Source organism: Balaenoptera physalus (assembly GCF_965194825.1).
Source record: "Balaenoptera physalus genome assembly, chromosome: 15".
NCBI lineage: Eukaryota > Metazoa > Chordata > Mammalia > Artiodactyla > Balaenopteridae > Balaenoptera > Balaenoptera physalus.
In genome coordinates, this window is record NC_138894.1 from 6,314,525 (window position 1) to 6,602,882 (window position 288,358).

The window sequence follows — 288,358 nt, forward strand, 5'->3', positions numbered from 1 at the left end:
GGTACACCATACAAGCAATATGGTAAGAGAGACAGAGTGGTTATACAAATAACAGACAAAATAAACATGAAGATTGAAAAAAATGTTACTAGAGATAAAGAGGGACATTTTATAAAAATAAAAAGTTCAATTCATCAAGAGGATATAGCAATTATAAACTTAACCTATATCAAGTGGGATTAATCCCAGGAATGCAAGTTGTTTTAACATACAAATGTCATTTAATATAATACATCATATCAATAAAGGACAAAACCACATGACCATCTCAGTAGACTAGGCAAAGGCATTTGACAAAATCTAACACTGATTTTAAGAATACTCAACAAACTATGAATAAAAGGGAACTTCCTCAATATGATAAAGGGCATCTATAAAAAATCTGCAGCCAACATCATTCTTAATAATGAAGACTAAATGAATTCCTCATAAGATCAGAAACCAGATAAGAATGTCCAATCTTGTCACTTCTGTTCAACATTCTAGTAGAGGTTCTAGCCAGGGCAATGGACAAATGAAGGATGTCAAAATGGGAAGGGGAAAAGTAAAACTATCTTCATTTACATATGACATGACCTCTTATATAGAAAATCCTAAATAATTGACTAAAATACTGTTAAATCTAATAAATAAGTTAAGCAAATTTGCAAGATATGACACATACAAAAGTAAATTGTATTTTACAGTAAAATGAACAAAATGAAAAAAATTGAAAAGGCAATGCCATTTACAATAACATCAAAAACTAAAATTATTAAGAATACTCTCAATAAAAGAGATGTAAAACTTGTATTCTGAAAAACAAAGTGTTGGAAGCAGTCAAAGAAGATTTAAATGTAGAAGTCTTCCTTATCTGTGGAAGATATAGTCCAAGACCCCCACTGGATGCCTGAAACAGCCGATGGTACCTAACCCTATATATACTGCGTTTTTATCCTTACATTCCTACTTATGATAAAGTTAAATTATAAATTAGGCACAGTAAGAGATTAACAACAATAACTAATAATAAAATAGAACAATTATAACAATATAATGTAATAAATGTTATGTGAATGTGGTATTTCTCAAAATATCTTATTGTACAAATTTAATGCCTTTTTCCATCTTAACTAAGCACTTTTACAGTTTGAGGTGTGACAGCAAAACTAGGACATATTTCTTTTTCCTTCTTCACAATTTCACAGATAGAAGGTTCATTTTTACTGTAGGTCTTAGCCAGCTCAGTATATGATTTTTTTCCCCCTTTCTTATTAAGTTGAGAACTTTCACCTTTTCACCTAAAGGAAGAACTTTACGGCTTCTCTTTAGCATATCTGAATTGCCAGCATCACTATTCTTGTGCTTTGGAGTCATTGTTAAGTAAGATAAGGGTTACCTGAGCACAATCACTGTATGCAATACCAGGACGATCAAGCCGATAACCTAGACAAGGCTACTTAGTGACCAACGGGAGGATATATATACTGGAAAAAAAGGATGATTCACTTCCTGAGCTGGATGGAGCAGGACAACTCAAGATTTCCTCACGCTACTTACAACAGTGCTCAATTTAAAATTATGAATTGTTTATTTCTGGAATTTTCCATTTAATATTTTTGGACCAAGGTTGACCAAGGGTAACAAAAGCCACAGAAAGGAAAACCACAGATAAGGAGGGAAAGACATCCTTGTTCATGGATCAAAAGACAATATTGTTAAGATGGCAATACTCCCCAAAATGATCTACAGATTCAACACAATCTCTATCAAAATCCTAGGTGTCTTTTTTTCTATTTTAGAAATTGACAAACTGGTCCTGAGATTCGTATGGAATGCGACTATAAGAGCCAAAAAAATATTGAAACAAGAAAACAAAGTTGGAAGATTCATACTTCCCAATTTCAAAAACTTGCTACAAACAAAGCTACAGTAATTAGAATAATGTGGTACTTTCATCAGAAAGTACATATAGATAAATAGAACAGAATTGAGAAAGCAGAAATAAACCCTCATATTTATGGTCAATTGATTTCTGACAAGTGTTCTAAGGCAATTAATTTGATAGGTTAAAAAAATGACTTTTTCAACAAATGGCACTGGAAAACTTGAACATGCACATATAAAAGAATAAAGATGTACTCCTTTTTACTACCATACACAAAAAATAATTTAAAATGGATCATGGGCTAAATGTAAGAGCTATACCCTAAAATTCATAGGAAAAAACCAGGAGTAAATTTTGATGATCTTGGATTAGACAACAGTTTCTTATATACACACCAAAACCCATAACCAACAAAAGAAAAAAGTAGATAAATTGGACTTCATCAAAATTAAAAAAACCTAAAAAACAAAAAACACTATACTACCAAGGGAGTGAAAAAAGACAACTGACAGAATGGGAAAAAAATACTTTCAAATCACGTATTTGGTAAGAGACTTGTATTCTGAATCTATTAATAACTCTTACAATTCAATAATAAAAAGATAAATAATCCAATTTAAAAATGGACAAAGGATCTGAAAAGACATCTCTCAAAAAAAGACATACAAATGACCAATAAACACATGAAAAAAAGCTCAACATCATTAGTCATAAGGGAGATACATACAGAAATACACAGAAATCAAAACCACAATGAGATATCGTTCACATTCACTAGAATACTGGGCAAAATAAGCCAACCAACCAATCAAACAAACAGAAAACAGGTAATAACCAACGTTGTCAGTGCTGGCAAGGATCAAGGATGTGGTGGAAATAAGTGCTATTGGAAATCTAAAATGGTGCCGTTTGGCTGTTTCTCAAATATTAAACACGGAGTTACCGTATGACCCAACAATTCCACTCATAAATATATACCCAAGAAAAATGAAAACATATATCCAATCAAAAACTTGTACATGAATATTTTTAGCAGCATCATTCACAACAGCCAAATAGTGGAAACAACCCAAATGCCTATCAAATGTGGAATGGATAAGTAAAATGTGGAATATCTCTGCAATGGAATGAAGTGCTGATATACGCTACCATGTGGATGATTTTGAAAAAATTATGATAAATGAAAGAAGCCAGTCACAAAAGACCATAAGACTCTCTTAATATGACATGTCCAAGACAGGCAAATCTGCAGAGACAGAAAGTAGATTAGCTGTTGCCTAGGGCTGAGGTGAGGGAAGTGGAGGAGGGGGATGGAGAGCGACTGTTCATGGCTGTGAAGTTTTCTTTGGGCTGATAAAATATTCTAAACTTGTGGTGATGCTTCCACAGCTCTGCAAGTATACTGAAAACTATTTGAATTGTACACCTGAAATGGGTGCATGGTATAGACTGTGAACTATATCTCAATAAATTTCCCGTAAAAAACTAGGAAGCGGGACAGGGAAGGGGGTTCATTTGTTATTACTCAGCAGCCATAACTTCACAAGAAAATGCAATTGGTGCTTTGGTCACATGGGGCATCTTCCAGAAAGCCCTGTGGAATCACCATGCTTCAGAAAGTTCTACAGGAGATGCAGAAGAAGAGAAAGGATTTATCTGGAGGGTCCTTTCGATCTCCCATCTCTTAATGGTTCCCCTTTGTCCCACAGGGCATTAACTCCGTATATTCCGGATGTGTTTACGGAGTACCTGTGGAAGCCTGATCGTACACCTTGCAATGGGGGGGCTTCACATCGGCCTGGAAGCAGGAGGAGCCATAGCCTCCTCGGGTCCAGCCGGGCTAAGACCATGGAGGGCTTGATCCTGCAGGAGCCATTGATACGGCCCACCCCACATATACATACGATACTGCAGCCCAAGGGGTCAGAACCGGAGGATGAGCTGCAGGTCTTGCATGAAGCAACATGATGCTACTCGTCACTGGTCATGAAAGGTGACCTCAAAGCACGTGGAGAAATCCTGGGCATTCTAGCTCCCTAAGACTACCGTCCATCTATTGGATGAGAAGCCAGTGTTCCAACAATAGCTACTGGTGCACTGGCTCAAAGGCATCTGCCCCAGAAGAACATTCTGTTGTGAGACCAGGTGAGCAAGCAAGCTGATAACAGCCAGAGCAGGTGGTCAAGGCCCACGCAGGTGGAGCCCAGCAAATCCCAGGGGCAGGAGGAGGTGATAGCACATAAACCGGGTCTGGTAAAAAAAAAAAAACAAAGCGCCTCTCTGATCAATTCATCCCTTAGCATGATCTAAGTGTTTCTAATCCTTGATTACATCTCATGCCCCACTTACCCAAAACTACTTAAATTTCCTGGGAGAAGCCTTACCTCTCTTTTCAAACCTACATAATTGTAAATGTAACTCCCTTAGACAGGAATAACCCAATTCTATCCCCCATCACTGCCCTTAATCTGAATGTTTCTGCTCTTTAGGACCCAGGGCAGAAGCATCTCACTTCCTTCCACTCTGGGAGGGGGTTTCTCTTGGAAGTCCTTCCAGAAGACGGTGAACTCATCAAAGCAGGGTTGCCACGCTTACCTTCGAGTTTGCAGTGCCTGGCACAAAGGGCTGCACTTGATTGATAGATGCTGAAATCCATGTTGAAAGGAAAAGTTTTTCACACCAGCCTCAGTTGTTCCACGATCTGGAAAAATTAAACTCTTCCTTCAAAGTTTCAGAGCAAACTCATTTCCATCCAAGGGTCAAAATTAAGGTAGACTGCTAGCAAGTCTTGCCGGAAAATCTGTATCTTGAGAAAGCTTCTTCGTGAAGCAATGCCATGGGGTGGTTAAGGACACAGGTGCTAGAGCCTAATGATCTGGGCTCAAATCCCAACTCTTCTATTTACTTGGCTGTGTGACCTTGGAAAAGTTACCCAGCCTTTCTGTGCCTTGGTTCCGTCATTTGTAATGTAAGGAAAAGAATAAACATACAAGTGTTCTGTGTATTCAATGACTTAATATTCATAAAGTGCCTAGAACAGTGCCTGGCACATAAAACGCACTAAGTATGAATGTAAAATAAAGGGGGAGAGGATGGAATGAAGGTGAGGAGGGCTTTCTTCACTGAACAGACATGAAGAATTGTTGTCGTATGTTCTGAGGATAAGAGGAAAGAAAAGGTGTTCTCACAGGAAGAGAACGTGATGTTTCAGGAACACGTTTTACGTGGTGCAGGTTTCCCTGATTAGAACCAAGAGGATGCAGACATTTGGGGGGAGTGGTCAGGGCAATTGATAAGAAGGTGCCTTTTAAATTCAATCCTCATAGTTTAATTGACACAAGTACTTCCTGATGTGTCTACATGGTAATAAGATCCAAATGATAATTATTGGTTAACTTAATTCCTCGGGAAAGATCAATTCATGAGCCGTCAGAGCACCACAGAACTGCTGACACTTCCCTGACTATAATTGCACATAGAAAAAGAGATTTGAAATATGAAGGAGGAAAACACTCAGCTTTTACTTGCAAAGCAGAACATTAAAGGAATTATTCTGGAATTTCAGGTCAGCAGCAAGCTACTGAATTATCTGAAGCTTTTGGTCTGATTATCCAGATAACTGTATTAGCAGTAGAAACCTTGCTTGCTCTGACCGTCTGTGGTGCCAGGTCCCAAGAACCCTTGGGATCCTTGTCATCTGCTCTTCTAAACCTGTCTACTGAGAGTCCAGTGGTGGGGAGGAAATGACACCCTCCCCCCAGTGGATCCCTTATAATTTAAGCGACCAAATCCGGTCCACTCTCATGAGACTAATTAAGGGGTGATGCACCCAGCAGGGAATCACCTATCACCCAGGGCTTCAGCTGTGCAGCTAGAAGCAGAGTTTTGGGGGGTTGATTTTCTTTCCTTTTTACCCTCAGTTTCCCAAAGCAACTTTTGTCTTAGAAAAGTTCCAAAACAAACAAGAGCAAAACTGACTATTCTGTGCCTTCCCATGGTGAAGTAGAAAATCATCTCCCTCCAAGAATAGTTCTAAACAAAATGATCAGCTCATCTTTTCTTCCTTCCCATAGTATGCGCTATAATTGACCTTACTGGAAGTATCTGCACAGCACTTCTGGAACTGAAGTATTTGTTGCTTGCCTCTGAGCTCTTGTTACTTTTTGGGGGCTCGAATTTTATTCTTTTTTTAGGAAGAAGGAAGAAGAGGAAGAAAGCAGTGATAGAGAATTGGTCAACGCTGTCCAGAAACATGACTTGCTTTCCAAGCCCACAGCTAGCAATTAAGCTGGATGACCTCAGATCAAGGTCTGGCACATCATACCCCTAAATTGAAAGCCTGCATCCTGAGCTGGAGTGAAGTCAAGAGCTTTGACCCTGTTTTCAGGACAGAAAAGCCGAGCTCTGTCTCTGCTTCCCAAAGTCAAACTTCTACTACTCAGAGGGTGCTGCAGAAGGGGGTAATCAACTCTGGGAGACTCTGCATTGTGAGGTGGAGAGGAGAGGCACCATGGTGGTGCAGGTGGAAGGGACTGGGCATGAAGGTGGGCTTCGAAATGGAACAGGTCTTCACTCCAGAGTAGGGTTAGTGTCATGGTCTTACAATTCTAATGTGATTGCTGCCCTAAGGGAATAGGGATTTTGTAGTGGAGAGAAGCTTGAAGTTGTGTGATCCTGGTTGTGTCCTAAACACCTCCAAGCTTCAGCTGCCTTATTGATGATAATGTTGATGGTGGTGGTGGTGATGGTGATGGTGGTGGTGATGATAGTGATGATGGTGGTGGTGGTGGTGATGGTGATGGTGGTGGTGGTGGTGGTGATGGTGATGGTGGTGGTGATGATGATGATGATGGTGATGGTGATGATGGTGGTGATGGTGATGGTGGTGATGGTGATGGTGGTGATGGTGATGGTGGTGATGGTGGTGGTGGTGATGATGGTGGTGATGATGATGGTGGTGATGGTGATGATGGTGATGATGGTGGTGGCGGTGGTGATGGTGATGGTGGTGATGGTGGTGATGGTGATGATGGTGGTGATGATGATGGTGGTGATGGTGATGATGGTGATGATGGTGGTGGTGGTGGTGATGGTGATGGTGGTGATGGTGATGGTGATGGTGGTGATGGTGATGGTGGTGATGGTGATGGTGGTGATGGTGGTGGTGATCGTGATGATGCTGGTCGTGGTCATGGTGATGATGATGACTATCTTAAAGATGGTGTGACGATCCAGTGACATAACATATGACAGAGGGAAATGCTTAGTACATATTAGACACCAGATGAATTTTAGATTCATTTTATTTCAAGGAGATTATGAACTCTATATAGGCAGAAGCCTTCTATCCCTTTGTATTCACCATAGTTCCTAAGCAATTTCTTTTCTACAACATCCCCTAAATGAATGAACCGGATGACTGAAATAAGACAGCAGGTGATTAAAAATGAAATGTTTCATCTTACTCTACTTACGCACATTATCGCTAGTCACAGCTGTTCAGAAGACGAGTCATAACGTTAGTTGAACCCAGACTAATGTGGTGAGCTAGCATCTGTACTTTCCCCCCTCTTTCTTCTCTGTTTCAGGAGCGTCACCTCCCTCCCCAATCCACTGCCACCATCACTGGTACTAAGAATGCCTAGTAGGTCGGTTCTCCCTCTCTTCTTTCTGAAATTACACCTCCTTTTCTTTCTTTCCTCAATTCCCTTAGGGTGACTTTGACATTGGATGTCAAGGAGCACTGATTCTCTCGATGGTGAGTGGTACCATGTGTTGCCACTGGGCAGAGGCTGCCTTTGTTAGCCCAGGAGAATTGCTGGTGGATATTCAGGCGTTTTGGTTAAGTGGAAGGGACAGATACAGGCTAGTGAGATGTGGCAATATCACGGGCCAGAGGAGGTTTCCAACTTTCTCCTCTAATTGGGCTTCAAGGACACAGATGGATGTGGAAAAAGCATAGCTGTGAACTTTTTTCACAATTCATCCTCAAGGAACCCACTTGCATGCCAGTAAACCACTGACGAATCCCATTTTCTGTGACTCAATCCAAGTGAGAGAGCTCCAAGAGAAGAACTCATAGAGATGGGGCTTGTCTGCTGGCTGGGAAGACTGAAGGTTCCCAGAGCTGAAGATGTGTCATCCCAACAGCATCTGTAGGACTGGGATGTAGAGGAGTAAAAAAAGATTCTTTTTTTTAAATTAATTTTTATTGGAGTTTAGGGGCTTCCCTGGTGGCGCAGTGGTTAAGAATCCACCTGCCAATGCAGGGGACACTGGTTCGAGCCCTGGTCTGGGAAGATCCCACATGCTGTGGAGCAATTAAACCCTTGAGCCACAACTACGGAGCCCACAAGCCACAGCTACTGAAGCCTGCGTGCCTAGAGCCCGTGCTCCGCAACAAGAGAAGCCACCATGGTGAGAAGCCCACGCACCTCAATGAAGAGTAGACATGCTCACCGCAACTAGAGAAAGCCCGTGCGCAGCAACAAAGACCCAATGCAGCCAAAAATTTAAAAAATTTAATTTAATTTAAAAAATTAAAAAAATATTTTATTGGAGTATAGTTGCTTTACAATGTTGTGTTAGTACAGCAAAGTGAATCAGCTATACGTGTACATATAACCCCTCTTTTTTGGATTTCCTTCCTTTCAGGTCACCACAGAACACTGAGTAGAGTTCCCTGTGCTATACAGTAGGTTCTCATTAGTTATCTATTTTATACATAGTAGTGTATGTATATCAATCCTAATCTCCCAATTCATCCCACCTCCCCAAAAAAATTCTTGGGAATTCATTTTTCCTTTGGAATTCAAAGATCAGACTGGTGCTGACCCTCAGCAGGATATCACTGAAAGTAGGAGACCAGCTGGAGCAGAGGAGAAACAGTAGGTGCCGTGGTGGGAAAGTGGGCATCTGATTCCCCATGAGGTGGGTGAGTCACAGTGGGAAAACTGACCATGAGGGGCTTCACTGCACGGAGCAGGAGACGAGGGGTGTCCAGAGAAGGCATGACCTGTGCCAGGTGCACCAGGAGCAGTGGAGGTGCTGGTGGGATTTGGGGGTTGGGGGAGGGTGTCCAAAGAACCCACAAGAATGCCTCAGACAGAAGGAGCTAGACGTTTGGCATCACGTAGAAGAAAGGGCATTCCACCAGTAAGAGAGAATTTCAAAGAGCACCATCTGAGTTAAAGAAAAATCTTCCCTCCTTCTCCTTTACTTTCTCCTCCCTCTAAACACAGTGAAGAAAAGAAGCAGACAAGAGGAAACAGAACAGGAGAGAAAAATAGACCACACTCTCTGTCCCATTGCCAGTTGGACCTAAGCTGGGGTAAAAGGAGAAGTTTGAACTGGACTGGAGATTAAAGTTTTGATATTAGATTAAATTAGTCTTTTAAAATTTTTGTTTTAAAATTAACATAGAAAAAATCGGCCTTTTTGGTGTACAACTGTATGAATTTTAACACATATAGATTCACATCATCACCAAGAGAGGCAGGTTACTTTCTTGCACTCCCCTTTTGTGTGTCCCCTTTTCACACCTTCCTCCACCCCTAACCCCTGGAAACCACAGATCTCTTCTCTGCCACAGTTTTGGCTTCCTGCAAATGTCATATAAATGGAAAAATGTAACCTTTTGAAATTAGATTTTTTTCACTCAGCCTTATGCTTTGAGATTCAGCCAAGCTGTTGTGTGTCTCAGTAGTACATTCTTTTTTATTTCTATGAAGTGTTTAATTTTTGCACGTACAACTATTGATTGATTGATGTACCCTGTGCCAGGTATCACTTGATTACCTCTGAGCCCCATATTCACCATTCAGTATCTGCTCCATAGAATAGACTGGAGTTTTGAAGCATTTATCCCTTCCGGTGAGTACAAAGTTGAGCTCCATCAGCGGAGGGAGTTGGAGGGGCCTTGCAGGAGGGCCTTCCTGGTTCCAGCTGCAGTGTTTTGTGTCATTCTTCCTGTTGCTGCACCATCAGTCAGCAGCATGGGTGTGTGACATCTGTTTGTGCCCTGCCCAAGCTGTGCACACAGAGGAGATTACCTCTCAGGCACCTTGCAGTCCTGGCCTCTCAGGGACACTGTGCGGTCCAAGCCTCCGGCCCACGTGGCCCTCCGCATCCCCCCCTGCACCCCTGCCGCGGCTTTGGCTCACCTGCAAACCAAAACTTTGGTCCCTGAAGCTCCCACAATGTGGACCCGGGTGCTCCAGACCTCATGCCCACAGCCGTGCCCCCATTCATGCCGTGAGTCTGTCCACCAGCCATGGTTTGCTCTGTCCTGGGAGTCTGCTGGCTGCTTTCCAGCAACTGTGGACTAGCTCTGGCCCAGGCAACTAAGAGAACTTTGCCATTCAGTGGGCAATATCTCACCTTCTCTAACAATGTCCGAACCCCAGACTTGGGGAGGGGATTCCTTCCAACTTTGTCTCCCTACTCTCCTTCAGCCCCAAGACACTCCGGAGTTCTACTGACATCTCTATACTCACTCTCTTATAGCCAAATAATTGTTTATATTAAAGATTCCCTTTAAAAATTACTGTGCGGTTTCTGTCTCCTGATTGGACCCAAACTGATACACACTAGTCGAAGGTCGTTGAGTTGTTTCCAGATAGTGTTGATTTTGACCAGAGCTGCTATAAACATTCATGTACAGAGTATGTGTATGTATGTGAACAGAATTTTCATTTCTCTGGGACTGATATCTAGGAATATATAGTAAGTGGATGCTTCACTTTGTAAGGAGTTGTTAAGCTGTTTTGTAGAATGGCTGGACCATTTGCTCTCCAGGAGAAGTATATGAGAGCTCCACGTGCCCATGTCATCATCTGCATCTGGTATTGTCAGTTTTTTTCTTTTCTTTTTTGGGGGGCTATTTTAATTTACGTTTTCCTAATAGATATTGATGTTGCACATCTTTTTATGGGCTTATTTGCCATCTATGTATCCTTTTTAGTGAATTGTCTATTCAAATTTTTTGCTCCTTTTTAAAAATTGGGTAGTTTACTTTTTATTATTGAACTTATATCTTTACATATTCTAGATACAAATCCTTCATTGGATATGTGATTTTCAAATATTTTCTACATGTTTAAGGCTTGTTTTTTTCATTATTTTGACAATATTTTTCTCGTAACAAATATTTTTAATTTTTTGAAATCCAATTTACTAATCTTTTCTCTTATAGGTCATGCTTTTGGTGTCATATCTAAGAACTCTGCCTAATCTCAGGTCATATTTTCTTCTAAAATTTTTATAGGTTTAGTTTTACATCTAGATCTATGGTCCATTTTGAGTTAATGTTTGTGTAAGGTTTCAAGTTCATCTTATTGCATATGATGGCCAATTATTTAACACGCTTTGTTTAAAACTCTGTCCTTTCTTCATTGAATTACCTTTCACACTTTATCAAGACTCAACAGGCCATATCTGTATGGGTGTATTTTTGCATTCTTGATTTTGTTTTATTGATCTATTACTTTTAGCCAATATAGCATTGTCTTGATTGCTGTAACTTTATATTGATTTATAAAGTTGAGTAGTGTAATTCCTTCAACTTTATTTTCTTTTGCAAATTGCTTTGATAATTGTTTTTTAAATTTATTTATTTGTTTTTATTTTTGGTTGCGTTGGGTCTTTGTTGCTGCATGTGGGCTTTCTGTAGTTGCGGCGAGCGGGGGCTACTCTTTGTTGCAGTGCATGGGCTTCTCACTGAGGTGGCTTCTCTCGTTGCGGAGCATGGGCTCTAGGCGCGTGAGCTTCAGTAGCTGTGGCATGCGGGCTTCAGTTGTTGTGGCACACGGGCTCAGTAGTTGTGGCACACAGGCTTAGTTGCTCCACGGCATGTGGGATCTTCCTGGACCAGGGCTCGAACCCCTGTCCCCTGCATTGGCAGGCAGATTCTTAACCACTGCGCCACCAGGGAAGTCCCTGCTTTGATTATTTTAGGTTATTTACTTTTCCATTAAAATTTTAGAATCAGTTTGCCTGGATCTACAAAAAATTCTTCTTGGATTCTGAAGGAAATTATGTTAAACTTCTAAATCAATTTGGAGAGAATTTATTTGAGAATATGTTGTGGATTTGTCTATTTCTTCATTTAGTTCTGTCAGTTTTTGTTGCATGTATTTTGAAGCTCTGATGTTAAGTGCATACACATTGAAGACTGTTATGTCTTCTTGACAAATTCATCTTTTTATCATCTTTATCCCTGGTAATTTCCTTTTCTCTGAAGTCTCCTTAAGCTGATGTTAATATAAGCACTCCAACATTCCTTTAATTATTGTTTATAATATGTTTATATCTAACCTTTTACTTTCAACCTGCTTATATCATTATATTTAAAATGTGTTTATTACAGAGGGATATAGTTTAAATACAGTCATTTAAAAAAGTGTGTTCTAATAATCTTGATCTTTTACTTACTATGTTTATACATTTGACATTTGATATAATTATTAATATATTTGGATTTATGTCTACCATTTTATTGTTTGATTTCTGTTTATTTCCTCAGTTATTTGTTCCTCTATTTTCCTTTTCCTTTCTTCTTTTGGGTTATTTAAACACTTTTATTAGTCCATTTAAATTCATCTATTATGTTTTAACAATACTTGTTTTTCATTTGTTTGTTTTAGTGGTTGCTCAAGGGATTAAAGTATGCTTTCACTTTCTTCTTAGAATCAATATTTTACCATTTCAAGTAGGATGTAGTTACCTAACCACCACACAAGTTCCCCTACTCTGTCCCTTTTATGTTGTAGTTGACTTATATATTACACCTACCTACATCGAAAATTCCATCAGAAAAGGTTATAACATTTTGCTTTCAATGGATTGTATCCCGAATATTTAAAATATTATGTCATGCAACTCTGGATCTTGTTGAAATCCTATGTAGAATGCTATTTTTGTTTAAGCAGGCAACTGACCTAGTTGGATTCAAGCCCAAAATTCTAACCAGCCTTGTGGTTTCAATGTCAGTTCTATTTCACTGCCTTTCGGTTCTATTTAGACTTGTCCCTGGAACTCAGGAAGCAGTCTATCCTATAGTTCAATTCTCAGAGCTTATGGTATTCTATTTAGGGTCAGACTCAAGCATATGCAGCTTGGGGCTGAGCCTTGGAGTTTGTAAGCAACTTTATGGGTTTGCTTTCCTGAGCTCCTCTCTGTCAGCACTCTGCACAGTACTTTCAGGTTCTGTAGGTCTCTTGTCCTCCTCTCTGTAGTTCTCTGGCAAGAGTGCCGGTGCTTTAAGTACTCCACCCTGCGGTGCACTTCCCCCCACTGCTTCCACCTCTCCAGCCAAGTGGTAAGAGAGACACACACAAAAAATCAATAGAGATTTGCCACACCTTGAGACCACAGCTCCTTGTATCAAAATGGACAGTTCTCCCTCCCACAGAGATGTAGGCTCTTGAGGACCCCTCTTGTCTCTGCTTTTGTTGATGTCACCGATGCCAACACAGGATTGCACAGGGGCTCGGAAGTAAGAGAACATAGAAAGGAAACTGTACGGGAGTGTTAGGAAACACCTTTCCCAGTCTTCAAGGCAGAACTAGAGGGCTTCTTCTGGAACTAGTGTTAACACTAATGTCCACTTCCGGGTTTTGGACTGCGCTGAATCTAAACCAAGAGATATTGGAGGAAAATAAAATCGTGGAACTTTGAATTCTTGTCTTCTCCAATCTTCCTGCTTTGATGTACTTTTCAAAATCCTCAAACCGATTTTTATATGCACTTTATTCAGGTTTCATAGCTACAATGAGTTGGAAAGGTAGGGGGCTGTGTGCTTACTCCATGTTACCTGGAGCTGCAATCCGGAAATGATATACACAGTAAATGTGGGTACTAAAACCCAAAAGAGACCAGGAAAGCTGTGAGATCGCCTGAGACATCATCCAAGGTCAGTAAGGACTATTCTACAATGTGCACTAGAGGTAAGATGACCACCATCCAAAGTAGGACACATTTTCAGAGTAAGAAATTATACTTGGTCTATGAAAATTATACCCGGACAACGAGTGTAAAACCGGAAGCAGAATAGATGGACACCTTATTTAGAAGGTGTGGGGGAATCCATCATTCCTTCTCATTGTATTCTACTGAGATCAATTGTTTAATTACCATCAGTCTTCTGTACATAGAAAACTTGTTTTGGTTGTCCACTTTGTTTTGACTGATTTACATGTAAGAAATGGTAAATAAACCCTTATCCTAAATGTTAATTTGTCATCCTTAGCGTACCCACTCACCTGCAAGAGTGTATTCTGTAAATGATAGACCCAGATAGCTTCTTTTTTGTGTGTATGCATAAATCTGGGGATCATTTTGAGTTTTGGTTAAGCTAAGAACAACACTCTGGACCTCTGGATATATCAGCTACAGCCATCCTTATTTTAGAATAAAATAAGTCTGGACAAACTGGCCAAAAGGGGTTTCTGAGTCTTAGATGTCTGAGGGTGATTGGCAGGAAAACCAGGGATTCTAGTCATCACCAGGACACAACGGCACAATGACAGTGTCGATCCTTCCCTTCTGAGACCCTACAATGAGCTTTCCCGCAAGAAAATTCCTCCAGGAATAATTTATACCCTTTAACTCATCTTTAACTTTATCACTGAAATTCCCAACAAGGATGTTGCTTGGTGCCAAAACCACAGTGGTTTTTGTGATGTGGGTGTCTCCGTGCAAAAAGACCTCAACAGCCTTTCACATAGGCACCCAGCAGTGGCCAGATGGCAATGACTCTGAGCCCCTCCAAACCGGGATCACATTCGTACAAGCGGATGGGACACATTAAATGTGAATGAGTCCAGAAATTGCTTTTCTTTATTGCTCAAATAAATCGCGCCCTTCTATCGGGGAAGATGAGTGTTGTACCTTCATATGAGACTAGAACACCATCTTAACCACACATTGAACTCTCATCAGGAAAACACACTGGTGAGAATGAAAGGAGCCTCGTCTACGTGGCACAGCTACTTGGTCCTCTAGCCTAAGGCCCATCACTTAGGAGGAACTCAACGAAACCAGAGAGTCAGGAAGCACATGGGGACCACCAGCCTCGAGAGGCAAAGGCTCAGACTTAAGCGCTGTTCAAGCCCCAATCTTGCTGTCCTTTAACCAATGTAGACATTTATTTCCCAGACTCTTGCCCTGGCTTCTGACTCCTGTCACTGCCTTTCTACTTTGCACATAACTGCTGGTCTGTTCCTTGTCTCCTCCAAATCATTTTGGCCTAATTGGTTCCTACTTCCTGTGGCCCAGAGTAAGGTTGTGTACTTCATGCCCTGCGCAAAGGCCAAGGCGACAAGGATGAGCTGAAATTAGCCCCACTCTTCTCCCCAAGCCCTGTGTCCTGGCTCAGGGCTACACGGTTCCCGAGGAAGGGGCTCTTCCTTCTAGTTCTCACGAGGACACAGTAGAGAAGAACCGTGGCCCTGTCTGCTCCTTGGCCCCTGGTCTCTGCCTTTCCTACTTGCTTTCTGTGCTCCAGTGAATGGGTGAACACGGAATAAGAATTGTCTCCTTCACAGAGACGGTTTAGGCAAAGTTTAAATCACTTGTTTCTAATAAAATAACATTTATTTGACTGCAAAGATATATAAAGTGATGTGAACAATACGTAGAAGACGTGACAGTCCATAGCCACAAAGCCAAGTGGTTGTATCTGCTGATTCCGCTGAGACCACTAGGAAAATCTTAGGGGCCGTGTGGGCTGAATTCGCTCTCCCTCTGTCCAGCCCAGGAAATCAGAGGCTCCCACCATAGTTTTCGTGTCATTCCAGTGCCTGCCACGCTTGCTCAGGGCTGGCAGAACGCTTCCCATTTTATATCAGCCTCATCAACGCCGTGTGTTCTATCCATCGGGGTCTCTCTCTACGCACCAGGGACAGGACGGGAGGGGTGTAGGAGGAGGCAGCTCAGGGCCCATTTCACCGTCCTTTAGGCTGGGAGCGCCTCCCAGTGGTTTCTGTTTTACTGAGTCTTTTCTAGAGAAAAAAATCCTCGGGATAATTCTGAGATGATTCCACGTGAATCCTTTGGAGCTTTTCACAGGCATGTGGTAGCGTATTTGGGTCCAGAATCTGGCATTGGGAGGAACTGATTTGAAGCCTCTCCAAGTGACAGTGGGCAAAACCCTGAGAGCTTTTTTCACTAGATGAGGTAGAGACTCCGGCTCTTGGAAGGAAGAGAACTTAATTAAAATCAATTTCAGTGTTTGATCCTCCAAGGCAATGTTCACCGCTGCTTGTAGTTCAAAGACACTGGGTCCGTTGACGTAGCTGGGGCTCAAGATAAATATTCCTCTTCTACTTTTCTTAATAATGCTCACAATGTCTTCCGCATACACTGGAAATAAAAGATTTAATTATTCGACATTGTTATTGGCTTTTTTTTTTTAATGACCACGGTTAAAGATTTGATAAAAGTTCATAATAATGCAATTGACAAGGAAATTTAGTTATTTCTGAGATACACATTTTAAAGTAATAACTAGAATTATGACTTATTACATTATACCAGAACATATATGATTTTTAGAAATTTCATGTAATGCCTGAAACATTTATATTAGCATATTTCCATACAAATAACCCAAAGAAAGTTTAGTATTAGTTCTCTTTTTTGTTTGTTTGTTTGTTTTTTTATACAGCAGGTTCCTATTAGTCATCAATTTTATACACATCAGTGTATACATGACATTGTTGTTGTTAAACCTTGAGTCACAATAACCCTGAATCTCCCAGATCCACCCAGCGGGTTCCTTGCAATGGGCACTCTTAGGCAAAGAGGAAAGGAAGCCTGGTTTTCTTGATCACTTCTACTAAATCAACTCTGTGGACAGTTGAAGATATGTTCCAGAGTCTAGTGACTGTCAGTTTCACATTCCTCCCTGTGTTCTGTCTCCTCAAATTGCCAATTCCTCTAGGAGCAAAGCTCATTGGAACAAGGTTGGCTGTGATAAGAGAGGGGCATGGAATGTTCCAGGCTCCTGGGTGGGGCATCTCAGGCAGAGGAGGTCAGCGGGACAGGATGAGGTCTGCATATCTGATCGTGCCCAGAACTGGGCCCGGGCCTGGGGAGCCTGCTGGACCCAGTCCTGAGTTTGTGGCAGGCACAGTCCCAGAAAACAGGGGACCACCCGTTTGGGAGGACAGAGATAACTTCCTGCTGAGGAGCCAGAAAAGAGATCTTCATTCTGGAAGGCTCCCTGGGCTCCAATATTTTTTTTTTTCCTGAAGATGGATTATTTTCCCTTTGTGGCAATTTTTTTTATTTTTTAAATTTTCAAATTTTAATTTTATATTGGGGTATAGTTGATTTACAATGTTGTGTTAGTTTCAGGTGTATAGCAAAGTGGTTCAGTTAGACATATGCATGTATCCATTGAAGATGGATTTTTTTGATGATGGAGCGTGTCTCTGAAACACACATTTTTCTGTGTTGTTGCCCCAGAAGTTCTAAGCTCATGAAACCTTCCAGAAGATAAATAGCCCAACAGAAAGAATGACAAGACAACGTAGAGAGTGCTTGCACGTAACTCTCCTTCTTGTGCTACGTTTTCTGTTGGCGTGCAGGACTTACCTCCTCCTGGGGCCACGTCTCTTTCAAGCAAACACAAGGTGTATCCATATTTGTTTTCCAAAACTTCAGGGAATAGACTCAGAGCCAAATTTTCCTCACTCAGAGATGAAGTGGCCTCACTCTCAAGAGAGCTCCATTTCCCATAGGATATGAAAGCATCGAACTCCTTTTTATCTGAGGAAGAAGCACAATAAAGAATGCAAGCCACTGACAGGTTTTTTACTCCCGTGGCATACCTACATACGCTCGAACCATATGGTAAATGGATAAGAATTAAGATTTGGGATCCTTACTGCGCTGATTTATTAAATGAAAAGCAGCATCTGTGTTCATTTCAGAATCACACTGCTGAGGGGTATTGATTGTTCACCCGGAATCAGATTCTAATCGATGAGGCTCTCCTGCACCTTCACTGACGTCAGATCAAACGGCTGGGGCCTTCTCCGATTAAATCACGTGTCCTCAGGAGTTCCTCTGAGCTTCTTCTGCATCTGCAGCGATGCTGTCTCATTAGTCACACATCAAAGTGGAGTCTCCTCCATCAAAGCGTGATAATACCCAGTGAGCAAAGCACTGCAGAGACCCAGTGCATTAGCGGGCTGACGGCACATGTTTCTGTGTTTGAATCCCCATATGTAAAATGAGATAATAATAGCTCCCCGGCATGCTTCTGTCAGGGTCGCCTGGGATAACGTATAGGAAGGATTTGGTGACGGACTTATAGCAGACACAAGATAATATTCATTCCTTTCCCTTTTAGATGGAAAACTATATTTTGGAACTTGTTTTAGGGTATTTTTAAGGTCTCATATGCCTCTGTTGACTCAACTATTATAAATGCACATAGACTCTGGGATGTGCTAAAGAACTAACTGGAAGCCATAGAAAATCTCAAAAGTTAACCCACGGGCTCTGGAGTTGGACACAGCTGGCTCGTCTTCCAGAACTTTGCACCATGCCTGACAAATAGTATTGTTACAAAGTAGTAAACAGCAGTGCTGTTACTGATGCAGTTTGGCAGTTTGTTCAACGTGAACCTAAGAGGCTTTAGCTGACAGAAGTGTCAGCAACAGAAAAGGAAGAGGGAAACACAGGTGGTCTGGCGTCAAGAGAGGAGGATGTCCAAGAACGAGGTCCTGGAGGTGCATCTAAGATGCTTCTCATTGGCCAGGTGGGGAGGCGGCGGCTCAGGGGGCGTGGCCAGCAGGTACATGCGGTGCAGTTCCTGTGTGACACACCATAGTCACCCTGATTTTTTCCACATCCCTGTGACACTCCAGCAAACTAGGATTTTTCTATAACCTGAAAATGTTAAATTTCTTTTGTAATAATATTAGAGAGTGGGAGAATTAGATGATCCCCACAATTCTGACATCCTATGTCTCTCTCAATTTTGGGATATTCACAGGAAACAGTCTTTTTTCTGAAAAACATTAGATTGGCCACAGAATGTAATGAATCACAGTGCTTGAAAACTGGGTTCTGCCTCCCTGTCAGGTTACTAAAACGTTGCCTGTGCAAACGAGAGGGGACACATTTAAAATACTTCACAGTTTGGGATTAACATATACACACTGCTGTATATAAAACAGACAACCAACAAGGGCCTACTGTAGAGCACAGGGAGCTGTACTCAATATTCTGTAATAACTTATAATGGAAAAGAATTCATATATATATATATTTAAAACTGAATCACTTTACTGTACACCTGAAACTCACACAACATTGTAGGTCAACTATACTTCAATAAAAAAATAAATTAAGGTAAAAAACATCCCTCCAAAAAATAAAAATAAGATGTTTCACAGTAGATTGAGTCTTCTGTACAAGCTCTAGAATCTTAAGAAAAATAGCATTTTAGAAAAAGAAGTATGAAGTTATCTAGGAGAACAATTAAGACAGTGATTAGATAATTTGTTCAATTCAAAAAAGCTAAAAAGCTATTTAAAAAATAACCTCAAAATCCTCTTGGCGTAAGGACTTCTAGTGCATATGTTCAATCACCGGTCTAAAGAAAAGTGTGATTGATGCATTTCTTTGCTGCCCCTTTTCCCAGTGATCTGCCAGCTCTTCAATGAGTTCCTAGTGTGGGGAAACCACTGGTGTGTGTGTAAAGAGGCATCCCAATCAGGTAAGTATTTAATTGTCCCTGGAATCCAGCAGAAGGGATTCTGCTCTTTCCAAGCAATAGAATCATTCACTAAAACTGCCAACGTTCTAACCTTTGAGCCTTCCGGGACTAGAAAAACACGCCAGCAGCTCTTCTAGTCTAAAGAAGCAAATGTTAATAAACGCTATTAACCCGTCTCATGGGAAAACTGACAGAGACTTCATGGAGAGTGCTAGTGCTAGTATTTTACAGAACTTCACTCTTTCAGGGACATTTCCACATCTCCAAGCCCCTCACTTTACAGAAGGAGTTAACTGAGGCAATAGCTAATGGGGGCTCTAAACCAAACTGCCTGGATTCCATCCCAACCTCTAACATCCCCTAGCAGTTCCAGTGGGGGCACAGACTTCACGCCTCTGCCTGGCTTGTAGGATTTCAGTGGCGATTACAGCAGCTGATACATAAGCCTGGCGTGCACTCAGTCCTCAAGAGGTAATGAGAGCTGGAGCTGGCATCACTGAGTGCTTACTATGTGCTACATGCTGTTCTAAATGCTCAATATGTCTTAACTCAAAGAACCCACATTGCATTCATTGTGATTGTGATTACAACCCTACTTTGCAGAAGAGAAAACTAAGGCATGGAGATGGTAAGTCATCGCCATCTTGCTTCAGGTTGGTGAGTGGAGAGTTATTTTTAAGTCCAATGTGCCCTACAATAACATCGTTGGCGAGATTCCTAGTAACTTGGATGAAGAGAATTTGTTTCTCCCCTGGGCTCCCAGCCCTTCCCAGGTGTGAAGCCACCAGACCTGCAGGAGGGTCTCAGAGCCTGAGGGTCATGACTTCCTCCATCGTGGGACATCCATTTCTCAAGCCCCTCCCTCTAAGTCAGTTCTGAGGCGAGTTGGGTCATCTTACCCCCGAGGGTCTCATCCTTGTTTTGGTAGGTTCGGTACAGCAGCACTATTTCAATCCAGTACATGTAGAAGAGCGCACCTGCGGTCAGCACACCTGCCAGGGCCATGACGGTGCCGAGGAGGATGTAGAGGAACACCACTGCGGAGACGCGGCCGCCGTGAGCAGGTACAGGGGCTGCGTCCCCTCCAACACCCGCCTCCCCTATAAGGCCTGCCCAGCACCTTTTCCAGCCCTATTATTTTTTATCAAAATCTACTGGAAACATTTCTCGTGAATCTGGACACATCTTAAATCACATCTTGAGGGAATTGCCATAAAATGAACTCAAGAAAACCCAGGGTAATGGGTAGTTTCTGATTGGGGTGGCTGGGAAACTGACAAAAACTACTTTCTAAAATTTTTTTCTCCTATAAGCTTCCACACAACCCATCTGTGTCCCTCTTATTGCATACTGTAAATTATTTTCACGTGTTATCGACCCTACTAAAGTCTAAACTCCCTGAAGCCCAGAGCCACACCTGACTTACTTTCTCACCTCCACCGTACCTAACACGTGGCACCTTTGACCCACCTCTACGGAGCATTCACCAGGAGCACCAAATGTGTCTTATTTAAGCCTCACAAGCATTCAAAACCTGCTTGTTCTCTCACCTCTATTAACTGAATGAATGAATGATATCACCTCCATCTCTGAGCATCTTCTTGAAGAAATTTAACAGCTCTTCCTTACCAGGAATTTCCTCTCTGGCTTTAAAAGGCTATGATCTGTGATATACACATATCGCCCCCTAAACTGAACAGGAATACTCTTTCTTCCCTCTTTTTCTCCTTCACTCTCCGATACCAGACCATCACATTCTCTGGATCTGGAAGCCAGGGGAGGAAAATAGGAAAGGGAGCTAGGTCCTAGTACGATACCTGCCACATAGGGCATGCTCTGTAGGTCTTTGTAGAATGAATGAATGAGTAAGTGAATGAACTAAGGAGTGAATGAATGAATGAATGAATGATAGGCTTTTCCAACACAGCTCCCGTATGCAGAATATTAGTAAGAGGACCAGCTCTGGATCACCAATGTGAAATTTACTAGTTGTGTGGCCTCGGTCAAGGTACTGAATGAATCAGCACAAGCACGTTGCTTACTTAGAATGCTGTCTGGCATCTAGAGCATGTTAGCGGCGATCATCACTGTGGCCACTTCCTTAGGAAAGTTCCTCTCCTCCCAGGTGAAAGCAGTTGCATGCATTCTGCAGTCACCTTCAGGCTCACCTCCTTTCCTTTCTTTCAGTTGGATGGACTGGGTAGTGTTCCCAATGGAGTTCTGGGCAAAACAAATGAACTTCCTGCGAAGATCACTCCGAGTAACTTCCTTCAGGAAGACAACACGCTCGACGACTTCATCCTTTAAGGTGGATTTAACACTAGGAAAGGAGGGAAAATACCACACCCCTTTAGTGACACAGATTGACACCCATTTGCAGTGTTTGGAACACGTATAAGTAGATAACCGTTTGGCTTTCAGAAGAGCTGTGGGATCAGATAGTACAAGGCGATGCCGGAAAGACAGAGGATGGTCAGAGGTGGCTCATTTTTTATTAAATGATTGAATCAGCTAAGCATCTTTCTCAGCATTTACACTAGATGATAATTACTTGCGAGGCTCATCTGATCTTCCTTACTCTAAGATTTCCCCTTGAGCATAGATACAACAATTTAAGAATAATGTTAGAAATGACTAGCTTCTACTGAGGGCTGTGTGTATCAGACGGTCCTCTGGTCCCCTGAGCGCTAAATGTGGAGGAGAGGATCAAATCTCCTCCATGGCTCCCCTCACAGGAGCCCCACCAGGTAATGGTGTGATCATCCTGACTTGAGCAGCTCAGAACAGGCAAGAAGGTGGGTGACAATCCAAGGTCACACCGCTGGGAAGTGGCAGCGTGATTCCTGGGCCTGTGTCATTCTGCCCTGTCCAGGAAGTGTGAATCTCGGCACTGATTCACAGTTTGGATTCTCTAAAGTGGCCCGTCTGCAGTCTGTCTTCACATTAAAGAATATTGTCTCTGTGGACGATGTTTCAGGCTGTTTTGTTGGGAGCCTACAATACCCACTCTTATTCACTGGATGCTTCCTGCCTGCCAGAGACTGTGATAAGCATATCACCTCTACCGTATTTACTCCTTACAGGGACCTTGCAAAGTGAAGTTTGCTATCCATAGATGATAGATGGCATGGTGGCGGCTTGCAGAGGTTAAGATGCACATTGCTAAATGGGTGGAAAACAGAGATTCAAACCCAAGAACGTATAAAGTTAGTGCATACTCCCTTTACCATGCTTGACTACCTTCAAGTTTGAGTATCAGCTTAATATGGGACCCAATGAGTTCCCTTGTCTTAGAAGTTCTTTCTAAATTTGATTACTGTTACCAGAACCCATCCTTTATTTTTTAAATGATGTATACTCTTCAAAGTGATATTACATTAGTCTGTTGAAATGTTTTAAAAACCAGGAGGAAGTGCTTAATACAGAGGCTATTACTTTGGAACAGATGCTGGAAAAACGAGGGACACTAGCTCCAAATGTCTAGAGTTTTACTTTCCATTGAGCCGAACTGTCTTCCCAGTAAAGTCTTCCCACTAATCTGGGTTGCAGACTAAGTCTAGTTTCTCATAAAACTTAATGGCTTCGAAGTACTTCAAGACAGAGATCCCACATTACAACAGTAACCGGATCTACGGGAAAGAACGAGGGTGACTGTAATTGGCAAATGTCTGGGTAAATATAAGACTATTTTTTCTTTCTTTAATTGCTTTAAAAGTTATAGTTTAACATATGCAGACAACAATAAAATGATACCTCAGTTATCAATATCCTGCTATTTTTGTATCATTTAAGCCTTCACTAATTCCCTACACCTACTCCATTGTCATTATATGGTTCTTTTTGGTAATATTTACCTACATTGAAATGCACAATGTCTAGGTGTATACTTTTTTTTTTCCCCTCATGCATGGCATGAGGGATCTTAGTTCCCCGACCAGGGATAGAACTTGTGCCCCTGCAGTGGAAAGCGGAGTCTTAACCACAGGGCCACCAGGGAAGTCCCTAGCTGTATACTTTTGACAAATGGTTATTAGGGTATAGAACATTTCCAACTTCCCAGAAAGTTCCCTTGTATCCCTTTCCAGCCAATGCCTAGCCTACCAGAAGGAATAACAGTTCTGATTTTTTTCACCTTAGATTAAGTTTTCCTTCTCTAGTTAGTTTGTTCTTTTTACTGCTGAATAATAATCCACTGTATGAATGAATGTAACCGTGTTTTAATTTTTGACTATTGTAAATAAAGCTGCTGTAGATATGCCTTAAAAAAACAAAAACAAACAAACAAAAAAAGACAGCTATCTCACCTCTGGGTCTCCTTTTCCAGGTTGGATTGCATCATCTATTCCTCATTTCTCATATTTTCGGTCAGATCGCTTATTATCGTGCCATTTTCTCTGCATACGCTCTGGACTGTTAAGGACCCCGGTACTGGGGCTCTGACTCACCCCACTCTGGCTGGACGGCACAGAGGGGAATGGAGAGTGGCTGACTGGGGTGCAGAATACTTTCCCATTTGTTCCCTGTGCCAAGGCTATTCAAGCAGCATGGGTTGTTATGCCTGCTTGTTAGTTTGGTGGGCAAAGCAGCCGCATCAAATTGTTACTACAAATTGAACTTTAAAACAATTGATAAAAAATAAAATAAAAAGATTACTTTAGAAAAAGGTGGGGGGAATTCCCCGGTGGTCCAGTGGTTAAGACTCGCCACTTTCACTGACTAGGACCTGGGTTCAATCCTTGTTCGGGGAAGTAAGATCCCACAAGCCATGCGGCCAAAAATAAAAAATAACAATAAAAAAAACCCAGAAATATTTCATTCTATGGCCCTCTCTGAAACTGCATTTGGCCCCCAAGTTTAAAATTAACTCACACTTTGCATTTCTATACTTTTATTTGCACCACTAGTTGGCGCTAGTGGCCACACCAACTCCATCTGTTTCTTCAGCTCTGTGTGTACATTTCAGGGGGTTCTAAAGGTGAAAATTTTTAATGTGAGTTGCAAAGAATAAGTTCGCTAATTTCTTTCTTACCTTCTCCCCTCAGGTGTTGCGACTTCCCACTCCTGGTCAGAATCTTTGACGTACCATCTTATCACAGGCTTAAAGTTTATTTCGAAGCCAAATCGGGCCGTGCAGTTAAGAGTTAAAGGCTTTCCTGCAAAAAGGGGCCACAGAACACAGGAAGGAAGCCCGTGAGAACACTTTGTCCTGTGCAGGAGGAAGACACCACCTGGAAACTGTTCCCTGAGGCAGTCAGGTTCGCAGGTAAAACAGGTGTGCCAGACAATGCCAAACGTCTACCTGTCTCTCATTCGGAAACAGGTGAAACCAGGGATGTTTGTCTCTACTGGGCAACTCTTAGATCTCAAACCTGTGACTACATTACTGCAAATGAAGATTGGCATGGTCACAGCACTACGGGTTCTGATGTGGTTTAAGGATAAACACCAGGAAAATGAGCAGTTTCAGGAACCAGCTCTGTCTTCCGACGCTGCTGCTGAAGTAGTACAAGGGTGCCAGTAAAGAAATACTAACTAGAATTTGCATATTAAATGAAAATCCTGAGGTTTTGGTGGCATGTAGTTTAAAGAAGAAAGTATTTAGATATTCAGCTGTATTTTGAACGATGCACTGTGGACGGACATGCATGTTACTACGCTACCCTCTTTCTGCCCATTTTCTCTGTAAGGGGTATCCAGATGTGCTCTGCCTCAAACTCAATATTTTAACCGTGAAATGTTTAGGGACTCCATTTGAAAACTCACCTTTGCTCGTTAATAATGCTTTCCCCACAGTAATACTTTAAAATTCATTGGTACCTTGTCTAACTTGGGTATTTTTGAATTAATTAATGTTTTCCCTGCTTCTTTCCTCCTCCCTTTCAGTCTTGTGATTTTGCCCGTACTGTTATTTCTATTTCATAATCAGGACACACCGCTACCGCCACCTAGTGGTGATTTGCCATAATATCTATTTTTACATTTCTTTCTATAATGATAAATATCTTATTAGCATTTAAAAGAAACCGCCACCCAGTGGTCTTTTACCATAATATCTACTTTTACCTTTCTTTCTACAACGATAAACATCTTATTAGCACTTAAAAGAACACTTATTTTATTGAAACAACCAGCACTTGGTTTTGAAGAGAACAGTTCTTATTTGGCTGTGTGGGATGATGTAGATGTAATTGAAGCTGACAAAATCAAAGGGGACCACAGGAAGTCGCTTTCCCCCTCTACCCCAAAGAAGACACTACTTTGGAATACAACTTATTTGAGCAAGGGTTGTAGTATTCTCCTACAATTTATCTTAAAGGCTAGACCGAACACTGTATTTGTAGAGGTTAATGCTACCTAAGTTGGTAAACTGGTTAAATTTATAGATTTAATCAATGAACCTAACCAATCTGTGTAACCCACTGTTCCTGGGTGGAGTAAGGAAGAATCTTAAAAAAAAAAAAATCTATTGATCATGCCTAACATACAAGTCACCTAATATATCAATACATCATCCCATATTTCTCATTGCAACCTTGTGAGGTCAGTTTTATTTTGTCTAGTTCCAGATTTATAACCTGAGGCTTCAAAAGATTAAATAACTGTATAAGATCACAAACCTAGTCAGTGGCCGAGTCTAGATTCACCCCCAATTCTGTTTAATTTGAAATCCCGATGCTCTTCCTTGTAACACGCTTAGACCTGCCCCCAGAAGCAAAATATCATTCAAGGGTGATGACACCACCCAGCTTACCAAGTTCTACTTCCAGGGTGTCCTTGATGGGATCCAGAATATCCGGTTTGAGATTAGTGTTTTTCACTAAAAGATGAAAATAAAAATTATTATTTGCACTGGGAAATCTGAAGGCCTGCTTCCTGAAGATTTGAATGCACGGTCACACTTTGATCTAAATGTTTTGGAACTTCCTTTTCAAATTTCATCCATAATGTACAAGGCTAGAGACTCAAGTTTCCGTGTGAAAATCACGCCTCCAGAAATGACTGTGACATCAGGTTGCAGGTGCTAGCAAAACGTGAGTCCTTGATAAATCTGTACCTGCCCGGGGGGAACCTTCTTCCAGGCCAGCCCCGCGGGCCCATTGCAGACGTGAAACCCCACCCCATCTTCTCCTCCAAGATTGTTTTTTGGTGCATCCGGCTGAGTAACCCAACAGGAAGGAGGACGCACCTGAGAGAATGCACAGGTCAGCCAGATCGAAGCCCACCCCTCCCTCCATCCTCAAATTCATGGTTTGTTTCAAAATAAAGGTGAGCTCAGCCCTTCATGAATCATTTTATCTCTCAACTTCCCGTCACAAACTTTCACATATGCCTCCACTGTCAAACTCCCTCCTGAAGATGTCCCATCTCCTAAGAAAGGAAACTTCATCACCTCTGTTCTGGAATTGTCCTCTCTTATTTCTCAGGGACCTCCTTCCCTCAATTACATCATCTTCCTCCTGTATCTTTGACTCTCTCTCTCTCTCTCTCCTTCCCGTCAGCATTAATCCATGCTCAGTCTCTCCATCTTAAAAAAAGAGAAAAAACCCTTCACCTTACACCCCTGCCCCATTCATTCTCCTTCGTTCGCAGCCAAGTTGTTGAAAGAGCACTGTGTGCTCGTTTCCTCCCTCCCTTCCCCTGCCCTGCAGTCTGATTTCTGCCCCCATCACTCCACTGAAACCGCTTTGGCCAAAGTCACCAGTGACCTCCTTGCACCTAAATCCACTGGGCACGGCTGAGTTTTTAATCTGCTTTCCCTCTCAGTAGCATTGGATGCCGCTGGGCGTGCTCTCCTCTCCTCTTCGGGGTGCACGTTTCTGTGCTCTGATGTTTGCCTTCCCCCTCTCTGCTCACTCCCCTGGGTGTTACGGGCTCCTCCTCCTCTGTGCCTCTTGTGAGTATCACTTCTCCCCGGGCTCTCCTTGTGGTCTTCATTCCACCTACTCTCCTTGTGGGGCAGCTCACGCTCCAGGCCTCTTCCCTTTGAAAGTTCTTGGCCCTCAAAATGCTCTCTCGCCTACGTCATCAATTTCACTTCCTTTACTGCTCCCTCCCCACCTTTCCACGGATACCCTCTTGCTGATGTAAATCATGACCTCCCTCTTCCCAAATCCAAGGATCAGTTTCCAGGCTTCACCATATGAGGCCGTGCATCACTCCCTCGTTCTTGGGACACTTTATCGCTGAGCCCTGGGATAGTTATTCTCTGTTCTCACACCACTTCTCCATCTCCCGTGGGGATGCTTCTCCTCCCCCGTGCCTCCCAGTGCTGGATGTTCTAGGCTCTCTCCTCTCTATACTCAATCCCCACGTGACCCCACTCTCCCTCGGCTTTAGATATCGTGCCGGCGGCCACCCTCACATTCACATCTCCCGATGTAGTAGCCTGTATCCCAGACTGGTTTATCCGAATACCCTCTTGTCATGGTGACTTGATGAATCAAAGTCCTTTCAAGCCTAACACTGAATTTCTTCCTCAGACCTGCTTCTCTTTCAGTATTTTTTCTGTCTCATTACACGGTGCCGCTGTTTACCAACTCATCATGCCAGAAAAGTAATCCGTCATTGATTTCCCTCTTTCATCTTGCACATAAACTCCATCAACATGTTCTGTTGACACACACATAAAGCCATTTCTAATCACCTCGGCTAAGTCTACTCAAAGAGTGACCAGAGACATCTTTTTAGAACATGATTCAAACCTGCTACTCCCCGCACCCGTGCCTTACACCAGCCCTTATGTATCCCATCCTACCCCCTCCACTTCCATCCCATCCCAGCTTATAACACCCCTTCCCATCCAATCCCATCCCACCCTTATGTATCCCATCCTACCCCTTCCACTTCCATCCCGTCACATCCCACCCCTTCCCATCCAATCCCATCCCATCCCACCCCTTCCCATCCCATCCCATCCAACTCCATCCCACCCCATCCCACCCCTTCCTATACCATCCCATCCCATCCCATCCTATTCCACCCCTTCCCATCCAATCCCATCCCACCCTTATGTATCCCATTCTACCCCTTCCACTTCCATCCCATCCCATCCTATTCCACCCCTTCCCATCCAACCCCTTCCCATCCCATCCCATCCCATCCCACCCCTTCCCATCCCATCCCATCCCATCCCATCCAACCCCATCCCATCACATCCCATCCCACCCCTTCCCATCCCATCCCATCCCATCCAACCCCATCTCATCACATCCCATCCCACCCCTTCCCATCACATCCCATCCCATCCCATCCAACTCCATCCCATCCCATCCCATACAACCCCATCCCATCCCATCCCATCCCATCCCATCCCATCTTCTCTCAATATGCTATAGAAAGTCCACCTCGTTGCCCAGCATAAAACCTGGCTCTCATACTGGACCCCTCCTTTTCCCTCTTTTCACTCCCAATTCCCAAACCCCTTCACGTGTAACTTCCTAAGTATTTCTGGAGTTTGCTCTCTTCTCTCCATCCCTACTGCCCCTCCTAGTTCAGGCCACCATCGCAGTTGCCTGCTTGACCCACAGCAGCCTCCTAATTCTTCTCTCTGTCTCCCTTGTTGCCCCCCCAAACCCATGTTCTACATAATAAGCAGAGCGATCTATCTCAAATCCAGATCTATTCATGACACTTTCCCACATAGAACCCTCAATGGCTCCCCATTTTTCCTTGGATAAAGTCCAAACTTACTAGAACAGTGTGATGTCTGTTCTCCTTCCAGATACCCTCAACTGACCTTCTCTTTCTCCCTGGAAAGCACCATGCTGTCTCTCATCTCCTGGTTGTTATCTATGCTGCTCCCTCTGCCTGGAACGGCATCTTTTCCACCTTCACTGGGCTAGTTTGTCCTCACTCCTCGGTTCTCACCCAGCCTCGGGGTACCCAGGTCTGGGTTTGTGTGTCCCCCACATGCCCTGCTGCTTCCCTTTCTCTCCACTCATCACACTGAACTGTAGTAGCCTGTTTCCTCTCTGTCTGCCCCATGAGACGGTAAGTTCTGGGAGGCCAGAGAAAGTGTCCAGGCGCTCATTCTTACAACCTTAGCACCAAGGCCAGTGCCTGACACATATCACATGTTCCACAAATACTGGTGTAAGAATGAATAAATGAAAGAATGAATGAGTAAATGAGGAAGACAGGAATGATGTCAGAGAAGACTTAAAAAGATGTGACAGAGGTTGCAAAGCATCCTCTGGGAGAGAGAAAAGCAGATTCTGCCACTGAAAATTTGATGGGCGAGTTATCATGCCCGAGGGAAAGAGCAACCACGCTTGGAGGGGCAAGTGGTCCAAGCTGGGTATTTGCCTTCTAACCCCTCATCCAAGCAACAATCTAATATAAATTTAAATCGATGAGGTCTAAAGTACTGCAGAGTACAAGGGCCAGGAAGTAAGCAGGGGAGTTTGACTTGGTCTCAGGATGCTCCGTGTGGTTTGTATCTTGCAATGAAAGAAGAGGAAGTAAAATTGATTACTATATTTACTAAGAGCAAAGACAACCATTCTGTATGGTTATGTTTTGATATAGGCCATGCTTAAATTGATTACATCATACAGTTTATCCATGCTTTACACTTGTAAATCTAATAAGAATGACCCAGGGGAAAGCCTGGGCCAAAAACAGACAAGTCACAGAAGAATAAGCTCAATGGGCCAATAAACAAATGGCAAGATATTCAACTTCATTAGTAGTCAGGGAAATGTAAATTAGTATGAAAAAAAGAGAGTCCACTTGACACCACAGTCTGAAACCACCAAATATTACTTGGGAATAATGGGAATCTGTTCATTGCTGATGCGGGTATAAATTAGCAAAACAATGTCTATGAACAATACCATGTGTTTATAACACAAAACACATTTTATAACATAAAACAATATTCTGTTTTATTAATGGATACATACATATGTAGAAAAAGCATAAAACATAAATGGAAAGGATTATCAGCTAAGAGTGGGCTACATCTGCAAAGAGAGGAAGTGGGAAGGCCTCAAGTTGTATCTGTATTGTTTTGTTTCGACAAAGAAACCATGAGATGGAAAAACCATTATTAAAGCTGGTGATAGGTGCATGAGTGTCACTTATTTCTGGGTGTGAAATATTTAACATTGTTTTTTAATTTATTATCTCTTATGTGTGAAATCTTTAATCTTGTTTATTTCTTTACATGAACCTTTAATATTGTTTTTTAATTTATCACAAAACAAACCAGAATCAATGCATAGAAAACCCAACTTGTGACAACTTGAATATGACCCAGAACTAGGCCTTTCTTGGAGGATGGAATCTAGGTTAATGGAAAATTGATGTTCACCAACATTCCAGGCTTTACATGACTGTAGGCTATGACTGTCTCCTTCCTCACCACAAAAAAAGGAAAAATATCACTACGCCAAAGAAGATAACTTTAACTGGGTAATTGGGGTTGAAATCTCAAATATTGAAACCAAAAACCTCACTTACCAATGGTTTTCACTTGCACAACAGCTCTGGCTGTCCATAAGCTTGAGTTATCTGACTGAGTGTAATCACACACGTATGTGCCTTGGTGATAGTCATAAACTTCATCCACTTCAATTGGGTTGCTCCTTTTTTCAGAGAGTAGTTTTCCATTCTAATCCAAGAGACAAGAAAATTAAATAATTTAACCAGAGAATTACTATTAATATTAAGCTCACCTATAGCGAAACTTCACAAATTTGAACCAAGGAAGGGGAAGGTCAGTCTGATATAAGGACATTGCAGAACATAATACCCCCAAGCTATAAAAGATTCTGCTCAAAACTATATTTGTAAGATTCTTACTTGAAACGAGAAGCATTTTCAAAGACAATTACATGTGGAGGTCAAGACAGCCCAGCAAGAGCTGTTTAACCTGGTAAAGCCCAAAGCGTGATTCAGGCCCCTAGACTCTAGAAAACTCATAGTGGTCTAAGTGGTCAATACCTAAATGAATTTTTTAAAAACACGTATACTTATATATCTGGAAATTGATATAGATTTTCTGTGTATTGGGCTTACATAAAGTTTCTTCTTTAAATAAATTTCACTCGAATAAAAGAAAAAAATGTTAAATTGAAAACATTAAGCAAATAACTAAACAGATGTATCTAAATTTGACAAAGAAGGACTGGGATTCAGGAACAATTATTTAACTCCTAGTGGACTCAAAGTTGAGTGAGAACTAAAATTCAATTATGAACATTTCTCTCTCCTACTTAGAACCTCTCATTGACACTCCTTTGCCTTGAGGGTAAAGTCTAAAATTCTTCACAGCCTAATCTTGCCATTCCTTCCCCAACTCATTTCCTGCTTCTGCCCCTCTACCCACCTGTCATTCCCTACATAACCACGTTCTTTCTCAATCAACGTGTCTCCCACCACCTTTCCCCACTGGGAAGGCTGTTGCTCAGTCTTCAAATCCAACTCAGGGGGTGACTCTCATGGAGAGAAGTTATCAAGTCTCCCTGAGCACGATCAGTGACTTCTGCCCCATCATCACGATGGCCCTTTTATAGTAATGATGCATTGGGGTGTCTCCTCCTGTGAGTTGTCGAGGGCAGCCTTTGTGCCAAGACATTTAGCTGGTCCTGGACACACTGGGAGGAATGAACACAGATCCCGTCTCTGAGCGAGCTCTCAGCCTAAGGATGCACGTCTGAGCAGTAAGCCAGAGTATGGCACACACAGGTGGCTCTGCCTCATAGGAAAAGTAGGGACTCTTCCCCCAGTCTAATCCGAGACTTGAAGGATATGCAGGAATCAGTCAATACCAACAAGGACCTACTGCATAGCACAGGGACCTCTGCTGAATATTATGCGGCAACCTAAATGGGAAAAGAATTTGAAAAAGGAAAAAAAAAAAGAAGAAAGTAATTGACATTTTAGGAACACTTGAAGCAAAGCCTGTATGTAGGAAACAAGGCCAAGGTGAAAGCGCTGACGCAAGTAGATGTGTTTGATCTTTGTATCTCCGGGATACAGCAAGCAGGCCAGCAAGAAAAAGGTCTTTGTAAATAAGGGGTGAATAAATGCAAGTCAGTTGGAAGAAAGGTTTGGAAGCATAAGAGTCACATGATCAGACATTTTTAGAAAAATGACTGGCAGCTCTTTTTTGACTGTGGAAACTCTTGTAAATTTAAGCAAAGACTATCATAATCACCCTTGTATCTTTAGGGTCTAGGAAGTGGTAGGGGCACAGTAGTATTTATTGAATGATGGGGTATCAGTGTATCATTAGTCTTATAATCATTAATCCTCTAACCTCCATGTAGCACCTGGCTTTCCAATTTCCTACTAAGAGTACTAGTGGTATATCTTTCACCACTGCAGTCAGAAGAAAAGAGATAAACAACAAAAGTAACAAAATATCAATAGTAAGAACTCATTACCTATGTAGACTACAAAGTTATTTCTCATGTGTATCTCGTATGAACATTCAAAGGATTCTCTGACTTGGTTTGCACAGATTCTATGTCTTCCATTTTATAGATGGGAAAACCAAGGTTCTGAAGTTTGTGTTTTGTTCTATACCATATAGCTCGTGAGAGGCCTGAGAATCTATCTACGTTTTTCTGATTCTGAGTTTCATGTTCTGATTGAGGAATTTCCCTTCCCCTTTGCCTGATGACTCGTAGAAGCAGAAATTCCCCTCCCCCAAGTCTCTGGTGTGGTTCCTGTGGCCCAAGAAAGAATTTCCAGTAGGTTGGCAGGGAGCTGAGAAGAGGGTCAGAACTGGTCAGAGCTGGGCAGCTGCAGGTAGGAAGTAAAACAAGGCCAAGAGGTGGGACTGACAAGGTTAAACATCTATCAAGAACATTTTAAAAGGAAGCTTCAGGGCACGGGGTAAAATTCAGAGATGAAACTTCTAGAGGACATGGTAATAACATACAAAGAACAGAAATTGGAGTGGAGGTGTGTCATAAATCACATGAGAAATTAACGCAGAGGAGGGGATGCAGAGTTGGAACCAGACTGCAGCTGGGCCATAGGGAGGGTGCGTAATTGCAAAGTGGGCCTGACTTTTTTTAATAAAAAGATAAATATGGCTTAGTGTGTATCACCAAGACTTTATGGGATGGAACTCAAACAAAACATCAAAGAGATAAGGGGCAAGAAATTTGTGTCAAGAATGATGGGGGGCTTCCCTGGTGGTGCAGCGGTTGAGAACCTGCCTGCCAATGCAGGGGACACAGGTTCGAGCCCTGGTCTGGGAAGATCCCACATGCCGTGGAGCAACTAGGCCTGTGAGCCACAACTACTGAGCCTGCGCGTCTGGAGCCTGTGCTCCACAACAAGAGAGGCCGCGATAGTGAGAGGCCCGCGCACCGTGATGAAGAGTGGCCCCCGCTTGCCGCAACTGGAGAAAGCCCTCGCACAGAAACAAAGACCCAACACAGCCATAAATTTAAAAAAAAAAAAAAAAAAAAAGTAAAAAAAAAAAGAATGATGGGAAGCTGATCTAATAACATAATCACAAATGATCCTAGTAGGAAAGAGAAGTGCCAGTGAGGCCACACACGAAATTCTTTGTTTTGCTCGGATGTGAAACAGTCAAGAACAAAATACAGAAGGAGGAGCATCAATCAGTAAGTCCCAGAGAGAACTGACACATGTGACAACCTGCGGATTGTAGCATTGTACACACCGTAGGAAGTTGCCCAGGATTCTGAAATTTCACAGTGAGAACAATAGAATGTGCCAATGTATGGACCTTGGAAACAGCTTCCAAAAAATCGAATCTAAATGACCTTTACCTCTTCCCTACCAGGAACTACATCAACCTTTGGTCTGGCAAGTCTCACCATACTCACCGGCTCTCCATGTCCCTGGGCTCGCAGGATGCCACCAGGTGCCAGGGACAGGGAAAACAAGGCCAAAGGAAATGAGAAGAAGTGGCAGGTCTATGTGCGAAAATTCCATGGAACTCAGGGTTCAGAGATGACCCAGCAGCCACGTCAGCATTGTGGCGTGTGAATGAGGTTGACTTAAACCACCAGTGGAAAAGTCATTCAGGCACAGTCTTACTGCCAGGACGTCACAGCCATGTCACAGGCACCCATGTCTCGGTGCCCCAGGCCCTTGCAGAAGAGCCTCTCCCACTGCCCTGTTTTATAATTCTGCCTGGTGTCAAAGATTCGTTTAGCTAAAAAACCAAAAACGCCCTCCCATTAATGTAATATCATCTAAGACGAAGTCTGCTTATGCCAAAGCTATTTTTCATTATATTTTTATTTTAATTAATTAATTAATTAATTAATTAATTTTTGGCTGAGCTGCGGGATCTTAGTTCCCCGACCAGGGATGGAACCCGTGCCCCCTGCAGTGGAAGCACAGAATCTTAACCACTGGACCACCAGGGAATTCCCATTATATTTTTATGAATTAGGAAAATATTATTAGAATGAAGAACAGATAATTCCCTTTATTCTGACTTCTTCATTGTTCAATATTTCATTAAGAATCTCCAAGTCTATTTCTGTTTGAATTAAAAAAAAAAAAAATCCCACAAGGACTCAGAGGCAAAGACTATACAAATCAATTTTCACTGCAAAGTAAAGGAGCTGTTACAGTGGAGGATTACTGGACTGAATGTCAATATTATGACATAGTATGAGTGTGTTTCGTGTTTGGTAATCGCAATCATTGTTGCTTTTGTTGTGGTCATCCATGTACAATGCTTGGTGTCAGTCTATTTATCTCTTGTAAAAATAAAATACAGTGTGTGTGTGTGTGTGAAAAAAAAAAAAAAAAGAATCTCCAAGTCTAAATTTTTTGAGGTGTCTATTAAAAATATTTTGGAACCCCCCAGAGACTACAGCACATGGATTTATTTCGCTTGGTTGTTCTATACAACCGGCAGGTTCATCCCTGGTCAGCAGTTTCATGTGCATTCAGTACCACTGTTGTTTTCATCCTCTCAGCCAGTGTTAGTGTTGTTGGTTTTGAAATAATGTTAAGTATGAGCCACCCTCCACTTGAGTACCTGTGGTTTAGCATGAAGAAAAGGAACACTGGGTATTATTTCCTGCCTAATGTCATCACTTTTAGTGATATGCTACTTCCATCGGGTCCGTGACTTTCCAGGATACTGTCTGTGTCTGTGTGCATGTGTGTGTGTAAGCACGTGTACACACACATGCAATTCATGCATTTCATGCAATTCATGAAACATAACCTAAATAATGACCTGTCCAAATCTCCGTCAGAAGATACAATTTTAACAACAGCCATCGTTTGCCTACTTTTAAGACAGATGCCTAGTCACCATTAAACACATCCTGACATTTGCAGTCAAGGCCCCAGAGAAGAGAAATAAAACTTCCTTTTGTGAATGTCATACAACATTAGGGTTTAGTTCATAAGAGCAGTATATGCAGAAATCTGGCAACTACCGTGTGGCTTGTGCTTACCAGAAAGTGAAAATAGCTTTCATTTCAGGGATACAATCATTGAAAATTCAAATGCATTTTCATTTTAAGTAAGGGGCAAGCCTGGTTTGGGAACAGCCTACCTTGACTTAGTAAGACATCTGTCATCCCAGATTACAAATATTTTTGGACCATGGGAAGTTTTGTTCTTAAGAGTGAACTGAAAATAATGAACAGAACCATCGGCTATTCTTACCAACCTCATTTTAGAGGTTATGAAATTAACGTGTTTCTTTTTTTTTAATTGAAGTATCTTGACTTACTATGTTGTGTTAGTTTCTGCTATACAGCACAATGATTCACTTTACATATATATATGTTCTTTTTCATTTTCTTTTCCATCATAGTTTATTACAGGATATTGAATATAGTTCCCTATGCTATATAGTAGGATCTTGTCATCTATCTATTTTATATATAGTAGTTTTTATCTGCTAATCCCAAACTCCTAATTTATCCCTCCCCTCTTTTCCCCTTTGGTAGTCATAAGTTTGTTTTCTATGTCTGCGAGTCTGTTTCTTCTTTGTAAATAAGTTCATTTTTGTCATATTTTAGCTTCCACATATAAGTGATACCATATGGTATTTGTCTGACTTACTTCACTTAGTATGATAACCTCTAGGTCCATCCATGTTGCTGCAAATGGCATTATTTCATTCTTTTTATGGCTTGGTAATATTCCATTGTGTATATATATACCACACCTTCTTTATCCATTCATCTGTTGATGGACATTTAGGTTGCTCGCATATCTTGGCTATTGTAAATAGTGCTGCAATGAACATTGGGGTGCATGTATCTTTTCAAATTAGAGGTTTTTCCGACTTTCCCAAGAGTGGGATTGCTGGATCATATGGCAACTCTATTTTTAGTTTTTTAAGGAACCTCCATACTGTTCTCCATAGTGGCTGCACCAATTTACATTCCCATTCACAGTGTGGAGGGTTCCCTTTTCTCCACACCCTCTCCAGCATTTGTTATTTGTAGACATTTTTATGATGGACATTCTGACCAGTGTGAGGTGGTACCTCATTGTAGTTTTGATTGCACTTCTCTAATAATTAGTAAGGTGCTTCTTAAATTAGGATTTTATTGAGGGCAGCACATTTTCAGTGTCATTTTAAAATATAAAATTGAGACCTTAAGCACACACTCACCCTCCCTGTACACTTCTTTCTACAAGGGACATAATAACACCAGTTGTCACTGAATCTCAAGAGAATCAAGTGAGGAAATATTGTCTCACCCATTGGTAATTTTACCTCCAGGAGACTCTGATTGCTAAGTTTTGAGGTACAAAAAGCCAACAGATAAACATGGGCCACTTTCTGCACTTTGATCAGGGGCAATTTAAAATGATATTTTTATATTAACAGATATCTTTGGAAGTCAAATTTAAAGTTTTGCATGATTTCTTAAAGCAAAGTATTGAACTTCAAACAATTATCATAGGGACTTCCCTGGTGGTGCAGTGGTTGATTCCATCCTCCTAATACAGAGGGCCTGGGTTCGATCCCTGGTCCAGGAACTAGATCCTACATGCATGTCGCAACTAAGAGTTCACATACCACAACTAAGGAGGGGATGAGCCACAACTGAGGAGCCCGTGAGCCGCAACTAAGGAGCCTGCCTGCCGCAACTAAGACCTGACACTACCAAATAAATAAATAAATATTTTAAAAGCCAATTATTCCAAATGTAGGAGGCGATTTAAATTCTATTCCCAGATTCCATCACCCTGGGTCAACTGACATTCCCAGACTTTGGAAGAGATGCTTACGCGGCATTTATATATCTGTTAGGACTTAGAAAAACTATAAAATACAATGGAAATGTGAAATGTTTTTGTTATGAAGTTTACTCACATGTGGTTCATAACTCAGAATCATTCTGAAACTTGTCTTTTCCTGATTCCTGTTCCCTTTTTCTCTTAGCACTGCCCTCCCTCCCCACTGACTCACCTGTGCAAGACACGTGTCACCCAGGCCACCAGGTGCTTGCCTTAACTGTCTTTCCAGAGGTGTCCTCTTTGGAAAGTACTCCAGTCTCCTGCTTCTTTCAGAAACCCTTCAAGACATGCTTGTTGGGTGTTCCTTTCCCCCTAGCAATGCCCTTTGCTTTCCAAAGGCAGTAAAATTGAACAAATCTGGTCTTCTGCATGAGTGGGTGTTCATAAGTTTATGTCTTAACCTCACATGTAATGTACTTGAATTTTAGAAATTTTTCTGGCACTGATCAAAAGGATGGTTCTAATAATTGAAACATCAGACTCTGTGGCTACCTAGGGGAAAGCTGCTTTAGAAAGTCAGGTCTTCTCTGCAGGCGTGAGGCCAGTCTTTGGGAAACTCTAGAGCTCAGATTCAGACTCACATTTCTATCAATTACATAAGGAGATGCTACCATAAAAACTAAACTCTGGCATCAGTTTCAGTGAAGTCATTCTTACCTGGTACCAGGTCACCTCTGGACTTTGTGTATCACTTTGGGGGCTGAGACCGGGGCAATAAATGGAACCCATGCTACCAAGAAGAAGGAGTTGTTCATGTGATATGGAGCTCCCACAGGACATATTTGTCTTGGGTTTAACTTCTAAGATCATCTTGACACAACAGGCCTCATCCTGGGGGCTCCTAGGAAAGTTAAGAAGGTCCTGTGAACACAGATGTTATATCCAGATAGTAAAGGATTTGGTAATGTTTTCAGATAAAAATGTACTTGGGACTTACCTAATCCTAGGTCTACAAATATATGACCCAGCAGTATTCATCTCTGTGGTCAAGAAATGAAGGGCGCTCTTGTCCTGGATGACGTGAGGATAGTTTCGAGTAATTTCTACTAGCGGATCTCCGTTTTGAGGTTGTAGGTACCATTGGACATCAGATAGGTTCCTACTACCACTGCAGGGCAGGTGTTCAGAGCTTTCGGTTGGTGAGAGTTGACTTCTGTGGTAGAAATGGGATTTCTGTGGCTCTGGAAAATCACAAAATAAGACAAACTCCTCCCCACACCTTGCAGAGTATGTCTTAAGAAGTTTTCCAGTGGAGCAATCTGAAAACCACAATAAACAAAGGAACACAGAAACACATTAGATGAATTCTAACATATTTACAAAGAGTACTTGGTTTCACAAGGGATTAAGCTCCCTTGGGTGTCTTTCTCCTTCACGGTTCCCATTCTGTGGGGAAAAGAAGTTCATGTTCTAATTCCCTCCCACTGGTCTTCAGCATCACAAGTAGCAACGGAGGTTTCCTGTTAAACATGCCAACCCACCTTTAATTCCTCTTCAGCTGCTTCCACTGAACACCCAGATATAGTAACTGAGTTCCACATTGTTGCGTGGTATCAACTGAAAGCTGTTCACCCCAATAATTTCTCCTCCTACCCCCATCTTAAAAGTAGAAAGACAATGTTCTATATTATTATGCCATGCTGCCGATGTATCACAGAACACCTGTCACTTTAAACTTGGACCATAAAACTCACAAGGTTAGCATGAAAAGTGAAAAACCCCTACCTGAAGTATTAAATCCTTTAATTTTCCCTCCTGCGATAAGCCAAAGAAATATCCAGCTCAAATAAAGCATTGTTCTCTCTGGGTCTTGTCATTGCTTCAGGACATTTGTTCTGTTGCCAGAGTGGAGGACATTGTAATTCTGGGCTCCACCCTGAGAATCATCTTCATTTCTGTAAATCAAGAAATGGGAAATGAAGAAATCGGAACCAGTGATCAAAACGCAAGTCACACAGGAAGCTTTGAAAGGGCAGGTCCTGCCCAAAAACCTTCACATGCCCACACTTGAGTCGTATTTTCAACAGCGTGTGGCAGGTCCTGCATATGCCACTTCTTACACAACTAAAGGAGGAAGGACATCTCAGACTCACGGTACTGCTTGCACCTACACTCCGTACGGTGTGATCTTTTGATGCCATTTCTTCATAGAATCCTTTTTTTCTTTTCCCAAGGTTCTGACCTAGTACGTATATTTTCATGGGTAATTTGCAGAGTTAAGTGAAAGTTTTCCTGAAAAGATCATCCAAGTTGAATGAAAATGTCAGGTTCTCCCCAGTTAGGGAAACTAGTGCGGTAGCTCATGTGTAAACTTGAGAATGTCTGCACGTTGCTAATTTGTAGTAACTGTTAGAGAATAGAGGATGCTTGACTCTTTGTGCCCCAAACAAGACAGGAAAAGTTGTCACTGGATGGCGTTTCTACCAATTCTCTGAAGTAGAAAAGGGAAGAAAGGTCACCCTGGGCTGTGTTCATGGTGGTTCTGTCCCTCTTGTTGACAGGGTGGCTGTTGGAACTTTCAAACTATTTACAAGAGAGGAGAGATAAGGTTGCTGGGTGGGTGTCCTAGTCCATTCAGGTTGCCATAACAGAAAACCAAAGACTGGATGGTTTATATCCAACAGAAATGTATTTCTCAAAGTTCTGGGGTCTAGGAAGCCCAAGATAAAGGCACCAGCATGGTTGCCTTCTGGTGAGGGCTCTTTTCCTGGTTCATAATTGGCACTTTCTCACTGTGTCCTTACCTGGGGGAATGGGTTACCCATCTCACTGGGGTCTGTTTTATAAGGCCCTAAATCCCATTCGTGAGGGCTCTTCCCTCAAGACCTAAGCAGCCCCTAAATGTCCCACCTCTCAATGCCATTCTCTTTGGGGTTAGATTCTCAGCATATAAATCTGGGGAGAGAGTCCTTTGGTAAAATATGACATCACCAGACTGACTTACACTTTGTCGTGCAATTTGACGTGCATGACAGTTTAACTTTTTACTCAATGCTGTATGGAAAAACGTGATCATTAGTGGGCTAAAGAAAAAAAAAAAGGTCTAGAGCTGGCTGTGGACGCTACAAACTGTATTGGTTTTTACCAGAAGCTTTAAACACAGCTAGACTATTCTGACTGTGTTTAAAAATTTTAAACTATAACTTCTAAACTCAGAATCTTGAATTGCAAAGATAGGAAGGCTATTTCTGCAGTTTACCAGTGTCTTGGAATATTTTCTTTTGTTAATGAAAAGACAACTTATACACATGTTTTAAAATACAAATTTATTGCTGTTGGTTACAGTACTACAGCAATTTAATATAATATGAGGTCTGTAATTACCATGATTTGTTGTTAACATAGGTAAGTTTTGTCACAAACTATGAATGTCCAAAATATTTTATTCCACTCAAATGTCATTGTAAATAGCTGGAGGGGAAGCAGCTGTGGGGTAAAGTTTAGCAATCTGAACTATTTCAAATGGAATTAAATAAAATTTCTGGATGGTAAAAAAAAAAAAAATCTGGGGAAAACACAAACATTCAAGCCATAGCAGTGGGTGATATTTAATTATTACGTAATTTTGTTTTGAGCAGAAAATACAAATAATTTCACTATAGAACAGCTTTATCTGTGCCTCTTAGAGTTCTGAACTATTATCACTATCATAAAAATAGCCTGGGTATTATTCTTGGGGTTGTAGAAATAAAGTAACTTAACCCCTGAACTTTAAACAAATTTCTCCTAAAACACCCCCATACTGTCTTAAGCCCTTTAAGTGGGATGGGTGGGCAGGGGACAAAATAAATGGTATAGTCTCTGTCCTCAAGGGTCTGACACAGTGTGGAGAACAATGTTAAAGAAAAAACTATTCTAACATCTGTTAAAACAGTAAGAAATATTTTGTTCAAGACTATTGCAACAGGGGAGAAAGATCAAGCTCAACTCAGAATACAACAAGGACAGGTGAGGATTTAAAGCTAGGGAGGAGGGTGAGGGATCAGGGGGTGGAAATTTAATAAGAGAAGCCATCAAGGGGAGGGGAATTCTTACCAAAATGACCAACAAGATTCTTGCTAAAGGTGGATTAAGGGCTTAGATATCAAACCTGGGAGATGAGGAACTTAATCAGATATCAAGGATGAGAGGATGACTTAGCAGAATTCTTTGCTAAGACTGAGCTGGGCAGGCTGATGGCAGGATGGGGACCAAGGTTGAGGCCCATTTGAGAGGAGGTCTCAAGGAGCCTGAGTAAAATTTGGTGAAGTAAAAAGTCTTCGCCAATAGAAACATGCAAATAAACAGTGACAGGAGAATACGACAAAGAAACAAATGCAGTGATAACAGAAAAGAAAAAATTAAAGAGGGAAAGTAAGGAAAAAAGAGAAAGAGAGGGAGGGAGGGAGGGAGAAGGAAAGGAATGGGAAGAAGGAAAGAAAGAAAGAAAGAAGGAAAGAAAAGAAGAAAGAAAGAAAGAAAGAAAGAAAGAAAGAAAGAAAGAAAGAAAGAAAGAAAGAGAAAGAAAGAAAGAAAGAAAGAAAGAAAGAAAGAAAGAAAGAAAGAAAGAAAGAAATTAAGAAAGAAATTTTACTAAGTATCATATGGTCCCTCTGAACATTCTCCTTAAAAGTCTTCTTCCCAGAACATCTCTGTTTCTTGGGCAGTTGACAAAAATCAATCTCTCTCTCTCTCTCTCTCCCTCTCTCTCTCTCTCAACCTCTGTCTCTGTCTCTCTGTCTCTGTCTCTGTCTGCCTGTCTCTCTCTCGCTCTCAACGCCCACACACACACATGTAACCATCATGCACATTCCTCTCTTCACTGCCCCATGTGCTCACTGGCCATTCCTGCAACCACTCCTTCCGCCCAGACTTTCCCAGGACCATTCTCTTCAGGAACTTCCATCTTTTATCACAAATAAATACTTTACTTTCCTCAACTTATAAAATTCTTCATTTCCAAACATTTTTACACACACACACACACACACACACACACAGCACCCCATGTCTCCAACATCTTCAGATGCAGAAAGGAGTAATTTTAATATCTATAAATGATCAACAATTATGTTTCTCTAACAGAAACATTGAGCTTGAGGTGCCTTTGGGGATCCACAGGGGAGAGATCCAGCGAGAGAAGTCAGGAGGCTGCGAGGAGAGAGCAGATAGACTTCCCGGAGGAACACCAGCCTGGAAAAGTGAGTCAGGGCCAAGGGAAAATTTAAAAGGATAAACCCAAAGGGAAGAGAAGAAACAGAACAGAGAGACCACCCTGACACTAAGCAGAGAAGTCGGGCACAAGAAGGACTTAGTTTCCATCAGGTCTGGCCACCGATAGATCAGATCAGCACGTGCAGAGGGTTTAAGGTGATGGAGACGAGGGATTCGGGAAGGAAGGTGGGGAGTGGGGACGAGCCATGCCCTCCCCAGGCTACACTGCACACGGAAGACAGACGGGGAGGTGTTTCCTCCTGTGCTGACTTGATTCCACCATGAGGGGAATGAGCTGGCAGGGTAGCAGGCCAAATGCAAGTGAGAGTGAGAAGAGCGTGTGTGGACCAACTTCTCTGAGGAGGCAGGAAAAGACAAACCCCGAAAACCACAGAGACATTGTCTTGGACGGAGGCGGACAGAGTCATACACTCTGGGAGGTCTCTCGAGACCAGTGTACCCAGGTGGGACCAGAAGTACAGGATGTTTCCACTTGGCTGCTGACCTGCTGAGAGGAGGGTGTGCTCAGCCAAGAAAGGGCTTCATGAGATGGTGGAGGACCTAGAGTGCCACGGACTGGGACCAGAGTCACTGTATCACTTATCCCCATTGGTGACAATGGGTAGCTCTTCTTTCCAAGACTGTGGTCTAGGAACAAGGACCTAGGATAAGCAACTGCCTTTCAGATGTGGTCTACCTCCCCCTACCCCCTGCTTCCCCTTCCTTTGCCCACGAAGCCCCTGAAGGGTCAATCTCCCCATCTCCGGCCACCGGAAGCATCTTCCTAAAAATCAAGCCTGAGGATGTCATTTCTGTGCTGATAACCTCACCAGCCCCACTGCCCACTAGATAAAGAGTCCATTCCAAAGCATCAGATGCAAAACCCCGTATGACTTGATATGGCTCTCTCATGATTTATCTTGTGTCTCATCCCCAGAGACACCTCCACTGACCATGTGCATAATGACATTCCTCCTCTCTATTCACCACTGCATCAGCCAGCAACCATCTCTCTTATTACTCATGTTATATTATTTTGTCTTAGCACACACAACTGTCTGGAAAATATCTTGTTTTATAAACTTCTCCCCTAACTAGAACCAAAGCTCCATGCCAGCAGAACTGAGCCTGTCTTGCAGCCTGCACACTCTCTCAAGGGATAGGGCGTGACTCACACAGGAGTTCAGTAAGTCCTTGTTCAGAATTTATCCACACCATAGTGAAATTGTTATTTCACATACCATGTCCTCTCACTAGGTTGGGAGCTCCTTAAGAGAAGGGATCCTGTTTCAGAAATCTTATCTCCAAATCCTAGGAAAAGCTTCATGCATAAATTGTATCAATTCTGTTGTCCAAATAAATGCAAAAGAACTCAGAAGAAGTCAAAATAAATGCATATCAACCTAAGTTTAACCATTAACTTGCTGTGTGACTCTAGTTAGCCTCTCTCTGCACTTCAGTTTTTTTATTTGCAAAATAAATTATTTGGACTGCTATCAGTTGTTCCTCCACCTTAGGGCTAGGGGGTCCTAACTTCTGGGGATTAAACTGGAAAATCTGCATTTTTTTTTTAAAGTTCCCTGACTTGAGAATCATGGGACTTTATTATTTCTAAGATCATCTCAGCTTTAACATTCTGTGATTCCATGTTTGAATTACCAAGCCTATAGAAAATTTTTTACTGTGACACCCAGAAGTCTCCAGACCTCAGGAATTCCTGTCCCAACCTTGAGTGGTCAGATGTTCTGTCCATGATACCCTCACCTACTGGCGTAAGACCTCAGGCTGCCTGGGGCTGTTTCTAGGCTACAGCTTTGTCTCTGGGATTGTGTTTCTCAAATTATCTCCATTACAAGAATCACCTGGAATGCTTTTTATAAATTCAGATATCTGGGGTCTCCAAGTCATATTAAATCAGATTCTCAAGGAGAAGAACATTGGACTCTATATTATAAACAAGTGTCAGGGAAATTACTGTGATTCAGGGATCATCCCTGGGAAGCCCTGTTCAGGGACAAGAATAAACCTTGGGGAGATGGGTCTGTGCTAAGTTATAGCAGTTATTACCAACACTGTTGACAACTGAGCAACACAAGAGCAAGCCCATTCTGGAAACCCCATCGATGTGGGATAACACAAATGATATTGTTTGTCAACATCTACCTCTTTAAGATCTTTTGATGTCTGTGTGATGCCTTTCATTCCACCATCACCAAAACACTTCCAAGAATCATAAGGAATCACACAAGGTGATTTATCGAGCAGTTTTCAAGCATTGGGCAACTTAACCAAACCAGGCTGCAGGTCTGTTCTTGGCAGTAAATCAATGGGCAGGTGGCACTGAATATAATGGTGTCCTGCTCTCCTACGTACTTTCTGTCACACTCGGGAAGATGGTTGCTGTCCTTCATGTTTCACTGATGGACCACCAAGGCTCACATTGCTTGAAGAGTGGTCCCCACTATTAATGATAATTGCACATCTTATAAGTATTAGAAGAGGAATTCATGTCCATATGAAAAGGGTCTCAGAGACTCTGATTTTCCTATCAGCATATGCCGTCACCTCACAAAAGGAGATAAGAGCTCAAAAGGGTGACTTCAAGTATCTGAAGGGTCTCTTCTCCAAAACAGCATCCATACCTGCTTTTTGAGAGCCATATTTTTTTTGTTACAGGTTGAAGATTCCCCCAATCAGTTGGTCAAGACTACACCTTCAACTATCTTTGGTTGATGATGAACTAAAATTTTTTCTGACCAAAGCTTTTGGTGGGAGGAGAAAAAGAGGAAAGGCAGGTAGAGAAGGCAGGTGTCAACAGGGAATCTGAGGCTCAGGTAGGAGAATCCCACAGTTAAAGACAATTTCCCCTAAGATCAGCAATGACTATACCCAGGGAACACATGTACATGTAAACATTTGGTCTGGTGTAACAGCAACTATTTAATTCAACTAATATTATTATGGTTCTCACATGATCCATGGTAGCTTTATATCCCATTGTCTAGGAATTACAGAAAATCAAGAGTGTAGTTCCTGCTCTCAAAGATTTTACAGTCAAGTCAAGACAAGCATTTAAATTCAGCAAAAACTTTTTTTTTTTTTGGTGAAGTAAATTGTCCAAAGTCATTCATTTAAAAAATGATGACGCTGGAATACAGATATGAATAGCTTAACAAAACCCAATCTAAACTAAATTGCCAATCTTGGTCATACACATTTGTACAACAATTATTTGCTGAATTCTTGTTATGTGGCAAACTCTATGCTAGATATTATAGGTACTATCTATGCCCTCTATTTTTGTTTGCTTTTTTGTTTTTTGTTTTTTAAATTTTTATTGGAGTATAGTTTCTTTATAATATTGTGTTAGTGTCTACTGTACAGCAAAGTGAATCAACTATATGTATACATGTATCCCCTCTTTTTTTGGATTTCCTTCCCATTTAGGTCTCCATAGAGCACTGAGTAGAGTTCCCTGTGCTATACAGCAGGTTCTCATTAGTTATTTATTTTATACATAGTATCAATAGTGTATATATGTCAATCCCAATCTCCCAATTCACCCCACCACCCCACCTTTTCCCCTTGGTATCCATATATTTGTTCTCTATGTCTGTGTCTCTATTTCTGCTTTGTAAATAAGATCATCTATACCAATTTTTTTTCATATTCCACATATATGCATTAATATACGATATTTTTCTCTTTTTGACTTACTTCACTCTGTATTACAGCCTCTATGTCCATCCACGTCTCTACAAATGACCCAATTTTGTTTCTTTTTATGGCTGAGTCAGCAAACATTTTGAACCCCTCTGCTCTCCACCTTTCCCACAAAATGCTCAAAGCATTGTAGATAGGTTTATTTCATAACCACCAGGTTTTGTTTTTTTATAAAGTCTCCATATATGTGGAGATGTAAAATTTGCTAATTAGGTAGCAAATTTATTAGTACAAATAGTTTATGAAAAAGAATAGTGTTAGCAATCCATTTTGAAAATGATTTAAGTTCTTTTCTCAACTTATATTTGCTGGTTAGGAAATCTAGTGGAAAAAAATATATACCATTGTCTTACCTGTATTTCCTGTCCTTAAGACATTGAAAAAGAGAAAGGAACTTCAAGTCTTTCTTTCAGTGACTGCCGGCTTTTCTATCTGAAGATGAGCATGTGAGAATATCCATTTTCAAAGAGGTCTACAATATCTCTTCCTAGCCAGAGAGATAAATGGAGAAAGTACATGTAACTCACACAAGTTTGTAAATAATGAGCTAAACCTGGAGAAAAAAAAAAAGGAAAACCTTTAGTATTTTGTAAATGACCACTGACATTGTCAAATTCATGGTCATACAGAGGAAAATCAAATTAATGACCTCTCTAAGTAGAAGGAAATGACCTGAAGATGAAGCATCTAAAACTCTCCCCAGACCAACCTCCTTGACTAGATAAGGTTTGTGGTTAGGTTTAGTTGAAAGAGTGAGTAATCCTACTTCCTTTACAGGAATTTCCTGTAAAGATTATTAGCACTCAACAGTTTCTCAACTGTGGGTTTTGGGTGTTTTTTTTGGTTTTTTTTCGTTTTGTAAAACTAACTCCCCAAAATGTAACCTTTATGATATAACCTAAAGCTTTTCGTGGGATTAACATTTTTTTAATTCTGAAAAAGAAAAAAACATCTCTCTAACACCATTTATTTGAAACAATAATTTATTGATACAGACAGGGAAATAAATTTAAACTCTGAAATCACCAAGATTTTTTGGTACCTCTTTATTAAAACAAAGATTCAAAATATAACATATAATTAAGAACCCCACTGTTCCTTTGATAGAACAAATCAAATCACTTAATAAGAACCTTAGGACACTCTGAGACCACACGGGTCAGAAAGAGCTTTATCTAGAAAGCAACTTGGTTAAGCCTAGATATCACCCATCCTCAAGAGGCTGATATTCTAACAAAGATAAAGCTGACTCATCTGAACATATGAATGCTCCAGGGCTGCTTCTACACATAACTAGAGGATAACATAAAATACAAAAGAAGACTACATTTGCTTTGGGATGAAGGCAAAATGAGTGTTTCCCTGAGGTGGAAGAGAGCATTTATAACTAGGAATGAACCAAAAAAATATATCTGCCCTGGGTCATGAATCTATCTAGGATTCCAAGAGGATATGAGGTTTTTTATAGGCCTATTTCAACACAGGTCATAGGGAGCAGCTGAACGATATTCCAGGCACATGAAGCTCCAGGCTTATGGAGTCACGTGAGAGCAACACAGTGATAAGAATAAAGGCAGGATAAAGTCATACTAAGTTCACAGACACCCCAAAACACACCACCAGCTGCGTCCTGCCCACCAGAAGGACAAGATCCAACCCCACCCCCCAGAACACAGGCACCCGTCCCCTCCACCAGGAAGCCTACAAAAGCTACTCAACCAACTTCACACACTGCGTGTCTGTGACAGGGGCAGACACTTAAAATAATGGGAACTCTAAACCTGCAGCCTGGGAACAGGAGACCCCAAACACAATAAATTAAACAAAATGAGAAGACAGAGAAACATGCAGCAGATGAAGGAGCAAGGTAAAAACCCACCAGACCAAACAAATGGAGAGGAAATAGGCAGTCTACCTGGAAAAGAATTCGGAGTAATGACAGTAAAGATGATTCAAAATCACAGAAATAGAATGGAGAAAATACAAGAAACATTTAACAAGGACCTAGAGAAACTAAAGAGCAAACAATGGTGAAAAATACAATAAATGAAATTAAAAATACTCTAGATGGGATCAATAGCAGAATAATTGAGGCAGAAGAACAGATAAGTGACCTGGAAAATAAAATAGTGGAAATAAGTGCCACAGACCAGAATAAAGAAAAAAGAATGAAAAGAATTGAGGACAGTCTCAGAGACCTCTGGGACAACATTAAACGCACCAACATTTGAATTATACGGGTCTCAGAAGAAGAAGAAAAAAAGAAAGGGTCTGAGAAAATATTTGAAAAGATTATAGTCAAAAATTTCCCTAACATGGGAAAGGAAATAGTCAATCAAGTCCAGGAAGTGCAGAGAGTCCCATACAGGATAAATCCAAGGAGAAACACACCAAGACACGTATTAATCAAACTATCAAAAATTAAATACAAAGAAAAAAATATGAAAAGCAACAAATAAAATACAAGGGAATCCCCATAAAGTTAACAGCTGATCTTTCAGCAGAAACTCTGCAAGCGAGAAGGGAGTGGCAGGATATATTTAAAGTGATGAAAGGGAAAAAACTACAACAAAGATTACTCTACCCAGCAAGGATCTCATTCAGATTCAACAGAGAAATTAAAAGCTTTACAGACAAGCAAAAGTTAAGAGAATTCAGCACCACCAAACCAGTTTTACAACAAATGCTAAAGGAACTTCTCTAGGCAGGAAACACAAGAGAAGGAAAAGACCTAGAAAAACAAACCCAAAACAATTAAGAAAATGGTAATAGGAACATACATATCAATACTTACCTTAAATGTAAATGGATTAAATGCTCCAACCAAAAGACACAGACTGGTTGAATGGATACAAAAACAAGACCTGTATATGTGCTGTCTACAAGAGACCCACTTCAGACCTAGGGGCACATACAGACTGAAAGTGAGGGAATGGAAAAAGATATTCCATGCAAATGGAAATCAAAAGAAAGATGAAGTAGCAATACTCATATCAGACAAAATAGACTTCAAAATAAAGACTATTACAAGAGACAAAGAAGGAAACTACATAATGATCAAGGGATCAATCCAAGAAGAAGATATAACAATTGTAAATATTTATGCACCTAACGTAGGAGCACCTCAATACATAAGGCAAATGCTAACAGCCATAAAAGGGGAAATCGACAGTAACACAATAATAGTCGGAGTCTTTAAGACCCCACTTTCACCAATGGACAGATCATCCAAAACGAAAATAAATAAGGAAACACAAGCTTTAAATGACACATTAGACCAGATGGACTTAATTGATATTTATAGGATATTTCATCCAAAAAAACCAGAATACACTTTCTTCTAAAGTGCTCGTGGAATATTCTCCAGGATAGCTCATATCTTGGGTCACAAATCAAGCTGTAGTAAATTTAAGAAAATTGAAATCGTATCAAGTATCTTTTCTGACCACAACGCTATGAGACTAGATATCAATTACAGGAAAAAACTGTAAAAAATACAAACACATGGAGGCTTTACAATATGCTACTAAATAACCAAGAGATCACTGAAGAAATCAAAGGGAAATCAAAAAATACCTAGAAACAAATGACAATGAAAACATGACTCAAAACCTATGGGATACAGCAAAAGCAGTTCTAAGAGGGAAGTTTACAGCAATACAATCCTACCTCAAGAAACAAGAAAAATCTCAAATAAAAAACCAAAACTTACACCTATAGCAATTAGAGAAAGAAGAAGAACAACAAAAAAACCTCCAAAGTTAGCAGAAGGAAAGAAATCATAAAGACCAGGTCAGAAATAAATAAAGACGAAATGAAGGAACAATAACAAAGATCAATAAAACTAAAAGCTGGTTCTTTGAGAAGATAAACAAAGTTGAGAATCCATTAGCCAGACTCATCAAGAAAAAAAGGGAGAAGATTCAACTCAACAGAATTAGAAATGAAAAAGAAGTAACAACTGACACTGCAGAAATACAAAGGATCATGAGAGATTACTACAAGCAACTATATGCCAATAAAATGGACAACCTGGAAGAAATGGACACACTCTTAGAAAAGCACAACGTACCAAGCCTGAACGAGGAAGAAACAGAAAATGTAAACAGACCAATCACAAGCACTGAAATTGAAACTGTGATTAAAAATCTTCCAACAAACAAAAGTCCAAGACCAGATGGCTTCACAGGTGAATTCTATCAAATATTTAGAAAAGAGTTAACACCTATCCTTCTCAAACTCTTCCAAAATATAGCAGAGGGAGGAACACTCCCAAACTCATTCTATGAGGCCACCATCACAATGACACCAAAACCAGACAAAGATGTCACAAAAAAGAAAACTACAGGCCAATATCACTGATGAACATAGATGCAAAAATCCTCAACAAAATACTAGCAAACAGAATCCAACAGCACATTAAAAGGATCATACACCATGATCAAGTGGGGTTTATTCCAGGAATGCAAGGATTCTTCAATATACATAAATCAATCAATGTGATACACCATGTTAACAAACTGAAGGATAAAAACCATATGATAATCTCAATAGATGCAGAAAAAGCTTTTGACAAAATTCAACATCGATTTATGATAAAAACTTTCCAGAAAGTGGGCATAGAGGGAACCTACCTCAACATATTAAAGGCCATATATGAGAAACCCACAGCCAACATCATTCTCAATGGTGAAAAACTGAAAACATTTCCTGTATGATCAGGAACAAGACAAGGGTGCCCACTCTCACTATTATTCAACATAGTTTTGGCAAAGGCAATCAGAGGAGTAAAAGAAATAAAAGGAATCCAAATCAGAAAAGAAGAAGTAAAACTGTCATTGTTTGCAGATGACATGATACTACACATAGAGAATCCTAAAGATGCTACCAGAAAACTCCTAGAGCTAATCAATGAATTTGGCAAAGTAGCAGGATACAAAATTAATGCACAGAAATCTCTTGCATTCCTATACATGAACGATGAAAAATCTGAAAGAGAAATTAAGGAAACACTCGCATTTACCATTGCAACAAAAAGAATAAAATACCTAGGAATAAACCTACCTAAGGAGGCAAAAGATTTGTATGCAGAAAACTGTAAGACATTGATGAAAGAAAAGATGATACAAACAGATGGAGAGATATACCATGTTCTTGGATTGGAAGAATCAACATTGTGAAAATGACTATACTACCCAAAGCAATCTACAGATTCAGTGCAATCCCTATCAAATTACCAATGGCATTTTTCGCAGAACTAGAACAAAAATTTTCACAATTTGTATGGAAACACAAAAGACCCCAAATAGCCAAAGCAATCTTGGGAACGAAAAACGGAGCTGGAGAAATCAGGCTCCTGGACTTCAGACTATACTACAAAACTACAGTAATCAAGACAGTATGGTACTGGCACAAAAACAGAAACATAGATCAATGGAACAGGTTCAAAAGCCCAGAGATAAACCCATGCACATATGGTCACCTTATCTTTGATAAAGGAGGCAAGAATATACAATGGAGAAAAGACAGCCTCTTCAATAAGTGGTGCTGGGAAAACTGCACAGCTACATGGAAAAGAATGAAATTAGAACACTCCTTAACACCATACACAAAAATAAACTCAAAATGGGTTAAAGACTTAAATGTAAGACCAGACACTATCAAACTCTTAGAGGAAAACATAAGCAGAACACTCCATGACATAAATAACAGCAAGGTCCTTTTTGACCCACCTCCTAGAGAAATGGAAAAAAAAACAAAAGTAAACAAATGGGACCTAGTGAAACTTAAAAGTCTTTTGCACAGCAAAGGAAAACATAAACAAAACAAAAAGAAAGCCCTCAGAATGGGAGAAAATATTTGCAAATGAAGCAACTAACAAAGGATTAATCTCCAAAATTTACAAGCAGCACATGCAGCTCAATATCAAAAAAACAAACAACCCAATCCAAAAATGGGCAGAAGACCTAAATAGACATTTCTCCAAAGAAGGTATACAGATTGCCAACAAACACATGAAAGGATGCTCAACATCACTAATCATTAGAGATATGAAAATCAAAACTACAATGAGATATCATCTCACACCGGTTAGAATGGCCATCATCAAAAAATCTACAAACAATAAATGCTGGAGAGGGTGTGGAGAAAAGGGAACCCTCTTGCACTGTTGGTGGGAATGTAAAGTGATACAGCCACTATGGAGAACAGTATGGAGATTCCTTAAAAAACTAAAAATAGAACAACCATAGGACGCAACAATCCCACTACTGGGCATATACCCTGAGAAAACCATAATTTAAAAAGAGTCATGTACCGCAATGTTCACTGAAGCTCTATTTACAATAGCCAGGACATGGAAGCACCCTAAGTGTCCATCAACAGATGAATGGATAAAGAAGATGTGGCACATATATACAATGGAATATTACTCAGCCATAAAAAGAAACAAAATGGAGTTATTTGTAGTGAGGTGGATGGAGATAGAGTCAGTCATACAGAGTGAAGTAAGTCAGAAAGAGAAAAACAAATACTGTATGCTAACACATATATATGGAATCTAAAAAAAAAAAGGTTCTGAAGAACATAGGGGCAGAACAGGAATAAAGACGCAGATGTAGAGAATGGATTTGAGGACATGGGGAGGGGGAAGGGTAAGCTGGGACTAAGTGAGGGAGTAGCACTGACATATATACACTACCAAATGTAAAATAGATAGCTAGTGGGAAGCAGCCGCACAGCACAGGTAGATCAGCTCTGTGCTTTGTGACCACCTAGAGTGGTGGGTTACGGAGGGTGGGAGGGAGATGCATGACAAGGAGATATGAGGATATATGTATATGTATAGCTGATTCACTTTGTTATAAAGCAGAGACCAACACACCATTGTAAAGCAATTATACTCAATAAAGATCTTAAAAAAAAAAAAAGCTCTTAGAGGAAAACATAGGCAGAACACTCTATGACATATGCAGAACACTCGATGACAAATCACAGCAAAATCCTTTTTGACCCACCTCCTAGAGTAATGGAAATAAAAACAAAAACAAACAAATGGGACCTAATGAAACTTATAAGGTTTTGCATAGCAAAGGGAACCATAAACAAGATGAAAAGACAACCCTCAGAATGGGAGAAAATATTTGCAAATGAAGCAACTGACAAAGGATTAATCTCCAAAATATCCAAGCGGTCATGCAGCTCAATATCAAAAAACAAACAACCCAATCCAAAAATGGGTGGAAAACCCAAACAGACATTTCTCCAAGGAAGATATACAGATTGCCAACAAACACATGAAAGGATGCTCAACATCAATAATCAGTAGAGAAAAGCAAATCAAAACCACAATGATGTATCACCTCACACCAGTCAGAATGGCCATCATCAAAAAATCTACAGGGCTTCCCTGGTGGCGCAGTGGTTGGGAATCTGCCTGCCAATGCAGGGGACACGGGTTCGAGCCCTGGTCTGGGAGGATCCCACATGCCGCGGAGCGACTAAGCCCATGAGCCACAATTGCTGAGTCTGTGCATCTGGAGCCTGTGCTCCGCAGCGGGAGAGGCCATGGTAGCGAGAGGCCCGTGCACCGCGATGAAGAGTGGCCCCCACTTGCCGCAACTAGAGAAAGCCCTCACACAGAAACGAAGACCCAACACAGCCATAAATAAATAAATAAATAAATAAATAAATAAATAAATAAATAAAATTTAAAAAAAAATCTACAAACAATAAATGCTGGAGAGGGTGTGGAGAAAAGGGAAGCCTCTTGCACTGTTGGTGGGGATGTAAATTGATACAGCCACTATTGAGAACAGTATGGAGGTTCCTTAAAAAACTAAAAATAGAACTACTGTATCACTCAGCAATCCCACTACTGGGCATATACCCTGAGAAAACCATAATTCAAGAAGAGTCATGTACCATAATGTTCACTGCATCACTATTTACAATAGCCAGGACATGGAAGCAGCCTAAGTGTCCATTGAGAAATGAATGGATAAAGAAGATGTGGCACATATATACAGTGGAATATTACTCAGCCATAAAATGAAATGAAATGAAATTGTATGCTAAAGTGTACATATGGAATCTAAAAAGAAAATGGTCCTGATGAACCTAGGGGCAGGACAGTAATAAAGACGCAGATGTAGAGAATGGACTTGAGGACATGGGGAGGGGGAAGGGTAAGCTGGGAAGAAGTGAGGGAGTAGCACTGACATATATACACTACCAAATGTAAAATAGATAGCTAGTGGGAAGCAGCTGCATAGCACAGGGAAATCAGTTAGGTGCTTTGTGACCACCTAGAGGGGTGGGATATGGAGGGTGGGAGGGAGATGCAAGTGGGGGGCATATGGGGATATACATATACATATAGCTGATTCACTTTGTTATACAGCAGAAACTAACACAACACTGTAAAGCAACTATACTCCATAAAGATGTTTAAAAAATAAATAAATAAAATCCATGGAAGATGAATGGTAAAAAAAAAAGAATAAAGGCAAGAGACCTGGGAAGAGATGTGGCTAAGATGGAAGGAAAAGGCTAAACGTAAGGGGTTGTCTATGACTGGTATTCAATACCTATTGAATTGAACTGGATTCAAGTGACTTGGGGTGTGGGAGCTATCCTTCTGAAGCTTCAGATATCCTGATGCAGATGTTGAAGTTGAGTCTAAAGTTGTTTAGAGAGGTGATTTCCAAAGCCAGTTTGATCACTTTAATCGAGTTTGGATAGGGTTTGCAGGAGACAGAATACCCTCCTACAGGCATTGTGGGGGTAGTCTCCAAAAATGGCTGCCATCATTTCCTCTGGTCCTTCATGTGCATTCTTCATGTCCAGAGGTGGAGTCTACTGTTCCTGTTCTTGAATCTAGGTTGAATTTGTGACTTGCTTTGACCAACAAAGTGCAGTGGAAGTGCCCATCTGGATCTAGTTTTTTAAAGGTCTTCAGCTTTCTCTTGGAGGCCAGATACAATATTTCTTGTCCAAATGTTCTGAGATCACCTTGCTGTAAGGAAGCTCAAGTAGCTGTAAAAGCTAGTTGTAAAAACATGAGGAGAGAGAGAGAGTGAGTTGTCTGGTCATACTCCAGTTGCTCCAACCATCTTAGTCTACACATGTGAGTGAAGAATATAGTAGATGTTCCAGCCCCAGCAGACACCACATGGAGCAGAAAAATGGTCCAATGGACCCCAACCTAGATTGCAGAATTGTGAGAAATAACAAACCGTCAATGTTTAAGCAACTAAGTTTCGGGGTGATTTGTTAGATAGCAATAAATAACTGAAACATATAATATTACCGTTGGATAAATGAATTCTATTTCACTTGGAGTAAATTGCTGGGAGAAATAAAAATGAATCTATTCTGTGCATTCATGGTTCCAAGCATTTTATGTGTCTATTATTGTATCAGAAATATGATACAAGGATGAATAAAATTCACACGCCCTACCCTCAAAGAGCTCATATTTGGGGGGAAAGGTAAATAATTACAGTGCACAGTAATAAGTCCAGTCTAACAAACATTTGCTAACCATCTACTATAGGCAAGATCTCTTGCTGGTAACTGTGAACAGTTAGGCTGGTCAAAGAGGGACTGGACCTCTGAAGATCATTTCTTAGATGATAAATGCTAAATAGAGGTATGCACGGTGGACCATAGGAGACGAGCTCTTAGCCAAACCGCAGACTTGGGGATGTCTCCCAGAGGGATTTCTCTGAAATTTAATTAATTTTTTTCTAACCTCATTTGTAGATGGTTAAATTGATCATTTGTCATATCTTCAAACTCTCCCCTGGACTTTCTTACCCCTTTCTCACTGTTGCTATTTGACTCTCTCCCGAGGACATTGTTTCCCTAACAGCCCACTTAAATTCTGGTTGTTTTCTCTCCCAGACCCCTTGAGCCACTGATTTCCAGCCATTATACTCCCTCCTCCCTAAAAATCCCCAGCTTTGAATAGCATGTCTTCACCCTGTAATACCACCCATTACTCACCTTGTTGAGGTTGTCCCCAAACCCCTGGTCACACTGCTGCATTTGTTACTGAACAGAACTTGGGTCTACATACAGCAAAACCAGTCTACTTATACCAGGTTGTGGTGAAGGAAAGAACAGCATTCATTGCAGGGTACCAAGCAAGGAGAACAGGCAGCTTGTGCTCCAAAGACCTGAATTCCCTGGTGGCTATCAGGGAAGGGTTTTTAAAGATAAAGTGAAGGGAGAGAGTCTCAGGGTATGAGATCAGCCCATGTACAATTCTCTGATTGGCTGACGGTGAGGTAACAGGGTCATGTTTTGGAAATCTCAATCGTCAACCTTCTGGTTCCAAAGTGTCTGAGGTCCACCTGCTGGTGGTCAGCTTGCAGTTAACTTTCTCCACCTGGTGGGGGCTTTAGTATCTGCAAAATAACTAGCCCTTGAGGAGGAACTAAAAGTCCTTCATTTAATTTTATGGCTAAACTATTATTATTTTGTCTTGCTTGACTGCTTTCCTTTGTTTTTGCATTTTTTTGCTTCTCTGATTAAATTTGTTCTTTGGAACTCAGGGAAAGCCTAGGAAGCTAAAGCTCTACAAACAACAGGCGGAGGACACAGGAGTCTGTTCCTGGGAAAGCCCTGCAGGGCTCCTCTCAGTTTCACATTCTCTGAAGAGTTTAACCCCCCACTTATTCTTATGCTCACCATAACCCTCCCTGTTGTGATTCTTGGTAATTTTAGTATTCACATAGATGATCCATGGAACACCCTGGTCTCTCCATTCTTTAACTCCTCTCTTCCAAATGTCTTGACTTCCACGCCTACCTCAGGCATTTATTCCTACACCTGCCATTACTAGTATTTGCCATGCCTCAATAATCTCCGTTTCCAGAATCCTATCATCTTACTCCCTGAAACACTCCGATATCAATTCATTTGTGACAATCATGTGGTCACAGAAGAATCTTATATTGCTCTTACCAAATCTTCAATGACACCCTCTATACACGCATTTTCCAACTTAAGTTTTATTGTCGTGCATTATTATCAGTCGCTTACCTATACCTTTAGTTCACTTGACGTTCTCTTATTTTATCGCATTAGCTTAAAAATTACTAACTCTCTTCCTTAGTTGAACATACACAACTGAACATGGCTGGAGGAAACACGCAGGCATGCTGACTGGTCTCCATAACCTGAGGGAGACTTTAATACTTGTTAGCAGCCGTGCTATATTTCTCTACTTCATTCACTATATTATTTTCCTAGAAAACAACTTCATATTTCTTCCTTTCTTCTAAAGTTTCCTCCCTCATCCTCATTCTCAGCTGATGACTGAGAAACTTGCAGTAAACAGAACAGCAAACAGAAAAGAACCTCTTTAAGCTCCATCAAAAGCATCTACTCACCTATTTTTGCAGGTGTTAGTAAGGGACATATGTAAGGCCGCTTCTAAGGAGCTATTATAGAGAACACAGGTCCAGGGTAGAACTTCCTGACTGAATATAGAAACATGGGAGAAAGAGAATTAATATAGGTGACCCTCAGCTTCCTGCTTGGAAGAAAATGGTAGAAAATGGTTCTACAATTTTCATCAGGTAGAAAATGGGTTCGTAAAACCAAAACAGAGGTACAGGCTTTGGGAAACTAGAATCAATTCAGTATAAATAGTTGAGTTTTAGATGTTATGTACGTTTCTAGATAAAGTTACCCAAGGTAGAGCTGAATGTGTGATTCTAGAGCTCAGAAAACAGACCACAGATGGGAAGAGGGATTTTTTCTCTTTAGGTTTGCTAAAGCAATGGGCAAGGATAATATGCAGCATGAGAAGGAAAGAAGATTCCAGAAAGCGACCCTGGAAAATTTTAAGGGAGGGGTGGCATGGAACAGAGAAAGAGAAACCACCAAACAGTATGAAAAGGGAATATGAAAATGGGGCTATGAAAACCAGGAGGGAATCTTTTCACAAATCCAAGGAGGTTTCAGAAGAAAACTGGGGTGACTAGTGTTGACTACAACAGAGAAGTCAAGTGGGGTTGAAGAGTTCCCATTAGAGCTGGGGATCCAGAGCCTGCAGATGTCCTGGACTGCAGAGTATGGGAGATATTGCAGCAAATAGACCAGAGATTAATGAGAAAGCAAAGCATAGCCTGTTTTTCAAAGAACCTTGACTTTGAACAAAGTTTTAGATATAATCTGTTGACTTCCTAACAATGAAAGGTGTGACTTAGCCCCAACACCTCCACTACCACAAACACGTTTTCCCTCCTATCCTGCCTCCAAATATAGTTATACCATAATTTTAGTTAAATAAATGTTGAATATTTACACCATTGTTACAGGTAAATACTATTTATGGCTGAGCCATATAATGCTGTTTGACTACATCTCTTTTCATATACCAACTTTTGTTTCACTAGAAGCTAATAATTATTTTTCTTCATTTGATTAAATTTCTCTATATTTATCATTAACTCATTCCTCAACTTTCCACTAGAAATGTAAATGACCTCTCAATGCATTAAACACACTGGGAAATCTGTCTTCTTCCTGAAAACGGTCTATCTGGAACATGCTCTCAATTGCCATCCTGGGATTTCCATTTACCGTCAGCCTGGAGACACTTTTTACCACTCTCCTAAGTTGGATCCCTTATTTCTGAGCCTTCTTAGAGGATGTTCTCTTTTTTGGAGAAGCACCTCTTCCAGTAGACCTCAGACACAAGGTACATGGGAGGTAAATATCTTGAGGGCTCATATGTCTGAAAACCTCTATTTTGTCCTCATATTGGAGAATAATTGTTTGAGTATTAGACTGTAGGGAGCACATCACTTTTCCTTCCAAGTTTGGAAGTGATTCTCTATGCGTTTTTCTGGAAAATTGGTAGCCCTTTCAATCTAGAAACTCATGTCCTTCAATTTTGAGATATTTTCTTTACTTATTTGTAAAAAAATTCCTTTTATTTCTCTATTCTCATAGTATAGGGTGTTTGCTTATTCCCATTTTATAGATATTCTATTACATTAATTTAGGCCAATATTCTAATTCTTTTTTCTCCTCTACTTTCAATTTAATTAGCTTTTTTTTTACATTCTGGGTGGCACCTCACTACCCTCTAACCTGGATATTGTGTTTTCCGCTTCAGTTATCTCATTTTTAATTTCCAACTCCATTTTGTTGTGCTCTGATGTAACATCTTTCTTTGTTTCTCTGAGAATATTAAAGTTTGTTTGTAAGTATGTTTTTCCTTGGCTTATCTCCAAGCTCTGTTTTGTTGTTAACCTTGACCTTTCATAGTAAAAATCTTTCTCAAATATTTAATGATTTTTCACTGTTTGCTAATATTAAGAATACTTAAAGATTGTATACTTCTTTAAGATTGAATACTTAAACACACACACACCCACACACAACTACAGCTCAGTCTTGCTTAGAAGCAAATATGCAAATTCCTAAATAAAGTATTAGTGAACAAAATACATAGCTTGTTTTAAAAAAATCTTAGGATGAAGTGAAATTTACTCCAAAATGCAAGAATAGTATGATATTATGAAAACATTAATACTCTCTAAGGAGAAAAATCATATAATGACTTTTGTATAATAGTTGCATAAAAAGGCATTGGACAAAAGTCAATACCCATTTATGTTTAAAAAAAATCAGGATAAAATTGGAACTAACGGAGCTGTGCTTAATTTAATTACCTATATAGTATATATACGGTGTAGGTATGTAAAATAGTGTCATACTCAGTGGGGAAACACTAGGGGCTTCCCACTGAAGTCAGAGAGAGACAAGAATATCTACATCCACTATTATTAACATTACACTGGAGGCTTAATTACTAATGCAATTAAGCAAGAAAAAGCAATTAGAAGCATTGGAATTGGAAGAGAAGAGGGAAAAATCCCCAATCTCATTTTGCAGATGATATGAATCAAATAACTGCTACAAGCAATAAGAATATAATAAAGTAGCAGATGATAAAATCAACAGAAAAATCAATTGCCTTAGTGTATATAAATAAAAACAAATTAGAAGATCACCAAAGAGAAGATACCATTTTAATAGCAAAATAGCCCAAACTTAACATGAAATATCCAAAATCTCTATGAGTAAAACTATAAAACAATCCTGAATGAACCAAATGCATATTTGAACAAGTGAAGAGACATCCTATGTTCTTGGCTAGGAAGACGCAATCTCAAAAATAAGTTGTTCCTCCCTATATTAATTTAAAAATTTAATGTGAACTCAATAAAATGCCATCAGTTTTTTTTTCCTGGAGTTAAGCATACTAATTATAAAGTTCATTTGGAAGAAAAAAACATGCACGAAAAGTCAGTAAATCACTGAAAAATAGGAGCTTTGGGGTGAGGTTGGGGACATAACCCCTACAAGATATTAAAATATGTTTTAAAATCTCTGCAATTGAAACAGTGTGGTATTACCACATGAATAGCAAGTTGACCAATAGAATAGACTAGATAGTCCAGAAATAGATCTAATAGGAAATGGAAATTGAGTATAAGTTAGAAGGGGCATTCACAAATCAGTGGGTAAAAGTAAAAAAGTAGTATTGTGGTAACTGGACTGTCATCTGAAAAGTGATTCAATGGATTCATTCCTTGCACTGCACACCAGTACAAATTCCAAATGGACTGAAGATTTAAATTTTAAAAATTAATCTATATGAGTATTGGAAGTATGGGTGAATTCCTCTATAATCAGGGAATGGGTAAATACCAAAAGCAAAGTTAAAAACGCAAGGGACAAAGTGGGAAAGAAAAATATTTGCAACTTACATCACATTGTCATTTGTAATATGCAAAGACCTTTCAACAACAGGGATGAAAAAGATTAACATCGCTACAGGAGAATTGACAAAAGCTAAGGGGTTAGTGCTCCTTACATTGCTGATGGGAACGGAAAATGATATTACCCCTATGAAAAGGAATATGGCAATATCCAGCAAAATTACATACACATTGCCCTCTGACCCATGTATTCTACATTTGGAATCTATCCCCAAAATAATCTTGAAAAATGTGAAAAGATGCATGCATAAGGGGACTTCCCTGGCGGTCCAGTGGTTAAGACTCTGCAATTCCATTGCAGGGAGCACAGGTTTGATCACTGGTCAGGGAAATAAGATCCCACATGCCCGCGGTGTGGCCAAAAAAAAAAAAAAAAAAGAAAGAAAGAAAAAAAAAGATGCATGCATAAGACAATTCTTTACAACATAATTTGTAATAGCAAAAGACTGGAAACATCTGAGATTGGCTGAATAAACTATAGTATAACCAAGCCACACAATGGTGTACCATGTAACTGTAAGAATGAGAAATAACTCCATATACCGTTAGGGAGTGATCTCTGGAATATATTGAGTAGGAAAAGCAAGGTGGAAAAATTGTAGTTAATACACTACCATTTATCTGTAAGACGTGGGGGGATTAAATATGTATGCCTATTTAATTATATTACAAAACAGAAGGGTAAATCAACATCACTTTTAGAATGGTTTACCTGTGGGGAAGGGGCGAACAAGAAGGGCAGAAGATGGACTTCTCTGCATATACCTTATTTTGCAGATTTGCTCTCAGAAGGGTGTAAATATTTTGCATTATTATAAAACAAAATAAAATTTAAGCAGCAATTCCTAAAAATTCACAGTAAAAGAAATCTAACTGTATACTGAGTCAACAAAGCTACATCAAGAGGAGTCATTTCAAATGACTTTAGAACACACCGACTTGACTTTACATTCTAATGGGAGGTTCTCAAGGGATAAAACAGTCCTCCCAAAATCTTGAACTGTTTTTAGTCAACAAAATATTGATGGCGTTGTTAGTATTATCATCATTCTGAGGCTATTGTGTATATTGTGGGATAAAGCAAATTAATAACTAAGTTGCTCCTGGTGGACTCAGTTGGGTGAACAGAAGCAGTTGTTTTTTTTAGCTCTCAGCAGCTCCACAGCCAGCCTGCAGAATGGTTCTGAGCTGGCATCTGCAGCAGAATCTTCATGATTCCAGAGATTTCTTCCTGTCTGTGGCAGGATCAACAGCTCTTGGCATCCCAGTGTTTTTGTGGGTGACTTTGGACTATACCTTGGGAAGAATAGCCTAGAGTCTATTTCTTCCCCTTTCTAAACAATTCTATAACCATTTCTGTTTAAACTAGCCAGGGAGGATTACGTTCATTACATCTAAACCATGGCCTATTCAGAGGTGTTTGATTTTGCCAAATAAAATTGTTATGGTGGCATCTCAACATAAAAATGGGTAAAAGCAGCACTACTCCTGTTGAAGTACTGATATTTGGAAGGAGTGGGAGGTAGGCAGAGGGCAGGGGCCAGGCACACACGCGCCCACTGCCCAGGATGGTCGCTAAGGCACCTCTGAAGAGACCTGGGACTCCTGAAACCCCATTTGAAAGTCGATTTTAACATGCCCACCATGAATTATGAAACTTGCACATCAAGTTGTAGCAATTGTTTACATGGGGTATCACATTCCCCGGATGGTATGTGCAACCACAAGGTAGGCTGTAAAGAGATGAAAGCTGGTTTTCACAAGCCTCTCGCAGAAAAGTAGGTGTTGGTCTCAGCACCCCCAGCCTGCATGCGATGGCTACCAGTGCGGCCCGCAGGTGGGCTGAAGCACTCAGTGTCCTGCCCGCAGCGCACACGGCCCGTTTCCTGTTAGAGTTGTGGCCTGGCCACCACTTCTTGGCTCCTGATCCCGTTTCTCAGAGTAGCTTCTGCTCAGAAAGATGGCTTCTCCCAAACCCTGGCTCTCCTCCCTCGGAGGTGCACTCGTGCCAGGTTGATGAGCTATTTCCTCTGAGTATTTAAAGCTATGAGTCAACTCGGTTTTGCCAGTATCCCCGGTTCAGACAAGCATGTTGATGGCTGCAAGGAGGTGCACCCGCTCTGTGCCTTGCTGACAGTCCTCCACAGCCAGCTGGTCAACCACTCAGCATCAACTCAGGATGAGCGCCTAGTACCTCTCAGGGGTCTTAACGCCCCTTACCTCAGCGGATGCCACAGTCACGTGTACACTTCCATCCTGCAGAGGATTTGAGTGCTACTGCCCCTCCATCCTTACCCTAGTAGCCTAGAAGAGCCCTTGTACTCTTTTAACCTCCTCCGAGCCAGTCCTAAGCAGCCCTTCTTCCTCTCTGCAAGACTGTTCTAGACCCTCCTAGTACAAGGCGCCGCCACAGGAAAGCGCCTACAGCCTCCCAAAACTTACCTCGTCTCCCTGCAACAGGCAATTCCAGAGAGGAGACGGTACCCCTCTCTGTCCCAGCCTGGTCACACTAGCTAAATGCATACCCAGGTCAAGTCCCTGGACTGACCGTGTCTCAGGTTCCTGGGTTTAGAATATGTGGGTAATAAGGTCTCTCTCTGCTTTACGAGAGTATAACTCGAATTTAATAAATGTTCCCAGCATATAATAGACATACATGGGTTGTTTCTTTATACATCTTAGACAGCTGGTTGTTCACTGATTCTCTGAAATGGACTCTACAGTGTAAGGACATTTGAAGTCATAGAAGAGAATGACATTATTCTATCAATAAAAGTTAGGTACTGGTCCTGATTGGAAATGCTTGGCACTTAAATTTTAAAATATGCACATGAGTTAACTGGCACGTGAAGACCTAATATTTGTGCTGGACATTGGGTGGCCTTGTGAGAGGGAATGGAATTCTTCTTTTGCTCCTGGATGGATTTTAAAGAAGGTAGGTACAAAGTAATTTGACATAAAAAAAGATAGATCTAAGCATTCATTTTGAATGACCCATATCTCATTTACAAAGGTGGGAATATATGTTGAGACTGAGGGATTGAAATTTTAAACTAAGTGAAAAAGATGTCGAGATTTTTCAAAAATAAAGGCACGAGACCAATGGTTCATTAATGTATTTTAAAGCATATATTTACTGTACACATTTAACACATTTAATACAAAATACATTTAATGTATTTAAAGCATACATAATAAAAAAGAAAAGCAAATCATTCTATGTATTAGAGACTATGATGATAGCAATAAATTTCTCACGACCATATATTTTCACACATAAATCTTCTTAGTGATTAAAATCCTTTACTTTTTTTAGCCATCCAACTAGCACGCAAAATTGTAAGTGCTACAAAAATTAGACCACTTTCTTATACTGAAAATCTGATGAAAATCTCATTTTTCTTTGATTTTCAGTAGTATCTACCACAGCTGTTTTATTATTTAAGTTGCCTGCTTTAATTTTTTTATTTAATTCTTAATTTTATATTGGAGTATAGTTGATTTACAATGTTGTGTTAGTTTCAGGTGTACAGCAAAGTGATTGATTCACCTCATCCATTCTTTTTTAGACGCTTTTCCCACATAGGTTATTACAGAACATTCAGTAGAGTTCCCTGTGCTATACGGTAGGTCCTTGTTGATTATCTACTTTATAGATAGTAGTACCACAGCTGTTTTACAGTCTCTGCTTTAAATTTTTCTGGAACATTCATGCCGCACCCATATCTTCTAACCAGCCTTCCAAACTTACCCAGCTCTTTCCTTTCTCTGTAAGGCTGCTATTTATCACTCACTCAGTGATTTTCATGAACAGACCTCTGAGGCCGTCAAGAAGGCCCAGTACTAAGGAGACAGATATATGTCTTCCAATGTGAAAAGTTGCAGACGTCCAATGCAGATATGCTGATGTGCTGCTCCTCTATGCTTCTCTGTAAGAATGAATCGCCTCAAGTCAAAACTGCCTTCCTTTCCAGATCTTGTTCTCTTTCCACCGCTAAATACCTGACCTAGGTGATAATTAATAACAATAACAAAAGTAGCAATACCAACACTTATTGAGTGTTAAGTTTGTGTCAAGAACTGTTGCAAGAGCTTCATTTGTATTTATTCACTTAGTCCCCCTGTACAGGTCTTATAAATTCTAATGTTACAGATGAGGAGACCGCATCACAGATGAGTTAGAAGAGTTTCCGGAGACCACAGAGGAGGCGGTAAACCCGGGATTTGAGCTCAAGTGTCTTGGCTGCCATGCTGCCTCCACCCAAAGGGCATTTAAAATCTGTCATCTTTTAAAAATCAAGCAAGTGACCATCCTTTTTTGGCTGCTGAATAACTCATCTGATCTGGCACCCATCCTGTGTCTAAACATTTATGCAAAATCAACAAATGTTTTAGACCATTTTTTTGAAAGACCCAGAAAATTATTTGAATTAAAATTTGTGTCTGGCATGAAAGATTAAAAAGTTGTTTTGAGTTCCTTTTAAGAAGTTCCCACAGATAGGTCCAATTAAGCAAGCCCTCTGCAGCATCTTGGTGGGGTTTCAAGAACTGTAGGCCTGCAGCTGTAGCCAGGATACATTAATGCACATGCTCTGAGGCTGAGGCCCTGTTACAGCAGCTCACACCTCACACCCTGCTCTGCTCGCAGCCCTGTCGGTTCTCCCAGACCCCCGCCCTGCACCCCGCATCCCAGGCACTGTCAGAGGTGTTTAGAGGTAGGAAGCTATGGTGGGGTCGTGAAGGCACCATTCCAGTTCCTGTGTCAACTACGGGCTCATAGAGAAATGCCACTTTGTGAACTTAAAATCCTTCAGTTCAATTGTTAGCATGAAAAATCTCTTAAAGACATATCCTTATTTTAAGGCATAAGTTATTCTACACCGTGTGCAGTCTCCCAGTTGCTGAATATGGGATTGAGCAGAGTGCCTGCATCCAGTTATGGAAGAGGGAGAAACAGGACACCCATTTCTGTTGAATTCCAGGGTCTTCTGAGAGCCCACGACTATAGCTCAATGTTTAGTCTTATCCCCGGCAACCTAATGACAAGTTTCATCTTCAGAATGTGACTAGGACATTCACAGAGTAGAGTTAAATATTTGAATAATGCCCTTCGTTATCAACAGGCTCATACACTCAGTCCCCAGAGTGTCAAGAGTTCTTTCTTCTGCTCAGCTTTTCTGAAGATCAGGGCTGCGAAAAAACAGGCAAGACTTCTGCTTCGTCTCTACATGGTTTGGCTGCTTTTGCGGGCATCAGATAAAGAAGATTCTTCCAGAACCTTGAGTTATAAGACAGAGATTTATCGGCCTGCCACTTCAGAACTCTGTGGGATTTCAAAAGCTTCAGTGATTGAGGCAAGAATGCGAAGTCGCCGACTGGTGTAAATTCAATTAAGATGATTTTAATTTTCCTTTCCACTAGTGCTTCATGGAGCCCACTTTCAAGTTCATACCTGACTTCATTAGACATATAACTTTTACTCAAGACAATGATCAGCCTTCGGCTTTTCTCTATCAATGAATGGATTTCATCAACAACAGCTGAAAATACAGGAGGTGGCAGATTAATTTAAGAAAACTGAAAGGGTGGGCATGAGATGAAAATCATTTCACACAGTCCTATTTTGTATTAACTCAAATTCACTAGTTTAAGTTTTTCTTTGAGATAAACCATTAATTCTCAATTTTCTATGCCTATTAAAAAAGCAATCATCTACACAATGATATAATGAATACCTACTTGGCACTTTCTCTGTGCCATGCCTTCTTCTAAATATTTTATGTATATTAACTCATTTAATCATCATAATGACCCTATGAAGAAAGTATTGTGATCACCCCCATTTTACAGATGAAGAAGCCAAAGCAGAGTGGTTAAGTAACTTGCCCAGAGTCACATGGCTAGTAAATGGCAGAACCAGAATCTGAACCCGAGTGGTCTGGTTCTGGAGTGTATGTTCCTAACCATTCCACTATCTTTCCTCTTTACATGGATGGTGGAATATGCTAAAATTTGAATTAAAAGATTTTTTTAAAAATCCTGCCATTATTCTAGACCGCAGGTTGATAATTTTTTTTCCTGTAAAGGGGCCAGATGGTAAATATTTTAGCCTTTGCGGGTCATACAGTCTTTGTCACAGCTACTCAGCTCTGCTGTTGTAACTCAAAAGCAGCCACAGATCACACATGAACATATGTGTGTGGCTGTTTCAATAAGAGTGGCAGGCTGGACCTGACCTGTGGGTGGAAGACTGCCAACCTCTGTTCTAGACCTCTAGCCCTCCTCAGATAAGAGTTCTTAGCCAAAACTAATCACAATCGAATATACAAACATTCTTTATTTTTATTTAAGAACTAAGAAGAAATCTGTTTTTAAAATGACTCCTAGAAAAATAACGGAAATATTGGGTTGGCCCAAAAGTTCGTTTGGCTTTTTCTGTAACATCTTATGGAAAAACCCAAACGAACTTTTGGGCCAACCCCAATATAATAAAATTGATGTAAAGTCAAGCAGAAATACTTTGTAAGTGACAGAATGTCTTCTTAGATACAAAGAGTGACGCACAAAAATATCACAGTGTTGAATGCATCTGACAATTTGGCATATTATTCCTTTTGAGAAGTTATCTATTACTAAAAAGTATTTTCTATTTCTGATTTGTAATATTTTCCCTTCTTAATTTGTAACCCAGGAGGGAAAAAAAACCCCACAACTCTTTCTTATTTCCTACTCTGTCCTAAATGCCCAGCTTAGAATTTGGCACAAGGATGGTGCTCAGTAAATGTTGGATGAATGAATGAGTGATGGTAACTATTAAGACATTTGTATTGCATCATTTGTGATGCGCTAGCATCCAAAATAATTTGACACCAGATTCCAAATCTCTGGAAGACTTCAAAGCTCTGGAAGACTTTCAGAGAAAACATGGAAATGTTACTAAATTTCTTTGATTTTAACTGTAATATACTTCAATATATGTGTTACAGCCATTTGTATTCACAGATTAATTAAAAAATAAAATTTCACAACTAAATTATGCTAGGAACCACCAATCTCCTTTTCTTTATCCTTTGCCATCAGTCCTAATTTCTACTTCAATTTTCTCACCAATGTTAACGCGATAAAGAAGAAACATTTTCTGGTAAGAATTAACCTGTTTTATAGTCCAAAGGATCACATATTAAATTAAGAATTGGTTTTGCTGTACAAAATATCATGAAAAGAGGTATTCTTACTGTGGGGTATTTCTAGATAAATGCCTCATGATAATGATTCTGGACCTGCTTCTGAGAATGGAATGCCCACTTCCTTTCTCCAAAGACTCAGAGAACTGTGAAGCCAGGTGAAGAGACCAGGTCCCCAAGACGCCATTTTTGGAAACAGTGCAATTTTCTCATCTTCTCACTACTGCTTGTATTGATTTAGCTGATTATTTCTGGTTTAGAGGACTACTTCATTTGTTTGTTTTTAAGCAAGCAGAATAGCCTTCTGTAAGACTAAGCTCTTCATCTTCTAAAAGTAAAGATGAAGTTAAAGATGAAAACTCCTCTAGTTTTCTATCTGATATTTCCTTTCTTACCTCTTCCAGGCACCACATCCCGTTCAAATATGCATAACTTATACCCAAAATGTTTCTCCAACACCCTGGGCAAAATCTCCACAGCAAAGGTGTGCTCCTCTCCGTTCTCGGGTCGACATTCTTTCAGGTAAGACACAAAAGCATCGTACGTTTTCCCATCTAGGAGATAAGGTTGACTCTTTTAATTCGTGTGAAAATAAGGGTTTATTTAAGTACAAATTTGAGCGAAAGTTCCGAAAAATGGGAACAGAATCATTGAAAAAGAAAAGTTAAATATAGTATCCTCACCTCCAAATGCATCAAACAGTGCACATTAAATATGTGCAGTTCTTTGTATATTGATCATACCTCAATGAAGCTCTTAAATAAAATAATAAAATATTTTTCATAGAAAACAAATAATTCTATAACTTAATGACAAATTTAGCTCAAAGCAAAGTGAATTAACTTCTTTATTTTTATATTAGTAAATTAGAAGTTGTAAATGCGAATAATGAATCTATAAAAACTCAAAGGAAAAATATGAAAATTATTTTATGACTTTGAGGGGTTCAAGACTTCATGGGAGAAGTAACTGTAGCTATGATGGAAACAGCAAGAGAACTAGAATTAGAAGTGGAGCCTGAAGATGTGACTTAATTGCACGATGAAACTTTCAATGGATGAGCAAAGAAAATGTTTTCCTGAGACGGAATCTACTCCTGGTGAAGATACTGTGAAGATTGTTGACATGACAACAAAGGACTTAGAATATTACATAAAGTTAGTTGATAAAGCAGCAGGTTTGAGAGGATTGACTCCAGTTTTGGAAGAAGGTCTACCGTGGGAAAAATGCTATCAAACAGCATCCCACGCTACAGGGAAATCATTTGTGAAAGGAAGAGTCAATCAATGCAGCAAATTTCACTGTTGTCTTATTTTTAAAAATTCCCACAGCCACTCCAACCTTCAGAGGCCACCACCCTGATCAGTCAGCAGCCATCAACATCGAGGCCAGACCCTCGAAAAAAGACCCAACAAAAAGATTATGACTTGCTGAAGGTTCAAATAATGTCTAGCATTTTCTAGCAACAAAGTATATTTAAGTTATGGTATATACATTGTTTTTTAGGCATAATTCTATTTTACACTTGATACACTACCTTATGGTGTAAACATATTTTTTATATGCACTGGGAAACCAAAAATTTCGTGTTACTAACTTTATTGCGATATTAGCTTTATTGCAGTGGTCTGGAACTGAACCCGCAGTATCTACAAGGTATGCCTGCACATGAAAAAGTCTTCCAGGTAGCACACCACTATCAAGAAAGTCGAAAGCACAGCACTATCAACAACCTGGGAATCATATTTGCATTTTATATTATAGACAATAGGCTAACCTCCCTAAAATGTAAATAGCTGCTAAAAATGAGCAAGCAAAAAAAAAAGTCAACAACCCAGTAGAAGCATGGGTAAAGAATATGAATGGGTACTTTGAGAAAGGAAATACAAATGAGTCTTAAACACATGAGAAGTTGCTCATACTTTTGCACAGTAAGCAAAATGCAAGTGAAAACTATGCTTCGATACCCCTCAGATTTTTATCTATCAGATTGGCAAATATCCAAAAGGTTGTGGGTAAGGCAATGAGAAAAAAATGTACTCCTGTCCTTTGAAGGTGGTAGGCAGTAGAGAAATATGGAGCGCAAATTGGTAATATCAATCAAAATAACAACTGTATCCACCTCTGCACTTCTAGTAATTCTACTTTAGGGAATTTTTCCTTCAGTTACACTGCACACATATGAAACAGTAACTGTACAAAAGTTATCCACCACATCATTTCTGCAATAACAAAAGGTCTTCAGCAACCCAAATGTCCATCACACGGTGACTAAATAAACAATAATACATCCACAGAAATAAAACACTGTGCAACCCTAAAAAATGAGAGATTTTATAAACTAATATGGAAGGGTAACCAAGGTCTAGTACAGCAAAGTTCAGAATAGGGCACATAGCATGCCAAGATTTGTCTTTTAAACAGGAGTGAAATAAGATTCTCTATTCATATTCGTTTGGATATACTATCAATGTGGGATGGGGTGGGAAACAGGCATGGGACAAGTATACGTGTATAATTTCTAAGACTTTTGGTGTTTGAACTATGTATGTCCTACACACACACACACACACACACACACACACGGAAACAAAAGCAAGTGCAATGGATTAGATTGATTTTTTAAAATTTGGTAGCTATTTTGAATCTTGAGGACTTCTAGTCACCTGCAAAAATAGAGAAACTGAGACAGTCACCAGATAGAGGTTGGAGTAGATGAAAAGTGGCAGATCTAGGGGACCGGAACTCAGGTCATTTGGTGTGCACTTCAAGGTTCTTGCAAGTACATCATGCAGCCTCCTTTGCCAGGTTAAAATAATGAACCATAATACAATTCTTTGTTTTTTGGCCTTGCCGCGTGGCACATGGGATCTTTGTCCCCTGACCAGGGATTGAACCCGTGCCCCTGCATTGGAAGCACAAGAGTCTTAACCACTGGACCGCCAGGGAATTCCCAATTCAATTCAATTGAAATGACCTTTATTGAGTGTGAACTTTGTAAAGGCACCAGATGGCGTGTGAGCAATGACATTCAGACACACAGTCCCTGGGCCTAACCATCTCACAGTGCATTTAGAAGGACATGACACACATGCATAAAACAATTAGAGAACAATTTTTGGCAACGGATAAGTAAGCACAAGAAAAAGTGGCCCAGACAACATTCATAACGGATGATTCGTTCAGATCAATTTTTCTTATGGAAAACTTCTACCGCCAATATGTCTACAATATAATCAAAATGAGGTGAAGATTAATGTTTATTTATATAGCTTCTTAATAAAACTGTAAAATAAGAAATCCCAGCATGACGACATTCGTTACCTGTTAAGGTTTCATCTCTTCCCAAGAAATGTCTATAAAATAGAACCAAGTCAACTCTATAAATGGCACCCACGGTCACTAGGCACACAATGACCACTGAGATCAAAACAGCTACGATCATTCCTCTAGTGAAGATGTGGCCTGGGATGTCAACTGGGTCTTCTAGAAAGAAAAAGAAAGTGGGATAAATTAGAGAAATTTCACCAGCATCTTCCTCCATCACTCTGCGGTGGACAGCTTTTACCTTTAACACAAATCTACTTGTCTATCCAACACATTCCATTGAGTTACTCTGCAGTCCTGCCTTTAGTCTCCAGTGGTGACCTCTCTGTTCCATAAAAATGTGTACAAGGGTATTCAGAGACGTGAACTGAAAGCATTACAATGTAGTCCGTCCACACTTTTGGAAGTTGGATCTCTAGGATGATAAGACACTAGGATGAAATTCAGAGGGACCCACACCTAAACGTCAGCTAGCGGCTTGGGAACATATATGGAGGTGCAGAACCTTGAGAGAGCAAGCACTGAGCTGAGTCTGTGTGGGCTCCAGCCTGGCTCTATCATCTACTTTGTATCCTAGGGAAAGTCACTGACGCCCTAACTCTTAGTATTTCATCTGTACACGTAATACAGCTATGCAGCTAGTAATATTTTCTCCTTCACTTATAGGGTTGCTATTTTGGAGGAGGGTTAAATATTACGCATAAGTAGTTAACACAGTGCCTGGCACTCAGCTCTGAGAATTTTTGTATATTTTTATATGAAAGTGTCCTTTGAGAAAAAAATTACGTTTCCTAGATTGATTCAGTTTATGCTCATTATGGACAACATGAGATAACACAGAGGAGTATAAAGGATAGAATAATTATTTAATAACCATCCCACAGTGTGGCAATGGCCACTGCCAACATGCTAGTACATTTCCTTCCAGGTTTTGTTTTTTCCCTGAAAACATTTATTTAGTTGGAACCATCTGGTGATCACTCTTTATTTCTTAACATTATATTATGAGCATTTCTCTAGGTCTTTAAAATTATAATTCATACTATCTCAGTATTTAGATCGACTGCAATTTTTCATAAATATACATAATGCTGCAATGAACATAGGCATAAACCCTTATCTATGCTTCTGATTATTTTCCTAGAGTAGATTCTAATGGAGGTGGGATTTCTAGGTCAAAAAGAGTAAGCATACATAAAACTCTTGCCATCTTGACACAATTTTAGGGATTATCTTTCCAGTAAAATTAATTATCAGGATGTAAGTAAGCAATCATCGTTGCTTAGTAAGTGAACTCTGAATAAAGCCAGCCCCTGGGGTTCCTGCATCTCTGAAAGGCCTACATATCTATGACTGTGCCGCACAAATACACACACTCTCACGTTGGCCCACACACTCCTCCAGGGCTAATGGTGGAGTCAAAGACCCTATTCCCCACACAACATCTGTGAGCCCAGCAGAAGGAAAAAATGATCAGGGTAGAAACATCTATGGCAGAGATAGCACAGCCATGCGTTGATCTAGGACAGTTTACAGAACTACTCTGAGCAGCTCCTGAGCCTGTGGCCCTCGGCTGGACTGTTCTGGTGGAGGATGGAAGTTGGACCGTTTTGGTGGAGGGTGCCCTCCATCAGGCAGGCACTGAAGAACTCTTGAGTCCAGTGACCAGAGCCATCAACTAACTGTCCGCTTGCCAGGTCCAGGGACTAGCCCAAGAGAGGGAAGCCTAAGTTAGTCTTTGTTGAACGAAAGACCACACCCAAGGGCTCCTGTGCCCAGGGCCCAGCTAAGGTAGGGTGGAGGCGGCAATTACTCCTGGACCACTGGCCTCATCCTACACCAAGCTGCAAACTTTCCTCCTGTTGTTCAGAGTGTGCCAGAGCTGCCCGGACCACCTCCCCTGTGACACTCACCCACCAGCATCTCCAACCCTGAGCTCTACCTACCTCCCCGCTCTGGGCCCCTGGTTGCTACACAGGATTGGCATATGAGTGAGAGCAAAAGAATACACTTGAGGTTTTCATTCTCTGCTTGGAATCAGGGCACAGGGGATCGCAGCGAGGGCTGAGCACCAGCTCTGCCACCGAATGCCTGTGACACAGGGCGAACCCTTCACCTCTCAGGAGCTTGGTTCCTGGTGTGTAAGATGAGGAAGTGATGAGCTATGACAGGTCTCTCAGCTGCAACAGTCTAGGTTTCCACAAACTGCCAAAGATAAAATTTCTCACACCTTTTTTCAGTAAGATGAAGCTTTTGGTGTCTATGCCTCCCTCGCTGGCTGCAGTGCAATTATATGAAAAGTTTAGATTGTTTTCATTAACATTCTCAATTCTCAGTATTTTTGAAGCAAGCCGTTTGCCTTCTGAAGTCCTGTAAGAGAGGAAAATGGTTTAGCAATAGGCTTTGTGTCATTGCCAACAACGTCACCCACGAGAGAGGAATTTGTATGTGCAAATACATCTGCACAAAAACAGGGCTCTGTGGACTCCAGGGAATCGTCCCCTTCTGGTGGGTTCTCTTCAAGTGTGAGCCCCCTGTTTCCCGGGGGTCTCAGTCCTCCTGAGACCACCTGGGGACGGCGCTGTAAACTGCCTAGAATTAAAATGCCTGGGAGGTAACGATGCTCAGTTGAAAACACAAGAAAATATTCTCTCTCTCAATTACAGGCACACTTCATTTTACTGAGTTTTGCTTTATTATGCTTCGCAGATACTGCACTTTTTACAGATTGAACGTTTGTGGCAACAGGGTACCAAGCAAGTCTTTTGGTGCCATTTTCCCAAGAGCATTTGCTCCCTTTATGTTTCTGTGTCACGTTTTGGTAATTCTCAAACTTTCACATTTTTTCATTATCATTATATTTGTTAAGGGGATCTGTGATCAGTAATCTTTTTTTTTTTTTTTTTTTTTTTTAAATGTGTGCCTAATTTTATTTATTTATTTATTTATTTATTTATTTAGGCTGTGTTGGGTCTTCGGTTCGTGCGAGGGCTTTCTCTAGTTGCGGCAAGCGGGGGCCACTCTTCATCGCGGTGCGCGGGCCTTTCACTATCGCGGCCCCTCCCATTGCGGGGCACAGGCTCCAGACGCGCATGCTCAGTAGTTGTGGCTCACGGGCCCAGCTGCTCCGCGGCATGTGGGATCTTCCCAGACCAGGGCTCGAACCCGTGTCCCCCGCATTAGCAGGCAGACTCTCAACCACTGCGCCACCAGGGAAGCCCGATCAGTAATCTTTGATGTTACTATCATAATGGTTTGGGCATTTATTTTAGCAATAAAGTATTTTTAATTAAGGTATGTACATCATTTTTTAAGATGCAATGCCATTGCACACTTAATAGACTACAGTATAGTGTAAACATAACTTTTATATGCATTGGGAAATCAAAACATTCACGTGACTTGCTTTATTGTGATATTTGCTTTATCGTGGTGGTCTGGAACTGAACCCTCAGTATCTCCCAGGTGTGTCTGCGTTCTCCTCTGTTCCTCCTGTCCTGACTACTCAGCATTCCTCCCACTGTGAAGTCTCCACCAGCCGTGACAATGCTGCGGATTGTTAATACAGACGCAGATTCATATCAAGTTCGTCCTTGCAGTCCTAACGATCACTCTTCTTTTGTTCAGCATTTAAAATAAATTAAAACCACTATTCTCAGACACCCCCAAGCACATGAGAAAGGCCAATTAAGCTGTTCAGGGAGTGTCAGAAAGTGACCGGAGACCACCAGGAGCAGCCAGCTCTCTTTCTCTACTAAAAGGACTCAAGACATCCTGTCCTTGATGCAAGGCAAATGCTCTTGACATCTGCCTCCTGCTAGTGGCAGGCTCTGAAGGTGTGCGGTCAGCCAGCACTCCCAGGTGTAGTCACTCACCCGCCAGGCCCCTCGCAGCTGGGATGTGGTACCCACTGTAGCCCCTAACTGTCTCAAATGCATTTTAGAAGAGAAGTCATAATTCTGTACAGAAGTCACCAACCCAGAAATATCAACCATCTAACATCAATGTAAAATCCACAAAGAAAGCACCAAAAAAAAAAACCCCACCGAGAAGCCAAACTAGATGACATAAGTTCAAGCACCCAGTATACAGAAAGATTTAGCCTTGCTTAAGCCCTTAGTTTAGCTTAAGCTCCGTTTCTAATAAGTTTGGTGAATTGGTCTTCTATGCCTCCAGAGATTAACAATGGATCATGAGAAGGAGGAAATGCAGGAATCCGGACAAGATAAAGTGGCAGGATAGCCACGCAATCCAGCTGAGCCAACACTCCATGAGCACTAACCACGCACCTGGTTCTGGGCGAGGGTATAAAAAAAACCCTCAAAAGTGCAGCTAAGGTGACAGACACCTTAGGACCACTACTCACTAGAACCTGAGTGTATAGTTACCTTAATAATGACAGTAATGACCCAAAGCCATTCAGAAACATTGTAATGGCCATAGGCTTAGCATGTTTTGTTTTAATAAGTATAACCATTCCTTAATATAGGCTATTTAAACTAAATGGCATTTGGAAATTTTTGCACCAACTCTGCCTCCTAGATATTTATATCTAACCACTGCCCTGTTTGCTTTTTCTAGCTGTTCTTAGTGTGATTCTAATTTCCATTAATGAACTCTGACAGGAAAGTGCTGCCATAATTATGATCAGTGTCAACGGACCAACAACGATGCCACAGGGCAGGAGGCTGGTTGTTTAAATTAGTATTTTCTTGGGTCATAACTTACATCTGACAATCTTTGGGGACCCTTCCGGACTTGAGAAAATTCCTCACCTCTCACCTTTAAGAAAGATAATCCCTGTAAGGAATGTTCTAAAAAGAAGCTCTGAACTATCTCTAAAGAGCAGGAAGCAGTGTCTGTGTCAGCATATCTCACGCCCAGCAAAGAAATCCACCCACCCCACTCCCCCTGCCACACACACAAAGCTGTCTTCAGAGGGCTATTTCTCTCTTTGTGATTTCTGGTCGTTCTCAAGTATCTTATAATGAATTATTTTCAACAATCAGAACAAAGAAAGGTGTGTGTGTAAGCCAAGTACAGGGCGTAGATCTGGACAGGTAGCCATAGCTGGGTGGCCTGCCTGTGTCCAGGGCTGCCCCCAGGGTCCTCAGGGAAAGGCACTGATGATGTGCTTTGTCACCTATGGATACCCAGCGGTCCTCACGGTGACACGTGGGCAATGCGACTAGGCACGCCTACCACACACAAGGGGCCCAGAATAACTTGTACGTGTCCCAGGCTCCTGACCTGGTCTTTTCTCTGGTACACTAGTAAAAACAAAGCATGTAACACAATTTTCAAAATTCAAATGACAGTGGCCTAGGTAATCACTCTTTTATAAGATGCTTAGGTAAAGTCCCCAACCCCATCAGATCCTGACTGACCAAAAGCTACTTCTGTAAGGCAATGCTAAAAAGCCTCATTGACCTTCTTTTTCTAACTTAGGTCTCAGCAATAAATTTCTGCATAATGCGTCAGTCTAGAGTATGCAAATTATAAAATATGTAAGCTATAATTATAAGTTAAACTCATCTCAAGCGTCCTATCAGCCATTCAGGAGTCTGGTGCTTTTATCTCATATATATATGATACTGTATGATCTTTGTATATCATGATATGTATTATATATATCACATATTCATACCTAATTCTTGTCCCTTCCTCTTCATGTACATTAGGATCCTTTCCATTTTTTTTCCAGATGTTCCAGTAAATCACATCCTTTTCATTCAGCAAAGCAGAGCAGTTGAGCTGTACCTCTTTTCCTAGGTAAAAGTTGACAACCGATGTTCAGATTTTAGAAACTCAGGTTTCTCAAAGGTTGAAATAAATACAACCATGTATATTAACCTAATATACAATGATAATATAGAGCTGCATCTAAGAAAAAAAAATGTCTTGTTTTTCAATTAAAAAAAATTATAAATCAGAGAAATTAGGTTGCAATTACAAGTCATCACCAAACTATGAACTGGCTTCTCTTCAAATGTTTATGTCTAAATCAATTATTAAAACTTAGGATGGCTGGTGGACTTTCTTTTCAACCTATAGCCTAATAGGTAGTGTCAGGCCTACATACCCACTGCAACTTCTGGAAAAACAAAATGGATACAAAACAGAACAAAAAATTAAATTAACTAAAAATTAAAGACATCAAAGTGCAGGGAAAACAAAGAGAAACAGATGAACTGAAGTTACAGTCAGGAACAAAGTCCTTCCAGGGCGAGCTGAGATAGCCACCATTTTATTCCTTGAAGGAATTTGCTTTGGTTTGTACAAAATAGAGGGAATCTCATGGAGAAAAGAGAGCCCAGTGGAGATGCTGACAGCCACATGGGCTCACAGGATTATTGCTGAGGGCTTGGGCGGCACAGGAGGCTGGAAAGGCTTAATGATTTCTCCTGCAGTCTCATGGTCCTTAGCAGAGTAAGTCCCACTGGAGGACAACACACACGTGACTGGAGTCTCCCCTCAGCCATAAGAGATGAAAAGCAGGTTAAATCCAACAAACCTGCATCCTAGCTACTGCTCAGCTCCATTCCTGCCTGGATTGAGATGATCAAACCCTCACATTATCTGCCTAACAAAGAAAAGGCAAACACTCTTAGGGAAAAGTAATACAAACTTCATTCACCTTGGTTGTTTTAGATACAGAAAGATCAACAACAACGAACAACAACAACAAAGAGAGACACACAAAAGGGCAAAAAAAGGGGACAAAAATCAATAGAAAAAATAGGTAATAAAACGTAAAATAGATAGCTAGTGGGAAGCAACCACATAGCACAGGGAGATCAGCTCTGTGCTTTGTGACCACCTAGAGGGGTGGGATAGGGAGGGTGGGAGGGAGGGAGACGCAAGAGGGAAGAGATATGGGAACATATGTATATGTATAACTGATTCACTTTGTTATAAAGCAGAAACTAACATACCATTGTAAAGCAATTACACTCCAATAAAGATGTTAAAAAAAAAATACAGGATATCCATTATGTACAAATACTTCCAGACAAGATACAACAAGTGTGAATGTAAGCACTTGGGAAAAAAAAAAAAAATAGGTAATAGAAGTTGACCCAAAGATGATCCAAACGCCTGACTTGGCAGATAAAGAGTATGAAATAACTAATATAAATAAGTTAAAGAAAACAGAGGAAAAGATGGATAAGTAGATGAAAAGATGGATGTTTTCAACAAAGAAGAGTAACCTATTTTAAAAGAATCAAATGAGCAATTGATAACTGAAAAAACCATGAAGTTAAGAACTCACAATGGTTTTAACAGAGACTGAGCATAAAAGAAGCCAGGATTGCTAAGGCTGAATACAGGCCAAGATCAAAACTAAAGTACAGAAGGGAAAAAAATAAAAATAACAGAACAAGAGCATAAGAAACAAGAGCATAAGACATGTAATTGGAGATCCAGAAGGAGAGGAGAGAAGAAAGGGGCAGAAGAAATATTCAGACATAATGGCAGAGGATTTCTCCCAAATTAATAATACATCCTTTGCAGACTCAAGAAGCTCAGAGGAACCCAAAGCAGGATAAATGCAAAGAACACCACACCCGGACGCATCAAAATCAAAAAGAAAGAGAAAATTTTGAAAGCAGCCAGAAGAAGACACATCAAAGTACCAACAATAAGACTAAAGGCCAGTCTTTCAGCAGAAACTATGGAAACCAGTAAACAACAGAAGGGCATCTTCAAAGTAAAGGAAAAAACTGCCAACCTAGAATTATTGAAATTATTGAAAAAAAATCTTCAAAATTGGAGGTAAATAGAGATATTTTCAAGTAAATAATAGCCAAAAGAATTTATTGCCAGCATAAACACACTATAAGAAATACCAAAGGAAATTTTTCACTCTCAAAGAAAAATTATCCCAGATGAAAGCAAGGACATACATTAAGAAATGAACAGTGCAATAAAGGACAAACATTTGGGTAAATACAAAATAATTTTGGTGTTTAAAGCAATAATAATTCCAAATTCTTGTGAGTTTTATAACATATGCAGGAGAGAAATACATAAAATAGTAGCTTAAAGTGAAATAAGAGGATGAATGAATTGTTGTAAGGTTCTCACGTGTTTGCAAAATTGTCAACGTACTAATACGTGCATTTGTCTTACTGTAGTAAGAGGATATATATTGTAATCTCTAGGAGAACTACTAATGAAGAATACAAAATGGTATAACTAAGAGGAAAACAAAACAGATTAAATAAAAAAAAATATTAATCTGAAAGGAAAGGAGAATAAAAGGAAGAAATAACACATAGGACAGCTGGAAAACAGCAAGATGAGAGGTCTCAAACCAACTGTATTAGTAAGTCATTAAATGTAAACGCACTAAACACCATACAGACTGGATTTCAACAAAGATCAAAATATATGCAGTTTACGTGAGACATATTTTGTGTATAAAGACAATGAAATGTTAAAAGTAAAAGGATGTGAAAAAAGATAAAATATGCCAGTCCCAAACAAAAGAAAACTGGTGTGTCTATCTAACATGAGAGAGAGTAGGGACTGGGAAAAGATGTAGTATGATAGATAAAGAGAGAAATTTCATAATGTTAAAGCGTCAATTCAAGAGGCATCAATTTGTATGTGCCCATAAGATAACCTCAACATACATAAAGCAAAAATAGACAGAACTAAAGGATATATAGACAACTTGACCATCATAGCTGGAGATATTAACATCTCTCTTGGCAACAGATAGAGAAAGCACACAAACAATTAGTAAGGATACTGATGATTTGAAGAGTACCATTAACCAACTTCACCTAATTGATATTTATAGAAGGACTAAATCAAAATCTGCAGAATACACATTTGTTTCAAGCGCACTTAGAACATTCTGGTCCAAGTAAGTTACTACAAATTTTAAGATTTAAATGATACAATGTATACTCTTGGACCATAATGGAACTAAACTGGACATCAATAACAGAAAAATAACTAGAAAATCTTCCAAATATTTGGAAATTAAGAAACATAAGTAATCCATAGATGAAAGAAATATCACAAGGAAAAATTTTAAAAATAGTTAAAACTTTGAACTGAATAGTTATGAAAATATGGCATATCAAAATTGTTGGAAACAGCTAAACAGTGATTAGAGGGAAATTTACAGCTTAAAATACACATACTACAGGAGAGGAGAATTGAAATTAATTATATAACTCTCCATGTGTACAAAGGAAAAATGAGGTGCAAATTAAGCCTAAAATGAGAAGAAAAAATAATAAAGTTCAGAAATCAATAAAACTAGAAAGCAGGCAAGCCACAAACACAAATGGCAAAGTATCTGAGCAACATTGGGCATGTGTGGTCATTTACATGACTGTGGCCAGCTGTAGTCAAAAGGTGTGTGCTTTGGAAACAATCAACAGGATCAAATGACAATCAACAACAAACAAACAATGTAAGAAACTTGAATCCCAGCTCTGCCCCTTTCCTGGGGTTTAACTTCAGACAAATTACTTAACCTTTCTGAACTTCGGTCATTTAATCCGAAGCTTAAATGGGAACAATACCCCTCAGAGTTGCTTTGAGGATTTAATACAATAACATATTTCAGTTACCTAATACAATACTCAGTTTAGCATATGTGAATTTATTCTTTTCCTTCCTTCCTTTCTCTTTTGAAAGAAATTACTCAACTGGACATATCGATTCATCAAGACCGGTCTAAACAAACCCTAAATGTAGAGTCAAGTCCATTGATTCAAAGTGAACCCATTAATCAAATATTCAAACCACACAATAAGTTTGAATCATTTCTCGAGTATTCTCATTGAGTTTTCATATTTAAAAATGATCGTAGATATTATTAGAGAAAAGCCACATACAAAGTGACTAAAACCACAGACCTGCAAACCACAGGCACTTCCATAATCTTTTGAACAGACTGTTAACTGTAATTATTGCTAAAAAGGGCAACATTCAAACAATGACAAGGTTTTCCTGCTTTTGCAATATTCTTCAGTAAACATGGTATGTGTTATGAACACAATGTTGATCAATAAGGAACCAGATTTAGCCTTGGAAGACTATTATGACCCCCGTTCACAAATCCAAAATATATGTATGTCAAAATATACCTAATTCCACTTTAACATGCGTAAGCTTTGGTCCAAGAAGAGCTGGAATTATATTACTGTTGTCTGAAAGTGAAAAAAGAAAAGAAACATGCATTAGTGTTACAAGGAGTTTTGCTAAGAAAGACATTTGTTGTAATACACTTATTATTCCAGGTAACCAAGATTCTAACAGTCATCACTTTACATTTATTATTTAATGTATTTTCATTAAATAAGGGTTGCAGGGAATACCGGTCGTTGTTTCACTTTCCATCAACTCGAAGCTCACCTCGCTGGAGAAAGCACACTGAATTTGGTCTCCCCTCAATTCCAGCCTCTGGCTTTCTGCCACTGCAGCTAAAAGCCAGAAGAAGATGCTCATCCAGGGAGACAATGAAACTTTTAGGACTTAGAAGATGCAAAGTCACTGGGACACGTCTTTCTGCTCTGCCTTTCTTCCTTCCATCTGCTCTCAACTCCTCAAGATCGATTTATTGGGTGCAAGGTCAAGACTCAGGTAGGGTAGGCAAGGCACTTACACTCAGAAGCCTCCTGAGACCCTCCCCTGGCAGGACAGTGAGAGGAGTGCCCCTGGTTGCCTCACTTGCCTCACCTTAGTCCCGGCCCTGCTGGGGTGTCCACCCCTGTAAACTCAGTTCTACTTCTGTTGCTTAGTGACCTCTGACCCAGACTGGAGGTACATAGGTATTCTCCATCTCAGCCTCGTTGAGTAACACTTAGGAAGGAAGCAATCCCCCAGCAACCTCCCACTGAGGACTATCCCACAACCTAGGATGCTAATAAGTGCAGAACATGGCCAGCCCTGTGGTCCCGCATTCACATGGCTATGCAGTTCAGTCCTTGCTGCTCCTATTATCAGCATTGGCAACTTTCTTCATGACCTGGACTCCCCCTTCTAAGTACTTCCGGTGCTTCTGGGGCATTTACAAGTAATGTCCAGTGCATCCCTCATGGGGGCTCCCAGGCTCCCAGCAGCTGTGCTTGCTCATGGGGACTAAAGGGGACTCAGGTGCTCTCCTGCAGCACCCACGCCCTCCTAGGCTCTCCCAGGAAGCACGTGCTGCAGAGTGAAGAGCAAAGAAGGGAAAGGAGGAGTATGTGGGCAAGGATACAGAAAGAAACTAGTGCAGCAAAACCCCAGGGTAAGGGACTTCCCTGGAGGTCCAGTGGTTTAAGACTCAGCGCTTCCACTGCAGGGGGCACGGGTTCGATCCCTGGTCGGGGAACTAAGATCCCGCAAGCTGTGCAGTGCAGCCAAAAATAAATAGATAAATAGAAATTTAAAATAAAATAGTTAAAATACGGAGATCTTCAACTACCTTCGTAATAAGCTGAGAGGTAGATCATAGATAATTTAAAAAACACAAACAAAACCCAGGGTAAGAATCTCTTCTGGGATTCAGACTCTGGGCAAGACTAGAATTCACGCCGGCAGGAGAAGCTGGAGGAGCTGCCGCCAGACGAGGAACTAACCCTCGGGTTTGAGAGCCCTGAGGAACATAGGTTGCTTCAAGCACAGAGGGGCAGGAGGTGGTTTTGAGTATCGGAGAAAATTGCTACTGATTATTTTTCTCTTCATTGATCTTCTTTTCTCAGGAATTTGGTGGGAGTCCTGGGAAGAGGCGGTGTAAAGGACATCTTTACGGAAGGACATCTTTGAGAAAGGATGCCATCTACTAGAACTCAAAGTATATCATGGAGAACCCAGAGCAGCACTGGGTTTGTAAAACTGGTGTAAAGTGAAGGGTACAATCCTACTGGAGGTAACAGAAGGAAGAAGACACTTCAGCGTGTGCCCCTGGCGTGTCTAGTCTACCTATGAAGTTACTATCCCTGGATCAAAATGGCACAGAGGTTGTCAGCTGCAGGAGGAGAGACGTCAGCAGATCAGCCAGAGTGTGAGATGAAGACAAATGGCAGAGGCCAGGTGGGTTGAGTAGAGTGTGATCCGGAGCAGGGAGGCTCCCCACGTGACAGCTCAGAGATCTACAGCCGTGACCACAGACAAGGTAGACGCTCAGTCCCGCCGTCCTCAGCAGAGGCCATGATACCTCCTGATCATCAACTTCAACTCTAAGCTCCACGTTGTAAAAGAATGGTGGCAAACTTCACCAGATCCAAAGGAAAATGGCCAGGATGGTGAAGAGTCCTGACTTCCTGCTGAATGAGGCATGACTGAAGAAACTGTTCCTATCTCAGTACAGAATGACCTTGGAGGTATTGCGGGTTCTGTCCAGACCACCACAATAAAATGAATGTGACAGTAAAGCGAGTCACACAACTCTTTTGGTTTCCCAGCACATATAAAAGTTATGTTTACACTATACTATAGTCTATTAAGTGTACAATAGCATTATGTCTACAAAACAATGTACATATTTTAATTTAAAAATAATGCTGTTGGAAAAATGGCACTGATACACTTGCTCAATGCTGGGTTTCCACAAACCTTCAATTTGTAAAAAAAAAAAAAAAAAAAAAAAGCAGTATCTGCAAAACGCAATAAAATGAGGTATACCTGTAATTCACTCAACAGACATGTAATGAGCACATGTACAAAGGGCCAGCCGTAAGTATAGGAGAGACCAACATGAGGAATAGAACACAGGTCAGTCCCTTCTTTCCAGGAGCTTCTCATTCTAGTGACAGAAACAGACATGTCATCCGATTTTGACAGTAACCAGAAATAAGAACAAGAGGCCGTGGGAGCACGGAGGAGGACCGACATTTAGCCAAGTCCTGAGAGACACAGGTGGCGTTCTCCAAGAAGACGAGGAAAACAAGATGGGTGGTTAAGACAGAAGAATAGCACGTGGGGATATGGGGGTGAGGAGACAGGAGACGGTAATACTAAGATGGTAATAACAGAGCTTTCCATGTCCCTGGCACCACTATCAAGGCTCTACACCCTCACTCATTCGGTCCTCCAGGCAACCCTATGAGGGACGACTCAACCCATTACTGTCCCATGTCACTAGTGAGGAATGAGAGGCGGAGAAAAACTCAGTCATTTAACTCAGCCAAGGTCACAAGCTCACAGGGTTCAATGAAAGTATTTGGCACAATTCCTGGTCTTATGCATGCTCTTTTGATAACGGATATTCTTATTGCTCCTTCCAAGAAGGAAGGAAAGAGGAGCTGATGGGCAGAAAGCAGAGATGGATGGAGGGAAGGGAGTTGGTGGTGGAAGTGTCAAGGGACCAGAGATGTAGGATTTATATGATATTAAAGAAAGTCAAACTGAAGAATTTAAGGTAGATAAATAGAACTTAATGAGTTTAAGAATTTAGTTATGGGATACCCAGGTTATGGGGTGTGACAATGCCCCACACCAAAGGCGTTCACATCCTAACCCCCAGGTGCTGAATATTATACCTTACACGGCAAAAGGGACTTTGCAATATGATTTAATTTAGGATTTTCGGATACAGAGGGTGTTCCGGATTAGCCAGGTGGGCCCAGTGTAATCACAAGCATCCTCATAAGCAGGAAGCAGACGGTCAGAGTCAGAAAAGGAGACGATGAGATGAAGGAAGGGGTGAGAGAGATCTGAAGATCTGAAGATCACTGTGGGCTCTGAGGATGGAGGAGGTGGCGTGCACCAAGGATGCAAGACGCCTCTAGAAGCTGCAAAAGGCAAGGAATCGACTCTCCTCCAGAACCTCCAGAAGGAATGCAATCCTACCAAAACCTTGATTTTAGCCCAGTGAACCCGTTTCAGACTTCTGACCTCTAGAACTGTAAGATAATGCGTTTGTGCGGTTTGAAGACAGGAGGTTTGTGGTACTTTGTCCATTCGCAATGCGTGGAGTACAGCTAGATAAGTGGATGGCTGGAGAGAAGAGGGAAAACGCTGCTGAAGTCAACGAGCTCTAGTAACCGTGACCCCACAACGCTGCTGAATGAGTCACCCCAGGAGTTTACAGCTTCCTGCATGATGGGAAAGAACGTGAGGGCGGATAAGCCAGCTGTCTTCAGACACTCGAAGGAGCTGTCATTTTCAGAAGGGACCAGACAATCTGTGGGGTAGCTCAAGGCAAACACAAACAGTGAGTGGAAGCTACAAGAAGGAGTAATTGGACTCAATGAGAAAAAAAGACTTCTCTACAATCAAGCATTGAAATCTGGACCCAGGGCTTCCCTGGTGGCGCAGTGGTTGAGAATCCGCCTGCCAATGCAGGGGACACAGGTTCGAGCCCTGGTCAGGGAAGATCCCACATGCTGCGGAGCAATTAAGCCTGTGCACCACAACTACTGAGCTTGTGCTTTAGAGCCCGCGAGCCACAACTACTGAGCCTGCGTGCTGCAACTACTGAAGTCCGCATGCCTAGAGCCCGTGCTCTGCAACAAGAGAAGCCATCGCAATGAGAAGCCCGCACACCGCAATGAAGAGTAGCCCCCGCTCGCTGCAACTAGAGAAAGCCCACGCGCAGCAACGAAGACCCAATGCAGCCAAAAGTGAATTAATTAATTAATTAAACAAAAAATCTGGACCCAGCTGCTGTGTGATTTGGTAATTTCCACAGTAGTTCCTGAATGATCTATTATTGGCTGAGTCATATGAAGGATATCTTCACCGGATAGGGTTTAATTAAATTAATTCTAGGGTCTCTGTCACCCTAAAATTCCAGGCTTCAGTTTTTCCATTATATATGGTCTGGGTTCATGATAAACCAGACTAGTAGCCATCATCCCAAGATGTACAGCCCTTTTCTACAGCCACGCCTGTGCTCCTTACATGTTTTTATCCCAGCCCATCCCAGCAGGTCCTTCTGCCCCTCCATCACGCGCAGCCTCTAAGAACCAGCTCAGACAGAGCCTCCGGCATCTGTTCTACCTCTGGACTCTCTCTGCACCCTTAACACCTCACAGATGACTCCAATTTCATATTCTACGGTGCTTCTATGTGGCTTATCACCTCGATACTGAGCAGGACCCTGTGGGGCTCCTGGGCGCAAAAGCCTTTCTGTGTCCCCCATCCATTTCTGGATTACAGGAAATAGGCTTCATTCAGCCTCCAGGACCTTCCTTGAGTTCCAAGGGCAGGTTCAAACAGTTGTTAATCAGGGAAGGGAGGGGATGCAGAGACAAGGGAGGAGAAGTCAGGAAACAATAGTGCAGCCTTGGGCCAGGGTCCTGGTTCCGCCTCAAGGGATACACACAACAATATCTTTGAGCTGTTCGGCAGATACTCAAACCCCCTCCAGGTGGGAGAAGTTAATGGTGATAAATGGAATATTGCCTGCCATATCAGTAAACAAAGATGTCACAGTCATCCGTGATTGCAGCCCTCCAAGTGAGCTGGTGAGCCCTGAGGAAACTCAGGAAGGAAAGAATACCGACCATCTAGCAGCCATCAGACTGCCACCACTCCTTAGGGTGCCCTGAAGAAACTCAGGGTGTGAAAACACAGGATACTGGCCCCAGATAGCTGGGGTGCACATCAAAGGAATGATGCCAGAGAGCCCAGACTCTTGTGTCTTCCCATACATAGAAAAGCAATAAATTCCTTAACTTGGGATATCTGGCTTTCTTTAATTAACAATAATCTTTTGACATTCAGACTACCTGCCCTTTGTTGCAAAACTTCTACATAACCTGGCTTCCCCCCTCATCTCCTCAGAGCAGTTCTCTCAGGGTTACTTGAGATGCTGCCTCCCAGGTTTGAAGTCCTAAAAATTCCCGCCAAATAAAACATAACTCTCAGCTTTTAGGTTGTGCATATTTTTTAAGTCGACAATAGTAAGCACATAGATCCCGGACCGGTTGGAACCAGAAGGTTGATGATGCCGACTCCCGATTACCTCACCACCAACCAATCAGAAGAATGTCTACGAGCTGATCACACCCTCTGAACCATCGCTATGACTCCTCACTACCCCCTCCAGGGTGGGACACACAGTTCTGAGGGCATGAGCCCGCTGTGGCCCCCTTTGCCTGGCAAAGCAATAAAGCTATTCTTTTCTACTTCACCCACAACTCTGTCTCAGAGATTTAATTCAGTGTAGGGGTACAGAGGCCGGGTTTGGCTTCAACCTTTCCTGACTATAATCAAATTCCTGAGAATCGTACATTATTCACTTCATTTTGTATTTCCATGCTTCCCTTACCTCCCAATACTCAGTACAGTTTATTGAATATAGACACCCATCAATAAATATTTACTGAGTGCAAGCAGATGCTTAATAACAAAAGATTCCACAATTTAGTCAAATATCAAATAAGAGAACTGACACATCAGAGGTTCACCTATATAAACTTTCATTACTATCCCCCCCAAAATTTTTCAGCATGGTAGGTGATGCCAAAATGATTTTCACCCTTATATTTGAACTAGTGATATGGTCACAACTCCAACTAAGTTTGCCTCTGGCTTCCCATACGGCTTTAGAAAAAAAGAAAATATTCCATTTTACTAAGATACATTTGTTTTTTCCCGATTCTAAGATTTCTCTTACCTCCAACTATTGTTATATTGAAGGTTTTGGTGACGTTAAATAGTTTGCCATTATGAAGAAGGAAAAACATGCAGGTATAATATCCCTGATCTTTAAACTCTGCATTCTTCTTTAAAAATGGGTTTTGATTGTTCTCTATCTTTTCACAGTTCTGTTATTAAAAAAAGCAAGTTAAAATATTTTAAGTAAGAGTGGTATCATATGACAAGAATTCAAAATTTTAAAGTTAAAGATCTTTAGAGAAAGAGGGAAATAGAATGAAAACTAGCAATTTCTGAGCAAATGTCTCAGTGATTTGGCACTGCCTCTACTGGAACAATGAAATAGAGTCCCATTCCTGGTATTATCGTTATTATTAATACATGCTGGGAAATAGAGTATAGGGGGCACTGTAGCTGCTTTCCTCATTTTCCTTTAATCTCTCTCTTTACACACAAAGAGAGGGAAGAGGAGGAAGAGGAGAAAGGAAAAAAACTCACCGCAACAAAAAAATCCCTGCTTGGGTCAAAACTTTCTGCGCAATTCTATTTCTTAATGCTTTTAGCCGAATTCCATGTATTCAGGACTACCCATCCTGGGGATGGGTAGTGGAGGTCGGAGCAGAATTACTCAGAGAACCAGGTACCTAGCAGACTACCCACACTCGTTGATGCCCTCCACCAGAAGACAGTGGACTGATTAGAAATGCATGAAAAATATTCCAATGTATAGGCACACACAAACATGTCTCTCTATCACAAATTTCCATATGTTGTAGGCATTAATAATAACAAAAAAAGCCACCTTTTTCAATCCAGCCATCAGGTACCCATAAATAGGTTCTGAAGCAATCTAAGAATGAGATGAGGAAAATGGAAACTAAATTGCTAACCTTCACTATGTGACACTGTTCCTGTAAATACCAACCAAGGAGCAGCTACTACCCACAGACTCCTCTCAAAGCTGCCAAAGCTGGTAGCAAGAGGAGCTAGACCCAGAGGGCGCTTAGAATGGGCTTGTGAAGCGCCCACATGTGTATCTCACATCAGTGAATTGTTTCTGCATACACCAAATTTTTATAAACCCAAACTTATTTTTTCTAAGGCATATTAAAATATCAATTCCAAGGCATATAAAAATATCTTTTTTTTTTCCAATCGTTTACTGATTTAGCTTCCTTGTTCCCCTCCTCTCAATTTTCTAGCTAAAAACATTCTCAATACGTCTGTTTTCTAAATTCAAATACCTGCATAGAGGGATTTCTTAAAACCCAGTACACTGATCCCCCCAAATTTATATATACTGTAGAAACATTTGTACATGTGACAGGAAATAGAGTCAAGTCAACTCAGGGCTGATACAGATATTTGGAAAACATTTTGGATAAGAGCTTCCCTTGAAAAATCACAAGTAAACAGTGTTCAAGCAAAAGGTACAAACAAACGTTTCTAAGGAATCATCATCAGTAGCTTGAACTTTCTCAAGGTCGTCTCTTCAGAACACCCTCTCTCACAGCTCTTCAAAGTTTCCATGACAGAGTTACACTTTTCAGGTTTGTTCCTCTATAGAAATAATATAATTTGTGCTGTGTGTGTGCATGTATGTGTATGCATATTATGTATGTACATGTGACTGCATATATACTTGTGTATATACAATTTCCACAGTATTGTCTAAAGGAGCTCTTACAACTCAACAGGTAAAAGGTACATCAACTGAAGAAAATAGTTCACAAGAGAAGTAATATTAAGATGCAATTAATACATAAAAATGTTTAACTTGTTATTAAGGAAAGAAATGGGGGAAAGATACTAAGAGTTACAGAAGTTTTGCACGTCAGATTTTTAAATGTTCTTAAAGTATTCATTCCCATGTGGTAGTGGTATGAGAAAAAGAGGGTTTTAAACTGGTGTAGCTCCCTGGAGAGCAGCTTGATAATTTAAATCAAAAGCCATAAACATGCTCATAGCCTTTGATCCAGTTATTCTACTTTTAGGGATTTAGTTAAAGAATAAAATCATAATACACTTTCTGAGTTATGGGAATGATATTTATTTTAGCCTTATAAATAATAGTGAAAAGTAGGAAATTAACAAATGTCCAATAACAGGGGCTTAGATACAAGTGTATACACAATGGAATCCATGTTTGGGAAAATGTTTAAAGATGTGGGGGAATCATCACAATATAATTTTTAGTGGATCAAGGAAAATGCCACTTTTTAAAAGCAGATGTTTACATGGAGAAAAACCCCATTCTCTGGCTGGTGGGATTATGAATGATCTCTGCTATCTTCATCATTCATTTTTTCCAACTTCCAATTTTGTAAACGCATATATTCAGAATAAGCATATACAACAGAATTTAACATTTTAAGTATATGCAGCAGAAGAAAATGAGCTAGCATTCCTAAAAATTAATTTTTTTGAAAGAAAAGGAAAATTAAGGAAGGGAAAGGAAGCCGTTATCGTTTCTTGAATGCCTAACATGGGGCAGGAACCACTTGCGTTACATGTAGGAGCTCAGACAGGCCACCTGAGCTGTGTGGACTCAGTTTGTATGTTACAAGACCAAAATGCTTCACAGCCGTCAGACCCTCACTTTGGAGTTTTGTCTCTTCTGTCAAGTTTTAAGTTAAAATATTTTAAAAGCGTTACCTTATACAATAACGTTCTGTTGACCAGTTTTTGATAGTAACCATGTTCACAGGCTACCTGCAAAGATTTTTTAACTTCCACAGATTTACTCATTATTTGTTTCTCAGTAAAACAGCTGTGTTTAGGTCTTCTGATGACATTTAATTTCCAGTCATGAGTATCATTTCTAGGAAATAAAGGGTTAGACATATTTTATCATTAGTACGGAGACTTTGCAAATACCACCTTTTAGTAACCAATCCAGTGAACATTTTCCCTTATTTTTGTATAAAGAGACTCATTCATTGATGCCCAAATCCTGCTCTGTCTCTTTTTGGTTCAGTGAAGCAAGAAATTTAATAACTGCCATGGGAGGGGGGGAGGGGGTAGGAAATGAGAAAAACCCGAGATGTCCTAAACACACACACACACACACACACACACACACACACACTCACACACACATACACACACAAACCTACATCAGACCATATGTATTATGGATGTCAGGACAGAAATGTCTAAAACGTCAATGATCTTTAGAGACGGACAGGTTCAAAGATTCTTAACCCAGGATGGGAGAGTGGAGGTGGTTTCATGAGGACTGTAATGTTTTCTGAAGGTCTGTATATACGCACTGCGTTTTATATTTCTCAGGGCACTTTGTTCCTATCCTCTTCTCTTACTGTTGAGTAAACCATGTCTGGAGTGGCAGCTCTCCATGTAGATATATTAGCACTTGAAGTACCTTACTAAGCAAAAATTAGTTTGAAGAGATGTCATTGTTGTTCCTTCTGGTTAGAAGTTAGGGATGTAGAGGAGGAAAAAATTTTAACAGTGTTTTTGGAAACAATCTTTTTTTTAACTTTTTATTTTATATTGGAGTATAGTTGCTTAACAATGTTGTGTTAGTTTCAGGTGTACAGCAAAGTGATTCAGTTATACATATACATGTATCTATTTTTTTCAAATTCTTTTTCCATTTAGGTTGTTACATAATATTGAGCAGAGTTCCCTGTGCTGTACAGTAGATCATTGTTGGTTATCCATTTTAAATATAGTAGTGGAGATGATCTTTTAAAACAGAAAATGTTTGCAATCTCATGTTTGCTTGAACTGCACGTTATATAGAGATCCATATACTAAATATTACACGAGGTTACGTCGTCCTGTGTGCCTGACACATTTGTACTCGCCCCCCAGAGGCTCTTCCAGCTCTCCTTTGAGTCTACAATCGGATGGACAGAAAACCGGCACTCACAGAGTTCCAGGTATTGTACCACGTGTGTGCACTGAGATGACTCTTTTCCTTAGTTAGATGTGAAACCTAAGGCAAGGTTAAATAACTTCAGGCAAGGTTAAATAACTTGCCTAAGGTCACACACCTGGTACACAATAAGGCCAAGACGCAAATGCATATCAGTTTGGCCCTCAAGGCCAGGAGTGCTTTGTACAATACTATACTCTCACAAAACTTTGATCAGACAATGGGATTTTCGCTGCAGGATTAAAGTATCAGTCTCCAGGGACATTTGATTATTAGCAGAGGACTCCTGAAAAATTAAAGGAGGATTCCAGGAGTAGGGTCTGGTCATTGATGACTCCCACACAAAACTACAAAGACTCACTCACCCAAATGATGTACACACACATACATGCACACACACACACATGCATACACACACACACACACACCTCTGTGCAAAAACTGAATACTGTTCACCAGTTGCACTATATTTGAAAAAGTTTCTATCTTCAAGGCTCCCAGGTGTTCAAAACCACCTTCTCCTGTGTAGGGTCCCATTTATTTTCAAAACCACTGTCAAGGCTGCTGCTCCCACCATCGCTTTAGTCTCGTGTTATTCATCAGCCTCTAACACCTTCAAAGCTTATCACACAGCACTCTGAGCCCCCACCCTCCCTGTCCTCTTCCTGGCCCCTCCATGCTTCTCTGACGTCCTGCCTCCACCTGATGAGTCCACTTCCTCTTCCCACCCCAGGCTGTGTTCTCCACCTTTCACACCAGAAAGACAGTTAATGCCCCCGTCCCTCCCTGTCTCCAAGTGACATTCGTAGAGGACTGACTCTCCCCATCAGTTTGTCCTTTCTGCCTTGTCCAGAATAGTTTGTGCATTTAAATCACGCCTTTCTTCAACAGGATTAGGGAGATGTTCTTCTTCCTCTACCCCTATTGTGAGCATACATTCTACCTTAGTTTGAAAAGACTCAGTTGTGACCCACTTCTGGAATCGTCCCTCTTAAAAGGTCACATAAAATTCATTGGTTAAAAAGAGTTTTTGAACTTCTTTCTAACTCCTGGGAGTTCCTATATATAAAAACAAACCAAAATGACCTCTTTTTGTGCAAAACCACAGGAGCGCTATCAAGATTTCACCGTGATACCTCACTCTGCTCTCACAGGCACTGTTGATAATGATCAGAACTCACCCAGAGGCACTCGTGAAAGAAATCTGCTACATCTGGCAGCACACCCTCCCCCCTCAGCTGGCCCTGAGCTGGTTTCTACAGGTCAGTCTCAAATCTCGATAAAAATACACACATACAGGTTTCCCTGGTGGTGCAGTGGTTGAGAATCTGCCTGCCAATGCAGGGGACACGGGTTCGAGCCCTGGTCCAGGAAGATCCCACATGCCACGGAGCAACTAAGCCCGTGAGCCACAATTACTGAGCCTGCGCGTCTGGAGCCTGTGCTCCGCAACAAGAGAGGCCGCGACAGTGAGAGGCCCGCGCACCGCGATGAAGAGTGGCCCCCGCTCGCCGCAACTAGAGAAAGCCCTCGCGCAGAAACGAAGACCCAACACAGCCATAAATAAATAAATAAATAAATAAAATTAAAAAACACACACACACATACATACACACATACATAAGTACAGACACAACATCACAAACGTACTGGATAAACAGTATGCCATCAATGTTCTCACTAACGGTTCATCACATAGAAGATTTCTTGTCCCAGTTACTCCTTCCCCATCTCACCAAATAAAGTATAAAGAGAACCGAGTTCAGTAATAATCATGGACACATTCAGTGGGTTGCCGTCATTTCACAGAATTTAGGATTCTTGACTACGAATATCCTGGAAGACTCTAGGGTTAGCCCAAGAAGGCTGTGCAAAGCCCTTTCGGTGCCCCCTCTCTCACTGTCCCTGGCTATAAATTTGTGATTGGCTGACACACACGTCTTTCACCAGTACCTCCACCTGGCCCTCAACAACCCCCTGAAAACTGGATTAGGATGTGTCTACGCCAATTCCAACCCATCTCCCCAGCTTGAGGTTACCACCCAGGAAGCTGACACTGCCCTCCTTCCCTACCTGCTCCTAACGCTACGAAGCCCTCGCCATTTATTTCCTTTGACCGGCAGCTCTACGCAACAGAAGCAGCTGAATTTAAAAATGAATTTCATTCAATCCTCACTTATCTTTGGCAAGGATCACCTAAAAGTAAATCATACTAAGGTCATCTCCTTTCATTATGATTACTAAGAAAATAAACACAGGGCAGTATTTAATTTAATTTTTCAAGAATGAAGTATTTATTTCATGTTGCAGGAAGAGTAGGGAGAAGAAAATGCATGGATTAACTGATCTTCCCGATTACTGTATATTTGATTTGCTGAACAAAGTCCAAGAGTGCTATGAAATACGCCAACGCAAAGAGAAGGTATACTCACCCCATTCGGATAGAGTAAGATCCGCTGTCGTTCAAATGAACTGGCCAAAACTCCAAAACATAATCGAGCAAAATAATTCTGGGTGAACTACTCGAGCTCAGCTCAAGGGGTCCACGCGATTCATTTTTGTACCATTTTATGGTGGCTGTTTTATTCTCACGCTCAGATGAGGATGAGCAATACTTCAGATAGAAAGGTTCCCCTTCAACTGCAGTAATGTGAAGACGTGAGGTACAAGTTTCTTCTAAAGATTAGCAAAGTAAAAGAAAAAAATAAAAACAGAATGACAAAGGTAAATTTTTTTCCCTAATGCATTAGGTGAAGAAGCTGGGTTAGTAACATGCTGAAAAATCTCAATGTCTCATTTCTGTGGATTCTTTTATTTTAGGGTCAATCTTTCCAATACTAAGAAACAGGAGGTCAATCTTTCGAACACTAAGGCACTTTCAGAATATAAATGAAGACAGAATAACCTTTCAACAGCTTCTCCCAAACAGGAAGATACCAGAACTCAACGTACCAAAGCTAGAAGACACATAAATGCACTGTAATCTTTTAAAAGAAATGTTACACATTACAACTTCCTCTTAAGGAAAGCCACCAAAGTCACAGTGTTGCCACACCTACCCCAAAACATCCCTAGCTGAGGAATCTCCAAGGAAAATAAAAAGAGAAACCTAGAGACCTCAGAGTTTTCCACCTGTATCGTCAGAAGTCTCACTGGTCTTGTTCTCAACCACTCTACCTAACCATTCCCCGGGCAGACGTGGGGATGGTTAAAGGTGCGCCTATGTGTGTATAGATCCATTACCTCTCTAGGTTACCATGTGGATTCTCAATACATCATGCATACAATTCATACTGATAATTAATTCATATTGACTCACTCCAAATCTGGGTATCTGTCACTTCCTCTTTCTGAGATCTCCTCTCTCTCTCTCTCTTCTTCCCTCTTTCTCAACTAACCCAGATACTCTGGCTTTAGAAATTTATCTGATCCTTTGTGTTGTACAGGGTCGTCATTCCCCTCCTTCTTCACTTCCAACAGTTCAAAGTCAGTGTGAATGGACCTTCCCTGTATCCTGTCTTCCGGCAGCAACCTTTGACTGTATTTTGAGAATAAGAAGTCTTAAACTGAACAGAGCAATTCTCTGAGGCCACAGAGAACATGCTTTCTCTATAGTCAGGGTTTATTTCTCAAGCAACTGTCTGGTTTTAACCACAAGGTAGAGAGGAAGTGGCTCTAATGGCAAAAACACTCTTTGAAAACCTGGCTGTCAAACCTACCTGGAAGCACAACATTTAATGAACATCAACGTTGCATCTGGTGGTTGTTATTAAATCTTTATCTTACAGTTCAGGACTTCAGCTTAGAAGGTGTGATGCATGTGTAAATGTGGGTGTTAGTTTTAACTGACACCTAAAAGGATGTTAGGTCATTAACAGCTTGATTTATTTTCTAGTTTTAGAGATATAATCTACATATAACAAAGTGCAAAAATCATACATTATGTGCTCTGGACTTTGTGTCTGGACTTTTCGTACACCATTATGTCTATGATGGTCAATCATATTGCTGCATGAAGTGGTGATTTGTTCTTTTTTTCATAGTTATGTAGTATCTAATTGTATTAGTATTTGACTATTTATCCATTCTATTGGTGTTGAACATTTGGGTGATTTCGAGGTTTTGGTCAATCATGAAAAAGCTTCTATGAGAGCTACAATATGATCCAGCAATCCCACTCCTGGGCATATATCCGGAGAAAACCATAAGTCAAAAGGATACATGCACCCCAGTGTTCACTGCAGCACTATTTACAATAGCCAGGACATGGAAGCAACCTAAATGTCCATTGATGGAGGAATGGATAAAGAAGATGTGGTACATATATATAGTGGAATATTACTCAGCCATAAAAAAGAACAAAATAATGCCATTTGCAGCGACATGGATGGGCCTAGAGATTGTCATACTGAGTGAAGTAAGTCAGACACAGAAAGAAAAATATCAGATGATATAGCTTATATGTGGAATCTAAAAAAAATGGTACAAATGAACCTATTTAAAAAAATAGAAATAGAGTCACAGGTGTAGAAAACAAACATGATTACCAAAGGGGAAAGGTGGGGGGAGGGATAAATTGGGAGACTGGGTTTGTCATACAAACACTACTATATATAAAATAGATAACTAATAAGAACCTACTGTATAGCACAGTGAACTCTACTCAACACTCTGTAATGACCTATATGGGAATAGAATCTAAAAATGAGTGGATATATGTATATGTATAACTGATTCACTTTGCTGTACAGCAGAAACTAATGCAACATTGTAAATCAACTATACTCCAATAAAAATTAATGAAAAAAAAAAACGTCTATGAACCCCTGTGCCTGTGTTTGTACAGACATAGGCACTTATTCCTCTTTGGGGACAGTTATCACTTAAAGAAACCTAGCCTGGAATTCATACTCTCCAGGGTGCATGGTTGGCAGTTGAAAGTTCATATTCCCCAGGCAGCTAATGGCTTCAGCGATCTAATCTTACATTTAACATTGCAGGCTTTGTTGATGTGAAATGGCTTTTGATTGGAGAAATGAGTGGAGTTCGAGGTGTATGGATGGCCCAGAACACCCTCCCCATCTTACATGAACGGAGCACCAGAATCCAGCAGGGTCAAGAGCCTATAGCCTCTGCAACGGTGTCTGGGTTTGGAATTGTCTTGAGTTTGGGCAATAATAGGATGTCATCTAACTTCAGCTAAATGAATCTGACACGTAAAATACTGTCATGTCTGCCTAGAGAGACCCCTTCACAAAAGGTGCTCTTCAGGGCTTCTCTGGTGGCGCAGTGGTTGAGAATCTGCCTGCCAATGCAGGGGACACGGGTTCGAGCCCTGGTCTGGGAAGATCCCACATGCCACAGAGCAACTAGGCCCGTGAGCCACAACTACTGAGCCTGCGCGTCTGGAGCCTGTGCTCCGCAACAAGAGAGGCCCTGATAGTGAGAGGCCCGCGCACTGCGATGAAGAGTGGCCCCTGCTTGCTGCAACTGGGGAAAGCCCTTGCACAGAAACGAAGACCCAACACAGCCAAAAAATAAATGAATAAAATAAATTAAAAAAAATAAAAAAATAAAAAGGTGCTCTTCAAATACCTCAAAGGACAGAGAGCTGGGACCTTAGCATCCTTAACAGCAAAGGCTACATGGCTGTTTGGAGCCTGCAGCATGTTTTCATTATAACCTGGGAGCAAGTTTATCAGCCTATGTCTATAGGGGCCTTTAGAGCAAGGGGCCTTTTCATATGATGCACACTTTCCTACACCTTGGTCTCTCTCACCTGTTCTGACAGGTCCTTCCATATCAACAAGAAGAGGTCTGTCTCCTTCCTTTAACACCTAGGTAGTGTTGCATTGTGTGGATCTCAACGATACATAGATCCTCTTAACTAAATATACCCAGATATTGGACCTGAATTATTTGAAAGTATCAATAACCAAACTGTAATCTCTTCATTAGTAATTCTCAAAGTAGGGGACATGCGCTCATGTCTCCCCTCCCCCAGATACGGGATCAAGGCAAATCAACAATTGTGCCCCTTCTTTCTTCCCCAAAGCCTTTGGAGAACCTTGTTAATCAATCACGGAACTCTTCTTCAGAGAATCCTGCTGAGGTCTCAGAACCTTCTCAGCGAGAGTCTCCAAGCAGTGACTGCTAATAAATTAAAATCGGTACCTGACACCAGACACAAAGCCTACCTGCCTTCCTGGTCCGAGCAGACTCTTTCCTATGTATTCCTTCTAACTCTAATATTTTCTTTAAGATCTGTAAGATCTCCCACTCACTTTCCTCACTACCTAGATAATGAGATGAATTTTTGCCTTCCTTTCGGGGAGGAAGCAATGTGTTAAAACTTTGTAAAAATCAGTAACAAGGATGGCTGTGATCGCTTCAGTTTCAAATAACGTGAAGCTAAGCAAATTTTCATCTCAGACAAATGTATTTCAGGATAAAAGTTTTCACTTCCTGCTCTCTCTACATAAACTCACAGGGCTGAATCCTTTCTTTATTGGTAACTCCACATGAGTCTTTACTCGATCCCAGTCCTATGAATCTTTTATTCTCTATTCCAGGCATACCAAACGGTTGGCAATTTTCTAAAGTAAAATTTTAAACCACAAATTTTAATAAATCCAACATCTTCAGTAACCACCTCTACATAAATAAACCAAACTTTGATATTCCCTCTAGACGACCAATGAAGTATGTTTGTGATTGATTATAATTACTTACCTGAAGTGCTTATAAACATAAGCACCAAAAGTGTCAGGGGTATTTCTCTACGATGCATGTTTATGATTCTGCTTCAAATGGTTTCTCTGGAAAACAGAATAAGACAGGTTCAGCCAAGACTTTCAAACAAAAGCATACCTGTCTCATGAAGGAGGTTTTAAAAAGTCTTCTGGCATACAGACTTAAAAAAAATCAGCCCAGCAAATTTTCATATCCCTTCGTAGAGTCACTAGTTTTCCTCAGAACTTCCAGCCATGTAGAATTAATAAAATTTCAACGCATAAATTTGGGCACCCAGGGGAAATCCCTAATAATGCAAATTTGTAAGACAAGAGAGCCTGCTGTATTTCAGGTCTGGTCTACTAAATCTTACCTCCAAAGTCAAAGTTGAGGACAACAGTATTTCCAGAAAATCTACCATCCTATGAATGGACAGTCTGCCCATGTAGGGGTGTGTGTGTGTGTGTGTGTGTGTGTGTGTGTGTGTGTGTGTGTGTGTGTGTGTGTGTGTGTGTGTGTGTGTGTGTTTCCAGCCGCTTTTTTTTGCCCCTGTAGGGGTGTGTGTGTGTGTGTGTGTGTGTGTGTGTGTGTGTGTGTGTGTGTTCCAGCCGCTTTTTTTTCCCCTCACCCCACCAAAATGTTCATCACAATCTTCACTTATGGGCTGAATTTTTAAATATTGATCTTTCTTCAGAGCTAAGTTAGGAACTAAGTCCGTTTTGTTCATCACTGTATCACTAAAATCAACGCCTCCCGCAAAGTAAGCACTGATTAATTCTTGATAAGAGGAAAAGGTGTGTGCATGTGTCTACACTCACATGCCCCTAGTGTTTATTTTAGGAAATGAAGACACAAATCTGGGAGTTTCCTACAATCCAGATACCTAATCCACATCCACTCAATGAACGCAGATCTGTGTTGAATTTTGAACCTACTGCAACCTATCTTTGGTTCTACCAATTACAAGTTGAGAGAGTAGAGGAAGGGTGCACTGGGGCTCATACACCAAGTCTGACTATTTCCTAAACAATCACATGCTCCTTGTATACCACACACCTAGCCCCACGGGGTGGAGGAAGCACAGCACGATGGAAGGAGCTTGGATTTGGGGGCACCCACAACTGGACTGGCATTCCTGCTTGAGTCTTGACAAGCTGTGCAACGTTGGGCAAGTTACTTAGAAGTCACAGAGCCTGTTTGCTCATTACCAAAATGGGGTTGATAAGAAGGCCTATCTGCCCAAAGTACTGAAGTAAGTATTTGTGAAGCCTTCCTGGGTGCATGGTAGCCACTTAACCCCAAAGAATTCTTTCACCAACTGTCACTCACCGCCCCCCCATACTAAACAAGAGTACTGTTAATGCCCAAATTCTTGGTGAAGTTTAATGGCTAAACTGCCAAACCATTCACATCAAGCCTTATGAATAACATCGCCAAGCCTTTGATGCAATTTCCGAGAGGTAATAATCAATAATGTAAAGACAGAGGGATAGTATGTATGGAAAGTGCCAACTATTCATAACCAGATTAGAATATGGCTATGGTTTGAAACCAGCCCTCCACCCCACACACACGCACACTTTATTATTAACTCTCTCCATCCTCTTATCTCAGGTAGAATGAAAAGTGTTGTTTCCTCTGGTTTAGGTCGACACAGCCTTGCAAAGGGCACTGCTGGGTTTTTTTGTTTGATTTTTTTTAATTATCAAGGTTTACTAAGAGATAAAGTTATTAGGAGATTATTCAGCATTCTGATGAGTTAACTCTGAGTTTCAATATGAAACATGTTAAGATCCCAGTATGCAAATTAGCTGATACTTGCCCTGCTCTCTGTATGTGTATATATAAAATTTTTAATGTACTTATCATGGATTTAAAAGATTAAGATATTAAATAATGAAACTCATTTCCAAAAGAAAAATCTGTCATAGATACCCTAGTAAGTATTAATAAAATATATGTAGGAGGATATAAATATTACATTTCTTGCGTATGGGAATTTTTGGGGTTTTTTTTAGTGTTATATTTGATGATGGTACCATTTTTTGGCCTTGTCATAATTTTTAAATTTCTTCTTCTCTTTCTTTTGTTCTTCCTTTCTTTTAAAAATTTTTTCTGATTTCTAAAGTAACATATTCCCATTATAGGACACTTACTTATAACATGAAAACAGAAAAGAAGAAAATAATCTCAACATGCATAATACTTTAGCATTGTCTTATACTTTTTCTATATATTTTCAAATAATTAAGATTTTAAATAATCTCATATCCTGCTGTTCCTACTTAATAAAACAGCATTTTCCTGTGTCAAAAAATACTGTTATCATTTTAATTGCCACACAATATTCCTTCTTGAGGATATATTATAATTTACAAGATGTATTTTACTATAAAATAACCCCATGACCATCTTCTCGTGTAAGGCAGTACAGATCAGTTTTTGGAGCATGACCTCTGGCACCAGACTGGTGACTTCTACCCTTTACCAGCTGAATAACATTGGGCCGGTCACTTACCATCTCTGTTCCTCAATCACTTTATCTGTAAAAGGGAATAACAATACCATCTCCCAGAGCTGATGTGAAGGTTACATGAGTTACTACGGCAAATAGTAACTCGTGAATAATAAATATCACTAAGCTATTACTACTTATCTGCATTTCTTATTATTTTCTCGGTGCTACTTCATGGCAGTATCGTCTATGAGTCAAAGAGTACATTTTAAACATGATAAATGCATACCACCAAACTGCACCCAGAAATGTAATCATTCATACCCCTCAACAGTGAAAGACAATATCCTTCCCCTATACCCACAGAAGCATTTGAGCACTCTCATTCTTTAAATTTAAGTAGGTATTTAAATTGCTAAAATGGTTATCTCATGGCTTATTAATCTGCATTTCTACTGGTATAAATGAGGCAAAATATTAATCATGTATTTTTTAGCTATTTTATTTCCATTTTTTTATGCTTTTTTGTCCAGTTCTTAAATTTTCAGTGTTTTTTTTCAACTTGTTGCATAGTTTTCCTTTCCAATTCCTCTTTTGATGTCTTAACATATGGACAATTTTATATTTATGCAGTCAAACCTATCATTCTTTTGTTTTGTGACTTTTCCATAACTTTTACATTTAGAACATTCCTTTGCCCTCAGTACTCAGATAGATACCTACCTGTATTTTCTTCATTTTTATGGATTAATGGGGTTTTTATGCATTTAATTTTTTACCCTTCAACAATTAACTTTGTTGTTTGGTATGAAGATAGGGTCTAACTTAATTTATTTTTCCCAAATGGCTACTAATACTACTCTATCATTAGTTAAAAATCCTGTCTTTCCTTTAGAGTTGGTTGATACTGTAGTTATATTGTACAGGGCCTCCCTGAGCAATCTATGGAAAATCTAACATAGAAAATCTAACATCTGCTTGAGAGCGAATACACACAAGCATGTGAGCGAGTGCACATGCGCAAGAACGTGCGCGCGCACACACACACCTCTCTCTCTGTCTTTGCTCTCCCACTTTGTTTTGTTCTTTTATTCCTAGCACTTATCACCAACTGACATACTATCATCTTATGTTTGTTTGCTGAATTAATGAATGCGTCAAATTCATAAAATATGTACAGTTTGGAGTCTTACGTGATTATCTGATCCATTATTAAAAGATTAAGATAATCTTCTACCTGTGACATGCTTCTTAAATCATAACATCTTGCAAAGTACGTTTTAACGACTGATGTTAAGTCTAGGGCAATCATTCTTGCTTGGTGCTTGAAAAAAAAAAATTGATGCCTGGGTTTCACCTAGATGTCTGGAATACAGTCTGGGCATACCGATTTGTAAAAATCCTCCAGATGATTCTAATATGTAGCCAAGGTAAGGAGACACTGATCCAGGGGACTTACTTCTATACTTAAAAGTAAATTTAAAATATGCTAAACATATATTTAATAAGAATACCTAATAATTACGACATAAGTATATGTGCATGTATATGTATGAATACGTGTGTGTGTGCACATGTAGGTACGTATGTGCATGTGTATGTATGAATACGTGTGTGTGTGCACATGTAGGTACGTATGTGCATGTGTATGTATGAATACGTGTGTGTGCACATGTAGGTACATATGTGCATGTGTATGTATGAATACGTGTGTGTGCACATGTAGGTACGTATGTGCATGTGTATGTATGAATACGTGTGTGTGTGCACATGTAGGTACGTATGTGCATGTGTATTATGAATACGTGTGTGTGTGCACATGTAGGTACGTATGTGCATGTGTATGTATGAATACGTGTGTGTGTGCACATGTAGGTACGTATGTGCATGTGTATTATGAATACGTGTGTGTGCACATGTAGGTACGTATGTGCATGTGTATGTATGAATACGTGTGTGTGTGCACATGTAGGTACGTATGTGCATGTGTATGTATGAATACGTGTGTGTGCACATGTAGGTACGTATGTGCATGTGTATGTATGAATACGTGTGTGTGTGCACATGTAGGTACGTATGTGCACACACACACACACCCCCCAAGAAAACTCACAAACGTTCCCTAAATCACCCGATGGCTTTAAGTTTTCTCTAAGTGAAAAAGGCTCTCTTCCAAAAATTGTGTGACCCTGGGTGAGGGTCAGATACAAGCTGACCACTCCCTCTGCCCCGAAGGCTACACAGTCAAAGGCGCCTCCAGAACATCTGAATGGTCATCTCCTGAGCCCCTCGTTCTGCCCAACTGCCCTGTTTATAGACCCCATTCTGAGCAAAGCGACGGTTCTCTAGAAAAAATAATGCACAGAAACTCAAGAGTTGTTAGGCCACTTCAGAGCTCTTTCTCTCAAGGAACCTGAGACTGGACCAGGTGAAATGATCAAACAGTGTTTGCTCATTCATCTTTTGAGATGACAAAACAATCAAACGCCAAGCGGAGAAAATGATCTTGGACATCACGCATACGTACAAGCGTGTATATGCGTGCACACACTTCCGCTCTAAGGAAGAATTTATGTCGAAATAGGTTTCTCTTGGGGAGGCCAGGAGAATCCTTCCCGTCCCGCAGTCCTGGCCACACAAATGTCTGCTGTTGCCACCCTTACGCTTCCCCAGCCTCCTCCACCCATGGCTGTGCTGGTCCTGCCGCTGGGGTCACCCTCCGCGCTTCCAGCTGCACGCTCCGTGCAGTCCTAGCAGTTTGGCCCAGTGGCTGCCTCATGGAAGCTCTCCAACTAGCCCAGAACCTGCACAAACCCAGCTTCCTCCAAATTTACCCCCTCCCGGCCCATCCAAGGCCCTCAGATTGGAAAGTGGGCCCCAGAGCCCAGCACTGCACAGCACCAAATGGGTGTTAGGTAATACAGCGAGCTCAGGTGCCTGTGCCTGAAGGGGCTGCCCAGTCATCTGTTGGTCTGCTAACCGCAGTACAGCTGCCGGGCTTCTCACTCCTGGAGGCACCTCGGATGGAGACGAAGGTTTTGAAATCAGGAAAATCTGGGCGTGAATCTGGGATCTGTTACTTAGTAGCTGGATGCCCTTGGGTAAACTACTGAACCTCTCTGGGCTCGATTCCCCTCCTCTTAAGAAGCATACTGCATTTGGCCTGTAGGAGGCTTAAGCGAAAATCATGCATCTAAAAGTGTCAGACACAAGCAACTGCTTAATAAATGAAAACTATCACTTCTTTTAGCTGTTCTCACCTTTCTAGAAAAAAATTGGGACTGGTTTAACCACTAAAACTACACTATTAGGGAAGGGTGACGATGCTGAATCACCAATTATTCGTGTGGGTACACACATATGTATGCATATATGCTAATTACTTAAAATAATATATATTATGTATAATAGCTATACGTATATGCATGCATATTTAACCGATCTTTCAGAATCCCTGCCCCTGAGGCTGGGTCGCCCCTTGCCCCCAGCCGGCAGCAGAGGGCGGTGGAAGGGGCCGCAGGTGGCAGAGGCAGGTCTGTCCTTACCTTCAGGAGGCGTCCCGAGGCTGGGGAGGGGGCGGCTGTCCCCCTTGACACCCGATGGCGAGGCAGGTGAGAAAGAGCGAAACCAGAAAGGAGAGGAGCCGCAAGCGTAATGCAACAGATAAGGCAACCAGAGAAAGCTGAAAAAGAAAAAAGAGGAACAGAAAGTCTGAAGAAAGAAAAAGCGTCTGGCAAAACTCGGCTGGTCGAGGCCGCGGGTGCGGCGCTGCTCCCGGCCCCGCGGCCTGGGCTGTGTCCTGGGTCTGGGACGCTCCTTGACGGGGTTTGTTCTCGGTCGGGGTCCTCCCACTCCGGCGGGTCCGCGGGGGCGCTCCGGGTCCGCAGTGCTTCCGGTCTGGGGGTGCCGCGGCTCCGGGCCGCTCCCAGGCTAAGGATGCTCCTCCGCGGGGGCGTTCCGGGTCCTGGGCGTTTCGGGTCCCGGGCGCTCCGGGGCGGGCTCCTCCCAAGCGGGGGATGTTCCTCAATGGGGGCGCTCCGGCCGGCGTGCGCGCTCCTCGCGGCGCTCCGGGTACTGGCGTCCCCGGCTGGGCGCGCCGCCCGTGCGTTCTGGGAGCGGCTCGCTCGCGGGGGCGAAGGCGCGCAGCTGGAAAATCCGGCACCTTGCCGGGGGCCGAGGAGGCTGCGGCCGGGGGCGGCGCGCCTGGGTCCCGGGAGCTGGCGGGCCGTGGGCGGTGGCCGGGCGACCCGCGGGGCCAGGAGGGGGCGCTCCTGGGCGGCTCCTACGCACCCCCCGGGCGGCGGGGCCGCCGGGACCAGAGCCAGGTGAGGAAGTTGTCAGCCCCGGCCTGGCGGAGGGACAGCATCTGCGCTTGGGAGAAGGGGCTGGGGCCGGCTGGGGCCGGCTGGGGACACGACGGAGGCCGAGGAGTCGTCCCAACGCCACCGGGCGGCCCCCGAGGCCAACCAAAGGTGCGGAGGACTTGTGGCTCCAGCCCTGGGGTCCTGGCTCCGTCCTAAGGCCTTCTGCTTAGCCTGAGGGGTGGGTGGTTCGCCACTGGGAAGTGGAAGAGGGGCGCAGAGGTGTTAAATTGAGATTTTAAATTGGTTAGAAGAAAAGGAGGCCAGTGGAGAAAGCGTGTTCCTAAGCTTTTATGGTGTGGTGGAACTCAGGATACATTTTTAGACTGGTCTGTGATTGGACCTTTCAAACAAAAATGAAAAATGAAACCCACAGCAGACAGCGAAAAGGTTTAATGAGAGTGAATTTCATTCTTTTTATCCAATCAGAGTCATTCACCACATAATAAAAGAGAAAAATCGTATAAGTATCTCAATAAATGCAATTAAAAAGCATCTTGCACTCGTCAACACCCTTTCTTGATTAATAACACCTGAGAAACTGAGAATAGAAGGGACCATTCTTTTTTTAACATCTTTATTGGAGTGTAATTGCTTTACAATGTTGTGTTAGTTTCTGCTTTATAACAAAGTGAATCAGCTATACATATACATACATCCCCATATCTCCTCCCTTTTGCCTCTCCCTCCCACCCTCCCTATCCCACCCCTCTAGGTGGTCACAAACACCGAGCTGATCTCCCTGTGCTATGCGGCTGCTTCCCACTAGCTATCTATTTTACATTTGGTAGTGTATATATGTCCATGCCACTCTCTCACTTCGTCCCAGCTTACCCTTCCCCCTCCCTGTGTCCTCAAGTCCATTCTCCAGTAGGTCTGCGTCTTTATTCCTGTCCTGCCCCTAGGTTCTTCATGATCTTTTTTTTTTTTTTTTAGATTCCACATATATGTGTTAATATACGATATTTGTTTTTCTCTTTCTGACTTACTTCACTCTGTGTGACAGACTCTAGGTCCATCCACCTCACTACAAATAACTCAATTTCGTTTCTTTTTATGGCTGACTAATATTCCATTGTATATATGTGCCACATCTTCTTTATCCATTCATCTGTCGATGGACACTTAGGTTGCTTCCATGTCCTGGCTATTGTAAATAGAGCTGCAATGAACATTGTGGTACATGACTCTTTGTGAATTATGGTTTTCTCAGGGTATATGCCCAGTAGTGGGATTGCTGGGTCATATGATAGTTCTATTTTTAGTTTTTTAAGGAACCTCCATACTGTTCTCCATAGTGGCTGTATCAATTTACATTCCCACCAACAGTGCGAGAGGGTTCCCTTTTCTCCACACCCTCTCCAGCATTTATTGTCTGTAGATTTTTTGATGATGGCCATTCTGACTGGTGTGAGATGATATCTCATTGTAGTTTTGATTTGCATTTCTCTAATGATTAATGATGTTGAGCATTCTTTCATGTGTTTGTTGGCAATCTGTGTATCTTCTTTGGAGAAATGTCTATTTAGGTCTTCTGCCCATTTTTGAATTGGGTTGTTTTTTTTTTGTTATTGAACTGCATGTGCTGCTTGTAAATTTTGGAAATTAATCCTTTGTCATTTGCTTCATTCGCAAATATTTTCTGCCATTCTGAGGGTTGTCTTTTTGTCTTGTTTATGGTTTCCTTTGCTGTGCAAAAGCTTTTAAGTTTCATTAGGTCCCATTTGTTTATTATTTTTTTTATTTCCATTTCTCTAGGAGGTGGGTCAAAAAGGATCTTGCTGTGATTTATGTCATAGAGTGTTCTGCCTATGTTTTCCTCTAAGAATTTGATAGTGTCTGGCCTTACATTTAGGTCTCTAATCCATTTTGAACTTATTTTTGTGTATGGTGTTAGAGAGTGTTCTAATTTCATTCTTTTACATGTAGCTGTGCAGTTTTCCCAGCACCACTTATTGAAGAGGCTGTCTTTTCTCCATTGTATGTTCTTGCCTCCTTTATCAAAGATAAGGTGACCATATGTGCGTGGGTTTATCTCTGGGCTTTCTATCCTGTTCCATTGATCTATATTTCTGTTTTTGTGCCAGTACCATACTTTCTTGATTACTGTAGCTTTGTAGTATAGTCTGAAGCCAGGGAGCCTGATTCCTCCAGCTCTGTTTTTCCTTCTCAAGATTGCTTTGGCTATTTGGGGTCTTTTGTGTTTAGAAGGGACCATTCTTAATCTGATGAAGAGCACCTATAAGAAAGCTGCAAGTAACTTCATAATAAATAGTGAAACACTTGGCGTTTTCCTAGGATGGGGAACAAGATGAGGATGTCAGCTCTCACCTAGGACACTCGTTTTGTAATTGAAATCGTTTTGAAATAAAAATACAAGGCATAAATATTGGAAAGGAAGAAATAAAACTACTGGTTTTGACAGAGGGTATAATTTTATGTAGATCACCCTTTGAAATCTACAAATAAAGCCTGTTGGAAACAATAACTGAGTTTAGCAAGACCATGGAATACAAGGTAAATATACAAAAATCAGTTGTAATTCCATATACTAGTAATAGAAATATGAAAAAATGAACTTTGTTAAAAAATACCCACTTACAATAGGATAAAAAGCCAAATACCAAAGGAGAAAATTTTTGAAAGATGTACGAGGTATCTACTGTGAAATCTACAAGATATTACTGGGAGAAATGAAAGACCTCAGAGAATGGAGGGCTATACCTTGTTCATGAATTGGGAAACTCACTGTTAAGATATCTATTCTCCACAAACTGGAGAGTTTATAGAGTCTATACATTTTTAGACTCTGTAGGTTATAAAGTCTATATATTCATACAGTCTCAATCCAAATCACAGGAGGAATTTTCAAAGAAGTTGAGAAACAGTTTCCAAAATTTATATGAAATTGCAAACGATCTACAATAGTCAGAGCAATCTTGAAAAACAAAGAACAAAGTTAGAGGAATTACACTGACTTGGTTTATAATAAGGCAGTAGTAATCTTGGCAGTGTGATATTTGCATGAGCATATAAGTGGAAAATAAAAGAGAGAAGAATAATAGACCCATATATATATAGTCTATAGATATTTGACCAAGGCACCATGTCAGTTCAATAGGGAATGAAAAGCCTTTCACAAAAGTCGCTGAAATAACTGTGTATCTCTATGGGGAAAAAAGAAAAGAGTCTTGACCTTTACCTCATTCTATATACAAATATTAATTCACAATGGACCATAGACTTAAACATAAAAGCTGGAACCATAAGCAGTTTATAAAAAGACATAGGAGAATATCTCCATGACCTTGGAACAAGCCAAAAAAATTTTAGGACACAGAAAGCACTGACCTTGTAAGAAAATTTGATAAATTGGATGTCATCAAAATTTTAAATGTCTGCCAATCAGTAATACCATTGAAAAATGAAAAAGTAAAAACCTAGGAAATTCTCACCTTACATCTCTCTGAAAAGGAACTTGTATCCAGAATATAGAAATAATTTCCACACATCAACAATGAAGGGAAACAACACCAATTAAAAAATGTACAAAAGGTTTTACCTTCCCTGAATGATACATGAATGCTATGTTGTGTGGAAGTAATGCTGGCTGACTTTATTGATATGAATTCCAAGATTGGACAAAACCAATCCACAGAGATAGAAATCAGAACATTGTTTGCCTTTGAGGAAGGAGAGGGATTGACTGAGAAATGGCAGGAGGAATCTTTCTGGGGTGAAGGAAATATTTCTATCTTGTTTGGGGTGATAACTACACAGGTAGGTATGAATGTCACAACTCATCAAACTTAGGAGCCGCATTTTATTGTACGCACGTTTGACTGAATTCAAAATAATTCCTTGTGATTTTTATAATTCACGGGAATTTTCACCATGATCATATGGTAGACACTCAACAAGTTTGACTGAATTCATTTTATTCACAGGATCTTGTGTGGAAAGTGAAGCATCTATTACTCTCACTGTACAGATGAGGCACAGACTTAGAAAACAAACTTATGGTTACCAAGGGGAAAGGTGCAGGGGATAAATTGGGAGTTTGGGATTGACATATACATAGCACTATATTTAAAATAGACAACCAACAGGGACCTACAGTATAGCACAGGGAGCTCTGCTAAATATTCTGTAATAACCTAAATGGGAAAAGAATTTGAAAAAGAATAGATACATGTATATATATAACTGAATCGCTTTGCTGTACACCTGAAACTAACACAACGTTGTTAATCAACTATTCTCCAATATAAAATAACAATTTTAAAAAGATTTAAAAGTAAAAAAATAAAATAGGTCAACAATTGTTTAAAAAAAAGAAGAAGAAGAAACTAAGAGAGGTTAGTGGCACTGCTGGTATGAGAAGCCAGGTCTTCTGGCAGTTCCCCAACCTCTCTGTGAGTGTAGGGCTTGGAACCCTGGGCTATCGGAGCTGAGAAAGCCCTCACAGCTCTTCTTCTCCATCCTCCCACTTTTCAGTTGCAGAAACTGAGGCCCAGGGAGCTCAACTGGCTTGGGAGGTGGAGGGTAAGTTTAGGACGAGGAGTGAGGGGGAAATGAGCTGAGCAATGTCAGAGTTCTTCCCAAGGCCAGCCCTGTGTGCATTTTCTGAAGGGCTTCCTCTTCCTTCCGAGTTCACACTGTGGACTCCAAACCTCGTAGGTAAATATGGAGGTGCCTTGCTCACCTGTGTAGCTCCCTCCCCAGTCCTTCCTCTCCCCACCCCTCCCAAAGAGATACTCAGCACACATCCAGAAAATGTAGGTATTTGTTGAATACTTGCAAAGGAGCTAATACTATTGACAATTAAAATATATTTTAAAAAGAAATATGGGGCAAATTGAAAACAAAGTTAATACGGAGGCAGGGAAAAGATTATTATAAATTCCCTGTTATAATATCCCATATACTAGCTGTAGAAAGAGCCCAGATTTGCCTCTATGCTTTTAAGTAGCTAATGTAAAGAAAGAAATAAAATCAGTTCCAAAATGTCCCGTGTTCATAAATCAAAAACATCTCTGTCATTCTAAGTGGTAGTGAATCTGGAGAGAATGTATTCCTTAGAGGCCCAGACTGAGGGAGAACATGGAATATAATACAGATTAGAAGAAAGTGTCTTAACAACTGTAGCCATTTATTAAATTTATTAAATTTTATTTCCCATTTGATTAGCACAGAAATAAAGGATTTTGATATGATTATTCTCATTTTACCTAAGGTGACTGAGTTTTTGAGAAGTTAAGTAACTTGCTCATGGTCACGTAGCTAGCAGAGGATGACTGTTGATTCTGAATTCTATGATGTTAATCAATCAACTCTACAGCCTCTTTTTCATTGGCTACATTTTTAGTAATTCGACAAAATCAGATATCACCACATAAAAGCACAATAATACTACCAGGGTAGGGTAACCAGACTTAGCATATAAAAATACAAGACCCCCAGCTAAATTTGGATTTCAGATCCTTTTCAGATGAAATTTCATTCTCTGAATTCACCTTTAACTGATGTCTTATATTTTATCTGGCAATCCTAATCCAGGCTGTAGAGATTTAGATTTTAGGGTACCTAGAGGGATGGGTAACTACAGACCCTTTAGACAGCCTTACGGAAATATGACTTCTTTTCAGGCAAGATTCTGTAAGGTATTAAATAACAGGGAGTTCAAGATTACACTCCCTGTCAAAGGTCTGGAGTTCAGTTTTCTTGTTCAATTAAATATAAAATCATAGACTTTACTAAGCAGCTTAGTTGAGGATAGGACCTCCATCCACTTGCAAAATCTGAGCTCTGACAGGACTCCCAGTCTGAGGGTCCCTCAGCCTTAGCTCTGATGGGCTCTGAGGCCCCTGAGGGTGTGTGAACTCCAAGGAACTGATGGGAGTGGCCTTGACTGTGCAAATTAACTTCAGTTTTACTAAAACACTTCTGCCAAAATGCCCTACTTATTTCATGGAAATGTTACAACAAATTTGTTTCTCAAATTAAAAAAATTTTTTTAAATTAAATTTAAAAAAGTTTCTCAAATTAAAAAAAAATTGTTTTAATTGGAAGATATAAAGTATAATGATATGGCCACTGCAGAATTACTTATAATGATGATTATTTAAATTGGACACAACTTAAATATCCAACAATAAGTAATTAAGCGTGTCACCTGTAGCACAACCATGAGCTGGAACGCTATGAATATTTTAAAACGTTAAAATTTAAATGACTTGTTAAATGCTCTTATTATGATTTTAAGTAGATAAAAATGTAAAAACTACATGCTGTGTAATCTCAGCTATATAAATGGTATATTTAAGTATAAATTAAAATTTCTTAAAATGCAAATTTACCAAAATGTTTAAAAGTCATAATCTTAGGATGATGGATTTATGAATAATTTCTGTTATTTTTTCTCTCATACTTTCCGTTCTTTTATAACTTGTAACGTGAGAAAAGATATTTCTAAAGAGAATAAAAATATATTAAAGAAATTTTAGAATTAAAAAAACTTAAATATAATGATAATTGGGTAATTGGGTAAGGTACTCCAACCAAATGGACAGTATTGATATGATAAAACTTAAGCATCTGATCAAATAAAATCTAACACATTCTGGCATTGGGAACAAGATTTAGTACCAGCGTTCTGCTTGAAGGGATCTGAGTGTTCAAGATCACATGAAAATTTAACTCTAAAACTTTCAGTTTGATGTTCAACATGTAGAATATCGACAAGGAATAAGGAGAGAGAGAACGAGAGAGAGAGAGAGGAAGAGTAGTGAGAAGATGCTGGGCCACGATGGAGAAGGACCAGCCACGAGAGACGAGGGAGGGGATGTGAGGTGGAGACAGGGAGCTTGAGGATGAAAATCTCGGGGTATTTTGCATCCAGCCAGAACCAGGGAAATGGAAGTAAAGTCAGTGCATGAAATCCGAGGTCTGAATACCCTCGATACTAGTATTTCTGGAGCCTCAGCCCCCAGTGTCTGGTACAGCCGCGTGACCCAGCTGGGAGGGATTTGGATCCCCCAAACGCAGTGCGTTAGCCATCAAAGCAAGCACTGCTGCCCCTGGGCGCTCGAGGATGCCGAGCGGGTAGTCTTTCTTGGAAGTTTGCTTAGCACCGGCATGTGGTACCTTACGTGCTTCCAGAACTTGGAATTCAGGGACTGTTTCTTGGCCACGAGGTCCTCCCTCCACTTGATGGTCCCCTGCACTTCGACGAGGTGCTTGAGGGAGTCCTGAAGCTCCCCGATCTGCAGTCCGCCGGGCGGGCACAGCGCCTCCATTTCAATAAGGATGGCCTTGGAGTCGTTCTGGATGAGGGTGTTGTGCAAGGCGATCTCCCACTCGTAGGTAAACTCCTTGCTGTGCGTGACCTCAGGAGTCAGAATGAAGATATGCCGCCTGCTCTTCTGGATGCTGGTTTCCACTGTGGTGGCTACATCTAGTGATAAAAGGCACAGCGGAAGGGGTAAGAACACACGCAACCCTTTCACGGTGAGAATATCAGCCCCAAGCCCTCTTCTCTCCCAGGCAGAGCAGTCCAGAGTCCTTCAGTTCAATGGGAACGTAGAGATCTGTAGCAGGAGACCTCGAATTCAGGTTCACTAGCTAGCGATACATATTATCTTCTTAGAATATTAGCTTACATGTTGTAAAGGGACTTAGGATTTTAACTCTCATATTACAGAACATTCCATGCAAATGCAGGAGAGCACACGTTCTTCTCAACACACATGGTACATTCTCAAGGTTAGATTATGTGTTGGGACACAAAACAAGTCTCAATAAATTTAAGATTGAAATCCTATCAAGCATCTTTTCCAATCACAATTGTATGAAATTAGAAATCAACTACCAGAAGAAAGCAGGAAAAATCACAAATATATGGTGGAGAGCATGCTGTGAACACCCACTGGGTCAATGAGCAGAGCAGTGGTTCCCAAGGGGGGAGGTGCAGGGAGGGCAAAATGAGCAAAGGGGGCCAAATGTATGGTGATGGATGGAAACTAAATTTTTGGTGGTGAGCACGCTGTAGGTTGTACAGAAGTAGAAGTACGTTGTACCTATGAAACTTACATTAAACGAATGTTACCTCGAGAAAAATAAATCTTAAATAAATAAAAAGGGACGGTGGGGAGAAAAAATAGAGTGCAAACTCAGGAACCCTTGCTTCTCTGAACTGACTAAAGTCTCTAGGGAGTCCTGGATCCGCTTCATCCCCTAATAGTCTCTGTTTTAGAAGCTGATTTGATCCAGACTAGGGAAATCTTAAGGAACATCAGATCCCCTCATCAAGTCAGTGTTTATGGATTGTCAACTCCATGGTGACTTCACTTAACTTGTGGGTGGATTTAGAACATGTAAAACACCCAGCTCTCACGGCAAGGAGGGGACAGCATCATTAAGGAAGCACAACCATGAACAAAACAACTCAAGACATTCTCAGGCAGTGGAGGCTAAAGACTGCCTGTCCACATGGTCTGAAACAGGAAACGAATGTCGAATAGTGCCCGACAGAGACCTTTTGTCGGTCAGGATCCTAGCAAAAAGCTCGGCACTCTCAAAAGCACTGACTAAAGAGAGTCTAGTGAAAGGACAGTTTATAAAAGATGTGGGCAGAGCCCAAGGAAATCAACAAGAGATGGTGCAGAGCCCCGCAGCAGGTGATGTCAGGGAGCCACAACTGCCCTCCAGGTGTGAAGGGAGGGGAGCGGTCACGGAGCCCAAAGCAGGTACGTGTCTGAGGACGGCCAGCTGACGGGAGCCAGTGCTCCAGCAGAGAGGGGCACAGCTACCCAGGGGGCCCCAGCCAGAGGGAACAGGGAGGCACCCTGCCCTCCGAGCACCTGCCAGTACCTCCCATTGGCCAAGCCCAGCGTGGAGCAGAGAGCAAGGGGGTGATGGCTTCCATAAGGATCAGCCACCAGGCCACTGGATGGAGGAGGGTGCAGAATGAATTTGAAGGAGCAAATGGAGAGTAATCGTCACGGGAAGAAATACACTGCATGGGCCAGCCATGAACTTTTTCTAAGGGAAGAGTGAAGTTTGGTGTTGTTTTGTTGGATTTTGTTTTACTTTGGTTGAGGTAAGGTCAGAGGACATACTTGAGAGAGGGGGAGGTGGGAAACTTTTCCAAATGAAAAACAGCACGATAAAGGCCACACAAGCTTGAGCACCAGCGAGCTGGCACTCACGTTTGGCTGGGGAGAGGTGTAACTGGAAATGAGGTTGGTGGACCTAAGGAAGAAGAGATGGAGAGCATGTAGCACCTGGTGTGACATCACAAACAACTGGAGTCCCTGCAGCCTCATAAGCAGATGTGTAACAGGCAATGAGCATCTGAATACCATGACATTGCTCTCGACTTGCAGGGGTAGCCAGTGGGGAGAGCTGAAGGAAGAAGAGAGCCTTGGGAGAGACGTGGGTTATGTTTTCCTGAATTGCGCTCTATACATGTCTCCCAAGCTGGTACTAGGCCATTAACATTATCCAAATATTGCGGGATAAACCAGATTCACCTGTCGTGTGTACGTTTGATTCCATAGACACTTGAATCCCTCTTTGCGGTAGGAATGCCAGGTTAAACTCACAGTCTATTAAACATTGACTTTAGAGGACTTACACTCATGATGTCCCTGCCTTATTCATATTCCACACACTTCCTGGTCCCTGAGGAATTTGAGAAGGGCTAGAAGGAGGGTTCCTAGATACTTGACATAAATATGGAAGGAAAGGGGAATGACTACTGAAATGCTGGAATTGTGACCCAACTGTCAAAATCACATGAAACCAACTAGGAATATTAAGAAACAGAAGACACAATTCTATCTGTTCTTGTGAAGACATCAATTTGCAAATGTTTCACCAATATAAGGAAAATCATAAAGACTTTGAGTCCTTTCAAATATTTTAGCCAGTGCCTCTGGATAGTAGAACAAAATTCCTTGGATTTCAAGCCCTCCTTCAAATCTTCTAGAGGGACTTCAGAGATGTCAGTTATCCTAGTGGTGGACATGGGGAGTGAAGTAGGGGCTGGACCCTACTAAATCCACAAGCAAGGATGCCTTATCCTGTCTTCATATCACTGACACGACTGTGAAGACCTCAGGATCAGGGTGGTGATGGGGGCAGGAGAAGCAAAGAGTAAGTACCTCCTTCTTCTGGAGAAATATTTAAAAGCTCTAGTCTTATGGCCTGGAATAATGATTGCAGCTCCTGATGAAGGCAGGGATAAGACCACCTATTACTTACTTAGCCTTCTGATGAATGTGAATTTCTGTCCCTGATGGTTGTTGATAGTTTTACCTTCTCCAGGGAGCAGATCTCTCCCGTAAATGTATAAGTCGTAGCCACATTTATTTTCAAGAACGTCAGGCAGAATCTGGTGAACAAAGTACTCCACAGAGCTGGCCCCCTCTGGACTGTTTTTGCAGTTCCGTGGATAGATCACGTAAGCATCATAGATCTTCCCATCTGAAGATGAGAACAAGGAACACAATGTTATTACTTGGTCCTCAAGAATTCTCATTTGACTCTTAGTAGACATTCTTCAGGGAGTTTTATGGCTGTTGGTGAATGTATCTCATCCCCCCAAATACTCTAGAATCCAGAGACGATGACAACAATCTACTGCCACAAAATGTCATCAGGAAACCAATCTTAGACCCAAAGTTCTCCTTTTTACTGTCTCAGACTGAATGATAGAAAACAGGCAAGAGCCTGACCAGTTTAGTTCAAACTATATTGTCAAGTTTGATTAATAATCTATTAATAAGTATTTATACTCATGGCTAAGGGGCTTTCTGCTGTGCTGAGCAGATCTCAATTTTAGCTTTTGTTTTCCCCATGGGGAAGTGAAAATGCTAAAGGGTAATTAATGGTGGCAAAAGAGTAGAAGTTTTTAAGGGATCTGAATCTCCCACAAATCAAATAATTAGCTCTAGTTGAGTGACCCATATGGAAAATCTAAATTTTATCTGCCTCTGAATGAAAGAACGGTGTTCATATTTAGCAGGCAGCACTGTCTTCTTTCATGGGTATACATATGTAGGTAGGTAAGACTCTTTATGGAACAGGGTTTCTGGTAAAACACACTGCATTCTGATGGACCTTTCTAACCTGTTCACATCTGGAAAACAGGAACAATTTTGTTAATGTTTTGACTTCCATAAAGTTTTCCCATTTTCCAAAATGCCCTTTCTGGGCTTGGAGCAGATTCTGCTACTGGGGATTTAGTAAGAACAGCAATTCTACGAGGGAGAAAATTGGAGCTGTTGAGATGAAACTCAGAACCACAAGGAGTGACAAGGCAGGATGGAGAGTGTCCTCTGAGTGGACTCAAAATGATTTATTGCTAATATGCTAGCAAGCAAAAGGGGATCTGTGTTTGGTAGCATAACTATTAAGAGATTATTCGATAAACAACCAACAGCCATTATAGAACCTTTTCTTTTGAAGAAAACTTGAAACTTGCCACTCACCGTTCCTAGTTTTGTGAGGTCTAGCTATGTCTCTCCAGAGCAGAATAATCTCAATCCAGAATGCTTTTAGAATTATCACCAAGACATTGATTAGCAAGAATAATATGCTCAATCCTGCAAGCACGTAGTAGGTGATTTGTTGATCCGCTATTCAAAAGACAGGGGGAGGAGAAAAATGATCATTATTACTCCTAAAACAGGAGAAAATAAACACATACATGGATGCTGGCTTCCCCTGGGAGTATGAGAGATTTATACAAGGGATGCCTACATGGCATTTTCATGGCTGTTTTAAGAATCAGTAAATTAATGTTTAGTGAGCCCCTACTCTGTGCAAGGCACCAGGCTAGGCATTGTAGGGGATTTTCAAAGCATAAGAGGAAGACAGACACATGTAAACTTAGCTAAGATTGGAAGTGAAAGCATTAGTTTTAGCTAGCAGAGGTTTTCGGAAGGTGTGTTCACTCCATGCTGGATTGGGCAGTGAAGGCTTCCTGCAGAATAAGGTACCTGGAGGATGAGTAAGATTTAGATAGCTGCAAAAAAAAAAAAGTTTGGGGAATTACTGGAACATACAATTGGAATGGTGGCTCTAGGGCTAGGCTCTGATCAGATCTGAGGCTCCAGCTAAAGCAGTTTGTCTCTCTCCTGGTCACGAGAGCCATTGAAGAGTTTTGAGTGGTTCGTTAACGGTGCAAGTGGTTTTCAAGCAAGATTAATCTGATGGTAGTGGAAGTTTTGTTTCCATGACCCACAGGTCCTCGGAGTAGAATGGGATGAGAAGTTACTGCAGTATGGGGGGTGAGAGATGAGGAGGGGCCAGATTCATGTAATAATGAGAGAGGAACGGACAAACCTGGCGTTGGCGGCGTTAAAGAGAAAGAATCAACAGGTCTTGGGGACTTATTGCATCTGGGGTTGGTGGCACAGGAAAGCAGGGAAGAAACAAGAGCTATCTAAGTCTCTAATGTGTATTTGATGAAGTCAAATGACTGGGTTTTAGGTCCTAAATAGGCCCTGTATTTCCCTTCTGGTGAACATTATTTAGCCATCACTGAACTTTTATCCTTACTCATTGCTTCATAACATATGTATATATGCAAGATGGTCCCCGTATTTATTGAATCAGATATATACAAATTGAATGTAAGAACTGTGCTCATCAATAGTATTTTTGGCTGTTTTAAGTTTACTTCCCTCCTTAGAATCGTTAACTATCCCATCTTACAAATAGTCCCACTTAAAGATAAATGTGAAAAGACTCTCAAATGAGATTTGGCTAGATAGCTCCCTTTTCATTTTCATCTGATCTCAAAACACAGGCTCCCAGTTTTGCCATAGAAAATCCCTGGTCTGTATTTGCAAATTCCTTCATTAGTTCATCAGCTCCCTGAGTATCCACACTATGAAATCAAGAATGACCAAGGTGGGGACTTCCCTGGCAGTCCAGAGGTTAGGACTCTGAGCTTCCACTGCAGGGGGTGCAGGTTCGATTTCTGGTTGGGGAGCTAAGATCCCACGTGCTGCATGGCATGGTCAAAAAAATTTTTTTAATAAAAAAAAAAATTAAAAAAAGAATGACCAAGGTGAACCGATCCAAAACTGAAAATTGTGAGTGAGCCTAGCATCTGCACTGTCATCAGTTTAAATGATAAGTACTCCCTAAGTGAATTATTTCAACAGGATTCCTTTCCAGGTCACTCTTTCTAAAAATCCTATCTGGACGCATGCCGGGAATCCCTATTTCTTGTGAAGTACTTATGCGTGTGACTGGCTAACTAGAAGAAAGAAGTTAATCCAAGACATTAAGGCGAGTTGAAGTTCATTATCTTCCTAAATGTTAGTTATTTTATAAATGTATAAGTAATCCTTGTACGTGTTGACTAAATACTGAATACTTTCTGTAAGCAGGAAACACTGCTTGCCTTTGAATCCTGGCTCTGTAACTGTAGCCTGGCCAATTATTCAACCTCTCTTTGCCTCAGTTTCCTCGTCTATAAAACTAGATGATGGTAATAGTCTCTTCATCGTGGATTTTTGATAAAATAAATGAAAAATTATATGGGAAATAATGACAGGTCCTGGTACCTAGGGAACAATGAATAAATGTGTACTACTATTATTAATAGTAGTAGTATCAAATGTTTAATGATATTTAATAATATGGGGACACAGGCTTTTTAGTTTTTGTTTTTAAAATTCAGGACAATGTGTAATTTCTTTTATTGTATGATTAGAAATAAAGGAATTCATTGTGACCACTGAGAGAAGTTGTAACAATTTTTGTTTAATTAACATAGTTGTTGAGACAGAGTATAATTGTGTTGCTTTGAAGAAACACAGGTGAAAGGTAGCATATACAGATGAATTAGAAGGAACAAAATCACCAAGTACATGTAACATGAAAACAATTCCAATACACAGGTACCCGAAGAACGTTCATATAATGACGTTGTGAGAAAAGCATGGGGATAAGGACACCATGGCAGTGCTAGGGGTGGAGGTGGCTTCCTCTTTCCTACGGGATCTTCCGTGCCCACCAGAACCACAAATGTCACCCTAAGATGACATCTCAACAGGGTCTACATGTCCTGGGGTGACACAGTTATAACTGGCAGAATCCTGGCGACCCACGGAACATGATGGCATTTAAAATCATCTACAGTAGTCATGATTCCGCTTGTTTTACAAAAACTTGCAAATCCGTGGTTAAAGCTGAATTCAAACAAGAAAAATCCCAAGCACCCCCTCAGGCAGAGACTAAAAGACCCTATCTGATTGGTGGTCTGTTTTCTCATCTCTCCCAATCATGTTGTGCCTTTGTGGGTTTATCCAAATTAATCTGGACTATACCCCACTTAGGGGTATAAACTAGGAGCTTACCTCTCCCTATGACTATGTGACAAACACATTAAATAATTTCTACGTAGTGGTACATGGAGTGACAAGTAAAAATATCAAAATTTTCTCCCCACCCTTTATTGCACGGGATTGAATGCTACATCTAACCAACGGGGTGTCTTGATCTGGACATGCAAACAAGTGAGGGAATTGACAGGTGGTCAGGAAGGAAAGGTTTGTGAAACTACTTTTCTGCCATCATTGTGCGCCCAGTGATATAGGGAGGGAGTGGAAGGAAAATGCCTTTGTGCCCGAGAGGAGGGGCGCGTCCTCACGGACTTGTTTAACGCTGTCTGGATGTGCTGACGATGCCAAGCACAGTGAATGTGGCATGGCTTCGTTTTTGTCTTGACTTCTCTACACACAATGTGTCCTCCTGTTGCCTACACCCAAGACAGATCTTTTCTCCACCTGCCTCCAGTTTATGAGATGGACCACTCTGTCTTGATGGATTCCCCTGGAGCCACACTCCAATACACTGTTCTCTAAGAATATGATTCGGCTTACAGTTGTGAACAGCAAATTCAGGCGACCAAAGTCTCAGAAACATGCCTTACTTGGATTTTTCCTCCTCAGTCTTATGGTGTGCATGATCAGGCCACGGAAATTCATGGCCAGACAGTCGTACTTCAGTGATAAATCCTCTTCTTTTACATCCGCTATTCTTAACACGGCGTTTAGGCAAGTCAGCTCACTGCGAGAACTAGGAAGACAACCTGTTACTTTCAGTGCGTATTTTGCAGTTGCAAACCGCGTGCGAAGGGAAGGGGATGCTTTAACTGAGATTGAAAAATACCTTTGATCTTGCTCTTGCAACACTTGTATTCTTGCTTCACCGAAGTTCTCAATGTTGCTTCTGTTAACCTGCCACAGGACGTCAGCCATGATCTGAGAGCCTTTCCCAAAGCAAGCAGAGCACCTTAGGTCTGCTGGTTTTCCTAGATGAGAAGGAAAGAGATTCACCGATAAAATTCAGTTCTGCAGAGAGGATTTAATTTCATTGCATGTGAAAAAAAGTCATTGAACGTCTAGTGTGTGTCATGAATGGATTCCCATTTCCTTTCCTCATCTTCAGCACCTTCCTCCTTCTCTGCCCTCGCTTTGCCACCTCCTCCGTCTCCCATCATTTTCATTCCACCCACAGTTCAGGCTGAAGCTCAGCCCCCTCTCCCCTCTCCCCTGCAGTGGAAACTATAGAAGCTTCACCAATGCCACGTTATAATCTAAGATTTCCCCTTACTACGCATTGCCATTTCTTTTCCTTTTTTTTTTTTAATTGGAGTATAGTTGCTTTACAATGTTGTGTTAGTTTCTGCTGTACAGCAAAGTGAATCAGCCACTTGTATATATGTATATCCCCTCTTCCTTGGATTTCCTTCCCATTTAATGGCTGTCTTCCACTCCTTTCTTCTCCTATGGAACTCCCTTCATCTCTCTGTAAGCTACCTTTGTCAGTAAAACCGTTTCACCTGAATCAGCCACAATCCCACTGCTTAATCGTCCAACAAGAGCCTCTCCGCTCCCACTCCTGTAAATTTGAGACTTCCTCCTTTCAGAACTAAAAGCTTAAGGGCTGATTCCTGCCTTGGGTTGGGCACTCAGCCATCCTTTACTGAGTTCTTAGTCCCCGTGTCAAGAATTAAGCATCTGAAGAGGGATGAGGAGCTTAGAGTCTCCAAGGAGGTGACAATGGTATAAGCAAATGATCAGAACACACGGTATTCTAGTGTTTTAATAGAAAGATAGACAAGTGGCATGGGAATACAGAGGGAGACATCAGGGCAGGGAGCAGGGCTGGTGCTGGTGGCCTTGGACTTGACCAGATGCTGGCTCTCATCATGCTCCCTGGCAGTTAAGGAGGCTGGCAGGGGGATTTCACGGAGGAGGGGATACTTGAGCTTCGTGTCGAGGGATGGGAAGGAGGGCATGGGCAAAAGCAGGGAGGAACGTGGAAACCCTGCAAAGCAGTAGAGCAGCTCTGAGGCAGTCAGTGTGGTTTGCTTTACGTGCTAAGAACTTTGATTCTGACCCCATTCTCTCAGGGAACCAGGAAAAGCAGAGACGGACAGAGGCGTACAATCTGGGTTCTCCTCCTTCTGTCAGCATTTATTCCCGCCACATCCTTGGGTATGTCATTGAGCCTCTCTAAGCCTAAGCAGCCACAAGGATAAAGTGGGGACGATATCTACCTCCTTGGATAGTTGGATAGAAGTGAGAGGGAAATGAGGCAGCACGCATGAAAGCACCAAAATAAATAAATAAAATAGAGCAAAGTGCAGTACAAATGTAAGCGCTGTATGTTGTTGTGACCACATATTCCTAATATTAGCAAGGGCCCAAGGTGGGTGTTTCCAAATATGCATCTCATTTAATCCTCAAGATCCGCTATGGTAATAGCCTGACCCCTGCTTGGGGAATTCAGAACAGGGGTCATATGGAAACATTTTCCAGACAAAACATTTACAGTATTCTTAAAGTTTTCTTACCAATTTCCACTTCCTTTGTTTCATTCTGTGGAGGGGCTATAATTACTGGAAGCAAAGAAAAGCTTCGCTTATCTGAAATCAAAGACAAAAAAGAGAATATAAATATTAGGCAAGCATTGGGTGGTCATCAGTATAAAGCTTGTATTTTCATATTTCTATCCTTTTTCACAGTGATGTTTCTTGGATTTTTCTGATTGTGATCCATGGCAACAAATACACACACACACACACACACACCCAAAACAAAAACATTCAAGCAATGCATTCTCTTACTACCTATGATGTTTTCTGATATTTTCTATTCTCTTTTTATCATTAAAACAAATGCCATCCAAAGCATTAAATTAATTGCATGACGTAGCAACTGTCAGAAAACCACGATTCTATAGGATAAGCATAACGAACGCTACAGGGAAGAGTTCAAACGACTCCTGAAAGTGATAAACACATAAGTCCACACTTCTGCTCACAGCTTTCCACCAGTGTGGCCCACCCTATCAGGAAGTTCAAATTCCTGTAGCACTGACGCCTAGACACAGTGAACGCACGGCTGCATTCCTGCACCCCTTGATTCTCATTTATTTCGGGATGGTGTGATTAAGGACCACTGCAGGTTTTGATGTTGAACACTGAGAGGTACTAACACAAATGTGGTCCAGCGATGCTTATTTTACAGCGGTGGGGCACTGGAAAACTACAGACAAAAACTCTTCTCCACTACTGCTCTGCCTTGAGAAATCTGCCAGACATACAGGTCCTGCTTCATCTACACCCATAGATCAAGCTCTGCTAAGGAGACCCCAACTCTTTGTAGATTTAACAGGCTTGACTGTGAAATCTCACCCCTGATGGACTCTTATAGAATTTAAAGTAATTTTGAAAAAAAAAAAGTAGAATTAAATGACCTACTTAAGGTCCTGGATGATGATGAAAGCATTGCAAATCAAGATTGAAAATCAGCCAACAATATCTATGTATCTCTTTATAAAGCTTCTCACTCAACTTCTAATCCGGCTAGTTATGTTAGAGAGGAAATAGATTTTCCTCTATTTACAGAACCTCTGACAACAAATTGGGAGAAAAAGAGTTAATCTTGCTCTCCAAATTGTTGTATTGCCATTCAAAAAAATGTTAGGTTAGCATTCAGATCACATTATCTTTGAAAAATTAAGCCATAGAGGAGAGAACAGATGTGGCTTTGGATTAGCAGCGTTATTTCCCTCCAAAATGTCTTAGATCTTGATAGTGCATTTAGAAAATCTCTGCGTCACATTAGAGAATACACGTAAGATAAGATGAGTCAGGAGGAAGTTTGGGGAGGAGCGTGAAGTACCGGCAAATCAACAAGAAGGACACAATTTCTGTCACATTATCTTTTTTCAAGTGTTGCATTTTGTTAAATTCAGTAGCTTACCAATAACTGTGAATGACCTGGTTGCAGTCACAGTATAATTGACTCCATTTTCATTGTGCGTAAATTTGCATGTATAATCACCAGCGTCCTTGCTGTTTGCATTGTCAATCTGCAAAAATGACTTGTGTGCTCGGTACCTGGATCCTTGAAGAACTTCACAATTCTGAAATGAAAAGTCCCAGTCTACATTCAGTAATTCTTTACTTCCACCTATTTTGATGGTGTAATTTTCATCTATTTCCCGCATGTTTCCTTTTACCTTAAACCACTCCACAGGTGCTGTCCAGTTGTAGAGGTCAATTGTAGGACAATATATTCTGGAATTTTTTTCTGATCCAGATGTTGTTGAATATATCAGAAAGTCTGGAATATCACAACCTGGTTGTTTTTTATAAATGGTGACATTCACATATCCAGTCTTATTGGAGGTAGGACTATTAAAATAAATCAAATAATTTTTAAAAAGTCACTTAGCATTATGAAATAACTTAACCCAGCTCTAACTTTTACTTAATATTGCTTTTCTTCCTAAAACAACTGACAGATAGTGGTTCTTCTTTTAAAATAATCATTAAAATCTAGAGTTTTAAATGCTTTTTGTTACATTTTAGGTAAAACACAACCCCTACAGTAGCCTTTAAAATGACTCCCTCGGGGCTTCCCTGGTGGCGCAGTGGTTGAGAATCTGCCTGCCAATGCAGGGGACACGGGTTCGAGCCCTGGTCTGGGAAGATCCCACATGCCGCGGAGCAACTAGGCCTGTGAGCCACAATTACTGAGCCTGCACGTCTGGAGCCTGTGCTCCGCAACAAGAGAGGCCGCGATAATGAGAGGCCTACGCACCGCGATGAAGAGTGGCCCCCACTTGCCGCAACTAGAGAAAGCCCTCGCACAGAAACGAAGACCCAACACAGCCATAAATAAATAAATAAATAAATAAATAAATAAATAAATAAACCCAAAGTTAAAAAAAAAAAAGAAGAAAACTCTTTCCGTTTAAAAAAAAAAAATGACTCCCTCACCATTTCTGTGTACACTGTATGCGCTGTAACACCGAGACCTGATGTTATAAAGATAATTAGTATTTATTAAGAGTTTACTGTGTATCATTCATTCTATTCTCACAACCACGCTTTGAAGTGGGTTCTACTATCACGTGTATTTTACAGATGAGGAAACAAGGATGGAGAAGTAACTTACCAGCAATGCACAGCTAACTAGTGACACACTGTGACTTTGAAACTAACGCTGTCTGACCTCAGAACCTAGGCATCTAACTGTACCCATCTTGCCTTTTGACTTAGTTCATCTGACATCTTGTACGTACCAAACAGGCACAAAATCACAAGAGGTGGCAATTTACGTGTAGAGTAAGGGACTTGTGGGCCCCCAGTCTCAGGTAAACTTCTTGGGCTTGCCCCTCATGTGGTAGGCACAGATGACCCCCCTTTTACACCCATCGTAAGCCTCCTGACGCCCCACATCTAGGCTGTTGGTTTGTTCTGATTTGGAGCCCAACGTGAGCGATTGCTCTCAGTTTTCCTGGTCACTAGAAAAGCGAGGTCTTTTTCTAATTGGGCTACAAATTAAGCCCTGTCATTATACATCCAGAGAGTTCACCGTCACCTAAAGCCCAACCTGATGGTGTTCCTCAGGTGCTCTTTTATTCCAATCACTTTATAAATTCAACTGCTGCAGAGAGGTCTAGAAAGAGAAGGGAAGTGAGGCAGCTCAGACTATCAACTCTTAAAGACAAAGGAGGAGGACTGGATAATACCTTCTGATAATGCAAGTATAAAATCCGGAATCCTTGACTTTGGCTGGGAGAAACTTAAGACGTTCCCCTGAGGCAACTACACGACTTCTTCTCTGGGTGGTAATACGTTTGTTGGTTTTTGAGTAATACCAGACCACAGGGTATCGAGATTTTTCTTGTCTGGGACATCTCACAATTAAAGCCTCATTTTCCAGGCTCCAAGACGATTTGCCTGCAAATAAAAAATATATATAAATATCATCCTGAAGTGATCATATAAAAAGGATTACAATTTCTGTATTCTAAATATCCCCTTCTAGGATTAAATTTAGAAACTGGTCACACTTTGAGAAAGAATAAGTAAATGATCTAAGATCTTTTATGAAATATTCTAATGGATACACAGATTAGTGATTTAATTTGGAGCTAGATCCTTCACATTGCTCCAAAGGAAAGCAGACATGTCATCTACACAAAGCATGTTGTCAGTCAACAAATGCTGTCAGTACCTTCTACGTGCAGGCACTGTATTAAATTTTGACATATTTGAATATGTAAAATTAAAATTATGCTATATTTGTTATGAAGAATTTGTCCTGATAGATTGGTGATGAAGAATGACTATAGAACATAAATGAATTTTCTAGGTTACCATTCAGCTAGAGCAATTGGAAGCAAGCAATTTAAAACTAGGCAAATGTTCTTGGAATTACTTAATTAAAAAAAATTTAAATGTCAGTTCAGAAGCAATACTTACTAAATGTAGCTGATGTGGAAGGTATGAGAATTGTTAGAATTACCAAGACCCAAAGTCTCATTCTCAGTTTCTCAATGTAGAGCAAGTGTTGGTGACCGATTCTCAAGATGATTCAAGTCAAATCTGTGACATACGATGGTGAAGCTCCCCTCTAGGTGGTTGATGGTATTCCCTAAGATTTATAGTTGGAAAGAGTTGTCAGTATCTCCGACAAAAAGATACCAAAAAATAAGTCATACAGAATCACAAGCAAAATATTTACAGCCATGACTTTTACTTGCTCAATACCTCCCAGGAAAATTATTCATGAACAGATCTTTAATATGTACAAATATGTATAGGAGCAGACTTCAGACATGCATCATTACATTTATTCCTACTGGACTTTTGGACCACGCAGGGCTTATGACAGCCATGCTATTTCACTGTCTCGTGAGAATGTACTGAAGCTAAATTAAGAGGAAAGAAAATGGGTTTCTATTTTTGAAAAAAAAGAAAATTATAAAATTCAACAGACCTTAGAAAATACAATATTATAAATGCAGATATGAAACCCAGACATCCACACGGCTGGCAGCTGTGTGTACACACACATGACTCCCGCCTGCCCTCAAGCACACAGGCAAACAGTCATCCCAAAGCAACTAAGGAATATAGGAAAGAGATGGGTAAAACAGTCATCAAATAGTTGCCCTAGACACTATACCAAACCCTCAGAAATGTGTCCCTGCCCCTGCTTATCCCCAAGACTCACCAAAAGCTTTCTAAGAAGAGTTGAAGGTCTGTGAAAAATAATGACATACTTTTTCTTTCAGCAAAAGGATAACTTAACTATATCATTTTTTTCTTAAAAAGTCAGGGGAGGGATGGAACCAATACAGAAACTAACAAGCATAGAATGAATACAACAAGCCTTAATATATTTTAAGAAAGCACATTTCCTCTAAACATGAACTGTTGATACTTTCCTTATTACATGTCTGGAAAAGTTTTTACTACAAATTTTAGATAAGTAATTGATGCTTACCCAAACTGAAGGGCAGGAGGAATGAATTTCAAGTGAATAGTTGCCAGCTCTTGTAGCTCCTTCCTTGCAGACTACTCACATGCACTCTCTCTTTTATTTTAAAGGGGAGATACTCAAAGACGTCCTTCAACTCACCACTCCACCCACCCTGAAATTTGATTTCTAGCCAAAATTCATGACTTGTTCAAAAATGCTGGTGCATCATGTACCAAGAACTCTGACCTTGGTACAGAAATATTTAAATGTAAGGACAACATTGAATAATCCTTTAGAAAAAGTAATCAAATCATCTCCCTGTTTTAGCATCAGTTACTCAAGCTAATGCTTGTTATTTATCGCACTGATATTATTACACTGAGTTCCAAATGATCTGGAAATCTTGGGGCCTTGAGACTGCTCTTCCAGATTCTCCTTGACACTTCATTTGGCAGACACTAGTTAGGAAGGCGCGGCCAGTTACAGCAGCTTTGGTGCAGAGAGTTTCAAAAGCAAAATGGGGGCAAGCAATGAGAAGTAAACAGGACTTTATGGGATTTTGCAAATGTTCTGTTTAGGGTCCAGAATTGACACAGTCTCATCCAAAAACAGATTCCAGATCCTCAGATTTAAGTCCCTACAGGGCTCTTGGATGGGAAAAAGAAGTTTTTCTAAGGAGTTCAGAGAAATAGAGGGAAGTTTTGAGTATGAAGGCTGCCTTAAGGGGAATGACAAGGAAAATCATAACCCTCAACTCCTGGGCTCCACGTAAAACAAATGCTAACCGCAAGATTTGCTTTTAGCTCTGAATAACTGGTATGGCTCAATCATGGGTAAATTTGACTTACTTTAAAAACTCACCACATCCCAGAAGGATTCAGGGACTAATTCCAGACCCGTACAATAATATAACAACAAAAGCTAAGCCTTCTCTGGAACTCACTCTATGCCAGATACAGTTCTAAATGACTTCCATGTATTAACTCCTTCATTCCCATAACCACCCAATGAAGCAGGCGTTACCATTATTATGGCCATTTTACAGACAAGGACACTGAGACACGGAGAGGGTAAGCAAACCGCCCAAGTCATGTTATGCTAAGAGGAGGAACCAGAATTTGAACCCAAGCAGGTTGGCTCCAAAGGCTAGATTCCTAACCACTAAATCATCCTGCCACCAGGTGAAGAATGTTAAGAGAGGGGGAGCAGCCAAAGAATAATTCTAGTAGGTTTTTGGAACCAGTTGACCGTACCGTCCCCCTCCCCCCACTCCCCTGTGGCTGGCAATGTTCTTGAACAGGCGTCTCTATCTGCAGGGACACCAGTCATGTGCTCTCAGAGGAAGAGATGCAAAGTCTTGTCACTGCTGGGAGATTCACCACCATGTTTGGTGTCACTTCAAGGAATTAGATCTGTTCATTGCTATTCTTGACTTACTTGTCAAGATCATGAGTTTTGGCACTGAGACCACAGTCAGGAGCAGGCAACACTGGAACAGTGCCCAGGGCACTGTAAGCTCTAGATAACATTTTTTTAATTAATTTTTTTGGAGTACAGTTGCTTTACAATGTTCTGTTAATTTCTACTGTACAGCAAAGTGAACCAGCTACACGTATACACATATCCCCTCTGTTTTGAATTTCCTTCCCATTTAGGTCACCACAGAGCATTGAGTAGAGTTCCCTGTGCTATGCAGTAGGTTCTCATTAGTTATCTATTTAATACATAGTATTAATAGTGTATATATGTCAATCCCCATCTCCCAATTCATCCCACCCCGCCCTTTCCCTTTTGGTATCCATATGTTTGTTCTCTATGTCTGTGTCTCTATTTCTGCTTTGCAAATAAGATCATCTGTACCATTTTTCTAGATTCCACATATATGTGTTAGTATACGATATTTGTTTTTCTCTTTCTAAATAAAATGATACCAACTTGAACATTCTTACACTTGAATACGAACTTATATTTTGTACCCTAAAACATCTTAAAAATTTTAAATTAAATTTAGACATTTATTCATTTAGATGAGGCCATAGTTACCTTGATTTCTTAGTTTTAAATAAGGTTTCAGTTAGAGTTTTAATATCATAATCATGACATCTTGCAGAAGCATTTAATAAAGTCTAGCTATTATGATAAACAAAAGCTATTGTTTTAATTCAGTCCATTATTCAACAATGAAGTCCTTTCATTCAAAGTAAAATACTGCATGGTACTTTCAGCATCATTCAAAGTTTACAGATTTAAATAAAAACCCAAGGACGAGACTGGTTAAATAATTTGACCAAGCTCACCCAGTTGTGGCTGGGTTTGAAACCAGACTTGCTGAACCTCAAAGACAAGGCATTTTTTTTCTAATATCAACTAAAAAGAGAGAGAGATTAGAGTGGTAAACCTTTCCTTCTTATGATTGTGACTGGGAGAGTAAACAAAATAAGCAGCTCGAATTTCCTGTAAGCCTCTTTTCTGTAAAGAACCAGACAATTCTGGCTTCTAACCACTCTGACACCATCCAGCGTAAAAGTATAAGTTTATAATAACTTAGCAAGACAAGGGCTTCTAATAAATAACTAAATCCAAGATCTTGAGCAGCCATGAATTTTGCCAAGTTAAGCAGAAATCTTCCAGTGCCTGCTGGTTTCATTGGCAGATATCGACTTTTTAAGACTCCTCAGAATTACTCTTCATTTTCAAAATTAATCTAACCTAATTTGGTCATAAATTTTTTTCTGGTTTTGGGGTTACAGTTTTGAAATCTTGCATGTCCCCACATATAATCTAATTCTCTGACATTTCCACTTACAAATAAAACCTTTATTGCCAGAGGAACATCTAGCTGCTTGCACCCAAGTATTTCATAACTTAGAAGATATCCTGTGAGGCTTATTCATTTGTTTTGGCCGGTGTCATAGCTAAATGGAAATATGATGTCTTAACACACTGCAGAGCTTGGCCATCGGTAGCCTGGGCTTACCGTAAACATGTGAAAACCAGGAAATATTTGTCCTATTAAACTTTTGTGTATTTAAGTGGGTCAGGTTCTCACTCAATAATTCTGACGATAAGCAAATGAATTTTTTCCCCCCTCATTTCATTAGAGAGCATTTTAGACACCACTTTCCTTCTGTCTTTCCTGATGAAAATGTGCATAAAGCCTGTGATAGATGGGGGCAGATCCTGTGTAGTGTTAGGTGGTCTGCCCTGCATCTCCAGAAAAGGCTCTGGGCCCAGTCTACCCACTGTGTCTCCTTTGGTTACACTTTTATCTCTTTGCTGCTTCTTTGCCATACTCCAAACTCTTGGGGCACTCAGCATTTATCTCCTTCCCTCCATGCTTCTTTTGGCCTCAGCCAATTCTCCCCTTCAAAAACTAGAAGCAACTGGTATATATTCAAAGACAAACTGGAATTAACTTTATATCTCCAGAACTAAACTGGAGATATAACCCTCCAAGCCTCCTCTGCTCCCTCGCTCCTAAGAAAAACTTCTCCCACAATCTTCCTTGTCTCAGTGACGGCAACTCCATCTTCCCCCTTGAGAGTTGCTCAAGCCAAAACTCTCCATATATGATTGGCTCTCCTCTTCCTCATGTATCAGGACATCTTAACAGTTTCATCTTCAAAGTACATCCTACCTACAATGACATCCCCCATCCCCCCAGCCCCACCTCCGCGGTCACCTCCTCATCCGAGCCACCATTATCTCTCACCTGGATTTTAACAATAGCTTCTAACTGTTCTCTCTGCTTCCACAAGTGCCCCTCTTCAGACTATTCCTGATGCAGAGACTCCGGAGATCCTGTTAAAACCTAAGTCAAATCATGTGCGCCTCCACTTCACCCAGAGGAAAAGCCAACACCCTTACAGAAGCTACGGTGCCCACATTATCTGAGGCCACCTGGGTCCTCCTTTCCAATCCTGCCTCCTGGGTCCTCCTTGAATGTACAGCCAGTACTCTGCACTCACTCTTCCTTCTGTCTGGACGCCTCTTTCCAATTACCTACAAGGCTAACTTTCTCACCTCCTCAAAGTCGGTGCTCCTATGGCACCTTCTCAATAAGACTTAGCCTGACTATTCAATTTTCTTTACTTTTTTTTTTTTTTTTGCTGCTGAATAATTTTTTTATTGATGTTAAATTCACATAACCAAAAATTAATCATTTTAAAGTGACAATTCAGTGACATTTGGTACATTGACAATGTTGTGCAACCAACACCTCTATCTAGTTCTAAAACAATTTCATCACCCCAAATACCATGCAGAACAAAGGAAGACAGAAGTACCTGCCCATGTGGAATTTGCAGCCCAGTGGAGGAGGAGGATGACATTTATATAAATAAGTAAAATTATTTATAAAAGGTTTTACATGGTGATACATTCAGAGAGAAAAAGAAAGCAGAGGAGGGAAGTAAGGAGGATTGGAGAAGTGTGCAGTTTTAGGTAGGGTGACCTGGAAGGCCAACTAGGAAGGTGGCATTTGATAAACAGCCGAAGCACAGCCCAGGCAGAAGCACGCCTGGTGTGTCCGAGGAGCAGCAGGGAGCCCTGTGACTTGAGTGGAGAAAGACGGCAGGGAAGTAAGAGCAGGTCGGAGAGGTCTGGTGACCAAATGGTGCACCGTGAGTCAACTTAAGCACTTTGGTCCTTGCTTAGTGAGATGGGAACCACAGGAGGGCACAAGCCAAGGAATGGCAGGACCTGATGTGGGTTTTAGCAAGAAGGCTCTGGGTGCTGAGAATAGCCTTCAGGAGGGTAAGGGATGAGGAAGAAAGCAAGTTAGGAGGCTTTGTGATGGCCCAGATGAGAGAGATGGTGGCTTGGACCAGGCTGTGGAAGTGTAGGTTGTGAGACAAGGTTGGATTTTGGCTGTATTTTGTGGTTTGCTGACAGAATTTCTTGATGAACAAGATATAGGGTAGGAGAGAAAGACAGTGGGCAAAGACGACTTCAAGACTTTTGCCTGAGCAACTGGGCATAGGGGGTTGCTATTTACTGAGATGGGGGACTGGATGCAGAACAGGTTTTGGAATGAGTCAAGCAGTTTTGGACATATTCAGCTTGGCATATCTCGTAGACATACAACTGGAGATGTCAAGTCACCAGTGGGCTGTTTGCTTCTGAAGTTCAGGAGACACATTTGGGCTAGAGATATATCATCCAGATATATATAGATTTGGAATATGTCAGTGTATAGATAAAATTAAACCCACCAGACTAGATGAGATCTTCAAGAGTGAAAGTATATAGATAGATCATGAGGTTACAAAAGAGCAACTGCTTATTTTCACTGGAAAGCTTCCCTGGGGAGAGATAGTCATCTTTCCCAAACAGATAAATTTGCACCTCTGTGTGTAAATCACTGCGGAAGTGCTGAGAATTTAGCATAAGTTAAAATAAGTTTCTATTAGAATCCTTTCTTTCTTTGTTTCTGTTTCTCATCTTGTTTTGTTTGTTTGCTTGCTTTGCAAATAACCTTATAGAATCTGAACCCACTTTGGAAACACTGCATAGCTTCTTTCCTTAAATTTCAATTCTGTTAATAACTAGTTACGATTGTAATGGCATCCTGCCGTTGTCAATGCCACCAATTACCTCCACGTAATTGCTAAAACCACTGTGTGTCCTTAGTCTTCATCTTGCCTTGAGCTCTGAGCAGCCTCTGTCTCAGTGGAACAGTTTCTCCCCGTCTTTCTTCAGGACACCGCTGGCTGCTCTTCACATCTCCTCTTTTCCCCACCGCTGCATGGCTCAGTCCTTGAATCTCTGTCTACACTCATTCCCCATGTGACGTCATCCACTTTCTTGGTTGTAGACTTCATCTATATGCAGATTATACTCTCAAAGTTAAACCTGCTGTCCAGACTATCCCCCTGAACTTCAGACTCAGATATGCACCTGCTCACTTGACCCTCCACTCATCTGTATCCTAGACATCTCAAAATTAACCTGTCAAGACTTATTCCTGTTCTTCACACCAAAATCTGCCCTTCCAACAGCCCTTATCATCTTGGTTGATGGCAACTCCATCGTTACAGCTGCTCAGATCAAAATCCATGGCGGTTTCTTTATGTCTCTGTCTCCAACACATCTCATCCAAACCATCAGCAAGTCCCACTGAATCTACTTTCCAAGTATATTCAGAGCTCAACCACGTGACCACTGCTCATGACGCTCACTGGTGGTCCAGGCTACCACCATCTCTTGCCTGGATTATTGCAATAGCCTCTGAATTAGTCTCTTTGGTCCTTCCCTTGCCCCCTTAGAAACTATTTTCAAAGCAGAAATCAGCATGATCTTTTTAACCACTCCTCTCCTCAAACCCCTCCTTTTATTCAGTGAAAACCAAAGTCTCTGTAATGGACTAAAAGGCCCTCCATGGTCTGCCACCCTTCACACTTCTCTGATTCAGGTCTTCTATGTGTCCCACCCTCATTCCACACTTTTCTCCTTCCTCTTCCCCCAACATCCCAAGCTTGCCCCTACCTCAGAGCTGGGATTGGTATCCCTTGGATACCCCTTGGATATCAATATTACCCAAATCTCTGGAGATCTTCTCCTTTGCACTTTCCTGTCTCTGCATTCACAGAAAACTGGGAAGTGTGGAGGGGCGAGCAGAGAAATATGGACCCTCATAATCATAGGACAAACATTTTGAAGGACATATATTAAGAGTTCTCCTGCTGGAAAAGCAGGAATCTGAAAACCAAAGACATCCCAGATCTGTTTGAGCTATTCGTCCACATCTTCAAACATAGAGGGAGCAACGTCCTCATCTATACAACCTGTTCAAGAGCAGAGACAACCCAATGTCCTGCTGGGGATTCTGTAATTCAAATCAGCAGCCACGGCATGCTGCCAGCAGGGCACAGAGATGAAGGTTCCCAGAGCAGGAAAGGTAAAAATTAATGACAATGGCTGACATTATTAAGCGTTTGCTGACAGCTAGGTGTGGTGCTGTTACTTTACATCCATTTAATCTTTAGAAACCACCCTCTGGGCTTGGTAGTAGTACTAAGATGCTGGTTTTCTAGGTAAAGAATACAAGAATTAAAGCGGTCAGATGAGTGGCCTAGAGTCATCAGTAAGTCATCAGCAAGGATTAAATGCAGTTCTGTGGAAGTCAGAGCTTTCTCTCACATACTGTACATAGAACAGCAGAAAGGGGATAACAAGGTCCATATTGAGATTTTGGGGGCAATGACACATGAATATTTTTGGCCTCAAGAACTGCTGCAAAAAAAGAAAAAAGAAGGGGTCTTCCCTGGCGGTCCAGTGGTTAAGAAGCCATGCTTCTACTGCAGGGGTTGCAGGTTCGATCCCTGGTCGGGAAACTAAGATCCTGCATGCCACATGGGGTGGCCAAAAAAAAAAAAAAAGAGAGAGAACTGTTGCAGCCAGAGGAAGCACACCTCCCACTTCTCTGTCCCTGACACTCAGGGGTACGGCTTTGGGGGCCAGCTCTGCCACATCTGACTCTACACGCTTTGTCGGGAGACTTCAGAGAGGAAAGAAATGGAGCTGTCAACTGGAGGTGCCAATGCCAAGCGTGAACTTAAATCAGTTATTCCTCCCTACCCACCACTCCCCCAGAAAGATGGGACCTCAGCAGCCCTGCCCCTCATACCTACCACTCTCCTTTTTCATCCTGTATCTCCTTCTCCCTGAGGGTCTGACTTCTCTTCCCCATATCACATATCCTTTGCCCCGCAGCTCCTTGCTTGCTAAGCACTTTTCCCTTCTCCACTGTCTGAGCTGATTCCATTTCTGGACTTCAGTGGATTCCAGCAAGAGTAATTCTGGCGTATGAGCACTTTGTATATACTGTATACTGCAAGGTCCCCTGCCAAGCCCATCCTCCCCCATTTATTTTCCATTACACGAGGCCAAAGTTCCCTATCATACAAACAAGACTTCACGGGACTTCATCAGCCTATAACTTAGGTTTCCCATGGGTAATACTACCTTTTTCATAAACAGAAAATGGAGAGCAATGATTAAGTTTAACCCACATTTTTGTTTTAAAATTCCATTCCCTTTGCGATAAATGTATTTTTGTAAAACGCCCCAAGGAAAGACACTTACCATCAGCCTGATGCGCGCTTTCTTCCTCAACTTCCTACCAACGGAGTTTGTTAACTCTAAAAACCAATTTCTCTAACAGCTCTGTGCTAAATACGACAGCCACCTTTCTTTTAAAACCTCCCATTTTCCTTATCAGTTAAGACACAGGAACCGGCTTACTGATAAGCTAAAACTGATTCACTGTACTGTTAACGAAGACCAACTTCAGTTTGCATCACATTCTCTATTTGAAAGGTCTCTGATGAAGCTGCACTTCCAGTTGTAACATTATCTCCATAGATGGTCACATTTCCTCTTAATTCTATTTTACCTCCCTTGTGGGTGACTTCCTCAGCAAAACCTCCCGACTCCATGTAAGTGGCAGATCACTCAGTGCCCTTACAGTGTGAGATGGCAGCTATAACCTTCCAAAAGCTGCAGCTCTAAGAACAACAGTGCACTTTTCTGTAGGAAGTTTTACTGTTGCTGCTTCAACGTCAATGTTTTGAAAGCATCTGATACGATTGGGTGCTTTAGGTGTACACCAGGCTCTGTGTGCAGAGACTTTTGCACACGGTGACACTTCCATTCCTCAGAGGCTTACCGGAGGCTCAGAGAGGCAGATTAACTACCTTACTCAAGGCAAGAGCCAGTACAAGGTAAAGCCAGAATCCAAAGCCTCCATAACGACTCTTTCCATGTGTCTCCAGATGGCCTGTCTTGGATGGTTGTAATACAGATTTGTGGACTCATGTTGCACCTGTTAGAATTCTGAATAAACCAACTTTAATCATCTATGTGATTTTCTTTTTCAGACTGTTGGTGACTTCCAAATGATCAAGATGTGCCAGCTGCCAAAGAACTAGTAGAAAGAGCAGGAGCTTTAGATACAGCTGGTTTTCCTCTCACTGACAGTGTAGCTTGGGTCAAATTCTCCATCCTCTTTAAATCTCTTGTGCAAAGGGTATGGTTATCAATATTAAATGAATAATCTATGTAAGGGATCAGCCATATTAATGAACACTGGTGGCTTTCTGTCCTATCATATACTCAATCCACCAAAATTGTGCTAAAAAAAAAACTTCAAAATTTATTTTCTTTCATATTTGCTTCCAGACTCCAGTCTCACCAAGGGAACCAAATCTCCTTTTCTCCTTACCTATGGTCACTGTACATAAAAGATGAAAATCTACAGCACAATCCAATTATTTACTACACAATCTTTTTATGGAGCCTACTTTTACATGGGGTCATCTATCACTTCTTCTCCACAGCTACAGAATTAAAGAAAATGCACTTGAACAATAAACCAAGCAGTATTTATTGATGTATCCAACGTTGTGTTGGGCGTTATGAGAGATGTAAAGTAAGTTTGAGACTCATTACTGATCTCAAAGAACTTAAGCTTTACCTAAAAAAGGGTGGGAGGGGAATGTAACATTTTACAAATCTGAATATTTTGAGTTTAAATTAGAAATCTGCAACAATCTGAATATTTTTAAAAAGTAGAGTAGGTTATCAAGAAACTATAAAGTAGTCTTTGTTCAAGAGTGGAATTTTTCAAATCTTTCTGGCATGGTTGAATTATGGCTCTACCCTAAATCTAGATCTCTTGATGTGCGTATTAAGACAGCAGGACAGTGTTTAGAAACTTGGGCCAACTCTGCTGTGGAATCTGCCTTTCCAAGAGTTTGTCAGCACTGGCACTTACGTACTTGACTGTTACCAAGATGACTAACAGCATCTTCAATGTTTCCATTGACTGTTCAAGACATTTCATGAAGTCCAGGGAGGCCAGCATCTATCAAGGCCTATGAGGTTTTGTAATAGAGAAGGGAACATTTGATGTAAGATAGAGGGGCCTCAGTAGCCATGGGCTGCTTCAGGAAGTTCCTCTTTATCCTTCTGTCTTCAAGGGCTCTGCAAAATGTAGAATCCAGAGATTCTTGCTGATGCATCCAGCCGGCAGGGAGAGGCTGGGTGAGCCTGGGAGGGGACACAGCCTGATCCCTTGAGGATCTCTCTCCAGGCCCGAAGATCTGACATTGCACTCCACGTATAATTTGCTCTCAGGCCACACCCACTAAAAATGACTGTACCCCTTGGAGGTGACTCTCCTAAACAAAAGTGACCCAGAACCGATGGGAGGCAATGCTTCTCTATGGGGGCACAGAACATCTGTGACAACTCACCATTCAATGACATGAAAGGAAAGATCAAAACTGGCCAAAGTTGTTTGTCTGAAGTGAGAACAGATTGGTGCAGCTGGAAGAGCAGAAGTGTGTTTGTTTGTGTGTGTGTGTGCGCACACGTGTACAAGAGTTTATTTGTGTTTGCATGTGGGTTTTGTCCATGTGGAGAGGACATCTTAGCTCTGTACCCAAACCAAAAGGAGCTTTTAAATGTCAAAAATCTCACTGACCTGCCAAAATGGGAAAGTTGGCTGGGCTTCCTTGCGCCTTGGAGAAGTAGGAATAATTAGTTCAGACCCACTTCCAATTCCACAACCATATAACAGCCCAGCGTCTTCCCTATGACATCTACTAATTCCAGGGGCTCCTGGTCTCGAGGTGTCTCCGCCTCAGGCTTCTGTGCCCAGGAGTCCCATCTCTGTCCTGCTCAGCATCAGCCCGGGACTCGCCCTTTCTCCAACTTGCACAAGAAATCCACTTACACCAACAGTTCTGAAATGTGGGGCGCCAAGCTAATGATGCGTACATCACCTGGAGTATCTCACAGCTTCCTATCCTTCCTCCCCTCTTGCACCTGCTCTTCACCAGCCCTCCCCTCCCAGAGGTGCCCAGAAGCCTCTCACTTCTCCTCAGTGTCTGTCCCCAGATGTGCACACCCCAAATCCCCCATGGTGCTAGGCAGTTATGAAAGCTGCTCCCTTTTAGAAAGAAGCTGAGGCTACAGATTGCAGATTCATTTTTCTGTCGCATCTGCCTTTGCTCTCCTCCCCTCCCCATGAGAGTTTTCCCCTTCTAGCACCTTCTCTCCTCTTACCTGGTTACTACGACTCACCAAATATGTTCACCAGTGAGACTTGCTGCTTCACTCCCCCAAGGAGGAAAGAGTTTCTTGAAAAGCAGAAAAACCTTATAAATACAGGTGTCCAAATAGCTTATAAAGGAATCTCAGCATCTATGAAAAAGAGAAAATTGTAGGATTAATGTTTTACCCCAGAAAACTAGAATCAAATCTAGTACATAACCAGAAACGTTCTCTCCTTGTAAGACTAGCCCTGTACATCTCTGCCTCGCCCTTCAACCTGGGTCAATGTCCTCCTCGTCATATTTAGCAGGAAATAAAAACTCGACCTTATTTCATAGTCACACTATAGAAAGTTCTTTCAGATCTTTTATGATCACATAAAGAAGTAACAAGCTTTCTATTTTCAGCAGTTTCTATATTCTTGACTTTCTGAAGCAATTGTCTTCAATAATTGACTTCTTATCCTAATTCGTCTGCATAAGTCAAAGATTTTGGCTTGCAGTACTCTCTCTCTCTGCCTCTTTTTGAGAAATTAAAACTTAAAACCAAGCACAGAAGGTAGTATTTTGTCCCTTCCTTCTTACTCCTATCCCATAGTTCCAAAAAAAAAAAAAAAAAGTCTGTGTTTAGCTGAGAGTTCACAGAGGTGCTTGCTTTGGGAATTGAAGAATAGGAGTTATGCTGAAGCCATATGTCAATTGGAAGAAAAAATAATTTTGATCTGAAAAATTAGATTTGTTTTACATTCTCTCTTTCTTTCTCTCCCTCTCCCTTTCCTTCCCCCCCATCTCTGTCTCTCTCTCCCACACACACACACACACACACACACACACACACACACACACACACACGTCTCCTCCTCCAAAACAACAACAACAACAAAGAATGGAAAATGTTTAGTCAATGGTTTTTATAAAATATGTTTAGCTCCCTCCATGGTTTAACAAGTTTCAAGGTTCATGTGTTCCCTGCCAGACCTGAGTAGCTTAAACGAAAGGATGAGCAACTGACTCCCTAGAAATTGTGAGGTCCCAATAAAAAGCACCTTTAGCAAGTGTGGCGGCCAGGCTCCAGGATGGCCCCCAATAACCCCTGCTTCCTGTTGTTCACACCTTTGCAAGGTCCTCTCCACTCTGTACCAGGGAGGTCGACGTGACCAGTAAATCACGGAGTAAGTAATCACATGTCACCTCCAAGATGAGGTTATAAAAGGCATGTGGCTGCCATCTAGGGCTCTCTCTCTAGAATCACTCTGTCTCAGAGAAGTCCTGTGCCGAGCAGCCCCGTGAGTGCTCCACATGGAGAGGTACCAGAGCTTTCTGACAACAACCCACACGAGTGAGCTTGGAGGGACGTCTTCCAGTTGCATTCAAGTCTTCAGAGATGACAACTTCTAGCCAACAGGTTGACCACAACTTTATGAAAGACCCTGAAGTAGAACCACCCAGGTAAGTCACTCTCAGATCCCTGACCATCAAAAATATGTGTGAGATAAGAAGTGTTTATAGTTTAGGCTACCAAATTTTAGTCATTTATTGTACAGCAATAGGTTACTAATAGTTGATAATAATGTGTCTATCACCATTTTCCTTGTGAATCTATTGACAGGAGGTAGAAGTCTGGGGTCCTTGTTAGCATGAAATGGCTTTCATTCAAAAACACAACTTCTAGGCCTACGTAAGAGGCCTTTTGCTATCTGTGTTGTCAGGAAGCTGCTTCACTGTATCTCTTGGGTTTCCCTTATCAGAGGCAACTTCCTATGTTAGAGATTGTTCCACTGTTCTTAAAAACACTCCTTCCCTAGTCTAATCAGATAAAGTTTCTTCTCTGCTACATGCTCACTCTATATATTCAACAGATCATTGCCTGTGTATCAGAAGGAAGCAAACAGTGTTTTATCACAGGAAGCAACATTTCATCATGCTGCCCTTGAAATACTGGTCAGCAGGGGCATCTGAGAGGACTCATGAGGACAGGTCTCTGTGGGCAGTGAGATGACCCACACGTGGGTATCAGGAGCACAGCAAACAGGCAGCAGATGCCACAGGAGGAAAGCCAAGGGTTCAGAAGAGCAGAGGTCAGGGGCTGTGGCTCAGGCAGGCAGTCCATGACTTTGGGTAGACAGTCTTTACCTTGATCAGAAATGTTCTCATCTTGATATGATGTCTCCTCTAGCAGCCTTTGCTCCCTGGAATCTCACACAAACGCTTTAGCTTCTAACACAGTGAGAGTGTGAGAGGACATCTGATGTGTAAGTTATGGTCTCAATACTCCCCTGTGTGCTGGCCTTTCTTCTCTGGGGTCTCGGTTACAGCCCCTGCCTTCTAACTCTGTAAGAACCTAAGAGGAAAGGCCCAACTGTAGGTCCTGTTCTCATTCATTCCTCCTGTTTAAATAAATGCCGACATTTTCTTTCATGGCCCTACGTCTTCTAAAACCTAGAAATCTAGAAGCTTCCATCTGGGGTTGGTAAAAATTTAAATGTGTTTATCATTTGCTGAAATTCTCCAACCCTGTAAATACTTGTTCTCAGATTATCTTCTGAGATCAAGTCCAGATATTCTGAAGCATTCCAAGAAAATTTAGACTTAGGAAGGAAAGAGGGTTAGGATTAGGATTAGGATTATGGAGGGAAAAAAAGGTAATTTCACAGAAACCACAGTCATGCATTTTCAGGATGTCACTTTAATCATCCGCTTAAAATTGTTTTCTCAATGTCCTATACAATTCTCATGAAATCAACTTCCCTAATTGATAACACATTAAAAAAAACAATTTGCCAATATACTTGTGCATTACATAGCACATAATATGTAACAGGTACTGCACTTTTGTCTGAAGTACAAAGCAATAGAATATTGGGGTGCCAGACTAATTTAAAAATCATGTATTTCTGACTATTATGAGTAATATTCAGTGAAGAAATTTTGATTATTTCTGAGTATTATCCATAATACTTAGGATAATCATTTAAAACATGCTCACATATTTCCTGTCAGCCCTATTTCTAAGAATGTGTATGTGAATACAATTGTGCAAGGTATACATAATCATGAATAAATATTTTATATATATATATACACATATACACATACAACAAAAAGATGTAAAAGAGACACAAAACAAGTAAAAGGAGAATCCTATGATGTTTCTAGAGAAGACTCAATAATAAAAATCATAATTATTTTGGACTTTGACAAAAGAATTCTAAAATTAAAATTAAAAAGAAATAAAAATAGCAAAACTAACTTTTTATGCAATGCTCATGTGTGCTAGGCACTGGTTCCATCCGCCATAATAATCATCATCATAATAAACTAATAAGGTAAAGACTATTATTACCCACACTCTCCAGGTAAGGAAACTGTGCCACAGAGAAGTGAGTGTATTTGCTGGGCCACCTGCTAGTCAGCTGGGGACCTGGGATTTGAACCTGAATGCTATGAAAGTGAAGCCTGCTCTCTACCTGATGCCTGCATGGCTTCTCGACTTTCCAGGAATGTTTGAGACCAGCCACTGAAATGTTAAAAAGCAGTAAAAAGTTAAGGGAATGGATGATTTATCCTTCCACATGTTTTCTCTTGGGCCTACTGTTGTCCAATTAAGTTTCAGTAATTAAAATAATATGGAAAAAAGAAAAAGAAAAACAAATTAAAAGCAAAACAAAACAAAATAATATGGAACAGCCACAGGAGGAGACAGCTTAATAGAACAGAATGGAAAACCTAGAAACAGATCTAAATATTCCTAAGAATTTATCATAAGATGATAAAAAAACACAGCATATGAAATCTGGAGAAAAGAATAGATTCTAAATAAATGGTGTTAAGACCATTTTAGTTTTATTTAAGCATTGTAAATGTTTTAATATAAGCATTATAAAATATATTACAAGCAATAGAAAAATCAAGTTCAACTGATGAAAAAATTAAATTCCAGATGGATTAGAGATTACACAGTAAAAAATTTAAAGCTGTAAACAAATAGAATATAATATTTATTTGATTATGAAGTGGGAGTAATATTGGCTTTCTAAGCACAATAATACATATAGAAACCAAAACAGCAGAGATCAAATCAATTTCGTTACATCTGAATATATTATAAATAGACAGCAAGCAAAAGGCTGGGAAAATATTTGAAAATTTGAAAATTTATATATAGCTTATATATATAGTGTATATACATATATACACACTCAAATATATACGTTCTATACAAGTATATTTTATAAATCACTAACAGGAAAGAAAACAACTTAATTTTTAAGATAGGCAAATGTTATGAACAGGCAGTTCAAAAAAGAGGGTATAGGAGTTTTCAATAAGCTTTAATAGAATATAATGCATCAAAAAGTAATTGAGAAATTCAAATTAAAATCAATAAATACCATTTTCACTCATCAAATTTGTAAAAACATTACAAAATTATAATATCCAATACTGACAAAAAGTGTGGGGAGATTATGGATGTATAAACTGGTACAAGTTTTCCAGAGGATAAGTTGGAAATTTATATCAAAATACTTTAACTTGGTAGTGTGTCTTCTATTAATATATTTGAAAAAATCATGGATGTTCAAAAATATTTAGCCTCTCATTGGCAGTGTTGTGGACAATAATGGGAAAAAAACTAAATACACAAATTGAACAATTGATTAAATATCTATGGTACTTCTAAATAATAAAATACTTTGCAGTCATCAGAAATGATGTAGGCTAATCATATTTAAGAAACAGGAAATGTTTGTGACATATTTTAAGTGTTTGAAGAACAGGTTTTCTGATTTTCACTTCCAGCCAAAGTGGTGTAACAGGGACTAGATTTACCCTCCTTTCTAAAACAATTAAAAACTGCACAAGATATATGAACCAATAGCTCTCAAGATACTGATGTCAGGCAATAAATGATATTGAACTCTGGGAGATGGGAGAGAGCCTGAGATTGCCCCAGTTTACTGCCTGGAGTGTTTCTAGGCTATGGCACTGGGAGGGAGAGAGAGATGGAGCCCAGGAGTGGCTCTGAGTTGAGGGTCAGAACTGACAGTCTGGAAAGCCAAGGTAACTAGAGTTCAGAAAGCAGAGTACCAACAAGCAGAGCACTGCATAGAGAGATCTGCAGAAGGTCCCTTCAGTTTCTCAACTGAGTACCAATCAGCTCATGCTTATGAGGAAATTATCTGAAGCCAAGGAAAGAAACACCCCAAAAGATTAGAGGGAATAATCATCACAGTTCATATAGGGCCAGGAATAGTACCTATTCCCACATTCAGAATAGAAAATGATGTAATTCATGAGTTGTCATATAGGCTGTTTAGAAAGATTTTGTCTCAGTAGTAGTATAAATTAACCTTAGACTAAATGCTGCTCTGGTTACACCTAAAAAAATTTAAAAGACCCCAAAAATCCAACTGTTTCAGTGCAACTTAACACTGATTCAGAGCATAGATAAAGAACAGTTATAGGGATACAAAAATATTCCGTATCTAGCAAGTCAAAATGAACATTCCCTGACATCCAAAGATTATCAAGTATACAAAAGAGCTGAAAAATACTACTCAATGAAAAGACAAACAATTAAAACTGACCCAGAATTGACATACAGGGTAGAATTAGTAGAAAACATTAAATCAGCTATTATATCTGAATTTCATATGTTTCAAAAAACTACATGAAAGACTGAAAGTGTTAAGCAGAGACATGGTAGATACAAAAAAAGACCCAAAGAGAACTCCAACAGTTAAAAACTAAAATATTTCAGATGAAAAAAATGCAAGGTATGTTAATAGAGGCTACACAAAATGAAACACAGAAATAACAAAAATCAGAAAAAAATAGCGCATCAGGGAGGTGTGGGAAATTTTCAACGTATCTCATACAAATGTAATTTGAGTCTCTGAAGGAGAGGAGCTAGAAATGGGACAGAAAAACGTTATTTGAAAAAATAATGGCCCCACAATGTTGCAAATTTGATGAAAATTATAAAATCCCCAAGTCCAGGAAGCTCAGTGAAACTGAGAATGAAGAGCATGAAGAAAAGTACCTCAAAAGGCACACCACAATCAAGTGATAAAGAGAAACTTTTAAAAGTCATGGGGGGAAAATCATGTTACTACAGAGCGACAGAGATTATATCAGATTTCTTATCAGAAACAAGCAAGATGGTAGTGGAACAAGATCTCTAAAGTACCAAAAAAAAAAAAAAAAAAAAGTCACCTTAGAATTCTTTACCCAGTTAAAATATTGTTCAAAAATGAATGTGAAATAAAGACTTTTTCAGACATATAACAATTGAAAAAATTCATCAACAACAGAAAAGTGTTATGAGAAATTTTAAAGGAAAGCCCTTCAAACAGAAAGAAATGTACCAGACAGAAATTTGAAACTGCATGAAAGAATGTGGAGCACCAGAAACGATAACTATGTAGGTCAATATAGAGATTTTTATTTCTTACCATTTAAATCACTTAAAAGATCATTGATTGTTTAAATCAAAAATGATTACAATGCATGTGCAGTTTATAATATAAGTAGAAGTAAAATATATGACAACAATAGCACAAAAGTCAGAAGAGAATTGGAAGTATACTACTGTAAATCTCTCGTTCTATAAGTGAACTGGTAAAATAATCACTTCAAGGTAGACTGTGCTATTTAAACATGTATAGTATGAAGCTAAAGAAACCACTAAAATAACACAACAGAGTTACAGTGAATGAGTTTACAAAGGAGGAAACTGGTATCAAAGAATATGCAACTATTCAAAGGAAATCAGAAAAAGGAGAAAAGAGGAAGAACATTTGACTCAAATAGCAAACACACACAAAGCAAGAAGAGAGTTTTAAACCCAACCATATCAATAATCACATTAAATGTAAATGATCTAAACACACCAACTAAAAGGCAGAGATTATCAGATTGGATTAAAACAGGAAAGCCAAACATTATGCTGCCTACGGGAATTCAACTTTCAATAAATAGGTTAAAAGTAAAAGGAAGAAAAAAGATATACCATATTAATACCAATCAAAACACAGCTAGGATGGCTATATCAATATCAGACAAAGTAGATTTTAGAGCAAAAAATATACATATTACCAGGAATATTAATTATCAAAAATGTTATTTCATGATAAAGAAGACAATTCATCAAGAAAAGATAATAGCCCAAGATATTTATGCTTCTGATGATGGAGCCTCAAAATATGTGATGAAAAACTGATAAAACTGCAAGGAGAAACAAAGAAATCCTGAATAAGAATCAGAGATTTCAATATCCCAATTTCAGTAATTTATAGAATAAATAACATACTGGTAAGGATATAGAAAACTTGAAAGACTTTGTCAACCTATTTGACCTAATTGACATTTACAGAACTCCACCCAACAGCAGCAGAATATTCATTCTTCTCAAATACATATGAATCATTTACTATGACAGATCATATTCTGGTCCCTAAAACAAGTCTCAATAAATTTAAAAGGGTTCAAGGCATACAAAGAAAGTATGTTAATGGACAACAATGGAATTAAATAAGAAATCAACAACAGAAAGGTATGTAGAAAATCCTCAAATGTTTGGAAACTAAATGACACACTTCTAAATAACCCACAGATCAAATAAGTCAAGTGAGAAATTAAAAACTATTTTGACTGAATGAAAGAGAAAACACAATATATCAAAATCTGGGAAGTGCAGCTACAGTCTTATATAGCAGAATATTTACAACACTAAATGCCTGTATTAGAAAAGAATGAAGGGCAAAAACCAATATTCTTGGCTACCACTTTAATATATTAGGAAAAAAGAGCAAAGGAAACACAAAGTAAGCAGAAGAAAGGAAATAATATATAAGTATGCCTCATTTTATTGCACTCTGTGAATATTGCATTTTTACAAATTGAAGTTTTATGGTAGCTCCGAGTCAGCAAGTCTACCAGCACCATTTTCCAACAGCATTATTTTTTAATTAAGACATGTACATTTTTTAGACATAATTATTCTGCACATTTAATAGATTATGGTATACTGTGAACATAACTTTTATACACATTAGTAAACCAAAAACAAAACCACGTGACTCACTTTATTGCGATATTTGCTTTACTGCAGTGGTCTAGAACTGAACCCAAAATATCTCTGAGATATGGTTGTAAATCAATGCAGAAAACAATGAAATAGAGCACAGAAAGGCAATAGAGAAAAATCAGTGCAACTCAAAGCTGGTTTGTTGAGAAGGTGAATAAAGTTGATAAATCTCTACCCACAGTGATTGGGGGCAAAAAAGAAAGGGCATGCAAATTACTAGTATTAGGCATGAGAGAGTTGACACCACTAAGTTTCTACAAATATTAAAAAGATAATATGAAAAATAAAAATACTAAAATAATTTTAAAAGAAAAAGAAATGACCTATTTATACATGGAACAACATTGATGAATTTCAAAATAATTATGTTGAATGTAAGAAGCTAGGCAGAAGAGAGTACATGCTGTATGATTCCATTTATATAAAATTTTAGAAAATGCAAACAAATTTATGGTAACAGAAAGAAGATAGTGGATACCTGGGGATAGGGTAGGAGAGGCAAGAGCCAGGAATTTCAAAAGGATGAGTGAAAATTTGGGAAGTAATGAACATGTTCGTTGTTTTGATTGTAGTGTTGGTTTTATAGGTTTATACATATGTCAAAACTTATCAGCTAGTACAATTTAAATATGTGCAATTTATTATATCAATTATACCTCAATAAACCTGGGGAAAAAGGTTTCAAATGGAATATAAATTAGGATCTCAATTTATAATAACATGCACACCTGCAAATACATAGGTGTACACATATACAAATACATACATGTATACATGCACACACACACACACAGAAAAATTTCTAGGAAACAATACCTCCTAAGCCTTGGCAATGGTTATCTGCATGAGTAGGGGTACAAATGATTTTCGTTTTCCTTTTTTTGTCCCTCTGGATTTTCTATTTTCCTACAATGATATGTATTGTTTGTGAACACGTATTATAACAAATACGTTTCTGACTTTAATTTGTGAATATTGGTTTTATCACATTTATACTTCTATATATTATGCCTACATGACAGTGATGATGAACATTCTTATCTCCAGCCTGGGAAAACAGACCTGTATTACTGTAAAGGCAGACCCAAGAACACATACAAATCCAAAAGTTATGCTGTTCAAAAGTCAAGGATATAGCCCTAGGTCAAGGATACCACAAAAGTTAAAAGGTGATTCAAGAACAAATACTCAAAAGCAAAAGCTAACCCTCATATATCCCTATTTACCTCAGGAGTTTTCTTCTTTCCTGAATTCACATACACATGCACACAAGTACACACACATTTTAAAGATATTCTCAACAAGGAGGCATTGGCAAGGTTCTGAATTTAGACTCTGAGACGTGTAAGGTCCAGAGAAGAATATGTCCCAGATAAATACCAGAGGTTATTCAACCCTTCTTGTAATTCCAGGCAAAATTACAACTAACCTAATTCAGACAAAGAATCTCCTTATTTTGAAGATGCCAAGGAAGTTATGACATAATGTATGCATCAGTAATGACAAATGTGGTCTATTGTTTCTCATGCGAAATTCTCCCTCCAGTATCTTCTGTAATCTATTATAACCATTTTTACTCTCTGTTCTCCAGTTTTCTCATGTATTTTAACCTGATTGCCAGTGATTATGACACTTCCATTCCTGGTGTCCAAGCCCACTTTGGCTGAGACCAGGGATGAACATATATCCTAGTTTCTCAATAAGTGCTAAGATGACCCATGAGACAAATGAGCAAATAGGACAATTATTTCTCATTCAACTTCTCATTATTTACTATAAAAACTTTCATTATGCATGTTCTCTATTCCAAGTCCTATATGAGATATTAAAGAATAAGATGGAATAACAGATCATTCCTATCCTCATGGAGATGTATTTAGACTAGTAACCATGATGAAATGCTCAAGAAAGCATTAAGAAAAATATACAATTATCTTTACATAAAATTTTAAAGTTTTGTGTCAACACAACCTTAGGAATAGCAATATCTCCCCAAACCTATGACTGTCTGGGTTAACTGTTTCTTATCTATAATCTAAATAAATAAATCCTTAAACAAATTAAGAAGACAATGAAAACTGGAAGAGAAAAAAGGCTCACTGTACACGTCAGACTTTAACATCCTTAATACATTAAGAAACCTTATCAGTCAGTATGAAAAATAATTTTTAAAAAATCAATAAGCTCCACAATTTACAAAAGAAAAATCCAAGTGACCAATAAGTGCATATAAATGTTTTGAGGTGTAGTACGAAAAATACATTTTAAATAACTATATTTTTAATCTACCTGTGAGGTGATAAAAAATATATAGTTTGGTCTCTGTCTCCAATTCCTGGCACAGAGCTCTTAAAACGCTTGTAATTTCCTAAGTGATAAGGGCACTCGGAACATCTTCTGTTCTAATGAAGCGACTCTGAGGGGGCTCCTGGAGGGCTCCTGGATGGGCACTGGTCACGAGAAAGACCAAGCCATGATTAGAAGCTTGGAATGATCAGCCCCACGCCCATACTCCAGACGGGGAGGGGGTGGAAATGCAGTTAATGATGGATCATGCCCACGTGAGGAAGCCTCCATACAATCCCAAAAGAAGGGGGTTCAGAGAGCTTCCAAGTTGGTGAACACATGGAGATTCAGGGAGAGTGGTGAGCCCAGAAGGAATGCAGAAAGAAGCTCTGTGCCCGATGTATACCTTGTCCTATGTATCTCTTCCACCTGGCTGTTGAGTTACATCCTTTTAAAACAAACTGGTAACCTCATAAGTAAAATGTTTCTCTGAGTTCTGTGTGCAGCGCTAGCATATTAATCGATCCCAAGGAGGGGATCATTAGAACCTCTCACCTATAGCCGATTGGTCAGAAGCACCGGTGGTGATAATCTGTACGTGCAACTGTCATCTGAAGTGGGGGGGTGTATGTGAGGGCCATCTCTTGGGACCAGCCCTCAATCTGTGGAATTTGATGTTACCTCCAGGTTAGATAGTGTCAGAATTGAGTTGAATTGTAGGACACCCAGCTGCTGTCCAAGAATTGCTTGTTGGTGTGGGAAGCACCCACCACACCACACACACACACACACACACACACACACACACACTGGAATTGGGTGCTGAATCCTGGTTGGTACGAGAACATTTTACTACCAAACTGGTAAAGATCAGAAAAACTTTTAATGTTCTGCTTCTGAGTAAAAGAGTTAACTTTCCAGAACCCACAGTTGGTTGGAGAGCCTAATCAGAGAGGAAGTCTTGTGTTTCCTGCACCGAAGTTCCCATTAGACTGGTGACATTAGGTAAAAGAGCATCTGACTTTCTCAACGCCACTCCTCTTACAGCTGACACTGAAAGGCCAACTGTGAAAATGAAACAGGAGATTTTTGAACACTGTTTCATTTAGCCTGCCAAAAAGCCAATATTGCACTTTTAGAAACTCACCTAAAGTGCCATCAGATAACCTTCTTGGTAATGGACTGTATCAGTTAGCGCTCGCTCAAAATACCCAGTAGAAGTCAACGTCAAGAAAACTGAATAGAAATCTCAAACGAAAGATAATCTGAAGAATGTCTACACCCGACTCCCTCATTTTACAGTGAAGCCTGGTGATGTGATGAGATATGTTGAAGACAGCTAATCTGTGGCAAATTCAAGGACAGACCCAATGGCGCTGCTGAGCCAGAGTCCTTCACTCAAAGTAGGTGACAAATGTCTTGACCCTCCTTTTCTCCCAAGGACAACTGCTCCACCCAGGAATCTTCTAACTGTCTAATCTGGAGGAAGTCACCCAAATTCTAATATAAGTCACAGACACCCCATCTGTAAAAAAGGGATAGTACCAAGTTGTTGAATGGTATAAATAAGATAATAGTGTGAAAAAAAAAAAAGCTAGCACAGTATCTGGCAATAGTAGATCCTTAATAACTGTGCTTTCCTTTCCAACCCAAAGGCATTATTCCCAAATGATTGTAGACTAACCACTTTGGAGCATAGATTATACTAGTTAAGTTAGTAATTTCATGTACTCCCTTCACAGAAACAATAAGGAAAATTGGGAGAGTTGAACACACAGTTAATGGTGGAAATTCATATGGAGAGGCTATTTTAAGGAAGAAATCACTTCTTGGTGTCCTCTCCAATTGTAGCATGCTTTGCCTAAATATATTATAATTCCTGCTTTTACAAGCTAAGCCTTTATCCTGATGCTTAAACAGTAGCAGAATAAAATGTTTAAATAACCATTTCTGTAGAGAGAAGTATTATATTATCTGTAAAAGAAATACTGACGTTCTAGGCTGACCTCCATGTAAGAAGCACCTATTAATAATATCTATATCACAAGTTCGGTGAAAAAAGTATATATTCTCCACTAGATGGGCTGCAATGTGGAATCAGCAGTGAGCCAGTTCCAATCATGAGGCTGAGGACCACACCCCAGAGAATGATGGAGCAGCAAGTTGGAAGGACCCCAGGATTCTGAATGGCTCCAGGAAGCCCATCCGTCCACAATCCCCAGAACACCTCGCCACCCACACACTGCTACATGAGAGAGGAATGAATGTATGTCTTGTTTGAGCCATTCTATTTTTGGTCTCTTTTCTTCCACCCTGCCTAATGTAGAAGACATCCTGTATACAGAGTGATTAAGTGATGCTGATGGTGACTAACCATATTAAGTGTAGCCTGCCAGGGAATGTTTACAAGTTCAAGTCTCACTCAAAAACTGCCATTACAGCTTCCAGTCAAGGTATGTTTTCCCAATAGAAACCTTCCTTCTCAATATGAAACCAGACATCTGCTGGTTTCAATGTTCACTTCTCCATGTACTGATTCACTGGAAGAAGATTCCTAAACCTAACTATTTTTATACACAGAATATATTGTCTTGAGTTACAATTTACATAAATTCACAGATCTCAAGTGCACAGTACTATGATTTTTGACAAATACATCAACCCAGATGGCCAATGCCTTGATCAAGATATTACTATTACCCCTGAAAACTCCCCTTTACTCACCAGGATGTTATATCTTGCTAAATAACAAATTACCCCCAAAACTTAGCAACTTAAAACAACAAGATTTTTTTAAATTTTTTCACATGGTTCCTGAGGGTCAAGAATTTGAAGTGGCTTAGCTGGGGGGCTCTGGCTCAGGGTCTTTCATAAGGAAGAGGAGGGGGAGGGGGAGGAGGAGGATAATTCATCTTCCTTTATGAAGTATCTACACAAGTGTGTTGTGTGATTTTTTTTTGAATTTTTGAATTTTATTTTATTTATTTTTTTATACAGCAGGTTCTTATTAGTTATCCATTTTATACATATTAGTGTACATATGTCAATCCCAATCTCCCAGTTCATCCCACCCCCCCCCCCAGCCCCACCACTTTCCCCCCTTGGTGTCCATACATTTGTTCTCTACATCTGTGTCTCTATTTCTGCCCTGCAAACCAGTTCATCTGTACCATTTTTCTAGGTTCCACATATATGTGTTAATATACGATATTTGTTTTTCTCTCTCTGACTTACTTCACTCTGTATGACAGACTCTAGGTCCATCCACCTCACTACAAATAACTTAATTTTGTTTCTTTTTATAGCTGAGTAATATTCCATTGTATATATGTGCCACATCTTCTTTATCCATTCATCTGTTGATGGACACTTAGGTTGCTTCCATGTCCTGGCTATTGTAAATAAAGCTTCAGTGAACATTGTGGTACATGACTCTTTTTAAATTATGGTTTTCTCAGGGTATATGCCCAGTAATGGGATTGTTGCATCCTATGGTAGTTCTATTTTTAGTTTTTTAAGGAACCTCCATACTGTTCTCCATAGTGACTGTATCAATTTACATTCCCAGCAACAGTGCAAGAGGGTTCCCTTTTCTCCACACCCTCTCCAGCATTTATTGTTTGTAGATTTTTTGATGATGGCCATTCTGACTGGCGTGAGGTGATACCTCATTGTATTTTTGATTTGCATTTCTCTAATGATTAGTAATGTTGAGCATCCTTTCATGTATTTGTTGGCAATCTGTATATCTCCTTTGGAGAAATGTCTATTTAGGTCTTCTGCCCATTTTTGGATTGGGCTGTTTGTTTTTTTGATATTGAGCTGCATGAGCTGCTTGTATATTTTGGAGATTAATCCATTGTCAGTTGCTTCGGGTAGCAAGAGTGCAGCTCAAAGAGTGTTCTTCTTATGTTTTCCTCTAAGAGTTTTATAGTGTCCAGTCTTACATTTAGGTCTCTAATCCATTTTGAGTTTATTTTTGTGTATGGTGTTAGGAAATGTTCTAATTTCATTCTTTTCCATCTAGCTGTACAGTTTTCCCAGCACCACTTATTGAAGAGACTGCCTTTTCTCCAGTGTATATCCTTGCCTCCTTTGTCATAGATTAGTTGACCATAGGTGCATGGGTTTATCTCTGGGCTTTCTATCCTGTTCCATTGATCTATAGTTCTGTTTTTGTGCCAGTACCATATTGTCTTGATTACTGTAGCTTTGTAGTATAGTCTGAAGTCAGGGAGTGTGATTCCTCCAGCTCCGTTTTTTTCCCTCAAGACTGCTTTGGCTATTCGGGGTCTTTTGTGTCTCCATACAAATTTTAAGATTTTTTTGTTCTAGTTCTGTAAAAAATGCCATTGGTAATTTGATAGGGATTGCATTGAATCTGTAGATTGCTTTGGGTAGTATAGTCATTTTCACAACATTGATTCTTCCAGTGCAAGAACATGGTATATTTCTCCATCTGTTTTTGATGTCACAATTTACATTTTTAAAATATTGTGTATTCATTAACAGATTATTCTAAGTCTAGTTATTTTTAATACTTTTATCCTTTCACTTTTATACTATGGTTAAGTGATTATCACACCACCATTTTCAGGTATTCTGAACTTGACTATATACTTGCCTTTACTAGTGTGTTTTATATTTTCATGTGTTTTCATGTTACTAATTACTTTCATTCCAGCTTGAAGAATTATTTTCACATTTCTCATAAGACAGGTCTAGTGGTGATGAGCTCAGCTTTTGTCTGGGAAAGTCTTCTTCTCTCCTTCATTTCTAAAAGACATCTTTGTCAGGTACAGTATTCTTGGTTGGCAGTTTTTTTTTTTCCTTTCAGGATTTTTGAATATAATATCTCACTCTCTCCTGGACAGCAATGTTTCTGCTTAGAAATCCACTGATACCCTTGTATGTGAGGAATTTTTTCTCTTGCTGCTTTAAAAATTCTCTCTTTGTCTTTGATTATAGACATTTTATAATAATGTGTCTTAGAGAAAATATTATTGGGGCATATTTTGATGGACACCTATGAGTCTCATGAACGTAGATGTTCAAATCTCTCCCCAGATTTGGGAATTTCTTAGCCATTTTTAAAAATTGTATTTTTTTTTTATACAGCAGGTTCTTATTAGTTATCTATTTTATACATATTAGTGTATATATGTCAATCCCAATCTCCCAATTCATCCCACCACCACCACCCCCATTATTTTGAAATAAACTTTCTACCTTTTTCTCCCTCTCTTCTCTTTATGAACTCCAATAATGTGCAGATTGCTTCTCTTAATGGTATTCCATAGTTCACATAGGTTTTCATCACTCTTTTTCATTCTTTATTCTTTGTCTTCTTCTGATTGGATAATTCCAAATGACCTATCTCCTACTTCACAGAACCTTTTTTCTGCTTGAAAATGTTTGATGTTGATGCTCTCTACTGCATTTTTTCATTTTATTTATTGTATTCTTTTTTTAAAATAAATTTATTTATTTTTATTTTTATTTATTTTTGGCTGCATTGGGTCTTTGTTGCTGTGAGTGGGCTTTCTCTAGTTGCGGTGAGCAGGGGTTACTCTTCATTGCAGTGCACAGGCTTCTCTCTTGTTGCAGAGCACGGGCTCTAGGCATGCAGGCTTCAGTAGTAGTGACACGCAGGCTCAGTAGTTGTGGCTCGTGGGCTCTAGAGCACAGGCTCAGTAGTTGTGGCGCATGGGCTTAGTTACTCTGCGACATGTGGGATCTTCCCAGAACAGGGCTTGAACCCATGTCCCCTGCATTGGCAGGTGGATTCTTAAGCACTGTGCCACCAGGGAAGCCCTATTGTATTCTTTAACCCCAGAAATTCTGCTTGTTTCCTTCTTATGATATATATCTCTCTGTTAAACATCTTGTTTTGCTCATGCATTGTTTTCCTAGTTTCATTGTATTAGCCTTCTGTATTTTCTTATAGCTCACTGAGTTTCTTTAAAACAACAATTTTGAGTTCTGTATCAGGAAAATTGCAGATCTCCATACCTTTGGAGTCAGTTACTGGAAAATTATTGTGTTCCTTTGGTGGTGTCATATTTCCTTGGTTTTTCATGTTCCTTGAAGTCTTGTACTGTTGTCTTTGCGTTTCAAGAAGCGGTCACTCCCTCCAGTCTTTACCGACTGGTTTTTGGAAACAGATACCCTCTATCAGCTCTTTTAGGAGTTTTGAGGCTTTCTCAGACCTTCAGTGGATACACCTGCTCCACACTCTTGTTCCCTCTTGTGAAGGGGGCGGATTATTAAGATTATATGCCTTCTATTCATCCTCCAAAGCCAGGTCAGGTGCTGACTCCCTCGCATTTGCTTTTCCTGGGGTGGTGCCAAGTGTCCAAGTGTGTGTGCTTTCTCCCAATCCTGCAAAGTACAGCCAGCTTTCTGTGTGTGCTCACTAGCCATGCTTACTAGCCGTTTGCAAAGGCTCACTCTCACCACCCACAGGGACATGAACAGGGAGTCGGCCGTGGTACAGGGGCGGCAGAGATTGTGTGTGGGTGAGGTGCACAGAGCACTGGGAGTGCCCATGGGCCAGCTGGGGGGATCTGTTGGTGAGGCATTCCCAGCGGCACTTGGGCAGCCTTCCTTATGGAGTCTGCAAAGTGGTGAGTAGGGTCTGTATCCCTTGAGTGCCCTTTGGGAGCCCTGGCTGCTGTTCTCGCAGCTGCCCCCTTCTCCCCAATCATGTGGCACACCTCAGAAACCTGGGTAAGAGGAAAAAGAAGTAGGCCTCTTGGGCAGCATCTCATATGGCTGGGAAGCCAAGAGGTCACTCACATGCTCTGCTTTTCCTCCATGGGAAAAATCATGGGCCAAGAAGGTCTCTCTTGGCGCTGAGCTGTGCCATCCTGGGGGAGGGGGGATGTGGGAAAAGTGAAGCTGTTCCTCTGGCCCTCTTCCATGTGTCCAATATCAGATGTTTTGTGTAATATGACTTCTCTACTGGACATCCACAAAGGCACTCTCATCCATGAGTGTCAAAACTGATGTTCTTTGAAGGAAGGACAGTAGAAAACTCCTGAGACTTCCCTTGTGGTCCAGTGGGCAAGACTCCACGCTCCCAATGCAGGGGGCCCGGGTTCGATCCCTGGTTGGTGAACTAGATCCCACATGCATGCCACAACTAAAGAGGCCCACATGCTGCAATGAAGATCCTTCGTGCCACAACTAAGTCCTGGCACAGACAAAAATAAATAGTAAATAAATACATAAAGATTAAAAAAAAACAACTCCTGTTCTTGCCTTGCCCTAGAAGGTTCTGATATATTCCAGCGTGCTCTAGACGTTATGGAACAACCTTACGTGTGAAGGAAATGTTTGTTGTTAGAAGTGCAGTACATTCAAAGGGATGGTTTCAAAGAAAGCCAGTTACATAGCAATGATATTGCTTTGTAATTCCATCTGGGTGAGATTGACAGGCATTCAAGTTGCTCTGCAGCTGCCGGGACAAAGCTACTGATCTGGAGAGCTGAGGTTCAGCTGAGAGTCAGGTGTTGGAGTCCATGTGTGTGGAAACAGCAGGCGATGGTGGTAAGTCATACACATGCTCTGGAACACAGGGCTTTGCCCAGTTCTGGTTTGATTTTAGTGGATTTGTGCAAAGATTGAACGTTCTTCCTCCTCTGAAAACTTTACCTCATTAATTCTAAATTTCTATTGCCCGGGAAATGTTTCAGAACTTCATAGAAATTCTGCCTTTTGCAGGATCCCAGATGTTATGCCCTATTTATTTTAAAATTAAGTGTTTTTTTCTGAATATAAAATGATACATATAATAATAACAGATAGAAAATGAGTATAAACCATAAAATATCATAATACATAATATAATATATAACAGATATAACACACAATCATTTATTATTGTATATTATAATTATAATATTATTGTATAATATGCAAGCATTTATATATAGTCTCTAATACAACATATCATATATATGTAAATGGAAAGTGCAAAGAGGAAATAAAAATTACCTATCATCCTGCCACGTGTTAACAAATGTTTGAGAAGAGCTTGACCGTGAAATCATAGTCTGTCTGTTCCAGCTCTGTCTGCCTCTGCTAAGAGTCAGGAATCTGTCACCTCATGGGCTCAGCCCTGACAGTGAGACCTTTATCTGTGAAAATCCCTATCTTCCCTAACAAGGAGGATCTAGAAGCCCCCTCTGTCCCCGTGTACAGTGAGTTCGCCAATGGGAGCCACTGTTCTTGTCCTACAAGACCACATGCCTCCCTGTACCTTCAGAATGGGGGGAAGCCTGGCCTCCTCAGGTTCCCCTTTAGACTGAACCCTGAACCTCACCTATTAGGCCAAGGAGTCTGAGCCTCACCTCATTGCTATCTTGCCCCTTCTCCAGGGTTGGGTACCAGTTCTCAGATAGCTATGAAGGACTAAACCCGTTGCCCACATGAAGAAAATAAAGCAGCAAGCAGAAGTTTGGAAGCTGCCCCACCTCCTCTGCAGGTCAAACTCTGTGAGTTAAACCAGGTGCAGGTTGAACTTGAGTTTGTTCTCTACCCCTCTGACTGTGACATCAGACTCCTTGGACTACCTTCATAGTCATTCCCCTGACATTTTAGTTCCAGCTCAAGCCTGCGCTCCTTGTTGATCAGGGTTCGAGGGTACTAATCCTCTCTGAGTTCTAGCTCTTGATGAATGCATATAAGACATCTTCTATGGACAATATATATCATCTGTATTGGAGAAAAAAGGCAGAAACTTCTACCTCCTTGCTTGAACACATGCCTTGGAACCATAAGACCCTGATTCACCCTCCTGACTATATGGGCAAGGAAGGCTTGTGTTTGTTACATAAAAAGACAGTTAGGAGAAAGAGGGAGGGGACAGAAAGGGGATAGGGAGAGGCCCACCCTGACAGAATTTCAGGGCAAAACCTTCATCTCCTCAGTAAGGTGCTGCTTTAAAGTTAGAGCCTACTCAGTCTTATCAATAACAGAAACACTGTCAGGGAAACCTGAGGAAGGGAGGATGCCATGCTTTCCAACATTCCCCAATTGTTAGTTCCCTAAACTCATTGGGCTTAGCAGTCAAGCCTCTGACCTCCTCAGGCGTGACTAGCCCGTTTGAGAGAAGAGGTCAGTAGTTGGTGAAGGAAGTCCGGTTTCCATGTTTTGATCTGTTTCTCAGAAAAGTACCCACTGTTCCTCTGTTCTGAGAAGAGAGTTCAGCTTTGCCAAAACACTCTCCAATGGGTTAGCACAGGACACTAAATACATGTTTGCAACTGAGGCCAAAAACTCATGGCTTAATCTCCTAACGGTCTTAAGTCATGCCCAAATACAATATCCATACAGACCAGCAGAAACTGAACAATAAACCCAAATGACAACATAATAATATCCCAATTCCAGCAATAAAAGATCCCCAAATTAAATTGTCCTCCATTATTAAAACCGCAAAGAGAAATGAAAGTCCCAGGTCAATGCACCTTGAATTAAAGACCAAAGATCCAAATCATTTTCTACTCGCTTTTTATTCTGATAAAAGGCCAGAGGAGTCCTGGGTGCCTTTAGCATCAGTTTGGTCATTTCCTACTGCAAACCTCTCCAAAGTTTATTTCATCTAGTCATATCCTTCACGCATCCTATTTTCCCAAAATGCCCCAAGCTCATAGCATTATCACATCACAACCCCATTGATACCCATAAAATTTAGAAAACAAATCCCAGCCTTTACCACTCTCATCCCAGTCAAATATTATTATTTACAGTATTATGTTCTATAATGTCACTGCAAACACTGATTTGCAAATACTGGGCCATTGTTCCTGGAGAATATATGGATTTAGCTTTCTGTGAGCCACTGGTCATAACATTTACCAGTTAATATATAATCTTGTTTTATGTGTGTTTCTACTTAAAGACATCTTATTTAATATAGATTGTTGACTCAATAACATTAAACTCATAGCCAACAGCACTATATCTCACACCTGAACGAAGTTTATCTAATCCACATGTTTTATCCGCAAAGCACATCACAGCCTTCTTGCATTTAGGAACATGAGAGGGCACTTTAGTATTAGGCTTGGGCCAATTTAAACAGCGAAATCAACAACAAAAAGCACAAAAATACAAAAAACATGGCACTAAATATACCGTGAAAAGGACCTGCAATAAGAAGGCAAAGCCTCCCCTGTTCCACATCAACTGAGAACATACACTCAATTTTTTGCTGCTCTGTGTGTGTCTGTGAATGACTGAAAAAAGGTCATGAGTATTGATTTGCAGGTCACAAATAAATTTTAGCGAGTAGGCAAATTCACAAATACAGAATTGGTGAATAAAGAGGATGGACTGTATGTTCTCAGAGCCCAGGACCCAGTACTTTCTAGATCCATGTGATGTTGCCATCCAAAGACCACAGGAAATGTCTAATTCTTCTGGAGGAAGGAGCATAGACAAGGAAATGCAGAAGAAAAAGAGATCTTTTGTTACCTTTGCCAAGATGCCAACTTGTTTATGGCTCTTTCTCTGTGTCTTTGGCCTCCGAAAGTCCTCAGATCTGGAGAAATCTTTCCCTCAATGGTCATTGTGACCCTGTGCTCACCAATGTCCTTGGAGGTAAAAGAAGTCCCTTTCTGTACCCAACCTCCTCACTCGGGAGCTTTGGGTCTTTTAGCATCTTCTTATCAACCACATAGACCCTACTGATGAGGAGGGCTCTGGTATAACAATCCCAAATGTCCAACATACCTTTTGTTACCCGGGAAACTGCCAGGCTCGTGACAACCATGACATCTGAGAGGCAAAGTCCAACATGAAGAAACAAACCCTCTGACGAAAGCTGGTGGCAGCCGCTTGATTTCAGCACTCGGCTGAGCTGCAGTCTAGGGCTCTCCTTAGGTAGATTTCTGGGAATCAAATTCTCTAGTAAAGCCTCACCTTTCAACTTCAGGGTGTGAGTCTGCAGCCTTCAAAAAACAGCGTAATGAGAGGATCCTTTAGTGGCTAAAGACTGTAGGCCCCCCAGGGGCTGGAAAGCAAAGACTAGGAGATCACCAGTGTGTGACTGCAGGCAGAAGCTCATCTATTTTTCTCCCCTTTGTTCTGTTTCTCATCTAGGAATATAAATTGCAAATCTCCAGGGCACATGTGCCCAGGAACTTTTGTTCTAGTATCATCACCAGGACAGGCAGGGGTGGGGGGTGGTAGCAGTAAGTTGGCTGCCCATGTTCTGTTCTTTATAAAATTCAGGAGAGATTATTGTTGATGGAGCTACCTCCTGGGTATAGGATGCCTGACACAAGCCCTCAAGCACAGAAGAGAAAGACTTTGCTTCAAAGCTTTATATTAACTCTGGATCAGTAGTTGCAAACATTTCTGATAAAGTTTGTGGATTTCAGTGACCAGGGCTGTGGGCTCAACCAGAGGGGTGAGTATTTTTATCAGAAGATGTTTATAAAAATGATGGATGGACAGAGAGAAGATGGCGGAAGAGTAAGACGCGGAGATCACCTTCCTTCCCACAGATACAGTAGAAATACATCTACACGTGGAACTGCTCCTACAGAACACCCACTGAACGCTGGCAGAAGACCTCAGACCTCCCAAAAGGCAAGAAACTCCCCACGTACTTGGGTAGGGCAAAAGAAAAAAGAAACAACAGAGACAACGGAATAGGGACGGGGCCTGCACCAGTGGGAGGGAGCCGTGAAGGAGGAAAGGTTTCCACACACTAGGAAGCCCCTTCGCGGGCGGAGACTGCGGGTGGCGGAGGGGGGAGCTTCGGAGCCACGGAGGAGAGCGCAGCCACAGGGGTGCGGAGGGCAAAGCGGAGAGGTTCCCGCACGGAGGCTCGGCGCCGAGCAGCACTCACCAGCCCGAGAGGCTTGTCTGCTCACCTGCCCGGGCGGGCGGGGCTGGGAGCTGAGGCTCGGGCTTCGGGCGGATCGCAGGGAGAGGACTGGGGTTGGCGGCGTGAACACAGCCTGAAGGGGTTAGTGCACCACAGCTAGCCAGGAGGGAGTCCGGGAAAAGTCTGCAGCTGCCGAAGAGACAAGAGACTTTTTCTTACCTCTTTGTTTCCTGGTGCGCGAGGAGAGGGGATTCAGAGCGCCGCCTAAACGAGCTCCAGAGACGGCGCGAGCCGCAGCGATCAGCGCGGACCCCAGAGACGGGCCTGAGACGCTAAGGCTGCTGCTGCCGCCACCAAGAAGCCTGTGTGCAAGCACAGCTCACTCTCCACACCGCCCCTCCCGGGAGACTGCGCAGCCCGCCACTGCCAGGGTCCCGTGATCCGGGGACAGCTTCCCCGGGAGAACGCACGGCGCGCCTCAGGCTGCTGCAACGTCACGACGCCTCTGACGCCGCAGGCTCGCCCCGCCTCCTCCGTACCGCTCCCTCCCCCCGCCTGAGTGAGCCAGAGCCCCCGAAGCAGCGGCTCCTTTAACCGCGTCCTGTCTGGGCGGGGAACACACGCCCTCAGGCGACCTACACGCAGAGGCGGGTCCAAATCCAAAGCTGAACCCCCGGAGCTGTGCGAACATAGAAGAGAAAGGGAAATCTCTCCCAGCAGCCTCAGAAGCAGCGGACTAAAACTCCACAAACAACTTGATGTGCCTGCATCTGTGGAATACCTGAATAGACAACGAATCACCCCAAATTCAGGTGGTGGACTTTGGGAGCAGGATATATTAATTTTTCCCCTTTTCCTTTTTTTGTGAGTGTATATGTATATGCTTCTGGGTGAGATTTTGTCTGTATAACTTTGCTTTATAATAGCTTTATTTTACTTCACTATATTATAGCCTCTTTCTTTCTTTCTTTCTTTCTATTTTTTTCTCCCTTTTACTCTGAGCCGTGTGGATGAAAGGCTCTTGGTGCTCCAGCCAGGCATCAGGGCCGAGCCTCTGAGGTGGGAGAGCCAACTTCAGGACACTGGTCCACAAGAGACCTCCCAGCTCCACGTAATACCAAACGGCAAAAATCTCTCAGAGATCTCCATCTCAACATCAAGACCCAGCTTCACTCAACGACCAGCAAGCTACAGTGCTGGACACCCTATGCCAAACAACTAGCAAGACAGGAACACAGTCCCATCCATTAGCAGAGAGGCTGCCTAAAATCATAATAAGGCCACAGACACCCCAAAACACACCACCAGACGTGGACGTGCCCACCAGAAAGACAAGATCCAGCCTCATCCACCAGAACTCAGGCAGTAGTTCCCTCCACCAGGAAGCCTACACAACCCACTGAACCAACCTTAGCCACTGGGGACAGATACCAAAAACAACGGGAACTATGAACCTGCAGCCTGTGAAAAGGAGACCCCAAACACAGTAAGATAAGCAAAATGAGAAGACAAAAAACCACACAGCAGGTGAACGAGCAGGGTCAAAACACACCAGACCTAACAAATGAAGAGGAAATAGGTAGTCTACCTGAAAAAGAATTCAGAATAATGATAGTAAGGATGATCCAAAATCTTGGAAATAGAATAGACAAAATGCAGGAAACATTTAACAAGGACGTAGAAGAACTAAAGAGGAACCAAGCACAATGAAAAACACAATAAATGAAATTAAAAATACTCTAGATGGGACCAATAGCAGAATAACTGAGGCAGAAGAACGGATAAGTGACCTGGAATATAAAATGGTGGAAATAACTACTGCAGAGCAGGATAAAGAAAAAAGAATGAAAAGAACTGAGGACAGTCTCAGAGACCTCTGGGACAACATTAAACGCACCAACATTCGAATTATAGGGGTCCCAGAAGAAGAAGAGAAAAAGAAAGGGACTGAGAAAATATTTGAAGAGATTATAGTTGAAAACTTCCCTAATATGGGAAAGGAAATACTTAATCAAGTCCTGGAAGCACAGAGAGTCCCATACAGGATAAATCCAAGGAGAAACACGCCAAGACACATATTAATCAAACTGTCAAAAATTAAATATAAAGGAAACATATTAAAAGCAGCAAGGGAAAAACAACAAATAACACACAAGGGAATCCCCATAAGGTTAACATCTGATCTTTCAGCAGAAACTCTGCAAGCCAGAAGGGAGTGGCAGGATATACTTAAAGTGATGAAGGAGAAGAACCTACAACCAAGATTACTCTACCCAGCAAGGATCTCATTCAAATTCGATGGAGAAATTAAAACCTTTACAGACAAGCAAAAGCTGAGAGAGTTCAGCACCACCAAACCAGCTTTACAACAAATGCTAAAGGAACTTCTCTAGGCAAGAAACACAAGAGAAGGAAAACACCTACAATAACAAACCCAAAACATTTAAGAAAATGGGAATAGGAACATACATATCGATAATTACCTTGAATGTAAATGGATTAAATGCTCCCACCAAAAGACACAGGCTGGCTGAATGGATACAAAAACAAGACCCATATATATGCTGTCTGCAAGAGACCCACTTCAGACCTAGAGACACATACAGACTGAAAGTGAGGGGATGGAAAAAGATATTCCATGCAAATGGAAATCAAAAGAAAGCTGGAGTAGCAATTCTCATATCAGACAAAATAGACTTTAAAATAAAGACTATTACAAGAGACAAAGAAGGACACTATATAATGATCAAGGGATCGATCCAAGAGGAAGGTATAACAATTGTAAATATTTATGCACCCAACATAGGAGCACCTCAATACATAAGGCAAATACTAACAGCCATAAAAGGGGAAATCGACAGCAACACAATCATAGTAGGGGACTTTAACACCCCACTTTCACCAATGGACAGATCATCCAAAATGAAAATAAATAAGGAAACACAAGCTTTAAATGATACATTAAACAAGATGGACTTAATTGATATTTATAGGACATTCCACCCAAAAACAACGGAATACACATTTTTCTCAAGTGCTCATGGAACACTCTCCAGGATAGATCATATCTTGGGTCACAAATCAAGCCTTGGTAAATTTAAGAAAATTGAAATCGTATCAAGTATCTTTTCCGACCACAACGCTATGAGACTAGATATCAATAACAGGAAAAGATCTGTAAAAAATACAAACACATGGAGGCTACACAATACACTACTTAATAACGAAGTGATCACTGAAGAAATCAAAGGGGAAATCAAAAAATACCTAGAAACAAATGACAATGGAGACACGACGATCCAAAACCTATGGGACACAGCAAAAGCAGTGCTAAGAGGGAAGTTTATAGCAATACAAGCCTACGTCAAGAAACAGGAAACATCTCGAATAAACAACCTAACCTTGCACCTGAAGCAATTAGAGAAAGAAGAACAAAAAAACCCCAAAGCTAGCAGAAGGAAAGAAATCATAAAGATCAGATCAGAAATAAATGAAAAAGAAATGAAGGAAACAATAGCAAAAATCAATGAAACTAAAAGCTGGTTCTTTGAGAAGATAAACAAAATTGATAAACCATTAGCCAGACTCATCAAGAGAAAAAGGGAGAAGACTCAAATCAATAGAATTAGAAATGAAAAAGGAGAAGTAACCACTGACACTGCAGAAATACAAACGATCATGAGAGATTACTACAAGCAACTCTATGCCAATAAAATGGACAACCTGGAAGAAATGGACAGATTCTTAGAAATGCACAACCTGCCGAGACTGAACCAGGAAGAAACAGAAAATATGAACAGACCAATCACAAGCACTGAAATTGAAACTGTGATTAAAAATCTTCCAACAAACAAAAGCCCAGGACCAGATGGCTTCACAGGTGAATTCTATCAAACATTTAGGGGCTTCCCTGGTGGCGCAGTGGTTGAGAATCTGCCTGCTAATGCAGGGGACACGGGTTCGAGCCCTGGTCTGGGAGGATCCCACATGCCGCGGAGCGACTGGGCCCGTGGGCCACGATTACTGAGCCTGCACGTCTGGAGCCTGTGCTCCGCAACAAGAGAGGCCGCGATGGTGAGAGGCCCGCGCACCGCGATGAAGAGGGCCCCCGCTTGCCACAGCTAGAGAGAGCCCTCGCACAGAAACGAAGACCCAACACAGCTATAAATAAATAAAAATAAATAAATTAAAAAAAAAACATTTAGAGAAGAGCTAACACCTATCCTTCTCAAACTCTTCCAAAATATTGCAGAGGGAGGAACACTCCCAAACTCATTCTATGAGGCCACCATCACCCTGATACCAAAACCAGACAAAGATGTCACAAAGAAAGAACACTACAGGCCAGTATCACTGATGAACATAGATGCAAAAATCCTCAACAAAATACTAGCAAACAGAATCCAACAGCACATTAAAAGGATCATACACCATGATCAAGTGGGGTTTATCCCAGGAATGCAAGGATTCTTCAATATACGCAAATCAATCAACGTGATACAGCATATTAACAAATTGAAGGAGAAAAACCATATGATCATCTCAATAGATGCAGAGAAAGCTTTCGACAAAATTCAACACCCATTTATGATAAAAGCCCTGCAGAAAGTAGGCATACAGGGAACTTTCCTCAACATAATAAAGGCCATATATGACAAACCCACAGCCAACATTGTCCTCAATGGTGAAAAACTGAAACCATTTCCACTAAGATCAGGAACAAGACAAGGTTGCCCACTCTCACCACTATTATTCAACATAGTTTTGGAAGTGTTAGCCACAGCAATCAGAGAAGAAAAAGAAATAAAAGGAATCCAAATCGGAAAAGAAGAATTAAAGCTGTCACTGTTTGCAGATGACATGATACTATACATAGAGAATCCTAAAGATGCTACCAGAAAACTCCTAGAGCTAATCAATGAATTTGGTAAAGTAGTAGGATACAAAATTAATGCACAGAAATCTCTTGCATTTCTATACACTAATGACGAAAAATCTGAAAGTGAAATTAAGAAAACACTCCCGTTTACCATTGCAACAAAAAGAATAAAATATCTAGGAATAAACCTACCTAAGGAGACAAAAGACCTGTATGCAGAAAATTATAAGACACTGATGAAAGAAATTAAAGATGATACAAATAGATGGAGAGATATACCATGTTCTTGGATTGGAAGAATCAACATTGTGAAAATGACTCTACTACCCAAAGCAGTCTACAGATTCAATGCAATCCCTATCAAACTACCACTGGCATTTTTCACAGAACTAGAACAAAAAATTTCACAATTTGTATGGAAACACAAAAGACCCTGAATAGCCAAAGCAATCTGGAGAACGAAAAATGGAGCTGGGGGAATCAGGCTCCCTGACCTCAGACTATATTACAAAGCTACAGTAATCAAGACAGTTTGGTACTGGCACAAAAACAGAAATATAGATCAATGGAACAGGATAGAAAGCCCAGAGATAAACCCACGCACATATGGTCACCTTATCTTTGATAAAGGAGGCAAGCATATACAGTGGAGAAAAGACAGCCTCTTCAATAAGTGGTGCTGGGAAAATTGGACAGATACATGTAAAAGTATGAAATTAGATCACTCCCTGACACCATGCACAAAAATAAACTCAAAATGGATTAAAGACCTAAATGTAAGGCCAGACACTATCAAACTCTTAGAGGAAAACATAGGCAGAACACTCTATGACATAAATCACAGCAAGATTCTTTTTGACCCAGCTCCTAGAGAAATGGAAATAAGAACACAAATAAACAAATGGGACCTAATGAAACTTCAAACCTTTTGCACAGCAAAGGAAACCATAAACAAGACCAAAAGACCACCATCAGAATGGGAGAAAATATTTGCAAATGAAGCAACTGACAAAGGATTAATCTGCAAGATTTACAAGCAGCTCATGCAGCTCAATAACAAAAAAATGAAAAACCTAATCCAAAAATGGGCAGAAGACCTAAATAGACATTTCTCCAAAGAAGATATACAGATTGCCAACAGACACATGAAAGAATGCTCAACATCATTAATCATTAGAGAAATGCAAATCAAAACTACAATGAGATATCATCTCACACCGGTCAGAATGGCCATCATCAAAACATCTAGAAACAATAAATGCTGGAGAGGGTGTGGAGGAAAGGGAACACTCTTGCACTGTTGGTGGGAATGTAAATTGATACAGCCACTATGGAGAACAGTATGGAGGGTCCTTAAAAAACTACAAATAGAACTACCATACGACCCAGCAATCCCACTACTGGGCATATACCCTGAGAAAACCATAATTCACAAAGTGTCATGTACCACAATGTTCATTGCAGCTCTATTTGCAATAGCCAGGACATAGAAGCAACCTAAGTGTCCATTGACACATGAATGGATAAAGAAGATGTGGCACACATATACAATGGAATATTACTCAGCCATAAAAAGAAACGAAATGGAGTTATTTGTAGTGAGGTGGATTGAGTTAGAGTCTGTCATACAGAGTGAAGTAAGTCAGAAAGAGAAAAACAAATACAGTATGCTAACACATATATATGGAATCTAAGGAAAAAAAAAAAGGGCATTGAAGAACCTAGTGGCAAGACGGGAATAAAGACACAGACCTACTAGAGAATGGACTTGAGGATATGGGGAGGGGGAGGGGTGAGATGTGACAGGGTGAGAGAGTGTCATGGACATATATACACTACCAAATGTAGAATGGATAGCTAGTGGGAAGCAGCCGCATAGCACAGGGAGATCAGCTCGGTGCTTTGTGGCCACCTAGAGGGGTGGGATGGGGAGGGTGGGAGGGAGGGAGATGCAGGAGGGAGGAGATATGGGAACATATGTATATGTGTAACTGATTCACTTTGTTATAAAGCAGAAACTAACACACCATTGTAAAGCAATTATACTTCAATAAAGATGTTTAAAAAAAAAATGATGGATGACCATATCACATGGGAATTTAGCTGCCCCTGGGTTGAGATTAAAACATAAAAACCCAACAAAACCTCAACAAGAACCTAAAGGAAATTCAAGAAGATGTACACTGTCTCTAAGCACACTGTCAGCTGGGAAACTAAGAAGAAATGGTGTTCGTTTAAAAAAAAAAAAACAAATTGAAACAAACAAACAAAAAATGCGTTGATCCTGTAGTCACAACAGGTGTGGTATTAGAACTTTTGGTTTTGTAGATGAACAAGGACACGGGAATATTGAGTTGGAGAAGAGAGGCACTTCATTAAGAAGAAAGGAGAGATCATAAGGGGTAGGATAGAGCTTTGTAGAAGGGAAAGGGTGATGCAATGGATGTATTTCTAGAGATCACAAGGGCTCTCACTGCAGAGGCAACTAAGAAAGGGAAAAATGGAAGATCCAAGAGAGGAATGGATGACTGCCTTGGAGGAGCCAAGAGCTTCTCTCCTTAAGTCAAGAGGGGGATCACAGCGTGGCTGGGAAATCCTCACTTAAACACAGACGAGGTGGTTCATGAACATTTAGACTGAGCTGAGGATCAGGGTAGAATCTTTTAAATGCTATTGGGTGGGTTTCACACAGTTTCACAGAGAACACATACACACACACACACCAAATCGTCACAGCATGCCCTGAGGGAAGAGGATGGTGGGGAGAAGTCTTCAAGGGAAGGTGAATCCCCAAGGGGCAAGCAGAGCAGCACAAGGGGCAAGAAGTCCCAGCACACCCCATAGTCAGCACCACTGTGCTGAAAAGTGTCTGTTGACAAAGTTACTCCAGGAAGGCCGGTATGTTTTAGAACAATATGTATTTACAAAAAGAAGAAGAAATTCCTTAGACTGCATTATCAACCCCTTCAAGTAAAAAAATTCCATGATGCCTGCATTCTAAAAATAGAAAAAGAACTTCAAACCCTTGGGCTATTTGATTACATATATATACATTTTTTAATATTTATTTATTTGGTTGCACCGGGTCTTAGTTGCAGCAGGCGGGATCCTTAGTTGTGGCATCCGAACTCTTAGTTTTGGCATGCATGTGGGATCTAGCTCCTGACCAGGGATCGACCCAGGCCCCCTGCATTGGGAGCTCGGAGTGTTATCCACTGCGACACCAGGGAAGTCCCTGTTTATTTTTGTTTTTTAAGGAAAGGAAGCCTTTCCATTCCTAGCAGGGAAGGACACTTAGAGGATTTGACCTCATCTGATAGTGATTTAGACTCTGCCACTGAACATAAGGATGGACAGAAAGCCCTCTTACCATTGACATGTCATTGCAGGGCTGGAGCTGCTCTTAACCTCGAAGTGCCAGCTACACGAGCTGGTAACAGTGCTTCTGTTATTGTTCCAGGGACCAAGACATTCCAGGATAGCTGTTTTACATAGACAGGTCAAAGCTTCCTTTAGAGCTCTTTTGGTCTTTCTTTCTTTTTTCGTTCCTTTTCAGATTGTTTTTAATATGTTCACCACCCAGGCAAATTATATGACATCACATCCCCTGGTCATTCGGCCACATGAGCTACCACATCAGTCACCTCCAGAGACAAAATGCCATGCAGAATCTAACGGGAAACCTCTCAAGGGACACGAGGCCCCGCCAGCCACATAAGGACCTGGAAGGCAGACAAGCACAGTGGTTAAGGGCAGCGGCTTTGAGGCCAGACCACCTGTGCACGTACCTCCCCCACTGCTTACCGGCAATGGGACCTTCGGCAGGTTACTTAGCATCTCTAAGCCTCAATTTCCTCATTTATAAAATAGAGGTAACTACTACAATGTTCCAAGATTATTGTAACTACTACAATGTTCCAAGATTATTGCAATAATAGGTGAGAAAATGTGCGTAAAGTGCTTGGACCATGATAAAAGCATCACGAATAGTAGCTACTCTTTTATGGAATAGGGTAGGGCCTGTTTTTTATTTATTTATTTTTTTGAATGCAGAAAAGTTTCCAACCCCATCTCTCCTGAAAGGGAAGTGGTTACCTTGGAACAGATCTTTTTTTTTCCTTGAGTAAGGTCAGTTGATGCCCTCTTAGGGATGCAACATGGGTGAGTTGGCAATCAGTGTCCTAGGAGAAGAATCTAATGTTTAGTAAAGGTCCACTTCTGTTTGGATGGTAGCAAAGCTGCCTCAGTGGGGCGATAGACTTTGCTGCACAGAAACCTAAAATTTTCTGGGGTGCAGAAAAACTGTCCCCAGAGACTCCCAGATAGGGAGGCATAGCAGTGGGCAGTAGGGTGACCCTGCACAAGACCCTGCAGTTGTGAGTGGGGACTGGTGGCCACAGTCCTCAATGCAGTGGTTGTACCTGGAAAGCAACAAACACTGAGCCTGGAGGAGCAGATCAGAAAAGGGCCCCTCCAAGGCCGGTTATTTCACCCTGGCAGCAGTGGCCATTCCCAACAGTGACCGTGGGGCGGAGGACCACAGTGGCATCCAGATCCCCGTGAACTGATGAAGCAGGTAGTATCTGTAATAACTGGAAAGGATTTTTTAATGGAGAAAAGTATGCTATTCTTTAAGGATCTAATTGTGACCCCAAAGCAAAAATCCATATTGATTTGCAGGGCCATTTGAGGGGTGTCTCCTGAGGAGAAGAATTTCCTCTCAGAAAGGTTCACTGTGCTCTCAAATCTTTAGGCAAGGGTCATGGTCTCGCACCTGCTGTCAGATTCCTGGAGCAAGAATTGTAGAGAATGGCCCTCCATCTGCATCTAGAGTACGCAGACAGGCATCTGACCTAATTCAAGTCACTCTTCCTCACCAGCCTCAGAGAGACGCCTCCGGCTGAAAGCATCAGGCCAACCTCTGCAGAGTCCTGAACAGAAAGCAGTTAGGGAATGAGCAGAAAGACTGTTCCATTTCTCATTTATTAACATATTGCCTCATTTTCACCAAGAGGTGTCAGGTCCAGAGATTTATTAATAAGTCAATCTCTCAACTGATTCAAACTCAGCTGACAGCTTATAAAGAAGAAAGGTAAGAATGTATATTTATTTCACGTCTCTTTTTCAATCACTGCATCCTGGGAAGTAGTCTTTCTAGAAACTGGGGAATTGGATGAGTAACTTCCTCCTACCTTTTCTAGGGTCAGAGAGCTTGTTATATAAGGACAGGTGTTCAGCTGGTATACTGTGACATCAGTACATTGGCAACCATGACATGTACCTCCCAGAGGAAGCTGAGCAGATCCACAACCATTGGGAGCATTTCCTACAGAACCAAAGATGTCATCTCTTCAGCTGTACCTGAATCTTCAACATTCCCGGGGGCGGAGCTAGCATTCCCTCTGTGATCAGAGCAGCTGCTGAAATCAATGCACTCAAGGTTCCCACGTGCACTAGTTTAACACAAAGATAACTCCACAACTTTTTACTAAAAAAAGTGATGGGGAAAGAGGCTGTTACACCTGGCAGGGAGTACTGTGGTTCAAACCATAGTGTGTGGACAAAAAAAAAAATGTTGCCCGCCATTGCAGTAAACAATGAATGTTGCCCTCCATCAGGCCAACAGCGACTGAGATGTCTGATGTTCGACTACTTAGGTTTTTTTTTTTCAGCAAAAACTCATATATATTCTGGCTCCTCCCTTACCTGTTTGGAACAGTTCTTCAGAGCTATCTGAGAGGTTGTCTCCCAGGCTATAGTCCTCAGTAAGGTCCCTGAAAAAAAGATAACTCTCAACTTTTAGGTTGTGTGATTCTTTTCCTGTCAGCAGTGGCTGCCATTTATTGAGAAATTTCTATGTGCCAGGCCCTGGGCTAAGCTCTTTACATATGTTACATGTACACATTTATACCCCATTTGCATGCTAAAAACAACTCTGAGGTTAAGGTATTAGCACCCTGGTGGTATAGGAAACTGAGGCACACAGAGGTAGCAGTCACATAGTCAGTAAGCAGGAAAGCCATGATCAAGGTTCAACCAAGTGGACCCCAACACCTGCTCCTACCGTGATTCTGTCTACCAAGCCTTTGTATTGATTGCCCACTTCTCTTCCGTCTTTGAGGTGGGAGGCTTTGGCTAAGGGTAAGGACATAGGGTGTGGTCTAATCAGTAACGTTAGCAGTAACAAATGCTGTTGCAGCATCTTGTTTGCCTTGTGTTTGTAACTGATGCCCAGTAACCCTGAATAGATCATTGATCTAGACATGATATGAGAATAGACCACACATAAGCTTCCTGCCTTCTAGAACTTTCCGTGCCAAGAGGGATGTATTGACAGCATTTGCAGAGACAGATAAGTTATCTCAAAATAAATGCACATGCTCAGAGAAGTATAAATGTCATGTGATCCCCCAGAACTGACTATTCAAGAAATGCTTTTGAAAGAAAAAAGTCAACACATTTACGGATCTTAGGAAAACAGTGTGTTGGGAAATAAACAGATGGAACTCTGGGCATTCCTGCGTGATGGGATCCCCCATATTAAATCCTAGCATGTTCTGGTGTGGCTCATCCTTCTTTAAAGGGAGATTATTTAAAATGAAGAGAACTAGAAATTGAAATTTAAACTTTTCTTTTCTTTTAATTTTATTTTAACTATATTTCAGAAAATGCATAGCCATGGCATTGTTTGTTTGTGGAAGAACTCAGAAGAATATCTGAGGAATAAAACAGTGATCCAAGGAATTAGGGTTGATGGGAGGGAGTTGTGTAGAGAGAAGAGATAGGGACGGAGAAAGGAGAAATAGGGAAAGGTCCTCATCATTCTATCCCACAGCTCTATGAAACCCAACCTTCGTTATCATTAAATACAAGAGTCAGTTTAGGTTCTAAATTCTTATGGTAACAGCTTAGAGGATCCCAGGTAACCAACCAGAAAGTGAGATATCAGTTGGGAGCCTCCTGCAAGAATCCCACCAAGAGGTGGTAAGGGCTTGAATTTAGAAAACGGCTGTTAGAATGAAGTAGGAAGGAAGAACAAATTGTATTCCTATGTTTAAGAGTAGAATTAATTAGATTTATCAAGTTATTTTGCATTGGGAAGGAAAGATGGAAAGGAGTTGGGGGGATAGCTCTCAAACAAGGTGGGATGTTTGACAACCATTCACAGAGATACCAAATACTGGAGGAGGAGCAATTAGTAGGAAAGCAATGGTGGGTTCAATTTTGGATAAGCTAATTTTGAGGGGCTGTCTTGACATTAAGCTATTGGAGATATGTCGGTAAAAATTATGGGCTAGACCTAGTAATTTGGGATTTGTCAGTGTGCAAATTGTACTCAAGTCATGGGGATGATCCAGGTCCCTTCAGGAGGAAAGAACAGAGCAAGAACTGCAAGGGACAAGGAAGGAGTCCTGGGAAGCATGACTCCCGATGGGCAGGAGGGGGACTGGTACCCACACAGGAAAGTAAAAGAGGTTAAAGATGGAGAAGGATGGAGAAGTTCCCATCAGCAACCAGTGCAGTCACTAATGACATCATTTAAAGTGACTTCAGAGCTGCTGAGGGTGGCCCAGGCAGGACACAGTGAGTTGGAAAGAAATGCTAGGAGAAGTGAGAACACTAAGTGCAATGTGGGGTTGTTTGGAAATGGCAACGAATGCGAAGACCCCTGGCCTTCTCCTCTCAGAGACACGAAGAGGGCAGATGAAGAAACCCCACAGGAGACTTGGTGTCCTCAGAGGAGAATCAGGTCTCGGTTAAGTCCAGGAGCTACAAAGAATGTTCTCTGAAGAATTTAGGGGTGAAGGATGTCTACTAACAATGGAATGATAACTGTTGGAATTCCTTAGATATTTTGGATATTAACTCCTTATCAGATGTATGGTTTTCAAATAGTTTCTCCCATTCCATAGGTTGCCTTTTCACTCTGTTGATTGTTTCTTTTGCTGTGCAAAAGGTTTTAACTTGATGTAGTCCCACTTGTCTACCATATGATCTATCAATCACACTTTGGGGTGTGTATTCAAAAGCATTGGAATCAGGATCTTAAAGAGACATCTGCACTCCCATGTTCGTTGCAGCATTATCCGTAAGTCAAGAAATGGAACAACCCAAATATCCACCAACACATTAATTGAGGAAGAAAATGTGGTTTATACATACGACGGAATGTTATTCCGCTTCAAAAAACAAGGAAATCCTGGCATATGTGACAACACGGACAGACCTGGACGAAATTATGGTAAGTGAAATAAACCAGTCACAGAAGAAAAAGTACTGCATGATTCCACTTTCTGAAACAGTCAAACTCATAGAAACAGAAAGTACAATGGTGGTGGCTAAGGTCTGGGGAGAGGGCGAAAAGGGGTTTGCTGTTCAATGGGTCTAAAGTTTCAATTACGCAAGATGAATAAGTTCTAGAGACCTGCTGTGAAGCACTGTGTCTATAGTTCACAATACTGTACTGTGTCCAGAAAAATATAGTAAGGTAGATCTCTTGTTAATAGTTCTTACCACCAGAGAGAGAGAGAGAGAGAGAGAGAGGTAAATCATGAAACTAGATGCGATCACCCAGATGGAGAAGAAGGCAGAATGAGCCCTGGGTCCCTCCTGTGTTGAGAGGCTGGGTAGAATAAGAACTAGCAATGGAGAGAGGGAAAGAGAGACCAGTTAGAAGGGAAGAAAACCAGGGGTGTTTGGAGTCTAAGAACTAGGTGAGAAATATTTCATGAATGATTCATCACGCCAACGCTGCGGGCAGTTCCAACAGTATGAGGACCGGGAAAAAAAATCACTGGCTTAACGACATAGATGCCACGGCAACATTGAGAAGCTGGTGTTTGTAGAACAGTAGGTATGAAAACCTATTGCGAATATTTTAAGAAAGAGTGGGAGAAAAGGAATTAAAGACAGTAAGTATATAGAACTACTCCAGGGAATTTTGCTGTAAAGAAATGGAGCACAAACTGGAAGGGAAACGGAGGCAAAGACAAATGTTACACGCCGCGCAGGGGCGGTCAGGGCCACATGTGTGGCCACGGGAGTGTGCTTTTGGGAATCAGTCCCCAAAGCAGCCTCCTACAGGGTTCCCAAAGCAGTCCCATTGTTAGTTCCAGCCAGGATACCCAAAAGGATAATAAGGAAAATGTGAGTCAAGTTGTCAAACCAGCAACATCGGGAAGCATAAGAAAGTTGATGGGTGAGAGAGGGCAGGGTGAGCCGGTGGGGAGGAGAAAACTGGAGGTTCCCCTGGACCAACCAATGTGCAACTAGCAGGCCGGGCACAGCACAGCCCTGGATGGAGACGGGACGTTGGATGGGCAGGAGCGCTTGGGGGAGGAGGAGGGAGCCTCTACCAGGCTGAGCGTGATCTGAAGTGGGTCTGGGGAGGCCTGACCACAGGTGAAGGACCAGGGCTCACCTGGCCTTCTCGCAGTGGTGCCGTCAAGAAGATGCCCCACAGCACTGTGGATGTCAGAGCAGCCGGGCTCTGCAATCCGGCCTCCCTCCCTTCCCCAGGAAGGTCTCCCTTGGGGGCAATAATATGCAAACTTCGGTGCAGGTCAGGATCCACCAGACCCCTACAGCAGAGCCTGGACCTGGGAAGGATGAGGAAGACCCCACAGGTGCTTAATTCTGCTCGACACCCACATTTAGAAATCACTCCTCTACTACCAAGTGGATGCTCCGGGTCGTACTCTTATGAAGGGCCATTAAATGTCTTTGTGTCCCAATAAAGGTTTTATTGCGTGTCTAGGCCCTGGACTGGCTTTTAGGGAACTGTGGAAGGGGTGACGGTAACAGACCTCAGCCAAGGCTAGGACAGTGAGGCAGCTCAGGGCTCAGGAAGTGGACCCCCTCGGGGTGGCAGGAGGGGAGCCAGGGCTGGGGAGCCTCACTGAGCCCAGTCTGGGGGCGGCAAGGTGTCTGGGAAAGGCCATGAGTAACCAGGCACGAGGCCAAGGTCTAGTGTGTGGCTGTGGCCTCAGGACTGGCCGGGCAGCCAGCGGGGTCTGAGCGAGTACCCAGCTGGGCAGTGGCAGAGGCCAGAGCTCAGAGACAAGGCAGTAGCTGGCAGCTCCCTGCGGCTCTGGCACGCTGCTCCTGCATTTGCTTGACTTTGCTGCCCGTGTGATAAAGCAACAGGCTCTGTCAGATAGGACCCCCTTGACACTTTTTGGGGAGACCCCCAGGTCCAGAGGCTCCAACGTGATGAGGAGTCCCCTTAGTTCCCTGAGCCCAGGCAGGGGGCTCGGTTCCTGCTACTCCAGCCACAAACAGATCCCTCCAAAGGAAACACCACCGTCCACTGGAACATGACATTTTCTGTCCTTCCATCACCGTTACCATCCTCAGCTCTCCTGGGCTGAAGGCTCATTGCAGCTCAAAGGCTTTGCTGAGAACCTTAGCTCCACTGTCCCCTTTGATCACCTAGTAAGAAAAGTCACCCCAACTTTGTAGGTCAAAACCCTGCATCTTAATGAAATAAAATGATGGTGTGGGGTGGACGAAGGGGAACAGGGGCTGAAACTCAGGTCTCCGGCCTCAGCACCACTCTTTCTTATTATCGTGATCAAATACACATAACGTAAAACTGACCACTTTAACCCATCGCTTCGTGTAGGTCCCGTGGCTTTAAGTACATTCACATTGTGGTACAGCCATCACCACCGACCATCTCCAGAGCTATTTTCATCTTGCAAAACTGAAACTCTGTCCCGCTTCACTAATAACTCCCCAGACCCCTCCCCCGGCAGCCACCCTCCTACTTTCTGTCTCTAAGGATCTGATTCCTCTAGGTTCCTCGTATAAGTGAAATCAAACAGTTTTGTCCCTTTGTGACGGGCTTATTTCACGGAGCATAATGTCCTCAAAGGGAGACAGAACCACAGGGGAGGGTGGTTTCCATCCCACAAGCTCGAGGTTAGGGGCCAGCATTTTCCACTGCGCTCCCTGCTCCTGAAGCCCACACTCTTGATTTCACTATGAATGGCATCCTGGCTGAATTGTGTCCGTCCCCCCCAAAATTCGTAGGTTGGATTCCTCACCCCCGACCCCGAGTATACCTTGGAATGTGGCTGTCTTGAGAGATAAGGCCTTTATGGTTTCATAAGCTTAAGTGAAATCACATGGCCGGGCCCTAACCCACTATGACTGGGGTCCCTGCTAGAAGAGAGACGCCAGGGATGGGTGCACACAGAGGAAAGACCCTGGAGGGCCCAGGGGACACAGGGAGAAGGTTGCCGTATGCATGCCACGGAGTGAGGCCTCAGGAGAAACCACTCCTGCCAGCACCTTGATCTTGGACTTGCAGCCTCCAGGACTGTGAGAAAAAAAACTCCTGTTGTTTGAACTCCCTGATCTGCGGTATTTTGTTACGGAGGCTGAGCTGACTAATACAGATGCGGCTACGTGTTACCAGATTTGAAAGACCCACGTCCCAGAGTGGCTGCAATCCATCCCCAGTCTGATTTTTGTGGGCGTGGAGCATAGAGGTTACTTGACTCTGCAGTTCTGTCTCATTCAGAGAGGGATGCGGTTTCTTAGCCTGCCCAGCGGTCTGCCATGGATGACCTTTCAGAGCTCTGAGTTTCCACAAAGACAGCCCTGCAGTTGGCCCCCAAAGCATGGCTTCACTGGCCAAACCTGCCTTATTTTCACCAAGCAGCGCCCGTTCCCAGGGCCAGCAGCCCCGCAGAAGTGTCAGGGATTCGCCAGCCGTGTGAATCATTCCTCCACAGCCTTTCTGCTCTGGGAGAGGAAAACACTCACAGAGAAAATAGCACGGCCCAAGAAATGAGCCCCTCCCCCCTGCAAGGAAAGTCACCAGCCGCCTAAACACAAGGACAAGAATCTTTGGTCTCAGACTCAGAGTGATTCTCTGCTATTTCTCAGTACACTGGGTTTGAAATTGTCCCTTTCTGGTATCATAATGTATGTGTAATTTTTGCTTTTCAGCCGAACAGGTAAAAAAGAATTTTCCCTTTTTTTTTTTTTGCCTATTCTAAGGCATATAAGTTCCAAAACACAGCCTCCAGATGGGCCAGGGAAGCTGATGGCCTTGAGAGGAGTTCAGAAGGGTGAAATGGGGGTGGAAGTATGGGTTGAAAGAGCTGGAGAGAAAGCCAGACACCTTATCCAGAGATGAGGCTGAAGGAAACAGGCAATTTCTAGAAGAGTCTCAGCGAGGGCCACTCAGGACACATGATCAGGAAGATTACACCCCCAAAGTGGCCTTGGAAATGTGTAACCCAACACAGGGAAACTGAGTAAGAGCGAGAATACCCATTACTGGAAACGAGATTCATAAATTTTCACGTAAGACTTGCTCAAGGGAACATCAGCCATGTCGCTGAGGCCACCGGTTCCCAGAGAGATGTTCCAACCGGAAGCCAGAGAATCAAGACACAGATCCCAGGCAGGGAAAAGGTCTTCCGCCTTCAAAGAGCAGAAGAGAAATGGGGTGGTGGAGGAGGGTCGTAATGAGGCCAACGCGAATGGATTGGTATGAAATTGGAGGACAGAAATTAAAGATGAACTAAAAACCAAAGGGGTAAAATCTGGTTGCAGAGAGCAACTGAAGCCTTTAATGGAGGGCAGGCACAGGATGGGGGCTGAGCCAGAGCAGGTCTGGGCCTCCGCCCATCCCAGGCCAAGGTCACCTGTACAGGGGAAGCCCCCCGAGTGACAGGAATTGTCTGTGTACGTGATGGATTGCACTTCGCTGGGTGGACCTGATTGAGGAGAGGAAACTGACGAAAAAGAGAAAGTGGGGAGTTTCTGTGACCCCAGGGCACCAATCTCCCTCTTTATTCATTTGAGAGTGACAAGGGGAAGGTCACTGGCATCAACAGCAAAGGGACTTGCATTTGGTGGTGGACCCAGGGTGGGGTTCCCTTCTGGTCCTGCATCTTCCCTAATCTTGTTTTCTCCACTGGGTACTGAATAATGCTGGCGGCGCTCACCTCATTTTACTGACCAGCACAATTACAGAACGTATCTATTAAGCAGGCATTTATGGTGCCCCTGCTCTGGCCAGGCACTGTGTGATATCGTAGCAATGGACTGGTGAGATAAACATTAATTTCTCTTTATCAGCAGGATGAATAGAGTTTCTCTCCTCATAAAATTAACAAATCCACAGTTACCCCACTGCAGTGGGAGGCCTGCCACAGTCCTGACCCACCCTTCTATTCACCCAAAGCTCCTTTCCCTTACGTTCCCATAGCATCTTTCAGACCTTCTGTTTGGCTTGAAAATTCATCACGGTAAACCTCGCTATGAGCCACTGGTCCCATCTCCTAGCCACTGAGAAAAGGGACACCATCGGACGTAATATCTCTTTCCCAACTCAAAATTTCCTGGGCTCTTCACCCATATTCTCCATCCTCCTTGAGATGGGGGCCTCTTTTCAATTTGATCTCTCAACCCCCAGCCCAGATGCAGTCTTACCTCTCAAAGGTTCTCCCTGGTGTCATTCTTACATCTGTCCCTACCGGCTTCCTCTACCCGGTGTCTACAATGTTCTGGGCTCCCCACCATAACTAAGGCCTTCCCTTGTATTATTCACATTCCTATGAAACTGCTGCCCCGTCTCTCCTTCCTTTCCCTGCCCACGTTCGTAGGGAAGAAGCCTCTGCTGCAGCCTTCACCACCCCCGCTGCACACCTACTCCTTGGACCCTCAGAGTCTGATTCTGCAGTACTGCTGGCACTGCTAGTTAAAAAGTACCCGAAAATCTCCTGGTTTACATTCTATTCTCCACTGGGACCGCTTGACACCGTGACAACTTCCTCTTCGAAACGCCACCCATGGCCTCCGTGACACCTCACTCCCCACTGGGTCTCCCTCTTGTCACCCTGATGGTGCATTTTGGATGTTTCACTGATTCCTCTGGCCAGCCCCACAGCTTAACGCGGTCATCGTCTAAAGATCTGTCCTTACTGCTTTCTCCAGGGACACTCATGGATTCCCACTTCAAATGTTGCAGCAAAAATAGAAATGAGATTTTTCTTTTCTGATAAATAAGGAAAATAAGGAAACAATGAACAGGCTGGGGAAACAGCATAAACAGGCCTGAAAGGGTTAAGCAATCTTGGTTATTCTTTAGCTGTTACTACTAGCAAACACTTGTAGCTAGATGTGTCCTTCACAGAGCTAATTACTCTCTGACTCCATATGAATTACACCCTGCACCTGGCATTCTTCTCCCCCTACTCTCCCTTGTAGCACTCTTCATTTCAGAAAGAAGGTTACAGGCAGATAACTTCAGGGACACCAGACCCAGTTGCTGAACCTCCTGACACCAGCTTTGGCCATGAATTTACAGAAGAAAAGAAAAAAATGTAAGACCTTCATTACTCTGAAGCTTATCACCTACCCCAGACCACGAGCTCCAGCTATAAAAACCTTTCCCTACTCCGCAGGGGAGGAGGGCACAGTCCTTGAGGTGCTAGCCTACTGTGTTCTCTCTTTGCCTGGCAAAGAATAAAGCTACTCTCTCTTTCCCCCAGACTCTGTCTCCATGCTTCTCTTTGACATCGGTGCACAGAGAGCCAACATTCTTGCAACACAACTCTGAGCAGATGCTGATGGTCAAGATGCATATCAAGGTCCCACACCTCCTCACATCACCCTACCTGCACATTCCTTCACGCTACCTACACAATACACACTGTGTTCAGCCATCTTTCATCACTCACCACATGGCCCAATTCAGACCTTCATCATCTCACCAGGACTCCTGCAATAGCTTCCTAACTATCCTCCACGTGTGCCCTAGTCTCAGTGCACTCAATTTAGTGCCTTCCTCAAAAACCCAGCGATGGGTAACACAGTCCTTACAATAATGTCCAAATTCATTGCTTAAGGGTCTTCTCTCTGGATGTGTGTCCCTGTTCCAAATGAGCTGTGGGTTTTGAAGAAATTATTTTCCTTCCTCGAGCTTCTGTATCTCTACCTCAGAGTGTTGCTGTAGGAAAAGTTGCTCAGGTTGTACACTGCACAAGTGTGCCCAGCGGATGGAGCATGTGGAAACTGAAATCCAGCCCATGCTCTAATCACCATAAGGAGGATACGTGTAAATCTTGAAGAAGCCAGCTTAAATAATTGTTTGAAACTAACATTTTAAATTATAGAAATAATATACAATGACCATATGTAAATTAGAAAAATATAGATAAGTAAAAAGAAATCAAAATTACTTCTAATCCCTATACCTAGAGATAGCCATTGTCATCATTTGGTTCTGTAACCTTACAAATGTCATTATACATATATTTACATATATATATGATTTAACCCAAAAAGGAGATTATTATAGTACCTACTTTTTCACTTAGTTTCATGAGCATTTTCTGATGATATAAAATATTTTTCTATAGAATTATTATTTTTAATGTCTGCATAGTATTTCACTGGATGGCTGTACTGTAATTTATTTAAACACACCCTCATTAGGTTAATTTTTATTTTTGTCTATTTTATGTAATACTGAAGTCAATATCTTTGTAACTAAATATTTGGTACAAAATGAATTTTCTCTTAAGAATAAATGCCTAGAAGCAGAACTGCCGGGTCAAAGGTTAGGTGCACTTTTAAACCTTTTGCTCTCTGTAACTAAACTGGCCCTGAGAGTCACCATAGCAACGTACCCATCCCATTAGAGATCAGTGACTTGCCAATTTCACCACCCTCACCAAAACGGATCTGATTCTGTCAGATCACAGAATTTTAAAGCTGGAAATAATCTAAGAGATCTACCCAAAGGTCTCACACCTGCTGCCACTGGAATCAACTGGGGCTGGGGACAGGGCATTATGTATTTTTCTAAGCTCTCCAGGTGATTCTTCTATACAGCCAGGTTTGAGAACCACTAATATTGTCCATATTCCACATTCTAGGTTTGGGGAAACTAAGGACGAGGAAAGGTACGTAACAAATTGACCCAGGAAAGGAAGGCAAATGAAAATGTCTCCAAAATATAAAGGAGAAGAAAATGATGCATTTAGGTGGAAAATTAAGAAGTAGTAATTTATAGGTAATTATTGATAAGAGAACTGGTAAGTCCCTAGGTGTTTATATTTGAAATCTCATTCTAAGTCTGCAGACTATTTAAGAACACAGAATGAAAGGAATGCTGATCTTCTATTCCATGGAAAAACCACTCATAATATCAATTCACAACCATTTGTTCATCTTAAAACTTGCACTTTTTTGAAAATTATCATTTTGATCTGAATGCTTCTCATTTTTAACCAGCATTTATACTTAACCTGATGTGATTTTACAAAAGAGTTTAGATTTACCTAACTTCCAAATTTTATAGTTTAATTTTTGTAAGCAATAGAAGAAACATCTTTCATCAATGATGACACAAGAAAGGGATAGCACATGAAGGGACAATGGGTAATTCTACCCAAATAAATTCTCAAGAGTTTGAGAAAAAAAACTTGCACTTTTTAAAGTGTATCCTTATAATAACAAAGTGGTGGTGGGGGGGAAGAGCATGGATGCCTAGAGATGAACTTTACATGAGTGGGGTATAAAAGACGCAAAAATACATTTTTAAACAAATATCAATCCTGAAGATACAGCAAAATACTGTGTTTGTTCAGCACATAGGGAAGAATAATTGTGTGTGTGTGTGTGTCTCTGTGTGTGTGTGTGTGTGTGTGTGTGTGTGTGGCAGGGAGGAATGAAGGAGATGGGGAGGGGGTGGAAAGGCTGAGGAATTGTGCCTAAGACACAACGTCTTCTAGAGACCAGCTGAATCAGTGATTACGACAAAGGGTTGCTTTCAGTTACCACTTTACAAGAAAGAGTGATTGTAGCACCTTTTTTCTGAGAAAGGAAATGTTCTCAGAAAGGAAAGAAACTTTTTTTTTTTTTTTGCTTTGTTATTTGCTGCTTTCAGGAGATACACTGCTTGTGGTTTTGAAAGTCTGAATTGCCTGTCACTAAATCCATCTTACCACTCCCACTGGTGAAATGAAGAGCTATTTCTTCAGTATGAGTCAACCAATGAGCAACTCTGTAAATGAGCATCCACTGCATTGCCGAGAGTGGCCCCAGACTTGGCCTCAGGTTCCCAAAGGGCTTAGAATACAGAAAAGGGAGGTAAATTCACTTTCATGGAGCATCTCACGCCCCAGGCAAGCTTCTCCTTTCACTGAACCTCCCCACAGGAGCCAATCAAAGCCCAGTGACATTCTTGGAAGCCATTCTGCTGGTTGGTACCATCAGACCAAAGGAAAGAGCAGTCCATAGAGGCTGGAGAAACCAGGGCAGCTTCATTCAGGAGATGATCTCATCTTGCCATGGGTCAGTGATGCTAAACCTTCTGGCTTATTCTGCCCTACTTCCACACGGCATATCAGAATCCCTCAGTGACCACACCTGGAGGGAACTCCCCAGGTGCTTCTGAGGGTTTCTCAACCTCAGCACGATTGCCGCCTGGGCTGGTAATTCCTGGTAATCTTCATCGGGGGCACTGTCCCGTACATTGTAGGAGGTTCAGCAACATCCCTGACCTCTACTCACCTGATGCCACTAGCTGCCAAAATCCCCCCAATTATGACAAAGAAAAATGTCTCCGGACATTGCCAGATGTCCTCTGGGGCACAATCCCCCCTCCCCTGGTTGAGAACCGCGTTCTAGCGGCGAGCTCTGCTCTGGGGGAGAGCGAGCACAGAGAAGCATCAGAGATGTTCCAGAGAGGGGACCGAGCAAAGGCACAGACTGCAGAAAGGAGAGTCTTGTCTGCGGCATCATGAGGAGGCCGGGCTGGCTGGTAACAATAACAACAACAGCAGCTACAGTTTGAGAGCCAACAGTGTTACAGGTTCTCATTTTTATCCCTAAACAGGTCCACACGTTATTACATCTTGCAGATGGGAAAGCAAAGGCTAAGCAGTATTCTTAAAGTCACCCAGATACTGTGACCCGGGGCTGGGATCTGAACTCAGGTCTTCAATGCTCTTTCTGTTGCTATAACAAGGACCAGAACTAATGATAAACTGTGGCATTTTGAACAAAATAAGGTGCAACTGGGTCACGTTAGAAAGAGCCTAGATTACCAGGGTAAGGAGGTGGTTTTTCCAAATGCAAGTGACACTCTTCTCACCCATTTTGTCACTTTTTCACAGGTAATGGATATTAGCTTTGAGCAAGAATGTACATTTTAGGAAAAGAATGTTCAGGGATAATTAAGAAGGCAGAGACAAATATTAAAGAAGAATAGAGTAGGAATTGGGAGATTGGGATTGACACATATACACTACTGATACTATGTATAAAATAGACAACTTATGGAAATATACTGGATAGCACAGGGAACTCTACTTAATGCACTGTGGTGTCCTAAATGGGAGGGAAATCCAAAAGGGAGGGGATATATGTATATGTGTGGCTGATTCATTTTGCTGTACGGTAGAAGCTAACACAACATTGTAAAGCAACTAGACTCCAATAAAAATTAATTAATAAAAAAAGAAGAAGAAGAGAGTAATAGCAAAGCAACCAGTTGTGGTCCGGTTAGAAGCTTAAAGGTATACATATGAAATTTTGTTAATGGTCTCTACATAAGAGAAAGAAAATAGAAATTCAGGGATTATTTCTTTTTTCTTATGTAATGAGTGTCTCTACCAGAGGGACGCCCCAGCCAGAAATTAAACTTGAATATATATGCAGGGATTGATCCTCTTAAACGAGAGAAGTTTCCACTATGTTATAATATAAGTGAGGATTAAGAAATCTCTTGGGACCCCCTGCGAGGCCATCCTCGTTTAGAAAGTCACATCACCTTTGAATCACTGGCAAGGTCTTCCCTTACAGGGGTAGATGCAGGGAAAAGAGGAAAAGAGCAGTGGCTTTCTTGGGGGGGGGAAAGAGTGACCCCACATAGGAGAATGAGTTGTGGCCAAAGAGACCAGCACAGATGGGGGTTCTGGTCCACAGTGTAGAATGCCCTAGAAGGACACCTGCCTCAGCTCACTGTAGCTGCCAGGACAGTGAACGCCGCCTTGCCTGTGATATTCCAGATGTGCCCTTCAGGAGCAGCGCTTCACTAGATGCATACCCACCCCCACCATCCCGACCAGCCTGTACTTACAACAGAGCTCAGAATGCAGGTTTCTGTAGCCCAGACCTCCACCATCGCGTGCCCCTGAGGTAACAGCACCCCTATCAGTCTCTGAGCTGTGAGGGACAGGAAGTGACAGGTTAGAGGTGAAGGTACCTTTCACATGTGCCCTCTGGCAACAGGTATGCTTACAGCACTTTTTTTTTTTTTTTAAATTGGGGTATAGTTGCTTTACAATGTTGTGTTAGTTTCTGCTGTACAGCGAAGTGAATCAGCTCTACGTATACATATATCCCCTCTTTTTTGGATTTCCTTCCCATGTAGGTCACCACAGAGCATTGAGTAGAGTTCCCTGTGCTATACAGCAGGTTCTCATTAGTTATCTGTTTTATGCACTTTGAACCATGTCCAAGCCATGCTTGGCTGGACATAGTACTGTAGACTTAGCAGTTTGTGAGTAAAATGATTTGAGAATGTGCAAACTTGGAATCAAAGTAGTAACAGGAAAATTATCATCTTCCTTCTAATGCCAATGGGATTACAACAATGTGTGCAAGACATTATTTAACACTCTACAGTAAGTCCCCTACATACGAACAAGTTCCGTTCTGATAGTGCGTTCATAAGTTCAATTTGTTCATTAAGTCCAACAAAGTTAGCCTAGGTACCCAACCAACACAATCGGCTATATAGTACTGTACTGTAATAGGTTTATAATACTTTTCACATTAATAATACATGGAAAACAAAGACAAAAAATAAACATTTTTAATCTTACAGTACAAGTACTTTGAAAAGTACAGTAGAACAGTACTTCTTAGCAGTACCAGCTACATCACCGCTGCTTTTAGGCTTGCTTCCGGACATCCTGGGCTTGAAATAAAGATACTGTACTACTGTACTCTATACAGTACTGTACAATAAAGTACACAAAAGCACAACCACTTGTAGAGGATGCACGCACATGACAATGTACACCAGACATGTGAACTAACTTACATGATTGGACATGTGAACACATGTTCGCATCTTTGAAAGTTTGCATCTTGAAGGTTCATATGTAGGGGACTTACTGTATTGTAAGTGGGAAAGAATAAATTTCCTGGCCATGAGTCAATAAAACTAGAAATAATTAACAATGTTACATGCAAACAAAGAACCACTAGAAAAAAAGAAAGTCACTAAAATTGGTCAAAATGGAAATTGAGACTTAAAAAATGAAAACTTGTGGTAATCATTTCGTGATTTATGTAAGTCAAATCATTATGTTGCACACCTTAAACTTACAGTGCTGTATGTCAATTATATCTCAATAAAACTGGAAAGAAAAAAAAACTTAAAAATCAAAACTTAAATATTAGCCAGAAGAATGTCACATATCAAACTTCTGGGATACAGCTAAAGCTGTAGAGGGGACAATTCTTTATATCTTAAAAATAAAGTACTTGAATTAAGTTACTAAGTATTTATCTTGGGAAGTTACAAAAATCAACAATCAAAAATAAAGTTAAAAAAAGAGTAGACAAACTTAAAGATAAAAATAAAAAGAGGGGCTTCCCTGGTGGCGCAGTGGTTGAGAATCTGCCTGCTAATGCAGGGGACACGGGTTCAAGCCCTGGTCTGGGAAGATCCCACATGCCGCAGAGCAACTAAGCCCGTGAGCCACAACTACTGAGCCTGCGCGTCTGGAGCCTGTGCTCCGCAACAAAAGAGGCCACGATAGTGAGAGGCCCGTGCACCGCGATGAAGAGCGACCCCCGCTTGCCGCAACTAGAGAAAGCCCTCGCACAGAAACGAAGACCCAACATAGCCAAAAATAAATAAATTAAAAAGAAATAAATAAATAAAAATAAATAAATAAATAAAAAGAAATTAATTGACTAGGAGAAAATGTTTGCATTGATAAATCCAAGTGGTATGGAGGGTAGAAGGTGAAATAGACGTCTCTGCCTGGTCAAAAGGCAGGAGGGAAAAGTGAAAGCAAAAGGAAACAAAGTTAGAGATGAAACAAAGAACGACAGTGTATACATTTAGGACATGAGTGCTTTTAGGAGGATTACTTATATATCTTTATGGTAATTAATTTAAATTTTTGACGTCTCCACAATTTCTAGATAATTGTAAAGTAGCAAAATTGATTAAAGAAAACTTTTAAAACCAAATTAATCAATAAATGTGACAGAAATAACAAATACAATGTAAGGATCACCACCAAAGTGATACTGTACTCAGATAGTTTCATGGGCAAAGTCTTCAAACCTATAGGGAAGAAAGAGTTACCAGTCTATGTTAACACTTCCAGAGCCAATAAAAGACGGAAATCTTCATATTCATTTTATAAAGCCAGCAAAATTTCTACAGGACAGAGTTTTAAAAAGTAAAGATCAATCTTATTTGTAAATATAAATGAAAATTCCAAATAAAATTTGATAAATGTAATGTATGAACAAATAAGAGAACAATGGGTATTCAGGAATGCAAAAATGGTTTAATACAAGGATATGTATTAATATGGTTAATCACATCAAAAAGTCAAAGGAGAAAAAGCATATAATCATCTTAATATATGCCAAAGACTCATGATAAAATTCAAGCACATTCCGATATCAACTTTTAGTAAATTAGTCCTGAAAGATTATTAAACTTAAAACAATTTGAATCTGAAATCATTTAAAAATCTTAACAACAGCCAACATCATAGCTAAAGTTAAAACATACAGACATATCTATTCTCATTTCTATTAATAAAATTCTAGACATTCTAACAATTAGACAAGAAAAAGAAACAAGTACCATCAATAATGGAAAGAAAAAGACAAGTCTATTACTATTTTTGGTTATGATCATCTATGTAGGAAAAATAATTGAATCTTCCCCCAAATATTAAAACTAATGGCAATTGGCCAGTTATAAAATAAAAATACAAAAATCAGCAGTACCCCATTAGTCAAGAATTAATGGTTAGAAGAAAACTGGGGGAAGAAGATACTAGTAACAGTCCTAATAACAACAAAAACAAGATGATTCCTGAGAAGGAACTCTATAAGAAGCTTGGGCAAAGACCTATATGGAAAAATTATTAAATTATATGAAGGGACCTTAAAGAAATATTGAGTTGAGAGATATTACAAGTTTTTAAAGAGTCATAATGTAAATTAATGCATAAATCCAAAGCAGTTCAAATCAAAATACCTTTATATTTTGTGTGTTGAAATGTGTTGAAACTTGGGAAACGAATGAATAAACAAGAAGAGTTAGGGAAGTGCTGAAAGAAAGTATAGTAATAAGTATAATAGTAAGGGATAGCTCGCATTTCTAGGTGTGAAAACAAAGTATAAAAATATGAACAGGGCTTCCCTGGTGGCGCAGTGGTTGAGAATCTGCCTGCCAATGCAGGGGACATGGGTTCGAGCCCTGGTCTGGGAAGATCCCACATGCCACGGAGCAACTGGTCCCGTGAGCCACAACTACTGAGCCTGTGCTCTAGAGCCTGTGCTCCGCAACAAGAGAGGCCGCGGTAGTGAGAGGCCCGCGCATCGCAATGAAGAGTGGCCCCCACTTGCCACAACTAGAGAAAGCCCTCGCACAGAAACGAAGACCCAATACAGCCATAAATAAATAAATAAATAAATAATAAATAAATTTTAAAAAATGCTGGGAGTTATCACCATCATTAAATATATATATATATATATATATATATGAACAGTGTTTATGTCTGTATGCTAAGATTGTGAATGCTTTTCCTTGTGCTTTTTTGCATTTTCAAAATTTTACTCGAGTATTTATAATCAGAAAAGTCTTTTAAAATGTAATCCACATACGAAATCCTAACCCTCTCTCAGTCTGTGCCCTGCTCCAGGTTCCCACTCACCCCCTTCCATCACCCCCTCTGCTCACCCACGTTTCAGCCCCACCCTCCTTCCAGCTTCATGCTCTGGCTCCAGTTTGATAGGGGGTCACATTTTCCCAAAAGTTTTCTCTGACCTCCTGTGCCCCATCCTCACTGCTCCTCCTACATCACATTAAAATCATGTGCAGGGGGCTTCCCTGGTGGCGCAGTGGTTAAGAATCTGCCTGCCAATGCAGGGGACACGGGTTCGAGCCCTGGTCTGGGAAGATCCCACATGCCGCGGAGCAACTGGGCCAGTGAGCCACAACTACTGAGCTTGCGCGTCTGGAGCTTGTGCTCCGCAACGGGAGAGGCCACGACAGTGAGAGGCCCGCGCACCGCGATGAAGAGAGGCCCCCGCTCTCCGCAACTGGAGAAAGCTCTCGCACAGAAACGAAGACCCAACACAGCCAAATATAAATAAATAAATAAATGAATAAATAAATTAAAAAAAAAAATCATGTGCAGGTAAGAAAATTGATGAAAGAAGAACAGACTTAGATTGAAGATGGTGTTTCACTGCGAGAGGGAGACATATTTTATCTTATGCTGAAAACACTTCAATTTATTTCTTAATCAGATTATTTTCAAGATCTGTGTCACATTCATGTTTTAATCTTGTAGGGGAAGAAAAATAACTTTCCCTCTACCCTTCAAGATTCTGTAACTGAGGTCTCCCTGCAATAAAAGACAGATTCACAAGAGGAAAACAAAAGTTTAACAACAGGTATACCTTCTGCTATATGGGCGAAACCCAGGAAAACTTAGTAAAACTCCCTGAAATGGCCCAAGCCACCACCTTAAATATCATCTCCAGTTAAAGACAAAAGAAAGATGTTGGGGGCAGGGACCAGTTATGGGAAATGATCAGAAAAAGCACAATAAAAAAGGGTAAGGTTGTTATGCAGATTTCAGAAGGGTGCCTTCTCCCTGGATGAGTTTCTTGTGATTCAGAGTCATTCTCTTCCTGGTACTTAGGGGAGACTTACAAATGGAGACTTCCTTTATAAACGTAAATATCTCTTAGAAAAGGGTAATTTCTACTCTGTTCCGAGCTTCTCCTGTATCTGCCATTTCTTAAAAATAAGCAGCTCAAAATACTCCTTAAGCCAAACAGGCAGAGTTTGAGGTGGCAGATTTCGCTCCTCTCCAGCCCTCAGACTTAAGACCAGCTTATGGTTCTCAATCAAAATATCTTTTAAAACACAAATCGGTAGCATTACGAGGGATGTTTATAGTTCTGTTCTTCAGTCAGATTTCAGTAGTCTGTTTGAAAATAGGCATAGAGAAACTTAAAATACAGAGTTTTTTAAGTCTTTATAAGTAGCTCTCTATTGAGATTTCTAAGGCAGAACAGGTTTCCATTGTGGCCTTCACTAAAGTTTCATGTTTTATTGTTCAGAATACTCTCTGGCCACTGCCTGTTCTGTTTATCCTAACATCAATGATCCAAATCTCTTTCTGACCTTTCTGATCTTCAACGGTTTCCTTTTGAACTGCCCCCTCAACAGGTACCTTACGATTGATTCTTCTTTCTCCTCTGCAATATTTGCTTGTTGGTTTTTTTTGTTGTTGGTTTGTTTTCCTTTTTTGAAGGAAGGCATCTTATTAGTGAGCCCAGCCAAGGGAGTAAAAAGTAAATAAACTCTTTTGTTCAGGAACAAATAGGAGTAAACAAACTTGTCTTTTCATGTGTGAATTCACACATGGTAGTAGTGGTGAGGTGGTAAGTAAATCAGGGCTTCCTGGCCAGAAGAAACAACTGCATTTTATCAGCAGAATTTGTTTTGTATTTCTGCAATTTATCCTGTACCTGTTAGGCAGCAACATCAGAGAGAGAGAGAGAAAAAAAAGAAGAAGGAGAAGAAGAAGAAGAAGGAGAAGGAGGAGGAGGAGGAGGAAGGAGAAAGAATGAAAGAAAGAAAGAAAGAAAGAAAGAAAGAAAGAAAGAAAGAAGGAAAGAAAGAAAGAAAGAAAGAGAAAGAAAGAAAGAAAGAGAAAGAAAGAAAGAAAGAAAGAAAGAGAAAGAAAGAAAGAAAGAAAGAAAGAAAGAAAGAAAGAAAGAAAGAAAGAAAGAAAGAAAGGAAGAAAGGAAGACTGTATCGTGTACTGCTAATTCTAGCTAGCTCTTGGTTCCAGCTAAAATAAAAGGCACAATTCTTACAGCTCTCCCAGAAAGCTGCTCCCATAAGCTCCCCCTCCTTCAAACAACCAAAGGAAAAACCCAACGCACTAAGCCATCACCATAATCAAAATCTGATTCATTATGGCAAGACATTGTTGCATGATGCCATATCTAAATCCACCTATGTGGCGTGATTTAAGTAGTCTTTACATTGTGCATTGGAAAAAGAAGAGAAAAAGAAAGAGACTCCTCTTTATTTGGTTGTGTCAGATATAAAAAGGAAAATCCTTAAGCATTTCCAGTTGCCCCAGTTGGTACCGAGATGGGCTGCGCTCACAGTTGGGGCATTCATCTTCCGGGCAGGTGAAGGTGGAGAGGCATGTGATGGCAGTTATCCCCCTTACCCCAAAGCCTGCCTGTGCTCAGCCCCCATTTCTGTGGCTGACTGGCTTGTTCCCATGGGGAAGCTGCATCATTTGGTGCATGCTTTTTCCCATATCTTGCAGCATAATTTGGACAACCCAAATGTGCCAGCGGCAGCCCCATTCCCCTCCTGGGTGTGCTGTCCCTTGCTTGCCTGCCAGCTGCCCAGAAGAGACCCGTTAATAACTAACCTGTCTGCTCCAAGCTGCAATATTAGTAGCAGGGATCAGCCCCCATTCACTCATTTATTCCTAAGACTTGTGGGTGGAGGACATAGTGAAGGAGGGTAGGGGAGCCTGACATTGTTGGTTCAGCTTTCATTTCATTTTACTGACCATCAAAAGCATTTATGTGGCTAGGTTATACCAAACAGATACATTAAAAATTGCTTCTGAGCCATTGAGCCATTTTATAATTTAAACCAAAACATTCCCATCAAAGGAGCTCCAAACCTAATATGGTTCTTTTATCTCCTTTGTTAAGGGGGGAAATAAGCAACATTATTCTGAAGAAAAAATTGCATTGTTCTTGCTGATGTCAATAAGAAAGAAAATCTGAAGGAAAAGATTAAAATGTTGATGAGGTTTATATTTGTCAGAATTCTTTCAATTGCAAGAAGCAGTAATCCAATTTAAGTAGAAATGAGGAAGATCGAATTCTTGAACTTGAGCATTCTAAGGGAATTCAGGCACGGCAGGATTCAGGGTCTCCAACAATATCATGAGTCTGCCTTGCTCTTTCTAGCACACTTTCTCCTTCTCTGATTCTGCTTATCTCTGTAGCTTTTCATTTTTGGCATGATTCTTTCTTAAGTCTAACTATTTCTATGTTTATGGAAAGAAAAATTGCTACTGGCAATCTACTTCCAAGAGAGAAAGAAAAGAGACACAGAGAGAAGCAGACAATTTTCCCCACTTAGTCCAGCTGAAAAGAAACTTGGAGGATTCTGGCTCACCCATCCTGGGTCACAAGGCTATCTTCAAATTCTGTGCAGACAATGCTGTATTAGGATTGACCAAGCCTGGGTCATAGACCACAGGGTCTATATGCATAAAAGAAGGAGTTTCTCAATGAAATCAAAAGAAGGGTGAGAAAATGTATGGGTTAGACCTGAAGTGTGGTCCACCACAAACCCGGGTCCTGTCTAGGAACAAGGAATAAAACAGTAGGAAAACTGTCATTTAGAGACATCGTGGCATATTGAATTTTAAAGTCAGCTAACCCTGGGTTCAAATACTATTATGTATTTGGGAAAGGTATTTAAATTCCAAAGCTTGACTTTTGCATCTGCGAAATGTACCTGGGTGTTGTGAGCATTTGTAAGGTAAGTGCCCGGCGCATAGTAGATGCTCAACAAAACATTAACCCCTGTAGTCATCAGAAGTACCATTTGAAGTTACCAGGTGTAGGGTCCTGTGACACGTTTACGTGTTTTTACAAACACCCACATTCATTGGACTTTGTCCTTCCTCCTGGTTACAAAGAACATACACTGCACCCCAGTGTGGTGCACATGTATACTCTTTCCCCACAGCAGTCCACACTGTCAGTTCTTCATTCCTTTCCTGTAACAAAGCTTCTATTTCATACCTCCACTCCTCAGCTACCCATCACGCTGTGACACAATCAACAAAGTTTCCCCCTGCATGTGTGTGAATGGGGACATCTTCATTTTACGAAACTACTCTTCCTGGTACTACATACACTTAACTGTTTTTTTCACTTAATTCCAGAGATGAGTGTAGTAGTAGACTGATGGAGATTTTTTGGAGGAACATAGAGTTCTAGAGTCCCTAAAATTTGACCAGGTAGCCAACCAGCTATGTAGAAAGCCAAATCTAATTGAGACACAGGATTAAGTATTAGGCCTCAAGGACCATTCAAGTCAATAAAGAGCTTTTGTCTGTGACATAGAATCAAAGATACTCGGTGTTCAGTGACGTGCTGTTCCCAAGAGCTTGAGCCCAGAATGACATGTGACAATCAAAGGATCCTGCATTAGATTTAGAGGTGAATAAGACGATGATAATCTCACAACTAAGATGACCGTTTGTTTTGTTTCAAGGACATAGTATAGGCATGCGAGGGCCACACGGAGATAGATCAATTTCAGGTTTTAAAAATTATGGTACAATATACATAACATACATTTTACCATGTTTAGAGTACAGCTCTGCAGTCCCAAGTCCATTCATACTGTTGTGCAAACATCCCCGCCATCCATCTTCAGAACTGGTTCATCTTCTCCAGCTGAAACTCTGTCCCCATTTGAGTTTGGTTTAATAATGGCATGCTTCGTGCATGTAAAGAAAATACAGAGAATGACATCATTAACATATATGCATCTATCTCTCAGCTTCCCCAAATTACAGTTTGTAACATTTGTTTCAGATCTCCTCCCCCTTCTCCTTTTCTTCTTTTTAAGGAAATGAAACACTTATTGATACAACAGGTCACCCCCATGGGGCCCACCCGGCCCATGTCACTGTCTTCTTCCCCCAGGGTCGCCACTGCGTTCACAATTTCATAACATCTAGGCATATCCATAAGTAATATATAGTACTGTTTTGTGCGTTATTGTATTTTTATATGTAACTAGTTTAAATATTGTGTGTGAAAAAAATATTGTGTGTGTTCTTCTGAAACTTTCCATCAACATTGCTTTGAAGTTGACCCATGTTAATATATGTAGCTCAAATTCATTCTCTTTAAAGTGTGAATAATAGTTGATCTGGGAGATATACCACAGCTTAGATGTTCTCCTATCCATGAGTATATTTAATTTGCTTCCAAATTTTCTCTCTTTACAAACGATGCATCAATAAGTACTCTTACAATGTGTCCTTCTTCACATATGTGAATTTCTTTAGGCTACACCTTGGACAGCTACGAGCTCTCCTCCACTGCTGATGACACTGCAAATTGGTTAAATCACTGCGGAGAGCATTTGGCAATAGCCAGCAAAGCATCCGCTTTGGATAGGACTTTGGGGGATTTTCTATGAAAATCCACTTTTCCTTTTGATGACTTTACAAAGATTAGTAACACCTTTTATTGAGGGTCCTCTGTCATTTAATTATGGATACCAGATCTAATCTTCACAGTGCACTGCTGTGTAAATCATTTGTCCCCCTGTTGCAGATGATGAAACCAGTGCTCAGTTCTGATAAATGATTTGTCCAAGGTCACAAAGCTGCTAAGTGACGACCCAGAAGACAGATCTGAGGCTCTGTGTTTCTGTAACTTGAAAGTCGGATTCTTGTCATTCACAAGCTTTTCACTTTTTCACTTTTTTTTTTTGGGAAATTAAGAGACTGTTTATTTTTTTATGAGATATCACATTTTATTCTTTCAAATAAGAGCAAAAGAAGATTCACTTGTAATATATAGAATCATTAAAACCATAAACAATTTCATTGAAAACTTTTGCTCCTGAGTTGAACAATTTTCAAACTTACAATTAACACTTGACAAATATGATATTTCATCATATGTTTATATTTTTGAATATATTGTTTAAGGAAATTCTATTAAAACATATCTTAATATGTCTTTGAAACCAAGAGTTATTTAGCCAATATCTGTACTTATTTTCTTTTGGATTTGGGCCAAGTTTATGTATGCTATTTTTTAAATTAGCATAGTTTTCTTACTCAAAATATTTTGGTGACCTATGACATTTTTTTTTAAATTGGGGTATAGTTGCTTTACAGCCACTATGGAAAACAGTATGGAGGTTCCTTAAAAATCTAAAAATAGGGCTTCCCTGGTGGTGTAGTGGTTGAGAATCCGCCTGCCAATGCAGGGGACACGGGTTTGAGCCCTGGTCTGGGACGATCCCACATGCCACAGAGCAACTGGGCCCGTGAGCCACAATTACTGAGCCTGTGCGTCTGGAGCCTGTGCTCCGCAACAAGAGAGGCCGCGATAGTGAGAGGTCCGTGCACTGCGATGAAGAGTGGCCCCCGCTCGCCGCAACTAGAGAAAGCCCTGGCACAGAAACGAAGACCCAACACAGCCAAAAATAAATAAATAAATTAATTAATTAAAAAAAAATCTAAAAATAGAATTACCATATGACCCAGCAATCGACTACTGGCTGTATACCCTGAGAAAACCATAATTCAAAAAGACACATGCACCCCAATGTTCATTGCAGCACTATTTACAATAGCCAGGCCATGGAAGCAACCTAAATGCCCATCGACAGATGAATGGATAAAGAGGATGTGGTACATATCTACAATGGAATATTACTCAGCCATAAAAAAGGAATGAAACTGGGTCATTTGTGGAGAGGTGGATGGACCTAGAGACTGTCATACAGAGTGAAGTAAGTCAGAGAAAAACAAATATCGTATATTAATGCATATATGTGGAATCTAGAAAAATGGTACAGATGAACCTATTTGCAAAGCAGAAATAGAGACACAGACATAGAGAACAAACATATGGACACTAAGGGGGCAAAAGGGGGTGGGATAAATTGGGAGATTGGGATTGACATATATACACTAATATGTATAAAATAGACTACTGATGAGAACCTGCTGTAGAGCACAGGAAACTCTACTCAATGCTCTGTGGTGACCTAAATGGGAAGGAAATCCAAAAAAGAGTGGATGCATGTATACATACAGCTGATTCACTGTTTCTCTTAAGAGCTCTCTCCCATCAAAGCCTGCTCCAGTCCATGTCAGGACGACCTCAAATGCCTCTCACGGCCCTTTCCTCCACCCTTTCCATCTCCTTCCTTTCCCTGACACTGATTCACAGGTGTGTAGGGTCAGAGTTGGGGGAACAGAGGCGAGGGGATGACTCTAGCATCATGCCTCATGGGGTGATTCTGGGAAGAGCCCTGGATTAAGGGACCTAACTCTGCTCATGGAGTGTCGACCTTGTCACCTAAAACCTTCTGTCTTCCTCATCTAAAAATCTGTGAAAAAGGAATCCAAGCAGGATTTTTTTCTCTTGTCCCTGATTTTCAAGACTGAGGAGAGAATGTGCTTAATTCCCCATACTCTACAAGCAGACAGCTCCGCCGCAGGCCCACTGAGAGGGAGGAATGTTGCAGAGGAGCCGGCCCGACCCCTCCTCACCGGCGCACACACCCCACCCCAAGGAACAATCACCCCACGTCCGGAGAGAAGTCATGGGCCACCTCTGCTATGAGTAGTCGGTTCATGAGAAGAGGCTATCTCTTCTCTACTCTCCTGGTGGCGGAAGCCCAAGAGAATTGTTCCTAAATCTTAAGAGTGCCAGCAAGAAAGAGGGACGGGATCTCAATTCCTGCTGTGTGTCCGCTTCGCTGGTAGATTGACTGAAGGGCCCCTGTGCTTCTGAGCTACATAAAAGTTGACTTGAGAAGAGCTGGCTTGGTGGGCACTGCCAGGTGGAGCAGGCCAGGGATGCCCACTCCCACCTGCGCCCACAGCACCAGGGGTTCTGGCTTCCAAGCGGTTGGAAAGATGGATCCCGCGTGTGCGAGACCATGGCAGGAAGCTGAGCCGGGAACACAAACATCTAGGTGTGTGGTGTGAGGGCCCACACCGCATGCCAGCCCAGAAGGGCAGCCAGGTGTGAGCTCCTGGTAGGTAAGACATGAAGTTCACCATCCACCCACCTCAGTCCCGTGGGCAACGAGCTAGGACAGCCACTGAGATGCCCCAGGGAGGGGGCTGCCACCATGTACAGTCAAGGATACAGGCTTCTATCTTTTCCGTCTCACTGCTCCAACTAGGGTAGGAGAGAGAGAGCAAGAGGAGGGGTGCATGACCTACACCTACCGTCAACCCGACCACTAGAGGCTCAGCTCCCATCTCCCCCTAGCGGCAGAGAGGAGCAGAAAGGCTCTGAATCAAAGGATGACGTAATCTGGACTAGAGCTGCATCCTCTAGACCCCAAATGACACTTCAAGGCACCAAAAGTGACCACGAAGCTATCAAATCCCGCCAAGTGTTCATTAAGGGAGCTGACGGGAAGGGGGCTCAGCATTGGCGGGTGGGGGCCGACCACATTAGTACCACAGCCATGGAGCTCGGTTACCTGGGGACACCTGTCTTCCCCCTGCTGCCAGTCTTAGGGAGGGATGGGATGATGGAGTGAGATTTCATGTCGCACTTTTCCATCCTCGATGGGCCATCTCTAGAAGAATCACCAGCAAAACGCTTACCCATCCAACCGTACCAGAGGCTAAGGCTGTGAGTTGTCTTTCTAAAGGACGTTTTTTTGTGTTTCTGAGGCAAGGAGGAGGAATGTAGAATCAGCTAGCCAGTCCGTTCTCCCCGCATATTTTATTAGCATAGATTTTTATTGCTTTGTGTCAAATCAACGTTACAGTTCTTTACAGGAACCCTTAGAAATTGAAGACAAAAGTGCCAGGGCGCCCCCTGTAGGACACTTGGAGCAATCGCGGGCGCCACGTGGGCGGCCTGCTTCAGCACCGGGTTTAAGGGTCTGGGACATCCCTGCAGCTGCCTGCAGGGGCTTTTACAGTCCGTTCTTGTCCTTGGGAGCAGACAGGTAGCCACCTCCCAGGGGAGTCGGCGGCGTTCCCAGAGGGGCTGAGCCACAGCGACCCGCCAGCCGTGATTGGGGGCGGGGCTGGGGGGCTGGGGGTTGCCCTGGGGCTGAGGAGGGGCCCCAGATTCTCTGTCATCAGCAAGGCTGATTCAACCCCCCTCCCGCAGCTGCCGCCACCCTCCCCAACCTCGGGACAATTTCCCCGAGTACCAAGGGAAAACCACTTTAAATGATTTATTCTCCGTCCTCCGAAACGGACATGTCTGGTGGAGGGTTTAGTCTTAGGTTTAATTTAAACCAACCAGCTTGGCAGACGCCACAGGCCTGTTCAAGCATCCCGGTGGCTTCTGGCCGCAGCTCTTTACCACGCGGACGCCTGATGGCCGTGGGGAGCCCGACCATGGGGGACGGGGGCGCTCAGTGGAAAACAGCTGGGTCCCCGCAGCCTCTTCATTTAGCAGGGTAACATCCAGGCCAGCCATGTCCCCTTGTGCCCTTTGTTGCATTTAAAATATTACAGATGATACAGATAGCTAGAGACACAGATACGATACGGATACGGATACGATACGATCTCCAGTCAGTTAATTTTCTCCCCCATGATTTTTTCTTCTCTCCCTCTGCTCTGTATCCCCCTGCACCCTCTGCCCGTCTCCCTCCCTTTATAAAAAATATTTATTTATTTATTTTTGGCATGCGGGATCTTTAGCTGTGGCATGCGGCCTTCTTAGTTGTGGCATGCATGCGGGAAGGGATCTAGTTCCCGGACCCCTGCATTGGGAGGACAGAGTCTTACCCACTGGACCACCAGGGAAGTCCCTCCTCTCCCCTTCTTGTTGCTACCTCACCTGTCCACTAGCTTGCACAGACCATCAGGGCAGAGGCCGGGCTGTTTTGTTCATCTTTGTATCTACGTAGGAGGCCCATTTGCTGAATGAACACATGGTGGAAGATGACAATAAAACCACAAAAGGGGCTTCCCTGGTGGCGCAGTGGTTGAGAGTCTGCCTGCCAATGCAGGAGACACGGGTTCGAGCCCGGGTCTGGGAAGATCCCACATGCCGCGGAGCAACTGGGCCCGTGAGCCACAACTACTGAGCCTGCGCGTCTGGAGCCTGTGCTCCGCAACAAGAGAGGCCGCGATAGTGAGAGGCCCGCCCATCGCGATGAAGAGTGGCCCCCGCTTGCCACAACTAGAGAAAGCCCTCACACAGAAACGAAGACCCAACACAGCCATAAATAAATAAATAAATTAAAACAAAAAACAAAAAACAAAAAAAAACCCCACAAAAGTCCTATTTGGGATGCGTGTTGGAGCACAATACCTCTGCCAAACGACCTCCCAGGGCTCTTTCCTGGTCTCTTGAGTGTCTACAGACTGGACTCTCGCCGTTGGTTTGGAAGGTGAAGGCTGGAGCAGGTGTGTGTGTGTGTGTGTGTGTGTGTGTGTGTGTGTGTGTGTGTGTGTGTGTGTGTGTGTGTGTGTGTGTGTGTGTGTGTGTGTGTGTGTGTGTGTGTGTGTGTGTGTGTGTGTGTGTGTGTGAAAGACGGGGCTTCTAGGAACGCAGGCAAAGCACGGCTTCCGGGTTCCCTGGCCACACCCTGAGAGGCGGGGCAGGCACAGCGCTGGGAGGGGCTCCCGCCCAGTGCTGGGCTGCTCACCCGTTCCCCGCTTCCCCGGGAGCCACACTGGGCAAAATTTCCTAAGGGAGACCAGCACCGCAGCAGTGCAACGGAAATCTGGCACAATCTCAGATTACAGATACAAAGAACATCAGGCCAAAAGTAAATGTCAATGCGTCCCACGTTCCCATTGCTCATTCATCCGCCGACCTCTGCCAGCACCATGCTGTGCTGGGGACCCTCGACTCCCCCAGAGGCAATGGCTGTGTCCCTGGGGGCACACATGGCTACTGTCAGAGTCAAGAGGTGCGGATGCTTTATTTTCACCCTGAATGAGACGGACAGAACCTGCCTCTCATTCAGTTAGTCATTTGTGGGGATTTTCCAAGCTGACTGATGTTACTTGAAACCGAAAAGGTGGAAAACCGAGAAGGGAATGGTTTTTCAAGCACAAAGGCTAGGAGTACATATCCCGCTATTGGGGGAGGGGTGCACCCACCCCTCCCCCAATAAAGGATTTGGTTTTGTTGATTTATTCCAACAAGCAGATATTAATACTTACACACGAGACCTAGAGCCTTCTCAAGGGCCCAAGCATTTCTTCTCAAGAATATCTGTGCCCTATCAACTATGGTGTGTGAAATGAACTCAGAGAGGGTGACATCAAAGCAGGGCAGGGACATCCTGAAAGCCCAAGCCTCCTGTTAGTTTTAGGGGCTCGCACGCCTCATAGGGAAGCGGCTCACCACTGCAGCCTATCTGACTGAGCTCCGTCCTCTTCCCCGCGGGGCCCTAAAGCTAAAGACCCCAAAGACATTGGCCTCTCTCACCTGGGGGGGGGGGGCGGTGGGAAAGGAGAAAACACAGTCGGGTGGTGACTTGCTGTTGTGGCAGTAACTTACGCTACCAGCGTGGGTAGCATTAGCGGCAGCCTAGATGCCACTCCCCTTCGTTTGGAGCCTCGGGTCTCTCCTCATCCCAATACTATGGCTCCTCAAGGTTTAGGAAGCAGCCAACTGGATGGGGCAGCAACAGAACCCAAACCTGCAGGAGTGGCCCCGCCTCCACGTCAAAGTCCTGCTTGAGACCACACCTTCCAGGCCCACCAGCAGCATAGCACACTGGATCCCACAGGTGCCCGCTCCAGGGAGACGGGCCTGGGAATTACACAGCTGCACCCCAGCACCGAGAAGTGTGTGACCGCGTCCTTCAAGACCCAAGACATCCCACCCCATCCATCTTGTTGAACATCTCTTTTGAAACATCCAAAAACATATGAAACAAGAAATTTCCCATTGTTATGACCAAAATAGGAACTCAAACATGAGCCTGAAATTCTTCACTGGGACACCTTAAAATAAATACTTAACGCTCTGGCATCTTCAACCAACATATGGTCTGAGTCACAACCACAAACTTTGTGGAGGGGAATTTGGAAGGATGTTTCAGATGTCTTAACCTAGAAATTCTATTTCTAGTCATCTCTTCAAGGCAAATCATCAGATGAATGCACCACATTTGCAAAAGTAACCAATTGGAAACAGCCTAAACATCCTTAAATCAAGGATTAGTTTAAAAATTCTAATACATCTATCCAGTGGAATGCTATGCAACCATTAAAAATGGTGTGTAGGGACTATAGTTAATAATCCTATGTTGTATATTTGAAAGTTGCTAAGAAAGTAGATCTTAAAAGTTCTCATCACAAGAAGAAAAATGGTAACTATGTATATTGAGGGATGTTAACCCGACTTATTGTGGTGATCATTTCACAATATATACAAATATTATGACATTATGTCGTACTCCCGAGACTAGCATAATGCTATATGTCAATTATATTTCAACAAAAAAAGATGTAGTTCTCTTTTACTGGCTTGTAATTATGTCCATGATATGTTGTTATGCTGATATATTAGTATTTTATTGGGGAACAATTAGATATGTATTGCAAGATCAAATCCATGTAAATATTCATATATACATCAAAATGCAAATAAATATTGTTTTTTAAATAATTTCACGTTTTTATGAATTTTTCCAATGAGCAAATAATCAGGAAAAGAAGAAGCTGATTATATGTTGAAAACAAAAGAAAACCAAATGCCTTTTTCCCTAGCTAGAAAAGAAAAATGTGTTTCTTTTTTCATAGGCAAATTTGCTCAAGTGTCTGAGAGTTAGTTGTTTTTTTAAAATCTTTTTAACTACTTTAATGTTCAAGCTTACTTTGGAGAAGATTTCATACATATCCAAAAATAGAGAAAATAATATGATGGGCCCCCGTGAGCCTCATTCATGGCCATCTTGTTTCCTCCATTCTCTGAAGGGCTCCTCCTCTCCCTACACTGAATTATTTTGAGGCAAATCTCAGACATCTTAGTATTTCATCCATAAATGCTTCACTATATCACATCGAAAACACAAGGACTCTTTTGGAAACATAACAATGCTACTATTATCGCATCCCAAAATTTAATGGTTATGTTACAGTATCATGAAAGACTTAGTGATACATTTCCTAGGGCATTTCTTACAACTGCATTACCCCTGGGTGATCTCTTACATCCTGAATTTATTCATTTTTAAAGTGGAGAAAATATAGGATCACTGAGAGTAATAAATGAGAGAATATATTAAAGAGGTTAGCATAGAGTCTGGCACATTGTAACTGTCCTAAACTAGTAGCAACGGGTGATTTGCGATGTTTTGCACTTTCTCATTCACTAGGCATTTGCACGAATTAGCCCTTATTTTGTGAATTTCCTGTTCATACCTTTTGGCCCTTTTTCTAGGGGGCATTAAGAATGGCAGCCTTTATCTTTCATATGCTTGCTCACATTCTTTTCCAGTTTATTCTACACTTTTCTATTTTACTTGTGATTATGTAGTAAAATATGTCCTTCCTTTCCTTTGTTTGGATCCAATATAATATACATCTATAGTTTTTCAGTGTTTTGTGGTTTCGTGTTTTTTTAATTTGGTTCATATAAACTTTGAGAATCACTCATCAAATGAGCCCTGTAATCTATACTTTCACTAAAAAAGCAAAAATATAATCACTCTCTGAATTCATGAGCTTATATATTTTTTGGTAGAATCAGGTTTTTCTTAAGGTAGAACTACTCTAAATATGTACTCAGTGGTATAAGGTAATCTTGGGTTTACCATATTCACAGTAATACCAACTAGCCGTTTTGTCTAGGGCTTAAAGTGCTTTCCACATATTGCATTTAATACGTACCATCCTCTTATCAAGGAAGTATTATTCTCATCTGGATTCTAGGGATGGAACACTGGCCTAATGGAACAGAGAGATTAGCTACCTTGAACTCAGGTTATCTGCCTCCCAAGCCCCTCTAACACCAGACTATGCCTCCTTCCTCACCTGCAAAGTGAGGAAGGTCCTTAGGGTGCCACCTCACAGAGCTGACGATGAAACAATAAGTATAAAGCATGCAGAAGAATGTCTAAAATGTTTTGAGTGCTCCATAAATGTTACCTTTCATCTTCGTCATCATTACTGTAGTAACAAAAATAATAAGGGCAAACTAATAGAGTATAAATAATATTATTACAATACACTAATAATAAAAGCCAATGTTCACTGAGGTATGGCTAGGCACCAAGAAGCATTTTACTTGCTGGTTATCCTACAAGGTAGGTACTTTTATTATCCCCTTTTTACAGAGGAAGAAACTGAGGCACAGGGTTTGTGACTTGCCTGAGAAGCTAAGAAGTCACCAGTTTAGCAAATGCACTCAGTTAGTAGGTGGTGGAGCTGTGACTGGAATCCAGGCAGTCTGATGGCAGGGCGACCTTTATGGAACCACCACCTTAGACCCCTGCCTTGTGGGCATATAATCAGGACCTCCTGGTCCCCATCACAACTTGTGGACAGATGGCTGCAGTCTCGGAAGCCCAGGGATTACGAACACAGTGACAGACTTAGAAAATGGCACTCTCTCAACGTTTTCCACAGCCTAAGAAGAAAGAGACTCTTGGCCTTAAGGTGGAGACTCCAACAGGCTGCGCGCGAGCGCCAGCGAAGATGAGGACGCGTTCTCGGCCCAGGGATGCAGCCCCTGGCCCAGGGGGTTCCGCGCGGAAGGATGGAGAGCAGCGTCTCGGCCACCAGCAGAGGGCGCAGTGGCGCCGTGGGGAGGCCACACGTGTCCTCTGATGTCTCCAAGTTGGGGGGTGAACCTCGGTTTCCCTGGGTCTCAAGAGAGGAAATGCTTTTCTCTTTCACAAGGTTCTTCACCCGCGGGGCTACTTTCTTTTCCTCTTGATGTCATCCTGTTACACGGGCAGGAAGTTCTGTTCACTTGGCTGTTGGGAAGACTTCTCCTGCCCTGCGGTCACAAAACAACAAATAAAACGAATTGACCCAGAAGTTAGGCAATCAAAGAGGAGCCAAAATCACTATTTGATAAAGCCTATTGATTGAAGAAAGCAGACTATCATTCCTGCGTGGTGACCCGCAGGCTGGGAAGCTGGATCTGTGTTTGTCTGATTGCTTTGGAAACACATAAGTGGGTCATTAAACAATCGAGTGACTGGACTCCACATTTCGAAAAAATTGAGCAAAACTCGACAGAATAGAATGGAACCAATAATAGAACAGAATTTTATTTTCATTCTTTGTGTGCGTGCGTGTGCTTACTGAGTTGCGATGTAAAATATATCTAATTCTGTAGTTCTCAGTTGAAACAATGTGAAAGCTGCTGGTACATGATGTGAGTCCTTCAGGCAAATCCTGGGAATCCAGGCTCTGCAGCCCTGGTCTGTCTTGCACGTGGCTTGGTCTGGGGGGCTGGCCATGTTTGATAGATGTTTTGAAAAATCATCCAGCCCCTGCCCAAGCCTCGGTCCTTATTAATGTTTTTATTTTCCAGAAAGATGCTAAGGGGAGTGGCGGCAGAGGTGGTGGTGTCTGGGGGGAGGGCGAGTAAATCCCGCTGATACAGCACTAAAAAGGGAGGGAAATGGGGGGAAAGGAGGGTCAGAGGGCCTGCGGGAACTACAGCACCATCACCATACAAATCTTCCATCTCCAGGGTTTTCCAGGTAAGTTCAGGGACAACACGAATAAATCAATAAAACAGTAGATGCCAGTGATGCAGATTAAGAAAGAATACATCCACTGAGTAAAGGGGAAAATTTTTTCTTTTGCCCATTATCCTCACATTTTTCTATAACTGTAACCACACTTTGGGTTTTGCCAGTTTTTCAGTTGACACCAGCACCCAGGTATAAATACTTAAATGGTGACCAGCTGGTTACTTAGATGTAATAGAAATAGGTTTTAATTTTCTCAGTGGATAAAAAAGAATTTTGATCACTTTCACGAGCGCTCAACAAATAAAACTATTATTTATATTTCAAAATTGAGAATGACATTTTCTTCCTGGTCTGCTGATATTTGCAGCAGTTATAGCTTAATATTTCACTGTGGACAGAGAGGGGAAGGGGCACACGCACAGGCTTCCTGCCCACCGAGACCCCAGGCTCTCACCCCATCCAGCTCTCCTCTGTGGCTAAGCCCAGCTGGGTCTCCAGAATCCCACCCCCAGCCCCTCCTGCAGCAGGAAATTGGAAGCAGGCAAAGAGGAGACAGAGCAAAACACAGCATGATCCATCCAGCAAAACACTTTAGTGCCGCCTGTTTCGGCCGGTGTGAGTGCACACTCCTAACCCCCTTGGCCCCGTTTTGGGCCTGAAATCCGAAAAGATGCACTTTCGCGTCTTCCGAGGGGGATGGGAGATGGGGGCTGGGCAGCCTCCTGATAAAGACAAGAAAACCTCCACCTTGTGGTCCGATCATCTGATGGTGTCTCCCTGTGGATTCCCTTCTCTCTTGCTCTCTCTTCTCCTTCGTTAAAATCTTTTTGGTCCTTGCAGATAAGTGTCAGCTCTGCTCCTAAGAATGGTTAGGCCAGAACATCAAAGGTGAGCGGTGGCCACTGTCATCAATAAGAGAGCCTCTGACAAAGACAGCTTAAAATGCAAACCCTTCCACAGCAGTCAAGAAAGGCAGGAAAAAGAAAACAGCTACTTGTCATATTAAAGCAGCTTGTGTATACCCTGCCAAAGTAGAAAAGAGCTAATTTTTGTGTTTTGTCAGAGTTTGAGTCAATGGTTGACCCAAACCAACAGATTATCTAGGAAAAAAATAGACACATTACTGAAAAACCTACCTAAGTGGATTGGTTTTGTGCAGGCAAACATGCAGATTATAGATTCCACACTTCCCTTTACCACTCACAGGTAGGCATTGTGTTGGCTTTCTCGATTTTGTGGATTTGAGTTAAAAAATAGTAATAACAATAAAAGAGCCTTTGGGGAGAGGTGACTCAGGACAAGACCCAGGGCTACAAGGTCTGCTTCCCCCTTCCTCTCGGAGGAGGACGAGGGTTCAGTTTCACTACGACAACGTCAGCATCCCTTAGAAGCTGCCTGGGTTTGGCAGGAGAGAAGGGATGGATGCACGCAGAGTTTCCATCCTTGAAGGGCCCCAGAAGAATTCCTTTTGAGATCTGTGGTTTCCAGCAGTTCAGGCCCAATGTCCTGCAGCTCTGAGAGCCCGGGTCACCACCCGACCCAGCCCGTCACTTATTCCAGATGTTGTGGCTTTGTCATCTATAGAATAGTCTCTAAAAAGGAAACCAGGGAGGAATTATCCACTTTCTTAACTTTCCAGACACAGCCCTGGATAAATCAACCACACAAATGAGTGTTGAAGGAAAGTTTATAAATATGAAGCAGGATGGAGAGCTGAGGAAAGGTCAGCGGCCTGGGACACAGCTGAAACCTTGTGAGTCACTGGGGGCGGATAGGGGGTGGCAGGAGGCACGAAGGGTCAGGGGCTCCGCTGCCCACTCCCCACGTTAGTCAGACAGTGCCTCGTGGAACCACAGAGCGTGACAAGCACTTACACGTGTGTATCTGCATCTCAGTCTTTTGGGAAAAGACCAGCCCTCCCTAGACCCTTTAACTGATGTGACTCAGCCTTTACCCTGCCCTTTCTCATGGGCAGACTTACGGTGTTTGAGGTGAGAGACCAAAGGAAGTGGGTTTTGTGGCCAGCTCAGTCATTACAGGAAGGTGAACCAAAAGGTAACGAGGGGCGCAGCACCTGTATTTCACCTTCACTCTGACCTATTCACCTCTCACTGTAACCGAGCGGGACCCCATGGGGCCTTCCTGGGGGTGGGGGGCAGACCTCCCCCACCCCCATATCCTCTGCTGTAGCTCCTCTCTGAAGTACCCAGATAACAGTATCTGATGCACATTTCCTGAGTTGTTACGGATGTAAAAAAACTCCCCCTCTCCAACAAATGGAAGATGTTAATTGATGACCATGAGCACATAGCCCCAGGCCTCCTGGAGCCTAAGGACTGATAATGTTTTGTTCTGTTTTGTTTTGAAATATTTATTTATTTATTTACTTGGCCGTTCAGGGTCTTAGTTGCAGCATGCGGGCATGTGGGATCTAGTTCCCTGACCAGGGATCGAACCTGGCCCCCCTGCATTGAGAGCACGGAGTCTTAACCACTGGACCACCAGGGAAGTCCCAAGACTGATAATGTGAACCCCAGTGACACCACCCTGCTACCTTACCATCAGCCAATCAGAGAATTGTGCACAAGCTGATCACAGACCCTGCAACACCCCTCCCTCACCCGGCTTTTAAAAGGGCTTCGGGAGACTCGAGAGGGAGGAGATATAGGTAAACGTATAGCTGATTCATTTTGTTGCACAGCAGAAACTAACACAACATTGTAAAGCAATTATACTCCAATAAAAAAAATTTTTTTAATAAAAATAAAAGCACTTTTCTGAAACTCTTCGGGGAGTTTGGGCTTTTTAGGGCATGAGCCACCGGTCTTCTTGCAAGGCCCTGCAATAACCCTTTCTCTGCTCCAAACTCTGACGTTTCAGTTTGTTTGGCGTCAGGCGCACGAACTTGCGTTAACATCGCCCCTACCTCCAGATCAGTCTCTGTCCCCTCTGGTTCACCCAGGGGACATGGGGCCCACCCCCAAGGACAGGTGACAAAGCTCCTTTTACCTCACTAAGCTCAGCGGCTGAAACATGAGTGAATGAATTAGTGGTGGCCTTCAGCTCTCCCATAACCTTCCTTTTTGTCCATTTCCATTGGGACTTAAACCTTCTTTCTTATGCACATCTGGGCCTGAACCCGTGTCAGCCGACAAATGAACATTCTCAGCCCTTACGGACCAACCTACATTTCAGTGGCAAAGCCAGGCTAACTCCTTTATTTGTCTTTTTACCTATTGCATCCCTACGATTTCATTAAAAACAAGTGGAAATTAAAAATGAAAGTGCTGAAACTACTAGTAATAAAACTGAGAATGATTTGGGATTCACTGGGTATTCACATGGCAAATATTTCCCGTGAGGTTTCCACTTCGTTATCTTTAGCAGCTTAGTGATCTGTTCAGTTGCTGAGATAAAATATTAAAGAATGTCTCCAAACTAGTGGAAATGCACATTTTAAGGACTGTATTGTGGATGTCACTAGTTCCAACGCCACTTCCCTCAAATCTCCATTGGGAATCAACCCACTCTCTGACATGGGTAATTAACGGTGTCTCCATCTTAGATCAAGGGCTTTCTATACAAATCCTTTTCTCCCACCATCACCCCAAACAAAGGGTGCCTCTGAGCCCCTGCTGTAGAAATTCCGGAAGGCTCTAAGGGAAGCACAGTCTTCAGGGAAAATTGGCAAGTCTCATTTCGGGAGTGCTGGGATGAAACAGACAGGAGAAGTGAGCAAACTCCAGGACCTGACAGGTCGTTTGGAATCAGAGCCACTGAGTGTCCGAGGAAGAAAGGATCCTGGTCTGAGAGGCGGTAGAGGTTGGAGGAGGGGTCCACGGCGCGGTCCCCCGGAGCCCAGGGTAGGGATGGCTCTGTCGATGGGGTCTCCCCATTTCAGGTACTTCCTTCAAAGACTCTCCTAGCCTGGGATCCTGCGTGGTAGAGTGAGTGCAGGTGAAGGTTATTCCTGGCTCCCACCTCCCAGGTCCAGGCTTCAAAACTCCTGAGCCCCCATAATCACCAACAAGCAGCAGGTGAGGAGAGTTATCCAGACCACATCGGAGTGGAGCTGCATGGGTACCCAGGGAAGCAGGAAGGCCAAGGTCCCTGCGGAAGTGGCAGGGAACACCGGCTAGCACACAAGGCAGGATGGTTTGGAAGGTCACTCCAGCCGAATGCGCACAGCAGGGGGGCACAGTCATGGACCCCGCAGACCCCAATATGGAGAACCCCGTCTCCAGGGGCATTTGGTGTGTGTGACTTTAAGAAGCTAGTAGAAATTTTTATGAGCTGCCTACTGCAAAACGTTCAACGTCGACTTTTTTTTCCCCTTCAATTAAACCTTTTCCCTGAATATTATGGCTTGAGTTATTTCAAGCATTCAACCTGTCCATAAATAACAACTGCTTTTCATACGGTGCCTCACATATGTCATCTCTTCCCCTCACATCATCACGAAATGAGGACACAAGCTCAGGGAGGTTGACAAGCTTCTCAAAGACCCCTCCAGGTAGTTAGCGGACGAGTTTCAGACTCGAATCCCTCTTGCTCTTAACCACTAGGCGCAGCCCCAGATCCTCAGATTCCTAGGAGGCAATGAGGCAAGAGGTGAAATTAACTCCAATGCTTCCTCCCCGGAAGAGTGTCTCAGATAAAGTTGTCCCAGGAAGAAAGGAGATTAATTGAGACGGAGCCTTATTCATCAATGTCATCTTAAGATCTCCAGCCATGCGGAAGGATCCACATGTGAAATGTAAAACTCACTGAAGGAGTTCTCCATCTTGAATGTTACATCTCACGTGCACCTAAATGCTATAGTTTTCTTCACTGCCAGGCAAAAACAAGGCAAAACAAAACAAAAGTGTGTTCGCTCCCGAGAAAGCCCAGAGTAAATCGAGGGAAATCACTCAGAAGCCTTCATTGTGTACTTCCAGAGGTCAGTGTCCGGGTTTCTAGAAGTTAGTTCCAACCAGCAATTGGTCTCACAGGACTGAGAGAGTCAGAAAAAGTTGCTGTAGGGTAAGAACCACAGCGCAGGTAGCAGACTACAGTGCCTGCCCGACAAATGACTGTGTCTCTGGTTTATCAACCTCACTTTTCTGGACCTCGGCTTCCTCCATGGTGAAATAGGCGCTGTCATATGGGCTCCACATAAGACCAATCGAAGGACAAAGTGTCAGCCGTCCTACAGGTGAGGAGAATTCTCCAGCATTGCAGACAACGAGGGACAAACCAGAGAGGAGAAGACTGACGGAAGGTGAGGGGAACAGGATGAGGGGCACGTGCAGCGGTCATCATTGTGCTCTTGGGTGCACCACGAGAAACAGCTTATTTTACCTAAACTGGAAAATCCTCCATGAAGAGCTATGATTCCCAGGTTGGCGAGATAAACCAAGATGCAAAAAATTTACAAACGTCTGATCAGAAGGGCCCTAATGAGCTTGTGACTTCGGGTGGTCGTCCCTCTCCCTGTAATAAAACAGAGAATCTGCCCTCCCCTCACTGTGCCCTTCAAGTAGGGAAGGAAAAAAAGGAGGGAGGGACTAGGTGAGAGTAGTGAACACAAAGCAAATATTATGGAACTCTGAGGGCAGAATGCTAAGGAAAAGAAGCCAGTCACAAAAGGACAAATACCCTATGATTCGATCATACCCACTTCCGTGAGGTACCTAAAACAGTCCAAATCATAGACACAGGAAGGTGCCAGGAGCCGAGAGCAGGGGGTCTGGGGGGAAGGGGGAATGGGGAGTTAATGCTTAATGGGGACAGAGTTGCAATTGTGGAAGATGAAAAAGTTCTGGAGCCAGATCATGCTGATGGTTGTAAAACAGTGTGAATGTACCTAATGCCACTCTACTGCACGCCTAAAAATGGTTAAGATGGTAAAGTTTGCACGTTATATATATTTCCCATAACTTAAAAAATTTTAAAGAGCCAATAGTAAATAAAATAAAGAGTGGGTTGATGTTCATTCCGGACCTGAGTATGACGATAACAAATGTGTAAAGCTGGGTCATCTCGGAATATAAATCCTGAGAGACGAGCGTGGGCTCCTTGTCACCTAAGATCCCGCCAGGCACTCAATGCCATCCACGGCCTGTGAAGAAGGGCACAGACCCACCTGACCCTGCTCCCTCAACACATGGGGCCTCTGCCGTCCCTGCTAACCCCTGCTGCTCCCCCCGCCCCCGGCCCTGACACATCTCCTGTGTGGTCCATAGACTGACCCCCTCCGGTCACTATTACTCTTCATTAGGGCCATGCCCTCATCTGCTCGGCTTCTATAACAAAACACCATAGACTGGGTGACCTATAAACAACAGAAATTTATTTCTCAGCCTTCTAGAGGCTGGGAGTCTGAGACTAGGCTCTGGAAGAGGTGAGGTCCCTCTTCCAGACTGCAGACTTCTCATTACACCCTCATGTGGTGGAAGAGGCAAGGAAGCATCTGGGATCTCTTTTACAAGAACGCCAAAAAACGAATACCGTATGCTAACACATATACATGGAATCAAAAAAAAAAAAAAAAAAAAAAAAAAAAGGTTCTGAAGAACCTAGGGGCAGGAGAGGAATAAAGACACAGAAGTAGAAGATGGACTTGAGGACACGGGGATGGGGAAGGGGAAGCTGGGACGAAGTGAGAGAGTGGCATGGACATATATACACTACCAAACGTAAACTAGATAGCTAGTGGGAAGCGGCTGCATAGCACAGGGAGATCAGCTCGGTGCTTTGTGTCCACCTAGAGGGGTGGGATAGGGAGGGTGAGAGGGAGACGCAAGAGGGAGGGGATATGGGGATATACGTACATGTATAGCTGATTCACTTTGTTATACAGCAGAAACTAACACACCATTGTAAAGCAATTATACTCCAATAAAGATGTTAAAAAAAACAAAAAGAACACCAATCCCATCCATGAGGGCTCCTCCCTCAAGACCTAATCACCTCCCAAGGCCCCACCTCCTAAAGCATGACATTGGGTGTCAGGATTCCAACATATGAATTCTGGGGACAGGAACATTCTCACCATAGCACCACCTTTGAATGCTGCTGTTGTCAACCACAGAATAAGAGAGTTGGGCTATATCTAAGCTCCAACAGTTTGGGTCTTTGAAAGTAATGATAAGAGTTTACAGCTAAATTTTAGTGTCAGAAATCTTTGTGACTTGTTAAATCATAAACTGTGATGACCTGTGATGAGAGTGATACCAGCTATCTGAAAGATGGCTTTGTTTACTTGGAGTAGAAGTACATCCTCTTGGTGTGGTAACTGCATCTATCATACGTGGCTCAGAATTCCGGCTGACGTAGGCCAGCTGGAAAAAAAATAAATGAGTTCTTACTTATTTTGGTTTGACAGGTAAAGTCTTTCAAAGCATGGGGCCCACCAACAGGGTGATTAACGGGCAATCTCGGTGGCACCAGAGTTGGTCCCCACAGGTCTAGGTGACCTCCAAGTTGCTTCCAGTGTCAAGGCGCTCAGACTGCGGGGTCACAGGTATTTATTTGCATTTGAGGAGTGAGAGGGGCTCAGAGACACAGCAAATATTCCCTGAGGACAAGGGCCTTGCACACTGGTCAGGCATGAAGAGTGAGGGCCATTACCTTTGCCAGCCCTACCCAAGCCCACACTGCCCTCCTGCATCCTGGCTACCCAGCCCCACCGGGGCCACACCACATGCCAAACCACCTGACATCTGAACTGCCACTCTACAACTCTCCATGTCCCATCCCCAGGGAATCAAACGCTAATGCTCCACGTTCATCAGTGTTCATGAGCCAGTCAGTTAATGAGGGCTTCGGGAGAGGTAATGTCTTTCCCTAAAGAAGTAGCTCTGAGCAAAATGAGCAAATAAACACAGTCCTTTCCACAAGTACACAACCGTAAGCTTCAAGCGAATGGCCCAAAGGCAATGCATCCTTATTTAAATGTGAGCCACCACATGACAACCAACTCTCCATCACGGGGTGATGAACCCCACGTTGGTCTCCCACTTGCTGTCCACGAGGTCCAAGCGTGTGTGCTTTAGCAGCTGGACAGGGGGAGAAGGTGGCCACCTTTTGGGTGGCATGTGATACCTCACTTTTTTCCAGAACTTGGTCTTTGCACACTGTGACTGCTCTGTGAAGTCCCCACTCCACTGGACGGCCCCATGCTTCTGTCTGATGTACTGAATGGACTCTGGCAAGGTTGTATAGTCCTTGACCTTCTCCAGTTCAATCAGAATGACCTTTATCCCGTCCTGGATGAGAACATTGTAGACTGCGATTTGTTCTTCTGACATGTTCCTTAATAGGTCAAGGCTTAGCGCTTCGGGAACTATGAAGATGATCAGTCTTCTGCACAGCTTAATATTTTCATCGATGACATTGACCACAGCTGGAAATAAAGAAAGAAGATGCAGAACATCTCACGATTAAAAGAGCCACAGACCATGCGCTACTCAGAACAAGGATCTTATCAGGTCTAACTTTGTATCTCCAAACTTAGCTGAAGGTCTGGTATATAGTAGAGGATAAATACTTTTTTAAAAATAACAGACTTTTAAAGGATAGGACACATGTAGTTAGCTCAAATGTTGTACTACTAATCTTTATTTGTGTTTTCCTCTTGTGTTTCATAGCTACTTAAATGACCAGGACTTATAAAACTAACTTGAAACCAAATAACATATCCTAATGATTTCTTGGGAAGGGGAGGGGAAAGTTCTTGAAATATCCAACGATGGATAAAACTTGGTCTTTTTTCAAAACAAAGGCCAAGTTTTATTTATATCCTCCTTATTCTTAGGCTATAAGAATAGACTGTAACCTCCCCAAGAGCACTTCCTTCTTCTCTTTGGTTTATTTTAATATTTCTAGTGCCTACAACATTACCTGGCACATAGCAGGTGCTCAATAAATATTTGTTGAAGAAGTGAATGAATGAATGAATATTGATATGCTTATGAAATGAGAGCTCTTCTGCAGGTTTATAACAAGCACTGGATCACATTTCATTTCCTCACGGAGGATGATTTCATAACTTGAAACGATGTGATAAGCTATGGATAGGAGCAGCCTACAAATCCAAAGTTCTTAGAAACCTTTTAAAATGACCCAGAACAGGCCACTAGGTAGTAATCTTGGTTTCCTGGTGATATTTCAAATATCAGCTGTTTACTGTATCGCCTTCTAAGAAAGAGAAGGTATAGGATAAGACGGATGTTTTCATCTATTGAGTATCTAATATGTGCTAAGCTCCATACTGGTCCCTACTCAGGTTTTACCTTTACCTTTATCTTTTCTCTCAACTGAGTCAGGGAAGCCATTCTCAACCCCATTTGACAGACGAGACAACTGAGGTTCAGTGATGTTAACTGCATTTCCCAAAGCTACTCTCCTATTAAAAGGGGGAAATAAACAACTTCTATTTTATTTAGGTAGGGCAGGGTTGGAGAGAGTTGAAGTTTATAAAACCAGCCTTAAACATGAGCTCTTTTACAAATTCAAATTGACAGAAAATACTCAGCGGTTAGACTCAAGGATGTGACAGCAAATGACCAGTTGTCCCTTTTTAGTCTCTTGGCCAAGGCTGTGTATGTCATCATCCAGCGGTTCATACAAATGGGTCAACCAGATCCTTACCCAAAGTGAAAGTCACATGATTTCAACCAGGAATCCCAGTTACCCTGTTGTAGGGATGAGCATAATGAGAGAAGAGAGCCTGGTCCTACCTCCTCAGCTCAGGGGCTGTGGGCAGGGGAGTGAAAGGCTCCCTGTGGTTCTGTGGGAAAGGCAAGCATAGCTCCTTCTGTTTGTAAAGTCAAAGAAGAGAGAGGTTCCTTTCCATTTTTTTTTTTTTTTTTTGGCTGCATTGCAGCATGCGGGATCTTAGTTCCCTGACCAGGGATCGAACCTGTGCCCCCTGCAGTGGAAGCACGGAGTCCTAACCACTGGACCATCAGGGAATTTCGGTTCCTTTCCATTTTATTCCTTTCTTATTTTTATACCTCATTGAAAACATACCTTGTCCAGGAAAGTCATCCCTGCCAAATATAAATAACTTGTATCCACACTGCCTCTCCAGCACCTTGGGGAGAATCTTCAACACCAGAGTGTCCACATCATGGCTCTGGCTTTCTCTTTGAGGCTTGGGGCACAAGACGTATGCATCATACAGCTTCCCATCTGAAAAGGAAATGGGACAAGCTCGTGAAATTATTCCTACCAAATTATCTTATGTGAACAAAGTGAAAATCTGAGTTGCTATCATGATGTCTTTTTTCTTGGGTTCAATGACTTCAGGGTGCCCAGTTGGCTGACTCATTGCCAAGCACTGCATCTCATTCTTTCAACACTTTAAATTTTCACTCCAATCTCTTCTTTCATGCATGGTTTTTTGAGGATAAGTTGAATGTAATTCATCTTTGTTTCTCTAGAGGTAAGGTGTCTTTTTCCCCTGGCTTCTTTCAGAATTTTTTCCCTATCTTTTATTCTGTAGTTTGAAAATGATATGCCTAGGTGTAGTTTTGTTTGTTTGTCTTTGGTATTTATCCTAATTGGAGTGCTCTGAGCTTCTTGGATCTGTGGTTTGGCATCTGACATTAATTTGGAGAAATTCTCAGTAATTAGTGTTTGAAATATTTCTGTTCCTCTCTTTCTTCTCCTACTGGTATTCCCATTACGTGTATGTTACACTCTGTAGTTGTCTCACAGTCATTGGATATTTTGTTTTGTTTCGTTTTGTTTTTTCCTGGTCTTTGTTCTCTTCGCTTTTCAGTTTTGGAGGTTTCCACTGAGGTATCCTCAAGCCCAGAGATTCTTTTCTTAGCAGTGTCTGGTCTAGTAATAAGCCCATCAGAAGCATTCTTCATTTTTGTTTGTTTTCTGCTAGCATTTCTTTTTGGTTATTTCTTAGTATTCCCATCTGTTTACATTGCCCATCTGTTCTTGCATGCTGTCTACTTTATCCTTTAGAGTCCTAAGCATAGTAATCATAGTTGTTTTAAATTCACAGTCTGATAATTCCAACATCCCCACCATATCTAGTTCTAATGCTTGCTCTGTCTCTTCAAATTGTGGGGTTTTTTTTTGTCCTCTAATAGGCCTTATAGTTTTTCTTGATAGCTGGATGTGATCTACCAGGTAAAAGGAATTGCTGTAAACAGGTCGTTAGCAACATGTGGTGAGGAGTGGGGAGAGGGGAAGTATTCTCTAGTCCTATGGTTAGATCTCAGTCTTTTAGTGAGCCTATGCCTCTGGACTATGAAATTCACAAACGTTTCTCAGTGTTTTCTCCCCCCTTAGGTTGGGCAGGATGGCTAGAGAGGGCTGGAGTTTGTTATATCCCTTTGCCCAGGCCAGTCAGGCCCTGATAAAACCCCAGCAGGTTAGGTTCTCATTAACTGGTGTATCCTGAGGGCAGTCCTTGTTAAGAACAGAATGCTCTGGTGTCTTTCAAAATGGTTCTTTTTTCCCCTCTCCCTGCTGGAAGCACATAAAGGAATTTTTCTCTGATATTTACCAGCAGAGCTTGGTCAGGCTCCTGGAAGTAAAACTCAGGAAAGGGTGAAGGCCCCTTTATGATTGGGTCCCTGAAGAGGGTTCCCAGACCCAATTGCAATATGTGTGTGTGGAGGTTTCCCCACGCCAACAAGCAATTCTTGGATGCCAGCAGGGTGTCTAAGAATTCAACTCCATTCTGACAATTTCTACCCAGAGATAGAATCAGATTGCACAGGGAAAGGGCTCAGTCCCACAAGGTCACATTCCACTTTCGATGCCCAGCTGTTACCTGTGCTTCTGACCAAGGCGCTACAAACTGGAACTTCCAACGACTCACCCCCCCACCCCCACCCCAATGTAAGCAGCTCCTTGCAGGAAGCAGCTCTTTGCAGGAGGCCCTTTTGTCCTGTCACTCTAGCAAAGCTATATTTTAGCTTAACCTTTACACCAGGTGCCTCCATGCTTAACTAACCTCTGGCCAAAGCACACCTTTCAAATCTTTTGATCACACAATGCCTCGCCTAACCTGTTGATTCTTTTCTTAGTAGAAATGAAGAATAAATAATTAACAGATGACTACCTCTTTCCCCCAGCTTCCCCTTCAGTAATCTCACAAGCAGACTGTGTGAACAAGATAGCATCTAAAGAAAGATCATGTGGCGTCAACAAGCCTGCACGCAGTGGGAGATGGTGAAGAATCTGACCCCCTTTCTCAGTGATTAGCTGAGATTATTTCCCCTTTTCCCTTTAACACTTTCATGGCCACGCAGAATCTTTGGAGGTGGTTCTGGGACACCGGTCCACCTTCTCCCCTGGTTGCCGGCCTCCTGACTAAAGCAACATTTCCTTTTCCAACCAACCCTTGTCTCTCGAGTATTGGCTTTCGAGTGATGAACAGCCGAACCTGAGTTTGGTAACACTAATTCAGGATCAGTAGCAAGTCCAGGGTGTTACCTGTACTCCGGACCAATTGGCTATAAACCAGATTCCCATGACCCCTTCCTTGGGTTCGATTAATTTGCTAGAACAGACTCAGAGAAACATGTTACTTACTAGACCACTGACTTATTATATAAGGATTTTAAAGGATATGAATCAACAGCCAGATGAGGAGATGCACAGGGCAAAGGATGGAGAAGGGGTGCAGGGCACCCATACCCTCTCTGGGGGGCACCACTCTCCCCGAACTCTACCTGCTCACCGGCCCAGAAGTTCTCCAAACCCTGTCCTTCCAGGTTTTATGGAGGCTTCATTACATAGGCTTGATTGCTTAAATTAGGAGAAGGAAGCTTCACAAAGCTCATCCCTGATTCATCCTGTGCAACTGTGTCAGATGGTATTTTCTAAAAATAGCCCCAGCAGTATTTCCAGTCTCACATGTTCTTTCTGCACTTTGCCACACCCCACAAAGAGGCAGAATCTATTTCGCCTTCCTTAGAATTGGGTAAGACTCTGCAGCTGCCTTGACAAATGAACAAGGTAGAATTGATCCTAGAAATTCAGGGTCTGAGTCATTTTAAAAAAAAAAGGGCTTTTACCTAGCTCTGCCGTTCTTGAAACACTAGCCCTTGGAAGCCATCGCATGCTGTGAGGAAGCCCAGTGTCGTAGCCCCCACAGAGAGGTTATTTGGAGAGGAGCCCAGGCCACCAGTCAACAGCCCAAATCAGCTGCTCATCCTCTAGCTGAAGCCCCAGGAATCATGGGGCTGAGACAGGCCACCCCCGCTTTGCCCGTCCACACTCCTGACCCACAGAATCCAGAAGCAAAATAAGTGGTGGTTTTATGCCGTAAAGTTTTGAGGTAATTTGATTCCCAGCCACAGTAACTGGGCCGGAATTGGGGAAATAACAATGAATAGCAACAAATAACCATGAGGTGGACCACCCCCCGCAACTGTCTACATCATCAAGAAAATTACAGAGACACAGACCTACTAGTGAGTTTCCTAAGGAAAGTGGGCCCTGCTCTCTCCGTGTAATGGTGGGGAAACAGTGCATCCAGGTTCTGGTGAAGTTCCTTTCATTTTCTAAGGAGATTCATCCCTACTTTTGATGTTAAAGCATCTGCGTACACCCTCATTGGCTGTTGGCAAAAATACAGTCATTTATTTGCACAACTTAATGTTTACGAAAGCTGCCTAAAGATTATTTGATTCCCTACTTCTCTCAATACGATGTTGCTAAACTTTAAACCTGATCAAACTGGTCCCGTGGAAAAATCAGATGGAATCAATTTGACCTTCAGGTAAGTGCGCTAACTGAATTGCATGAGTTTTTGGCGTTTTTGCCCTAGCATGAAGACACTGGGAGAAAAGGCACATTAAACATGCTTTTACATTTACCATGGGAATTTTCTTGCAAGCAAAGTTCATTACATCACATGCTTTAAAGACAAGATCTCCCTACAAAACAATTTTCCTGAGGGATTGGCCCAGAAAAAGCCATGTGCCCTCATGAGCGAATGAAAACTTTGTGTAAACAGTGCCATGAATCTTGTCATGGCTTTGCCTTCACTTTTAAAGCAAGAGCATCTTTAAAAACCATCCAAGGTGGGTCATTAACTGTCCCCTGCCCTGCTTATGTTATCATTCTACCTTTTGCTCACTGTACCTGTTTTGTTTTTGTTTTTGTTTTTAATTTCTTTTATTTTTGGCTGTGTTGGGTCTTTGTTGCTGCGTGCAGGCTTTCTCTAGTTGCGGTGAGCGGGGGCTACTCTTCGTTGCAGTGTGTGGGCTTCTCATCGCGGTGGCTTCTCTTGTTGCAGAGCACGGGCTCTAGGCACATGGGCTTCAGTAGTTGTAGCACGAGGGCTTCAGTAGTTGTGGCTTGTGGGCTCCAGAGTGCAGGCTCAGTAGTTGTGGCTCACGGGCTCAGTTGCTCCGCGGCATGTGGGATCTTCCTGGACCAGGGCTCGAACCCGTGTCCCCTGCATTGGCAGGAGGATTCCCAACCACTGCGCCACCAGGGAAGCCCTTGTTTTTGTTTTTAATCACCTGTTCTACAGGTACATTCCCCACAAACCTATTTGGAATAAGGTGAGGCATAGATATATCTCTCGCGTAGATTTGTAAACTAATCCTTATATTTGTGTACACACATGCACACCTGGGATAAGAATTTTTAAACTCCCTCCTGTGATTTAACAGACAATACACAGAGCTCGTGGACTTAGCCAGGCCTGTCCATGACTCTTAATAAAACTGTGAGTTATACATACCTCACTATTAATCACAGCTGCAGCTTGACTAATCTGGTTGGAATAAACAACTTATCACGAGAAGGACACATGTTCTCTCTCTGCCTCATTTGTATTTGTCATCCATTACTCCACATGTTCCCAACTAACCAGAAAATATCCTCAAGGGACACAAAGCTGGAAACAGCATCCGGGACTCGTCTCAGGGTCTCATCACTCACTCACTGCTGAAGTCACACTCAAAGGGGGCTCACAGGGCAGTTCTCAGAGACTGAGCTGGAGGAAATTTCATCACAAAGGGCGCGTGCACTTTTCTGACTTAAAAGGAAGAAGACCGCCGGCTGACTGTAGGTTCCCGTCTCCAAACCCTCAGCCCGCCGGTTCCAAATCTGGGCAGCAGCCCGGTCTGAGCAAAGGGTGGGGCACCCTGAGTCAATCAACTGTCCAGCTTCCCCTGCTCAGGGTGAGGCACGATTCCTTTTTTCTCTTCCTGCTACACTTGACCTCACTCGTGGCGGTTTCACCACACACTCGGCATTCACGCTCCCGGGATCCCGGTAGGTCAGGGAGGGAGTTCCGGGGACAACGCTGAACCCACGCAGCCCCCTGTCAGTCAACAAACAAAGCATCTCTGTGTCAGAAAAGACAAGCAGCGGTGCTGCCCTGAGGTCTCTTCTCAGACAGATGCAGGAAGAGCGCAGGCAGAGGTGGGCTTAGGCAGAGCAGGCCCTACAGGGGCCACGGCCCAGCTCGGCGCCTGCAACACTAAAAGAGCTTCAGGCCGCATTGGACATGCAACGCCGATTTCCACAAGTGAATTGTACCGGCAAAGAAAAGAAAAAAAAAAAAAAAGAATCCGTTTTTTTCCAGGTTGCTCAAGGGCCGCCAATTTTGAATTCTGAAATTTAACTTAAACTCCAAGTTAGGACACTTATGCTTTATCAAACATGTGGACAAACACGTGTGTTTTATATGCAAAGCAGGCACTTAGTGTGACTACCACCCTTCTGTGTAATAGGGATTTCTAAAACGTGCTGGGACCCACCCCACCTCCCTGAGTTCCCGTCAACACCGCAAGTCTATGGACTTGAAAGGGATACGATTGTGTATCTCCGTGCAGGAAAGCTGCACAGACCTCTCTCAGCCGGGTGTGACTTTTCTATCCAGTTAGGAGACGTTAAAGCAGATGTATTACTTTTCTGCGAGGCCTTGATTGATCACATCTATTGTGAGATACAAAGGAAATAGCACAGAGTTGAAAGCACAGCGATGGGAAATGCCTGATGCTCAGATTCTGGATCACACGGGCGCTTCTCTGGTGACTAGTGCTGTCAGGACACAGCTCCCCATACCAAAATGAGCCCCCAGGCAGAGCGGCAGGGGCAGCTTGCGTGGACCTTCAGACACGGGAGCCCCCTGCACCCCAGGACCCTCAGTGCTCTCCTGAACGTCAACTCAGCTATTCCTACAGGACTATGTGAGGTGGGCTCTGATCATCGTCCCCTCCCCTCCCCTCCCCTCCCTCCTTCCTTCCCTCCCTCCTTCCCTCCCTCCCTTCCTCCCTCCCTCCCTTCCTTCCTCCCTCCCTTCCTTCTTTCCACCTATACCTGAGAAAGAGAAGAGAATTAAATACCTAAATCACACAGGGAGTAAGTGGAGAACTCAAGTTCAAACCCAGGTCTGTCTCTCTCCAAACTTGAGAGCTGGAGACAAATCTTTTTGGGCACCAAGCTCAGGCCCAGAAGGAGCCACAAACACAGGCAACTCCTAGCTCTCTGTGACATAAATTCTGCATGCACATGTGCTGTGTTGAAGATGTACCGTGAACAGAGCTCACGCTGCTCCAAGAGAAGTTTTTGTCTTTTGCCAACACCAGTGGACGTGAGAACCTTCCTAAAACAGTTGCACTGGGAGCCAGAAGATGATCTGCCAGGTCACTCCTAGCTTGCAAGCCTTATGCGATTGTACAGTGCCGGTGGCTATGGGCAAATCCTTTCTCTAAAGTACGAGAAGCCCCAGGGAGACGCTCTCCTCTAAAGTTGCCAACAACACGAAAGGCAGGCTAGTAAAGATGATCAAGTATATTTACAACGGTTATACGGACCAGCAGATTCCAGGACAATGCATTTTTCAATGGTTACCCACCTTCTATGGGCCCTGCAGAATGGAAGGCACTTCGATACCAGAGTACAATGTCGATCTTAAAAACGTTGTAGATACACACAGCAGACACCGCCACGCTGGTCAAGACAAGAAGCCCTCCTATCAAGTAAGCTTGAAAATCTGGAACTACAAATGATGGCAAAAAAAAACAAACAAACAACCAATAAATAATAAAATAATAATACTACAAAGAGTCAATTATACACTTAACTTACACAAGTCCCATTACATACGCCAGATGGGTGGTAGATGTCAGTGAGGGGAGTACTTAATTATTCCTTTACAGTTAAGTAATAGGTATGGGGAGTAGAATAATTTGGTCTTGACCATGAGTTTGGGGAAGAAAATGTGATCTTGGGAATCTGGAGAGGGAAAGTCTGCAGACCCCTAGCTCCAGACGGTGGGTGTGGCATGGCTCTGACCGCAGGAAGACTGCTCCCCTATCAAAGCACACATGGCCGGGTCCTCCTTACTCAACACTAGACCCTCCAGAGGTGGAGCCTGAGAACCTTTACTGGGAAAGTTCCCCAGGTGGTTCTGTTGCATGTTCTTCATTATATTACTGTTACAACCGCCTTCCCAGTTACTCAAACTTGAGTAGCAGGACTCTTGTCATAAATAAAGAACCTTCAGCTGCCTCTCCTGGAAGCCATCTCCGTGGCTTCATGAGACTGGCTGAGAGCCAAACTCCCCACCTCATCCCCTCTGGGCCAGCAGAGGCCAGGCTGGGCACCTGTCTGCAAGACATGGTCTTAGGAAGGGCGTTTACACCCTGCTCTGTTTTGTGAGCACATTGCCAAGCAATTAAAGCAAAAGCAGTGGGCAAGAGATGACCAAAGAGAAGAACCAATTTCTCTGGAACTCCAAGCCCCCTCAGAACATGCTCCTACATATCTGAGAAGAGGAACAGCACAGCTTTCTGCCTGACCACAGCCCAAAGCGGTGCTGTCAAAGAAGGAGGCTATAGGAAGGCGAGAACTAGAAAAGAGGAAGTGGGAGAGCGGAAGAGAAATCCTCCCCATTCTTAGAATCCACCGCACGTCCACCACTTCCTTCATTGGCCCCCTCCCTGGTCCTCCGGTCCCCACTGGAAAGTGTGTGTGGGTAGGAGGGTGGGCGGGAGGGGGGAGGGGAGCTTACTGAAGAACCCATCACAACCTGCCCTAGGCCACACCATGTTGCAAACATTTTGCAAAGAAATCCCTATGCGTGCTTGTATGTCTTCAAATACATGGCATAATAAAGCACAATAACTAAAAACACATTCTGTGTCCCCAAAATTAATCCATTGATTAAGTCCCAGCATAGCCATGTGGTTCTGCTCTGCACGCTGGTGCCCAGTTGGTCCTGACCGTGAGTTTGAACCTCTAGCTTCTATCTGTTGGATGGAATCGCCTCCTCCCCGCTGCCACCTCCCGCTTCTATGCTTTTTACCAGCTCTTGGAGCAACAGTGCCACCTCTCCCCTTGGGAAGACCTGTGTGTGGAGACCTTTACTGTACACATCAGGGATCTTGGCACTGCAAATGGTCATGATAAAAAGACCATGGCCACAATATTTATGAGATTCAAAAAGCCTCTGGTAAGTAAACAGGAGTGTTGGCCTGAAATTCTTCGGTTGATCACGCACTGCATTCAGGAGTGTCGATACTCTCTGCTCTATAATTGAGCTAAAAGACAATGAAATTCCAAACAGGAAGTTAATGAATAAGTTCAAAGGAAGTATTGGCTTTGAAACGGAAATAAGTGGAAAACTCTCTGTTGAGACATCAGGTGACCTATTGAAGGCCCTATTTAAGGGGGTATTTACCTTTTGGGTCCACCTGGCTACCACCAGCCTTAAACTGAGATGGTAGCTGAGAACAAGTGATTAAAGGAAATTCATAGGAGGGCACACCCAACCCAAACAACTTTCTAGAGAGCCTGCTTCCGATAATCCAAATATGATTCACATCTGAAGGTGTCTTCAACAAAAATCAGGAAGTCCGACGGAGAAGTTGTAACCTTACTTCAGGTCCCAAGGAAAGCAACAAGAGGCTTGGATTTAAGAGGGTTTGTTCCTAAGAATTTAGGGAAAACAAAACAGAGTGCACACATCCAAATATACATTGCATGTGAGATATGAAATAAGTGTTGATAGGAACAAAGATGAATTTAGTAAGCGTAGGTTTCTTAACTAACCTGAAACAAAGGAGATTAAGGACATGTCCCCTCTCCTGTATGATCACCAGGTGTTAATTGATAACATCATTAGTTGCTCTGAGCCTGGACTTTGCCTCAGAATCCTTCTGAATACAGTACTTCCACGTGGTTACTACCTATAAGGCAGTATTGACATAGAAATTGACACTGGTCTTCCTCAGTCTAGGTTGAGGCAGATTTCAGTTATAACCACTTCAGGTCTTGTGCAATTTCCAAGGCTTCCCACAATCAGGTCCCCCTCTTTTCTCTGGTGTGGACCCTGAGGCACTCTCTCCAGCAATTTTACTCCTTATGATGTATCACAAAGGAATGCTTCTACATGAGCGCCAGGACCAACACACAAGAATTTCCATAGCATCATGATTTGTCAACAGTCCCAAACTGGAAACAACTCAAATGACCACATAGTTACAGTAGAATGGATACACTGTAACCTGGTTATTCAATGGAACAGGATTCAGCACTGAAAATGAATGAACTTCTGCTACACGCTACATCACCGATGCCTCAGTGAACCCCATAAACCTAAGAAGAGAAGCAACACATCAAAGAAAACCTACTATGTAACTCTCTTTACATAAAGTTCAAAATCTGTCCAGTAAGCAGTTGGAAATGCAGAGTCGCCACATGGGAAGGGAAAATGTCATTGGAGATGTGGGGTTTGTTTTCACGCACACAGGGATGACAGTTGAAACCATGAGGATAAGGGATAGTATCAGAGAGGAGGGTATAGAAAGAGTGGCTCTGAGGATAGAATCTCAAGAATCACCCAGATGTGCCATAGAGGGAGATGGGATGCACATGACTGATTGGGGGAAAGTGATCCCAAATGACTTTCGATGACAAAGAAAAGCCATTGAGCAGAGGAAAAATAGACAGTGATGGCAGATGAGCCAAAACTCCTTCTACCTGAGGCACCCAAGCGGGCTCCCCCTGGTCCAGAGTGAGAAGGGGGAGGTGCTGTGTGCTCATTCACAGGAAAGGCGCCTGGGGACAGTGTGACCTTGGCCTCTGGGCATGGGAGTGAGGTAGGGAAAAAGCCCAGTCAGGAATGCAGGCTGCTGTGGACACACACCTACTGATTGCCATTGAAAGGGAGGGGATGGACGCTAGTGAGACTTTAGCTAGACGCACGCAAACATGGCTTTAACTGATCCTTAAGGGACACTGGAAAATTCAAGCCCTCTCTCTTGTGTGTAGCTATCCAAAAAAAAAAAACAAAAAAGGTGATATTAATAGAATTATAAAAAAGCTGTCTTGGTAAACTACAGGCTTGGTAAACCTCTTACAAGGTAGTTCAAACATTTCCCCTGATACATTTAAGAATTGAAAGTTTTTCTCGAGATTATGATTTCATCCTTCACTATTTACTCTCTGGTTTCATCACCTCCAATGGATAATCAGCACACTCTGTACAGTGTTAAGTGCACAATCTGTGTACACACATGGAATTTGAAGCCTTCCTGCTCCAATATCAGGATTCAGCCTCTACAGATAATTTTACAAAGTTACATGATAAAAATATACATTAGCACTTTATTTTTACATCACACGATTTATAATAAACAACCTAAAAGCTGAAAATCACAAGTACATGATTATAAAATTGAGCAAGCAGGTTTAATAAAGGAATACTTCTGTGTTTTCTAGAGTTCTGATGCATAAAATCTCAATGCATATTAATAGGGAGCTTTCTAAGGACACTGTAAGTGAAGCCACAGCCTGACCCCAAGAACATGACCAGACAGGGTATCAGCTTTTATCTAGATTTCATATTGAGTTTCCCTATTTAATACCACTCTGTTGCGTCACACCAAACATTTCAAGTCACTCCTCTTTCATTTGTGTTTCCTTGCCATCACCTGGAACACTCTTGAGCCGAATGCATTCCCACTAGAGTATTACCTGGGAGTTTTAGTATAACGTAAGCTGCAGACACTCCAGCATGGCATGTGAAAGGGTGGCCATAATCTTCCATTTTCACTTCTAAGAAGGTTATGTTCATTGTGTAAAAAAGATGTCCTTGAAAAACAGTGTAGTTTCTATGAAAGAGGAGCCAGTCATTAATATGTACATGAGTTGTATTTAACCAACATATTTTATAACCTTTTGTCTGGAGAATAAAGTTCTTTCCTGGAGAACACTTGGGGCCATCATTTCACCCTAAGAATACCCTGCTGGCTCAATGAGGTGATGGATTGTGTAGCACCAAATTTGCATTTTCTTCTAGACGGTGATGCAGAAGTGTAGTCCTTTTAATTAGAGACACCATCCTCAGCCCAAAGGGGCCTCCCCCTATCCCTCTCCACTCATCCTAACCTACCTACACTGCAAAGCCCAACACAAGTTCTTCTGCCTTTTGACTTCATTAGTCTTGTTTCATACCACTCAACGTAAACCACCATAAATTGGGTTTACACCACTGCAGTAGCTAATGATCATGCATCGTCTCTCCCAAGAATCCCTGTGTTGTGGCCATTTTGCTATTTAAGCCTTGAAGGCCCATGGCCTTCCTAAATAGGAATGAGACTGGTTGTAAGGAGTAGCTGAGAGAAACTGATCTTGCTGCTTGGAGCCATACTTTGTTGTTTTGTCTCCTCTCTCTATGATCCAAGCAGGAGTAATAACATGAGCATCTTCTCTGAACCAGACGCTTGGCCCCACAGTACTGAAAAGGGCTTTGAAAACTACAACTAAAAGGAGTGAGGGGAGAGACAGTGAGAGCCACCTAACATAAAGCAGTACCGGCACCAAAATCATTTAGATGGAGAAATTCGTGCTAGGTTTTAGGGAAGCCAGAAAAGCAAAACACCTACTCGCTTCCTTCTTGAATTCGTTTGGATTCCTTGTAGTAAACACTGACCAGTGTGTCATTGACCCTCCAGTAGCGCGGGTTTGTGTTGCCCCGTGTGTCTGTTATATTGCAGTCCACGATGAGGGTGGCGCCTGTACAATCAAATTCATAAACACACAATGAAAACACGACCAAAGGGACCTGCTTAACAAAGGCACCTTGCTTCTGAGCCTTGAATGTATTTCAGTTACCAAAAATGTCCCCCTGAGGTCAATGTCCATCTACTGTACATTATTCTCTCCCTGGATGGAAAGGACAAGGACACGTGACCTTCCAGGATGCCTATTGTACAGAGACAGGAATAAGCTGTCAAACGTCACCAGCTTCAGACCAATTTTCCCACAGTATCAGGGGCACACATACTGCTTCTACTCTCAGTAAACTTAGCAAAGTTTACAAAGTTTACAAAGTATTTCACACACGTTTTCTCCTTCAGTCTTCTTATCGTTCAGACACTCCTACAAGGCAGAAAAGGGGCAGAGCTATTATCCCCATCTTAGAGATAAGAACACTGAGGTTCAGACAGGTCAAGTGCTTTGCCCAAGGTCACACATTAGAGGAAGGGACGAGATGTGACTCTGGTTTCCTAATTCCAAATCCAGTGATATTTCTACTTCACCATTTGTGACCCCTACCCTTTCCCTCTTTCCTTTATCCTGCCTCCGCACGCATTCAAAAATTATATTAAATAAATACACATTTCATTTTATTTTGCCCCCAAAGCCTAATAAATTCGATCTATTTACTACATGTAAAAAAATTACTGTACTTCTAAACAGTCTACTTTAAGTTTCTTTATTCTAGGTGGTATTAAGTTTTTTTTTCTTATTTGTAAAATATAACACAGTTATGGTAAAAAGTATAGAGTATAAATGTAAAGTTACTGAATTATTAAAAATCAAATATCCATATCACCTTCACCTCATCAAGAAAATAGTATATTGCCAAAACCCCAGAAGCCGCCCACTTGCTTTCCTTATTTTATATTTTATCACTTCCTACTCACCCCTGAACCCTGGCTTCCAATGATCGATGTTTAGTTGGTGATGTTCACCCATGCTGTTGTGTGTCACCATAGTCCATACAGACAATGGACCATACTAGTTCTTTTTTTTTTTTTAATCTTTATTGGAGTATAATTGCTTTACACTGTTCTGTTAGTTTCTGCTGCATAACAAAGTGAATCAGCTACATGCATACATATAACCCCATATCCCCTCCCTCTTACGTCTCCCTCCCACCCTCCCTATCCCACCCCTCTAGATGGTCACAAAGCACCAAGCTGATTTCCCTGTGCTATGCGGCTGCTTCCCACTAGCTATCTAGTTTACATTTTGTAGTGTATATGTGTCTATGCCACTCTCACTTCGTCCCAGCTTCCCCTTCCCCCTCCCCGTGTCCTCAAGTCCATTCTCTACGTCGGCGTCTTTATTGGTGTCCTGACCCTAGGTTCATCAGAACCGTTTTTGTTTTAGATTCCGTATATATGTGTTAGCATACCGTATTTATTTTTCCTTATCTGACTTACTTCACTCTGTATGACAGACTCTAGGTCCATCTACCTCACTACAAATAACTCAATTTCATTTCTTTTTATGGCTGAGTAATATTCCATTGTATATATGTGCCACATCTTCTTTATCCATTCATCTGTTGATGGGCATTTAGGTTGCTTCCATGTCCTGGCTATTGTAAATGCAGTGAACATTTGGTGCATGTATCTTTTTGAGTTATAGTTTTCTCAGGGTATATGCCCAGTAGTGGGATTGCTGGGTCATATGGTAGTTCTATTTTTAGTTTTTAAGGAACCTCCATACTGTTACCATAGTGGCTGTATCAATTTACATTCCCACCAACAGTGCAGGAGGTTTCCCTTTTCTCCACACCCTCTCCAGCATTTATTGTTTGTAGAATTTTTGATGATGGCCATTCTGACCGGTGTGAGGTGATACCTCATTGTGGTTTTGATTTGCCTTTCTCTAATGATTAGTGATGTTGAGCATCCTTTCATGTGATTGTTGACAATCTGCATATCTTCTTTGGAGAAATGTCTGTTTAGGTCTTCTGCCCATTTTTGTATTGGGTTGTTTGATTTTTTGATATTGAGCTGCATGAGCTGCTTGTATATATTGGAGATTAATCCTTTGTCAATTGCTTTGTTTGCAAATATTTTCTCCCATTTTGAGGGTTGTCGTTTCATCTTGTTTATGGTTCCCTTTTCTGTGCAAAACTTTTAAGTTTCATTAGGTCCCATTTTTTTTTTTTTTATTTCCATTACTCTAGGAGGAGGGTCAAAAAGGATCTTGCCGTGATTTATATCATAGAATGTTCTGCCTATGTTTTCCTCTATGAGTTTGATAGTGTCTGGCCTCACATTTAGGTCTTTAATCCATTTTGAGTTTATTTTTGTGTATGGTGTTAGGAAGTATTCTAATTTCATTCTTTTACATGTAGCCGTCCAGTTTTCCCAGCACCACTTATTGAAGAGGCTGTCTTTTCTCCATTGTATATTCTTCCCTCCTTTGACAAAGATAAGGTAACCATATGTGTGTGGGTTTACCTCTGGGCATTCTATCTTGTACCATTGATCTATATTTCTGTTTTTGTGCCAGTACCGTACTGTCTTGATTACTGTAACTTTGTAGTATAGTCTGAAGTCAGGGAGCCTGATTCCTCTGGCTCCGTGTTTCTTTCTCAAGATTGCTTTGGCTATTCGGGGTCATTTTTGTTTCCATACAAACTGTGAAATTTTTTTTTTCTAGTTCTGTGAAAAATGCCATTGGTAGTTTGATAGGGATTACACTAAATCTGTAGATTGCTTTGGGTAATAGAGTCATTTTCACAATATTAATTCTTCCAATCCAAGAACACGGTATATCTCTCCATCTGTTTGTATCATCTTTAATTTCTTTCATCAGTGTTGTAGTTTTCTGCATACAGATCTTTTGTCTCCTTAGGTTTATTCCTAGGTATTTTATTCTTTTTGTTGCAGTGGTGAATGGGAGTGTTTCCTTAATTTCTCTTTAAGATTTTTCATTTTTAGTGTATAGGAATGCAAGAGATTTCTGTGCATTAATTTTGTATCCTGCAACTTTATCAAACTCATTGATTAGCTCTAGTAGTTTTCTGGTAGCATCTTTAGGATTCTCTATGTATATTATCATGTCATCTGCAAACAGTGACAGTTTTACTTCTTCTTTTTTTGATTTGGATTCCTTTTATTTCTTTTTCTTCTCTGATTGCCATGGCTAAAACTTCCAAAACTATGTTGAATAATAGTGGTGAGAGTGGGCAACCTTGTCTTGTTCCTGATCTTAGAGGAAATGGTTTCAGTTTTTCACCATTGAGAACAATGTTGGCTGTGGGTTTGTCATATATGGCCTTTATTATGTTGAGGTAGGTTCCCTCTATGTCCACTTTCTGGAGAGTTTTTATCATAAATGGGTGTTGAATTTTGTCAAAAGCTTTTTCTGCACCTATTGAGATTATCATATGGTTTTTATCCTTCAATTTGTTAATATGGTGTATCACATTGATTGATTTGCATATATTGCAAATCCTTGCATTCCTGGGATAAACCACACTTGGCCATGGTGTATGATACTTTTAATGTGCTGTTGGATTCTGTTTGCTTGTATTTTATTGAGGATTTTTGCATCTATGTTCATAAGTGATATTGGCCTGTAGTTTTCTTTTTTGTGACATCTTTGTCTGGTTTTGCTATCAGGGTGATGGTGGCCTCGTAGAATGAGTTTGGGAGTGTTCCTTCCTCTGCAATATTTTGGAAGAGTTTGAGAAGGATGGGTGTTAGCTCTTCTCTAAATGTTTGATAGACTTCACCTGTGAAGCCATCTGGTCCTGGGCTTTTGTTTGTTGGAAGATTTTTAATCACAGTTTCAATTTCAGTGCTTGTGATTGGTCTGTTCATATTTTCTATTTCTTCCTGGTTCAGTCTTGGAAGGTTGTACTTTTCTAAGAATTTGTCCATTTCTTCCAGGTTGTCCCTTTTATTAGCATATAGTTGCTTGTAGTAGTCTCTCATGATCCTTTGTATTTCTTCAGTGTCAGATGTTACTTCTTTTTCATTTCTAATGCTATTGATTTCAATCTTCTCCCTTTTTTCTTGATGAGTCTGGCTAATGGTTTATCAATTCTGTTTATATTCTCAAAGAACCACCTTTTAGTTTTATTGATCTTTGCTATTGTTTTCTTCATTTCTTTTTCATTTATTTCTGATCTGATCTTTATGATTTCTTTCATTCTGCTAACTTTGGGGTTTTTTTGTTCTTCTTTCTCTGATTGCTTTAGGTGTAAGGTTAGGTTGTTTATTTGAGATCTTTTCTTGTTTCTTGAGGTAGGATTGTATTGCTATAAACTTCCCTCTTAGCACTGCTTTTGCTGCATCCCATAGGTTTTGTGTCATCGTGTTGTCATTGTCATTTTTTTCTAGGTATTCTTTGATTTCCTCTTTGATTTCTTCAGTGATCTCTTGGTTATTTTGTAGTGTATTGTTTAGCCTCCATGTGTTGGTATTTTTTACAGGTTTTTTCCTGTAATTGATATCTAGTCTCATAGCATTGTGGTTGGAAAGATACTTAATATGATTTCAATTTTCTTAAGTTTACCAAGGCTTGATTTGGGACCCAAGATATGATCTATCCTGAAGAATGTGCCATGAGCAATTGAGAAGAAAGTGTATTCTGTGGTTTTTGGATGGAATGTCCTATAAATACCAATTAAGTCCAGCTGGTCTAATGTGTCATTTAAAGCTTGTGTTTCCTTATTTATTTTCATTTTGGAGGCTGTGTCCACTGGTGTAAGTGGGGTGTTAAAGTCCCCTACTATTATTCTGTTACTGTCGATTTCCCCTTTTATGTCTGTTAGCATTTGTCTTATGTATTGAGGTGCTCCTATGTTGGGTGCAAAAATATTTACAATTGTTATATATTTTTCTTGGATTGATCCCTTGATCATTATGTAGTGTCCTTTTTTGTCTCTTGTAATAGTCTTTATTTTAAAGTCTATTTTTTCTTATATGAGTATTGCTACTCCAGCTTTCTCTTGATTTCCATTTGCATGGAATATCTTTTTCCATCCCCTTACTTTTAGTCTGTATGTGTCCCAGGTCTGAAGTGGGTCTCTTGACAGCATATAGACGGGTCCTGTTTTTGTATCCATTCAGATGGTCTGTGTCTTTTGGTTGGAGCATATAAACCATTTACATTTAAGGTAAGTATCTATATGTATTTTCCTATCACCATTTTCTTAATTGGTTTGGGTTTGTTTTTGTAGGTCTTTTCCTTCTCTGTGTTTCCCTTCTAGAGAAGTTCCTTTAGCATTTGTTGTAAAGCTGGTTTGGTGGTGCTAAATTCTCTTAACTTTTGCTTGTCTGTAAAGGTTTTAATTTCTCCATCGAATCTGAATGAGATCCTTGCTGGGTAGAGTAATCTTGGTTGTAGATTTTTCCCTTTCATCACTTTAAATATGTCCTGCCACCCCCTTCTGGTTTGCAGAGTTTCGCTGAAAGTTCAGCTATTAACCTTATGGGGATTCCCTTGTATGTTATTTGTTGCTTTTCCCTTGCTGCTTTTAATATTTTTTCTTTATATATAATTTTTGATATTTTGATTAATATGTGTCTTGGCATGTTTCTCCTTGGGTTTATCCTGTATGGGACTCTCTGTGCTTCCTGGACTTGATTGACTATTTTCTTTCCTGTATTAGGGAAGTTTTCAACTATAATCTCTTCAAATATTTTCTCAGACCCTTTCTTTTTCTCTTCTTCTGGGACCCCTATAATTCAAATGTTGGTGTTTTTAATGTTGTCCCAGAGGTCTCTGAGACTGTCCTCAATTCTTTTCATTCTTTTTTCTTTATTCAGCTCTGCAGCAGTTATTTCCACTATTCTGTCTTCCAGGTCACTTATCCGTTCTTCTGCCTTAGTTATTCTCCTATTGATTCTTTCTATTTTTAATTTCATTTATTGTGTTGTTCATCATTACTTGTTTGCTCTTTAATTCTTCTAATTCCTTGTTAAACGTTTCTTGTATGTTCTCCATTCTATTTATGAGATTTTCGATCATCTTTAGTATCATTACTCTGAATTCTTTTTCAAATAGACTGCTTATTTCCTCTTCATATATTTGGTCTGGTGGGTTTTTACCTTGCTCATTCATCTGCTGCATATTTCTGTCTTCTCATTTTTTTTAACTTACTGTGTTTGGGGTCTCCTTTTCACAGCCTGCAGGTTCGTAGTTCCTCTTGTTTCTGGTGGGTGAGGTTGGTTCAGTGGCTTGTGTAGGCTTCCTTGTGGAGGGGATTGGTGTCTGTGTTCTGGTGGGTGGGCTTAATCTTCTCTTTCTGGTGGGCAGGGCCGCATCCGGTGGTGTGTTTTGGATTGTCTGTGAATTTAGTATGACTTTTGGCAGCCTGTCTGCTAATGGGTGGGGTTATGTTCCTGTCTTGCTAGTTGTTTGGCATGGGATGTCCAGCACTGGGGCTTGCTGGCCATTGGGTGGAGCTGGGTTTTAGTGTTGAGACAGACCTCTGGGAGAGCTCTCACCAATTAATATTACATGGGGCCATGTGGTCTCCGGTGGTCCAACATCCTGGACACGGCTCTCCCACCTCAGAGGTCCAGGCTCAACACCCAGCCGGAGCACCAAGAGCCTGCTAGCCGCACAGCACAGAAGATAAGGAAGGTTAAAAAAAAAAAAAAAAAGAACAGACAGAACCCCAAAACAAATGATAAAAGAAAACTAAACAGACAAAATCACAGAAACATACACACACACACACACACACTCACAAAAAGAAAAAAAAACAAAAAAACCCCCGAACAGACAGAGCCCCAAGACAAACGGTAAGAGCAAAACTAAACAGACAAAATCACACAAAGAAACATACACACAGACACTCAGAAAAAGAGAGAGAAAAAAGGAAGAGAGCAACCAAACCAATAAACAAACCCACAGGTGAAAACAAACACTAAAAACTAAACTAAGGTAAACATAAAACCAAAAACAAATCAAATGCAGAAAGCAAACCCTGAGTCCACAGTTGCCCCCAATGTCCCCCACCTCAATTTTGGGAACACTCGTTGTCTATTCAGGTATTCCATACATGCAGGGTTTACCAAGCCGATTGTGGGGATTTAGTCTGCTGCTCCTGAGGCTGCAGAGTGAGATTTCCTTTCTCTTCTTTGTTCGCACAGCTCCTGGGGTTCAGCTTTGGTTTTGGCCCCGCCTCTGCGTGTAGGTCACCCTCAGGCATCTGTTCCCTGCCCAGACAGGACAGGATTAAAGCAGCGGCTGATTAGGGCTCTCTTGCTCACTCAGGCCCGGGAGAGGGAGGGATATAGTAGTCACAATTGGGTTGCCGGGAGTGCCTGCGGTGGCAGAGGGCAGCGTGATGTTGCAACAGCCTGAGGCGCGCCGTGTGTTATCCTGGGGAAGTTGACCCTGGATCACAGGAGCCTGGCAGTGGCGTGCTTCATAGGCTCCTGTGAGTGTGTGGGTAGTGACCTGTGCTTGCACACAGGACTCTTGATGGCAGTGGCGGCAGAGGTAGCGGTCTGTGTCCGCCTCTGGTGTCCAACATGATAGCTGCGGCTCATGCCCATCTCTGGAGCTTGCTTAGGCAGTGCTTTGCTGTCTGCAGGCTCACAGAGCAGGAAGCCCCTCTCCTCATGCACCCCGAAACAATGGTCTCTTGCCTCTCCGGCAGGTCCAGACTCTTTCCTGGACTCCCTCCTGGCTAGCCGTGGCGCACTAACCCACTTCAGGCTGTCTTCACACAGCCAACCCCAGTCCTCTCCCTGGAGATCTGACCTTTGAAGCCCGAGCCTCAGCTCCCAGGCCACACACGCCCTGGCTGGTGAGCAGACAAGCGTCTCAGGCTGGTGAGTGCTGGTCAGCACCGATCCTCTGTGCAGGAATCTCTCTGCTTTGCCCTCTGCACCCCTGTTGTTGCGCTCTCCTCTGTGGCTCCAAAGCTCCCCACCCCATCCCCGCCACTGAGGGGGCTTCCTAGTGTGTGGAAACTTTTCCTCCCTCACAGCTCCCTCCCAGAGGTGCAGGTCCCATCCCTATTCTCTTGTCTCTGTTTTTTCCCTTTTTCTTTTGCCCTACCCATGTACGTGGGGATTTTCTTGCCTTTTTGGAAGTCTGAGGTCTTCTGCCAGCGTCCAGTAGGTGCTCTGTAGCAGTTGTTCCACACGGAGATGTATTTTTGATGTATTTGTGGGGGGGAAGGTGATCTCCACATCTTACGCCGCCACCATCTTGAAGGTCTCCAACATACTAGTTCTTATTCATTTCTCTTACTGTTGCTATATACGCACTGACATGGTTTCTATTATTTACCTCCTATGCCTATGGCCTATTTGAACTCTCTTCTCTTCTGCATGTCTCCCAGGTCACATGTGTATATACCTCATGTATACACACCCCTGTACATGATGAGTATACAGAATTATCTACCAGTAAAATTGGGAGATTATAGATTATGCCTAGCTCCAACTTGTAATGACATGCCAAGCTGTTTTCTAATAGTTGTACCACCTGACGCTTCCACCAGCAGTGTGAGAGTTCCTGTTACTGCACAGACTCCGATGCCTGGGATTGTCAGTCTATTTACTTTAGCCATCTTTATGTATGTGTCCTGATATCACCTAGTGAACTTAAGTTACATCTCCCTAGATCGCACCTGGTCGAGCACCTTTTTAACCTTTTTATTGGCTGTGTTGATATCCTCTACTTGAGCTGTCTGTCCAAGTGGTTTGTCTGTCCTCCCACCAGGTGGCCTTCTCCTCATTATTTTGGAGGAGCTTGGCCTAGATCCTGCCTACGAGACCTTTGCTCACTTATTTCAAGTATCTTCTTCTACTCAGTGGCTTGTCTTTCCACTCTCTGAATAAACAGAAGTTCTTATTTCTAATGTAGCCTCACTTACCAATTTTTTCCTTCAAGACTAGTAATTTGCATGTTCTTCGTTTTTTTTAACCTTTCCTTACCCCAAATCATAAAGGTATTTTTCTAGAAATGTATGGTTTTGACTTTCATAGGTAGGTCTACAATTCGCTTGAAATTATTTTTATAAAAGGCACGAGAAAGGGGGCAAGTTTTGTTTTATTCTATATTACATCCAATTGTCTAGGGCCATTTATTGAGAAGACTGCACTTTCCCTATTACTCTGTGGTGTCAGCTTTGTCAAAACCAAGTGCTTTGCATGCATCGATCTATTTCTGGGCCTTCAGTTCTGTTCTACCGTCGATCCTCATACCAGGACTAGATTGTCTTTTTAGCAAATCTTTTTTTAGCAAATCTTGAAATCTGGTGTCATTCATCCTCCCATTCAGTTCTTCTTCATTAAAAGTGTCTTGAGCGGTCCCACCTCCTCGCCCAGAACGGAGCCCGCGTTTCCTTAGAGCTGTAACTCCCGGCTCGGGGTCTCTTCCCTCTGCCATCACTGAAGTGCCCCAGAGCCCGAGGGGAGGGCGGCCTCACTGAGGCTGCCGGCTCTGGAGGGGCCCTGGCGGCCGAAGCCACGACAGTCCTGGGGACCGCGGGCCGGTTGTTTCAGCAAGTAACTTAAAAGTGTCTTAACTATTATTCAATCTTTGAGTTTTCATACCAATGTCATAATCAATGTATCAAATTCTACAAAAACCAAAATCTGTTAAGATTTTGACTGTCTTCTTCCTCCAAACAAAGAAAAAGTGTTCAATAAGTCAGTTTTGAGTGTGTTGTTTCTATAGGTTTTTAAAAATAGATTTTTAAAAATCGGATTAAGGACATTCCCTTCTATTCTTAATAAAAGAGTTTATTTTTTTTTAATAATGAATTCCCAGTTCAAGTTTTCTAAATGACTTTTCTGTGTCTATAAGGTAAGTGTATTATTTTTCTCCTTTAGTTTGTTTATGCAAAATAAAAGTGTGAATTATCTAATATGAAACAACTTTGTATTGCTCCGTATAACCCCAGTTTAGTCCTTTATGTATGTTGTTAAAATAAATTTGCTAGCAATTTGCTTCACATTTTTCATCTGTGTTTATGAATGAGATTTGGCCTGAAATTTTCCTTTGTAATAATGTTCTGGACTTCCCAGGTAGCACAGTGGTTGAGAATCCACCTGCCAATGCAGGGAACACAGGTTCAATCCCTGGTCCAGGAAGATCCCACACGCCACAGAGAAACTAAGCCCGTGCACCACAACTACTGAGCCTGTGCTCTGCAGCCCGTGAGCCACAACTACTGAGCCCGTGCACTACAACTACTGAACCCTGCACGCCTAGAGCTCATGCTCCACAACAAGAGAAGCCACCGCAATGAGAAGCCCGTGCACCACAGTGAAGAATAGCCCCAGCTCGCCACAACTAGAGAAAGCCCGTGCACAGCAATGAAGACCCAATGCAACCAAAAATAAATTTTAAAAAAATTAGTAATATCCTTGTTGGGTTTGGGTGTCAAGGTTTTCCTGACCTTATAAAATGAGATAAGGACTATTTCCTCTTTTACTTCTCTCTGAAACAATTTGTTGAAAATTGATGTTATCTCTTTATTAAATGTTTTGTAGAATTCACCAGTAAAACCAACTGAATCTGGAATTTTGTTTGTGGGAAGATTTTAAATTTATTTAATAGTTATATGATTATCTTCCTCTCTATGACTTATCATTTTCTTTCTAATTATCTAAACACAATGGCTAGAATTTTCAAAGACAGGAGAGGGGAACAAAGTTAATTAAGAGAGTTAATAACAGGTATATTTATCCTTTCTAGGTGTTTATGAAATCCACTAGGGTATTCACATGGTGAGTGATATGTAGACAACTATCTTTTATTATAGGCATTATTATTTCTTTGAAAGTTCAAAAGAACTAAAGAACTCTCCTTGAAACATTTGGGTCCAGAGACTTTTAAGTATTGAGTAGATTTCATCTCCTTTCCATGTGTTGCTTTGTAAGCTTTCTCATTTCTGTCTTTAATGTTTGAGTTTCTCTGCATTGGGGGGATTAGATTTGCTGGAGTTTCCTCTATCTTCTTTTTCTATTCCACCCCACCCCCGCCCCAACCCTTCTATCCCAGAACCAACTTTGTAATTTATCAATTCTATTTGTTGGTTGTTTTCCTTATAATAACTTTATAATTTTTTACGCCTATCTTTTTTATTTCCTTCCATGGAGTTGTTTAGTTGCTCTTTTTTATAGAGTTAAAGGGTTAGATTATAGATTATAATGTTTTCTACACTTATTATTAATAATAATGATATTTAAAGATACACACTTCTTTAGAACTCACTGTTGGTCACATTCCATGAAGTTTGATATCTTCTCTCTGCCATTATTTTCTAAATATTCTGTACCAATGGCTTTGGCTTAATCTAACCAAGAAAGTAAATAATTAGAAGCTAAATTTGTTGTTGCTTAATTTTTTTAATTAGTGGATTTATTTTTTGCTGGGTTTATCATTGTTTTGATTTTAGCTGTAAATTTCTAGATTACCTACATGGGGATTATACCACGTGGTCGGTATAATTTCCTCTTTTGGGACTCTGAGTTTTTCGTAGATGTTTATGAGTGCTATCCATTAAATACATTATTCTTAATATATTACTAGAGTATTTTAGATCCTTATTTGACTAGCAAATTTGTCAAAGCCAGAGTATGTTAAAATGTCCCACTATAACTGAAACTATTGTACTGTCTTGTTGTATTATCCTTGTATTTCTGAGAGTTTAGCTTTATATATTTTATTTTAATGCATGGCTATTTGACACATAAACATTTTTATTTGGGGAGGGATAATTTTTATTAGTATAAAACGATTCAATTTGTCATTTAATTTTTTGCATTGAAAGATATATTATCAGATTGAAAGATTAATATTGCAAATCTGATTTCTTTGTATTGCTATTGTATGCAAATCTTATGCATATCTTGCTTATGCACTGATTTTTAATCTTCTAGGACATGTATTTTTAGATCTGTGTATTTTGAGGAGAGCATATAATTGGATTTTAATATTTGACTCAACCTGAACATTTTTTTCTTTTAATTTTTTTATTTTTTGGTTGTGTTGGCTCTTTGTTGCTGCATGCAGGCTTTCTCTAGTTGCGGCAAGTGGGGGCTACTTTTCATTGTGGTGCAGGGGCTTCTCATTGCAGTGACTTCTCTTGTTGTGGAGCATGGGCTCTAGGCGGGTGGGTTTCAGTAGTTGTACCGTGTGGGCTCAGTAGTTGTAGCTCACAGGCTCTAGAGCTCAGGCTCAGTAGATGTGGCACACAGGCTTAGTTGGGACAGGGCATGTGGGATCTTCCCAGACCAGGGATTGAACCTGTTTCCCCTGCATTGGCAGGAGGATTCTTAACCACTGTGCCACCAGGGAAGTCCCAAGCATCTGTCTTTTAATAAAAACTTTGTTTAATTTATTTTTTCTTTAGAAGGTACTCAACACATTTTTACCTTACTAGTGATTACCTTTAAATTTTAAAAAAGTATTTGAGTCCCTTTTTCTCCACTTAGATCACAAACTGAGGCAGTGTTTATTGATCCCTTCCTATGTAAAATAAGGAAAATAACATGGTAACTTCCCCTACTCCTTTCATATCCTTCCTAGTGTGAGATAATATAACCCAGGACTCTTGATCAACATTACTTAATAGTAGTTTGATATTACATATCATGTCTTTCAGGAAGGATTTGTCTTTGTGTGAACAGATTTACAGTAATCTTTTAGACCCATAGTGATTGCAGCCAGACCTTTCATAGCACAACCTCCCCACCCTTCTGCTCTGTGATTTTTTATTTTGATACCTCTCCTGATGAACTCAGGTATATACAAAGCTGGAAACTGGATACGCCTGTATGGTATTTATCTTCATTCTTAAAATTCAAAAACATTCACAAGGATGTGTGGACTTACTGATTCCTGCCCTTAGTGATTTCAGAGGCTTCAATAAGTTTACTCACCAAGGTTTACTTCAATTGAATTATTTTTTGGATAAATGATCTTAGGGATTCTTCTTCCATTTCCCACTTTTCCTGATAAGAAATCATACCCAGATGAAATTGTATTAGAAACATTCCCAACTACTTGAATGCAATAATAACATAAAGAAAACATGGTACTGAGCAGACCTTCAATAAACATTGGTCAAGAAAAAACAAAACTCATGATGTGACAAAATATCGCTCCATAAGTGCATATTTTTCAACCAGAAATAATTGAATTGCTAAGGGGAAAAACTAAAAGCTGGGCTACTAAGAGAGTTCACATCACCATTATATATTTGACATAAATACAAACTGATGAGATTGTGTAATAAATCCTCATTGCCTAGTCATCCAGTACACATCTTAAGCAGTGATGATAAGCAAAGTTCTGGCCTGGGTCCTAGACAGAAAGAAACAGTGACCCTAATGGTCTGTCCTCAGTTCCACTCCTCCATCCTCCAACCCTGCTATTCCATATTCTTCTCAGATCTTCCTTATTCTTCAGCTTTTTCATCCCTCTCCCCCACTTTATAACTGCCTTCCTTGTATTGACTCCCCACCCCTTTGTCTTTCTCCACGCCTTCCCTCCCCCATTTGTCTACCAATGTTTAGCAATCACCCTCTGGATCCCACATTCCTCCTCTCTATTTGGGGTGTGAGGTGAAAAAGTTATAAGAGGGAAGCTATAAAAATGCAAAAACATATGTCCTTCATGATGGCAATAATATTTGCACATTCTACAACTATTCAAATTCAGTACAGTAAGTCCTCTGCATACAAACCTTCAAGTTGTGAACTTTCAAAGATGCTAACTTGCGTTTGTGTGTCCACATAAGTTAGTTCATGTGTCTGGCGTACATTGTCACATATGTGCATCCTCTACAAGTGGTTGTGCTTTTGTGTACTTTACTGTACAGTACTGTATAGAGTACAGTATCTTTATTTCAAGCCCAGGATGTCCAGAAGCAAGTGTAAAAGCAGCGGTGATGTAGCTGGTACTTGCCTGTTCACTCGATGCCAGGGCCTGTATGCCAGCTCTCGTACTGTACAACTGTACTTTTCAAGGTACTGTACTGTAAGATTAAAAATGTTTTCTTTATTTTGAGTGTTTGTTTTTTATGTATTATTTTTGTGAAAATTATTATAAACCTATTACAGTACAGTACTATATAGCCGATTGTGTTAGTTGGGTACCTAAGCTAACTTTGTTGGACCTACAAACATGCTCTTGGGATGGAACTTGTTCTTATGTAGGGGACTTATTGTATGTCCCAAACAGAAGTCATCACCAGCCAGTTAATATACCATCTCCCACTCAATCACACACATAGAAAATCTAGATGTCATTCTAAGCAACAGCTTTTCTCCCACCCTCTTCATATGACCATCACCCAGCCAAACTAATTTTACCTCTTAGCATTTCTCAGTCTGTGCCTCTTTCTTTACACCTAAACCCTATTTTCTACTCTCTACTCTTTCCCTAGGCACTTTCATTCACATCCACCTCTTCAATTACCATCTAAAGTTCAATGACTTTGCAAGGTGTAACTCTAAGCTCCAGACCCATATAGGCCATGACCTACTTGACATCTCAAGTCACCAAATACTCAGCTCACCCATGACCAAACTCATGATCTCACTCTTAAATCCAGTTTTCCTCCAGAGTTATATTTTTTCCTTGAATAGTATCACCATCCAAAAGGCCGAGCTTCCTGGACCTTGACACATCCCTCACCCCACATTCAATCTGACACTAAGACCTGTGGATTTTACCTCCTAGAATGCCTGGAGTCCATCCACCTCTCTCCATCTTCAGTGCTACCATGATGACTGTGCCTACCTGATGTCTCACCTGCATTTCTGCACCTGCCTCCTAACTGCCATTCTTATCTATAGGGATCGTTCTGTGCACAGTGGCCACAGTGAGCTCTCAGAAACATGTTACACCATGCTACTCTCCTGCTCTCAACTGCTCTGGCTGCTTCCCATTGTTCTTAGGAGAAAATCCATGCTCCCCATCTTCACTTCCAGCGAAGTTCAGATAGTTACATCCAGATGTTGCAGCAGCCTCCTAAGTGGTCTCCCGGCCTCAAGACCCCCTTCAACTCCTGCTCAAACCATCTTAGGACTGATCTCATCCATCACAAATGCAGCCTCGTGGCTCTGCATTTACACTCATCCAAGGGTTCTTCAGCGCTTCATGGTAAAACCTGCGTATAACCAGCCCCCTTGACCTTTCCCCTGTTTAACTCCATGACTTCAGTTCCCGCCACTCCTCAGCTCACAGTTTTTTATGCTCTAACAAAATTACTTTTAGATCCAACATAAACTATCATGGTAGACACTTCCATGCTTTGCCTGAGACACTTCTCTCTGTCCCTCCTCCCTCTTCTTTACTTCTGTAAATCCTGCTCATCCTTCAAAATTCAGCTGAGAAGACATTTCCTCTTGGAAAGCTTCCAAGACCATTTATTTACTTGCCACCCATGCAGCTACTTCTGATTTTTTTTCCTGCTCCCCTGGACACTGTCTATAACACTCTCCTTACCACATAATGTTAAGATGATCTATTTACATTTCTAGCACCACTACAACCAGGCTGAGAGCTTCTCAATAAAAGAAAGAATTTAAAAAAAATTTTTAATTATAGGTTTTAACAATTTTTGGCATATAATAGATTATAAATAAACATTTATTGCAATGACATAAAATACAGATTATTGGACTCAATGATCTCTTAAGGTATTCTCCATTTTGCCTTTGAAATTCCATCTTATAAAGAATTCCCTCAGCCACCAATGTAAGACTAGAGCGTAAGATCATTGAGGTATTCATGTTTGCCCTTTACTGAATACCTATACTTCGCCAGGCACCCTGGGTGCTACTCCATAGACATGATCTCATTTAATTTTCATGAATAAACCAAGAATTTTGAGTCTTCCTTTTTTTCAGATGAGAAAACTAAACAGCCCATGCCCTTTCGCCCCACTCTTCCTACCCTCTGATTCTAATAATGACGTGTTTGAGGGACTGCTAACCCTCAGGAAAATCAAGATCGGGAATCCCTTCTGCCCAAAGCCAACCTCTCACGCAAAGCCAAGAGGCAGTCAAGGTGATGGGTAAGAGTGTACTTACTGATCTTCACAGAAATGCTATTTAAAACAGTGTGCTGCTTCTTTGCGTATGTGAGCCTGGCTTGACACGCATAGTTCCCTCCATCTTTTGCTGAGACATTCGTCACTAAAAGCTTCCTTCCCCAAGAAATAAATCGTTCTCCTTCAATCTCTTTACAGTCCTAAATTTAAAAAATATATTTTTCATTTCAAAGAGTATTTTGGGGTATCAGTTACATTCCTAGTTAGCACCGTTCTATGAACCATGGGGAGACAAGAAACCTATGTGATCTCTAGACCTTAGGTAATTTACAATCTAATTGAAGACATATGTATATTTATATAAGATATATACATATCTCCCCAGAAAACTGATAAAGAATATTCTACAGGTTACAGTGAGAACTATAAATATGAGGTCTACTGGGAGTTGACAGAAGAGAGGCTTATGTAGACTGGAAGGAAGACTTTATGGAGAAGGATTGGACCTGGTCCATAAAGGAGTTTGGTAGGAGAATGTGAACAGGCAGGAAGGTCCACCATGTCTCTCAATGGACCACCATCTAATGGCACCAAGCCCCTTTGCAAGATTGCAAGCCAGGTGAATAAGGACTGCGTCCTCTGTGTTACAGGTCCAATCACACCTTCTCCACCTATCAGGGGTTGGACTTTGTCGAGGTCCAAAATAACTCTTCACCAACCTTCTATCTGGAGGCCTAAGCAATAGTCAAAGTACGTGGCAAGGTTAAGGGGAGCAGATATCACGTCACTTCTTAAGTCACCCAGGCTTCCACTGCATCAACAAGGAAACAGCCTCACACAAAACCAACTTAAAGACTGGTTAGTCTCAGGAAGGCCTTTCTCATTGTTCTCCTCAGTTTCCACCCAGAGGGCAAGCCTCACCATTCATCTGTCCTGTCATAAGCTCACATTCTCATGTGAATCGTTTTTTCCAACGCAGAGGCCCACTCCTGAACTCTTTCTCAAACCTTTTCCCGTTTCTTCAGGAAGTGCCAATCTACAAAATAACAACTGGGATAATTGAGTCCATTTATTCATTCAAATATTTTTCTTGCTCTTTGCTAGCATTGTGAGAGGCCCTGGTCATGCACGAATAAGATGCAGTCCCTCTCCTCAGAAAGCTCACAATCCTTATAACAGAGAAGACAAACATACAACCCCTAATTATATAAAGATGTAATCACTCAAGTTTTGAGCTCTCTCCTCACTGAGTCAACCATAGTCAGAACTCACTCTCCACCATTGGAACAGTGTGAATGCATCCATTGTGGAAGGTGAAACTCAATAATGCCAAAATGAACATTTGTTTATTTATTTATCATGTGAACAATAACTTTCTAGAAGTCTTATATTATTTTTTCTGTAAACACCCTATAGGGGAAACCAAATTATAATCAGATCATTGCTTACTGAGTAGAATGGGAATTACTAGTAAGAGTCAGATGCTGATAATATGAGTGATGTTCCCTTCTTTAGAATAGGGACAAACAAAAAGTGTGAGTGTTTGGATTATGGAAACCTCGTTCCTGGGTGGGGCTTGGGTACGTGTAATCTCTGGGACTCCATTTCTATGCTCTGATCTTGATCAGTCCCCTTTCTGATTGACTCATTCAAGACATACAAATATTTAATCATATTAAAGTTTAGCCTGGACAGCTGAAGAACCATTCTGCCCTTTTTCAGTAACTAGAACTGTCTCTATTGTAATCCGCTGCATTATTTTAGAGTTTTAATACTCAGAAGGCTTTGATTTTTAGTTAAAAATGAGTGGTGATATCTCACTAATAAGATTTTAATTAGTAATATTAGCAGCCAAAATTTGAAAATTTTTGTCTTTCTAGCACCAAGAAGAACAATTCTGACCCAGCATGTACAATGGTTCACAGGTACAAAATAGACGAGAGCATCCTGGCTAAGCTGTAGTGGTCATAGGAGAGTGGTGAAGATGAAACTGGTGAGGGAGTCAGGAGCCCAATCATAGAAAACCATGAACAGGGGAGGAGCACCTGAAGCTGTCTGTGCAAGGGACCAAGGTGTGCATAGTTGCCTTTGAGCACAATCTGTCTGGTTGCTGTGTGGGAAAGGATTAAAATGGGGCAATCCTAACGACTAGGGAACAATTTAAGAAGTTATTTCCATACACTAAGGCTGAATAGAACATGAACTAAGGCAGTACACTGGCGATAACCAGGAGGGAAGAAAAAACAGTGATTTTAAGCAGTTCTAATTCGCAGCCTTAGTGACAAATTTGGACTATGGAGATTGAACAGGACTGGTATGGTCCCAGCTTAGGGATGCAAAAGTGTCCTTAGATAGGAGATGGAATGCAAAGAAAATACAGAAGAATGATCAGATTTGAGATTAAGATAAAAAAGTGGCTCTACACATGGTGAATCTGGTGAGTTGTGTGATGGGAATGTCTACATGGAATCTATGTTAGGTTGTTGGATGAAGTATCTGGAGATGGGAGAAAGGAGAGTTGGAAGCCATCTGTGTGCGATGGTTCTATGAGCCTTCCACCTGAATGCAATCAAAGCAAGAACTGAAGATGACCATGGCTGAAACTGGGAACCCCTAAAATCTAAGACCCAAACACAGAGAATGAGAACACAGTAATGATTACTAAGGAAAAGCCAGGGAGTGGAGAGATAAAGAATGAGTAAGTTTCAGAAGAGAGAGAAGAGGAAGCTCTCAGCTCATGGGCACATCCAGCAGTGATGGACACCACAAGAGATCAAGATCAGGATTGGAAATGAATGTTAGATTTGGCAGCTGGGAAGCCAGTAGTAACTCAGCAACTATAGATCCAGTATGGTGGTGGGGCAGAAACCATTGTATTGAGAAGTAATTTGGAATTGAAAAAAAAAAAAGGAGACATTCCTGCTTTCCCAAATGTGGATACTTCACAGTCTATGAGCATGGATGTTCTAACACCTGAACCTTCTCCTCTGGAACACCTTCATTCTCAAGGACCACCTCTACTCCTATGAGTCTTCAATTCTCCCTGCCACAAGCCGGATTTTGTCATTATCCAGAACTACTCTGTCTCTAAATTCTTAAAAATAAAAATATACCATTCTGGGGGGACCTTCAAGATGGTGGAGGAGTAAGATGTGGAGATCACCTTCCTCCCCACAAATACATCAAAAATACATCTACATGTGGAACAACTCCTACAGAACAACTACTGAACGCTGGCAGAAGACCTCAGTCTTCCAAAAAGGCAAGAAAATCCCCACATGCTTGGGTAGGGTAAAAGAGAAAAGAAAAAACAGAGACAAAAGAATAGGGATGGGACCTGTCCCTTGGAGAGGGAGCTGTGAAGGAGGAAAAGTTTCCACACACTAGGAAGCCCCTTCACTGGTGGAGACGGGGGGTGGTGGGGGGGAAGCTTCGGAGCCACGGAGGAGAGCGCAGCAATAGGGGTGCAGAGGGCAAAACGGAGAGATTCCCGCACAGAGGACTGGTGCCGACCAGCACTCACCAGCCTGAGAGGCTTGTCTGCTCACCCGCCGGGATGGGCAGGAGCTGGGAGTTGAGCCTCGGGCTTCAGAGGTCAGATCCCAGGGAGAGGACTGGGGTTGGCTGCGTGAACACAGCCTGAAGGCGGCTAGTGCACCACAGCTAGCTGGGAGGGGGTCCGGGAAAAAGTCTGCAGCTGCCGAAGAGGCGAGAGACCATTGTTTTGGGTTGTTTGAGGAGAGGGGATTCCTTCCCCAGCTGCCCACAGAAGGCAGAGCACCACCTAAACGAGCTCCAGAGACGGGCATGAGCCGCGGCTATCAACGCAGACACCAGAGATGGGCATGAGATGCTAAGGCTGCTGCTGCCGCCACCAACAATCCTGTGTGCAAGCACAGGTCACTCTCCACACCACCACCCCCCCAGGAGCCTGTGTAGCCCGCCACTGCCAGGGTTCCGTGATCCAGGGACAAGTACCCCAGGAGAACACACGGCACGACTCAGGCTGTTGCAACATTATGCTGGCCTCTGCCGCCGCAGGCTCACCCTGCATTCCAATAACTACCATACCCCTCCCTTCCCCCGGCCCAAATGAGCAAGAGCCCCCTAATCAGCAGCTGCTTTAACCCCGTCCTGTCTGGGAGGGAACAGACGCCTGGGGTGACTTACACACAGAGGTGGGGCCAATCCAAAACTGAACCCCAGGAGCTGTGCGAACAAAGAAGAGAAAGGGAAATTTCTCCCAGCAGCCTCAGGAGCAGCGGATTAAATCCCCACAATCAACTTGATGTACCCTGCATCTGTGGAATGTCTGAATAAACAACGAATCATCCCAAAATTGAGGCAGTGGACTTTGGGAGCAACTGTAAACTTGGGTTTTACTATCTGTGACTGATTTGTTTCTGATTTTTATGTTTATCTAAGTTTAGTTTTTAGCACTTGTTATCATTGGTGGATTTGTTTATTGGTTTGGTGGCTCTCTTCTTTTTTTATTATTTTTAATTTTTTAATTTTAATATTATTTTTTATTTATTTACTTTTTTCTTTCTTTTTGTCTCACTTTTCTTCTGAGCTGTGTGGCTGACAGGGTCTTGGTGTTCCGGCCTGGTGTCAGGCCTGAGCCGCTGTGGTGGGAGAGCCGAGTTCAAGATGTTGGACCACCAGAGACCTCCCAGCCTCACGTAATATCAACTGGCAAGCGCTCTCCCAGAGATCTCCATCTCAGCACTAAGACCTGGGTCAACCCAACAGCCAGCAAGCTCCAGTGCCGGATGCCTCATGCCAAACAACTAGCAAGACAGGAACACAACCCCACCCATTAGCAGAGAGGCTGCCTAAAATCACACTAAGTTCACAGACACACCACCAGACGTGGCCCTGCCCATCAGAAAGACAAGATATAGCCCCACCCACCAGAACACAAGCACCAGTCCCCTCCACCATGAAGCCTACACAATCAACTGAACCAACCTCACCCACTGGGGGCAGACACCAAAAACAATGGGAACTATGAACCTGCAGCCTGAGAAAAGGAGACACAAACACAGAAAGTTAAATAAAATGAGAAGACAAAGAAATATGCAGCAGATAAAGGAGTGAGGTAAAAACCCACCAGACCAAACAAATGAAGAGGAAATAGGCAGTCTATCTGAAAAAGAATTCAGAGTAATGATAGTAAAAATGATCCAAAATCTTGGAAATAGAATGGAGAAAATACAAGAAACATTTAACAAGGAACTAGAAGATCTAAAGAGCAAACAAACAATGATGAACAACACAGTAATTGAAATTAAAAATTCTCTAGAAGGAATCAATAACAGAATAACTGAGGCAGAAGAACAGATAAGTGACCTGGAAGATAAAATAGTGGAAATAGCTACCACAGAGTTGAATAAAGAAAAAGGAATGAAAAGAATTGAGGATAGTCTCAGAGACCTCTGGGACAACATTAAACACACTAACATTCAAATTATAGGCGTCCCAGAAGAAGAGAAAAAGAAAGGGTCTGACAAAATATTTGAAGAGATTATAGTAGAAAACTTCCCTAATGTGGGAAAGGAAATAGTCAATCAAGTCCAAGAAGCACAGAGAGCCCCATACAGGATAAACCCAAGGAGAAACATGCCAAGACACATATTAATCAAATTATCAAAAATTATATACAAACAAAAAATATTAAAAGCAGCAAGGGAAAAGCAGCAAAAAACATGCAAGGGAATCCCCATAAAGTTAATAGCTGAACTTTCAGCAGAAACTCTGCAAACCAGAAGGGGGTGGCAGGACATATTTAAAGTGATGAAAGGGAAAAACCTACAACCGAGATTACTCTAACCAGCAAGAATCTCATTCAGATTTGATGGAGAAATTAAAACCTTTACAGACAAGCAAAAGTTAAGAGAATTCAACACCACCAAACCAGCTTTACAATAAATGATAAAGGAACTTCTCTAGGCGGGAAACACAAGAGAAGGGAAAGACCTACAAAAACAAACCAAGAACAATTAAGAAAATGGTAATAAGGACACACACACTGATAGTTACCTTAAGTGTAAATGGATTAAATGCTCCAACCAAAAGACATAGACTGTCTGAATGGATACAAAAACAAGACCCATATATATGTTGTCTACAAGAGACCCACTTCAGACCTAGGGACACATACAGACTGAAAGTGAGGAGATGGAAAAAGATATTCCATGCAAATGGAAATCAAAAGAAAGCTGGAGTAGCAATTCTCATAACAGACAAAATAGACATTATAATAAAGCCTATTAAAAGAGACAAAGAAGGACACTACATAATGATCAAGGGGTCAATCCAAGAAGAAGATATAACAATTGTAAGTATTTCTGCACCCAACACAGAAGCACCTCAATACATAAGACAAATGCTAACAGCCATAAAAGGGGAAATCGACAGTAACACAAAAATAGTAGCGGACTTTAACACCTCACTTACACCAATGGACACATCATCCAAAATGAAAATAAATAAGGAAACACAGCTTTAAATGACACATTAAACAAGATGGACTTAATTGATATTTATAGGACATTCCACCCAAAAACAACAGAATATGCTTTCTTCTCCAGTGCCCATGGAACATTCTCCAGGATAGATCATATCTTGGGTCACAAATCAAGCCTTGGTAAATTTAAGAAAATTGAAATCATATCAAATATCTTTTCCGACCACAACGCTATGAGACTAGATATCAATTACAGGAAAAAAACTGTAAAAAATACAAACACATGGAGGCTAAACAATACACTACTAAATAACTAAGAGATCACTGAAGAAATCAAAGAGGAAATCAAAAAATACCTAGAAACAAATGACAATGAAAACACGATGACCGAAAACCTATGGGATGCAGCAAAAGCAGTTCCAAGAGGGAAGTTTACAGCAATACAATCCTACCTCAAGAAACAAGAAAAACCTCAAATAAACAACCTAAACTTACACCTAAAGCAGTTAGAGAAAGAAGAACAAAAAATACCCAAGGTTAGCAGATGGAAAAAAAGCATAAAGATCAGATCAGAAATAAATGAAAAAGAAATGAAGGAAACAGTTGCAAAGATCAATAAAACTAAAAGCTGGTTCTTTGAGAAGATAAACAAAATTGATAAACCATTAGCCAGACCCATCAAGAAAAAAAGGGAGAAGACTCAAGTCAATAGAATTAGAAATGAAAAAGGACAAGTAACAACTGACACTGCAGAAATACAAAGGATCATGAAAGATTACTACAAGCAACTATATGCTAGTAAAATGGACAATCTGGAAGAAATGGACAAATTCTTAGAAAAGCACAACTTTCTGAGACTGAACCAGGAAGAACTAGAAAATATGAACAGACCAATCACAAGCACTGAAATTGAAACTGTGATTAAAAATCTTCCAACAAACAAAAGCCCTGTACCAGATGGCTTCACAGGAGAATTCTATCAAACATTTAGAGAAGAGCTAACATCTATCCTTCTCCAACTCTTCCAAAATATAGCAGAGGAAGGAACACTCCCAAACTCATTCTATGAGGCCACCATCACCCTGATACCAAAACCAGACAAAGATGTCACACACACAAAAAAGAAAACTACAGGCCAATAGCACTGATGAACATAGATGCAAAAATCCTCAACAAAATACTAGCACATTAAAAGGGTCATACACCATGATCAAGTGGGTTCTATCCCAGGAATACAAAGATTCTTCAATATATGCAAATCAATCAATGTGATATACCATATTAACAAATTGAAGGATAAAAACCATATGATCACCTCAATAGATGCAGGAAAAACTTCTGACAAAATTCAACACCCATTTATAATAAAAACTCTCCAGGAAGTAGGCATAGAGGGAACCTATCTCAGTATAATAAAGGCCATATATGACAAACCCACAGCCAACATCGTTCTCAATAGTGAAAAACTGAAACAATTTCCTCTAAGATCAGGAACAAGACAAGGTTGCCCACTCTCACCACTATTATTCAACAGAGTTTTGGAAGTTTTAGTCACAGCAATCAGAGAAGAAAAAGAAATAAAAGGAATCCAAATCGGAAAAGAAGAAGTAAAGCTGTCACTGTTTGCAGATGACATGATACTATACATAGAGAATCCTAAAGATGCTACCAGAAAACTACTAGAGCTAATCAATGAATTTGGTAAAGTAGCAGGATACAAAATTAATGCACAGAAATCTCTTGCACTCCTATACACTAATGATGAAAACTCTTAAAGAGAAATGTAGGAAACACTCCCACTTACCATTGCAACGAAAAGAATAAAATACCTAGGAATAAACCTACCTAAGGAGACAAAAGACCTGTCTGCAGAAAACTATAAGACACTGATGAAAGAAATTAAAGATGATACAAACAGATGGAGAGATATACCATGTTCTTCGATTGGAAGAATCAACATTGTGAAAATAACTATACTACCCAAAGCAATCTACAGATTCAGTGCAATCCCTATCAAACTACCAATGGCATTTTTCACAGAACTAGAACAAAAAATTTCACAATTTGTATGGAAACACAAAAATCCCCGAATAGCCAAAGCAATCTTGAGAAAGAAAAACGGAGTTGGAGGTATCAGGCTTCCTGACTTCAGACTATACTACAAAGCTACAGTAATCAAGACAGTATGGTACTGGCGCAAAAACAGAAATATAAATCAATGGAACAGGACAGAAAGCCCAGATATAACCCCATGCACATATGGTTCCCTTATCTTTTTCAAAGGAGGCAAGAATATACAATGGAGAAAAGACAGTCTCTTCAATAAGTGGTGCTGGAAAAACTCGACAGCTACATGTAAAAGAAAGATATTAGAACACTTCCTAACACTGTATACAAAAATAAACTCAAAATGGATTAAAGACCTAAATGTAAGGCCAGACACTATCAAACTCTTAGAGGAAAACATAGGCAGAACACTCTATGACATAAATCACAGCAAGATCCTTTTTGACCCACCTCCTAGAAAAACGGGAATAAAAACAAAAATAAACAAATGGGACATAATGAAACTTAAAAGCTTTTGCACAGCAAAGGAAACCATAAAAAAGATGAAGGGACAACCCTCAAAATGGGAGAAAATGTTTGCAACTGAAGCAGCTGACAAAGGATTAATCTCCAAAATATACAAGCAGCTCATGCAGCTCAGTATCAAAAAAAACAAACAACCCAATCCAAAAATGGGCAGAAGACTTAAACAGACATTTCTCCAGAGAAGATATACAGATTGCCAACAAATACATGAAAGGATGCTCAACATCACTAATCATTAGAGAAATGCAAATCAAAACTACAATGAGCTATCACCTCACACCAGTCAGAATGGCCATCATCAAAAAATCTACAAACAATAAATGCTGGAGAGGGTGTGGAGAAAAGGGAATCCTCTTGCACTGTTGGTGGGAATGTAAAGTGATACAGCTACTATGGAGATCAGTATGGAGGTTCTTTAAAAAACTAAAAATAGAACTACCATACGACCCAGCAATCCCACTACTGGGCATATACCCTGAGAAAACCATAATTCAAAAAGAGTCATGTACCACATGTTCATTGCAGCACTATTTGCAATAGCCAGGACATAGAAGCAATCTAAGTGTCCATCGACAGATGAATGGATAAAGAAGATATGGCACATATATGCAAAGGAATACTACTCAGCCATAAAAAGAAACGAAATTGAGTTATTTTTAGTGAGGTGGATGGACCTAGAGTCTGTCATACAGAGTGAAGTAAGTCAGAAAGAGAAAAACAAATGCCGTGTGCTAAGACATATATATGGAATCTAAAAAAAAAAAAAAAAAGGTTCTGAAGAACCTAGGGGCAGGACAGGAATAAAGGCACAGATGTAGAGAATGGACTTGAGGATACGGGGAGGGGGAAGGGTTAGCTGGGACGAAGTGAGAGAGTGGCATGGACATATACACACTACCACATGTAAAATAGCTAGCTAGTGGGAAGCAGCTGCATAGCACAGGGAGATCAGCTCGATGCTTTGTGACCACCTAGAGGGGTGGGATAGGGAGGGTGGGAGGGAGACGCAAGAGGGAGGGAATATGGGGATATATGTATACATATAGCTGATTCACTTTGTTATACAGCAGAAACTAACACACTGTTGTAGAACAATTATACGCCAATAAAGTTGTTAAAAGAAAAAGAGGACCTTTCTGACAAGGTCAGTGGGTGAAATAAGAACATGGCTAGCTGATCCTCACTTGGCGGAACGTTGATTGTTTCTGAAAAGAATCCCCAGAGCCAATTTCATGTCTCTGTTCCTAAGGCTATAGATGAAGGGGTTCAGCATGGGAGTCACCACTGTGTCCATCGATGAGGCAATCATGTCTTTGTCATTGGAACTGCCCGATGAGGAGGAAAAGTACAGTGCCATAATCATTCCATAGAATAGAGACACCACAGAGAGGTGGGAGCTGCAGATGGACAGGGCCTTGCAGGTCCCTTTGGTAGAAGGGACCTCCAGGATCGAGACCCCAGTGCGGTCATAAGAGACCAGGATGCCAGTCAATGGAAGAATGACAACCGCAGCCCCTGCAGTGAATATAACCAACTCATTAAGAGAGGTGTCTGAGCAGGACAGCTTGAGTAGGATGGGGAGGCTACAGAAAAAGTGGGGAATGATGTTGTCAGCCCAGAAGGACACCAGGGCCAGCAGGAGGGTGTGCAGAAGGGCACTGCCACAGGAGAGAGTCCAGGACCCAGCCACCAGCAGCACACACGGCCTCTGCATCATGACGGTGGTGTAGCGGAGAGGGTGACAGATGGCCACATACCTGCCACGTGCCATCACGGCGAGGAGGAGATTATCAACACAACCGAAAAGTATATAAAAATACACCTGTGAAATGCACCCTGCGTATGTGATAGATTGGTATTGAATCTGCATGTTCATCGGTATCTCTGGGACAGTGACAGATGAAAAGGAGACATCGGTGAGGGCCAAGTGGCTGAGGAAGAAGTACATGGGGGTGTGGAGGCGAGAGTCCAGCCTGATGAGTGGAGGACGAGCAGGTTCCCCAGCACCGCGGTCAGGTACACGCCCAGGAACAGGGCAAAGAGCACGCCCTGCTGCTCCGGAAGGGTGGGGAGCCCCAGGAGGAGGAACTCGGACACACTGCTGTGGTCCTCCCTCCTCATGCCATTCTTAACTCTGCTGGGAATGAATAGAAACTGGAAATGTCAGGAACTTAGACATACTGAGCATAGCAACTACCATATGGTCACATACTTTCTCCAAGTCGCTGTGTCACTGTACAGACAAATCTCACTGCATTGCACTCACACTTTGGTGCCTCATCCAGTCTGGTGAGAACAGTGAAGTGTGATTTGTCTGGACACTGACACAGTCACTTGCAGACATCATTCAAACATCCATGAAAGAAACATCAATCAAACTCTTCAGCTGAAATCAGGAAGAGCTCATTCTTTTTTTAATATAGTGAAGACACTACGATAGACTTTAGGGGGAGAGTAATAAATAAGACACAGTCCCTTCCATGGCTTTATAGCCAGACAGCTTATGTGTGTGTGTCTGTCTTGCACACACAAACACACACACACACCACTGAAAGTATTATTGGGAAAGTTATGTACCATGTATAGAATAAGTGCTGAACACATAAACTCACCTCTTATCATTAGAATGACAAGAAGGAAGGAAGAAAGGAAGGAAGGAGAAAAGGGAACATTATGGCAGTCCCTCAGAAACTTAAACAGAATTACCATATGATCCAGAAATTTCACTTCTGATAATACATCCAAAAGAACTGAAAGCAGGGGCCAAAGAGGTATTTGTACACCCATGTTTAAAGCAGCATTATTCACAATAGCCGAATGATGGAAACAATCTGTGTCCATTGAAAAATGAATGGATAAACAAAATGTGGTCTATACATACAATGGAATATTATCCAGCCTTAAAAAGGAAAGAAATCCTGACACCTGCTACAACACGGATGAACCTTGAAGACATTACGCTAAGTAGAATCAGCCGGTCACAAAAGTGTAAATACTATAAGATTCCACTTATATGAGATTCCTAGAATAGTCAAATTCATAGAGACAAAAAATAGAATGGTGGTTGCCAGGGGTTTGGGGGCAGGGAGGAAAATGAGGCGTTATTGTTCAGTGGGTACAGAGTTTCCATCTGGGAAGATAAAAAAGTTCTGGAGGTGGATGGTGATGATGGTTGTACAACAATGTGAATGTACTTAATGCCACAGAACTGTTCACTGAAAAATCATTGAAATGCTAAATTTTATGTTATACATATTTTGGCACAATAAAAAATTGTTAATTTAGAAAAATATATACCATTCTGATGATAATTTTTTATTATTCCACCTGTTTCATTCTTTTATTTTAACTAAGTAATAATATCTAGTATTTATTTATTAAGTAATTACTATGTACCCACACTGAACTAAGGGCTTAGTGGATAGATTATTTCAATTACTCTTCCAAACAATTCTGTGAGGCCATGTCTCCAAGACTGGATTTGTTCCAAAAAAAAAAAAAAAACATTCTAGCTCTTTTAAGCAGAAAAGGATTTAAAACAGAATATTAGGTGCTGAAGCACACTGCAGAACTAGTTCGCGTGATAGCTGCTTCCTCCACCACCATCCTGATGGTGGGAATCGAGACTTTGAGATATACCACCTGCAAGTCAGGGACCAGGAGTTGCCACTTACACAACTGCAGCAAGTGAAGTCCCAGCACGTTTGGTGAAGCCACACCAACAATAAGTCAGAAGACATGCCTACTGCTTCTCAGCTCCCACGAAGCTGGAGACTGGGCCCCGGAACACTGTGGCAGAAAGCCCACGTCCAGTAGAAAAGCAGAAAATCACCATACTCACTTTAGCTTTTCAGTGAAGCCAGCTGGAGAAACTGAACCACATCCAGAACCTTAGCTATAGGTTAGGAAAACGTAGGGTGTGGTTCTGGGTGCTTTGTTCTTATTTTTTATCAATAGCTTTGTAACCTCTATAGTACAAAGAGCCTCCTCATGAATGGGGAGCCTGTACCCACCACATCCATCATGTGATATGGTGAACTTTCTAGCCATCCAACCCACTTTTCCATCTTAACCTGAATCAGTCCTTGGACCCCTCTAATTTCTCCTAATCACCAGTATCCTTCAGGCATCATTTCCTTTCCTGTCCAACCTAGACTCACGTGGCCATCACTTGAATGACCCCCTTTTAAGTCCTCAAGTCAAGGATTAAGGAAACCCTTCATCCTTCCAGTGGATTCATCCAGAGAAACCCCACGCTGAGTTCATCCTGCCATCCCTCTCCTACACCCCTACAACCGGATGAGCACGACAGGAGCTAAACACACAAACATAAACAAATCCGTGGTCCTCACCGTAGGAAGTCTTTGCATCTCCTTCAACTCTCTCTCCCACCTGCTCGCCTGTCTGCTCTTTCACACTCTCCACATAACATCTCCCTCCACTTGACAGGGGCAATCGGGGGCAGCAGGAATGAGTTCCCTCCCCCTGCTTACCCTCCCCTTCCCCCTCATTCTATCCGTTCTACTTCACACCCTCTCTTGATGATCCCTGCTTCCTAACTCAGTTTCTGAAATAGCCTAATGATCAACGTGGCACCATACTCAAGCCCTTCCAACTGATTCACCACATGAGGATTTCACTGAAAGAATGTCCATCGACAGGTGAATGAATAAAGAAGATGTGGTACCTATATACAACGGAATACTACTCAGCCATTAAAAAAATGAAAAAATGCCATTTGTAGCAACATGGATGGACCTAGAGATGATCACGCCAAGTGAAGTAAGTCAGACAGAGCAAGACAAATATTATATGATATCATTTATATGTGGCATCTAAAACATGATACAACCAAACTAATTTACAAAACAGAAAGAGACTCACAGACATAGAAAACAAACTTATGGTTACCAAAGGGGAAAGGGGGGTGGGGAGGCGAGGGGAGGGATAAATTAGGAGTTTGGGACTAGCAGATACAAACGACTATATATAAAATAGATAAACAACGTCCTACTGTGTAGCACAGGGAACCATATTCAATATTCTGTAATAAACCATAATGGGAAAGAAAAAAATCAGAATAAAATAAAATACAAGATGAGGGCATTCATTGCCACATTCCTTGTGAGAGGGGAAAACAGAAACAAACTAAATGAATGTGAAATACATAACAGAGAGGATTGACAAAGGCAAAAATTGGTGCTTTGAAAGGAGTAATAGAACTGACTGACATCTTTTATAAGACTCATCATGTGAGAAGGAGAAAGAGAGTGTGTGTGTGTGTGTGAGAGAGAGACAGAGACAGAGACAGAGAGAAACATATTGTAATGGGGATAAAAGATGAACCTTACTACAGAAGCAGACATTAAAAGCAGAGAAATGATAAACCATTTCATGCCAGAGCATTTGAAATGTTTAATGAAATGAACAATTTCCTAGAAAACAATCTTACAAAAACCCATTCTAGAATAAATAAGAAATTTGTAGAATCCTATCACCATTAAAGAAATTGAAACAGTAGATAAAAACCTTCTCACAGAGAGTACTCATGACCCAGATGGTTGTACTGGCAGACGTTAACAAGCAGAGCTGGGGGAGAACTAATTCAGATATTAAATACCTCACCTGTGCGCCTCTGTGCCAAGGATATGCCTTTTCCATTATTATCCACCAGTGCAGTCAAGAAAAGAGAAGGTTTGAAGGTGAAAACACAAGGTGTAGGAAGGTGAGTATAGGAGGCCCTGTTTCCATCAAAAAAGAAAGGACTAGGAGGTATAGTTTTATTTTCTTGTACAGCATTACACAAGAATAATGCAAGGCCTGCAAGGAACCAATAACAGCAGCCACATGTCAGGGAAGGTGAGATGGACCTGGGCAAATATGAATCAGGAGTGGGAAGGGGACTTTCCGGGGCATGCCTTCTGATACTTCGTGATTCTTGAACCCTATGCGTGTACTACCCATTCAAAGAAACTACTTAATTAATCTTAATTAAAAAGAATAACGAAGGATAGTCTGAAAAGTAAGAATACTTGGGGGAGGGGTGGATTCCAATAATAAGCTATGACCAAGCTCTAATAACTACAAATTAAAAAAATAAGTAATTAGCAGCGTTAGATTGTCAATAGCAATTAGTTAACAAATCTTACGTACACAAATCTCTCTCTTTACCCATTCTGCTTTAAAAGGTACAACTTAAACAAAAATCAAGTAGGTTTTAAAGAAGAGGAAGGAAAATATCAACAGGAAAATTATTGTTTTACCTTATACCACTTTACTGAATCCAAATCAAAACTGTTTGGGAAGTTCAGATGACACATAAGAGTGTCATCTTTTCCAACATATAAAATCTGTTTGTACTCATCTGGCACGTTCGGTTGACTGTTTCTGGAAGTACCACACCAATGTTTTTTAAATACGGTGAGGTTGACTTGCATTCTGGGACAGATGTTTGTATCACTGTAAGAAAACAACAGATTGAAACCTCATAAACTCAAACAGTCACAAAACCAAATAATTCTGTTTATCTCCAAATATTTCCAAATCCTCTTCCAAGCACTGTGCAAACCCTCTGCCTCAAACAAGACAGCATACATCTCACAAGTCATTCATTATGAAAGGGAAAAAAAAAAGTATTCGGATGGTGGAAACATGGGAGGACATCTTAACCAAATAATCAAAATGAACATCACCAAGCAGGGACACGCTGATGCTAGGTGTCTCTGAGTGTGCTGTCTGAAGAGAATGCAAACCACTTCCATAGCATTCCAGCCAAGAAGGCTCAGCCTGAACCGGCTCATGAAGAAATATCTGGCAAACCCAAATTAAGAGATACAATATAAAATAATTGCCTGTACTTCTTAAAAATGTCAGTGTCACACACACAAAACAGGCTGAAGATCTGTTCCAGATGCAAAGAGAGATTAAAAGTACATGACAACCAAATGCAATGCAATGATCTTGGATTGAATCTTTCACAGGAAAAGGAAAAAAAACATTTATAAAAGTCATCATTGAGAAGATTGATAAAATTAGAATACAGATTGGTTAGTAGATAAAAGTATTGTGTGATGGTTAAATTTCCTGAACGTGATAACTATTCTGTGATGATGTAAGAGAATATTCTTGTTGAGAGGAAAGATACGTTGAAATATTAAGGGGTAAAGGGACCTGTTGCATACAACTGAGATGATTTGGAAAAAAATGGTTTAGAAAAAATACTGTGTGTAACATACACAGGGGATGATGGGGAAAATGTGGCAAAGTGTTAAATAATAGAAATCTCGATAAAGGGTAGACAGGAGCTCTTTATACAATTCTTGCAAATATGATATGAATTTGAATTATTTCAAAGTAAAAATATATAGTTTACTAAACATATATCATATCTGTATATTAAAGATTTGTGAGAATTCATGTTTACTTTCTTCCATGACCGACAGTATTGATGTCTACGTTCTAGGAAAGATTATTTTGCCCCATTTCACAGCTCCCATATTTAAATATTTTAAATCAAGCCTGTGATCCAGCAATCCCACCCCTGGGCATATATCAGAGAAAACCATAATTCGAAAAGATACATGCACCCCAATGTTCATTGCAGCACTATTTACAAAAGCCAAGACATGAAAGCAACCTAAATGTCCATCAACAGAGGAATAGATAAAGAAGATGTGGTATATATATATATATATATATATATATATATATATATATATACACACACACACACACACACACACACACACACACACACTGGAATATTACTCAACCATAAAAAAGAATGAAATAATGTCATTTGCAGCAACATGGATGGACCTAGAGATTGTCATACTGAGTGAAGTAAGTCAGACAGAGAAAGACAAATATCATATGATATCGCTTATATGTGGAATCTAAAAAAAAATGGTACAAGTGAACTTATTTACAAAACAGAAATAGAGTTACAGATGTAGAAAACAATCTTATGGTTACCAGGGGAAAGGGGGGGAGAGGGATAAATTGGGAGATTGGGATTGACATATACACACTACTATATATAAAATAGATAACTAATAAAGACCTACTGTATAGCACAGGGAACTCTCTACTCAATACTATGTAATGACCTATATGGGAAAAGAGTCTAAAAAACAGTGGATATATGCATAACTGATTTACTTTGCTGTACAGCAGAAAGTAACACAACATGGTAAATCAATTATACCCCAATAAAAATAAATAAAAATGAAGTCCCAGTTAGAATAAAAAATAAATAAATCCAGCCTGGACGTCCAGACAGATTTGTGTGGCATACGATCTCCAACTCTGGTTAATGAATAACCTGGAGTAAAGAGGAGAGCAGACCCCCTCAAGACGTCAGCAGCTGGTCTGAAGAGTGAGTGAAATTTGGGGGAAGGGGCTACTGGCACTTCCACCTGTGCCACTGAGTAACCATGTACTTTGAGTCAATCACACGGAAATGAGGAATCTGGCAGGAATCAGAGAAGGACGTGGCCGTCCCTGAAACACAGAAAGAGGCTGGCAAATACCAAGGAACCACAAGAGAGGGAGGATGCAGCTACATTCCTGGAGTACCTACTTCACACATGATCTGGGGTCATTTTTACTTCTACCCTATCTGGCTGGCATTACTTCCACTTTACAGATAAGAAAGCCAAGGCTCGTGGAGGTCAAATAACTCATGAAGGTCATGCACATTAGCAAAGGAGGATAACAAAATTGGGGCCCTCAGCCAAAATTTGGTCCACGGATGTGTTTTAATTAGGAAACATGCACAAAGCTTATTGGAAAGTTAACCACACACACACACACACACACACACACATTCTAATTTCCAGGTTACCTTGAAAATTTGGAAGATGGACTTGAACTGCATAGACTGCCGCCTTTGGTGTGACATATGCTTTCTGGTTCACCACAGTGCCAACCAGGCTCAACTATCTCCCACCAGACCTGTGTCACTTACTTACATTCCTAGCATAAGGCTTAGCATGGGGTCTAGAACATACTTGATGCTTGGTCACTGTTAAATTCCTATAGCAGAACCCTTACAAAAAGTGCTTGAAGGAGGCTTATACCTCTCTGGATGTACCACCTGTCACAAAAACTTTTAGCGTTCCAAGAAAGAAGGCAGCAATCATATTGGGATTAAACTGGCTTTGTAAGCTGGTCTGGCCTTGGACATCATTTCGATAGGAAAAGATGCATTTCACGGTCCAACAACTGATTTACAAATCTGTTCTGCTTAAAAGTCTGTTCATTGAAACCATCGCATAACAATTACAAAACTATATTCTTCTCATTGTTTTCTACATTGATTAAGAGTGTATCAAGAGTTTTTCTAAAGGAATTATATATTATATCAATATTATACATATATTATATATATATGAATGAGAGAGAGAGAAAGTTCTCATGAATGAGGAACTTACTTTGTATCACAGTGGTAGATCCCAGAGTCCTCCCCTTTCACAGGGAGAAACAAAATCCAGTTTTGGTCCTGGTGGATCCTAGACTGTATGTTTTTGGATACTGGGATTTTCCTAGGATATTTATACCATGTTGCATCTACCCTCCCAGATGTTGGCAGAGGGTATATGCAGTTAAAAGCTGTAGGCTGGCCTACTGACACAGTCTCCTGCATACTCACGTCCTCGCAAGCATCTAGGGAAAGAAAGGAAAAAAATAATCACAACCGAGAGCGCTAGTTTCGGTTATTATTAGTCTCCACAAATACCTCAATTTTCTTGCTGATTTGAAATTGTATGTGAGAGTTTTCTCAGTATGGGAGTTTCCTAAAAACAGTCTGCTGATGTGAAAGCATAACCCGAAGTCCTTCACATCTGTCCATAAGAGTGAATGTACTCAGTCCTCCCCCTCAACAAGTGATCTCCCCATTTGGAACGATTCCCCTCTTCCCCTTCTATTCTAAGACCCTTAATTCCTTCATCTTCCTCCTTCAGAGTAAACGTTCCTATTCTGAGCCCCACTTGACCTGTTTTCCTTCTGCCCTGCTACCCGGTTAATTCAATCCGTCCCCAATAAAAGGTGTAAGTATCTCCTCCCCAAAAGGATTGTTAAACAATCCGCTCGCTTTAAAGTTCGTTTCTAACAAAATGCTTCGTGTTTCTTGGAATTAATTTGTTCCGTTGCTGGTTTCTTTGCTATTACCTTGGGTCTAACATGTCCCTTTGTCATATAAAATAGAATGTATTATAGATCTATTTGAGCTTTTTTAAAATTTTTATTTATTTATTTTTGGCTGTGTTGGGTCTTCGTTTCTGTGCGAGGGCTTTCTCTAGTTGCTGTGAGCGCGGGCCTCTCACTATCGCGGCCTCTCTTGTTGCGGAGCACAGGCTCCAGACGCGCAGGCTCAGTAGTTGTGGCTCACGGGCCCAGTTGCTCCGAGGCATGTGGGATCTTCCCGGACCAGGGCTCGAACCCGTTTACCCCTGCACTGGCAGGCAGATTCCCAACCACTGCGTCACCAGGGAAACCCGTATTTGAGCATTTTAACTCGAGCCTTGACTTGCAAATTTGCCCAACTCCTCTCCCTCTTCAAGTCACTTCAAAGCTCAAAGGTGATGCTTGGGGCTGAGCGTCAGACCCTTGCAGCTGAAACTTGCCGTTTCCGCCTCCCGCCGGATTCTGTCTGGACCCCTGGGGCGAGTGTCACCGGCCAGGCTCCGGTCTCACGCGATCCCCCAGGAGGTCTGCACAGGGGCTCGCCCAGAGCGGCAGGGTGGCAGGGAGGGAGGGGGGCCACTGAGACCCGAACCAACCGAACCTACCTGCTCTGATAAATCGTGGAAGAGCGCTGGACACGACGCAGAGCAGCAACAACAGCATTTCCATGCAGGCTGCGAGGAAGCAAGAGGTGGGTATGGAAAGGGGCGCAGCGGGCGGAGCGCGCCCTCTGCCGGCACAAGGCCGGGGTTCTCCGACCTCTGAATCTCAGAGATCCCAGCTAGGCTTCTGACCTTCCCTTCTCCATCGGGAGACCTCCAACTTTGGCCCCGGATGTATCCGGACGCGCCCCCAAAGACTGCTCCCTCCCTTGCCCCGCCCTTGCTCCGAGCGCCCACCTCCAGAATCCGGGGGGAGAGGCATCAGTGGGAGGGGTCGGGAGGGGCCGGGAGGGGCCGGGAGGCGCAGTGCGGGCATCGGGGCGGGTCCCCTCTTCCAGATTGCCCGGCCGCCTCCTTTGGGGGCGCAGGGACGTCCCCTTCTGCCACGCAGCTCGCCGCCCGGCCCGCCCGCCTCAGCCCGCGGCCCCCGCTCCCCGTGGTGGCGCCCGGGTGCCCACCGTGCGTCGCGCGTAGCCTTCCCTGCGCGTCCTCAGCCTCAGGATCCTCCTGGGCCCGGCCGTCTAAACGGAAACCTGCCCACTCGGGAGAAGGCAGCTTAGGCCTATGTGGCAAAGGCCGGCAGGAAAAGAGGGAGGAAGACGGGCCGGCAGTGGACGCGGCCTCCACACCTTCGCCCACAGACGGAGTCCGCTCCCCCAAGGTCGCCCAGCCGGTCAGGGGCCTCCCGGGAGTCCTGATCGCCGCCCCCCACCCCAGTCGCGCACATTTTTGCCATCTCCTCGCCCCGCCCGCGCGCTGCTCAGCTGCAGACTCCGCGAGCCGGCTGTGTACCTGTAGGACTGCATCGGAGCGCGCAGGAGCTCCTAGAAAGTGGAGACTGACAGCCCAGGACTGAGTCCTGTCGTGGCATTTCCATACCAGGCTAGTTCCTCACTACGGTGGGCGGGGCAGCCCTACCTTCCCAGTGGTAGCTTAGGAAGGAGCGTGCCATCGCACTAGGAAGTGGGTTTGAAGGCTTTTGGCCGGATTTTCTGGCAGCTAAGAAGTCCTACATCCCCATTAATTGTCTGCTGAAATCTATTCCAAATTGTCCCACCAAATGAACTGCTCCTTCCTTTCCGAACTCCATTCGAGCAGTTATTACATGCCCTGCATTGGCCTGTATAGAATGCCCCCAAAGTAGACGCCGACCCAGATGGCTTTTTTTTTTTTTTCAATACCTGTATTTATTTTATTTTATTTTTTCACACACACACACACACACACACACACACACACACACAGTATTTTATTTTTTCAAGAGATAAATAGACTGACACCAAGCATTGTACATGGAAGACCACAACAAAAGCAACAATGATTGCAATTACCAAACGTGAAACACACTCCTACTATGTCATAATATTGACATTCAGTCCAGTAATCCTCCACTGTAACAGCTCCTTTACTTTGCAGTGAAAATTGATTTGTATATTCTTTGCCTCAGTCCTCGTGGGATTTTTTTTTTTTTAATTCAAACAGAAGGTCACAAAAATTATACTCATCCTCATCAGTTCACTCAGTCCCATGTAATTAATTTTTTTTTATCTTGATCTTTTGTTAGCACTTTTATGAGTTCATCAGTTTTTCATTGGAGTTCTGAAAATGCTTATTCATTCAGTTCAGCAGTACAGTCAGTTACCAGAAACCTGTACTTGTCAGAGTCTTTTCCATGAATTTCCTGAAGATGAAACCCTTTCATAGGAACACATTTACAAAATCATCAGAGTACACCCAGAACTGTCTGTAAATGACAAAAGACTTAAAAATGACCACGGTTAAAGATTTGATGAAAGTTCATAATAATGCAGTTGACAAGAAAATTAGTTATTTCTGAGATATACATTTTAAAGTAATAACTAGGATTATGACATATAACATTATACCAGAACATATAAGATTTTTAGAAATTTCATGTAATGTCTGAAACATTTATATTAACATATTTCCATACAAATAACCCAATGAAAGTTTAGTATTAGTTGTTTTGTTTCTTTGGTTTTTTATACTGCAGGTTCTTATTAGTCATCAATTTTATACACATCAATGTATACATGTCAGTCCCAATCACCCAATTCAGCACACCACCATCCCCACCCCACCGCGTTTTTACCCCCTTTGTGTCCATATGTCTGTTCTCTACATCTGTGTCTCAACTTCTGCCCTGCAAACTGGTTCATCTGTACCATTTTTCTAGGTTCCACATACATGCGTTAATATCCGATATTTGTTTTTCTCTTTCTGACTTACTTCACTCTGTATGACAGTCTCTAGATCCATCCATGTCTCAACAAATGACTCAATTTCGTTCCTTTTTATGGCTGAGTAATATTCCATTGTATATATGTACCACAACTTCTTTATCCATTCGTCTGTCGATGGGCATTTAGGTTGCTTCCATGACCTGGCTATTGTAAATAGTGCTTCAATGAACATTGGGGTGCATGTGTCTTTTTGAATTACAGTTTTTCTCTGGGTATATGCCCAGTAGTGGGATTGCTGGATCATATGGTAATTCTATTTTTAGTTTTTTAAGAAACCTCCATATTGTTCTCCATAGTGGCTGTATCAATTTACATTCCCACCAACAGTGCAAGAGGGTTCCCTTTTCTCCACACCCTCTCCAGCATTTGTTGTTTGTGGATTTTCTGATGATGCCCATTCTAACTGGTGTGAGGTGATACCTCATTGTAGTTTTGATTTGCATTTCTCTAATAATTAGTGATGTTGAGAATCTTTTCATGTGCTTCGTGGCCGTCTGTATGTCTTCTTTGGACATACAGGTCTTCTTCCCATTTTTGGATTGGGGTGTTTGTTTCTTTAATATTGAGCTGAATGAGCTGTTTATATATTTTGGAGATTAATCCTTTGTCCATTGATCCGTTTGCAAATATTTTCTGCCATTCTGAGGGTTGTCTTTTCGTCTTGTTTATGGTTTCCTTTGCTGTGCAAAAGCTTTGACGTTTCATTAGGTCCCATTTGTTTATTTCTGTTTTTATTTCCATTACTCTAGGAGGTGGATCAAAAAAGATCTTGCTGTGATTTATGTCAAAGAGTGTTCTTCCTATGTTTTCCTCTAAGAGTTTTATAGTGTCCAGTCTTACATTTAGGTCTCGAATCCATTTTGAGTTTATTTTTGCGTATGGTGTTAGGGAGTATTCTAATTTCATTCTTTGACGTGTAGCTCTCCAGTTTTCCCAGCACCACTTATTGAAGAGACTGTCTTTTCTCCATTGTATATCTTTGCCTCCTTTGTCATAGATTAGTTGACCATAGGTGTGTGGGTTTATCTCTGGGCTTTCTATGTTGTTCCATTGATCTATGTTTCTGTTTTTGTGCCAGTACCATATTGTCTTGATTACTGTAGCTTTGTAGTATACTCTGAAGTCAGGGAGTCTGATTCCTCCAGCTCCGTTTTTCTCCCTCAAGACTGCTTTGGCTATTCGGGGTCTTTTGTGTCTCCATACAAATTTTAAGATGATTTGTTCTAGCTCCGTAAAAAATGCCATTGGTAATTTGATAGGGATTGCATTGAATCTGTAGATTGCTTTGGGTAGTATAATCATTTTCACAATGTTGATTCTTCCAATCCAAGAACATGGTATATCTCTCCATCTGTTGGTATCATCTTTAATTTCTTTCATCAGTGTCTTATAGTTTTCTGCATACAGGTCTTTTGTCTCCCTAGGTAGGTTTATTCCTAGGTATTTTATTCTGTTTGTTGCAATGGTAAATGGGAGTGTTTCCATAATTTCTCTTTCAGATTTTTCATCATTAGTGTATAGGAATGCAAGAGATTTCTGTGCATTAATTTTGTATCCTGCAACTTTACCATATTCATTAATTAGCTCTAGCAGTTTTTTGGTGGCAGTTTTAGGATTCTCTATGTATAGTATCATGTCATCTGCAAACAGTGACAGTTTTACTTCTTCTTTTCCAGTTTGTATTCCTTTTATTTCTTTTCCTTCTCTGATTGCCATGGCTAGGACTTCCAGAACTATGTTGAATAATAGTGGTGAGAGTGGACATCTTTGTCTCGTTTCTGATCTTAGAGGAAATGTTTTCAGTTTTTCACCATTGAGAATGAGGTTTGCTGTGGATTTGTCATATATGGCCTTTATTATGTTGAGGTAGGTTCCCTCTATGCCCACTTTCTGGAGAGTTTTTGTCATAAATGGGTGTTGAATTTTGTCAAAAGCTTTTTCTGCATCTATTGAGATGATCATATGGTTTTTATTCTTCAATTTGTTAATATGGTGTATCACATTGATTGATTTGCATATATTGAAGAATCCTTGCATCCCTGGGATAAATCCCACTTGATCATGGTGTATGATCATTTTAATGTGTTGTTGGATTCTGTTTGCTAGTATTTTGTTGAGGATTTTTGCATCTATATTCATCAGTGATATTAGTCTGTAATTTTCTTTTTTTGTAGTATCTTTGTCTGGTTTTGGTATCAGGGTGATGGTGGCCTCATAGAATGAGTTTGGGAGTGTTCCTCTGCAATTTTTTGGAAGAGGTTGAGAAGGATAGGTGTTAGCTCTTCTCTAAATGTTTGATAGAATTCACCTGTGAAGCCATCTGGTCCTGGACTTTTGTTTGTTGGAAGATTTTTAATCACAGTTTCAATTTCATTACTTGTGATTGGTCTGTTCATATTTTCTGCTTCTTCCTGGTTCAGTCTTGGAAGGTTATACCTTTCTAAGAATTTGTCCATTTCTTCCAGGTTGTCCATTTTATTGGCATAAAGTTGCTTGTAGTAGTCTCTTAGGATGCTTTGTATTTCTGTGGTGTCTGTTGTAACTTCTCCTTTTTCATTTCTGATTTTACTGATTTCAGTCCTCTCCCTCTTTTTCTTGATGAATCTGGCTAATGGCTTATCAATTTTGTTTATCTTCTCAAAGAACCAGCTTTTAGTTTTATTGATCTTTGCTATTGTTTTCTTTGTTTCTATTTCATTTATTTCTGCTCTGATCTTTTTGATTTCTTTCTTCCTGCTAACTTTGGGATTTGTTTGTTCTTCTTTCTCTAGTTCCTTTAGGTGTAAGGTTAGATTGTTTACTTGAGATTTTTCTTGTTTCTTTAGGTAGGCTTGTATAGCTATAAACTTCTGTCTTAGAACTGCTTTTGCTGCATCCCATAGGTTTTGGGTCGTCGTGTTTTCATTGTCATTTGTCTCTAGGTATTTTTTGATTTCCTCTTTGATTTCTTCAGTGATCTCTTGGTTATTTAGTAACATATTGTTTAGCCTCCACGTGTTTGTGTTTTTTACGTTGTTTTCCCTGTAATTCATTTCTAATCTCATAGCGTTGTGGTCAGAAAAGATGCTTGATATGATTTCAATTTTCTTAAATTTACTGAGGCTTGATTTGTGACCCAAGATATGATCTATCCTGGAGAATGTTCCGTGCACACTTGAGAAGAACGTGTAATCTGCTGTTTTTGGATGGAATGTCCTATAAATATCAATTAAATCTATCTGGTCTATTGTGTCATTTAAAGCTTCTGTTTCCTTATTTATTTTTATTTTGGATGATCTGTCCATTGGTGTAAGTGAGGTGTTAAAGTCCCCCACTATTATTTTGTTACTGTCAATTTCCTCTTTTATAGCTGTTAGCAGTTGCCTTATGTATTGAGGTGCTCCTATGTTGGGTGCAGATATATTTATAATTGTTATATCTTCTTCATGGATTGATCGCTTGATCATTATGTAGTGTCCTTCCTTGTCTCTTGTAACATTCTTTATTTTAAAGTCTATTTTATCTGATATGAGTACAGCTACTCCAGCTTTCTTTTGATTTCCATTTGCATGGAATATCTTTTTCCATCCCCTCACTTGCAGTCTGTATGTGTCCCTAGGTCTAAAGTGGGTCTCTTGTAGACAGCATATATATGGGTCTTTTTTTTCTATCCATTCAGCAAGCCTGTGTCTTTTGGCTGGAGCATTTAATCCATTCATGTTTAAGGTAATTATTGATATGTATGTTCCTATGACCATTTTCTTAATTGTTTTGGGTTTGTTTTTGTAGGTTCTTTTCTTCTCTTGTGTTTCCCACTTAGAGAAGTTCCTTTAGCATTTGGTGTAGAGCTGGTTTGGTGGTGCTGAATTCTCTTAGCTTTTGCTTATCTGTAAAGCTTTTGATTCCTCCATTAAATCTAAATGAGATCCTTGCCGGGTAGAGTAATCTTGGTTGTAGGTTCTTCCCTTTAATCACTTTAAGTATATCATGCCACTCCCTTCTGGCTTGTAGAGTTTCTGCTGAGAAATCAGCTGTTAACCTTATGGGAGTTCCCTTGTATGTTATTTTTTGTTTTTCCCTTGCTGCTTTCAATAATTTTTCTTTGTCTTTAATTTTTGCCACTTTGATTACTATGTGTCTTGGCATGCTTCTCCTTGGGTTTATCCTGTATGGGACTCTCTGCGCTTCCTGGACTTGGGTGGCTATTTCCTTTCCCATGTTAGGGAAGTTTTCGACTATAATCTCTTCAAATATTTTCTCTGGTCCTTTCTCTCTCTCTTCTCCTTCTGGGACCCCTATAATGCGAATGTTGTTGCGTTTAATGTTGTCCCAGAGGTCTCTTAGGCTGTCTTCATTTCTTTTCATTCTTTTTTCTTTAGTCTGGTCTGCAGCAGTGAATTCCACCATTCTGTCTTCCAGGTCACTTATCCGTTCTTCTGCCTCAGTTATTCTACTATTGATTCCTTCTAGTGTAGTTTTCATTTCAGTTATTGTATTGTTCATCTCTGTTTGTTTTTTCTTTAATTCTTCTAGGTCTTTGTTAAACTTTTCTTACATCTTCTCGATCTTTGCCTCCATTCTTTTTCCGAGGTCCTGGATCATCATCACTATCATTATTCTGAATTCTTTTTCTGGAAGGTTGCCTATCTCCACTTCATTTAGTTGTTTTTCTGGGGTTTTTTCTTGTTCCTTCATCTGGTATATAGCCCTCTGCCTTGTCATCTTGTCTATCTTTCTGTAAATGTGTTTTTTTCCCCACAGGCTGCAGGATTGTAGTTTTTCTTGCTCCTGCTGTCTGCCCTCTGGTGGTTGAGGCTATCTAAGAGGCTTGATGGGAGGCTCTGGTGGTGGGTAGAGCTGACTGTTGCTGTGGTGGTCAGAGCTCCGTAAAACTTTAATCCACTTGACTGTTGATGGGTGGGGCTGGGTTCCCTCCCTGTTGGTTGTTTTGCCCAGGGCAACCCAACACTGGAGCCCACCTGGGCTCTTTGGTGGGGCTAATGGCAGACTCTGAGAGGGCTCATGCCAAGGAGTACTTCCCAGAACCTCCGCTGCCAGTGTCCTTGTCCCCACGGTGAAACAGAGCCACCCCCCACCTCTGCAGGAGACCCTCCAACACTAGCATATAGGTCTGGTTCCGTCTCCCCCAGGGTCACTGCTCCTTCCCCTGGGTCCCAATGCACACACAGTATTTTGTGTGCGCCCTCCAAGAGTGGGGTCTCTGTCTTCCCCAGTCCTGTCGAAGTCCTGCAATCAATTCCCACTAGGCTTCAAAGTCTGATTCTCTATGAATTCCTCCTCCTGTTGCCGGACCCCCAGGTTGGGAAGCCTGACGTGGGGCTCAGAACCTTCACTCCAGTGGGTGGACTTCTGTGGTGTAAGTGCTCACCAGTCTGTGAGTCCCCCACCCAGCACTTATGGGATTTGATTTTACTCTGATTGCGCCCCTCCTACCGTCTCACTGTGGCTTCTCCTCTGCCCTTGGATGTGGGGTATCCTCCTTGGTGAAGTCCAGTGTCTTCCTGTCGATGATTGTCCAGCAGCCAGTTGTGATTCTGGTGCTCTCACAAGAGGGAGTGAGAACACGTCCTTCTACTCCACCACCTTGGTTAATCTCCCCAGATGGCTTTTGAGGAATATTATTTATCTGCCTGGGTCGTGCTGTTAACTTCTGTAAAGCAGACATCCCACGGGGATCCTCAAATACCTGGAGCAGGAAAACTGTTCCCGTCTGAAACTTCCAACTCTGACGATATCAACAGGGACCATCAGGAGACACCCAGAGACATCCTGGAGGACACTGAGACTTAGAAAAATATATAAAATGTAATCTCCATTCAACAGATTTCTGGCCAAGCTATTTCTGGTGGTCCTTGTGGGATTCCGAACAGTGAGAAAAGCAGCCATAGCAGCAAGAGGAGATGACAGCAAAGCTTTCTGTGATAAGCTGGAAGCCAGTGGTTTGCAAATTTCTACACTCTTAAAAATTATTGAGGATTCCAAAATGCTTTTGTTTATGTGAGTTATATCTGTCAATATTTACTATGTTAGAAATTAAACTAGAGAGTGGTTTAAACATTTATTTTCTTATTTACTTAAAATAACAATAAACTCTCTACACATTAATATAAATATCATATATTTTATGAAAAATAACTCTACTTTCCAAAACAAACAGACTTATTGAGAAAAGTGGTATTGTTCTACATACCTCTACATATGCATACTCAGTGTTGGAAATCTCTTATTTAATGTCTAATTTAACAGAAGACAGTTGGATTCTCATATCCAGTCTCTTATGATGTTACGTGTCATGTAGCCTCTGAGAAACTCCACTGTCCACTGGTGAGGGAATGAGAGTAAAAAAGACAGAGAAGGTCTTAATATTACGATGAAAATGGTTTTGATTTCAGGGATCTTTTTAAAAGATCTCAGGGCTCCCTAGGGCTCTTTACTCTGAGGCCCCCTTGGTAAGCCGGAAGTGGAGATCTTTATTACTTTTCCCCTGGCATCAGCATTAAGTGAGGTTCCTCTGTACTTATACATTTTGCAAGCTTTATGCCCCCAAACTAGCATTACTATAAAAAATATCAAGTGACTCGCATACAGGACTATTGTTATAAGCAGTGTTGAAAGTTATTTCTGAATCTTTTTTGTTGTCTTGTTCGGTTTCTACCTTATAAATAGAGGAATCTGTGTCCTATCCTGTTTTGTATAGTTTGAGGATCAACTTGCATGCCAAGTTCAGTCAGTATAGTTGCTCCAAAGCTTAGGAAGTTAAGACGGGCGTCCCAGCCCTCCTGCAGGCCTCCCTCTGATGGGACATGGCTGACACTTCACTTTGTCGCTGAGGCTAAGGACGTGAAACTTGCACTTCCAGAGATGGTTTCTGTACCAAATGTGTTTCCCGGTACTGGGGGAATGAACCGCTTGGCTCTGAAGCCACAACTGACTTGGGAATTGCAACCTTTGCAATTAAAAACAACAGAAAATCAAAACCTTTACTGCAGGTTCTCAACTACCCTGAAAAATCAGAGAAACTGGAGAACATTGTTTGCTAATGAGAAAGGGGAAGGAAGGAATCCAAACAGGTTTGCTTTGTTATGGCGATGAGAAATGCTGCTTTCTGCTGAAACTTCCTCAATTAATTCACTTTATTCTTCCTCTCTGATTTTCACATTTAAAATTTTCTATTTAAATGGGCGTCAGCAATAGTTAACAGCTAAATAATTCAATAAGTCATAAGTCATATAAGCAAGACCCAGCCTCAGAAATCATAATTACCAAGTTTCCTGTGTACCTCTCTCCCACCCTCCAGACTCACCATCCTAAACTTGTTTATCATCCTGACGTGTGTGTGTGTGTGTTTGTGTGTGTGTGTGTGTGTATTCCTTAAGCAATATATTCTTGTGTAGGGTTTTTTAGCATTTATATAAAAAGTACTATATACTTATGCAATGTTTTATTTCATTCAATATTATATTTGTGACATTCAAATATTTTGAGAAGTGTAATTCCAGTTCACTCAAGGAAACTACTATATTGTATTCTATTGTATGAATATTCCACAGTTTTTGTATCTATCTCCTTTGGATATTTAAGTTGGATATTTAAATATCAAATTTATGTTTTGCTTTAAAAATAGTGCTGCTGTGAAGATTTTTGTAATGTCCTCTTGTGTGGGTTTTTGAGAGATTGTCCAGTGAGTGAAAATGCAGGATCACTGGGTAGATGCATCTTCACCTATACTAGGAAACCCTAATTTTCTCCATTTAGTATTCTTTGGAGGATAAGTATTTCATTGCTTCATGTTCTTGCCAATATTTGGTATGTCAGACTTTTATATTTTGCCAGTTTTGCCAGCCCAGTGATGGAAAAGCTATTGTATGATTTTATTCTACAATTCTCTAATTACTAAGAAGGTGGAACATCTTTGCCTCTGTTCATCCTTTGTCCTCTGTGTGAAATAACTTCTCATGTTTTTTCCGTTTTCCCCACCTGGTTGTTTGTCTTCCTCTCATCGATTTGTAGAGAACTCATTAAATTCTACCTCTGATGTTTCACGTGGTTACCTTCAAAGTGAAGCACAGGTGTACCTCACTGTTCTCTCCCTGACAGGGAGCTCAAACCCAGCAGCACGCTTTATCTATAAAATAGCGATGATTAGACCCACTTTTCAGAGATGACATTTGTAAAACCTCTTTTGCAGAGCACCTGACAATAAGAGAAACTTGATGAGCACAGTTTGTTACCATCATCTTATGACTAATTCTTCCTTGCCACAGTATTTAATATTGCAGATAGCTTTGCAGTGAGAATATCCTTAGATATTCATGCCATTAGTCACAAGCCATAGGTAATGGACTCTTTCAGTTGTTTTTTTTTTTTTTTTTTTTATGAGCTGAAACAATTCCTCTACCAATTCATTACCTCATCCTGAGAGCAGGTACGAAGCAACGCTCTGAGTGCAATGGATGCATTGCTCAGTTCGAACTAGTTGAATTGTACCCTCAATTGATTTGATCTTCAGACAAGGATGTGATGTACATTCAGAAGAGTAGCAGGGCAATACATTTTATTGAAGATTTCATATACGAATGTATATATAATATAATGCATAGTAATGTTATTTGTTCTAACTAACTAGCTGATCATTTCCCATTGAGCATAACCTGCAGCTAGTTTCCCAGTAAGAATGAGGTGATGTGGCAGGTGTAGGCCAATGTCAGTGGACATGCACATATGGAGACCCATTTGGGATACATTAGAGGGTCTCTCTGTTCCTTCTTCAAGTCAGTCTATCTTAAATCAAATTCAGAGAATCACAACGTCACAGGGTTGGAATGGAACCTAAGGTTTGGCTATCACTTGAGCAGAGTAATAAGCACCCTCCTACACATGGGGCAATAATTAACACTTTTTCAGGCCTCACAATTTACGTGCGTGCGTGCATGCGCGTGCGCACGCGCGCGCGCACACACACACACACACACACACACACACACACACACACACACCGGCCGTAATCACACACCCCCCCCAACCCAGCCAGCACCGGTCAACTTGGCTCTGGACAGCACCCCTCTAGAAACATCCCACCCACAAGTCACCCATCTTAGTCTCACACCCAGTGTTCAGATATCTTCATATTCTTGCCAAGAGTTTATTCAGATCAGGCTTGAGGGAACTCATTCCCTCCAAGGCAGCCCATTCCAAATTGTAGGCCTACCAGCCAATCCCTCCTTCCTAAAAGGAAGAGGAAACCTCAGCCATGTAGGGATTCTTGTTCCATCCTTCGGATCCATAGAAAGAAGAATGCAGTCTTCCACGTTGCCACACATGCAATGTCGCCAGAGCTCCTGCAACCATTGATCTCTCCAGACCTAGTACCTGAAATCAGGGCCTCCAACAGCCCGCAAATCAACTAAGCTGCTGACCTCTCAAACATGGAGGACATGGGACCTTCATCCCTGACATTCTAAGTGTTAGGCTTGTGTTAACATCACCTGTGGTCTGGTTGGGCTTGTACATATTTGTTTTGCTTTGGTTTTGCTCATTCATTCATTCTGGGGTTTCTGCACACCAACACCCTAAATGTTTTTTTTTTCACTTTTGTAGCCACTAAGCATATTTTTTCCACCAGGGTTTAGGCATGTTCCTTATTGCAAGTGAAGGGTCTTACATTTATCCTTAGTCAATGTCATCTGGTAAAAGATGGTGAGTTAAAGAGGTCATTTATCTGGGAGGCAGAACATCTGGGCTCCCTTCTCAGCCCTCTTGCTAACTAGCTGAGAATTGTAACAAATTTGGGGGCAAGGGCTGCCCCCCACAGGTACAGTGAATGTTGACTGAACCTTTCAACCACATTATTTAACTTGCAGATAAATATTTATCACAGTGATACCCTTTGTGTCTATCAAGTTCACAAAGATTTTTAAAGGACTATTTTCAGTGTCACACGCGTCCTATGGGAAAGCAAAGCAAATGTCTCTACAGAACACAATTAGTGAAGAACATGAAAAGGTCCATTGCCCTCTGGCCCATTGATCCTAAGAATCTATGCTAAGCTAATCATCAAGGAAATGGACAAAGATATTTGGGCAAAGATGACTACTTCATTTTGACCCCTGAGAGCTACAAACTGGAAATAATCTAGATGTACAACCAAAGCAGAAAAGCTAAAGTATAGACCATCCACTTGATAAACTGAATGATCATTCATAGATCATATTTTAAATAATAGTAATGTGGGCAAATATTTTTACTAAGTTTAAAAAGTTAAGGTGTTAAACTGCATATATTATATGATCTCAATTATATCCATAGAACTACAATAAAATGTTAATAATTATCTCTAGTTGTTAGTTTTTTCTTCCTTATACTTTTCAGAAATTTCTGTGTTCTCTCAAACCTACATTGCTTCTATCATACAAAAAACGTATTTTTAATTTATTTAAGAAAAATGTTCCTAATACAATCAACTCACAGAGGGATTTCTGTCCCAAGTTCCTAAGACCTCCCTCTCTGACCCTTTACTCCCTGCTAATTTGCCTTCATAAAAATACCCACCCCTCCATCAACACTTTACGCCTTAGTGTTCTCCCATTTAAAAATCTCCAAGATTTTTAATCTCACATATACCAACTCCAGATAATAAAGTTCAAATGTTTCAGTCAGGGATATAAGACCATCTATCGTATGAGTTCGTTTCCTGAGCGGCTTTCTCTCCACACTACACTCTATGACTAGTTTGTTTTGAACTTGGAAATTTTCTCAGTGTCTAATACGTTAGGCACATAGAACTTTTAAAACAATCCAAAAGTCAACTCGAGAGCAAAAATATTCCCCTATTTTAGAATTTGAGGAAAGACTGGGAACCACTTGGGGGAAACATAAGACTTCAGCAGCAATTAAGTGTAGTGTGGACGGAAGGATTATGGAATATCATGTAACAATAAAGTACTTAAACGGCTACTGTCCACAACTAAAAGGCACATGGGAGGCAGGAATCTGCCTCAGGCTAAGAGGGATAAGCGACGTGAGATGGCTGAGGAGGGAAAAATTGGGTAGCCAGACAGGATTCACCACGTGAGCAAAGGCAGAAATGCGTTCACACTACGGCCGTTAAACATGCAATACACTCTCACTGAAGACGTCCGAGGAATCTCGTTCCAGGATGTGTTTAATGAAAGGAAAACCAGTGAACACTGCAGACTGGTATCAGTGCAACTCATCTCACACCCAGAAACAGGAACTGACACTTGGGGTCACTTTCAGGTCAAAGGTTCTGAGAAAAACAGGCTTCCTTGACTTTCACTCTGAGTAAATTCATCTCCCCGCTGGCTGAGCCCAGAGCAAGTCAACAGGATCCTGTGAGTCTTGATGACTCAGGTGGTCCAGACTCAACTGGTCTGACAGCTGAAATTTGTAGTGATTGCTGCCTTTGTGTTTGGGCAGCAGATTTAAGGTGAACATACAGGATGTATGAACTTTAAACAGCCAGACCTTCCCTAGAAGGCATCTGAGCCATGCATGTTAAGACAAGCATGTGTGGAGATTAAAAATTAATATTCACTTTAAATATTGTCATCTATTTCCTATAGCTCTTCCTCTCCCTAAGACCAACACACACACACACACACACACACACACACACACACACACACACACACACACACGTACTTTAGTTGCAAAATAAATGTTAGTGCGACAAAAATGTCCCTCCCAGCTGTCTCCCCATGTACATTTTTTCAGGGGTGGTCTATTTTTTCCCTGTTTTTTGAATTCTTGCTCCTGTCATGATTCACCTGTGCATTTTATTTTAGTAAGAAAGGACTTCCCCCTTCTATTCCCAGATCATTCTCTTCCCCACCTGCTACCCTCTCTGTGGCCTCCACATTAAGCCAAACTCACCACACTCACAGATTCTTGCCTCAAAGGGGAAAAGGTTTTCTTTTGACAAACTAGCTTATGGAAATCTCTGATTTTCTAACTGTATGATATTTATACTTAGCCCTTCAGTGAATGTTTGTGAAACCTACTGTATCGTAAACACCAAGCCAGATCCCGACTTGCTAAAATTGGATTAAATAGAAGCTATTATCATTTTTAGAAGCTGACACCAAGACTATCTGCCCTCCTTTCCCTCCACTCCCCAATCCCCAGAATTTGAAAAAGATTCACTCTGGATTAAACGAATTTACTCTTTTACTTATACTGATCAAGACGTAAAATTAAGAAAATATATTGAGATTCTGTCTCAGATATTGGACGTAGACTTTCTGTCATAGGGAAAAACCTTTGTATTCTATTACAAGTTAATCACTAAATGGGTGTTGCCTGTAAGCGTTAATTATACATCATGGTCCATCTCTGGGAACCCTGCCTCCCAGGTAATGATCATTAAGCTAAAAATACCTCTGTTTAGCTCACGGGAGACATCCTGACCAGGCCCACCTGTGAATGCCTGCAGGACAGGAGAAGTTAACACCTCCCCTCTGCAGCTCACCTGACCCAGGAAGTGTTTGACTTGACTCCCGCCCTTTGAGTATAAAAGAAGCGTGAATTCTAACTCAGGCAAGGTGGTTCTTTGGGGGTGGGCGTCTGCTCTCTTCTTGGTCTGCTGGCTTTCTGAATAAAGTCGCTAGTTCTTGCCCCAACAGCTCGACTTTCAATTTATTGGCCTGTCACGTGGTGAGTAGTAAAGTTTGGACTTGGCAACAGATTTTGCTGAAACCCGCCAGGGGCCTTGCTGCTCCTGGCCAGCTGATCGCAGCCGGGGAATTTGGGGGTTAGGCCCTGGCCGCTGCCGGGACCGCTCGTCCGAGGATCTTCCCTTCAACATTCTGGCCGCCCCAGCGCTTGGCAATTGGAGCAAGGAATCAACATTTGGGAGCCGAAGGCCTCCACGCAGTAGGGTAAGTTGCTCTGGTGTGTGCAGCCAGAAACCTCTCCGTTTGGGGCTTTTATTCTGCGGAATAAGCCAGTTTGGTTTGTATTTGAGTGGGGCACCCTGTTGCAGAGAGGAAAGAGTTGCTGGGCTTTTACCCAATTTGTGAACCAGTTCATTTGCTTCTTTGGTTGTTTTAAAATGTATTTTATTGAAGTATAGTAGATTTACAATGTTGTGTTAATTTCTACTGTACAGCAAAGTGTTTCAGTTATATATATATGTGTGTGTATATATATATATGTTCTTTTTCATAATCCATTCCATTATGGCTTATTACAGGGTATTGAATTTAGCCCCCTGTGCTCTACAGTAGGACCTTGTTGTTTATCCATCCCATACATAATAGTTTCCACCTGCTACTCCCAAACTCCCACTCCATCCCTCCCCCACCTCCCTATCCCTTGGCAACCACACGTCTATTCTCTATGTCTGTGAGTTCTCCTGTTTCATAGATAGGCTCATTTGAGTCACATTTTGGATTCCACAAATAAGTGATATCACACGTTATTTGCCTTTCTCTATCTGACTTACTTCCCTTAATATGATAATCTCTAGTTCTATCCATGTTGCTGCAAATGGCATTCATTTTTATGGCTGAGTAATATTCCATTATATATATGTACCACATCTTCTTTATCCATTCATTTGTTGATGGACATTTAGATTGTGTCCATGTCTTGGCTATTGTGAATACTGCTGCTGTGAACATTGGGGTGCATGTATCTGTCTGAATTAGAGTTTTGTCCGGATAACATGCCCAGGAGTGGGATTGCTGGATCATATGGCAACTCTATTTTTAGTTTTTTTAGGAACTTCCATAGTGTCCTCCATAGTGACTACACCAATTTACATTCCCACCAACAGTGTAAGAGGGTTCCCTTTTGTCTACAACCTCTCCAGCATTTGTTATTTGTAGATGTTTTAATGATGGCCGTTCTGACCAGATTGAGGTGGTATATCATTGCAGTTTTGATTTGTATCTCTCTAAAAATTAGTGATGTTGAGCATCTTTTCTTGTGCCTATTGGCTATCTGTATGTATGTATTCTTTAAAAAAAGGTCTTTTCGGTCGTCTGCCCATTTTATGATTGGGTTTTTCTTTTCATATTGAGTTGTATGTGCTGTGTGTGTATTTTGGAAATTAATCTCTGCTTTGTTACATCATTTGCAAATGTTTTTGCCCATTCCTTAAGTTCTTTCCATTATGTTTATGACTTCCTTGGCTGTGCAAAAGTTTCCAAGTTTAATTAGTTCCCATTTGTTTATTTCTGCTTTTATTTCTATTGCCTTGGGAGACTGACCTAAGAAAACATTGGTACAATTTATGTCTGACAGTGTTTACCTATGTTCTCTTCTAGGAGTTTTATGGTGTCATGTCTCATTTAAGTCCTTAAGCCATTTTGAGTTTATTCTTGCGTATGGTGTGAGGGTGTGTTCTAACTTTTCATTTTGTCTGTACTGTTTCCACGTTTATTGTTAAAAAAAATTGTGATATTTAAAACTTCTACAGATGTCGAATAGAGAAAAGGAATAGAAGTAAAAAAGACGTGGCTGTAGGACATTCCCAGGGAGAAGAGAAAGGTTCCACTTGGTTCCTAAAATCACCAAAAGCCCCAGTCCAGAAATCAGCCAGGTTGCCTGATGCCCAGGCAGAAAGGCATCCTGTTAATGATTAGAGATGATCAATTATTGTTTATGGTTTTATAGTGGCTATTCTGTGAAGAAGCAGGGAAGAATGATGAAATTTTTTACGTACAAGCATTTCTGCTATTACATCAGGGAAAATAAGAAAAGGAAGGTAATGAGGGTGAGGATATATTGCTTCAGACCTTAACTCCTCCAGCTGAGGTAGCTGTCCCTGCCAGTGTAGCCATCATTCCACTCTACCCACCCCTCCACCACCTTCCGTGACTCTCCAGCTCCAGTTCCTGACACTGGGGCTCACGGCTGTCCATCCTTACAGGGATCAATTAGAAAATCCTGTGTTAGTTCCTGGAGCACAGGGATTTGGTCTGGTATCGGCTTCTAAGACTCAACAGGGCCCCCAATTTGAGCCAGGAGTCACTCCCGGGGCAGGATAGTGTACTTTTTGCTGTAATCTCATAGGAGGCCTAAATGCAAATGACCAGCTGGCTGGGTTTCTCAGACTTGTTTAATTGGAAAGATCGAAACCCTCCTTATAGGGAGGATCTTCTACACCTGAAGCCCACTTAGCAGCACCCACAGGTAAACCGAATTGGGACCCTAATAAAGGACGAATGCCCTTATTAGAGTACTCCCAGAAGTGCATGCTGGCAGGTTTCTGAAAAGGGAAACTAAAGCAAAAGAATTTGAACAAAATTCAAGAAATTAAAAAAACGGAGACCTCTTCGAATTTTTGGAAAATCTTTATCAGGCCTACAGACATTATATTAATGCAGATCTTGAGGCCCCTGAAAATATTAGAATGGTAAATTTGACCTTTTCTGAGGAAGGGGTGTAAAGTGCCTCAGATACTGGGAGAAAAGTTGCAAAATTTAGAGCATTTCGAATGAACCTAATGCGCTTTCTCAGTTGGTAAATGTTCCTTTTAAGTGCTCAACAGAGAACAGACACAGAAGAAAAATATACAAAACAAAAACTTCACTTTTTTGGCAGTGACCTTGGATTCCCGGAAGGCAAGTAACCCTAAGAGAGGTAAGCCACTATTGGGGAAGAAACAATGCACTTACCGTCAGGAGAAATAACATTGCAAATCGGGTTGCCCTAGGCTAAAACATAAGCGCAAAAACAACAAAAGATGAGAGTTTCTCACATGGGAGAAACAGACTAACACTCTGAAGAATGAACAGGGAGTCCCGGGGCTCCCTTGGACATGAGGTGCCTAATTCCCCAAGGAGCCCTGGGACAAAATGACAGTGGGGAATGAGCTGATTTGCTTTACTTTTTTTTTTTTTTTTAATGTGGGCCATTTTTAAATACTTTATTGAATTTGTCACAATATTGCTTCTGTTTCATGTTTTGGTTTTTTGGCCACGAGGCACTTGGGATCTTAGCTCCCCAACCAGGGATTGAACCTGCACCCCTTGCCTTGGAAGGTGAGGTCTTAACCACTGGAGCGCCAGGGAAGTCCCTGATTAACTTTTTGATAGACCTCACCTTAAAGTGTTTTCACCAGAACAGCTTGACATTGGAGTCCCACCAGAACATGCTTTCAGCCTACAGATGGTGCTCGTGAAAACCTTTGCAAAGGAGTCACAGCTCTATCCCCCTGAGGTGTACAAAAAGCACAGAGTGTGTGTAGGGTTGTGTACTGTCTTGTCGACACCTGGTGATTTTTCTTTAGATACTTTCTTTTTCACACAGTGTGTTCATGAGATTACTGAAGGGAGAGCTAGGGACGATATCTGGTCATCTGTTAGTTACTTACTCTTCTACGTTGATTTACAGAAAGAACCAATAGATTAGGCAAGATATTGTGTGATCAAATATTTGAAAGATGTGCTAGGGCTGGAGACCAATAGAGCACGGGGGCAGCTGATTTAAGGTTAGTAACACGGCAATAGGGTGCCTCCTGCAGAGAGAGCTTTCCTGCCAAAAGCTGCTTGCAAATCCCCTTTGTCAGAACATCATTCCATTTCTATGAGATTATGGGTGAAGGTCCATCTTTAACTTCCTCCTGCTGACAGAGGGCGCCGTATTCTTAGACTGGGAGATGTCGATGTGGGTTTGTAGCATCTCTTTGCTGACAGTTGTAGTTGCCCACTTACATATATGGGCAGAACAAGCTGCAATTATTCAGACGCCCACAAATATATAGATTATGAGCAATAGTGTTAATCCCATTCTCTTAAGGCCAGTTCTTGGAATTGTGCTAGCAATAGACTCAGTATTGCTCAAGATGGAGCAGCTTGTGTCATGGCTGCAGTCTGGTCATCATGCAGTTGGCTTTTTCCCTCTGGTGGCAGTTACAGTATCTGTAAAACAACTCGGGAATATGTATCAGACACTGAGTCTGTGACCCAATTTTCCTAATCATTAGTGGTTTCAGCCTGCTCTTTTGAGACTCATCTTTTCTATAAACAAGAAGCAGGCGACATGTAGGGGCCTTTGTACTGGGGGGGGGGGAGGGTGGCCTGCAGGGTTCTGATTGGTTCCATCCCCCCTTTTCTTGATACTCCTTAATCCTGAGTAGGGACAGATGCAGAACAACAATAACAAAAAAGAGTAATGTTTTGGATAGAGAGGTTAATCATAAACTTGACCGAGGAACCCACAGGGTCCTGTTCAGTTTCACCAGCAGACACTTTCCAGAATGGCTGGTGGTGTCTGAGTCTGACACAACTCAGGGAATTCAAGTTCTTGGCAATACAGAATTGTATATGAAATGACATCCACAATGGCCACCCAGTTTTACCTTGGATGTCCGAACCACAGCTACTCCATTTTGATTGTAAAATACATTTCTCTCCTTAATGGACAAAGCAGGTGTCACCATTAATGATTTTAGTGCTTTTCTAGATATGAGGAGATGCAAGAATTTGGGCTCTGAAAGCTTCTCCTGAAAATATCTCTCTATCTGAAGGCCTGTTCTGCCAGTTTTTCTCAGAACACGGAGTGTCTCATTGCTGATCTCCACCCTGAGCTCCTTTCAGTGTGTGTTGAAGGTCAGCAACTGCAGTGGCTTGTGACTTAATCCTTGCAGAGGCAGATGGCAAGTGCCAAGTTTTGGACGGCAGGGCCCCCTCATGGTGATAAATTTGATCATGGTTTAGAAGGCATTTCATGACCATATCATCCCATGGTGCTAGGAATGTTCATTCCTAGGTCAGGCGAGGATTTTGTTAATGGGCCACTCAATGTGCTGTTACTGGACTAGGCCTTATTTACAGTAGCCAAAAGTCTCTGGACCACCTGTCTTACTAGTCTGTTATGGCCCAGGAAGAAATTCCCTCTTGTTGCTTCTTCTCATATCTAGAGCTACACTATTACAATCACTGATCTTGCATGGAACTATATATCAGATCAGCTATTTCAAGTCACACAGTCATCATTATTTCTATCGAGGTCTCAGCCACACATTTGGTAATACAAGAAATGACAATTTTGTAAAACGAATTTTAAAAATCTACAAATAATATATCTGGTAAGTTCATAAGTAACCATTTAAGAACTTCCATCAGGTGCAGCTCAGTATATCCCCAGATCATCTGACTTAGTCTGCTCTATACCAATGCTTATCTTTAAGGGCAATTATATATTGGCCTTGTCCATAGGGCACCCAGCCCAATTTCCTAGTGTTACTAGGCTGGTTATCCTTGGTGTGGTTTAATTGTTCCCAACATAAGGGAGCCTTTAAACTTAAATGACCATAGCCTGGTGTTAATCACATAAATCCATCCCATAATTGTGGGGGGTTATTTTTTTTTTCATTTAACAAACATTTCTTGAAAGCCATGTGCTAGGCACCAGGGACACAAAGATGACTAAGACATGTCTTCATCTTCAAGCTTAGTCTATTGGAAGAACAAACATGTAAAATTACTAGGTAAGGAATAATGTACAGTGATAACAGCAATGGATTGAAGCATATTAAAAAATGTTAAATCTAGGCATTCATAATGATACCAAAAGCAAGGCAAAACAAAAAACCCTATCCGGTCACCACTGGCGAATGCTAGTGAACCAATTCATTATTCTGAAAATTGATGAATCAAAAGAAAGAATCAAGCATTCATCCTGACTTTCTTATATGAGCTATACCAGTGGGTAATCACATAGGAGATAAGGGAGAGTTTCTCTTTATAGAAGTATTCCATCTAATAAATAAAGAATAACAGATTAGAATATCACTATTTTGCAGCTCTTAATGATTTAATGGATGTAAGCAAAGATCATTAATAGCTACTGACATCACAAAAAAGAGTCAGTACCTCCTGATAGAAGTACTTACCACTCTTGAAGAAGTCTGAGCAAACTTCTAAATTTAAGTACCAATTTAAAGGAAATGCAGAAGGGAAAGGAACATGCTAAAAGGCACCACAGAGATGTGATCAGCAAAATTCAGACTCAAGGAAACTCTACAAGACAAATGACTCAGTTTTTACAAGAAAAAATTACGAAAGAAAAAAAGAGAAAGAGATGGACAGTCTTAAAAGATAAATCAACCAACTGTACTGTACAAATTTATTTGCATCCCAATTCAAACACTCTAGAAACAAAATATATGTATGTATGATACAATTGGGGAAATGCAAACACTCGGTTTTGATGCTGTTAAAACATTATTGTTAAATTTTTAAGTGTAAGAACGGAATTATGGTTATTTATTCAAAGCCCTTTTAGAGATGTATATGTATATGTTTGTAGATGATATTATAAAATGTCTAGAATTTGCATCCAATAATCCAGGGAGGAGGCTGGAGTGAGTAGGGGTAGTACTAGGTGGGTGATGGGGTACATATTTGACATTGTCTACTATAAAAAATATTCAAAAGAAACAGTAAAGATCAAAATAACACGAGAAAGAGAGAGGCTGACTGTATGTAAAGCACTTAGGCTGTACATCACAAGTATTATAATTATTATAAAGCTTAAGCATTGGATTAGATGACCTCTCAGGTACTTTTCAATTCTGAAAAGTCTAAAATGTTATGACTAGATTATTTTCAAAGGTCATTTTTATCTCTCTAATTCTTTGGTTCTTCCCCAGGGATACGGCTCAACTTTCTTCTCCCACTGGTTAACAATAGCACACAAAAACACTGAACAACAACGACTTTTAAAAAGCACATGAAGTGGAACTGACTCCCAGTTCAATGCTTGGAGGTTTTGGCTATCCCACCCACCTCAATTCTGGAGTCTGGCTGTTCTACTGCTTAAATACTAGGTTAAACAGCCAGTACTGGTTAAACACATGGAAAATTTTGCTTTATCCACTGGTGATAACTCCTATGCTTCTTTTATCCTACACATAAACAGTTTGGGAAGAGTGGTCCAGAACCCCATGGAGATAGTGAGGCACTTGCAGGAGGTGCCTGAGAGCAAAAGTATTTTTGTGGTAATACTAAGATGATATGTTCCTTTTTTACTCTCATCTCGTAAGTGTACAGCGGGGTTTTCCAGAGGATACATGATGTGTGGAAATACACCAGATCAAATGCAAAAGCACATATAAAATTCAAGCTGTTTTTTGTTTATTTGTTTATACTGCAGGTTCTTATTAGTCATCAATTTTATAAACATCACTGTATACATGTCAATCCCAATCGCCCAATTCAGCACACCACCATCCCCACCTCCCTGCGCTTTTCCCCCCTTGGTGTCCATACATTTGTTCTCTACATCTGTGTCTCAACTTCTGCCCTGCAAACCAGTTCATCTGTACCATTTTCTAGGTTCCACATACATGCATTAATATTCGATATTTGTTTTCCTCTTTCTGACTTACTTCACTCTGTATGACAGTCTCTAGATCCATCCACGTCTCCACAAATGACTCAATTTCGTTCCTTTCTATGGCTGAGTAATATTCCATTGTATATATGTACCACATCTTCTTTGGCCATTCGTCTGTCAATGGGCATTTAGGTTGCTTCCATGACCTGGCTATTGTAAATAGTGCTGCATTGAACATTGGGGTGCATGTGTCTTTTTGAGTTATGGTTTTCTCTGGGTATATGCCCAGTAGTGGGATTGCTGGATCATATGGTAATTCTATTTTTAGTTTTTTAAGGAACCTCCATACTCTTCTCCATAGTGGCTATATCAATTGACATTCCCACCAACAGTGCAAGAGGGTTGCCTTTTCTCCACACACTCTCCAGCATTTGTAGTTTGTAGATTTTCTGATGATGCCCATTCTAACTGGTGTGAGGTGATACCTCATTGTAGTTTTGATTTGCATTTCTCTAATAATTAGTGATGTTGAGTAGCTCTTCATGTGCTTCTTGGCCATCTGTATGTCTTCTTTGGAGAAATGTGTATTTAGGTCTTCTGCCCATTTTTGGATTGGGTTGTTTCTTTCTTTAATATTGAGCTGCATGAGCTGTTTATATATTTTGGAGATTAATCCTTTGTCTGTTGATTCATTTGCAAATATTTTCTCCCATTCTGAGGGCTGTCTTTTCGTCTTGTTTATGGTTTCCTTTGCTGTGCAGAAGTTTTGAAGTTTCATTAGGTCCCATTTGTTTATTTTTGTTTTTATTTCCAATACTCTAGGAGGTGGATCAAAAAAGATCTTGCTGTGATTTATGTCAAAGGGTGTTCTTCCGATGTTTTCCTCTAAGAGTTTGATAGTTTCCAGTCTTACGTTTAGGTCTCGAATCCATTTTGAGTTTATTTTTATGTATGGTGTTAGGGAGTATTCTAATTTCATTCTTTTACATGTAGCTGTGAAGTTTTCCAAGCACCACTTATTTAAGAGACTGTCTTTTCTCCATTGTATATCTTTGCCTCCTTTGTCATAGATTAGTTGACCATAGGTACGTGGGTTTATCTCTGGGCTTTGTATCTTGTTCCATTGATCTATGTTTCTGTTTTTGTGCCAGTACCATATTGTCTTGATTACTGTAGCTTTGTAGTATAGTCTGAAGTCAGGGAGTCTGATTCCTCCAGCTCCGCTCTTTTCCCTCAAGACTGCTTTGGCTATTCGGGGTCTTTTGTGTCTCCATACAAATTTTAAGATGATTTGTTCTAGTTTTGTAAAAAATGCCATTGGTAGTTTGAGAGGGATTGCACTGAATCTCTAGATTGCTCTGGGTAATATAGTCATTTTCACAATATTGATTCTTCCAATCCAAGAACATGGTATATCTCTCCATCTGTTGGTATCATCTTTAATTTCTTTCATCAGTGTCTTATAGTTTTCTGCATACAGGTTTTTTGTCTCCCTAGGTAGGTTTATTCCTAGGTATTTTATTCTTTTTGTTGCAGTGGTAAATGGCAGTGTTTCCATAATTTCAATTTCAGATTTTTGATCATTAGTGTATAGGAATGCAAGAGATTTCTGTGCATTAATTTTGTATCTTGCAACTTTACCAAATTCATTGATTAGCTCTAGTAGTTTTCTGGTGGCATTTTTAGGATTATCTATGTATAGTATCATGTCATCTGCAAACAGTGACCGTCTTACTTCTTCTTTTCCAATTTGTATTCCTTTTATTTCTTTTTCTTCTCTGATTGCTGTGGCTAGGACTTCCAAAACTATGTTGAATAATAGTGGTGAGAGTGGACATCCTTGTCTCGTTCCTGATCTCAGAGGAAATGCTTTCAGTTTTTCACCATTGAGAATGATGTTTCCTGTGGGTTTGTTATATATGGCCTTTATTGTGTTGAAGTAGGTTCCCTCTATGCCCACTTTCTGGAGAGTTTTTATCATAATTGGGTGTTGAATTTTCTTAAAAGCTATTTCTGCATCTATTGAGGTGATCATATGGTTTTTATCCTTCAATTTGTTAATATGATGTATCACATTGATTGATGTGCATATATTGAAGAATCCTTGCATCCGTGGGATAAATCCCACTTGATCATGGTGTATGACCCTTTTAATGTGTGGTTGGATTCTGTTTGCTAGTATTTTGTTGAGGATTTTTGCATCTATATTCATCAGTGTTTTTGGTCTGTAATTTTCTTTTTGTGTAATATCTTTGTCTGGTTTTGGGATCAGAGTGATGGTGGCCTCATAGAATGAGTTTGGGAGTGTTCCTTCCTCTGCAATTTTTTGGAAGATGTTGAGAAGGATAGGTGTTAGCTCTTCTCTAAATGTTTGGTAGAATTCACCTGTGAAGCCATCTTGTCCTGGAGTTGTGTTTGTTGGAAGATTTTTAATCACAGTTTCAATTTCATTACTTGTGACTGGTCTGTTCATATTTTCTATTTCTTCCTGCTTCAGTCTTGGATGGTTATACCTTTCTAAGAATTTGTCCATTTCTTCCAGATTTTCCACTTTATTGGCATAGAGTTGCTTGTAGTAGTCTCTTATGATGCTTTGTATTTCTTCAGTGTCTGTTTTAACTTCTCATTTTTCATTTCTAATTTTATTGATTTGAATCCTCTCCCTCTTTTTCTTGATGAATCTGGCTAATGGTTTATCAATTTTGTTTATCTTCTCAAAGAACCAGCTTTTAGTTTTATTGATCTTTCCTATTGTTTTCTTTGTTTCTATTTCATTTATTTCTTCTCTGATCTTTATGATTTCTTTCCTTCTGGTAACGTTGGGTTTTGTTTGTTCTTCTTTTTCTAGTTCCTTTAGGTGTAAGGTTAGATTGTTTACTTGAGATTTTTCTTGTTTCTTTAGGTAGGCTTGTATAGCTATGAACTTCCCTCTTAGAACTGCTTTTGCTGCATCCCATTGGTCTTGGATTGTCGTGTTTCCATTGTCATTTGTCTCTAGGTATTTTATTTCCTCTTTGATTTCTTCAGTGATCTCTTGGTTATTTAGTAACGTGTTTTTTAGCATCCATGTGTTTGTGTTTTTTACGTTTTCTTCCCTGTATTTCATTTCTAATCTCATAGGGTTGTGGTCAGAAAA

General features: G+C 41.4%; 4 protein-coding genes, 1 long non-coding RNA gene and 1 pseudogene across 9 annotated transcripts; 1 reads left to right on the plus strand and 5 right to left on the minus strand.

Annotated features, from left to right (window-relative positions):
* Positions 1 to 11,487: 11,487 nt before the first annotated feature.
* On the minus strand, positions 11,488 to 39,624 carry IL18RAP (interleukin 18 receptor accessory protein). Its single transcript, XM_082426378.1, is given in 11 exon segments — positions 11,488 to 15,867; positions 15,870 to 16,228; positions 17,465 to 17,638; positions 20,498 to 20,635; positions 21,767 to 21,918; positions 24,628 to 24,751; positions 26,350 to 26,415; positions 31,062 to 31,212; positions 38,475 to 38,658; positions 38,755 to 39,076; positions 39,543 to 39,624. Coding segments are annotated over 11 exon segments (1,797 nt in total). The 5' UTR covers positions 39,613 to 39,624; the 3' UTR covers positions 11,488 to 15,810.
* An 81-nt stretch (positions 39,625 to 39,705) lies between these two features.
* Positions 39,706 to 193,680, plus strand: LOC309643597. Of its 2 annotated transcripts, none has more exons than XR_014253887.1 (2): positions 39,706 to 42,393; positions 190,940 to 193,680. It is a non-coding gene; the product is annotated as an uncharacterized lncRNA (long non-coding RNA). The 2 variants fall into 2 exon arrangements; XR_014253888.1 differs by having other exon boundaries at positions 190,964 to 193,680.
* Positions 46,342 to 105,916, minus strand: IL18R1 (interleukin 18 receptor 1). Of its 2 annotated transcripts, none has more exons than XM_082426379.1 (11): positions 105,236 to 105,916; positions 99,236 to 99,321; positions 94,936 to 95,179; positions 91,258 to 91,423; positions 88,622 to 88,772; positions 82,164 to 82,226; positions 77,699 to 77,819; positions 74,282 to 74,421; positions 72,049 to 72,210; positions 69,120 to 69,278; positions 46,342 to 67,080 (listed from the first exon to the last, which is right to left on the minus strand). In XM_082426379.1, the coding sequence occupies exons 2-11, from the start codon at positions 99,291 to 99,293 to the stop codon at positions 66,725 to 66,727; spliced, it is 1,620 nt and encodes a 539-aa protein (XP_082282505.1). In that variant the 5' UTR covers positions 99,294 to 99,321; positions 105,236 to 105,916; the 3' UTR covers positions 46,342 to 66,724. The 2 variants fall into 2 exon arrangements, with proteins under 2 accessions (XP_082282505.1, XP_082282506.1); XM_082426380.1 differs by having other exon boundaries at positions 66,722 to 67,080; positions 72,049 to 72,207; positions 105,236 to 105,853.
* On the minus strand, positions 112,555 to 195,290 carry IL1RL1 (interleukin 1 receptor like 1). 2 transcript variants are annotated; one of them, XM_082426399.1, is made up of 12 exons: positions 193,686 to 195,290; positions 138,952 to 139,071; positions 126,861 to 127,032; positions 126,125 to 126,335; positions 124,607 to 124,781; positions 124,348 to 124,510; positions 122,934 to 123,005; positions 121,244 to 121,385; positions 121,005 to 121,150; positions 117,547 to 117,693; positions 116,372 to 116,539; positions 112,555 to 113,507 (listed from the first exon to the last, which is right to left on the minus strand). In XM_082426399.1, exons 3-12 carry the CDS (start codon positions 126,919 to 126,921, stop codon positions 113,110 to 113,112), a joined length of 1,683 nt encoding a protein of 560 aa, XP_082282525.1. In that variant the 5' UTR covers positions 126,922 to 127,032; positions 138,952 to 139,071; positions 193,686 to 195,290; the 3' UTR covers positions 112,555 to 113,109. The 2 variants fall into 2 exon arrangements, with proteins under 2 accessions (XP_082282525.1, XP_082282524.1); XM_082426398.1 differs by lacking the exons at positions 112,555 to 113,507; positions 116,372 to 116,539; positions 117,547 to 117,693; positions 138,952 to 139,071; positions 193,686 to 195,290 and adding an exon at positions 127,888 to 127,925 and having other exon boundaries at positions 120,552 to 121,150.
* Positions 195,291 to 212,583: 17,293 nt separating this feature from the next.
* On the minus strand, positions 212,584 to 263,387 carry IL1RL2 (interleukin 1 receptor like 2; the record flags this gene model as incomplete). The annotated part of the gene is given in 12 exon segments (XM_082426367.1): positions 212,584 to 213,130; positions 214,759 to 214,920; positions 221,579 to 221,722; positions 225,703 to 225,839; positions 226,614 to 226,743; positions 239,622 to 239,693; positions 242,781 to 242,940; positions 258,065 to 258,260; positions 261,236 to 261,467; positions 262,595 to 262,663; positions 263,110 to 263,365; positions 263,367 to 263,387. Coding segments are annotated over 12 exon segments (1,998 nt in total). The 3' UTR covers positions 212,584 to 212,711.
* Positions 244,243 to 258,051, minus strand: LOC309643584 (olfactory receptor 1J4-like; annotated as a pseudogene). Its single transcript has one exon. The product of its transcript is annotated as an olfactory receptor 1J4-like (transcript).
* Positions 263,388 to 288,358: the final 24,971 nt, after the last annotated feature.

Coding starts and splice junctions, on each gene's coding strand:
- IL18R1 (XM_082426379.1), bottom strand. CDS start 99,293: ATGCATCGTAGAGAAATACCCCTGACACTTTTGGTGCTTATGTTTATA. Junction 91,424..94,935: donor TCTTACTCTATCCGAATGGG/GTGAGTATACCT, acceptor TTTATTTCCTAG/AAATGATACTCATGACTGGA. Junction 74,422..77,698: donor GAGGAAGGGACAAGAATTAG/GTATGAATATGT, acceptor CCTCTCTTACAG/GACTTCAGAAGGCAAACGGC.
- IL1RL1 (XM_082426399.1), bottom strand. CDS start 126,921: ATGAGACTTTGGGTCTTGGTAATTCTAACAATTCTCATACCTTCCACA. Junction 123,006..124,347: donor CAGGTCATTCACAGTTATTG/GTAAGCTACTGA, acceptor CTTTGATTTCAG/ATAAGCGAAGCTTTTCTTTG. Junction 116,540..117,546: donor ACCTCACAAAACTAGGAACG/GTGAGTGGCAAG, acceptor TCTCATCTTCAG/ATGGGAAGATCTATGATGCT.